The sequence below is a fragment of the Cydia fagiglandana genome, chromosome 6 (assembly GCF_963556715.1).
Source record: "Cydia fagiglandana chromosome 6, ilCydFagi1.1, whole genome shotgun sequence".
Taxonomy (NCBI): Eukaryota; Metazoa; Arthropoda; class Insecta; order Lepidoptera; family Tortricidae; genus Cydia; species Cydia fagiglandana.
Window position 1 is genome coordinate 589,343 of NC_085937.1, and position 257,532 is coordinate 846,874.

Sequence of the window (257,532 nt, forward strand, 5' to 3'; positions counted from 1 at the left end):
TGCATAATATGAGCGCATTAAGGTAGAATTGTTGGGGCGCTTTCGTTTTTTTCCACTACTTCCACAGTTTTTATCGGAAATGTAAAATTTAATCTGTGATGTATAGTTGAATAACTGGTTTTTTAAATATTATACGCAACATTTTATTGACGATTTTAGTTTAGCTATAAAATTGATATACATCTACTTTTTCCATAAAAAGTGGTATTTCTTTGTTTCTAGCTCTTAAACCGTACATTTTTTTTACAAACAATGTTTAAGTGAATTATATTAAATTTAATAACCTTTCATTACATGTAACACACATGTATGTGTGACTCATAGTATAGCTATAATTTACATTTTACGAAATTCGGCAGTGATTATTTGTATGACGTCATTATTCGTGACTGGGGGACAAAAAAGATGGTCTCCCGGCAGTTTTAGGATCCAGGTCATATTGCTAATAACATACTAGAAGCTTACGCGGATTATCCTGAAAATTACCAATTTGGATTTTTTTAACTTTAATGCATTTGTATGGGCAAATATCTACATTTTGATGCATAATTTCCACATATTTGGCCCAATTTTGACTTGATTGATATCAAGGTATGGCGTCAGATGTCGTCTTTAATTTTGTAGTACATTGCTTTAACGTCCGACTTTTGGTTTGGTTGTAAAACCCAAATAATTGAATATTTTTTTACATCATTTTGATTCTTTTGCAAATGGCTCTTAAATGACTGAATATTTTGGTACACACTGTATAAATGAAATATAGCATATTTAACTGGCTTTCATTCAATACCACACACAATTATGTGCCATGCATAGTTTGGGTACAATATGCAATATTCGCAACGAAACGGGAGTCATTTTGATGACGTCATTCCGCTGAAGTAGATGGCCGGCGCCGCTGTCTCCCGGCAGTTTTGGAGACCCAATGCCATGCCCAACAACATACTAAAAGTTGGTAGCGGTTTCCGGCTCTGAACTATATTCCCATAAGGCATATGACTATGACTTTCATGTACCTACAAAAACATTAAAAACTATTTTCTTGAATAACTGCTAAACTATTTATCCTAAAATTATTAAAAAAATCTGAGATTCTTACAATGAGCTCTTTGATTTGATATGTAACACGATATAGTTTGAAAAACTTTATTTTTAAATTTTCTCATTTACCCCCCAAAATATGGAGGCCATATTTAAAATTCATTTTCATCACACTCGCTCAGTAAATGTGGAATTGCACGTAGGCGTAGCGGGAGTTATAGAAATTTCGTTTTCCCTAGGGAGTTATCAAGTTTCTAGTGCCATAATTAACAGTTTTTTGTCTTTATACTTATTTTTTGTATCGCAAGTGTGATGAAAAACATTGTGTGTATCTCGGGGCGTAATAATATTGCAAAATCGAGCCTATAAATCGCTCCGGCAAGCCGTCGCGATTTAACTTACTCTCGTTTGCAGTATTCAACTTACGCCCCATGTTGCACAATGTACTATTATTTAGGTTACACTTCTATCTTTGGGTCACAAACTTACATATGTGAGCCAAATTTCAACTTAATTGGTCCGGCAGTTTCGGAGACCTCTCTCTTCCCCTGGCTCAAGGTCTACGGCCGGGGACTTTTGATATGTTCACCTCCTAGATAATTCAAATAAAAATAGGTACAAAGTCAAAAATTGTGTTGCAAGCATTTCCCTCTATAGGTACTTTTTTGAGAATTTGTTGCCTGGTCTAATTTTGAGTTATTTTTTGTTATCATCAGCGAATTTTTTGTTACAATTTGCCGCCCCTAATATCTTGCCGCCCTAAGCCCGGGCCTACTGTGCCTTATGGGAAATCCGCCACTGATTAATCTACGTGTTCCTCTGACACCAATACAGTAGTAGGCATCAGTATCACAAAACGACGAGTCTGACGTCATTCCGCTGAAGTAGATGGCCGGCGCCGCTGTCTCCCGGCAGTTTTGGAGATCCAATACCATGCCCAACAACATACTAAAAGGTGGGACTTAGCTGTTTTAGCCCTGAACTTACTATCTTTAAATATAGTTTTAATTACAAATTTTATAAAAGTATAGGTATAAATACAAGAATAACAAAAATAATATTTAGTAGCTGTTACGTTTAATTACGCTCTTGAGTAGGTATTTGCATAGATTACTATTATGTAATGTGTGTAGGTAAGTACTTAAATCACAACACCTACATAAGTAAACAGTGTTAAGTGTTATCATTATCAGCGATAAGGTCAAGTGTATGGGAACATTAAAACTCTTTTGTTCAAGGATAGAGTTTATTGTTATCAACTTATAAATAAACTTACAACCATTCAATAAATAAGCGTGTACGATGCAAACAACCAGCGGCTGAACCAAACTTTGGCAACGAGGTAGGTTTACAGTTCGAGCACGAAGCTCGAGGAAGTGAACACCATTTTATCGTGTTCGAACTGTAGGTTCGCACAAAAGGAGCTGGTACATACGTTTAAATATGCGACTACACTCGCGAATTAACATGCGAATGATTCAAGACATTCGTGGATTTTCAAGTTATAGAGGTTTTTTGACGCACCTAAAAAGCGCCTAGAGCCCTCGGGTAGAACACATTTCTGCGACCATACAATAAATCTATCACAACGCATTCGCTAACCTCTTCAGGAACATGTTTCACAAAAAAAAATCTGTCAGCCCGCAAACTTTCGCACAGTTCATAAATGGAATCTTTGGGGATTAATAATGTTTTTTCATATTATTAGTTGTCAACAAATATTTCTATCGATTTGATTATAATACATAATTTTATGACATAATTACATGATCACTCAGTTATATTTTATTGGATCGTATGTGTGTAGGAAATATCAGTTCCTTCGGTGCGAACAAGCGTTAAAATTAACAATATACCTACTTAAAAATATAAGAAGTAAATAAATACCCTCTGCCGCTAAGACTAGGAAAACCATACAGACACAAGAACGCGCTTGGAACCGAAAATGAAGAAAATTAAGTCCGTTTTTATTTAGATAATTAAAAGCAAATGAGTTAAGGTTATACACACACTGCTGCATAAAGTAATCATTACAAAAAAAAGGTAATTTTTTTTAACGAAATGTGATATTTTAAACTAAATACATTAAATACACTTTTTGGCGTATCCTGCAGTTGGCTGTGTACTTTATATCGATATGAAAAGAACACTTTTAAAATGGCATTATATGATAGTCTTGTTGTCGTATGTGTATGTGTAACCTCAACTCTGGATGCTGATACCTATACATTATTACATGATACAGATTACAACACAATGTACCTTTAGTATTTTCGTTATTTTTTACCATTTCAGACAACCATAACAAGTATTGCTAAAAACTATACGTAGGTACAAGGTTATTACCGTAATTGGAAAATAAATAAAGAGAAATATTATTAAATACTATGAAGCCGTTTTAGTACTTTTTAATATTTCGAAGCTTTACGTAAATGGGCATAGTCCACACTGTTAACTGACAAGTCGTAAACCTTATGGCAAAGACATTAAGGTTCACCGAGGGTCACTTAAAAGTCTCACTGGTTAATAATTATGATTGTGAGCTAAATAAAATTGACATACTTATTTTGTCCATTCCACAGAAAGCATAGCTCCATAGCTACATTTTGTGATCATATTACACCCTAGAGGCACATAAAGTCGAGAAGAAAGTCAATAACTAATTAGGAAGTACCTAGTAAAGTAGAAAATATGAAGCACTGCCTCCGTCGGGTCAACAAAACGAAACATAAACGAAAAATAAATGAGCGTTAGTCATTGTTTATCACAGCCTAAAGCTTTTCGCTTTATACTCCAACCACGGATAAAGAATTATTATGACATGTAAAATAGTACAAAATATTGCAGCTTCAATTTTGAGAGCTGAAATATATATCTCTGTACAACGCCATTTGTTTTATGGCAAAATAAGAACGCTGAACACGAAGAATTTCGTACATTGACACGCCATTTCTTATATTGCTGTCCCCCTCGCACATTGGCATTGACCGATGGCAGCATTTGCGGGAAAGAAATATAATTATGCGCGTGCGATAGAGATGGAAATGGCGGGTCTATGTACGAGATTTTTCGTGCTTAGCGTCCTTAGTGTAACTGGATTATCGAATGTTGTCTATACAGTGTCATCTACTTCAGATGTCAATTTTGCAAATATAATATTGTGCACTAGTTTACCCGTCTAAGGGCCCCTTGCACCATTCACTAACCCGGGGTCAACCGGTTAAACCTGGAGTTATAATGGTTGCCAGTACAATTTGCCACCGGGTTAACGGTTTAACCGCTTAACCCCGGGTTAGTGGGATGATGCAAGTGGCGCTAAGTATTTCTTTGTCTATGAAATACCGTCTCATAGTTGACATGCAACCAAAAATCTACTCATTACCATCTTTCCTTTCACGCCTACACAAAATATAATTCTTTCTTTATTCAAAATATTCGAACAATTACGTCACTCATCCGCAAAGAATTCACATCAGGGGCCCATTTCTCGAACGGTATTAGACGGCGTGCTAGCTCGCATTCGAATTTAGTTACATTGCGGACTGTTGGTTACGTCCAATTCAACTAACCGATCAAAAACCGCAACGTAATGAAACTCGCATGCGAGTTCACACGCCGTCTAAATCAGCCCTTAGAGTCAGAACATTTTTTTCTTGTCTCGAAAATGCCGATTTACCATTTTTTTTTAACACTATCATTTCACAACACGACATACACACTTTTATACAATGAAATCACGCATCGTTTTCGTGAATCAAAGCTGTACAGTTGTAACTGAGATATCTACATTTTGTAATACATGTTCCACCTAGTACTAACATATCAACAGGGTCCCTATTTGACTCGAAAAACTGACATGAGATGTCGCTACCATATGGCTAGTTTTATTATAAGTAGCTATGTCAATGCCGAAACGTCAAGCTTTGCAAAAGGACATGTCGTTAAATCAGTTGTGATATCAAAACTATATCCACATGTTAACCATACGTATAACGTCACCTCCTGACATTCTCGAGTCGAACCTGAAACGTCAACGTCAAAACGTCAAAAATGCATTTCGATACGAAATGGAAAACAAAAACTTATAGGGTTTAGTCACTAATGTCGTAATGCCTGTATTCTTTGTTTTTAAAGCAAAAGTGGAGTCTTTCCTACGAAAACCAGTACCTACTTTAAAGGGCCAGGCATGATTTTACCCTACTACTTAACATGTCACGACATTGTTCAATAATCAGCTATCCTATCACATCGATATATCAGTAAATACAAATATAATACAAAGGTCTATAATCTAGTTCCCTATAGGCACTAAAGTATATTAACAATTTACATAAAGGTAGGCACTAGGTCCACTCCAATTTTAAAAATAGACAAAAAATACTAAAACACGTTTGAGAAACCAATTACAACAAGGGCGCCATCTACTACAGATGTCAGTGGTTTCAGTTTTTTACTTTACGCGTTATAGTATTAATTTATCTATATTTAAACATACCCATCTAGTTACTTACATAAATGTTTGATATTAATACATTTGATAAACTGTATTATTCATTATTCTTTCTGTATTCTTCAGGGGAAATGCATTATTTGCAATTTGCATTAAATATCGCTGCACACTGAGTAAGTTTGCGTTGTAATGTAAGGATCCTCACAAATGCGTCATACTGCAACGCACGAATATACCGCGGATTTTTACATTACGACGCACTCATGCACTTTTGAGCATTTAGTGGCTGCATCTCATAAAAAATACAATCCCTCATTCTAAAATACATACTGGGTTCTACGTTTTAAGCCCACTGCAGCACACGGCTCTATCGATATTGAACGACGTTCCCACATCGGCATACATTGGATCGGCAGTTCGCTTTCATGCTTTGGGTGTGCCACAGAGTTTTAGCCTTTATGTCTAAATATGATCTATAAGATTGATTTTAGCCTAGGTTATAATCTAATAGGTCTGTGATGTCTCGTTGTATAGATGTGAGTTGTGATGGCAGTAGCGTCAATACAGACGTTTTGTCTTGATACAAAATAAGCTTACAGTTTTCGCCAAGTCGCTTATAAAGGGATTTAAGGTCAATATGGATAAGTGAGATAATACGTAAAATGGTGTCAGTCGTTTTTCGAGCGTGTAGGTAATATATTTAATGAAACATTAATGTCGTTTATACAGTGTCATTTTTGAACCGTTAGCCATATTGTGCGAGGTGATTAGGTAGGTCATACTGAACAACTTTTTCTATGGGGCCAACCCCGATATCAAAAAAAAATTTGCCTCCCCATAGAAAATGTCGACATCCACTCGACCAAAATGTATGAAACGGCCAAAAAAAATTTGTGATTTCGGAGTTGGTCCCATAGAAAAAGGTGTTCAGTATGGCCTACCTAATCACCTCGCACAATACGGCTAACGGTCCAAAAATGACCCTGTATATTAAAATCAAATCTATCTTTCAAAGTAGTCATTTAATTTTTTATATTTCTCTCAAAAACAAGTATCAAAAAGTTACACTTGACACGTTTCGATTACGTGAAATAAAAGGTGCAAGTGTCAGCGTAGGGCATCGTCGTCATCGTCATGTATTCGTATTTCATGATATTTAGGTTGTGTTTAAGGCTTGTCAAGTTTAGCTAGTAGTAGGTAATAATGATGTCAGTCAATATTTCGCGCACGTAAGTAATTTAAAAAACAGTAATGTCGTTTCTATCGTAACGACGAGTCCCTCTTTTATTGAAAGGAGTATTTTACGTTTTATTTCGCGTAAATACTAGCTTTTATGGTGTCAGTCCATTATTTTGTTCATAAAACATTAAAGTCGTCGTCGTCGTCATTATGTCGAGTCTGTGTGATCGTGTTAGGTTAGACAGGGCTGGTCGGGCGGCAGCGTGTGCTTGGCCTCGGTGTGCAGGCGGCGCGCGTAGGCGGCGTGGCTGGCGAGCCAGGCGGCCAGCGCCGCCGAGTCGCACTGCACGCGCGGGCGGCGCAGCGCCTCGCCGCCGCCGCCGCCGCCGCCGCGCACGCCCAGCTCCACGAAGTGCGCGCCGCCGATGGTCACCGCCGCGCACGATACCAGGTTACTGCGACACAAAAACGGATTTGTTTATACACTTCAATAGACGCCAGCTCAATTAATATAGGGCCTTGCCCTCCGGTTGACGCCGTATGCTGCATACTACGTTACGTTGTAAAAGCAGTAGGCTTAGCAAGAGAGCACCGCGAAAGCTCTCGCGAGCGATAGAGAAAAACTAGTCGTCTATCTCACCCGCGAGATAGTCACGATGCTCTAGCCGAGCCTACAGACCACAAGCATTTCTGAGATTGTACAAATAAATATAAAAAGTAAGCGCAACTGCACTTAAATGTTGGAACGTTGGATTGTTCAACTGATCTGCTAATATGATTCTAAACCTACCTGAGGTGCGTCTCCATGACGATCTGCGGCTGCGTGTGCTTGCACGTGAATATCCGTAGATGCGTGGTCGACAGTAACGCTCGTATGTCATGCGGCGTGTCGCGGACCACACGATAAGCGAGGAAACCCTCGGCCGGGTCTGTGGTCAGTCGGTGGAGGAGCGCCGCGCCGGCCGCTTGCGACGCGTCGTAGCGAGGGAGCAGGCCGCCCGGGCCGGCCGCGCAGCGCGGCTCGCGCGCTCGACTTGGCACCTAAACATTGAATATAGTAATTTATCCTTTCAACAGCGTTTATAACAAAAAGACGCATCAAGATTATTTACCTTATTTCTAAGGCTAAAAACGAAGTATAAAATTGTAGATCATTTACAATTTGGTGCCGTGACCAGGATATTCCTTTTCAAACATTCTCGGGAAGTTTAGAGATGTCACTTGGAGATGATACAACACCAAACAATGGAAATGATAAAGATTATATGACGGCACTAACCCACTTGTCGGCGCGGCGCGCGGAGTCCCGGAGCGCGGAGGCGGTCTCGGCGGCGAGGTCCAGCACGCCGATGACCGGCTTGGTGACGGTGCCCACGAGCCCCTTGCCCACGCCGGCCAGCAGCCCCGGCAGGCCTTCCGCTGCGGCGCCTTCGTAGCTGTGCTTCACTAGAGATGTCATGCCACCTGTATAATATAAGAGATTATATTACAACAGGTTATAAAAATACAAAGATACAAATTAATTTTACCGCCTTGATATCTATTGCAATGAATCCTGGTTTTTCAAACCAATATTTGTACAAATCTAACACAAAGCAAGGAATCTGTAGTCTACTTCACATATCTTGGGTAACGTGATGCCTATCCAGTTACTTACCGAGTATCCCGAGTCCGAGTCCGCGCAGGCCTGCAGAGAGATGAGCACCAGCGGCAGAACTTCGGATGCGACGGCGCGTCTCTTCGTGTGCTTCATCACCTACTACTCGTTCTAGACCATCGCCCAAGGATTCTGTCACAAACACAACATAAAAAAGATACTTCCCTCCCCTCTCAATACCATTTTCATCGCGAAATTATAGAAAGAATAGCTTTCTATTACGAGCTGGTAAAAATCTAAATTAACTATCGAAAGAGCGTGATATTGACGTTTTTAATAGCAACATCACAACTATAAGACGTATTCTGACAGACAAATTATTTAAGTGAGCGAGTCGTATGCGATAGCATATTACTGTATCGATAGATGTATATTATTAATAAGTTTTGTTTTCCTAGTTCAGTAGGTACATAAAGAGTATTGCTTTGTATTGTAGAATAATATAATAAGTATACGTATTTTAGAATATTAGTGGTAACACGTTGTAAAATTTAGTGCTAACCACCATTTGTTTGTTAACCTGTTGCTAGTGGCGGGAACCTATAATTGGCTATATACATAACCATACGTCGGACTCCAGCGGGCATTTTCGTGGCATGTCAGAATGATGGTAAGGTTCGCAAATCAATCAATACACTTTGGAGTATTTGTACTTAGTATTTGGTACCTAGTATTTATAATGTAACAAATAAAGCAAATCTTTCTATTGATTAGACGGCACTCTACCAACAAATATAAGTATGAACAACAGTCATAATGACGCATGTCAGCTATTTATTTGTTTTTTAAGTGGCCACTTCAGTGGGCTATCAGTCGTCACTTCAAAGAGTATTTACATATTAAAGATGAATAAATGATAACGGGTAACTAAATTTAATTAACTATGTTACAAATACTAGGTACATTATAATACTCGTAAGTTAAGATTTTTTTGTAAACCTTACCTTGCCCTCAAACTGCCCCCTACAGTCCGACGTTTGTACATAACTATTGTACAATTGATAGCTGTTGGTTCTCCGAATCATAAATAAATAAATAAATAAATAAAAAATAAGATAATAACATACTATAGCGACATACAGACTTCTGTAGCTTGCTACTTAGCAAGCCTGGAGTATCCACAATTTCCCAATAAGGCAACACGACGGTTTGGACGAGCTATCTTGGCAGTGACAGATGTTCTAACCAAAAGTGGAGTCGCGTAGAAAATGAGCAGTTTGTCTATAAAAATTAAGACTCACCAGTGACTTTCGCGGCCGAGTTAGAGATGCCGTGGGTCACATTCTTGAGTAAAGCCCCGACGTTGCCCTCGTATATAAGTCCGGATACGCCCTCCGAGACATCCGCCACGAAGCCCAGCGGATTGCCCAGGAAATCCACGGAACCGAGGATCTTCGCTGCTTGCCATTTTAGTTCCTGGGATACAAAGATGATGGTGAATATTGTAGTATAAGGTGACGGTAAAAACCGACGCGTGCACACTTGATTTCGATAAGCTGTTAAGAAGTTACTTGAGATGTTTTAGAAAGTAAAAAACACAAATACGATCTCTGAGGCATTTTAGAGTAGGTTATCACCCTTACCTTTAAAGAGCAATTCGTACACCATGACAACTTTTGGTAAGTAGTAAACAGTATCAGAAGAAATAAATCAATAGTATATTTAATCTTGATCTCTCGTCCCATTAGGTGCGACCATCAACCAAGGTCAGTTTCTGTTAGGTTTGTAACGAAAAAAATCGAGGGTAGAACAGACCTGATTCCTTAAAGTATTTAAGCACCTTCCTGGCGATGTGCGGTATGTTGACAAACTGAGACTACGTTTCTAAACCGATTTTGAAGGTTTGATCACTACGTATATGAGAATAGCATATTAGACAACGTCCTGTGTGTTTCGCTTTATTTCTGAAGAAGGCAAGACAGCCCGATTAGCGTGACCCACGAGTGACCGATGCGTGACCGTCACTTGAGCGACACACGCTTAAACTCCAGGTGGGCGGCGCACGCGTACCCGATACGTGACCTACATACATATAGTACATATACATACTTACATCTTTGAAATGCTTGAGCATCTGCCGTGCCAGATACGGCGCCGGCTCGAAGACATGCGCGCGCGCAAACGGCTCGAGCTCCACGCACGCATCCTCGAACTTGATCATCGTGAGTCCGAGCCGACGTTTGAGTGCGCCGAGCTCGCGCTCCAACTTGCTCGCCGTTGTCATGGATAAGCGGATCTGTGGGAAGTAATAGTATATTTATTAGGGACTAAACTAAAGTCATTATTAAGTGTATGTATGGTATTTATGGACATTTGCAAGACATATCGATTGCTAGCATACTCGTACGTGAATTACATGAATCAAGCGGTAGCCTTGTTGTCAATGTTTTGTATTAGCCTGAACATTTATATAGTAATATCGTATGTATATGCATCAACTAGCCTAACCTTTTTGTACTTTGGTAACTGATTGCATTTGAGAAAAAATAAACAGAAATTAACTTAAACAAACCCAAAAAAAAAATACTCACACCAAATGGAAAAAGAAATACAAATTTCTTTAAGATACATATGGGTCGCTTAACTTCAAACTCGGGTAAATCCGTCTGTCAGATTATGCGATTTTGGTATTAAGAAAACGTAATAGGGTACATATTTGCTGAGAGGGTCCAATGGATTTACCCGAGTTTGAAGTTAAGCGACACATATTTATCTATGGGCCAACACATACCTGGCTCGGTATGATCTTGATGAGCGCGAAGTAGTACCGCCTGGCGTGCAGCGCGGTCACTTCGTCGAGCATGCGCCGAGTCTCGTAGTCGGCCTCGTCGATCTCCTCGCGCGCCTCGTCGTCCGGCGGCGCCGCCCACCACCATAGCTTCAGGATCAGTCTGCCAAATATATCATATTACATATTAGGACTCCAACGAAACACGTAAAGTTACATGTTTCCTTTTTCAAATCTTGTCCCTACCATGTCTCGTTATATCTCAGACATAATTCATCGAAGTCCGTGATCCTTATATTTAGTCTACTTTCGAATCCATGACCACGATATCTTTATTGAACTGTTTATTTCTGTTAGGATAGAAACAGCTTGTGGTTTTAGTACATAGAATTAGTAAAAAACATAGTATTTTATTTTAAAGAAAAGCTTGGAAAATGATCATAAATGAAATGTTGCTGTCCTCCTCCGGGCCGTGCGTGCCTGGCGTAGAGCAGCACGGCAGGCAGAGCAGCCGAGCAACTGTTTACAATCACACAATATGTAACTCACCTCTCCTCCAGTCGGATGGCGAGCGGCCGCAAAGCGACTACTAGGTGCTTGAAGAAGAGCGCGTTATACCGGCGCGCCGGCGCCTGCATGAGCTCGGCGGCCGCGTGCAGCGCCGGCGTGCCGGCCGAGCCGGCCGAGCCGGGCGTGCCGGGCAGGCAGTACAGCAGGACGGGGCTCGGCGTGCCCAGCAGCTGTTTACAATCACATAATTTTATTAAACAAACTAAAAAATCAAATACAATGTACACGATTTAAAACGGAATCTTTTATAAATTTGCGGGGTTAGCATGGTCGCGTTTTGTCACGTTCTAACAAGTATGTAAGTGCGAAGTATAATGCGTGTTACGACAGGCGATAAAAATGCAACCATGCAGCATACATGCATGTGAGCAGGTCGACTGATTACGGTGTTTAACTTTTTTTATTACGTATTCAAGCAAATACATATTTTATATTCTATTCTATTCGGTATTGCCTGGTCTGTCACACAGTATGCACCTGGTTGTCCCACTGCATGTCCTGCACGGAGAGCGCGAGCACGGCGGCGCGCGCGGCGGCGACGCGCAGCAGCACGCCGCTCAGCAGCGCGTGCACGAGCTCCTGCGCCGGCGACCGCGCTATCAGCGACACCGACAGGCCCGCCAGCGCGACCTGCACCTCCCACTCGCGGCGCGGCGGCTCCTCAGCCTCAGAGTCCGTCTCCACGCCCTCGATCCAACCGGACTCCTGTACGACAAATATACATTTCAATTAACTGTGTACTACACTTATTTTCAACAACTAGTCTTATAATTTTTCAGGAAATACCTCACGTGCAAGGGGGTTGAAAACTTTTGAGAAGAGCCAAACACAGTAGAAATCACTAGTTCTAGTTCTAACAATATAAAATAGCCGAAAAAAAATCAAAGGTCTAAGAACTCTAGAGCGGTCTTCACATTTAATGTGGATTCATACGCGGTGTGCAAACGGGACATCGCTATTTACGCTGATACACCAGAGCGAAATGCGAACCAGTGCGGCCGCGTAACGTAAGTGAGACTTGAAGATCCGCAATCGTACCTCCAGAGAGCCCTATGAGCCCATTTCGGACACCTGAATGATATAATGTATCGCAAAGCATACTCGTATTTATTACGCGTGCACAAGTCGTACATTCAACCATACAATTGGCGATGCCCATCCTAAAGAGGAGTCCGGCAGTCCTACACGGGGCTGTGGCACTCACCGGGTCCTGCGGGTCCCTGATGCTGACGATGCGCGTGGGTCCGGCGCACGAGAGCGCCACGGACAGCCGGCCCGAGCCGGGCCGCAGGGTGTGCCACGCCACCGCTTGTTCCGGTGGTAACGGTACTCGTCCGCGGGAGGAGTCCGGCAGACCTAACACCACTCGGCTCCCTGCGATGTAAAAATTGTTTTAGATAACACTGAAATAGTTGGATTAATTAGGTCTCTAAAGGGTAACACACATGTAACACATGTGTAGTTTCTGGCGCGCATAGGATACGCTTATCATTCGGTGAACCTTTATGCTTGTTTACCGCGGACTCGGTTAAAGAGAAACAGATCGTCGCCTCTAGCCGCCCAGAGATATAAAAAGGTCTCCTATTTCATTCTATTCCGATTTTTCTTGGCAAGTTTGGATTTGTGAGTGATATATCGCACTTTCACCCATGGAAAGAATATTCTTCCGATTTCCTCTTGATGAGTGGCATACCCTGTGTGAGCGCCATAAGGCCGCCGTCAGGCTGCACGCACAGGTTGGCGTGCGCGCACGCCATGCGGCCGCCGACCAGCCGCCACGCCTGCGTGGAGGCGCGGCGCGGGTCGGCGCGGCGCAGCACGAGCGGCGCGGCGCGGCCCGGACGCGGTGCCGGGCCCTCTATGTCCAGCACCTGCAATGTATAATGTGTATAGTCTAAGTATTAAGCTATCCGAACATGCACCCTCTATATTGCGTCAAAAGGCTAAATTTTTTTCGGCACCGAACTACCGGTATAAATATCCTGGTCACGGCACCAAATTGTAAACTGTATAATACATTTGTTAAAGACTTTATACACTACCGAATTTATCCCAGCGTGCTGACAGAGTATTAAAACTTGAACTGTCTAACTGCCTACTTCAACTTTGAAGGAAAAAAACTCAAATTATGTTGTCGATGTACGTTTGTGGAATACCAAAATTGTGAAAGTTTTACCATTGCGTGTGGCGATAAGGTGGGTTCATCCGTTAGCAACGCATCTGTAGGTTGCGGTGGCGAGCTGCCTTCGTGGATCAGCTGGTCGTTGGGACCGCGCCGCCACAATTGGCCTCTAAAACAAGGTATAGAAATATTAGAACAGTTACAATTCAATTTTATATTATTAAAAGTACTTACATGCAATGGAGGTTTACATTGGATGTAAACCTCCATTGCATTGTTTAGTTTTTACATGCAATGGATGTTTATAATAAAAATGTAATTTCAATACCCCTTTGGTCACCACGATACATTTTATACATAAATTACACAATATAGTTTATCATTAAGACTGCATCGAGCAAAATCAGCGAAAAAGGCAGTCACCGTTTAGTCGCTAGCGTTCACATCTCTTGATAAAAAAAATTATAATAAATGTCATTATTATCCCAAAGAGTGTGTTTCCAACGAATCACCCTTGAAAATCTGAAATATTTTACAATATAATAAATACACTTATGCAAAGTTGTACCTAAAACGAGATGAACGAGTGTCAGCGTTTAGTAAAATTTGTATAAAAAAATCGATGCTCATGCTATAAAATCGAGTGATTTCGAAAGCCAGATAACTGGACTACAACGAATCAGGCTTTTCCTATTTTTCCTCTTAAAGGCTACAGAGAAATTCAATCGTAAACGTAAACTTTCGTAAAATTTCCATACATCCGCCATATCTGTCAAATTCTCCTTTCAATCAGATGCCCGCTGGGCTTGGTTCGAAGCGGACGCATACCAGGATCTCCCAGTTTGACATTTCGTTTTGGAATATATATTGACAGAAATTCATATCCGTATACGAATGATGATACCAGTGAAAAACTGTGTTCAAAATAAATAGGGTCAATAAATAACGTCACACGGAGATCTAGAGTCATTAAAATTTCGATTTCTTTTTATTCACAAGTCATAATACTTAAAAAATATAACAAATTATTTAATAAAATATATGAATACAACCAAATCAGTGTAATTAGCTTCTTCCTAATTCACTTAAAATGAAAAAAGTTTGAAGATATGTTATTTCTTATTGGAATAAATTTTCATTGTGCTGGTATTCATGTTACGTCATTTTAAAAACATATATGACATAATGTCAATATACTAGATAAACAATTTATCAACAAAATTCTTCACATTTTAGCCTAAGCAATATAAATTATTAAAATTTTATTTATGAAGACGGAGCAATGTTGTTCACATAATTTCAGCAATAAAATTCTTAGTTTCAACTAGTTCTGTTGCTATTCTAAGAGCTATCACGAGCTCTGAAAGTTAATTCAATGATATATCATCAAGAAATTGAAATCAAGACTCGACCTGCAGTCTCAGCGAGTTTTTGTGGCTATGTTATCAGTTGAAAGAACGATATTTAAAGCCAATACCAGCAGTGGTCTGGTTTACGAGTACCTATATTGGTTTCATGTGACGATGTTTATATAAATGTATCTATCAAACAACAACGTGCTTTTATTTCATTGATATTCGGTGCAAAACGATAACTCAGTAACGAAATAAAATTATGAGAAATGCCTTTGGTTTTTTTCAGTGAACGTTTATATTTATGAGGTCGTTTATAAGGTCTTATGTCTTATCAGCGTGGCTTTCGCCTTTGGACATTTTTGTAATGCTTTGTAATAAGATAGGTGAGGTATCTACTTATATCCCTAATTGTAATAACCTTTTTTGAAATGAATTACAATTTAATTATTTAAATAAAAAAGTGGTCCACAAAAATATACATCCGCTCGGTCCGCTAAAATAATATAAGTGCCCTTCATAATATTAAGTAGGTATATTTAAGATTAACAATCAGTAAACATCATTAATTACGCTCAAATGCTTATGTTTCAGTACAAATTGGGTGAGATATTTCTGACATAAAACCTAAAGGTAAAAGTACAATTTGCTAAGTAAACTGTCAATCTATGTACATTAACCCTTTAACCGCCAGAGTCTGATATATAAGACATTACATATCCAGCTCATTACGCCACAGTCTGATAAATAAGACAAAGATCTGATTTGGTTTTTACAGCACATTTATAACTCCCGTAACTATGCCAACCTTACTTTGCGTGGTACAATTACTGCCGGTGGCGACACGAGCACGCTCGTTAAAAAATTTCTGGCGGTTAAAAGGTTTTATTATAAATATTATAATAGATAGACTCTTAGAGGTCAGCTTACTGAAGATTATGAACAACATATAGGTACTTTCTAAATAAAATACAATTTGTTTTTCCATGACTCATGTAGGCCTTATTTTACTAGACCATTTAAATTGAAGATGAAATTAATTCATGATAAAAGGTAATAAGGCCCGGTAATATTCTCTGTTATTCTTGAACTTGTACTATGACTAAGAAGGCCCACTGACAGTGCAAGTAACAAGGCCCGGTTCCGAACCAACATGGTATGGTTTTTTTATAAAACGTGTATTTTTCAAAAGCGCCGGAATATTTTTATAACTATTTTGATATATGAAGAAACATGAACAAATGAGAAATCTATATTGAATTGAATTGGTAATAATATCCTGATTATTACCAATATACCTGATTATAATAGCCTTATATGCCTCACCTAACCCTATTCGTTCACATTTAGATCCTATAGCTATATTTGGTCACTTTGGCCGTCACTATCTATTTGATACCGATTGTACTAACAATTAAAATTACAGCTCATATGTACTTTTTCCTGTACTGAAACTTATAAGGTATGCCCACCAAATACGCTCATAAGAACGATATATTCTATAGATATAGGCTATGAACTATCTAATGATATACAGGGTGTAATCGTTAAGTGTAGCCAGTCTATAATTCCGTAAATATAACAGATATCAGAAAACTTCAAATTGATATCGAAAGTGCGTTACCCAATGAGTAAAATTACATTAATAACTTTTTTTTAAAATAAAAACAGAAATATCCCAGACATTAACTCTACTCTAAGCCATTAACTCACAAACCCTCCCATACATTTAGTACGACGACTCACCCTTCAAAGAACGTTGGTGTCGTAAGAGATAAAACTGCTTGAGATTTATTATTTACGATGATAAACTGTAATAAAATAATAAAACTACCGTTTATGAAATAATAGATTTATTGTTTCATAAACGGTAGTTTTATTATTTTATTACAGTGAGGGGTGAGTCATCGTACTAAATGTATGGGAGGGTTTGAAGTTAATGTTTGGGATATTTCTGCTTTTATTTAAAAAAGTTATTAGGGATCATCCATTAATTACGTCACATGAATTTCTAGGTTTTTTGACCCCTCCCCCCCTCCTTGTCACACTTGATCACATTTTGCAACTCCTTCCCCACCTGGTGCGACGTCACATTTTAGGTAATTTTGTTTTCAACGAAATCGGCAGTACTAACTCGGCATTATTTAAAAAAAAAAATATTTTTGGGAAAATAAATACAGGGTGATTCATGAGACGTGAGCAGGACTAATCCTGCACACTCAGTAACTGATAATTGATCGATCACCGTCGTATTTAGGCGAAACAATCACAGTTTTTCCTATTTTTTTACTTTTTAGTGAGGGCTAGTTTAACTCTCTACAATCATGGTCACCCTACAAGACCTAATCACGGAACATAAAAACTCTTTAACCGTAATGACAGCGTTATGATTACGAAGAAAATAACTGTCAAACTTGAGTGAGATACGAGTTTTCAAAAGTAACCAGACAGTGATGACATTAAATTTGACACAGAGTATCGGTAGTTTAGTATTGTAATTTTAGGGTGACCATGCATGTCGTAAATAAATCAATAACTTTTTTTTTCAACATGACTAAAAAATTAACGTTAATCTCAGTAATACTGATACGAAACAGTTGTTTATAATTTACGAAATGCCCAGTGTTAGTCCTGCTCACGTCTCCTGAATCACCCTGTATATATAATTTTATAACACAAAACCAATTAGGAACGAAAATTACCTACACATACTTCCAAAACCTCATTATTTAAATGTACTGCGAATAAAAAAATATAAATTAATTTTCGGTTACTGATGAATAGTGATGAAGTTAAAGTGACGTCACAGTGTTTGTGACTCCCCCTCCCCATGTCACAACATGTCACATTTTCTTGACCCCCTCCCCCCCCAAACGTGTGACGTAATTAATGGATGACCCCTTAATGTAATTTTACTCATTGGGTAACGCACTTTCGATAACAATTTGAAGTTTTCTGATATCTGTTATATTTACGAAATTATAGCCTGGCTACACTTAACGATTACGCCCTGTATAAGTTACTTCGGGACTTGTCATGGTCATGGCCCAGAACCCATACTATCCGGGACACAGTTCTTTAATATTATGTGGGGCTAAAAAGGCCCTCTGTCAGTGCAGGTGACAAGGCCCGGTCCCGGGCCTTATTGAACGTATGAGAGGGAATAGTAAATTTAAATATTTTAATATAGGTAATTATGAGTTTTTTGATTTCCCGATAAGTTTTAAGTAAGCATCACTTACTGACTTACAAAAGTATAAGCGTAGTACCTGCATTCTATTAGATGTTTTTAAAGCCTTATTATCAATAGAGCTTTAAAAATTAAGTTATAAGTAAAATATAATAAGCGTGTTTAGTTGTAAAAAATATGTTACAAGACCTATATATAACTAATGAAGGGATAATTTTAGATATAAGTAGTTCACTTCGAGTAGGTAAAATAGACGATTTCTTATATCTTTAATAATAAAACTCCTAGTTTTAATTTGGTCTATGTCTACAAACCGCATACCTACCATCGCACACCACCACACTGTTAACTGACAGTTCGTAAACCTTATTACAAAAGGCATAAGGTCTACCGATGGACAGTTAAGAGCGTCGCCGTTTGTACCTATCTTAATACAAAAGTCAACAACGAAAATAAATAATTACCTAATACGTCACATACCTATGACATGACATGAACAAACAAGGAAAGCTATATATAAAAAGTGTTTTTTCTCTGTCTTCTCACAAAGGAAAGTTTGACAGTTTTAATTCCTCAAAGTAGGTCAGTAGTTAACACTAAACTCGAAACAGCACCTTTAAAAAAACATTAGGGGTCACTGACCTGTCCCAGTAAATTGAGGTAGTGTGCGTGAGCTGCGTTTGTGCGTGAAATGGGGTAATTTGACAGAATCTGAAAATTTACCCTCCTCTACGCCCTCTTAATATGAATGTAGTCGGCTATCGCCACTTTTTCTTTTTGGCAAAAGGGCATATTATAAGGACATTTTTGTTGATTAAGTACTTTTTGTATCCAATCATAGGCGAGAAATAAATCTATTTATATTTTGGTACACACAAAAACTTACCTGTCACCATATCGTTTCCGTGCAAGAATCACTCGCGTAGAGTTCAACGGCACTTCCAAGACTAGAATAGAATCATCATTCGACGAACCACTCTTATCGAAAGCCACGTATATAAAGTTCTGATACGCCAGGATGACATTCGTGCCAAGTGCGTCAAGGGGCAAGGTCGCCCGCGGGCCGCCCGGCGCTCGGAGCGCTAAGGCGGATTGTCCCTCGGGTTCTGGTAAAGCCCATTGGACGGAGCCGTGAGCGCCCACCACGCATTCTTCTCCACATCCCACCTAAACAGAATGAAAACTTGTTGTGAGAAGCGATTTTTGTGACCTCGAGAAACTATAAATAAGAAGTGCTAGTAGATCGCAGTGTCGGTCATTTCTCCTGTTCTATACACGCCTTCAGTCTGTGCGGAAAGAGATGAGTCCTGAAATATAGGAGTCCTGTAATGTGAAATGTAGCCCATACATTCTACGACTCTTTTCTTTCCGCACAGACCCTATCTATTTTCAACGCGATCGGGACATTAACATAAAACTCAAAATGGCGGAGTATTTTTAAAACTCTAGCCACCATACATAATACAACAAGTAAAAGTAAAACAAATAGAAGTACATTTTGTTTAACCATATTCATTAATCGTGTGGTTCCGAGCTCACCTGGTGGAACATGATGGCGACGGGCGAGTGGTTGTCGACCCGGAGAGGCGGCGGCGCGCTGTCGGCGTGCGTCAGTACTACGAACAGAGTAGCGCCCTGTGCTACTACCTCTACTCGTAGGAACACGTAGCCGCCACCACCGGTGTTTTCCCTGCAAATTATGTTTTATTAGTACTTCTTGAAGAATGTTATTTAAAGAATGGGAAATGAATTCGATTTGACCAATGACAAGCGTGTTTGTAAGTTGTTTGTTTGTGCGACATTTTTCTTAATTTTTTGCAGTAATCCCATCCGCGTGTTTATCCGCGACAGATGCATTGAGACACAACCATTTTGACCTGGATGTAGAGTTGTCCCGTTCGCGTTCTCGAGGACGTTTTCTGTTGACTATTAGAAACATTCTCGAGCGAGAACGTTTGCGCCCAGTGCCACGGCAGGTAGCAGCCCGCCACCGCCGACACGTGCGTCGCTGCATATACCTGCAGGCGATGTGCACGGCGCGCGTGGAGTCGACGCGCAGGCCGCCCGACCAGGCGGTGCGCGGCGCGGCGCCGGCGCCCAGCACGCGCACGCACAGCAGCTGCGCGCGCTCCCAGCGCGCCCAGTGCCACGGCAGGTAGCAGCCCGCCACCGCCGACACGTGCGTCGCCAGCGCACCCGGGTCGTTCTGCAATACAATACAATACAATACAGCCAAACGATCGTTTAATACGCGACCATCATTCATATAGTAAGATGGTCAATTACACCAACCACAATTAGGACTGCACAATTATCAACGTTACTCAGAAGTAAACTATGAATATTTTTTTTACCCTTATCTTGGCAAGCCTCAAAATATCGTAAATATAAAAAAAAAATTATTTTTTTGTCACCTATTAAAAAATAAGGAAAAAAATCCTGGATTTTCCAGTTTCGAACAATCATATGTATCATATTTGATACAATGCCAATCCCTCGACAAACCAGTTACCTAATTTTTAGAAGAAAAATGTGGATTTTAATAAAAATAAAACATGTAATGCAACAGAAATCATCATTTATTGCTAATTAAACGCTATCTATCGCATCAGATGACTACTACACCTGTAAAAATAAATTATATCTATGAATACCTGATCACATCAAAGAAAAAATTGATCCCGTAGAGTTTCAAAAATGTTGTCAACAAAAAGTTGTGTAAAACGGGATAAGTAAACAAATACGTCGAAGTTAAAAAATATCTTATTTTTATACTTAGGGGGCATTTTTTGCCATAAACATATTTTACCGTGCTACGGGCTACGACGTAGCAATAATGCAACACCGTACGAATATACGTAGACAACATCAAGTACTTAAAAAAAATAACAAAGTTTAATAACTAAATAATACGAAAACTAATATTACATATTTGAAACCTGTTTTGTAACCCCACAAATATAAAAAAATAAAAAAATCATGTAAAGCTATTTTGACGACTACTTGGCAATATATTAAATGTAATACAATCCTTTTGTTATGTAGATTTCTGAGTTCTTGGCAATGTATCAAATATAATACATAACAGTTTCATGTAAATATTCTGTGTATTAAATGTTTTTAAATTCGACCGCAATGTAAATATTTATGCTCTAACAGATAGTAAATGCATCAAAATGTAGGTTGTAGAAAAATGTATACTAATCTATAAAATAAGTGCCAAAATTCCAGTACGAAACGAAGTCTGTGGTTTCTGCGGCGCGATGTTGATTATTACTAATTAATTTACAATGACACTTGTGTCCATTATATTTTTCTATAATAAAGGAGGGTAGCTCGACATATTGATGGCAGAATTATTTTGTTAGGTAATAAAGTGAACCTGCTAGATTTTTCAAAGTTGCATGTATCATGTATCATGGGTGTTACAATGCCAAGATAAGGGTTAAATATACTACTGCTGGGCAAAGGCTTCCCCTCGTTTTCTTCACTCGACCCTATAATCGGCATTTTCCCACCATTTGGGGTAGAACTATGAAACTTATTACTATATAATAAAATTTACCTAAATGATTAAAAATATAAATATGAATCTAAACTGTGAACCTTGTCCACTGTATATGCTGTGTTAATACCCACCAACGTAGTCGCGGTGCACTTCTGCGCGAACTGTAGATGGTAGGGCGTGTTGTTATGCAGCTGGTATCTCGGTGTGAGTGTGGCTATGTTGGTGTGCCGGTAGCGGCCGCGGCCGGCGCGCACGGACACGCCCACGGCGTACACCTTGTCGCCGGCCGTCAGCTTCTTCACCGCCGTGCCGGGGCCGAGCCCGAATGGGGAACACCACTGCGGAATAACAGTCAAGTTAAGACATCACATTTACAAAGTATAAATCAAATATCATTTAATTTCAGGCAAAAGGTACCTTACAAACTAACATATATGTGACATTCCACGGTAAAAGGTACCTTATGGCGGCTGGCGCTTACGTCGCATAGCGCCGCAATAATATTGCAGCGGCGTTAATAATAGCGTAAGCGCCAATTAGGTACCTTCACCCGTGGGACGTCACATATAGATTCAGAAGATTTTTAAGCGCCGAGTCTCGTAAAAACAAGCCGATTTCTTCAAATTCCGACTCTACAAAATATACAATAATAATCTTATAAACTAAAAAATCAAATCGGTGACACAGTTTTCTGCTGCAGTGTAGGATTCGGCAGATTCCCACGGAGCCACAGAATAAATAATAGTACTAGGTACAGAAGACTCACTCTCTAACAAAACGCGTCTGTCATGATCAGCACAGATATGGCCGCTAGGTGGCGATAGCGCCACGCGCGGCTTATGGCAAACCCCAAAATTGGGGTCGAACGGATGTAGTTTTAGCTACCTGTAGCAAAGCGACGAAATCGCGGAGTGAGCCACGCCTGACGGAGCCGACATCTCGTGGACGTTTAGTTACCTCCTGGTTGAGCGCGACGCCGGTGCCGAGCCGCGCGGTGACGGTGGGGCCGCCGTCGGCCTCCGCGAAGGCGAACAGCAGCGGCGCCACCATGCGCGCCACCTCGTGCTCGTCGCCCTGCCCCGCCGCCGGCGCCGTCGCGCCCTCCGCGCGGAACACCAGCGGCAGCCCGGTCCGGTTCACCAGCCAGTACGCTGCGCTGATCGATATCTGTACATGAAAAGTATGTTTTGAAAATTGATACTGTAATTTTTTGTCTCTCAGCTAATCCTAGTCTAGTATAGTAAAATGGTTTCTTGTGCAAAAGAAAAAGTTCGAAGGTACGTAACGTATTAGAAGTAAATAATAAGCCAAAAATGTTTTAAATGCGTCGGGTAATATTCATTCAGCGCAATTTGAAGTGGTTACGGAATTTTCCAATTAAAGTACTAAATCAATGTCCATGACTCCATTTTGGTTTTACATCAACTAGCCCTCGAGAGAAAGATATACCCTAGAAGTTTTAGAGCGCAATGTGCCCGGTAAAAGAGTTGGCTCAAAGAAAATGTCAAAGAACGGACCTTGATTCCATCTGTAGGTTTGACAGCGACTCTTGCGTTGAGGTACAACCGTCTGCCCCACGAGTCTTTAAGCTTGAGGCGCGCTGTAAAGGAGTTTCCTCCCGCGCCCCCCACGGACAGGGTCGAAGACCAACCGAAGCCTTCTATCTTCACGCTAAGCTCTACGCCTTCTTCAACGTTTACCTGAGAGGACAAAAACTGTTGAATCAAGTGTTTCGAAATGGCGATTAAAAGTTCAGTTCTGTAGTTTTGTATTGTTTTTACAACAATTTATTTGGCATTAGAAAGAAGGTAAGTGATCTTGACATGTCTTTTAATTGAAAAACGCTTTTTATAAATCAGTAACTATTACTTATGAAAGCAGAAGAATATAAATAATCGTCTTAGATTCATAATTGTTACATAGGTATTTGCCGTGACTTATTTTTAAAACGTGTTTTTCAATTAAAAGATACATCAAGATTGCTTATCTTTTTTCTAATGCTAAAAAAACGAACTATAGTGTTCGCCATGATAAGATTATTAATTTCACAAAAACTTATTGTACAAAAGCATTTTCTACCATTACCCATTATGTCAAGGATTATGGCGGAGGGTATCCTACAATTTTCGGGGCAAACGCCGTCGTAATTGCTGAGAAACGTTTTATAACACCTAAGTATTCTACTGGCACATGTGTTGGTTTATATGTCGCGTACTAATATGTCCGGCCGGGGGCGACTGGTCTCAGGCAGGGCACAGACACACTCACCTCGTGGAAGGGCCGCGTGACGGCGGGCGGCAACGCACCACTAACGTTCTGCACATCCAACCCTGAACATCTGAACTGCAGCTCCAGCGGTAGCAGGTTCTCTAGTCGGAGAGCTGGCACGAGGGTTAGGGCGTGCCCGGCCGCGTTCGGGTCGCGGGTCGGCGGGAAACGCTCGCGGACTACCACGCAGCAGAATCTGTGTAATGTAAACACTTTTGTAATTACTGAGTACAGTAAGATAAAAAAACCGGGCAAGTGCGAGTCGGACTCGCGCACGAAGGGTTCCGTACCATAATGCAAAAAAAAAAAAGCAAAAAAAAAAAGCAAAAAAAAAAACGGTCACCCATCCAAGTACTGACCACCCCCGACGTTGCTTAACTTTGGTCATAAATCACGTGTGTTGTATGGGAGCTCCATTTAAATCTTTATTTTATTCTGTTTTTAGTATTTATTGTTATAGCGGCAACAGAAATACATCATCTGTGAAAATTTCAACTCTCTAGCTATCACGGTTCGTTAGATACGGCCTGGTGACAGACAGACGGACGGACGGACAGCGAAGTCTTAGTAATAGGGTCCCGTTTTACCCTTTGGGTACGGAACCCTAAAAAGTGCAAAAGAGACGGAAAGCAAGCTGAAGTAATTCTGGAAGATAAGTACGAATTTTTATTATATAACGCACCAGGGTTTCGTATCTAACGCAAGGAGTGAACATTTTGCAACGGCACGGGTGAAAATTGTGAACCTTGTGTGTATGTCGCAATGTAATACAGCGAGTCATTAGCCGCCGCTTTGACAGTTTTTAGTTCCCATTTTTTACACTCGTGGCGCTGCCTGACAAACGCTGGGGTGTCCATCAAATCTGGAGTTTGTCGGAGTGTTTCTTTTCAAAAAAAAATTTCCTTCGCAACTTAACTAGACGGAGCCCCGCTTCACGGGGCTCCTATTTCTGAGCGGTTTGCCCTTCGGGCATCTGAAGCTACCTAACGAACCTAACCTACCTACCTATTGATTAAGTGAGACGTCCGTGAAAACATTACACTTTGGGGAAAAAAGCGTAGGTAGGTAATTAGGTTAGGTTCGTTAGGTAACTTCAGATGCCCGAAGGGCAAACCGCCCAGAAATAGGAGCCCCGCTTGCGGGGCTCCGTCTATTTAAGTTGTGAAGGAAATGTTTTGGAAAAGAAACACATGTAGTGCGGTGGGACCATGGTAGAAATAAATTAAATTGCAAACATTGTCAAACTCCGGTTACGTAGGCGACCGAAAGAACTGGTCACTCTACAATGTACGAAGCGGCTAAACGTGGGCCGCCTTATTGAAGAACGTATCGCAGTGACAATCCGGCTAATCGTCGAACCGCCGCATTTCAAAACGCCCCTGTTTTTGAAAACGGCTAGCCGTAATGTAATACGGCGGATTATACGATCTGACTACGACATGTACATGACCGACCTGTAAACGTCAAGCGGCGGCGCGCGGCACTCCACGTGCAGCAGCGACCGCTCGTGCACGCGCCAGTCCACGTGCGCAGGCGCGGGCGGGCAGGCGCCGCGCAGCGCGGGCCGCGCCGCCACGCCCCCGGGCTGCGGCGACAGCGGCGCGGCCCACAGCCCGCCGGCGGCCACCGACGTCCAGCGCCCGCTGCCGCCCGACCATTGACCTGCCGAAGAATGCAAACTGTAAAAGAGGGAAAGAGACGGAAGACACAAAGGGTCGGAGATTCGGTCTGTGACATAAAAACCGAATCGCGGGAGCTGTATGAAGCCAGGTGGGTAAAACCATGGTGTAGGGTCTAATAGGTAGGTAGGATCTGTAGAACAATTACTATATACCTACTTAAACGTAATGGCTGTAAAATGTAAGCTTTCCCGCTACAGGTAATTTTCAGACATCAAACGACAACAGATTAAATACTTTATATCGTGTTAAAACGAAGTCATACTATAAGCTTACTCATTATTACAACGTTTACTTAATATTAGTACTCAACAAATAAATACACCACAAGTAATTACATGATGATTATACGAAGGGTACACGGAAAGAACATGACTAATATTTTTTTTTGAAAAATTAGATTTTAGTCTCAAAATGCAGAGCTCTCTATAAACTATTATTTACACCTTCTATTACCTCTGTAATCATAAATATAACTACTTTTTTTCTCACTTTAAAGACACCTAAGTACCTGTACACGAAAATAATATGGTTAATTATATACATCGTTCCTTTCAAACCGCGATAACTCAAAATATTGTCAGAATTACTAGACATGTTCTTTTCGTGTACCCTTCAAATACAATGCGTTTATACTCTACCGTTACACCCTGTTTCTGCTATTAAGTACCACTGGAACTATGAGGTACAGATGGGACTACTTCTCTTAACTTTTACACTACCTATTTCAATTATAATTTAACTAAAGTTATCAAATACATTGAACAAATCAACAGTAAATCAATAACACAATGTAATTAGTTTAGGACGTAGTAAGCGTTTAAATAAGCTTCAACCAGAAGCAATCGGATTAAGTCGGAGGAGGCCTTCACCCAAAGATGGGTTCAACACTCAGCAGAAGAAAATTAATATGTAAACACCTCAAATGTAAACCAAACTTAGTATGGACAAATGGCTTTATTGTTATTATAAGCGTTTAAGTAAAGTGCGCTAAAGTGATGGACAATGTACCGCAGAGCGAGACAGGGTGTAACGCGAGCACTTCACGCGTGCGCGGCGGCGGCAGCGCGGGCGCCCGCGCCGCGCGCGCGCGCTGCAGCGCCGCGCAGTGCGCGCGCACGCGCTGCGGCCCGCTCGGCCAGCACAGCACCGGGCCCGCTATAAATACATGACCCTAATGATCGGTATGAACAATTCCATCGCGCCACGGAAGCTCCTGTTGCGTAGGATGTCCGGTAGATGGCGCCACACACACGAACAACTACGCTAGTGCGTGTGTGTTACGCGGGAAAATCCACATAATACCTACTCGTACGTCCTACTAGTGTCTAAGACGAATCATGTATAAGTGGAAAAATAGGACGAGGAAGCCGACAAAAGATGTATTCCACATAGTCCGGGCATTATGAGTTTAGAAAGATACCGACAGGTCTAAATATTGCTTCAAATGTGAGTTCGGTTTAGCATAACATAACATTTTTTATTTTATTTCCATATTTAAGTGAAAGAGATTGACATATGGTCTAAGATCCCACATATATGGTCGACCTTCACCAATCTGTCTGACGGATGAAACTATGAAAATATGGAAGAAAATATGTTCCAGAACATAAATAAATAGGGTTGCCTAAAGAAATATGGCCAAGGCCATTTTAAAAAAAAATTGAAAAAAAAATTTTTTCGGCAAGTTTCACCGATTTGTCTGACGAACGAAATACGTTTCAATGGAAAGTATACAACTTGTACAAAATAAATCATCTAGGTTGCCTATCTTTTTCCGGTCACTATCATGAGGTTGCCGTGTTTAAAGAGGTGATTTTATATCGATTATTGCACTCATCTGTCTGACGCTTGCATTATACATCAAAATGATGGTAATTTTATTGCAAATACAATGGTAAAGGGTTGCCTGCGAAAATCCGGTCAAAAATAAGGGTTGCCAGGCTTTTAATCAAAGTAAGAAGAGAAGACTTTTAGCGATAACTCATAAACGGCTTAACTGATCAAGTTTGTTTTAATTTTATTTGATTGAGTTTTTTAAGCACTATTTTCTTGATTTTTTTTCATATTTTTTGGACAGATGGTTCAAAAGTTAGAAGGAAAAACCTTTTTTTTTTCTTCCTAAATGATTATTCCAGAAATGATTCACTTTATCAAGAAATGTTGTTTAAAGACCCCTATTTATTTTGAAAGGCCTATCTAACGACACCCCACACTATAAGGTTGAAAAAATAAAAAAATTGTCACACACATTTTGTTTCTTTCAAAGCGATTATTTCCGAAAATATTCACTTTATCAAAAAATGTTCTTCTATAACCCCTATCTATTTTGAAAGACCTTTCCAACAACATCCCACACCATGGGGTTGACACGAAAAAAAAATCCTCACATACATTTTGTTTCTTTCGAGGCGATTATTTCCTAAAATATTCATTTTATCAAAAAATATTTTTTGAAAAACCCTATTTATTTTGACCATATTTCTTTAGGCAACCCTATTTATTTATGTTCTGGAACATATTTTCTTTCATATTTTCATAGTTTCATCCGTCAGACAGATTGGTGAAGGTCCCATATACGTGGGATCTCCTACTAATAGGAGTCATAGGACATTTAATATCCAACCAAATATATTGTAAGAATTCTAGTGAATTACCAGGAGCGGGTTCCAGCCGAACATCAACAGGTACAGTCAGCCGGTTGAGCAGCGTGAGCGCCGAGCGCACCGTCACCAGCTTGCGCGCCGAGCCTTCTAGCGACACTTCCAGCACGAGCCGGGCTTCTGCGCCCGTTTTCTGACAACAAAATACAAGAGAATAGTGACTAGCTCCAACCAATTTTTTTTGGAGTCAAATAAAAGCACGCTATCTCAACTTAGAAAATACTTAAAAATTATTCTACCACAACATAGTGTCAGGGAGAAGATCCCAGCTTTAAGACAAGCTGAAGCGGTACGGTCGGGAAAGACGTCCTCTGTTTTCAAGTCTGTTAAAACGTAGTCTCAACTTACCGAATGAGTGAGAGTTCTGAAGAACACCCCGACTCGGTCCACACACACAGGATCCGGCGGGCCCCAGGCGTCGAGCCGCAGCGCCAGCTGGTGCAGCACGGCGGGGCCGGCGCGCGCGCCGCGCCCGCGCCGCGCGCCGAACGAGAACGGCTCCGTGTCGCCGCCGCGCACCGCCACCCACGAGTCGTCCGGCCCGCTCCACCCCGTCGTCTCCGTCAACCTGTGTATAATTAAATCTCAACATCCATATAGAAAAAAAACCCCAATAGTGGCGAACGATAAAAGAACCGCTTTTTCCTACCTCCACACAATCATTCGCATTCACTAATCGCCTCGACTAGTCACATGTTTAAATGCGGCATTACAAAAAAAGAACAGACTGTTTAAACCAGTTTAACACTCCATAATTTTCTGAGGATCCCTCGGTACCTAAACCTTAAGTCGAATGACAACAAAGAAATGAAAACAAATCTTTCAATCTCAAGTTGTAAGTCAACTCACACATCACAGGTAGTTAGTAGCGTAGTAAACCATAGCTTATGCCCAGTGTGGTTCCGTAGAGCGTAGGGCACGAACGGTGAACGCCGCCGATGCCCCGCCGGGCTGCCTTTCGGCGATGCATCCAGGGATACCGGCTGAAAATGGTGTCAAAACTTTATAATACGTACTGAAATGTCGGAGCGTGACTCCAGGAGGACGTATTGCAGCGTTACAGTTCATAGTTAAAGACGCCTGTATAAAGTCGATTAGCAATGTTTGGCTACGTATTACTGGGTTGTAACGAAATTCATAATGTTGCGTAGAGAGTAACGCCATCTATTGGCGTGTTGTTGAACTAAGATGACAGGTAGAAGGCTTTGGAACGTCAAGAGGTTTCTCTTGGGTGAACGTAGGCACGAGTTGGCAGTTTTGTCGTTATGTTGGTAGACCAGTCGAGCAGGTTTGCCAACTTGACTTCGAGGCGGGAGCGGTGAGGCTCCGCCAGCAGAGTTGATCAGACCGCGCTAGAGATCGGACGTTAGCCAACCTCGTGCCTAATTCGCCACGTTCCTGAAGGCTTATACCTGAAGGATTCTTCTGAAAGCTTATAGAATCCAACGTTCTTTAACCATTTAGCTAAATGATTTATTCCAAGTTTTATTTAGATTTCTTACGTGTGATTAGAAGTAAAATAAAGAGAAGAAATGTTGTTTTGAAAAGATGTGTCCCGCCGAGTTTGTTGCCGGTCCCATATTGGGATACCCTTCTCCAATCGAGAAGGAATTAAATCTTCTCGGGTCAGAGGTGTACGGTTGGAGCCGATTGAAGGTCTAACTGCTGTCTATGACTGCATTCCTGTTACATGTGTTGGTGTGTAGACTCAAAAACATCAGAGCTAATACGTAACACTTTGACACTACAGCGAATAACACTAAATAAAACACAGTTCGGACATTACGAATGTATAATAACGTATGCGGAGTGAAATTTGGACAAAGTTCAATTTTGTTTTAAATAGAAAAAACACCATTCTTTTTTAAAATAATTATGTTCTTATAATAATGTATATATACCAGATACCAGATGTATGTAGATTTGATATTTACCAGTCGCTTTTCGGTGAAGGAAAACATCGTGAGGAAACCTGCATACATCTGCGAAGAAATTCTAAGGTGTATGTGAAGTCCCCAATCCGCATTGGGCTAGCGTGGGGACTATAGCCCAAGCCCTCTCGCGCTCGAGAGGAGGCCTGTGCCCAGCAGTGGGACGTATATAGGCTGAGATGATGATGATGAATAATGTATATATCAAGGCTTAATGCAAAAAATAGTTTACTCCCATGCGAGATGCTTTACGGCAGTTCTGTGGTACTTTGTCCATCGCTGTCGAAAACACAGATGTCGGCATTTTATTCAGCTCCGATTTTATTTTTCGAATCAAACTCTGTACATTTTTGGGACGAAAATTATTGTAATATACTTGCCTCTTTAGATTTGCCCAAAAATCTTCTATAGGGCGAAGTTGCGGAACATTAGGTGGATTTGATGTCTTCGGTACGTATGGGATGTTTAACTCCGCCATTTTGCTAAGGGTTTTTTTTGGAATAATGGCTTGAGGCTAAGTCTGGCCAAAACACTACATTTTCTCCTCTATGACTCGTATTTATGAAATCCCGCACTAATGGCAAACATCGCTCTATGTAGCGGTCGGCGTTCACAGCTAAACGTGACTCAAAGAATACAGGCTTAGACATTCCGCGTCGCCTGATGGCAAGCCATAGCAAAACTTTTTTAGGAAATTTTGTATGCTCAACATATTTCACGTTCTCATCGGTTGGACCATTGGTGTTCTCTAAATATTAATTGCCTTGCCACTCGTTTCCATCTAACGTGAAATATGACTCGTCATCCATAACGCAAGTGACATTGTTTATAGCGTAAAATATTTCTTTGACTAATTTACGCAGCCGTTCTTTCTGAGTGTCCAAATTTCACTCCGCATACGTTACTGCCATTCGGTCTAAGGATGGTATTCCATCTGTCCAATATCTTGGTCCAATGTGTATTTGCATCTCAAATTTTGCTTAATGAGAGAGCGAGACGCAATGCACATTGGACAGATTGAATACCACCCTTAAGAACACTCCAGCTCCATTGCCTGAAGATATATTGCGATAAGTAAGGCAAGAAATGCATTGCTCACCTGCGTGTAGTAATCGGCGGTCCAGTTGGCGCGCACCAGCTGCGTCAGCTCCACCAGCGACGACGTGATGTTCGTGTTGAGCACCTCCGTCGAGCGCACGGACACCGCCAGCCGGCCCAGCGCCAGTCCGCTTGTTAGCGTGTACTCCCATGATGTCTCGAATCTGAACATCGTTATTAAATTATATTTGAACGTCATCAAATACAAACCCACACAAAATTATCTACAAGTTTTTATTAATTTTTTGCAACGTCTAATTCAAACTTTTAAAAATCGTGTGAGTTTAAACCATACATACTGCAGCGTTACGCTTTGGTAGAAACCTTTTTTTTATGAGTCCTTTCCCGACGGCTGGTTTGACAAGTGACAAAAAGAAAAATAAAAGAACGGGACGTCAACGTAAGAGGATATTTTATGCATAATTTCAAAAGCTTTTCATGAAATAGAATTAATTTGGCTTATATCGATGGCAAAAGTTTTAAACGGCCACTAAGTATTGCTTTAGTAATTGGGAAAACCGCTTTTTGTCGCGGGTAAGTCCGTTCGCATCTTTTATTTTATTATCTTATTTGTTTTCATATCTTTACTTTAGCGTGGCTCTTCTCTTCGTTCGCAGTTTTCTTATTCGGGGAATATTTTTAGTTTTTTGGCAGGTACCTTATTTTTTAAACTATCTAGGCAAGGTGTTTATCCTTTTAAATTGTAAATAAAACGTTTTATCTCGTGGCAATCTTGGTATATTTTATTTAGTACTAATTATGCTACAGTTTTTTTATTAGTTTATAAGGTAGATTTCGGTGACAGTGCTTATTAAAAATTACTTACCTATATTGTTACTTAGTTGATTTCGGTGGCACGGTGCTTTTAAAAAATACACACACACACACACACACACACACACACACACACACACACACATACACACACACACACACACACACACACACACACACACACACACACATTAACCATTTGCATTTGACGCTTAAAAAATTACGTCTACGAACTTGAACTTCTAATGGGTTTAATTGATTTAAAATATAGTGTAAATGTCAATACAGAGATCAATCTACATTTTTAAAAGAAAACAAACTCAAACGATGCTTCTGTTTTGCCATATATCTAAAACAATACCAAGATTGCGATCTGCAGGACATCATCATCACTCACCTCCAGGGCTCGATGGCGGGCTCCCAGCCGGACAGCATGCGGTTATAGTAGTGCACGCTCAGCGCGCCGCCCAGCCGGCCCGCGCCCGCGCCGGTAGCGCCCGGGGCCCCGGAGCTCGCGCACGGAGTAGACACCAGCACGGGGTCCGAAAATGACTCTTCAACCTTACGCAGGTCCTAAGAGAAAAGCAACCGGTTTTACATACCCGACACACGCACAGAAACTACGGTCGAATGAAAAATATCAATACGCAAGAAACATGTCTGAGTGTCAAAAAACATACTTGTTCCACGTTAAGGTCAGCTAAAGAGACCTCCAGTAGCGGCACGTCCGAGTCCAGACAGTCGTCGATCACACAGAGCGTCACGCACTCAGCGGTCACCTGTAGGAAAGTTTAAAATTACTACATACAAGTTGTTCGTTTAGAACGATTCAATTAAATAACCGGTTACTCATTTCACCTATCCGATTGTCCAGTTTAAAAGTCAATCTCCGTCCAATCAAATATCGTTTTACGATCCTGATATATACAGCCTGCAATGTCCACAAATCCCAAAGAAGTAGAAGTCATAAACACTAAATAAACGTACACAGTTATCAAGAATTCTTAAGATACCTTTTGGGTGAGCATACACATCGTTATCTGACATTTCGTAAACCTTATTCCAAAGGCATTAGGTCCACTGATGTTACTCGTAGTACCTGCACGGCCCGCAGAGGCCACACCGCGGAGGGCTGCGGCGGCGGCGCGCGCAGCGGCAGCCAGCGCGGCGGCAGCAGGCGCGCCCCGGCCCGCATGTGTAAACTGTTCGCCGGTGCGTCTGCATCTACTGTTTCCTCTTCTGTTTTGCCTGGGAAATATCATCATTCTTCTAGTAGACATATGCCTTCGCATATGAATGAGACAAAATTATAAATAATTACCGATTACATAAATACTAAGAAAAACGTAAACTATTTTTTCTGGTCTATCAATTTTCAAAATAATATATGATTCTTCAAACAGGTAAATTATGAGGTACCTGAGAGTGCAGCGCGGACTTGCGCGGGTAGCGACTGTATCATCGACGCGAACATGCGCATGTCGTGGTACGACAATCGCAGGTTCAACGTGCCCGTTGATATCTGAAATTAAAGGTATTTTAGGGAATGTATGGCAAGAATTACTGTATTGGTAAGTATAAAAATCCGGAAATATAGAATACCGGAGGGGTATACTTCAACTTTTTTCTCTGCCACACTATATGGTAGGCTTTGTTGAACTGCCGCAAGTTATGCCATGATTCAGTGACATGATGACAAACGTAAAAATATGTAAAATAGTTACGTGTAGCGAGCGGTCCTTGTGCAGCGCGACCGTGACCGCGGCGGGGTCGACGATGGCCAGCGCGGTCTCTTCCTCCAGCCCTAGCACACACGAGAACACTTCTAGCTCATTCAGCTCGCAAGATACTGGCTTCGCTGCGTCTGCGACGCGGTATGTGATCACCGTCGTACTCTGAACAAGAAAATCAAGACATCAGGACCTTCAGGTATTATTTCAATAAAGTGAAAATTATTCAAAATAGATATCCTACCGACTGCGCCATGTAGTATTTCGTCACTACTTTGAAAAAATCTCGTATCTCGCACTGCTACTGGTACCACATTTTTCTTTTTACTGACATAACAGTTACGAGTTTTTTTCAAATTAGTCACGATTTTGTATTTTAATTGACCTCAGGTTGGAGAGAAATAACTGTTTAATACAATTGAAAAATGATTACAGCAAGAACATATTGTGATGAACTGATGAACGCTTGAGTCAAACAAGGCGTTATCGTATATTTCACAATACATATCATTTAAAAATGCGCTCCGAAACGCCTATACTGTTAAAAATGTTGTAATTTGGTTCGAATACAATTACCACAGATACGTATAAAAGGCAACGGTTATTTGAAGTGTACTGACCTTGAGTATCACAGCGTTGGTGTCCCATATGGAGGCGTCCTCAACCAGTACGAGCTGCGAGTCGGTGACGTTCAGCTTGAGTTCCACTTGCCCGTCGTGGCCTGCTCCGGCTGAGACTGCGCCCATCTGTCCTAGCGATGCGGACAGAGCCTCTTCCCTGAGAAAACATGAAAAAAACATAAAACGAAACTCATTAAAATGATAACAGAACTGACGAAGCTAATGAAGGCGAGTCAAAGAATATGCCTGAGTTTTTTGATTAGTTGACGCCTATTCTAATTACAAAATTAACTTTTACTTGGATACTTTGGCACATCACGGGCAAGACAGATTTTTTTTCCTTATGGTCGCAAAATATCCGTTGACCGTTCGTTTGGAAGAATCTTTTGGGTATAATAAAAGGAGATTGTAGTAATTTCAGTAAAGATTGTGGTACGACTAGTTAGCATAGGCACTTACAAATGCTGCTGGTCAGGGTCGCAGGGCGGCAATGGTAGTTGCATGATGAACTGGTTCGCCGCTTCCCACCAATCCAAAATGGCCATCAGCCGCATGTTGTTAACTAATATCGTGTACGCCGAAGAATCGCCGCGTTTTCTAAAAAATAAATAACAAATCGATTGCAAGCAAGGTGAACGATGGGCAAAGGTGGCCTCTGCGTCATCTAGAGAGCAACAGATATCACAGACTCTCAAATAATTATGAAACTGCAGACCACAATTCCCTAGTTAAGAACGTTTTACGTTTCCATCAAAATCCCCTTAGCAGTGATCCATTACACCCAATATATCTGCTCAATCTGCTGTCTTCATATGATAAGCGAACTTTTCGAAGGAAAGGTAAGAAGAGTCGTTATACCTCGCGTGAACTTCTGCCTGCACGCTGTGCCGATGGTCCGCCATGGGCTGCACGATGTGCGTGAACACGTTCCCTCGCCTGTTGGCAGGCTCGTTCACGTAGCGCGTGTCGCTCACGAGAATCTCCTAGAAGAACAAACAGTAACAACGGTTACACAGATACCGTATTCCGTACATCTTTTAATCAACTCTCGCTGAAGAGGCGAGGAAATGTTCCCGTGCAGAATTTGCTTGGTGAGAGCCAGGAATTCCCAGCCCCAGGACGGATATTGTATAGAAAACCAGTCACGGGAGCGCACCCTACTCCCAACCTCTAAACCTATCAGTGGTAACCATGGTCGTAATTTCAGTTGTTGGAAACACACACGCGCCACCATTCTTCTAGGGCAGCGGTCGGCAACCAGCGGCCCGCGAGCCTCCCTGCCTATTTTGTATGTAATATTTGTCAATATACAATAACGACATGTCTGATAAAGTCATAAATATTAACAAAGTGCGGCCCACGTCCACTTCGTTAACTGCTATGTGGCCCTTGGCTACTAAAAGGTTGCCGACCGCTGTTCTAGGGCGTCTAATCAATTTCGAAACACCTAGATCAGGGGTCACCAATTAGTTTCTACAGAGGTCCGATTTTTAAAAATAATATGACCATTGCGGTCCGTTTCTACTTGAGTTTATTAAATGAGTATTAAAATTACATAGGTCGGCGGTCCGGACCCGGACCGCGGTCCGCCATTTGGTGACCCCTGACCTAGATGTAAAGGCTCGAGAGTTACCTGCGAAACCAGGTCGATATCCTGGCTCAGGTCGGAGTAGGTCTCGAGCAGCAGACGGGACTTGATGAAGTTGATGCAAGCCAGCGAGGAGACGCCATGCTCCGGCTCCAGTTCCACAGTAACATCGAGGAGGTCCAGTTTGATGGATGATGTTGTCCACACCTGAGGACCAGTAAAACATAAGACAACGTTGTATTTACTTTTTAATAGGGATATTATTGCAATGTTCTGCCGCCAGAGTGCAGCACTAAGCTAGCTAATAAACCATAGAGTAACTTATACATACTGTGCCTTAAACTGTTTTTTGACAAGTATCAACAGACAGTAAAATATTACATTGATGCATCAAGGCGGTTTGTGCTATTGGGAAACGCGATAATCGAAATTAAAATGTAGTCATCTGCTTCTTTATCGCTCGAATATGCAAGAGTGATAGAGAGGTTAGATAATGAAATTTCGATTTTATTGTTTCGCGGTAGTCCTCCAGATGATGAATTGTGATGGATAGTGGTAGTGGCGCCCCTTGCGCAGAGTTTTGCGTAATATTCCCTATTCTAAAATGTAAAAAAATGTCTTAGAGAGAACTCGCCCAATAGAAGATTTACACAATGTCGGTTTATTTACACAAGTGTTAAAGGTGAGGTCTTGAAAGACTGTACTGAACCTGTTCATGGTGCGGCGCCGTCGTGGCTGGGAGTGGCACGTGCGGGGGCAGGTCGGCCACACACTCGCCCAGGTTGTGTGCTAACACGCCGCGTACCAGCCGGTACTGCGCCGGGTCTAACGCGCATTGTAGAGTGGCCAGCGTGCCTTGCACCGTCATGTCCGGTACTGCAAGAAAATAATCAGCTATAGAAAAACTATTAAGTGCATGTTGAACCTATTTAATTCAACTACGACCAGATTGTATCTGATGTAATTTTACGCAACAGTTGCTGCTACAAAGGAGTGCTTATCAAGTTTTCTAATGTTCATATTTTAATATTAGAAGTTTTAAAGAACTGCCAGACAAAAAATGTAATAGTACTCTAAAAATCATCCCATATCACGGCGCCCGCGAAGCGGATTGCCGGGGCCACATAATGATCAATACAGTAGTGTACGGCACTCGTGGCCAGCAGGTGGCGCCAGTACCGTTGTGCGTGTCGCCGAGGTTGCGCTCCACCTGCAGCAGCAGGCGCGCGGGCGCGGGCAGCAGCGGCGCGCCGGCGCGGCGCACGCGCAGCCCGCGCCCGCCGCGCGCGCACCACACGCTCAGCTGCTCCAGCCGGATCGTGCGCACGTCCAGTAGCTCGTAGTAACCTGGAACCAAAATCTCGCTTACTAATGTGACTACAGAAAATAAACAAAAGTTGGATTTTGGATTCCCACGTGGCAAAAAATCTCACTTTAACTAGTAAAAGAAAAAAAATTTTTTCAATGAATACGGTCATCCAAATCGGCCAAGAACACGATATCGAATATGCTCTTAAACAGATTTCCCAGAATGCTTTTGAACTTCATTTCAAAGTGATACGGTTCAATTTTGCGTATATTATGATACCCTAATACCCGTCAATAGGCCTGATGACAAATTTTGAAATCCCTTTTATTATTGTCGGTACACCTGTATTGGTTCCGAAAAACACAATATTTCAGCTATACTCATAAGATTTAACATAGATAATTGCATTTTATTATAGATAGTTTAAACTTCGCGCGAAAACGCCTCGCATGCCATTTGTGACGTCATAATTTAGTTGGTGGTAGGGTGGTAGGCAATGTTTACATACTTACAGTTACGAATTTCCCTTGAATCCGAATGATATTGTTAATTCAGCACCATATATTACGATTAGGGATGATAAATACATTACAATAATTTATCACAATAACTCATTTTTCTCAAACATGCAATGAAATATTGATGTTATGTTCCTTATAATAGGCTGCGAAGTATGACGTTTCAGGTGCGGCTAGGACAAAAGGTCGTTAATGGAATTTCATACAAGTCTTGCAGGCCTAGGCCGGCAAAGTCCTCTTTTTTAATTTTCATTTCACAGATATTTGTGACACAGCATCGTGGCATTCATCCATTAAAAAAAACTAGAGGCAGTATTTGCTTTATGGTTCGTAATGACACTCTGCCACTACGCCAATAAAAAAAAAACAAAAAACAATGTTTGCTATAATTTGCAGTTTTATTTGTATGAAATCAACATGAACTTAATAAATAATAGATTATTAACCAAATTCTATAATTTTAAATTATAAATTTAACTACGCAAATAAAAACATTTAAAATATTTCATCTAAACGTTAGCGGTAAAAAGGTCTACTCAAACACGCGAAAGTTATTTTTTTTAAATTGTTATGGAGGTAAAGATGAAAAATTTTAATTCTGTTTTATTGTATTTATGGTGCGTTGTTGATTTTTGTACTTTAATATGAGTTCCGACGAAATAATGAAATTAATATTAATTGTAATCGTAGGTGTTGGAATTGGCAGCGTAAGCAGAATTGATTTTAAATAACTTGCTGCCTCTGCCGCCAAGTCAAAGACGAAGTATGTATATGGTTGCTTATGGCAATTTTATTATTTGAGAAACTAAGAAAAATGGCTTACAGTTTATTAGAAACAGTTTTGTGGCATATTTTAAATGAATGTAACTACAAATTCGTCAACACTGTGGAAATTATACTTATTTACTCCATGCATAAAGCAAAGATGTATGTGAAACATGATATCAACATGAAAGACTATGTAAACTTATGTGACGAAAACGACAGTCAGACGGATACAAGGCGAAAAAATCAAAGATATATGAAAATATACGGGTAGTAAAAATACACGACTCGTGTAAAACATACGCGTGATAATGATATAGGTAAGTGTTGGTTATATTTTGGCTGTAGTTTACTTTTAGTTTTTAATATAAATAAAACTCGGGTTTCGTGGATTTTTTATTTTATTTATTTCATTGCATGTTTGAGAAAAGCACTATACATACCTCGGCGGGAAATGGGGTTGCCCGCGCTCAGACCTATCCGGCCTCGCTTCGCTCGGCCGTCTATATGTCTTCGGCCGGCAACCCCTTTTGTCCCGGCCTCTGTAGTAATGTACTATTACACAAAAACTCTCACACGGTTGCAGTTTAATAGTACATTACTACAGAGGCCGGGACAAAAGGGGTTGCCGGCCGAAGACATATAGACGGCCGAGCGAAGCGAGGCCGGATAGGTCTGAGCGCGGGCAACCCCATTTCCCGCCGAGGTATGTATAGTGCTTTTCTCAAACATGCAATGAAATAAATAAAATAAAAAATCCACGAAACCCAAGTTTTATTTATAGAAAAAACTAAAAGTAAACTACACCCAAAATATAACTAAACACGTACCTATATCTTTATCACGCGTATGTTTTACACGAGTCGTGTATTTTTACTACCCGTATATTTTCATGTATCTTTGGTTTTTTCGCCTTGTATCCGTCTGACTGTCGTTTTCGCCACATAAGTTTACATAGTATTTCATGTTGATATCATGTTTCACATACATCGTTGCTTTATGCATGGAGAAAATTAGTATAATTTCCACAGTGTTCACGATTTTGTAGTTACTTTCATTTCTTTAAAATATGCCACGAAACTGTTTCTAATAAACTGTAAGCCATTTTTCTTAGATTCTAAAATAATAAAATTGCCATAAGCAACCATATAGATACTTCGTCTTTGACTTGGCGGCAGATGCAGCAAGTTATTTAAAATCAATTCTGGTTACGCTGCCAATTCCAACTCCTACGATTACAATTAAAATTAATTTCATTATTTTGTCGGGACTCATATTAAAGTAAAAAAATCAACAACGCACCATAAATCCAATAAAACAGAAATACAGAATGAAAATTTTTCAACTTTGCCTCCATAACAATTTAAAAAAAATAACTACGCGTGTTTGAGTAGACCTTTTTACCGCTAACGTTTAGATGAAATATTTTAAATGCATTTATTTGAGTAGTTAAATTTATAATTTAAAATTACAGAATTTGGTTAATAATGTATTATTTATTAAGTTCATGTTGATTTTATACAAATAAAACTGCAAATTGTAGCAAACATTGTTTTTTGTTTTTTTTTTTATAAGCGTAGTGGCAGAGTGTCATTACGAACCATAAAGCAAATACTGCCTCTAGTTTTTTTTATGGCTGAATGCCACGATGCTGTGTCACAAATATCTGTGAAATGGAAATTAAAAAAGAGGACTTTGCCGGCCTAGGCCTGCAAGATTTGTATGAAATTCCATTAAATACCTCTTGTCCTAGCCGAACCTGAAACGTCATACTTCGCAGCCTATTATAAGGAACATAACATCAATATTTCATTGCATGTTTGAGAAAAATAAATTATTTAGATACATATAAATTTTGAGTGAAAATCACCGAGCGGCGGTTTACTTTTTAATTTTTCACTTTTTCTAGTTACGACAGCCAACATGGCAATGATAGTTCCATTCAGCCAAATAATTAAAAAAGTTTGTTGTTGAAATATCGTATTATTTAGCATTTTATTTAAATAATAACAAATAGATATCTACTTTATATCGTGTAATAATATTTTTTGGACGTAATAAATGTTTAGTGGCGAAATAATATTTTTTTGCACCTTTCGAACTCTTTGGTGAGGACGTATAGATTTCGGTCAATGAGGTTGTCTATGTTGCTCTAAGAAATATGTTATGGATTGATGACGTCACTGTTTAGAACGCTTCTGATTGGCGTTTCAGTAATAATGGCCGATTGGAGAATTTTGCACTTTTATTTTATTGAATATCTCTTAATAATCCTTCAGTTTATACTGAGATTGGGCCATTTTTTAGAATCATATTAACATATATGTTTCTTTGAAACCATTATTTCCATGATTCTTTGTTACTTGCAACAGGCCTATTGCTTAACACTCACCAGCGTCAGGGTCTGTCCTCGTGCTGACAGTGTCAGCATCCCCCGCCTTCCTAAAGCAGTTGTCTATGGTGAGCTCCGTCAGCTCGGCGCGGAGAGCGCCGCGGCTTCGGCCGGACACGGGTAGCACTATGACAGGGGACAGGCAGCGCACGGACAGACGTTGACGGCTTGTTGGTGACACGCCCACTGATACTGACACCTGACAACAGTATTTTAAATTTTTAATCGCATCATATTGTTACATATGTGTTATATTGAAAGACAGATTTAGATGCATACGATGAGGTGCTTGACCCTTATAGCTAAGCATGCGATCAGACAGTTCAGAATAATTTATGTTATAATTTATTATTATGAAATAAATAAATAAATTTTATCTACACAAACGGCTTCGCGTGCCATTTTAAAAAAAATCTGTGCATTAAAGTCAGATAGTGTTTTCAATTTTCAATACATTTTTCTGTGTATTCCGTTTTTATTGTCTCATTAGACAAATTATTTTGTCACAGTTATAGTTGACACGTCGAATGCTACACCGCGCTGGGTCTTACTGTGCCTTCAAGAGCAGTGCGGTGCTTCCCCGAATTGCGATGTCATGAGCCGTTAGGACTATAAGGGGTCATCCATTAATTACGTCACACGAATTTCTAGGTTTTTTGACCCCTCCCCCCCTCCTTGTCACACTTAGTCACATTTGGCAAACCCCTCCCCCTTAGTGTGACGTCACATTTTTTCTACAAAATCGCCAAATCGAATTAAGTAAGTACCTAAGTATTATTAATATTTTATCAAAATAATTTTGACGATATAAATATTAGTAATTTTATAACCCAAAACTGCTTAGGAAAGAAAATTAAACGAATAAAAACGATTATCGTTTTAAAAACTTGTTATTTAAATGTACAGCGAATAAAATAATTTAAATAAATTTTCGGTTACTCATGGCGTTAAAGTGACGTCACAAAGTTTGTGTCTCCCCCCTCCCCCATGTCACAATATGTCACATTTTCTTGACCCCCTCCCTCCCCCTAAACGTGTGATGTAATTAATGGATAACCCCTAATAGGCAGTGGCAAACTTTTGAAGAAGAGCCAACCCCAGTAGAAATCACAATAGTTAGGAATCTCAAAAAGTCACAAAAGTTATTTTGAATAAGTGTTGCGGTCCGCGATTTGCCGACGCTCGATCTAGGCCTTAGGGCATAAGGACGACATTGGTGCCATACCTTCTGTCTCGCTTGCACGATGACGCGCCGCAGCTGTCTGAAGTCGTGCGCGAACGCGTATAGCTCGTGTATGAAGCGTTTTGTGTGGACGTATGTGGCTGGACCGAGGGCGACGGTGAGGGACGTTTCGTAGCCGGCCTCCGCCGCTTCTGTGGCGCTGAGTCTGTAGACATGAGTGTTTTGTGCAATAGAGTTCAAAAAAGAGGTTTTGTAAATATTATAGACAAAAATTGTATCGTCAGTTATCACTGCCCTTATAACTTCATTTGGGCAGACATCAAAGAGCATTTACCTAGCAAACAAATAATCACTAAAAGTAAACGCACCTCGTATACAGTATTTCGAGGGCTTTATCTCCATGCGTCCTCAGTCTATCCCTCCACAGCGGCGCACGTGGCGTCAAATCCGCCAAGTGCAACCCGCCCACAGCTACGCGTAACGACCGCGTGTGCGCGGAAGCGTGCGCTTGCGCGTTAGCGCGGAGCCGGAGAGCGCGCGCTGAGCACACTTCCCCGCGCGCGCCGACTAAGACCACGCTTAGAGAGCGAATGGACATTTCGGTTTGCGTTGTGCCTTCTTCGGGTGATTGTTCGGATGGGGATACGCTGGTTTCTGGAGGGAATAAAATGTCACTTGAGTAATTGAAAAATACACATCAAATTTAAATAATTATTTGCACAGCCCAAACGGCCAACTAGAATAAACGTTGTTAGCAGTAGGTACATCACAGAGTCGAAACGAAACTTGTGGCTGTCTCGGGTTCACCTTGCTCTCCAGCCACCCCGAAGAGTCTACGAGATAATCAACCTTATTGTAATTTATATAAAGTTTCTAATAGGCTGCGCTCCACTAATACATACATCAAGCAGATACTCCGACTACTCTGAAGATCAAAGCCACAATTCACCTGCACTATTAATCATCTCCCTTTTCATCCACTTCGAATAAATCCCGCACAGGTAACACCCAGTCACTACTAAGCTAAATAAAATAAACCTTATAAACTGAAATAAATGTCATATACTAAGAAAAAGTGACCAAGGCCTCCAGTGCCCCAGGCTGGTTCGATTCCAGCCTGGGGCACTGGAGGCCTTGGTCACTTTTTCTTAGTATATGACATTTATTTCAGTTTATAATTTATATAGTAGTGTTTCTACTTGATAAAAACAAATTAAAATATTTCCTGGAAATAATTTAATTTGTTCAAATACTTCAAAATAAACCTTATATGCATTACAATAGAGTTTGAAACTCTCCTGCTCTGATCAGTCAGAAATTCCAAATTCAATTTCCAAAGCTTCAGAGCTTCACCTCCTCAACCCACTCACCCAGTTACCGTTCTAACTTAGAATGAACCTTATTGCCATTAATATAGAATGTAAAGTCACCTGCACTAGGCTGAGGCTCCGATATTTCGTCCGCGTCTTCCCCGGCCACTCCAAAGAAGTCCAACACCGCTACCCAACTATCGATGCTGACTACTAACTTTAGGCAGTTGAAGCGGACTCGAGTATGGCGAGATACCTGTGGGAACGAGACGAAATAAGGATTGTTATTCAAATTCAAAGTATTGTTTGAGAAAGCACATTTTATTCTCTACACAATATTCCACATACTCGATTATACAGATCGTGAAAGTTCTGATGCTGCGGGTCTCGTATCCGCACGGTCACGTTGACAAGCCCGTCGCCGGCGCCCTCTTCCGCGTCCGCCTCCGCTTCAGCGTCCGCTGTCTCCGTCTCAACTGTGACGCCGAGCTCCGGCGAGCAGGGCGGGGTCGGGCCGCATTTACTGTCACGTTTGCTGCGGTGATACTGCATAGAAATAACGTCATGAAATTGATTAAATTTAGCGATTTGGAGTGAAACAAAGAACGAATTGAATCTAAAATAAGCGTGCTTTTCTAGTCAGACCACCAGTAACCATTCCTGTTAGGGAATGACAAAAAAACCATCCTCGCCTGCATTTTTTAGGGTTCCGTACCCAGAGGGTAAAACGGGACCCTATTATTAAGACTCCGCTGTCTGACCGTCCGTCCATCCGTCTGTCGCCAGGCTGTATCTCACGAACCGTTGAAATTTTCACAGATGATGTATTTTTGTTGCCCCTATAACAACAAATACTAAAAAGTACGGAACCCTCGGTGGGCGAGTCCGACTCGCACTTGTCCGGTTTTTTAATTTAGCGCCAGTTTTAGCAACATTTAGGGATTCTGCAATCTGTGATACCTCTCTGTCTACATTGAGGCCGCTCGGCAGCGACACGGTGCGCGCGGCGCGCGGCGCGCGGCCGAAGTCGGGGCACGACTTGGACACGAACACGGCCTTGGCGGGCACGTGCGGCGCGTGCGACACCAGCAGCATGCGGTGCTTGGATTCCGGATCTTGTGTCAAGTCCTCCATTGTTACAGAGTGGAGAGATACCTGTAGAAATGATAAATATAATAAGTATTGGATTTAATATCAAATTCAAAGAAGTTTTTAATTACATACCACCTGTACAAGTAAATTGCACATGCATCATATTGTTCATTTGCCCCATCAGCATTTAGTTTTATATAAAAGTTTCATAATTAGTCAATAAGTACCTATTCATTCAAAACATATTCACGTTCGCTATTCTATAAGTGTGCACACCTATCAAGTTATAATAAATCAAGTTTATCTCAAGAAATCGTCTTTCGTGTTCCAAATTACTATCAAGATATTCATCAAGTAAATGTTAGAGTTAGCAAGGACTCTAACATTATTGGTCCTTCGAAATCCATCTTCTGTGCTCCTTTCGTTTGAGGCCAGTTCGACTCAGTTGGCTTCCCACAAGCGGGTTCCACCGACTGGGTTGAGAAGGCAGAACTAGCGGAGCGCGAAGAATATTGAACCAGCAAGTGAGCAAGCAGTCATCAAGGTATCAAGTAAGACAACAAGGTCAACTAAGCAACAAGGCAGTTATACATACGCGAACAATCAAGAAAGCAAGAAAAGTGAACACGACTTATCAAGAGAGGTGATCAAGCAAGTCTACCACCATTCATTATCAAGTTCTTTTTTTTTATTCATATTACTAATTATCAAGAAATTGTAATATGGAGGATCTGTATCAAAATCAGGTTCAACTGCAAGCTGCAATCAAGCAAGTGAAAATCAACTTTAAAAAAGATAGCCAAGATCGTAAGACAGAAGATTACATTAAGAGGAAGCTATATTCTCTCGACTTACACTGGGAGGAGTTCAACAGCAATGACGAAAAGCTACGTGAGTTTGACAATCCTAATCACATCTACTTCTGCAACAAGCTTTATGATGATACATATGATAACTACATACAAACAAGAGAATTAATTCAAAAGTCAACCCCTTCAACGTCCACGCCCACGGAAATAGCCAAGCCCAACCCTCTCAACATTAAACCGACCCCAAGACAGCAATCTGGAGCAACCAACCCGACATTGCAAGCACCCGGAAGCGAGACAATTCAGCCCGAACCCACATTTACCTCGCAAGGGAATAACAGCAAGCTAGATGAAATGTTACGCAAGCAAAGTAGCAATTTCAAGGCGTTAGCTCGAACGCTGGCTAATATCAAGCTAGACAGCGTCGCAGAGAAATGGGAGCTTGAAGATATCATAAAATCTCTGGACTCTCGCTGGGCTGCCATCGATTCGCTGCACTGGGAAATAGATAGTGAACTCGGGGGAACGGATGAAGACTACGAAAATACCTTTACCAAATACGAAAACGAGCATGCAGCAATGAAGAAGCAAATTAACAGCAAGTTGTGGTCAACATCGCACAGAGAAAAGTCTACCCCACGCCTAGACATCCCCGTATTTCACGGTCACTATCAACAATGGGTTTCGTTTAAAGATTTATTCACCGAAGCTATCCACAGTAACCCATGTTTATCTAACGCTCAAAAGATGCAATTTCTGAAGAGCAAAATCAAGGGCGAACCAGAAAGACTCATACAGCACTTACCCATCAGTTCAGAAAATTATACTACATGTTGGGAAATACTAAACCATCGATATAACAACAAGAAACTGATATTTACAACTCACATAAACAACGTCATAAGCCTTCCAGTGATGCAACAAGCTACGTCAAGCCACGTTAAACGACTCCATGACGTCACAATAGAAAGTTTAAACGGTATAAAAAACTTAGGAGTCAACATTGACACCTGGGATCCAATTTTAGTCCATTTATTACAACAGAAATTGGACACCGAAACTCATAACGAATATATGACGGCTCTAAAACAGCCCAGGAAGAATACCTCGAAATCCAGAACATCGTGAATCCAGAGTGTCTAGGTGCGATATCCGACATGGGAATCTCCTGGCACTTCAATGCACCGGCATGGCCAACAGCCGGAGGCTTGTGGGAAAGCTGCGTCAAAGCGTTCAAATACCATCTAAAACGGGTCATCGGAGATCAAAAACTTACTTATGAAGAATTCAGCAGTTTATTAGCACAGATCGAAGGCTGTATGAACTCGAGACCACTGTGCGCTATATCAGAAGATCCTGATGACATCAACTATTTGACTCCTTCTCACTTTCTAAGCAGCGGACCAACTCTAACATTGATAGAGACAGAAAGAGACTTGCGTACAAGATGGCAACTCACTCAGAAAATATTTCAAGACTTATGGAAAAGATGGCGTTCTGAGTACCTAGCACTATTAAACTCTAGAAGTAAATGGAAAAAGCCTCTAGCCAACATCAGCCTTAATGACGTCGTGCTCATTCATGATGATAACCTGCCGCCGGGAAAATGGGCAATGGGCAGAGTTATAGATCTACATCCGGGACAAGACGGATACGTAAGGGTTGTGACCCTTAAAACGAAAAACGGCACATTAAAGCGTCCAGTCCTCAAGCTCTCTATTTTATTGGAACACCCCGAAGAAGAACTACCTAAGATGCATCAAGAACTCGATAAGCAAAACTCAACAAGGAGTCCTCAAAAACCAAAGGCAAACAAGGCCAGGTTTTCACTGTCATCAATGTTCGCAGCACTGTTATTATTTTTATCATGCCTCTCAACCGGTCAGTGCGATGTCAACATAATACCATTCCGCGAAACACAAGGGCTATACTTCGATAAATTAGCAGACATGATGCTAATTCGAGATGAATGGAAGCTAGTCGTAGTCGTGTATTATAACATGGAGCCTTATTGGGACGCAACGAACGCACTACAAAAATACACCCGATTCTTAAAAGATACCTGCGAAACTATCAAGACACAAGTCCATTGTGACATAATATCGTTACAACTACGTCATGGATTCTCCGAACTCGAGTACTATAATCAGATATTACTCAGTCAGCATTCGAGCACGCGACAAACCTCACTACGAGTACTACGAACCCGACGCGGCCTTGTCGACGGTGTCGGTTACGTCGCTAATAGTCTATTCGGCGTATTGGACGAAAGGTTCGCCGAACAATACAAAAAAGATATTACACTTATACGAGACAACGCAAAACATATGGCCTCCCTTTGGAAAAATCAAACATCCATAGTTGAAGCGGAATATAATTTATTGAAACGTACCGAAAACACTATGAATCAGCAACATAAAATGATACATCAACATATGAACTATTTGGATGAAGCTTTCAAGAAGTTGCAACAAAAAGTAGAAACTAACAACATTATAAACGACTTCAACTTAGGAGCCACTATAGCAAGTAATATGCTCCACAACCTAAAAGGAATGCAAGACATGTTATTAGACACCATCACCGATATTTATCAAGGACGTTTTAACTTACACATGCTGACTCCAGAACAACTTATTAATGAGTTAAGCACCATAGCAAGCACCCTACCAAGAGATGTTTCCCTGCCAATCGACAACTTACACACCGATCTCCGCAAAATATACAACTTACTGAAAGTAAAGACAAGGATGATGGAAGACGTCCTTATTTTCGAAATAAGGCTGCCTCTCGTCAGCAGAGATGTTTATGAACTTCTAAAGGTCATTCCGATACCCAAAAAAGCTGGAAACAGGACAACCGCTGTAATACCTGTATCAGATTATGTCTCCATAAACATGAAAAAAGATATGTATATTCCTATCTCAGAAAATGATATTAGAGCATGTACAATATCATCAGACTCTTATTTTTGCTACATCAAGAAACCAGTCTATCAACTGAAAGGCGACAACAGTTTTTGTGAATCAGACAAATCGGGATGTAAGATTGTCACAACAACATGCGTAAATGACTGGATAGAGAGCAATGCACTAAATACCTATATCTACTTTTGTTGTGAGCAGTGTCAAGTTCGAACACTGTGCGCGGATCAAGTAACCGCGCACCAGCTGACGAATGCCGGGCTTATAAATGTAGGTCATGGCTGCATTATTAAGACCGATAATTTCTTTTTGTTTTTCGCAGGTCACGCAGCGCCGAATAAATTGCTTAGTGACGCTGTTGCCTCCGACGATCCAATATTTGTTTCTTATGAAATTAAGGGTTAGTCGCGTACCGCCATGAAGAGCCATTTTATGTGCGTTATCAATGATAAGGCTAGTCAAGCTATGCTTGTGTGGTAAAATGATTGGGTGTTTCGTGTCATACGCAATGTACGCGTTTCTCAATCTCCCCTTGACTCGTAGGATGCCCTCTTCATCTACGAATGGGCACAAATCTAGTATGTTGCTTTTAGTCGAAATAGGTCGACCCTTCTTCAAATCTTGATATTCTTCTTGAAATTCTGTTTTTTGGACCCGCTTGATAATTAAGGCCTTCGATTCTCTTATTTCCGATAAATGAAGATAATTGTCAGTTTTTCTGTCTTGTTTCTTCGTGATGAATCTTCGGACCCAGGCTAGCACGTGCACTAATTTTGATAACGAACTATATTTGCCGATTAACTGGTCGATGATGTTGTCTTCTGGTTCAGGATTTACGGCGACGTTAGCTTGTATAATTTTTTGGTCTTCGTTCGTAGTGTAATGAATGGTTTTATCTTCACTTTCCGCTTGAAACGTCGGTAGCCAGGTGGGGCCTTGCCACCATAAAGTATGTTGTTTCAATTGTGACGCGGTAAGTCCTCTGCTTGCGCAATCTGATGGATTCTCTGCCGATTTAACGTAGCGCCAGCACTCGGGAGGGATGACTTCTGTGATTTGTCGCACCCTGTTGGCGACGAATGTATTCCAGCGGTTAGGATCACCTTGCAGCCACCCTAAGACGGCGGTCGAATCCACCCAACCATAGATCTTGATATTATGGTTGTTTAAACATTGTTTTACCTTGATCGTCAGTTTTGCAAGAAGATGGGCTCCACACAATTCTGCTCTTGGTAGCGAGATAGTTTTACTATTCGGCACCAATCTTGATTTTCCGGCTAGTAATACGATTTTCGGTTGGCCTTCTATATTTATTTTGCAATAGATAACGCACGCGTAAGCTCGCGGCGTCGCGTCGCTGAATGCATGTAACTCGATATCGCTGACAACGCCGGTGCCGATCCATCGTTGTATTTTAAATGTGTCTATATTATTGTTTATATCTTGTTTCATAATTGACCATTCCTTATGCATATCAGCTGGTATCTTGTCATCCCATTTCAGAGGGGTTTTCCACAAAAGTTGAAAAAGCAGCTTCAAGTTAGTGGATATGGGGGTGAGCCAACCCAAGGGGTCGAACAATTTGGAGATTTCGGACAATAAGTAGTTGACGTTTGGTGGTGTGTTGCGGGACGTCCGAAACTATTTCCATTTTTGATTCAAAATGAAATATATCTTGAGAAGTGTCCCATTGGAGTCCCAATGTTTTTCTTGACTTTATAATGTAGGTCATGGCTGCATTATTAAGACCGATAATTTCTCGGTATTCCCGCATAAACCTCACTGGTCCGAAATCAAAATGAAACCAGATTTATACAACCCAGTTATGGCACCGATAAATCACGTCATCAACATCACCATACCTCACCTACAGCGCAAGAACGAATCTGAAGATCTACAAAGAGAAGCTAACAATCTCGGAGAAAAGATCAAGCAGTTGAAGAACACCGAAGTTAACTCCGAGAGCATATCATATCACGATATTCATCACTACGCTATGATATACGTGATCCTCGGATTAATCGGAACTACGGCATTGATTATCATAATACGACGAGTTCAATGGAGAGTGCCGTCAACGCCGTCCCGAGCCAGCGTCGAGGAGCCACCCGCCGCCACGCCGACCCCGCCCCGGGCGTCTCCGCGCTCCGCCGTAGTCAGCGAGACTCGCCAACACAGCGACGAAGATCACAGCGAGACGACAAATCTTTCGCGCGTAGATAAAGCGACATCCCCTTCGTTTAAAGTAGTTACTTTTAATTAGATTTAATGTATGATCAAGTTTTCACACAGCATCTTTCTCTCATCTCAACCGCCCCCCGGAATATGTACAAGTAAATTGCACATGCATCATATTGTTCATTTGCCCCATCAGCATTTAGTTTTATATAAAAGTTTCGTAATTAGTCAATAAGTACCTATTCATTCAAAACATATTCACGTTCGCTATTCTATAAGTGTGCACACCTATCAAGTTATAATAAATCAAGTTTATCTCAAGAAATCGTCTTTCGTGTTCCAAATTACTATCAAGATATTCATCAAGTAAATGTTAGAGTTAGCAAGGACTCTAACACCACCAATTGTTTTTGTTAATCTGTATTTACTGGTGAGAACCTGTAATTGGCTTTTTGTATCACATTTATAAAACCTATTAATATGTTAACAGCTGTTGGATCTCCGAATAGTAATAAATAAATAATAAATAAATAAATAAAGTAGTAAGAGCATTTTAGTCATCGGCATATACTAATTAGTCCTTCGAGTATGATTTTCTTGCAAGCACTATTACCGCAAAATATACAGTCACCGTTTGAGAAATGTATACCTTTAGCAATATATGGGCGACCTGAAGTCTGTCGAGGCAATCTGTCTCTGACAAAAAAACGCTATTTCTGTGTACAGTGAGCTGCGAAACTGAATGGAGACATTACGAATAAATTAATCGATAAAGTCGCCATGGACTATTGCGGCTGATGGTACAAGTTGTTGAACCTTCTAGATTTGTAGTTGGTTTGTACTCACGTGTAGGTCTGATTCGTGCGGGCGTGGTCGTCGCAGGCGCACGGCGAACTCTCGGAACGCCAGTTGTACTAAACTACGCTCGCCGCGGCCGAGGTCGGCACGCAGCTCCACCGTGAATGATGACAGCTCAAAATGCACTGGTAACAGTCATATTGCATAATTAGCTTGTTTTCAATCTTCGCGTTATTAAAGAAGTGAAAGTATAAAACTTATGAGTTTTATATCGAATGAATTAAGTTACTGTGTAACTGTAAAGTTCTGATCTAATTGACGATTGAGAAATAATTTTAAAATTTCACTGTCTGCTTTGCGTTGTCTTCGGCAATCGGATATCGGATTCGGGTATCGGATTTTTCAAGCGGATAAAATGTACTTAACACAAGTTTAGAATTCAGGTGGCGATTATATTTAATTTTACTACCGTAAAATTCGTAACGAGTCGTTTTCAAGGTTTTCGGAGATGTAGAATGAAGCTAGCTCCACATTTCTCTACATGTATGCATGTGTGTACAATCGCGGCGCGTAGTGCGGGATCTAATCGTATTGTTGGTAGTAGCTCTAGATATGACTCTACACTAGCTATACAACACCTATGTGTCTCTGTGTGTGTGTGTGTACCTGAGAGCGGCACGTGCTGCGCGCGCGGGTGGGGGGGCTGCGGCGCGGCGCGCGGGGGCGGCACGGCGAGCACGGCGGCGCGCAGAGCGGGGTCCAGCCGCAGCGTCGGCACTGCCGGCTCCATCTCTACCTGTGTGTGTGTGTGTGTGTGTGTGTACCTGAGAGCGGCACGTGCTGCGCGCGCGGGTGGGGGGGCTGCGGCGCGGCGCGCGGGGGCGGCACGGCGAGCACGGCGGCGCGCAGCGCGGGGTCCAGCCGCAGCGTCGGCACTGCCGGCTCCATCTCTACCTGTGTGTGTGTGTGTGTGTGTGTGTACCTGAGAGCGGCACGTGCTGCGCGCGCGGGTGGGGGGGCTGCGACGCGGCGCGCGGGGGCGGCACGGCGAGCACGGCGGCGCGCAGCGCGGGGTCCAGCCGCAGTGTCGGCACTGCCGGCTCCATCTCTACCTGTGTGTGTGTGTGTGTGTGTGTGTACCTGAGAGCGGCACGTGCTGCGCGCGCGGGTGGGGGGGCTGCGACGCGGCGCGCGGGGGCGGCACGGCGAGCACGGCGGCGCGCAGCGCGGGGTCCAGCCGCAGCGTCGGCACTGCCGGCTCCATCTCTACCTGTGTGTGTGTGTGTGTGTGTGTGTGTACCTGAGAGCGGCACGTGCTGCGCGCGCGGGTGGGGGGGCTGCGACGCGGCGCGCGGGGGCGGCACGGCGAGCACGGCGGCGCGCAGCGCGGGGTCCAGCCGCAGCGTCGGCACTGCCGGCTCCATCTCTACCTGTGTGTGTGTGTGTGTGTGTGTGTGTACCTGAGAGCGGCACGTGCTGCGCGCGCGGGTGGGGGGGCTGCGACGCGGCGCGCGGGGGCGGCACGGCGAGCACGGCGGCGCGCAGCGCGGGGTCCAGCCGCAGTGTCGGCACTGCCGGCTCCATCTCTACCTGTGTGTGTGTGTGTGTGTACCTGAGAGCGGCACGTGCTGCGCGCGCGGGTGGGGGGGCTGCGGCGCGGCGCGCGGGGGCGGCACGGCGAGCACGGCGGCGCGCAGCGCGGGGTCCAGCCGCAGCGTCGGCACTGCCGGCTCCATCTCGCGTACCGACATCGACTCCTGCACACACAGTACAGACGAGATATCGATACAATCATAATGAGGAAACCGACCACAGTTAGCGAACGAATGTCTTCGGCCGGCAACCCCATATTCCCGCCGAGGTATGTATAGTGCTTTTCTCAAACATGCAATGAAATAATAATAAAAATGGATGATGATGATTGTTTCATGTCCTAATGTGATAGGTTGTTCAGTGCGTGGGATTCCTAGGGGAACGAAAATATTATTATTTTTGCGCTACGACGCACGGTTTAGGAGATACAGCCCTATAAATATTTTTCTTTCTTTTTTGTGTTTTTTAAATATGACTTAGGAGTTTCATAAAGGGGAACGAAAACTTGATTATTTTTGCGCTACGACGCACGTTTTAGGAGATACAGCCCTATAAATATTTTTCTTTCTTTTTGTTTTTTTTTTTAATATGACGGGGTTTCATAAAGGGGAACGAAAATTTGGTTATTTTTGCGCTACGACGTACGGTTTAGGAGATAACAGCCTTATAAAGTTTTTATTGTTATTTTTTTCTCTTTTTTGTTTTTTTTTTTTATATTAATTAAGGGTTTCTTACAGAGGAACGAACATTTTATTATTTTTGCGCTACGACGCACGGTTTAGGAGATACAACCCTGTAAATATTTTTCTTCTTTTTTTTCTTTTTTGTGTTTTTTAGGGGTTTCATAAACGAAAATTTGATTATTTTTGCGCTACGGCGTACGGTTTAGGATATACAGCATTATAAAGGTTTTTTTGTTTTTTTTTCCTTGTTTTAAAATATTTATTAGGGATTTCTTATAGAGGAACGATAAAAAATAAGTTCAAAAACTAAAACCCGACTACTGCAAATCGCGCTCTAAAAAGTATGAAACAAGATAGAATTCTTATCTGAAATTATCAAGCAGGAAATATTATAAACATTACCATTTTTTTTATATAAAAAATACAACGTAAAATAATTTACTAAATTTTTTATATATTTACAGAGGTTCAGAGGATAGCCGTGGTCGTATGCCATATAGCGGAAGCAGTTATAAAGTTGACCCAAAAAATTTTTATTAAGCTATGAGCTTCATCACATATGTTCCTTGAGTAATTCTAAGCATTTCAAGCCTGGGAGCCAATAAGAAATGTGTGTCTACTCGGATTTGTAATGGATTCAAACTTTCAACCCCTTTTTAACCCTGTTAGGGGATGAATTTTACAAAACGCTGAAATTACTTTTCCTGTCTTTTAATAATATCCCCAAATACAAAGATTCAAGTCCCGCGTTCGAAAATTTTTTTGATATCCATACAAACTTTCAACTCCTTTTTCACCACCTTAGGGGATGAATTTTCAAAAACGCTGAAATTAGTTTTCTTGTATTTTAATAATATATCGTTTTACGAAGTTTCAAATTCCTAGCTTAAAATAAAACTTGAACCCCATACAAACTTTCATCCCCTTTTTAACCCCCTTAGGGGTTGAATTTCTCAAAATCGCTTCTTATCTCTTGTACACTTTATAAATGTAATCAAGTGTGCAAATTTCAACTTTCTATCTTTTGTAGTTTCGGCTCCGCGTAGCAAAAATCTCCAACCAAATTTTTCACCTTTTTACGTTTTTCTTGTAAAATTACTATGAAATTGAAAAAACAAATATCAGCAATGAATTCTACGTCTTTGGTTTATACGAAAATGATACCAAACTTGCCCTAGTACCCACCAGGATCAGAGTAGATTTTTTTTAAAGATGACGGATGGCGGCCGTCTTTGTACCCCACCCTCCCCCCCACTTCACGCTAGAAATGCTTAGAATTACTCAAATATCAGATGTGATGAAGCTCATAGCTTAATAAAAATTTTTTGGGTCATGTATGGCAGCGTTACATAACTGACTCCAGTAATATTAGTTTTAAGTTTATAATCGTGGCATACGACCACGGCGATCCTCTGATTGTCTGTAAATATGTATATAAAAAAATTAGTAAATTATATTACGTTGTATTTTTTATATAAAAAAAATGGTAACATTTATAATATTTCCTGCTTGATAATTTCAGATAAGAATTCTATCTTGTTTCATACTTTTTAGAGCGCGATTTGCAGTAGTCGGGTTTTAGTTTTGAACTTATTTTTTATTTTATTTATTTTGGGGTCATGATTTCGTTACTAACTTTTTGAACTCACTTGATATTACTTTTGCGAAGGCGTACTCAGTAAATGCCATGAAGTTATATTGTTTAAACTGGAGCGATTTGTCACTTTTTTTGCCACACTAATTTGAACCTTATCACCGAGACAGAAAGTTGTTCGTACCAGACTAGAGAAAACGGTCCACATGAGATAGAAAACCCGAGCCCTGTGTCTCACTCGCACATGTTGCCAATGTTAAAAAGATACCATTGTGGTAGAAATTATATCAATATACTACTGAAATTCATTATCTTCTTATAATATTTTAGTGCTATATTCCGATTACAGTTCTGATATCTTTTAAGTAATTTGTTAATTATTATGATGTTAATATTATTAACTGATTAAACCAAGCATGTGCATAACAAAAAAAAACATTAGATTGAATATGGTAGAAATTGTAGTAACTTTGGATATTAATTGGTATCCCCAACTTGATGACATATTTTTCGTGTACACACACACACACTTGTACAATACAAGAAAACATTGTCAAACTCATTAGGGTGACTATGATATCGGTACGATTTGGATCGGTCTTACAGAATTGTTATTACGTACATACTTAATGTAAAAATAAGTTTACCTAAATAGTATACTAATAAATAAATAAAGATAAACTTATTTCGGCATGTTTAACTATTCGATTCATGTTATGAGAGCTATATAATTGCCAAAAATTAAATACTAAGTCCTTAGACATTACAGACTTATATTTATACTTACTTACATAATATTTAATTACTGAAACGTTAATTCTAACTATTTATATATATGTAATCGATTCTATATAGGTTGGACACACATTTCCGTCAGTATACAAAGGCGGCAAATTTGAAAATTTTGTTACAATCACAGATCTACGATGACGCTTACGCTTAAAGAATAGCTTAAGTATGCAAAAGGGAAGTCATCACGTATATGAACACACCATGAGTATGATATTGATAGTGATAGGTATTTTGTTAAATTATGAGGAGCATAAATAGTGTAAGATGCCGGTTTACACAGTTAAATGTAAGTTTTTATTTCGTTGTGTGCTAATATTTTATTATTTTAGTCAATACTCAAGATAATTTCGTGTATAAACATAAATTGTTACGCCACGCTACGCTAGGGCTTGAGAAAATGACTAGTATCGATAACTAGTCGCTATAGTATTAATATAAAGTAATTTGCGATACAAGTGTTGAAAGTAGGAATTAAATTCGTAGAGTGGTGATAAATTAAAATACGACCGAGGGCAGTGTTTTTAATCTACACGATTTGCGAATTACCTAGTTACGTAGTACAACGTTTTACCCCATCCTGGATATCTGTCTCGCTCTCTTATAGCTGTGTTTTTGATGTACGTACGGCGGACCACACCTTCCTCACCATCGACCATGATCGCGATTACGCCCATCCACAGTAACAGCTTTTATAACGACTAAATTAAGTAAGGTTGTGTGAAGCGTTTTACAGGAGAGAAAAAAACTATATCCATCTCTTTTCTGGGACAATTATACTAGCATAGGGAAAATACAGTATGATTTTCTCTGATTATGCACGAATGAGAAAAGATCCTGGCCTGGATTATGCTAATATCCCACATATATATGACTTATGGTCACCCTAATTAGAAAGAGATGGAGGGCTCAGGTTTGGTGTCTCATGTGGACACACTTTTTGGCCAGAGTACACTATCCCGATTACTCTCTACGTCCGTGGTAAATGCACGCAGTAGTATAAGGGCGCCGAAGGCGCCCGGCTTCGGAACGCGTACGTCGGGCTACGCCCGACTCTTTTAGTATGAGGGCGCCGAAGGCGCCCGGCTTCGGAACGCCTACGTCGGGCTCCGCCCGGCTCTTTCAGTATGAGGGCGCCGAAGTCGCCCGGCTTTGGAACGTGTACGTCGGGCTCTGCCCGACTCTTTTAGTATGAGGGCGCCGAAGGCGCCCGGCATTGGAACGCGTACGTCGGGCTACGCCCGAGACTTTTAGTATGAGGGCGCCGAAGGCGCCCGGCTTTGGAACGCGTGCGTCGGGCTACGCCCACCTCTTTTAGTATGAGGGCGCCGAAGGCGCCCGGCTTTGGAACGCGTACGTTGGGCTACGCCCGACTCTTTTAGTATGAGGGCGCCGAAGGCGCCCGGATTTGGAACGCATACGTCGGGCTACGTCCGACACTTTTAGTATGAGGGCGCCGAAGGCGCTCGACTTTGGAACGCTTACGTCGGGCTACGCCCGACACTTTTAGTATGAGGGCGCCGAAGGCGCCCGGCATTGGAACGCCTACGTCGGGCTACGCCCGACACTTTTAGTATGAGGGCGCTGAAGGCGCCCGGCTTTGGAACGCGTACGTCGGGCTACGCCCGACGCTTTTAGAATGAGGGCGCCGAAGGCGCCCGGCTTTGGAACGCGTACGTCGGGCTACGCCCGACTCTTTTAGTATGAGGGCGCCGAAGGCGCCCGGCTTTGGAACGCGTACGTCGGGCTATGCCCGACTCTTTTAGTATGAGGGCGCCGAAGGCGCCCGACTTTGGAACGCGTACGTCGGGCTACGCCCGACACTTTTAGTATGAGTATTTTTTATTTTATTTATTTTGGGGTCATGATTTCGTTACTAACTTTTTGAACTCACTTGATATTACTTTTGCGAAGGCGTCCTCAGTAAATGCACGCAGTAGTATAAGGGCGCCGAAGGCGCCCGGCTTCGGAACGCGTACGTCGGGCTACGCCCGACTCTTTTAGTATGAGGGCGCCGAAGGCGCCCGGCTTCGGAACGCCTACGTCGGGCTCCGCCCGGCTCTTTCAGTATGAGGGCGCCGAAGTCGCCCGGCTTTGGAACGTGTACGTCGGGCTCTGCCCGACTCTTTTAGTATGAGGGCGCCGAAGGCGCCCGGCTTTGGAACGCGTGCGTCGGGCTACGCCCACCTCTTTTAGTATGAGGGCGCCGAAGGCGCCCGGCTTTGGAACGCGTACGTTGGGCTACGCCCGACTCTTTTAGTATGAGGGCGCCGAAGGCGCCCGGATTTGGAACGCATACGTCGGGCTACGTCCGACACTTTTAGTATGAGGGCGCCGAAGGCGCTCGACTTTGGAACGCTTACGTCGGGCTACGCCCGACACTTTTAGTATGAGGGCGCCGAAGGCGCCCGGCATTGGAACGCCTACGTCGGGCTACGCCCGACACTTTTAGTATGAGGGCGCTGAAGGCGCCCGGCTTTGGAACGCGTACGTCGGGCTACGCCCGACGCTTTTAGAATGAGGGCGCCGAAGGCGCCCGGCTTTGGAACGCGTACGTCGGGCTACGCCCGACTCTTTTAGTATGAGGGCGCCGAAGGCGCCCGGCTTTGGAACGCGTACGTCGGGCTATGCCCGACTCTTTTAGTATGAGGGCGCCGAAGGCGCCCGACTTTGGAACGCGTACGTCGGGCTACGCCCGACACTTTTAGTATGAGGGGGCCGAAGGCGCCCGGCTTTGGAACGCGTACGTCGGGCTCCGCCCGACTCTTATAGTATGAGGGCGCCGAAGGCGCCCGGCTTTGGAACGCGTACGTCGGGCTACGCCCGACTCTTTTAGTATGAGGGCGCCGAAGGCGCCCGGCTTTGGAACGCGTACGTCGGGCTATGCCCGACTCTTTTAGTATGAGGGCGCCGAAGGCGCCCGACTTTGGAACGCGTACGTCGGGCTACGCCCGACACTTTTAGTATGAGGGGGCCGAAGGCGCCCGGCTTTGGAACGCGTACGTCGGGCTCCGCCCGACTCTTATAGTATGAGGGCGCCGAAGGCGCCCGGCTTTGGAACGCGTACGTCGGGCTACGCCCGACACTTTTAATACGAGGGCGCCAAAGGCGCCCGTCTTTGGAGCGCGTACGTATCTTGTAAAAAAATTGACTGTTTCATACATTTTGGCTGATCAGGACTTCTATACCTATTCACGTTATAAACTGTTGCAGGACATTAAAAAAACACCATGTATAGCGGCCAAACAAATTTCTTTTGCAAAAACCTTCTTGTATCGCCGTAGTCGCGTAACATGCGGATATAATCCAGAGCGCTTGTAGATTCATAGTTCGAATTACCTAACCGATAAATTAATGTTTTATATGGCGCATGCAAGCAAAGCCGGGTGCAAAACCTAACAATATTTATATATTTGAAATGTGCTAATTGAGCTCTTTCAAATGATGTATAACACGTCATCATTACTTAATTTTATTTTTTTGGTTCGTGACTTTATGACCTCTAGAGGGCGCCGTGTTCATTTTTTTGTGAAACCATATAGCCTATAACCAGCGGACGATTAAGACGATTCGAATGACACATCGTTTGTTAAATTATAATAAGTACTTTAGAAGTTATGAGGGAACAGATGAACATACATACATACATACATACATACATACCCACATACATACCTGTCAAAATCATAACCCTCCTTTTGCGTTGCCGTAGTCGGGTAAAAATTTTATTATTTATGCGCTACGACGCACGGTTTAGGAGATACAGCCCTATAAATATTTTTCTTTCTTTTTTTGTGTTTTTTTAAATATGACTTAGGGGTTCTATAAAGGGGAACGAAAATTTTATTATTTTTGCGCTACGACGTACGGTTTAGGAGATACCACCCTATAAAGATGAAAAAAAAAGAAATCGCGCCATCAACCAAATACTGCCTATATTTTTTTTTTAAGTGGTAACATACCATCGCACCGCACCGCGACCCTGGAGCGTCGCACCCATAAGTGACAGCGACAATCTTGGGTGAGAAAAAGAGATATCTGTTTCTCTTTGTCGCTCTCACTTATGGGTGCGACGCTCCGAGGCTGCGGCGCGGTGCGACAGTGTGTTACCACTTTAATGGCTGAATGCCACGATGCTGTGTCACAAATATCTGCGAAATAGAAATTAGAAAAGAGGACTTTGCCGGCCTAAGCCTGCAAGATTTGTATGAAATTCCATTAACGACCTCATGTCCTAGCCGCACCTGAAACGTCATACTTCGCAGCCTATTATAAGGAACATAACATCAATATTTCATTGCATGTTTGAGAAAAAATCGCTTTATCGGTGACAGGCGATTTGTTGCAACTGACCCTAAGTACCTAGACCGATTTGCAGCGAAGCTATCCGTTAAGGTGCATTATATTTTGAAACGTACTCCATTTCGTTAAGATGCATTCTTGCGTAGCCGATGGTAGAATTGTGTTGGTATAGGTGCAGGTATAAGTATCTAATAACTGCTCGCAGTGACAACCGAAATTGACTCTTATTTCACACTGTTTAAGTGCATTATGAAATACCTGATGGTACTGTTGGGTCGGCATAGGCGCGGGTGCATGCTCGTCGGCGGCGCTGAGATATCTTATAGTGTCCAACAGCTGCTCGTATTGTTCGCGACGCGCCGAGACGTGGAGACCGCCCACCACATGACCAGTCACTTCGCACTGCAACAAATCAACAAATTATATTTTATGACCAATATTTTTCAGGGATCTTTATTTGTTAATGCATTGGAAAAACATATTTTATAACAAAACGAGTTTTTAACCTAATTTGGTGTGCCACTGCTGCCAGATGACGAAATTTCAAAAGTAACTTACAACCGGTACAAAAATTTCTTTAACAACCTTCTAAGGAAGCTAAAGCACGAATACGAACAAAGCCTTCTCTTGACCCATAACAAAAACCCCAAGAAGCTGTGGAGCACGATAAGAAACATATGCAACATCCCAAAAAAACCGACTCAACACGCTGACTTAATTGATCCTAGTGACCCCAAGCAGTCCTTGAATAGGTGCAATAACTTTTTTTCGTCGGCGTTTAAAAAGCTTGCAGATACATCTTTTGCTCAAACTGGGGATTGTGAGAAGTCTTTGGCCGCCAAGGTAAACATAACAGAAAGTCCCGCCGAATCCTTCTTCATGCACCCTACAAATGTCAATGAAATCAGGAATATTATCTCGCAGCTTAAAAATAATAGAGCGCCGGGCCTGGATGGTATCAGCGGCGATCTGATCAAATCTGTTGGCCACTTATTATTGCAACCATTAGTACATATGTATTTATAACCTAAGTTTAAGTACGGGTCACTTTCCAGAACAGTGGAAAATAGCATCTATCACCCCCATATATAAGGACGGACCTAAGAATGAACCTTGCAACTATAGACCTATATCCCTACTCAGTGTACTCTCGAAGATTCTGGAAAAACTGGTCAATAACAGACTCATCAGGTTCCTAGAAAGGAGTGGAGCACTGTCTGAGAGACAATTTGGCTTTAGGGCACATAGGTCCACTGAGGATGCCATCTCGCTCTTGGCCAATCTAATTTCTGCCAACTTGGACAATAACATAAATTGCATCGGCGTCTTCTTGGACCTGGCCAAGGCCTTTGACACTGTGTCTAGACCAATACTCCTTAAAAAGCTTGAAAAATTGGGGATACGGGGCGTGTCACTGGACTGGTTCGAAAGTTATCTATTGAACAGGAGACAACTGGTTAGAGTGGATTGCCACAAGAGCGAGCTGGATAAAGTGGAATTTGGGGTCCCGCAGGGGAGCGTGCTTGGTCCTACATTATTCTTAATCTACATCAATGACATTCACAACATTTCCCTTTCCCACGCTGAAATAATCTGCTATGCTGATGACACAGTGATCCTGTTTAAAGGTGATACTTGGGAGAGTGTCTTTGCTGCAGCAGAAAAGGGTATGAGTAACGTCGCCTGCTGGCTACGAAATAACCTTCTAACCCTAAATAGCAAAAAGACTAAATTCCTGTGTTTTCATAAATCTGCCGCTTCCAGTCCCTCGAAATCTAAACAATTAATCAAAATTCATAACTGTATAATAATTTCAATAGCTTACTATCATGTTCTTGTGAAGTAATATGTCGTACCGACTCTATCAAATATCGCGGCTTACTCATAGACGAAAACTTAAATTTCAAAGCCCATATAAAATGTCTCTCTAACAGAATTAGAAAAACGATGTACATATTTAAGAAACTTAGACACTCCGCAGACTTGATACTCTTAAAAAATATATATATATCCCTATGTCAGTCTCTACTCACATACGCCATCTCAGTATGGGGCAGTGCCGCCAAGACGTCAATCTTAATGGCTGAAAGAGCTCAACGTTCGGTCTTAAAGGTAATGCTCAAAAAGCCCTTCCGATATTCGACAAGCAGTCTCTACCAAGAAGCTAAAGTACTCACAGTCCGCCAGCTCTACATACATAAAGTCTGTCTTTCGATACATAGAAACGCTGTTAAGTCTGAAAATTATGCGGAATTACTTTCTAAACGCGTATTTAAATTACCTATCCCGAGGGTAAATACCGCTTTTGGGAGACGATTTGGCGACGTCCTTAGCTCTTTAATCTATAATACGGCCGTAAAGTTCCAGAGCGAATTAATTAATTGCACTGTGCATGTAGCTAAAAGGTTACTTTTTAATTGGTTATTATCACTTGATTATAATGAGACTGAGACATTACTTCTAAAAATTGTTTAAAACAATTCTGGAATAAATATAAAACTAACTAAACTAGACTAAAATTTGATAACTCTAAAAATTGTTTAACTCAAGACTTTAATAGATATAGGTAAACAAAAATTAATAGTAATGTTATAACAGATTACATAGTTTTAAAAATGTTATAATTAAAATTATTTTACTTATCTTAAGTTGACTTGCATGACATACAATGTACATCTGGTCTCCCGCGATACAGGCCTAGCCTAGTGCGGGGACTCCTGGAATCTCTGAATGTCAAGTTGGTTATGCACAACTCTTATCAGTAACTCGTGTTGTTATGTTACCACTGTATTCTTTCTGTGCAATAAAAATATTTTAGTAGTAGTAGTAGTAGTAAGTAAGTAGTAAGTAGTTTACTTTTTACTTTACTTTTACTGCTGGGCAAAGGCCTCCCCTCGTTTTCGCCATCCTGTCATCGGCATGTGTTATGATCTTATGATATACAACTCCCCGAAACAAAGCGATATTTGGATAAAGTCAGCACACTTGATGGTCTCAATCTACAGACATGATGAAGAAGACCCGTAACCAAAAACCGATGTACTGTGATTACATTTTTCGTGAATGCTTGCAATACGTACAAAAACCATAACTCTAATGTAAATTCAAATGGACTTTAGTGAACTTATTAAACATGTACCTGTGGCTCAGCGTTCGGCTCGAGGTGCCCATAATGCACGGCTAGCTGTAGCGCCGTGTTGTGTAAGACAGGCTTGCCGCCGCTGGCGTCGTAGATGGACGGCATGCTTTCGGCGCTCAGCGTCGTCTGCTTCAGTTTGGAGCTCACGTCCACCTGGGAATAATGTAATATATTAATTATGAAAAGAACAAACATCAAGCATATTTTCATACACACATTACACACATACACACCGGGGACACTAGTACATACTCAGGAACGCGAGCGAGATGTCGGTGACGCGCACGCGGTAGCCGGCTCGGTGCCCGCGCGGCCGGTTGGCGAGGCTCATGCGGCCGCGGTGGGCCACCAGCACTAGCGGGGACATTACACACATACACACCGGGGACACTAGTAGTCACGGACGCGAGCGAGATGTCGGCGACGCGCACGCGGTAGGCGGCTCGGTGCCCGCGCGGCCGGTTGGCGAGGCTCATGCGGCCGCGGTGGGCCACCAGTACTAGCGGGGACATTACACACATACACACCGGGGACACTAGTACTCACGGACGCGAGCGAGATGTCGGTGACGCGCACGCGGTAGGCGGCTCGGTGCCCGCGCGGCCGGTTGACGAGGCTCATGCGGCCGAGGTGGGCCACCAGCACTAGCGGGGACATTACACACATACACACCGGGGACACTAGTAGTCACGGACGCGAGCGAGATGTCGGCGACGCGCACGCGGTAGGCGGCTCGGTGCCCGCGCGGCCGGTTGACGAGGCTCATGCGGCCGAGGTGGGCCACCAGCACTAGCGGGGACATTACACACATACACACCGGGGACACTAGTACTCACGGACGCGAGCGAGATGTCGGTGACGCGCACGCGGTAGGCGGCTCGGTGCCCGCGCGGCCGGTTGGCGAGGCTCATGCGGCCGAGGTGGGCCACCAGCACTAGCGGGGACATTACACACATACACACCGGGGACACTAGTAGTCACGGACGCGAGCGAGATGTCGGCGACGCGCACGCGGTAGGCGGCTCGGTGCCCGCGCGGCCGGTTGACGAGGCTCATGCGGCCGAGGTGGGCCACCAGCACTAGCGGGGACATTACACACATACACACCGGGGACACTAGTACTCACGGACGCGAGCGAGATGTCGGTGACGCGCACGCGGTAGGCGGCTCGGTGCCCGCGCGGCCGGTTGGCGAGGCTCATGCGGCCGAGGTGGGCCACAAATACTTGCGGCGATAACGCTGAACGGGGTACCACCACCACTGGCGATTCCAGTTCGATGTTTACTCTACAAAAAAAAAATCATTTAAACATTAATTTCGTTCGCACACCTTAGAAATCTCGTATCAAATTAGTTATACTTGGTTAATGGTCTTACGTGAGATTGATTTCCTCGGCAGGCTCGTCAATAGAGTACCCTACACTCGTGGTGCGACGCCGCGGCGATACACCCTCCATTGACGTTGAAATCTTCGGGTTTGCATAAAGCGTGTCACCCCTGAAACAAACGCCTTTTATAATATTTGCACTTGACTCCGCTACTGAATTACTCAGGGTTTCTATCTCACAATAATGTGTGTAAATAAAGTATTTACACATACAAACATACATTATTAGAATCCGTTACTAAAATTACCAACGAATCAAACTGTATAATGCAATGGTGTTTGGAGTAACAAAAAGTATTATCTTGTAACAGTGGTGTATAAACTGCAACATTCTTAACTGTCCATGAGTGGACTTTATGCCTTTTGTAATAAGGTTTACGAACTGTCAGTTAACAGTATGGGCGATGGTACCACTCAATTTCCGGGTGCGCTTGGCTCGCTATTGCAGGGAGATACAGCTGGTTCATTCCTCTTTAAGACAGGAATAATTCTGTATTTACGCAATCTATTATGTGGTATTTTTGGTTGTATTAAGTAAATGTTAGTATTTAGTGAGGATGTTAAGTGCAACAACCTTTTTTTGTTTGATTAAAGCATGAAAATTGGCACAGCAGTTCCTTATATCAAAATAAGCCGATTTAGATCGGTAGCCCGAAGGACCCCCCCCCTCTGGGGCCAGGGAGGGGGGGTCGAAGAACCGCTCCGCCCGGCTTCATTCTAAAAAATCTAACAGGCCCCGTTTAGCTAATAGGTCATATTTGGTATCAATTTCGGATAAATCAATAACGTAGAATTCATTTCTGTTATTAAAAAACTGCAATTTGTCGAACAAAATTAAAAAAAATTAAAAATAATCTAATTTTTCAAGTGTAATTTTTATGTTTTATTTGGTGTCAAAATTAAACTGCCTGGTTTTTCTACATACAAAAAATATGACAATAAAGCCTATTTAATACAGATTTTAAAAACATAACTTGTATTTACCTTTATTAAAAGAAAATTGCATAAAAAAACTTATACCGTCTCGCGCCGGTGAATATCTTTTTACCGACATCGGCATCGTTATAGACAACATCCGAAGTACACACTCTGGAGACCGATTAAATGTATTGTTTATTGTTGTAGATCCTATTATAAAGATAGAAAAGCGTACATATATTATTATTTATGTGTCGTTCAGTGAAAAAAGGGACCTAGGAAAAAATTATCACAGAGCCTCGCGTTTGTATAGAAGCATACTCGTATTTAATTAGTGCCAACCACTCCAAGGACTCCATGGTCGCCGTTCTCAATGAATAAGAAGTAAACTGTAAGTATATATGTCAATTTCAATCATATTCTGGCCACAGTAGGGTTGTCAGAACAGTTTGGAAACAGTCATTTGCTTTTTGCTTCCATTCCCAAGAAGACAGACTGAGCGTTGAGGGGGCTTTTGACACAGCAACCTTCGAGGCCGTGGAGGAAAGTCTGAAGAGTGAGGGCATCTGACCGGCAATAGCGCAATGGATAGGGAAAATGCTAAAAGGTAGATCCATTACGGCGGAGCTGGGAGGAGTAACAAAGACGATTAGTCCAAGAAGAGGGTTCCCACAAGGGGGATGCCTGTCCCCCCTGATGTGGTGCCCACTTCTAAACTCAATGGTAAAAGAGCTCAACAGAGGAGGCATGTACATGCAGGCTTACTCTGATGATGGAGTGCTGTTAGAGAGAGGAATGGTTGTCACTGCGATAAGAGATATAATGATAAGAAGTCTCAGACAGGTACTGAGATGGTGTAGAGAGAGAGGGTTGGATCTCAATCCATCGAAAAAAAAGCTGGTGCTATTCACTAATAGAAGAATAAAGGAGATGAAACCCATAAAGATACAAGGTATAGAACTAGACATGGTGGAGGAGTTGAAATATCTGGGCGTTACTTTAGACAGTAAACTCAGGTACAAAACTTACATCAAGGAGCAGACGGCTAAAGCTATAAGAACACTGTTCCAATGCAAAAGGGCAATAGGAAAGAACTGGGGACTGAAGCCAGGAATGATCCACTGGATCTACAAGGCGATAATACTACCCAGGGTGCTATATGGAGCCGTGACATGGTGGTATAGAGCACATATTAAAGAAAACCAAAGAGACCACCTAACCAAAGTCCAGAGATTAGCGTGCCTCATGATGACGGGGGCTATGAGAATGACCCCGACACACGCAATGGAGGTAATGCTAGGCTTGAAGCCACTCTGGATTGAGGTAGAGAAAAGAGCCACCGAACAGTGGTACAGAATGAAAGCATGCAACGAATGGAGAGGAAGCTGCGTAGACAAGAGACACGCGCTGATACAAAGAGAGGCACTATCAAAACTTGAAATGTTGATGGCCAATAATGACCTTATAAAGAGGCAGGAGATATTTGACAAGAAATATAGAATACACATAGGAGACAGAGATAACTGGAAGGTGGAAGTCGGACACCCGACGACCATCTGCTTCACGGATGGCTCAAGAAGAAGCTCGATGAAACTAGCAGGAGCGGGCATAGTGATCCTCAAACTGGGAGAGAATCAGTACCACTGGGTAGATATGCTAGCGTGTTCCAAGCCGAGGTATGTGCTATAACGCGCTGCGCAAGCATAATCAAGAAGAGCGTAAAACAAGAGGGCGCTGTCGTAATATACACAGACAGCCAGGCAGCACTAAAGGCACTAAAGAAAATATCAGTTACCTCCTCTCTCGTGAGAGAATGTCGAGAGGAGCTCAACTTGATAGGCAAGCAAAGAAGTGTCACGGTGGCATGGGTTCCAGGACACCAGGGAGTAACGGGAAACGAGAAAGCTGACGAGCTGGCGAGGATAAGGGCGGAGACGGAATACATAGGTCCGGAACCGGCTCCGCCTATGTCAGCGGATGTCACGAAGGGAGTCATAGAGAAGGTAAAAGAGATGGAAGCACAGAGAGAATGGGAAGAAGAGACTGGATGCAGACAGTCGAAGATGATGATCAAAGGTATAGACCACAGGAGAACCAGGTATCTTCTGAAACTAGGTAAGAGCAGTCTGAGACTATTGACAGGTATCATTACAGGTCACAATACTCTCAACAGACACCTCAAGATAATGGAAATTAGTAGAGACGCCTCCTATCCACATTGTGGTAAGGAGGAGACTAGCTTACACTTACTAGCAGAATGTACTATGTACGCGGCACCGCGATATAATACATTCGGTCGAGACACACTAAAAGAAAACGAACTAAAGGACGTCGAACTCAAAGATGTCCTTTTATTCTGCAGGAAAACAAGAAGATTTGAGGAGAATAGTGTGGGAATGCCGCCGGGACAGTAACCTGAAGCTCCAACTCCAGGGAACTGGGCTGAATGAACGCGACAAGCGATCGACAGCCCGCCTGCTTCTGACCGGGCGTCCCTACACTACATGTACATCTACATGTATAAGTTAGTCTATGAATTTACTAGAGTCGGTAGTGCTGCACTCTGGCGGCAGAACATTGCAGTAATATCCCATATTGAGAACAGCGACCATGGAGTCCATGGAGTGGTTGGCACTAACTAAATACGAGTATGCTTCTATACAAACGCGAGGCTCTGTGATAATTTGTTCCAAGGTCCCTTTTTTCACTGAACGACACATAAAAAATATTTGTACGCTTTTCTATCTTTATAATAGGATCTACAACAATAAACAATACTTTTAATCGGTCTCCAGAGTGTGTACTTCGGATGTTGTCTATATCGATGCCGATGTCAGTAAAAAGATATTCACCGGCGCGAGACGATAAAAGTTTTTTTTATGCGATTTTATTCTAAATAAAGGTATGTAAAAGTTATGTTTTTAAAATCTGCATTAAATAGGCTTTATCATCATATTTTTTTAATGTAGAAAAACCAGGCAGTTTAATTTTGACAATAAATAAGAAACAAAAATTACACTTGAAAAATTAGATACTATGAGTTTTTTTTTAATTTTTTCTACAAATTGCTTGATTTTTATACCAGAAATGAATTCTACGTTATTGATTTATCCGAAATTGATACCAAATATGACCTATTAGCTAAACGGGGCCTGTTAGAATTTTAAGAATGAAGCCGGGCGGAGCGGTACTTTGACCCCCCCCTCTCGGGCCCCAGAGGGGAGGCTCCTTCGGGCTACCGATCGAAATCGGCTTGTTTTGATATAAGGAACAACTGTGCCAAGTTTCATGCTTTAATCAAGAAAAAAAAGGTTCGACCTTTTTTTGTCACTTAGAACCCTAGCTAATTACCTGGCCACGAGTCCCACGGCCATGTCGTGGGCGGCGGCGCGGATCGAGCGAGCCAGGTTAGCGAGGTACTGCTTGAACTCCGTGAGGCAGGAGCGGAGCTCTCGGAGTAAGGCACTGGAGTGCGTCACCCACACGCTGGCGACATGGAGGGCTACTGAGGCTTCCACACCTGTTGTAAAAAGATACATTTACAGTACATATTTTCCCGTACTAGTGCGTAATTATTTCTCACTTGATGGTCTAATCGGAAGATCAGCGCTGGAAGTCGCCAGCAACATGCTGAGATGGGACCATTTCGTGACACTTTATTTTTCACTATGTTTTTTCTATGTATGTCTGTTGTCTGTGTGTTTACGAATAAAAAACTATTCTATTCTATTCTAAAATAGCACTTTTCGTGCGTATGTCAAAAGTTTAAAGGGCTATATGTACTGTAAAGCGTTGTACGATACACGTGCGAATAGGTAATTCGCAACTCTTGTCGATTTAAAACACTCCCTTCGGTCGTGTTTTAATTTATTACCACTCGTTTCGAATTTCCTCTTTTCCGCACTTGTATCGTTAATAACTATTTTGTAAACTTTATTTGGAACTGTTTGTTTGTAAAAATATTAAAGATAGCGAGAAGTTTATGCTTAAACTTATCGGAACCGCAACGGCAGAAGCCGGGACGTAATACTTGAAGTAATTTACAACGTGGACTATGACACGTGATATGTAGCCTCACCGTCTGCCGTGACCCGTCGCGTAATAGTAAATAGCAGCGCGCGCTGGTCGGGCATGGCTGCGGGCGCGGGCGCGCGGCCGGCGCTCAGCACGCGCGTGTGCAGCCCCGCGCCCTCGCACAGCGACACCACCTGCACGCCGCCGAGCGACCCGTCTACTTCCACGCGGGACGCATCTGCAAAAGAAAGGTCACTAGAGTTACACCAAGATAAGTCTACACCGATTTTGATAGCACACGCAGGGCGAGTGTTATTTTAAACGTCAAACTTATATGAAATTATGACGTATAAATAACACTTGCCCTGCGTGTGCTGTCAAAATCGTTGCAGACTTGTCTTGGTCTAGCTCTACATTGCATGAGCTTTGAGGAATCGTAGGGAAAGACAAAAACATCCGCGAGCTAGGTTTACGGCTCGATACGACCCGTCCCGTTTCCTCAGTTGAATTAATTACTACGAATTGCTGAAATTATATTATAGCACAATTTTTTCGTGAATAATTTCCAGTCCCATCGTTATGGCAGTAGCTTCTCGTAACACAAAGGGTTGCCTACCTATAATGTTATACCTGAAAACGTCAAGTAATATATATCCTTATATTGATAAAGCCAAGTAACACTTATGCCCTTTTACACGTAAGCTGCGCGAGGATTGTACCCTTATTCACTAGGGCCAGAGAAGCGTTAGCGATGGTATAATGTATATGCATACGGCATACAGGTCATGCCTGATTGACGGTGGCAATCTCGTTGTGTCCCGGGCCCTATTTCACCAACGTGACAGGTCCGACAATTATCGACATCACTGTTACTGACGTCAGAGACCTCAATAGGCTACGGTAACCGCTTACCATCAGACAGGCGATGTGGTTGTTTGCCACCAACATGTTAATTAAAAAAAACTCCACTATATCGCCAGTTAATAAGTACTTATTTTGCGAAGCTAATGACAATTGTCACAAGAAATACGAAAATTGTCACGAAATTCCGACACAGAACTCATTTGCTGTCAAGAATTACCGAAAGTTCTTTGTAATCTTGTGACAATTGTCATCATTATCATCATAAACATCGCAAGAGAAATACCTGTTTTTGCCAATATAATAAAGTTTTTTTTTAAATAATACAATGATGGTGACAAACAGGTATACGGCCCGCCCGATGGTAAGCAATAACCGTAGCCCATGGATGCCTGTGACGTCAGCAACAATGAGAGTTGTCGAATTGTCGCACCTGTCACGTTGGTGAAATAGGGGCCTGCTCGCAGCAATAACAAACTGACACACACACACATAATGTGTCAGTGCTTGCAGTAAGCGTGTACTCACCGACGGTGGCCTGTATGCGCGCCTCGCTGACGGTGGCCGTGGCGATCTTCTTGGCGACCACGGCGCCATCATGTACCGCCGCCCGCAGCAGCAGCACGCCCAGGCGGTGGAAGTCGAACGTGATTTCTGTTCGCACCTCCTACAAATACACGGGTGGGTGAGCTCTTTCTCAGGATTTTTGGTCAGTGACAAACGGAACTTTTCAAAATTAAGCAAGCACAATTGAGTCGCTTAACTTCAAACTCGGGTAAATCCATCTGTCAGATTATGCGATTTTGGCATTAAGAAAACGTAATAGGGTAGATATTTGCTGAGAGGGGCAAATGGATTTACCCGAGTTTGAAGTTAAGCGACACAATTAAAGGCCACCCATACTATCCCACTAACTCGGAGTTAAGCAGTTAAACCGTTAACCCAGTGTCAAATTGTACTGGTAACCAAGGTAACTTCAGGTTTAACCGGTTAACCCCGGGTTAGTGGAATGGTGCAAGTGGCGCTAAGCAATATAAATGGAATTAAACTCCCTATAGGGTTCTTCAACAAAGTGTTCCTACAGTTTTTGGGCCAGCAACGTGTAGGTCTACCTCTTAAATTTGCAAGCGTCTACAGGTTTTATGGATCAATCAATCAATTAATCAATCAATCAAGCATTTTATTCGTGGTAAACTTAAAGCTAAGATTACATACAAAAGTATAACTAAAAACTACAGATGGATATGAATGGATATGAATGTTACCTTGACTTCATCTTCAGTGGAGGGCGTAGGCTTGGGGGGCTCCGCGGGCTCAGGTTTCTTCGCCCCACTGCTGCCAAACACCCGCTGCGTAAAGCCGATCAACTCCACTATAGTTTCCTGGTTCGCTGCAAGAATAACAATAACTTTAGTTGTAAAACTAAGTTGTTTATTTTAATACTTTTAGAATCCGACCACGCTACGTCGCCCGCCAAGTTTTACATTAAAAGTATCACATACATTGTCACTACTAAGAGTGCCAAGTCGGTGCAAACTTAGCGTGGTCGGAATTAATCTAGTGTCGTTACAAGTCTTCAATAAATCTGACTTTGCCAGGCTGTAAAAAATTCGGTAGCTGAAGCCCCAGTGTTAAGCCATATTAATATTGCAAGATTTGGAAGCCCAGACAAAATTCGCAACTATTGAAGGGAGTCTATACTTACCAATGATATCCAAATTGTTGAACAATATATTCGCTATCCTCAAGTCCTCGGAGCCATTCTCCCCCTTCACCAGCGTCAGCTCCACCGCTATCAGCGCCTCGGAGTCCACCGCGCCGCCCCAGTTCCCGCTCCAGTTACTTGTTCCAGTATTGTTCCAAGGCTGCGAGTTGCTGGAGTTCCAGTTGCTGGTGGAACCCCACGCGGTGTTGTAGCTAGTGTTCCAGCTGGTGTTGGGCCAGGTCGGGCCAGGGCTGGTGCGGTCTGCTTCCGCGGGATCTACGGTACAGAAACCATAGATTTAGGTTCGGGAAGTCGGGGTGGATACCAAATAGCCTAAATTGTGAATGAATAGGGAGTTTTTGAGATGAGGTAATGCACATTACAGGGAGTCATACAGGGAGCCGCGAAAGGGAAGGATCTGAATTTTTACAGACCGCAAGAAACTTGAAGGTTATCCAAAACAATGCTAATATTTTCAAAATAGTTAAATCTTAGTGATTAATTTTAAAACGAGTCACATTTCCCGCAAGTCTAATTATATTAGAGTCTTACATAGATATTCTACTAATACTTGTGATGGATAAATCGTATTTTGCCTAGGATAGGGGTAAAAATCAGATGGATGCTTACTCCTGCCGGTAAGTGAATAAAGCGCGGCCTGCAGCGCATGCGGCGGCGGCGCTCGTGCGTCAGGCGACGATGGTGACGTGGGCGACGTGGGCTCCGAGCCGCGGATGCTGCCCGATGCCGTGTCCATCCTGTATATACAATGGAAATATTTCAAAAAGCTTCCAATCCCACAGGTTCTGAAATCCCAATACCCCTTATCGTGAGGTTTCATTTTTTCATTAGATGCCGTCTGTTTGACATCGTCATAACATTTTTTTTCCACCGACACAGAAATTTGAAAACGTAACAATTCTCTTACCCAATATACTTTTGTTCCTTCGTGACTTCTACTTATTTTTTTCTATATAATCAACAGCGGCGGTAGGCCTAAGAAACGTTGGCTGGACGTCGTGATAGCGGACATGGAAGAGTACAATCTCACACCTGAGGATGCCGAAGACCAGGCAAAGTGGAGAAGATTGAGCAAGAAAGCGGGCCCTGGCGCTAGGCCGGTAAAACGCTAGGTTAAAGAAGAGAAGAAGGATCAACAGCACGGGCTTGTGATATAAGGTTACGCAAATATTTTATAGATTGTGCGGATAGCGCCAGCATCACTTGGTCTGGACGGACACACTCAGATCTCATATACTGACCCCACGTGCTTGTGGCTGGCGACCAGCAGCTCGAAGTCTGGCCCGTAAGTCTGCAGCGCGTCCACCAGCAGCAGCGAATGTACGGATAGCGCCAGCGCCAGCTCTGAAGGTCGCGCCGTGGCTGTTGCTTTGACCCCACATACTTGGACCTCGGCGATGCTGCGGCCGCGAGATTGCACCTGAATGAAGGTAAAGAAGAATGAATGATGGATTGAAAAGAAATGGGGTATCTTTTACAATTGGCTGCCGTGACCAGGATTTTCCTATAGATATTTTTTTATTATTATTTTTTATTAATATTTTAGTAATTACGTAATCAAATTACTTGTTTTGGAACGTCAAAGTTAGTACGAGGAATTTTTAATTAGCTCTACACACCTCGAGCGACATCTGGTCGATGGCAAACTGCACCATGAAGAGCGTAGCATGTTTGTGCGAGGAGTGCGACGAAGGTTCCGTGTCGGAACTCTCGCTGCTCTCAGATACACCGTCGGGTTCATCGGCGCCTGCGCCTTCGGCTTTGTCAGTGCGGGACCTGCATATAGAACATGTTTAAGGATTACCATAAACTTAACTCGTCAATACAAGTGTCCAATAGAATACGTTAGTCTACAATAAAAAACATTGACTATTGTATACAAATATCTAAGAAAAGAAAACTGATGATTAATTTACTTTAAAAAATGTCTTGTGCTTACGCATCAGTGGCAAACAGTGGTGAGCTCGCGATGACGGACCTCACAGCAAACACCTTCTGTTCACTGAGATGCACCACCAATGCGGGCAGGGTGCCACAGAGGGTGGCCGTCGGGTATTGAGGGTCCGTTGTATGGACCACACGCCGCTCCGCCTATGAAACACATGCTCAAATCAAACACTCAAGCGAACATAAAGCCCTTATGAATTTAACTTTTAAGTAGTAAAGATAAATTTATATCGCTCTAGCACTTGTTTCCGAAAAATGTTTGCGTCTCTTGTTGTCGCGACTCGAAATTTCATTTCATAGGCACCAAGCGCAAGAACGTGGCTACCCCACCTTTTGTCCTAAATCGAAAACTTTAACATTTACCCGCCAATATACAGTTGCTGCAAGTTATATACAGTCCTACAATTCTCGGAATCTTCCTTGCGCGTAGTGGCCTAAAACGGAAACTCATTTTCTGCCCCCTACACCTTGCACGCTTAAAATAATCATCATCATCTCAGCCATAAGACGTCCACTGCTGAATATAGGCCTCCCCCTTGGACCTCCATTCGTACCGGTTGGAAGCGACCCGCATCCAGCCTTAATATAATAGTTCTTTCTAATTGTGAGTATTAGTATTAAAAGGAATACTTACTTGAAGCGATATGCTAAACCTGTCCAGCAGATGCAGCGACGACGTAGTCTTTGCGTGCGCGTATTTCCAGTTGTCCCGCGCGCGCCCCACCAAGATCTGGAGGTCGCTGAACTCTATCGTATATCTGCATAAACAGTGTTTTTATATGTAATGTTGCATTTTGATAATATATCCTGGTCAAGGCACCAATTGTGTAAACGATTCCGGGATGTAGTGTTTTATCGTTAGTGTATGTGTCGCCACTAATTCGTTGTTTTAATTGATATAATAAATGGCCATCACTGAAAGTAAGCCCCACGGATTGTCGCGGCATTATGCCGAGTGGGGATCCTACGAGGATTTTTGCGACCAATGTTTTTTTTAAACTGAAATAAATGTCATATACTAAGAAAAAGTGACCAAGCACCTCAGAGGACGCTGGTTCGATTCCAGCCTCGGGCACTGGAGGCCTTGGTCACTTTTTCTTAGTATATGACATTTATTTCAGTTTATAATTTATATAGTAGTGTTTCTACTTGATATAAACAAATTAAAATATTTTCTGAAAATAATTTAATTTGTTCAAATACTTCATAGTAATGTTTTTTTATTTGTTTTTATGTTTTCTATTTTCTTAAAGTACCTATCATGTTGGGGCGTTAAATAAATGTATGTTTTTCTTGAGTTAGACTCCTTCTTTTTAGAGTAAAGTTTTTATCATTCTGTGTTTATATGTTTGTTTTACAAGTTTAAATTAAATGTCATCCCGGGTCCCTATTCAACTTCAGATACTCGTAACGTACAGACATACGTACCTATCGTACAATCGATTGTGTAGACGCATGGCTAGTAATCCAGGCTGTGCCGGTGTCACCGCCGGAGGCTCGGGCGGCGACCCGGGCGACAGTAGGCTGCCCGGCGGCGTAGAACATGGGGTCATGAACATTTCTGAAAGAACACTTTTAATAATACTAACAATTCTTCAATAATGGAAAGATTGGGATAACTATATAGAACGATACGAAGTATGATTTTTTTCAGTTCAAACAAAAGTAACACTCTCATCTTAACGAATCGACGAATAGGATCTGGGGTGCTGAGATGTCCAATTCCACCTGCCAGGATCTTTGCATGCCCGACATGGCAATTTCCACCTTATCTCGTAGACATAAAGTCCTTACCCTCGTCATCCACGCTACCGCTATCCGGCACATGGTCAATCGCGTCTGCGTTCGCCAGCCGAAGCCGACCGAAATCCAATACAAGCACCGACGAATCTCGATCAGTCAGGGATTCAACGAATAATATCTGAGGGGCTGAGATGTCTAATTCCACCTGCCAGGATCTTCGCTCGCCCTAAGAAACAAAAGTTCAGTCAAAATATGAAAATATGATGAAAAGAGTGTAGGGGAGTTTATTGTATGTTGTAGAAAATTGTTTAGAACTCAAATGTCTTTCTCAAACGTAATATAGTCGCACCAAAAAAAGTCTGCAGCAAATTTGATAGCCCACGCAGTGTAAGTGTTATTTATACGTCATAATTTCATAGAAGTTTGACGTTTAAAATGACACTCGCACCGCGTGGGCTATCAAAATCGCTGCGGACTTTTCACGGTCCGACGTTAGATACAAATGCAGTGAAGTGAATAATCCTTTCCCATCGTATTTTATCGGAAACGTTGATAATTGTCATGCCACTTCAGTCAATTACATTACAAAAAATAAACATGGTGTACTGACCACGCCGGGGTGCAGCATGTGCTCCCACTGCGTGATGAGCTTGGCGCGCGTGTGGTCGCGCACGGCCGCGTAGGGCCGCGCGGCGCCGGCGCCGTGCCCCCACGGCTCGGCCGCCCACTGCTGCGCCCAGCGCGCCGCCGCCAGGCAGTACACCACCTCCAGCGGCGCCGACTTCACCCACAACCTGCACCGACATTGCCAACCGAGCGTTAATCAGGGGTTCACCAACTATGTGTCGCGACTGCGTCGCTTCGGAGAGTTGTCGGGAACTTATCGTCGGGTGACAAGCAAAAGTCACTAAGTACTATCATAAAATTAAAGTAACGATGCACTTTATTACACTTGTAACACGGTTTATCGTCCAACAATTTCAATGGTGTTAGTTAGTGACTTTTTCAAAAAACATATTAAGAATAGATTAATTTGTAAAGCCTTTTATAATATCAAGGATTATGTAAATGACAAAAATGCCTGGGACTGAGTTGACTTACGCACTCCTATTATTTTATATTGTTTCCGCTGACTTTTAATTTTTTTTTTTTGTGTTTGATATTGTCTTTTTATCTATTGTTAATTGTTACCAATTGTATTGTTTTTTATTATTATTATTAGTGTTTTAAACAATGATTGTAATATTTACGTATACTTTGTATGACATGTCAAAAGTGCTTATTAATTTATTATTAAGCCTACTTGAATAAATTATTTTTGAAGTTGAAGTTGAAGTTTTGCTTATCACCCGACGTTATATGCTCTCTTTGCCTGTTCTACATTTTAGTCTAGAACTACACACGGGTGGCTTTATCAAAAAGGGAGGCAAATAAAAATGGGTAAATGTAAAAAGAGTCGTACTACACGTAGTGACACTCCATCGATAATCTAACAACTGTTCAAGAAATACTTACTTGTAGTTTGAACATTCCACGAAACTCTAGTCTGGGCATCGACACCTCTATTTAATGGGTGCAACCTTAGATTTCGCTCACTTACTTGTAATCCGCGTTCAATCCGAACGGCCTCTTTTCATACAGCAGTTGGAAGAGCGGCTCCTGTTCCGTCTGTCGGCCGACGCTGCTTCTCGTACCGAGCGGTGCCGGCGCGACCAGCACGGGGAACAGAGACCCCGGTGTGATGCGTTCTCGCAGCGACACTCCGCCTAGAGATACGTGGAGCGCGTGGGAGCCGGCGCGCACGCGGGACTCTAGACCGACGGCGACGGCGCTGAATTGGAGCTCGAGCCCCACGGCCGCTTCTGAACCGGGTGATGATGGCTCTCTGTGGAATAAAGGTATGGGTACAAGATCGTTCCTACAATAGTTATTTGTACAACAAGAGATCAAAGTTTGATATTTCTTCGAGTGCTTATTTTGAGTCTCGTGCAAGCGAAAGATTCTATAATAGATTCACGAGCGTAGCGAGTGAATCTAATTTAGAATCTTGAGCATAGTAAGGGATTCAAAAGCGCACGAGATGTAAATAACTTTGATCTCGTGTAGTACACAAAATTTTTCACCCTAAGCAGTGAGAACATACCTAGAGGGACAGAGATAATAGAACCCAAGTATATCGAACTTGTATTAGACCCCGCATGTTGAAATGACATTTGACTATAAAGGTCACTTGAATGTCATTTTGTCTCACTCAGTGAGCAAAATCGCATTTTGCTCACTGAGTGAGAGACACTCGGTGAGCAAAATACGATTTTGCTCACTGAGTGAGACAAAATGACTCAGCTCGAACAAGGGTACTTTGCTTCTTAAAAACAGTGAGCAAAATGTGATTTTGCTCACTGTTTTTAAGAAGCAAAGTACCCTTGTTCGAGCTGCTGAGGTGAAAAAATATTTTTCGCTCTAAGGACATAAAGCTTTTATATGGACTGCCTATATGTAAATGGGAAGTGGATGGTTTTTGGTGTGATGAAAACAACCAAACTCCTCTTGAAATTCCTCTTAGTTGGGAAATGAAAATTGAAATTTCACATTTGAGACCATACTTAGATGATAAAGTTCCGTATGAATTAGATTAAACTTCAAAAAACCTTTGCCCTCCCTCCAAATACATAAAAAGAAATAGGAATCGCTCTCACTTGTTTTCCACCTCCGGTTCCATACACAAATTCAAGCACCCCTTATTCAGCACGAACTCGAACTTGCCAAACACGGTGTCCCTCTTCAACATGGTGTTATTCTCCAGCGAGTCCGCGATCACGTCCAATATCTCCTCCTCCAAATCTGGCGGGGCGGCCGGCGGGGCGGCCGGCGCGGCGCCGGGCTCCGGCGCGCCGTACCAGCCCCACCACTGCGGGAACCACTGCACCAGCATGGAGCGCCCGGGCGCGCCGGCCCGCGAGGGCGTGGACACCGGCGTTGCGAGGGGGACTCTTCGCATTGCGATCTGTGATACGTACCGACAACTTAATGTTTTGTTATTTTGCTATCTTCGAAAACTTAAGAGCTGGACCTACCCGCAAACGGAAACGGGGGCGAAACGAGTCGGGTAGTGCTGTAAGTTGACTACAAAAAAGTCCATTTTGATTCCCAAAAAAGCAGATGACGGGGTCGCCTTAAATAAAACCGTACGAGTGCGAGTCGGACTCGCCCCCCGAGGTTCCGTACTTTTTAGTATTTGTTGTTAGCGGAATACGTCATCTGTCATACAAAACTGTCTAGCTATTACGATTCATGAGTTACGACCTGGTGACGGACAGAAAGATGGACAGATAGACAGACGAACAGAGGAGTATTTGTGATAAGCTGTTTCTACCCTTTAGGCAAACCCCATGAAGCAAAGAAATCGAGAACTCATTCCGAAGCAAAATGTACCGCGAAGTGAAGTTCCTTTTATCTTTTACCTCTCTCAGCGGCTTCAGTAAATGCAGAGGGGTCTTCCACTCGAACTCGTCCTTCGCCGCCTTTTTATCTGGCGGTAGTGTGGCAGCGGGGTTGGATAGCAGACTGAGACAGATTTCCACGTATTGCCGCGCTGCTCGCGCTTGCGCTAAGCAGGATCCCCACGTCGGCGCTGGCTCCATCCCTTAAAGAAGATGCTTATATCATCGTTGAGATTATACAACACTTAATCTTATGATCAGTTAGCTGATTATAAACCTTATTGTTTCAAAATAAAGTCTGCAATAGTCAGTTCATTAGAAGTGTCACGGAAAAAATAACATGAATATGAGACCGTTACAATTTGGTGCCGTGACCAGGATTAAAAGTTTTACTTTATATGTGCAATTTAATTTTTTTTATTTAATGTCAATATTTCAAAACTATTTTTTGATAGACCGACACGAAGGTTCAAAAGTACCAATATTACAGTACTCACAGGTGTGGTCGGGGTAGTGGCACCGGAGCGCGTACAGCCACCAGAGTCGCGCCCCCTGCCGCACGGGGACGGCGGGGCGGAGGGAGCGGAACTCACGCAGGCGCGCTATGCGTTCCAGGCCTAGGGAGCAGCCCACCGCTTCGCTGTACTGCCTCTGCATAAAAACACAACGGGTTTACGTCCAGAAAATATGAGATGGTCGCAATACAGCACCCGTCTGAATGTTCCATTTCGGTAAAATCGCGAAAAGTGTTGCATCCCTGAAATCTCTGGAATTAGCACATTCGACGATCCTTTCGGGCGGGTGTGCGAGCGCAGCGGCTGCTCGGTCCGACCCCTTAATCCTAACTGAACCTTATGTCTGTGTGGTAAGGTGTATAGTCAGACAGGACGGTACCTGTGTCAGGTTGAGCAGCACGGTGTCGAGCGTGAGGTGCGCGGTGAGCCGGGGCCGCGTGCGCGAGCGCAGCGGCTGCTCGGTCCGCTCGCGGCGCACCCGCGCCGTCGCTGTCGCCGGCGCCAGCAGCCACTGGTGGATGCCGAGCCAGGTTTGTGACATGCGTTCCTGGATATAAAAACACATTTAAAAAAAAGACAAGGTGCAATAGTCTGTTCATTAGAAGTGTCACGTCAGTTAAATTGCAGGTTAGTATTAGTAAAGCCTTAACCCTGATATTCCTAAAAAACAGTATTCACTATTTACTCCAACTACGGATATAAAATGACAAATTTACGAATAGTCGAAAATTCTAACTACTTCAAGATTCTACGTCGACAAACCGTAAGTGCGATGTAGAATGCGGCACCGCTTGCACAGCGATATCTAGCGAACAATTGCGCCTTACCGTGAGCTCGCTCATAGAGCAGTCCGCCATCATCTCGTTGGGCGGCATGACGTCCCAGTACACCGCCAACCGCTGCAGCTCCAGCAACTTGAACGAACAGCCGTCGCCTGTAGTTGGTAGTAATGTAAAGCCGCGCTTCCAGCTCGCGTCGCAGGACTCAGCGGAGAGGGCGGCGGCGGTGAGGCCGCACGCGAAGGCGTGGGGGGAACAGGTGACGGCGTCCTCGTAGCGGATGTGGACGTCGTTGAGCTTCAACTGCGAACGAGAAAATAGATTAGATCATTATATCAATATTAAGGTAAGATGAGCGCAATAGGCACTTTAAATGATAATATATTAGCAATAAAAACTTTGATCCAATGTTGCTGCTATTCGAGTGCCTGAATGCGTCCAGTATAGCTTCCAGCTCTATCTTATCAAGGCACGTACCTGCAAGTTCTCCACGATATTGGCCAGGAACCCAGTGCCGTAGCTAAGCCACGATGAATAAGACGCCGCGTAGTACGACGCGTCTGCCGCCATGGCTTCTTGCGCCGCGCGCCATTGCGCTTCCAGCGCGTCCAGTAGCGCCACCTTGCGCTCGTGCGCATAATGCGCTTCGGTTGCGCTGTCCCACTGCACAAACAATTGCTTATGTAATTTAAACCTTATAAATAAGTGAATAAGGGTTACGTGTAAATGTAATTCGATTTATGACTAGTATTTACTAATGGACTGTGCACTTTTTAAAGAGTTAAATAGGTGATGATGCATCAAGGTTGGATATTTTAGTTTTCCGTAACTGTACTCTGAGCAATCAGCGTGGCCTGACTTGCTTATGTCCGGTTTCAAAGTGTGAAATTTTTCTCTCATAGAATCATCTATTTTTAAAGTTGAATGAAACCAGTTTTACAATCAGTATCCGAATTCGGCATAAGTAATTATGTAAATGATAACACATTAAACAAATCGTTGCTTTCAGGGACATTTATAAAGATAACATGAGTCATGTACACGTTTTACATCCCAAAACAAACAATCAGTGATGTAATCACAATCATGTAAGATTTAAATTTTACCATTATCAGACGTAATCTTATCAAGCTCGCTGAGAATGTATAGTTTCAAGCAAAATAGTGCTATTCCAAATTTTATATTAAAGGAAAATAGCGCTTATAATAGTGGAGTGGTAGTTAATAACGCAAAAATTTAATTATAAATCAATTTGATCGACAATATGGTAAATTTAGTCTAAAAATGAAAACATCAAAAATGGTGAATGTAAAGAGTTCACACTTATCTTTGTACAATACATTGTGACCAAATCTTTTATCTAGGTTTTTGTGATATATTGATAACAATTCTAGAAGTTATCAAACTGTGGCATTTTCTAGGAAATAAAGGTCAGGTTTCAAAGTCACATTCTACATGAAACTATTAACTCTTCAGCAAAATGGACAGTTCAACCAATCTGCGATATTGCGTGGGGGCAGCAAGTAGCAGTAGCGAGCGGCGACTGGTCATAAGTTAGAGTTCTCACTCATATTTGGCTTCTCAGCCGCGATATGATTCCTCGTTCCAAGATGGCAATTCGTCGCTCACCAATGCTGTTTTGGGATATCCTTCCAAAACATTCTTTAGATTAGAAACAGAAACACTCCTTATTGGTACACATTATAAATATTGCAATAAGGTTTAGGAAAAGTCAGATCCCAGCACCTCCACCATCTTTCAGGGGTTCAAAGCCAAACAGTGTCAACAAATTGAACACTACACCTATCGTGTGTGACGTGTCATTGTAAACTTTATCAGAATGAATAAGTAGTGGTCGCGCGGTTGACGTTTTGGGGGTCAACTGGTTAATGGATCATTTGTGACCCTATACCTCGTTTTTTTAGCATTAGAAAAAAGGTAAACTATCTTGATGTGTCTTTTAATTGAAAAACACATTTTAAAAATAAGTTACGGCAAATATGTAACAATTATGAATCTAATACGATCATTTATATTCTTCTGCTTTCATAAGTAATAGTTTTTGGTTTTTAAAAAGCGTTTTTCAATTAAAAGACATGTCAAGATCCCTTACCTTCTTGCAAGTTCTTTCTAATGCTAAAATAACGAACTATAATGCCCTTGCAATACAATACATACCTCATCCAAATTGACAGGTGCCGCAACAAGATACAGCTTTTCGATAGCAATCAGCCATGGTGCAGAGCGGATCTGTCGCACTGGAACCTGCAGTTGCACCTTGCCGATGAAGCCTGCTCGGACTTCCACCGGCAGTCCAAGGTGGCGGAGGGCATCCTTCTTTAGGGGGAGGTTCTCCAGTTCCACCTTCCCTGAATTTTGGAATACACAGTGAATACTTGATTGACATACATTTTATTACAGCTTTTCCTATGACATAATACAGAATACTACTTATATCTAAATCATTGTCCCCGAGGCTACTATCTATTTAAACATAATTTAAGAAATAAATACATATTTACAAACTTTTTGAATAAACGTCTTTTATTTATTTAATTATTTACTTATCTACTTGTTCAACTTGTTTTGCACATTATTCTGAGTTCTTGCTAAAACATTTCATTAGTAAACCAACCTTACAAGTTTAGCTGATTTATGCACATAATACAAATTGAATGCAGCATATAATTAATGGCTACCAATTGTCTTCAACTGCCAATGTTTGGAGGTCAACTCAATTGTTATTGATCTCTAAACAATACTGCAGCCCACATAAATCATAGGTACGATATTTCCTTCAGGATTAGTTTGGCTTGTGCAAATGTTTACTTAATTACTTAATTTATGCAGAAATGCCACAAAATATCTATTGTCCTGATTGGAACATTTGCGACTTATTTATAGTATTCTCAGTAGAAAAAATCAAAGCAGGATTTTACAGCATTAACGTAATTTAATTGCATGTTTTTACTTGTTTACTTTTATATCTGGTTGGTGTCTAAAGTTGTAAATAAACAAAGACAAACCTGAGAGCAGCGCAACACTGAGCTGGTCTGTATTGAGATTCTCCACATATTTCCCCAAGTAATTGTTCAAGACCCATGCCACCAGCCCCTCCAACATCGTGCATGATCGCTCCTACCCCCTTTGCACTGCACTCCTACTCTCAGATCACTTTCTATCCCAAAATCACTGACACAAATTCAATAACATACACTTCGAGTCCTATAAACCGTTATTAACATCGCGCTATTACACATCTAGTTTATTTGCTAATTGCGCAATTGAGCCATGCTTTCGGCGTGTAATGGTTTAAATTTATCTATGTTTTCATTATATTTTTATGAAATCCTATTGAAAAAAATTGACAGCACGGGATGAATGACTTAACTTGACAGCTGTTCAACTTGACATTTGAACTTGCGTTCAAAAATGTATTTACTTATTACAACAAATATTTATTCAAATTAAATTACATTAAAGAACATTAGAATTAAAAATTAAATAAATTAGTACCTACCTATAAATACACTATAGAAAAACACCGAAGTCTAGTCACATCTTATATACATATTCTAACAAGTTATTTGTTAGAAAGAGACACAGATGGCGATTATAGATGGCCGATTATAAAACGCTACCCAGATGTTTTTAGGTGTTTCTGAACGAAAACACGTTCCGTTGGGGTCATGTTGAGTTTTTCCACGATGACATCATGTTTTGACAGCTGATTACCATCAACAATCGTGAAATGAAACGTGTGGAAAAGGAATAGGAATTTTTGGGATTCCAGTATTATTTTAGGTTTTGTTTAACTTAAATCATTATACAAATCTAAATAAATATGACGGCAGTACACGTTATAAGAAGGTTTGGTGTTCCATTAGCTAACATGTGTTGTCATAAAAAGCCGACAAAATTACAAGTGCGATATAGTGCTACTTTAGGATTAACTGCGAAGAGATTTGCTCCAGTGCTTATAAAAGCTCGCCACCTGGGGCTAGGACCCACGTCGAAGGATTTCGAGGAGCCCACACAAATAACAGGACCAATAACGAAACTACATGCGGCTGAGCTCGTTCTACACTTAAAAGCTGATGAGAGGAAATTGTTGTTCACGGCGCTACAGGAATATGAATCTAATAGGATTAAAGAGGAGTTCGAAGGTAAGACTGCTTGTGGTTATAATGTATTGGACAGCCGTAAACGATATCTCTTCAGAAGGCTGTAAAATAATATATTCTTTCAGACAAACTAGCAGGCCAGAGATGGAGGACTAAGCTAGGTAGGCCCAGCAAAGTGCCCACACTCGGCGATGTAGACCCTACAGGCACCTACTGTCCGGTCCCCGAAGACTGGCTGAAGAAAAAGTATGGTAAATACCTAAACTTTTTTTTTAAACCATGAGATGAACCAGTTAATTCTGGTTTTTACCAGTCATTGACATTGTTTTTCTTATACCATGCTTACTGATTATGCTTATGACTTGTTATTTTTGCATCTTACAGTATTTAAATTTTCTAATAAATGTTTGCAATTTTACATTGATGTTAATCAAAGGTCTTTCTTGTTATTATGCTTTCAATTTGGATCCATCTATTGGGTATGTTATTATTTTTTATGGTCCCTCTCATGTAATATTTATATTGTTATCTATAGCTCATAGCTATAAGTTTTCCTATTTTCATATTTTTTTAAATATTATATAAGTTTACATGAAAAATTAAATTTTCCAAAAAAACTTAAGGAACTTATTTACATTAACTAAAATAGACCAGCTTAGTACTTCAAAATGTTTTGTATTATAATAAGAATAAAACACCTGTTTGGGCTAGAATTTTCATCATCTTAACATGATCAATGAATTACTATTTGTTTACATTGCAGCGGCCACAGTACCCAAGCCTACGACCAGGGAGTTAGTCCACTGTAAGTTATTACTGTATTTAATGTACAATTTATTGTCTATTACTACTATCATTTTATTTAATTCTTCAAAGACAATTTCACATATCTCCTCCCTATGATTTTTTGATATATCAGATTTTGCTAGCCTTTGTTTCGTCACTCAGGTTGTCTTGACTCACAACTACTACAACCACTATTATGATACAGTCTGCGTCATGCAATAGGGAATATATGGTTGTGATCTTCCTCTAGTTCCTGTGTTTATTTGGTTGTTCGGTTTTTAATGTATTGCTTTTTTTGATAAAGAGAGAATTCTGTTTGCTCTATTGTCTATTCTGCGACTACAGTACTAGATATCGTTGTTAATGTGTAACAGAAGAAGGAGAAGACAAAGCAAAACAGTTTGTTCAGATAAAGCACATATTAAGTTAAGTTCAGATAAAGCACATATTGTGTTGGGATTCCATTAGACTTGCTAAACATGTCATTGCAGACAAACCTATAATATAAAACAAGTTGAACGTGTTAGTTAATTTATGTATTTCAGATAATCCTAATAAAATTAAATATGTACTTGTCTTATTTTTGTTATGTTGCGACAACGAAAATAGATGTAAATATGTATTTTTAAATATGTTCTCATGTCAGTGATGTATTGTCTTTATGAGAATAAATGTCTTTAAACCTTAAACCTTAGTGTGTGGCATGAGCATTTTTGCCCCACACTGGTGGAATCTCACCTTTACAGAACATAAGATGTTTGCACCTAAATAAAACATGGAGCAAGGGGCACTTTGGGTTCATCAATGTCTGCAATAGGGCTACAACTCGCCAGGTGCTAATACATACCATACATATTATTTTTTTGTAACAAATTGTAACCTAATTATCTTAATGTTGTTTACAGTGTCATTAGCAAATTCAGTGCCATTCATCGGTTTTGGCTTCTTGGATAACTTCGTAATGATAGTTGCGGTAAGTATTATCGTTTATATACGTATCTAGTTATTTCACTGGCTAAGTGATCCCAAAATCTTGGCCTCTGACACATGAGAACGCCACTATGCCCTATTCTGCGCCATTTCGCGCCTACGCTACGCAAGAAATTCTACTTTATTTGGTCTGGAAAAGACTCTAATTAGATTGAAACGGAGTGTACATTATGATGCACCTGAGCCACGTGAAGTTACAGGGATAAGGAAGAAATAGTTACCAAATAAATCTTTCTTAACTTAAATCCCAATTTAATTAAAAAGTTATAAATACTATATTTTATTTCTGTTTAAAAAATACGTATAATGGCCAGTCTTATGATTTTAAGAACGATTGAGCCCTCTTTTGGTTTGGTGCTATAATTTATAATAAGTTAATCTATGAAATATCTTCAGATTGGGCTTGAAAAATATTAATTCCAAACTTTTTTCAGGGCGACAGCATCGAAAGCAGCATGAGCGCGTTCATCACAATCTCGACGATGGCGGCGGCCGCGCTCGGCAACACGTTCAGCGACGTGATCGGCATCGGCTCCTCGTACTACGTGGAGCGCGCCGCCGCCATGCTGGGCATGGCGCCGCCCCCGCTCGCGCCCGTGCAGCTCGACATGCCCGTGTGCCGCCGCGTCTCCAACCTGGTCAGTCACACATACACTCATTTTTATCAAGCAGATCATTGACATAATATATTTAAGGATTGGCCTTACGGGCACTAAAAATCGTACTAGTACAGCGGTGTCACTCACGAATTCGAGCCAACCGTGCCGTCTAACGCAACTAGTTGCGACCAATCGCGCGCGTGACGTGCGGTCTCACCGCTGTGCTGGCCCCTGTCATGCCTCATTATTCTCTCTCTCTCTCTATCTACGTCAATGAAGCAGATACGTCTGCGGTAAGTCTTTATATTAAAGGAAAAATTTGAAAAATTCACAGCTTCCGGCAAAACTCGTCGCAAGTTCTAAGGATTTTTTCCTTTAATTTTAATACAAAGATTCACACACGAACGTAACTTTAAGCGGCCGCAAATCCCCAAATGATGAAGCCGTAGTGCACGACAAATTAAACATGAGCGAAGTAACAGCAAAATATTTACTTCAATTGGTTTTCCGATTTCCTTAGCCAACAAGGAGTAGCTTTGTAGTTTCACTTTGTCCGTCTGTCTGCGCGTCTTAATTCGTCTATCCGTAGTCTACGTCTAAACATTGTTTCTCAAGGTACCTACCCTTAACACATAAAGTACGAGTGAAATTTTTATGTTGTAGTATTGTATGGTATTTTTGTGGGTGTTTTTAATTAAGGATTTTTTCATACTTTTCGACACATTCTCACCTTATTGCTTGTCCTCAGGGCCGCGTTCTAGGTATCACATTAGGCTGCTTCCTCGGCATGACGCCGCTCCTCTTCAAGGACGACAAGGATGACAAGGAGAAAGACAAGGACGGCAAGAAAGATAAACAAGAACCTAAAGCGGAAGTGAAGGCGGAAACGAAAGCGGATTTGAAGAAGAGTTAATTCTGGAAAGTGTTAGGAGGGGCGGATAGACCAGTATGGTACTAATCTACTTATATTTTACTGTTGTGGAATGTGCTAAGAAAATAAAATGTATTTGACTTGGCGCAAAGCATTATCTCCGACATCGATTACGAGTGTAAAGTTTTATAGCACGGCGTGCCATTCACACCATGAATATTTTAAGGCAGAGGGAATATATTTCCCATTATGATGTTGAACTTTATTTTCAAAGTGATAGGGTTTAATTTTGCACAATTTCTATCGCCCTTATGTCCGTTAACTGACAATTCGTAAACTTTATTGCGAAGACATAAGGTCCACCGATGGTCAATTAAGTGTTAGCAGTGTTGCTGTTAGTAATCTGTCAAAGTAACATTTACGCTTTCAAATATGGTTTATATTCGCTAACTTTCGTGAGGAAACCTGCATATATATGCGAAGAAATTCAAAGGTGTATGTGAAGTCCCCAATCCGCATTGGGCTAGCGTGGGGACTATAGCCCAAGTCCTCTCGCGCATGAGAGGAGGCCTGTGCTCAGCAGTGGGACGTATATAGGCTGAAATGATGATGATGATTCGCTAACTTTTACTAATGGTGCGTTATGTTTTTGTATATAATTTAAACAGCTTATACATGATTCTGCAACAGTAAACATAAGAAGTTCGCGCTGAAACAATTATATCCGCCCCTGAACGCAATACATTAATGTACTTAGCATCACATTTTAAAGACACCATTTTTGAAATCTCATCTTCTTAGAATGTGATTAAAGCACTGTTTGAAAACAAAATATCGGCCTAACTGGAGCACTTGTAGTGTAATTAGGAACTTATTGCTAAAGAAATAGGGTCTAAATTAAAACGACCGTTTATATATAGCGTCTTTGCTCTTGGTCGTTTTAGAGACAAGTTAAAAAAATAGGGGTACAACTCACGTGTAGAATTATGTCTGCTATTAGTTAAAAAATGCAGGATATTTTAATGAATGTAGGCTTAAAGTTTTCTATGCGACGTATACTGTGACTTTGGACTTCATGTAGTCTATTTGACTTATATTGCATATAATGCGCGCTGTGTAAGTTGTAAGGTAATAGATATTCGGTGTTGTGCATTTAGTTCTGAATATTACCTACACTAATATTGACTTGAAATGTCACACTTCAAAATTACTTAACTATGGTCCTTATTCTGTAATAAGGTACAAATAAGTTTAATCTCACGAGTATATTTCTTGTGAGACCTGTCTTCCATGTACGCTGCAATATTTGATATAATTTGAGGTAAAAGTTTACAAAAAGCCTAATGTGCATTACATGTACAGTCACCTGCAATAATATGTTACTCTTCGAACGCCGCAAAAATATGTGACACGCACGTATGGCTCTACAAATAAGATCGTGTTAGATATTTTTGCAGCCTTCGTTGTGTAACATATTATTGCAGGTGACTGTACTACAATGTACGCTTACAAATTAATCTAATTAGAACCTTTTATATAACTATAAAGAAGCATTTTTTTCTTTTTATTCATTGATTTTTAAAGTTTTTAAACAACCGATATTCATCCTAATTTAATGTGAAACAAGGTTCAAATTCAAAATAGGATTTCTTTATAGTGAGCCTTAAAGGCAGAGTTAAGGTCGATATTTCAATGTGTCATTATGTTTTATGTTAAGACTCGTTTACCTCAAATAATTTCAAACTCAACTAAGTTGTTGATCACACGAATATTAAGAGAAAATTTGCTTATAATATTAGTCATTGTATTAAGTGTTTGTTATATTTTAATACCTAGGTAATTTTTTATCGGGTTATTTTGAAAGTTTTTTTTACGAATTTAAATATTTTTATCTTGCCAATGGCAGCTCTCTGGCATTGATAGTGAAATAAAAATGTGGCCAGTAGCGGGACAAGATATTATTTTAAATATATACATAGACAACCCCAATCGCTGCCTAACAGTTTTTTGGCATCACATGTCAAATCTCATACAAACCTGTATTGAATCGGATTGTTACTTTAGTAAGCCTCGTTTACACTTTCGAGTATAACTAGCTCAGTACCAGGCCTAGGTGAGTGTTCTATGCAGAGTGACTCGCAATATTTACAGTATTTGAAAGCCGGAAGGTTGTAACTACTGTAACTTTTCCACGCCGCACCAATCTACAAGATTTTCCCAAAAAATCCAAATATATTCCAGTTAATCCAGCTTTGATTAACTATGATTAATAATTATGATTAATAATTTGAAGACAAGTCGCGTTTCCCGTAAGCGCTATCTAATTTGAACCTTAAATCGGAATGCAAAAGTTGAAATTCTATTGGCGCGCGTCTGGTTGATAAATCATACACTGAGAGAAAAGTACACCAAAAACACACTTAGAATTACAAAAATAAACTTAATCCGGGGACAAGGAGAGTTAACTAATAGGAACAAATTGACTTTTGCAATTTCTATTAGTTCTTGCAATTTCTATTATCTGTTTGTTGAAATTATATTTGGGGTTACTGAGCTGTTTGTAGAAATAAATAAACTTTACAGAAATAGTGAAACGTCCATAATTATTACTAAAACTTCATTTTTTCCCCCAGTACAGAACTGTTTTTTAATTCCTGGTGATGATTTTTCTCTCAGTGTACTATGCCTGGAAAAGAGTTATATAGTGCGAATGCCGACTCCCTTCCCTGTTGCTCGAAGACGGACTCTCTTACGCTACGTCTTACGTAGGCGAACAACGCGCGAACGCGGCGCGGCGCGGCGCGGCGAAATCAATCCTTTGATGCCCATAGAAGTGTCCTACGTAAGCGATCTCGTTGCGAACGCGGTGCGGCGCGATTTGCACGCGAATGTCAGGCGGCGCGGCGCGGCGCGGCGCGGCGCGGCGGCGGCCGCTTTCGCCGCGCCGCGCCGCGCCGCGTTCGCGCGTTGTTCGCCTACGTAAGACGTAGCGTTAGAATAGTAAAAAAATACTTTTGGCTGAGGAACGCTGTACAAGTACTGACTGGAAGAGACACTCGCCAAGTGTAAACGGGGCTTTAGTTATACGCTTGTTGCTGCTGTTGTCCCATAGAAGAATACGTAGTATGTATATGTTATTTACTCGTTTGTCGTAACGTGTAAGGTAAGCTGCACCCACTGCATTGCGAATATAGTGTAAGGTCAGATAGGTAAAAGGAATACACAAGGTAGAAGTACTAAGTGCTCGACGCTACACTAATATTCGACATGGGCACTTTATGTCAAAGTAATATAGGTTGAATTTGAACGGCGAAGATTTTTCTGCATTCAAATTTAATCCTTGTCACTTTGACATAAAGTGCCCATGTCGAATACTAGTGCAGCGTCGAGCACTAGTACTTCTACCTTACCTATATGTAAAATATATTACACACACATAAGTATACATTTTTTCTTTCATAAACAGCGCTATTAAAAGTTTCTGAAAGACATTTTTAGTTTAATCTTAACCACAAGAGCAATAATAATTTTTGAAATTATATGAGTGGCAATGTATTTTGGGTATTGTCGTTTCAGCACTTAGTATACTTCATTTAGAAAAGCAAATATACGCAATCATATTTATTTTATTGTAGTTCTTTCCTTGCTATTCCTTATTAACCTGTCTGACATTTGTCTAAGATTTTTGTATATAAATGTTGTAAAGTTTAGTACAAAAGAGTATTGAAATCTCAACAGTTATGAAGTTCCTGTGTAGATATTTTATTGTAAATAGTCTCACTCGGCAATAATATTCAATTTTACATCTTATGTGCAAAGTAATAGAGCTCACTTCTTTGTTGCTTAAGTATTTTTTGCAATGTAAGTATTCTAAAGCATTTAACTATTAACATGGAGTCTTTGGAGTGACAGTGGGGAAATTTTTCATATATCAAATTATATAATGTTACCTTTATTCAGATCAAAGTTTTCTATTTATTGTTCGATGGATGTTTTATAATATGACTTTGTGATTATTATTTAGATGAATATAATTATATTTAATGCAATCCTTCCGTGTATTCTTTCCTTTGAAACTAAATACCTAAAGTTTCTTTTTATTTACAGATAAAGGCGAATTTCTTTTAAAACCTTTGAATATGTCAGTAGGTATGTCTAAACCAAGTCAGATAGCGGCAGAGTCGCAGCCAAAAAGGCGTTTATTTTTCTGAGTAGGTAATTGCAGAAACGAATTCTCACAAGAATTGTCATTACCTCTAAAACTAGACCCATTTCAGAAGACTTTGTATGACATTTTAGTCTTTCAAACCGGTCAAGAATACACTTTTAAAATCTGTGAGGTTTTATGGGTCCACAAATTACGTAGTCTTTCTTGGAGACTACATGGACAATTCCCTACTCCATACGGCGGAAATAATATTTTAATATTACGAGTTCGAGTTATATATTTAAGTCCCATAAATAATAATTAAAAAAATCGTTCAACTGTTTTACTTATTCCTGCAAAAAAAATCGAATTTAAACAGTATTTCAATAACTGTTACATTATAGTAGTCACGGCTGTTACATTATAGTGGTTATTTATAACATATGGTGTAAAAGGTCCAAGACAAATAAAACCATGAATTCATTCATCATAATCATTTAATCATACTTTAATAAATAACTATCACTGTCCATTGATATCTTATGCGTAGGTACAATATATAAAACTTCAAGACCAGAGCCAAATGACATGTAATTTCAAAATATATGGCATCGACAAGATAATTAGATATACAGCTTGAAATATATAATATCTCAGCAAATATAGGTAGTTATGCGAAACAGCGTAACATACATTGTAGGTCACAATGGTAATATTTTAGTGAGTAAAACCCACTTAATATGATACCTACTATATTTTTTATTACAAACAGACCTCCAAGGTGAATTTCGCTGGTTCAATAATAGTCTATTCACTTTAATACCTACCACATTAAACCGTAGGTGGAAAAATGTTTAAATGCAACCCTAAGCAGAGTGCCGTCTCACATAAGGATCTGTACTTTACAACGCGCATGTGAATATCTACGCACAAGCATCGTGTGCACAAAACTTAACACTGAGCCAGTGAACTCTATAATGAACTAGAAACTGTAGTTCTTTCCATTTTATTGGGTGGCAAATGTTGAATTGTAATAAATTATTAAGCAGGTTTTACAATGTAGTAAGTAATATTGCAATATTAACTCTATGCGATGGGCAAAAAGTCACACGAACCTCAATAACTTTAGCTTAAGCTCTTTACTATGTACATATTCTGTTATTATGCATTATGCATTAATATTTAAATTGTAAATATGATACAGCAGTCCGCGCGACTTAAACGTAAGTGCATTACAATATGGCTATAATAAATACAATATTTTTCTCAAACAAGATAATTATTCTTTAGATTATTAAGTACAGCGAGACTAAACAATAAAAGACGCATTTCTTTATGCTGTTCTTCTTTTATTAAATGTCACTATTTGGTCATTGATGCTGAAAAATCGATTAAAATTGACAGTTTTCCTAACATTTATCGTTTCGTGCCGTTTCCAAGCAAATTGAACAAGAATCGATGTTGTCGACAACACGATACATTTCCTACAGAAATGTTATATGTTCATTACACAATTATTGTACATCGTCTGGTGAGCCTGTTTTAACTAAAGCAAGACGAGCGAGCTGCAAAATTGCATGGACACATGTCTTTATTAAGGTCCAATTAGTTTTCCAGCGTGTACCATCGTCCACACTGTTACCTGACAATTCGTAATCCTTATTACAAAGACATAAGATCCACGGATGGACAGTAACAACACAAAAGATCTTATCCCTTTACTTTTAAGGTTCAGAATTGCATCTTTGGTTGACGATGGCAATTTTCCGTATCCTGTCTAGCCATCAGTCCAAACTATATCCTAGTAGACATGAACTATGTTTAAACTGCGCGCATATCATATAGGTACCTACAGTAAAAGAAGACCAAAGTATGTATGAACACTATTAATAGTACTCGGCCGTTTATTGCTGTCCCACGCGCACCTAAAGCGACCCGCGAAGATTACAGACTACTGTTGATTTATTATTCTTGTATCACTTTAATCTTATAGAAGTAACGCACACAAACACGGTTAAAGTACTGGTTATTGCATTGTAAGTAGTGTTTGTGTGCATGAGTCCAGATTACTTTAGATGTGAATGTAGCTTGCGAGGGCCCGCAGTTTAAATAAGGTTTATGTCTATAATGTACAAGCTCGCATGCTTACAAGTACTAGCTGCCATTACTTATTGCTATCGTCGTCAGATGCGCGTGCGGTTTTTTAATTGACATAAAATACTTCCTACACTAGCAAAACAGAAAAAGATTTAGTGTTAATAATTTCAGTTATGTACATACTCACAGAGTACCTAATTTTTCATAAATATCGCTGCCTTTCCTTCAGGAGTGTAATATAGGGTATATTCGGTGCCACATTTTCGTTGGTTTTCCTAAAATGTACGGCCATTTCTGACGGCACCATTATGTGTTATCATTATAAAAGAGATCTTAATGCCACGCTAAATTGAACTCAATTATCCTAACATTAGTGAGGATAATCGCCGCGCGCGCACCTGACAGCGTCCACTTATTTGGTACTAAAGACTAGATCTCATAAACTTTACAATACGCCGTAACATCTATTATATTATACTTATGGCGGACCGAGGCGGGTTGCGATCAATGTACATTGTACAACTATTGATTTAGGCCAGGGGTTTGGTATAGTAGTTTGTGTTACAAGGGATCAAAATGATATATTTGCGTCAAGGAATCCTGAATGAAGTGATGGATTCTACAATTCTAAAGTTGAATCCTGAGCGTAGTGAGGGATTCAAGTGTTAACGCCTAAGACGAAATAATTTTGATTCCGTGTGACACATACTGCTTTTCACATCAACTACGAGGAAAATAAAAAAATCTTAGTGTTGACACAATCTGGTGCTTAAACAGATTATTTAAGCTAAAATAATGTGCAAAAAATGTAAAAATAGTGTGCTAGAACAGAAAAGTGCTACTTTGATCCCTCCTAGCAGGGAAGAAAAGTGCCACTTTGATCCCTCCTAGCAGGGAAGAAAAATCCTTTTTCCGGATAGGTGATGTGAAAAAAAATCATGTTTCCTTTAAACTTTAAAGTAGTGAAAATTAGAGAAGTGTTTTTATTACTGATAAAAAGGCTTTCCTGCTCGCCTAGTTATCACGCTAGGTCAAAGGTTCAGAAACGCCTGACTTTGGGTAAAATTGGACACCCAAAATAAGATTTTTATACAAATATTTCTAGGAATAGAATATGCTTTTTATTACCAATTTTAATTTGACCGAATACATTTTTTACCAAAAACCATTAAAGCATATTCTTACTATTTTTAAAAGGCATTGTGAAGGCGCCTTCAGAAAAAGCGATAACAAATGCTTTTGACAGCATCTGGGAAAATATTGTTCGGAATTATGAAACATTTATGTCTAAATCTCACTAAAAACATTATTTTATTCGCCAAGTGTGTAAAAAAAAACTTAACTATAAGTATAATGGTCAGGCGGTAAAAGGTTAATACAAATGTCAAAGAGTGCAAGGTTATAAAAGCTTACATGACACTAGATGAGATCTCTTTACAGCACAGGCAAAATTGGTTCGGACTCAAAAATATCTCGAAAAATATAAAAATTGAGGTACAAACGTACAAATACTCAAAATATTAGACCTGTTCATCCCGATACAATGGCGATGTCAGTATGTAAAACAATATTTGACATATTAAAAATTGTACTAACGACAGCTTAATTTATCAAAGAATATGAGCATTATCCACAAAATGAACCTTATGTTAACAGATTGGGTTACTATCAAATGTACCTTATCGCTTAAGGACAATATAGCTGAAATGTCTGGATTGTGTTATGTCTTTGTGACAACATAGACATGAATGCGAAATGCCTCTTTAGCAAAACGTCTGGATCTTAAAATGTTACAATTTAAAATGACCTAGCAGCAAAAATTCTTTATCTTCGAATGTCTTTATTACTTAATAGACATAAACACTAAATAGTCTGTATTGTGTAATGTCTTTTTTACTAAATGGAATATTCGCAAGCGTCAAAACGTCTTGATTTTGATATGACACATGATAATTAAAAACTTCCCGCGCATACTTTGTATTGTAAACACATTGACAGATTACATTTCCAGACGTTTTGCTACTAACTCGTTCTGTGTTCACGTCAATCAAATAATTTTTTTTTTTTTTTATTATGAATGGGCTTACTCATGGCCACAGACTAGCCGAGGCGTAGACGTGGCCTACGATGGAGCGAGCTCGCCCAGAAGGTGCCTGTTCACTCTTGATTTGAATTTTACTTTCGGCTTATTAGGTATTCTAATCATACGGACCATTTATATTTCCAGACGTTTTAGTCATTCTACTTTCATGTCGTCCAGCTCAATTGACTCTATGCTGACTGTGTATTTTACTTGTATGTCATCTAGCTGAAATGGTCGTTTAGCGATAAGGTAATTTTGATAGTAACCCAACAGTTTTACTCTTGAGTTTCCATTGCATTACATGTGTTCTAGTCAAGTACCATGCCATAGTGCCACTATAAAAAGGAACCATCAAAATACAAAACGTAAATGTTTAACCAAATGTATATTTTAGAATTTTCCGGCTTTTTCTAGTGACACCGATTGGCCAGACTATAATAATTTATATAAGCAACAGTGGTTGTAATACTAAAACATTGTGCGACAAGATAATTATTAGACTATACATAAACACTTAAGGTTGTTCTATACATTTTTACACAATTATACACTATTCAGTATTTGCGAATATAATAAAAGCGTTCGATTGTTCGTTCGCTATCATTAAGTAGGTACAGTGACGCAAAGTATCGGACATAATATTGTGTCATATATTTTTGCGCCCTCCGTTCTACAAGATATTGCTGGTGCTTACTACTTTCAGCAATATAAATATTTATACACTTTAGAATCTTATCACTAAGGATTAAACTACAAAATTGTATACATATTTAGATGTTGACTGCACTGACACTGAACTTGCTTAATAAAAAAACTCAGAATGCGGTTTCCATCAAAAACGTAAAGGAAACAAAGGTGTGTCAATTTTCAACTCTATTTCAATGTGATCACGGCGATCGCTCTCTGCAAAGGAAGTTCTTATCTCACCGAGAACCAACTTGTTATTTCTGAAGAAACACTGAGTCACATCACAACCCTGATCGCTGTACTAATAGCAACATTCTTAACTATGTGTGTACCTTATATCTTTGCAATAAGGCTTACTATTGTGAGTTGACAGTGTGGACGATGGTATGTCATATGTTGCATTAACAAGTTCGTAAGGTTTCGATTCGAATAACCATAACCTAACAAATTGTATTTTATGTAGTCAAGTGTAAAAATGTAACTAATATTCAAAAATATGTCTCTTATGTCAGCGAATTAAGAAGAATAGGAGATATTTTTGAATAAGTTGTATGTTTACACCTGACTGTACCTAAAAGAAAAACATTGATAGGGTTTGCTGTTTGTAAGTTTTGTAACTGACTTGTCAATGCTGCATTAAGGTCGGTGATATACGCGTAACATTTGAAAAAATTAATGTCCTAATGATAATCACAATAAAAAAAATATACATATGTATCACGCTTTTTTTAATATACTTACATTTCACGATTTTTAACGCCTGGCCAAGAGAAAGAGCCAGTTACGCAAGGGCTCCAAAAAATTATATAATTTAAATTCACTTACATTAGCGATACAGTAATTTATAGGGTTCCGTACCCAAAGGGTAAATAAAACGGGACCCTATTACTAAGACTTCGCTGTCCGTCCATCCGTCCGTCTGTCACCAGGCTGTATCTCGTGTTCTGTGATAGCTAAACAGCTGAAATTTTCACGTCGGGCGGGATCAGTACTTGGATGGGTGACCGTTTTTATAGATAATGGTATGGAACCCTTCATGTGCGAGTCCGACTCGCACTTGGCCGGTTTTTAGGGTTCCGTACCCAAAGGGTAAAACGGGACCCTATTACTAAGACTTCGCTGTCCGTCCGTCTGTCTGTCACCAGGCTGTATCTCACGAACCGTGATAGCTAGACAGTTGAAATTTTCAGAGATGATGTATTTCTGTTGCCGCTATAACAACAAATACTAAAAACAGAATAAAATAAAGATTTAAGTGGGGCTCCCATACAGCAAACGTGATTTTTGACCAAAGTTAAGCAACGTCGGGCGTGGTCAGTACTTGGATGGGTGACCGTTTTCTTTTTGCATTTTTTTCCGTTTTTTTTTTGCTTTATGGTACGGAACCCTTCGTGCGCGAGTCCGACTCGCACTTGGCCGGTTTTTTTTAGACTTTTACAACACGATTTTATTTTAACAATTCGCAGTTTATATTTCTAAGGCTACCAGCGCTTTTTGTATGGGTGCCTGTCATTGGAGCGCGATTATACTAAAGTAACAGTGTCAATAAGTAAGATAATAGATAGAACTCACAACAATGAAGCTAGAACAATACTTACTGAATATATTTACTGACTAAAGCAACGCGGAATTTGCATCAAACATTGCATTTAATTTACAATTTACACGTATTTACATTTCTAGTAAATACAATAGGGTCGCGAACTAACCAATCAAATTTTCAAGTGACATGAGTATGAGAAACAAAGACGGTGATTGTTTCAATAAATCCATTTCATAAATAGATTATTATAAACAATTGAATGTGCAAAATCATGTTTGATTTTATTTTATCTACATACGTGACACTCGCTGTCAGCTCGTTTCATAAACCCACACTTTTATTATGTAGCAGTCACATAAACTACCTATTGTGTATAAGAAACAACCCTATTAAGTGAGTCTGGGCTGATATGACAGGGCCGTATAGAGCCATCTAAGTACTCCAGCTGACAAATTGTCGTCAACAGCATTTTGCACTACTGTACACATCTTAGTATTGCTTTACCTATGCTACAAATATAATTATGTAGGTACTCATAGTACAGTCATTACTCATTATATCCAAAAAACCGACCCTACCCGTGAATAATTAGTTCTTGGATTTTTTTTTCGTAGGTCCCTCGGGGGGGTCACTGGGAGTGTAAATTCAAAAAGTAGGCTTAATCAGGCTCCTGCGTATATTCGAAAAATGGTTTTTTTCCAAAGAAACGGTTTTTCTTCAATAACTCGGCCATTTTTGATTTTACAGTAAAACCGTGAGAACAAAAACTGTAGGAAATTTGATTCTCTACAAGTTAGTCCAGTAATTATATCCAAAAAACCGACCCTTCTCATGAATAATCAGTTCTTGGATTTTTTTTCGTACGTCCCTCGGGGAAATCCCTGGGAGTGTAAATTCAAAAAGTAGACTGAATCAGGGTCCTGTGTATATTCGAAAAACGGTTTTTCTTGAATAACTCGGTCATTTTTGATTTTACAGTAAAACCGTGAGAACAAAAATTGTTCAGAATTTGATTCTATACAACTTTGTTTCCCTTCATTTATGCCGTAAAGCGTGGAACATAGGAGATAATGATAATATTTTGAATTTGTCGAGTTTTTCAGGTTTAATTTCTAAAATATCGATTTTAGGGGAAAGAAGGTGGGAACCAAAATTGTTCAGAATTTGATTCTCTACAAGTTTAGTCCTCTTCATTTATGTCGTAAAGTTGAAAATAAACGAGATGTTGAAAATATTTTGAATTTGTCGCTTTTTACAAATTTTATTTCCAAACTATCGATCCTAGAAGAAAAATTGTGAGGACCAAACTTGTAGAGAATCAAATTTTCTAAAATTTTTGTCCTCACGGTTTTACTGTAAAATAAAAAATGACCGAGTTATTCAAGAAAAACCGTTTTTGGAATATACACAGGACCCTGATTCAGTTTACTTTTTGAATTTACACTCCCAGTGATTCCCCCGAGGGACGTACAAAAAAAAATCCAAGAACTTATTATTCACGGGAAGGGTCGGTTTTTTGGATATAATGACTGGACTAACTTATAGAGAATCAAATTTCCTACAATTTTTGTCCTTACGGTTTTACTGTAAAATCAAAAATGGCCGAGTTATTGAAGAAAAACCGTTTTTTTGGAAAAAAAAACCATTTTTTGAATATACGCAGGAGCCTGATTAAGCCTACTTTTTGAATTTACACTCCCAGTGACCCCCCCGAGGGACCTACGAAAAAAAAATCCAAGAACTAATTATTCACGGGTCAAAATCTATAATGACTGTACTATCATATCAATTTCAAAATTTGAGAGTCGAATTTACAGCCTTGGAAACAGGTATCTGCCGCGGAAACTTGAAAACGCCAATAAATTTTCTAATGTATACAGCGCGCTCAAAAATCCATATGAAACAGACGAAGAAAAGAAACATGTACGTTTAAGTTTTCCGTAGCTATTCCGTCACAGCCTTATGCGTCAGGTGTATTTGACCGCCTGATGTTTTTCAATAGAAATTCCCTGACCGTAGTTTTAACTCCCTACAATATTTTATTTTCCCGATTAGTGTTGCATCGTTCCCACAGTTAACTAACCTTTCGAGCACCTTATTGCGACGAGATAAGGTGCACTTTATTGCAACCAAAGGTCAGTTAAGAATGTTGCTGTTAGTACAAAAAATAACTAATAAAGATTATCACTTCAAGAATAAACGCCAGGTTTAGAGAAAGCTCCATTTAGTCTGCGTTTCCACCAGAGATGTGCGAGGGTGCGTAGCGTCACTAGATCTGCTCTGAGCGAGGATATAGGAATTGAAGTGATTCAATTGGCTCTTAACCTTTTGGCCGCCGGACCTAGTCCGCAAAGACGCTCACTCACACGCCAGAGTAAATTCTAAGTAAACAACTAATAAAAAGTTTAGGGATTGCAAAATGTGATATCGATATTTACAATTTATAGTAAAAATCTTCTCAATTTGGCTTTGTTCTTAACCAACTGTAATTTATTTCGAGAATGCCAAAAATTTACATATTTTTTACACACGACAATGTTAAAAATAAAGGTCTTTATCATTAAAAACAACCACTAAACAATATCGATTCATGACGGAATATCACCGCACTAGGCTCTACGAGAAGTCTTGTATACATGACAACGGCGCGCATGGACTGCCCGCAGTGCAGACCGACAAGGACCGTTTCCGCGCGGATTAAGTAATAATAGTCTCTAGGTCAACGGCGTAAGCGCTTGTCGGTACGTAAACTTTATAAGCGTATGGTTAGAGCCGCGCATCGTGTGTCGATAATATAAATGTACCGGAACTGCATTGGGGAAAATGACACGTGGGTTTAATTGTCAATGAGTGAAGAATAATAATATTGGAAAAGGGTGGGGATCAGAAATGTTCGGGAATGCATGTTTCACATTCGACATGTTCCTTAGAAGAGCTTGTCAGTTCCCGTATTACACCCTCCCATACCCCCTCCCATCCCTACCATAATAATTTTTCGTCAATTTCAAATACATAACATTCTCATAGTTAGGCGACACTGACTAGTCCGAGCGTCCGCCTGTAGAAGCGAAGCGAAGCGAAGCGGTCACTGCAGGGTATCACTCCCCACTACACTATCATCTCAAAATGAATCATTTGTTCTGCAAATAGACCACAAGGACAGATTTACTTGTCTGACTCTACTATGGACAGCTGAACAAGTTCCCTGAACTCCAGCTATAGTTATGCCTGTCTCTCTCTCGTTTAACGTATTCTAGTTACTAGTTATCACCAATTGGCATTTAACAGGTGTTCAAATCAAATGCTTAAATAAAACCAGATTGGACACTTGATATTTATTTTGAATATTCTCTAGAGATGCACCGGATATTCGGTTACTATCCGGTATCCGCCCTATCCGGCCAGTATTTTAATATCCGGCCGGATACCGGATAGTGCCCTACTTCCGGCCGAATACCGGATAGTACCATTGCTTGATTTCGGAGTAAACAAATTGGATTTAAGAAACAGTCACGGTCATAATCGTACATGTTTATTATTTTAAAACAATTTAGAGATTCAACTGACTTGCACGCGCACTGATTTCGAACCTAGAAATGTGTCCGCGCGAACGTTCACTTAGAAACAGGTCAAAACTGCAGAATGCGCACCTGAAAAACCGAAATGTAGGTGCAGCTCTGCTGGCCGATATTCGGCGGCCGGATACCGGATATTCGGCCGATGGTCAGGCCAAATATCCAGTATCCGGCCAAACAACTATCCGTTGCATCTCTAATATTCTCATATCGAGTTAACATTCCCATCCCTAGCTGTCTTGTATACAAGACAACGGCGACGAGGAACATGAAAAACGTTGAAATCTGGAGCAATTTTTTTGATTGCCTTATTATAAAAGAATGGATTTATTTATCTGCTTTAAATGCAATTATTTTAAAAATCAAAGACCTAAAACATTAACACGAGTGTAAAAAAATACTACAATTGATGTTTTTTCACATTTACCGAGCGGTTGAATTTGTGTCTTGTATACAAGACAGCGGCGCCAGTGTATCGTTCTATCGTTGTCTTGTATACATGCCAACGGCGGTCAAAGGGTTAACAAACACATCCCTCGCTACGCATCCTCGCACATCTCTGGTGGAAACGCAGTCTAAAAGGAGTTTTCACTAACCCTCCCGTTGACGCCGTACGCTGTGTAGAGAGATAATATTGCTAATATTTCGATTATAATATGATAAATTAATAATGTGATGTTACATGCACAGTATAGCGTCAAGAGGAGAATTTTAAAGAAAGTTTATATGGACATCCTTGAGATCCTATGTATTAGAAGTCTTAAATAATTCACTGTTAAGCTACGGTCGTAGCCGTCCCTAGCACGGATTTCCCGGTATGTAGCGAAAACGCTTCATACCGCGACGCGACTTCATAGCATTTTTCAGTAACATTAGCAGCTCCGATGGGGTTCTTTACTAAAGCATTGATAAACTCTAGCATGTAAGTTTCTAGTGTGGTTACATAGCAAACGTCATATGTACGAGCATTAGCGTGTTTCTGCTTCAGGCCACAGCTCTAAATTATTAGGGTTTTAAACTAAATTCCTAGTACAGTCGCGGTGAGCTAACTTGCCTCTCACTATAATCAGTTCTTGCATTTTCCATAGCATTCTTCTGGAGCGCCAACGGCCCGCGTTAGCTTCTTCCTATCCAGGCCACAGCTTCAATATAAACTAAGCATTGATAATTGCATTGACGTACATAAATTCCCTACTGTTGTGGCAAGCTAACCTGCCTCTCACTACGGTCCGTCCTCGCTTCTTCTGTGGCATTTTTCTGTAGCGCAGCCAGCGCCCTGCTCGCGTTCGCCTGCTCCTCCCGCCTCCAGGCCACGGTCCCTCGCGGGGCGTACGAGCTCTCCTCGAAGCCCGAGCGGAGTCCTAGGATGATGCTGAGGGCCGAGGCGTCTTGTCCGTGGCAGCCCGAGTAGCGGTATTGCGGCTTCTTGTCGAAACGGCAACCGCCTGCTGCTTGAGCACCTGTGACAAATTCTATTGTTATGAAATAATGTAAGCACGAAGTCGTATTGGCAGGGTCGCCATGTGATGTAAAATCGTCAGAGTCAAATGACTTTGAGTATAGATGTGTTCTGTTGAAATTTACAAAATGGGCTTCTTAAACTACCTAAGTAGGGACGTGAGTGTTCTTGCCACTTACGTTACAATGGTTTATTATAATTAACGACTGACATTATAATACTGACATTTAAAACAAGATTGATCACTATAACGTTACATGACTGAAAGGCCAAACGGCGTGTTTGGGCCACTGTAGGTGCTCCCGTTACTCGATGCCTAAACAATAACAGTACCAAAACTGGGAATTCCCTAATTGTAGGCCTTATATTGTTACAGTAATGTTCACGTTCAGATAACAGTCAACGTATATGTACCTATAGGCATGATGCAGTCCTGCGTGAGTGCGCACTGCACCCACGGCCGCATCACCTCCTTCACCGCAGGCGTGTCTGCTACCAACAACCTACAAACAACGAAAATTGATTCAGTTAGCTGTTGAAAAGCCTGTCTGTGAAGAAAATGAGCACATTTTTTGTACAATCAGCAAATAAAAAGGTCTACAAATTACCTACATGTCGGTGCCGTGACCAGGATATCTGGTTCGAGTGTCTTTAAAAATTATAAAAAGTAGAAGGTGGGCATATTATAAGCAGCAAAGATGACAGATACTAGATGATGAGTGGGATATGATATTAGTTTAAGCATCTCCACAAAAAGAAAATCTTCTAGAGCTGCATTCAGGTAGTGTGACATTCGCGGATTAGTAAATGACCGCACTGCTGCACGTCGAGGGTACGCCAGCACGCCAGAGTATAATGGAGGCCTAATTGGAGGAGTTCTAATTGGATGAGACGAAGATAACAACTACTAGATGTCATATGACATAATTTGCACAAACCTTGTGAGCTCTAACATCTGCACAAAGAGGAAGTCATCAAGCGCCGCGTTTAAGTAATGAAACATGCGCGGATGAGTGAATGACGTCACAGCGGCGCGTCTAGGGTACGCCAGGACGCCAGAGTGCGCCGCTCGCGTCCACAATGCAGTGAGAGAGGCTGGGGAGCCCGTCCAACGTTGGTTAGGTTCCGCGTAGATGACGCCGCCTACGCGGGATAAGGCATGCTGTGGATAAAAAAAAAACTGTTAGAAATGGCAATCATATATTATGTGGCGGTCAATCATCAAGGGCTCAAACCTCGGTTGTGCGGTATATGAAGATTAGAAAAATCGTTTTCGAATAAAATGCAGAAGGATGACTAAGTATACGGTCATGCATGATCCTTATTATACACAGACAAAACGACAAGAGGTCATATTCATGTCATCATCAATAAATAAAATAAAAAATTGAAAATCAAATATTAGGTCGATTTCTCATATATGTAAATTAATAGTACTTATGCAGTTTTATTTTTAAATCCTAAATAACACTACAGATAAAAATTGCAGCGCATATGCAAGATTACTGATGACGTTGACGATGACGACTATAGTGTTTTAACGTTTATTTACAATGTGTTGGCATTCCTGTGTGGGCGAATCAACTCTGAGAGCGACATTAATCTGGCAACGACATTTAAATTTCATTTATAAATAATACGATAATAATTTATATATTATTTGATCTTATAAGTTCAACTAAGCCATTTTCTCTCTGGTAGACCTAAAATATAGACAAATATTAAATTGGAAACGAATTCTTGGTAACTCCAGAGACATTTTTGGTAACGCCACAGACGGAAAAGTCTCGGTATAAATGTCGATTCGCCCGTGTACAAGTGTAAACTTAAATCAATAATACTGGTCGAATTAATACTTAATTTTCCAAACAAAGATTACCACTACAGGATTACCTCAGTTCGATGAACACCATACAAGCGACTAGCTTCCTATTACAAATTGGATTACCAGAAATGTGACTTCAATAGTCAATAAAACAAGATTTTTACCAGAAGTGATGAAAAATAAAAGACTGTGTTTAAGTAGATAATTAAGATATACTCATTTTTTTTTAGAATAACAGTTTAATTTTTCTTACGCACAGCAGAGTACTTTTACTTAGTAAACTGATGCAAATAAAATAATCCTTGCAACCTGCAATTTACATGAACTTGAAGGTTGGCTCGTTGCAACTACAAAGACTATATTGATTTCTAATTCCACTTAGACCAGGTACCTACAACTACTGAGACATTTCTGATCTGTGGCATCGTAGCTCTCCAACGGGTGGACCGATTTCGATGCGGTTTTTTTTAGGTGAAAGCGACTTTCCTTGCGGTAGTTCTTAGCTGTGTTTGATTATAAATACATAGATCCAGTAGTAAGAAGAGTATTAGCTCTTTTCCAAAATGATGTAAGGCGTTTTTGGCATAAAATTGAGTTTTTTGGCATATAGAGTAGATGGTTTTTTTGTTGAATAGTTATTCGTGGCGTATTGGAACCCGGTCCCAAATGACCCTTAGTCCATTCCTTAAAAGGTTTTTGAGTTAAATGAATACGATGCAACCCCAAAATATCCCCTTGACAATGTCTGTTTTACGTACGTGGGTCGTATTACTTAAGTATTTGCAACAAGACTGATAGAAACTGACGTCACACGGCTTAAAAGTAAACAGTGTCGTCTCGCCGTCTATCGCCCGTCTGCCAGCCTTGGGCGCTCCGATTAATGAGCGGAACGATAAAACGAAGCGCGATAGTTACGACGTCGACCTTTGGTGACTAGGTATTAAGCTGTTAAAAAATATGCAAAGGACATTTAGGGCTCATTTAGCCGTCTAAATGAGCCCTAAATGTCCTTTGCATATTTTTTGCAAGTTTCATTATATACATATTGCGGTATTTGATCGGTGGGCGGGATCGGGCTAAACCATGGTCAATCTCGAGGACTCGGAAGTGTCGGAAGTTATTCAGCGTTACTAAATAGTGCATCAAGAATTAAGAATTGAAGTATAATATTTTTTTCAATAAGTATGTCATCAGCGTAGACAATAGAGGCCGGCAACTCCAGGGGTGTTACATGCAACCAATGCAGGGGTGTCACCAATTACGAGTAATTTTGTGTTTCATTGCAGAACCGTCCAATACGGTATCGTGAGGCCTACTAAGGCGACCTAAACTATTACATTTATAACCGATTACTACTTAATATACACTAAAACAATATGATCTATCGAGCACACATTAAAATGATTCCAATAAGAGTAACTGCTATATATACAACACAACTAATGTGCGTACGTACGTCACGTTACGAACAGTAAACTTTACTGTTAGGTTCGATAGGCTCATATGGAACTGTTTAAAGCATTAAACATTAATACAATTTCAAATGTGCAAATGTTTTCTCAGTGTAAATATGTAGAAGAAGTTGTACGTAAAAACTAGAGAATCTGTTTAAAGTTTTTCAAACGTTTACAAAATTTCAGTTACCTTCCATTAAACTTCATTAAAGGCAGTGACGCTGACGTGCCGATAATAACATAGCACAACCATGCAGTTATGCGCACTCCACTTTGGTTTACATGAACCTATACTTTGAAACAAAAGAGCAATCGTGTTCTCCTACTTTAGACCGAAGATAGACGAGTTTAGGTTCAAAATTGTTAAGCTTCTGTAGATAGATTTACAGCTATTGGCTTATAAAGTTGTTTGCGTCAAATGTCATTACTGCAGTGGGAATTCATGTCGATAATTATTAGGTAAGAATCGTGCCGAGTTTCGGGCGTATCGACTGCCCTAGTTACATGGCACGTGACAAAACTTTACCCACGACGACGTGACGAAGACATGTGCTTCTAAGGCACAGACTGATACATCTGCATGTTTAGCAATTTTTCGAGGCACCAGAAGCACTAACGTTTGTCCTTATCATAGTCTCACAAGTTCTAAGTACCAGGTCAAAACGGTAAGCGACTTGTTGTTCCCACCAAAGCTTGGTGGGCAACAAAGAACCCGATTAATTACGTAGGTAATTTTTGGTGTGTTATCACTAATGTTAAATTTCGTCGCATTGCGTATGTCTTGTCCCTCGTGGACGCACAGGGTGTATTTTATCAACATGATAAGTGTAATAAAATAACGGGGTGCTGATGCCGCTCCTTCTAGCTAGAGTTTGATTTTTTTCCATACAATCGTAAACCACCCTAGCGCACACGTGTTGCATCACTATGATACGTGCTTTTAGGTGATGCTTCACCAGAACAGGTATTTATGTAACGATGGTGAGGTGACAAGTTTCACGTAGACATAGTAGATAGTTGATACCAGCGAATAGTTAGAAACGTTATCTTTAGTACGTAAACGCGTATAATCTGTGTAATCTCTATACACACTAATGACACAAGTATTTGTTTAGGTCTTATCTCTTTACAGTGGGATTTATATGTAAGGACTATACGGACTAGAGGTAATATGTATGGGTGTGGCCTATCTATGTTTGAAAACCTTACAGCCACGCCTATGTGTAAAATATTTATTGACTCAACCTATGTGTCAGTGTATTTACCTTACGCCATTTGTCATAAGACATCGTTTCGTAATTGTAAATTGTTGGTGTAGCCACTAGTTTCTGTAAAAGCTATTTTACATCCATTTTTTAGATTTTATAATAAGTGAGCAGCTTTCTCATTCTACCCATGCCGGGCCAATTCGAACGTACACTGATATCAGAATGGCGTCTAACTGATGTCAATCAGTTATCCTGCACTGCGCTCGTACTTGTCCGTACATGGATAGCGCAGGTGAGACGCGCGGCAAGGGTGGTATTCCACCTGTTCAATTTCTTTCTCCAACGTATATTTTGTCTCACATTTTACTTAATGAGAGCATGAGACGCAATGCACAGTAGACAAAGAAATTGGACGGGTGGAATACCCACCTTAACTAAATAACATGATTGAAATAACATTCTGATGTCAGTGTACGTTCGAAGTTAAATACCAACGGTACCTACACATATAAGATTATAATGAATTTGGGACAATGATTATGTAAGCACACAGTATCACAGATTATATCATAGTTCTACATGTTCAGAAATAGGTATAGGTATACCCAAAACATAGGGGACATAACTGAAATGCGTTTCTAAATATTTACACACAACAGCTATATCAGCTCCATAATAAGCCAAATATTTTGAACAACAATGCCTAAGAGGCCAGTTTGAAATGGAAGTAGTTTAGTTAGCAATTCTCAATACTTATCGCGTCATTACAGTTAGACCAGTGTGGCACCGACATAAACGCTAGCGTGAACGTAATTTACGCGCGTTTTCTGTCTGAAGGCCTACCGTAACGTGAACATCTAAAAAAACCGGACAAGTGCGAGTCGGACTCGCCCACCGAGGGTTCCGTATTTTTTAGTATTTGTTGTTATAGCGGCAACAGAAATACATCATATGTGAAAATTTCAACTGTCTAGCTATCACGGTTCGTGAGATACAGCCTGGTGACAGACGGACGGACGGACGGACGTTTACCCTTTGGGTACGGAACCCTAAAAAGAAAATTTCGTTAAATGCCTCTCTATGGCTCGAATATGCAAGAGCGATAGAGGCAGAGATTCTCGATAGTAGTCGATAGGTTACATATTTAGAGGTAGTTTTGTGAATAGACAATCTGCCACGCGAAGGTCGTAATGTAATTAAGGAGACCAAAACGGAACCTAATAATTGTCAATGCGTGACACCCAACCGTAGAATCTTCGCGGTAGACGATAACGGACCTTATTCCAAAGCAACAAGGGAGACATTAGTACTGGAAGTATGTGCGCAGACGACAGTCAACGTTATTTTATTATTAAAATTTCAGTTATTTGTAAATGAAAGTTTAGGACTGAAATAGGGTATTCGCTCAGCCTAAATGGGCTTGACCAGAATGATTGTTCCATAGTTCAAACTTCAAACGTCTTATATCACCGTCCAAAGAAGATATTCTTTTATTTTGATGACACCAGAGGGCTCGGAGTAATTAACAATGGAGGCGCCATTAACAGGCGTTCCCCACTGTCGAAAATAGGCGGCCAATGGTCAACCACATGTCAACCATATGTATGGACTGACGTTTATCTGACATGACGTACCTATACATTTGACGTGCCCCTCCCCCGCAAAAAACGGCAGACTATTATGTACCGAAAATTTTAGACATGGCGTCTCCGTTGGTTATATCCTCTAAGCCAGAGGGCCTGCCGCCGAGATCGTAACAACTCCACTCCAACCAATCTCTATCGTTCATTGACATGCTTAAGTTAAATGTAGGGCAGGCGTGTCTCACTCCGCGATTTCGTCGCTTTGCTACAGGTAGCTAAAAGTACATCCGCTCGACCCCAAATTTGGGGTTCGCCATAAGCCGCGCGTGGCGCTGTCGCCACCTAGCGGCCATATCTGTCATGGTCGTAACAGACGCGTTTTGTTAGAGAGCGAGTCTTCTGTACCTAGTACTATTATTTATTCTGTGTGTAGGGATGCACCGAAAGTGCCAATTAATACATACCAAAGGTTAAGCGTGGCCCGACACGCACTTGACCGGTTTTTATCATTCCATACTTTTTGCCGCGAGCTAAGTCTGATCCCATGACCTCGTTTCCGGTGGCATCAAATAATAAACCATTTTGAATCTTGTTACCAACGAGTAGGTTCCAAAAATATTCGCAATATTAGGAACTATAGTGTCAGTCAAGGCCAGCTAGCAAAATATAATTTGCTTGTGTGAGTTTTCTTGTACCGAAAATATTTCCGAGGGCATTAACATTGATAGGCCTTAAATGAATACATGTCTTAAATCGTGGTTGTGTGAGCTGTACACCTCGCGAGAGGATACATAAGCATATTACAATGCGCGTATGATTCTTGTGAACGTAAAATAAAGCTATTAAATGACACTTGGTTATTAATCGTGAGATTATCACAGAGATAAGGTGCGTTTGTCAATTAATGGCGTTGTATTTGTTGTCTTTATGCAGTGTAAAAAAGACTACAATCAAAAGTTTACTGGCCTGGTGGAAACAACATCACGAGCTCGCAATGTTATTGAATAGATACAGAAAAGGCGTGGAAATGCCGGGCTAAGGATACTTAGGTATTTTATTACATTAGAGCAGCGGTCGGCAACCTGCGGCCCGCGGGCCGCATGCGGCTTGTGAACCTGTCGCTTGCGGGCCGGGAGCCGCCTTGGCTATTTTGTATAAAAGTACGGTCCGCGTCACCTCCGTTAACTACTATTATTTGGCCCTTAGCTGCTAAAAGGTTGCCGACCGCTGCATTAAAGTAATAAACAAACATTCATCATTTATTTTAGTTTATAAGAATTATAAGGTAAATAAGCGTTGATGTAATTACAATCAGTCTAGTAGCCCGACATTTAGAATAGCTACAAAACAATTTAACATTTTTGAAAAGTGAACTTTAAACTCTCTGTCTCAAGGTTGCTTTTGCAAAAATTTCAAAAATTTGTCAAGGCGTCATTTTTGAAAAATGAACTTTACGCACTATGTGTCAAGGTTGCTTTTGCAAAAATACTAAGTTTAGAGTCAGTCGTGGTGTGAAGGTCATTTGGTTACAATGGATTTTATAAATGTGCCCTGCCTACACACACTCGCAACAACATTGAACTAATCATCGATGGACCTTACGTACTTCCAATAAAGTTCACGTATTGTCACTCAACAATGTGAAAGAGGGTTTTTACCCAATTGACGAATTTAATGAAGAACAACAGATAATGATACAAGTACCATCACGCTCTGCGATTGTTGAGCAATTTAGGGTCCCTGCTAGATTGGTTGTTCAATGTTCAATACTTACGCTATGGAAATTCCAATTTAGCTAGAACAATAAAAGGCTCAACAATCGCGGAGCGTGACTGTAGGTACGTGTGTATTTAATATCACCATCATCATCATCTCAGCCATAAGACGTCCACTGCTGAACATAGGCCTCCCCCTTGGACCTCCATACGTGCCGGTTGGAAGCGACCCGCATCCAGCGTCTTCCGGCGACCTTAACAAGGTCGTCTGTCCACCTTGTGGGTGGACGTCCTACGCTGCGCTTGCTAGTCCGTGGTCTCCACTCGACCACTTTTCGACCCCATCGGCCATATTTAGTATTTAATATGTTGAGGTAAATTAGCTAAAAGGGTCCGTAGCAAGTTTCGCAGTTCGAAGGAATCAGTAAAAGACCAGTATGTCTTTATATAAGTAAATACATTTTATAATAAGGAAATTTTACCTGTGTGGTTAACCACACTGATATGGGTTGTAATGAATCCGTTAAACGATTGTAAACTAACCACTTGTTATTTTATAGCGTTGATAACAACGACAGATAGGTACACAATGCACTTCATATGGCATAAACACTTAATGGCATAAGTACTTTTTTAATACAATATAACACAAATAAATATGACTTCATAAGTACATATTTGACCTACCTAATGCAAACGTCTTCCGAAAACCGGAAAATTACTTGGGTAGTGCCCATCTAAGCTAACTTTGCACTGATTTGAATAGAACAACGTGAGGTGCTCTTTAAACGTCATATTTTCATATAAATTGTCATTTTTTTTGTTTATTTTATACATACCAGCACTTACAGATAAAACTTACGTGCTAATAGTGTTTAGGTATTATTTTCATGTGAATATACATTTTAATATTAGGTATAGTATTCTACATATTATTCTCTCTGTGATTATACAATTCTATCCTATTATTGATGACATAGAGCAGGTTAAGAGCCAGACCAAGATAACTCTGTCACTGCAAATGCGATGACGAGTTAACAAATGTCTGACTATGTAAGTGTAAAGCCCTGAAGGCATTGGCTTGACACTGCAAGTCATATCAGCGTAATGTCACGCTGAATGTGCGATGTCAAGGTCGGAAAGCGAACTCCGAGGCGTAGCGAAAGTCGATTTAGTTGAACTATGTTCCATCCCATTCTTTCAAATACATACGTCAAAATGTCAGATAAAGACAATCAATTCATAGCTAATTCAGGCCAGGAACGCGTTCATGAATAACGCCATTAGATGAGAGAGAGAAATGTTGTCTAATGTAAACAATTAAAGATCCTGTATTCTCATAAGAGTGAGTGAGTTAATATAGACTAACCTGTATGATGAGCGGGCGATATGCTGTGATGCTCTCGTCGCTGACGTGGGAAGGGAAAGCCTCCAGGTCGAAGTCGATGACTGCACAGCGTGAGGAATTGCAGTAGCTCGACACCTGCAGACGATCATATATTTAGATAGGTTACAATTGGAAAAGAAATAATGAAATTACACACACAAGCGAGAAAGAGATATAACTTTAAGCATGTTTGGCTCACATAAAGCGCGCAATCTGCAGTAAATGAGCTTGCACCCTCACAGTGCTTAATCACTTGATCTGGAAGCACCTTTAGCTATTTAATTGACCATGTGAAGCAAGGGATTGACTACATTTCAACCCAGTAAATTAGGGATACACTTTTGACTTCATGACCCAAACCAAATCTTACTTAGATAATATTTTGAGTATGTTGATCCAATTTTGATGAAATTTCACAGGAACTTGAGGGTGGGTTTCTCAAGAGACTCATATTAACATTGGTTGTTCAAAGAAATATTCAAATATTCTGTAATTAAGTAAGCCAGATCAGTACAAAAGTTACTCACCACAGCCAATGAGTTGGGTTTTAATCCTAAATTGTACAGCAGTATAGTGTAGGGCAGCCTCGCCGCTGCCCTCACGAAGCTCACAGCCATGGCAGGGTCGTCCCGGACATGTGTCACTATTACCGGCACTGTTGTGTTGTGCCAGGTTTCCACATGCCCCGAGAGACCCAGGATCTTGAGGTAGCGCTCCTCTTCAACCAAGTGGTTCTCTTCCACATCTCGAAGGTTGTCCTGTGGGGAAACAACCTGCTGCATTATAAGAGAGTTCTCTGTAGGTAATAAAGAAAGTGTCAAAATCTTTGTATTGTAGCAATATTCACATGAGGGCTTAAGCAGCAACTTTGCTACTTTATCATTCTTATAAAACCAACAGCTATTATTTTTTCTTTGTTTTTATTTCAAGTTTTCATAAAATCCAATAAAGTAATAAATGTAAAGTACACCTACATTGATATATTTTTTGTATAAACTACATGCATTTATTGTGATAAGACTTTAGCATGAGATTAAAACTAATTGATATAAGTACCTACTACCACATATAATATGTTACCTTGTATACTTAGAATGTTGTACATAATGTACATGATTGCAATGATTAAATATATTAGGAAACAGGCAAGAGTTATTGAGTTACATGTTACATGTAGTACCTGGAAGTCCTTGATGTGCTGGTGCGTTTGCGACACGATATTCTGGATGGACTGCGGCTGCTGCGAGTGGAACACTATCAGGAACAGACTGGTCGCGAACACCGAGGTCGAGAACAGCAGGAAACTCTTAGTCTTCATCTTGGCCGCTCATTCTACCACTCCCCGGCATTTCCACGAGATCCTTCCCTTCACGAGCGACCGCCCACTCATCACACGCACCCCTTCATCCTCAAACCACTACTCAAGTTTGAACTTTGAAAAATAAATCAATATCACTGACAGCCGCTTCCCCGCTCATTTATTTGACAAACTACACACAATATCCACCTCGTATTAAAAGCCAAGATTGGAAACATTTAAACCATTCACAGCCATAACCGACTATATATCGTATTGCATATCATATTATATTTTTAAAATATATTTTTTGCAATAGGCAGACGACTCCTTCATAGACTCCTTCCGCAACGGCAAAAAAAGATGACTGATTGATTTGATTTGATTGAGTGAATGAATGAAGGAATGATATTTTATATCCATGCTCAAACGTATATTGGAACAGAAATTACAAAAGAATTTTAACCGAAAAACTCATTGCTTAATTATATTAATACATTTTGGATAGCGTATAAACGTGAGACTCAAAAAAAGGGATTTAGTATGATACGATACGATTTTAAGTTCCGATTCCAACTAATCATCAGTTTGCTTCTAAACGCATTTTGCAATAATCGGATTGCGCATATCTGTCACATGGCTATCAATGTCATAGTAATCATTCATTCATTCCATTTTCATTCACATATCATTGTTTCTGTTGTGTAGGTGCGTACCGCTGATTTCCTGCATATTTTCATAATATTACGTGTTTGATTCATGTTGTTACCCTATTTATTCTAACCATTTAAGGTCAGCAGTTGCGAGAACATTATGTCCAACATATCCAAGAGGAGGCGAGAAGGATCGCGGTCCAAGATCAAGGTGAGACAATGAGGTCACATCGTGGCCGATTCATGCTCCTTGTATGTACTTATCAAAATCGCACAGGCAACGTGTTTTCTATCATTGACCTCTGTTTCACTAACGTAGTAAACAGGATAATAATAAACAGGACAGGTCTGGGTTGTTTACAAAAGCAGTAATGGTGCGTCTACGTGGGTACTTTAAAATAATTGAAACGTGTTAAATTGATTTCATTATCGCCGCCGGTAAACGAGTCGTAACTTCCTTGAAGCGTGACGCGTTAACTGCAAATTTGCTAATAACTTGATAAATACAATCGCATGACTGTTTTCTTCATTTCTAAACATTTTATTGACATGATCTCGTGTGTAAATAACAAGTTGCTCTATACAGAGTATGGGAGACCACAAAGAGTTTCTGAACCGCATCACAAAAACCCTCTACTACGGTGAACTGCCCTTGCACCCCTGTCTGAGTCTCCCCGTCACTGGTATGTTGGTGAAAACATTATTATTATGAAGATAGTAACAGCAACATAGTTAAATGACTATTAGTAGATCTTATTTAGTTGCAATAATGTTGTGTTTATGATGTTACAATACAATACTCTTTATTGCATGTTTCACACAGTTTATTTACAATATATGTAGAGAAACATAAACAACAATGCAATTGTGTCAAATTTAAGTATAAATATTGCAATGATGCCCAACTTACAAAATAAATGTAGATGAAGTTTCAGCCCAATCAAATAAGGCTTGTGGGTACTAGATGACAATATATATCGACGCTTATCATGAATAGTGGCACAACTCAAAATGAAATGCTATTGCATTTAATATTCTATCTTTTACTGGTAAGATTTAAAATCGAACGGCATTTCATTTTGTTTTATGCCACTATTCATGATAAGCGTCGATATGGAAATTGAAAGTCTTTATTCAGGTCCATGGGCCCATATTCTGTTAGTTTACATTACACTGTGCTTAAAATATGTTAGTTGAGTACCTACATAAATTGTAAAATCAATAAAATCAATACAAATACTTATATAGGGGTCATTCATTAATTACATCACACGTTTAGGGGGAGGGAGGGGGTCAAGAAAATGTGACATATTGTGACATGGGGGAGGGGGGAGACACAAACTTTGTGACGTCACTTTAACTTCATCAGTAACCGAAAATTTATTTAAATTATTTTATTCACTGTACATTTAAATAACAAGTTTTTAGAACGATAATCGTTTTTATTCGTTTAATTTTCTTTCCTAAGCAGTCTTGGGTTGTAAAATTACTAATATTTATATCGTCAAAAATATTTTGATAAAATATTAATAATACTTAGGTACTTACTGAATTCGATTTGGCGATTTTGTAGAAAAAATGTGACGTCACACTAGGGGGGAGGGGTTTGCCAAATGTGACCAAGTGTGACAAGGAGGGGGGAGGGGTCAAAAAACCTAAAAATTCGTGTGACGTAATTAATGGATGACCCCATACATAGAAAAAATCCATAACTCTGGAACAAATATTTGTGAAGAACACACAAATAAATGCCCTTACCAGGATTCAAACCCAGGACCTCCTGTTTCAGAGTCACTATCGAGTAGGCTAGGAGGCCTTTAAAGGAATATGAAGGAAAATTTTGTTCTCCTATTATTTGTTTATAAAACATTATTTTATTTCAATTATCATTTGAAAAACAGGATACATAATTGACTTTGGCTAATGTGGGATTCAAACCCACATCTCACAGTAAATTTTTTCAGTGTGATTGACATCAGTAGATGCAAGTATATGTATACAATTTGTAGGAAACATAATTGTTTTTTTCTTCTAACAATAATAATGCAATGAATATACTCATGGTCATTATTGCAGGTGTTCCTATCAGCAACACACTTAACTCTATTAAGACCTTATTTCTTTGTATTAAGGTTTACATATTGCTGGCTCAATATTACACAGTTGTATGTTACATTTTCAAGATTGTTTTGTTGTTACCATTGTGGTGCCGTGACCAGAATTATGAGCAATTGATAACAATTTATTTGTAACACAAATTTTACATTTTTTATCTGTGTTTCAGAGGTATCGTGCGCGTTGTGGTCGGCCGCACAGCAGGGTCGGTCGCTGAGACGATTACACGGCGACGCGGCCGCGCGGCTCGCGTACGACGCGCGCGTGTCCCCGTGCGCGCTCGTGCTGGCCCTGCTATACTTGGAGAGGCTGCGACACCGCAACCCCGCGTATGTCGCCGCCGCCGCGCCCGCTGACCTCTTCCTCGTGTCGCTGGTGAGTGTCCTGTGTGTCGCTTGTACGTGTAGTCTACGACGCACGTCTCTGTGTACACTTTTGCTGGCTTTCTTATACTGGAGAGGTTAGCATCAATTAGTTAATTTATGTTTTATGACTTTCTTATTAACATAAGTCAAAATTACAGCTTAAGACCAACAATTAATAGGTAATTAAGGCTTGTACTGCGTTTAGTGGCGGATTTGGAGTCTTTGCCGCCCTAGGCCCCAGGCCCTGTAGCCGCCCCTTTCTCAGCACCCATCATATTGACTACATTTTGAGTTATTTTTTGTTATCATCAGCGAATTTTTTGTCACAATTTGCCGCCTCTAAATATCTTGCCGCCCTATAGTTCGTTTTTTTTAGCATTAGAAATTAGGTAAACAATCTTGATGTGTCTTTTAATTGAAAAACACATTTTAAAAATAAGTTACGGCAAATATGTAACAATTATGAATCTAATACGATCATTTATATTCTTCTGCTTTCATCAGTAATAGTTTTTGAATTTTAAAAAGCGTTTTTCAATTAAAAGACATGTCAAAATCGCTTACCTTCTTGCAAGTTCTTTCTAATGCTAAAAAAAACGAACTATAGGCCCGGGCCTACTGGGCCTTAGGGCAAATCCGCTACTGACTGCGTTTATGAATAACGCCATAAATCCTTTTCCAAGACTGTCAGTAACGTTCTTTACATTCGTTAGAGCACATAAAAACAAACAACCATTCAACACATATTCTACAATCTAAACAACTTTGAAACATTCTAAACACATTGTCTTCCATTGAGGCCAATATACATATGCAAGAAGCCACATATTTTGACTATAAGGTGTAGAATTTGTGAAGTTAGGGCTTGTAGAGTTAGAAGCTTGGCTCTACAAGAGATCTGATAACTTTTTGTCAGTGCAAGCCTTATGGTTTCGTCTTGGCAACATTTTACATAAAAATGTTTTTGGTGGGATTATTCATTCCACCAAAAAGTTTAGTAATGAGGATGATTTAGATATTTTAGATTAATCGAATTTAAACTATCGTGAGACATAACTAACATTAAACTAATTTTACGGTTTAAGTCACGTGTTTTTAGTCACTCGCGCGACGTGTTTCGGAGGGCCTAGGTGACACGTGAGTTTAACCGTAAAATTAGCTTAATATTATTTAGATAAAGACGAGGAGGACAAAGGGATTAATCAGAAAAAATATTATTAGCTAGCCACAGGCAAGGAAGATAGGAGTAGAATCAGCTGTAACAATGATTATGTTGTGTTACAGATGGTTGGCAACAAGTTCCTTCAAGACGACGGCGAGGACGCAGAGACGTTAGTGGCGGAGTGGGCGGCCGCCGGCGGGCTCACACCCGCGGACCTCAAGCGGCTCGAGATAGACTTCCTAAATGCTATTGTAAGTATGACTATAAATTTTGTTCCAAATGTAAGGTCCAGTGATGGTCAGTTTTAGACTCCTAGCTAAATTGGTTGTTCATACTTACGCTATGGAATGTCCAATTTAGCTAGAGCCCTAAACGGCGTAACAATATCAGAGCGTCTCTGTACTAGAATACTGGTAATTTAGATACTCAAAAATGCTTAATATCTGACTTGTGCTATGAACTGAGGCAAGTGAAGCAGAGTACATAAAATGTATGTACCCATTTAGTCTATGTCTGAGGGAGCTGTCCAAAAAGCTATTAACGATCAACTGTGTATAACGAAATGTAATGTGTGGATAAGAGTTTACTTGAGCCTTAAGAAACTGTACACCCTGGGGATGGGTGGGAAACAAAACATTGCCCGGGATCACCAAATTCGTTCATAGCAATCATAGCCTCCTAAGGCCCAATGTCCTACCTATAGTACTTATTCAGTTCAATGAAATTTAAATCATATTCAATTGGAACAGAGTCGCATTTGTTTTGTTTCGTTTAATTTTCAAACAGAACCAAAATCAACTCTATTCCCTGCACTAAAGGTTCAAATTTCAGTGGCAAATTTTGGATTTTTCATTTGTATGGCTGGGCCTTAGGAGGATTGCTATACTCGCTTCTCGATCTCCGCCTGTAGTAGGTACACCTTTCTATTGCCCTTCTGTTAATTTTCCTTGGGTCAGGAAAGGGCTACTGTAATAATATAATTGTATATTTTTCAGGAATGGAACGTATACGTAAACAACGAGAGCTTCGAATCGGGCCTATCCTGGCTTGAAAGTCAAGTGGCGTTAAAGCAAGCGAAAGAACGGGGGTTCTTCACGTATAGCGACTTAGCGGCCGCAGGGGGAGGTAAAGATGAACATTTTTTATTATGTTTTTTTTTTTAAATAGAATAAACCACAGACGGACGGACTAGGGTTCCGTATATTACCTTCTAATACATAAATATAATTTATTTAAAACACAGGGCTGATTTATACTCCAATAATAAAGAAGCATAGAATGGCCACTTCACTTATATAAAGTTTAGAAAGATCGTGCGTTATCCATTGTGCGTGCGATTTTATATTCCGAGATAGCTGAAATAAAAAAAAGTGAATGAATTGGAATTCAACATCTGTTTTCCTAATTCTAAAGTACGTTTACTAGTGGCACTTTTTACGTGTGCATGAACTAGGTGTTCCTGTTCCAGACGCAGGTGTGGCGGTGGCGGGTGCCGCGGCGGCCGCCGTAGCCCTCGCCTACGTGGCCGCCCTCAGCGCCCTCGTCACCTCCGCTCTCCTGGTCTCATACACCCTACCTCTCCTGCAGCTCACGCGCGCCACATTATTGTCCACCCCGCACACTCTAGAACCGTCTCTAAACGCGACCGTCGACTTTGCTGACCCGCCTCGCTGCTGCACCGACTGGCTCGACTATCGTTCCGCTATAAATGCCCCCCCGGTTTATACCCCCAATTTACATGAACCGTGGTTTAAAATAGAGACCGATTTCACTTGGTACCGCAGCTCTTTAGTAGACCCGCTTCAAAAATGGCTGAAAAAGCTGGACGAATATGCTGATGAATATATTTTTCAATCTAGAGAGTGCTCGGGTTATCAGCCCGCGATGCAACCGCGCTGCGTGCGCCAATGGCTCAATCTTAGCAAGCTAGGGGGTCTTGTGGTCATATCGGACCGATAATATTTTAATATTTAAAGCTCAGTCACAGAAAACACTATGATTACTGTCTCTTTCTGGTTTACCAAAATAAAGTGACCGTAGTAACCTTTTGAACGCCACAAGTCTGAAACAAAAATGTCATTCACACGCTAACATTACTTAAATAAAGTCATGAAGGTTGTATTTATAACGTACGTCATACCGCTCGTTAAGCGTTCTTGGCGTCTAAAAGGTTTGCGTGTTTCTGCGATTGAGCAAACTAATCGCTCACGCTTCTGTCCTTTACATTATTTATAATAAGAAATCGCTCAATAGCTTATTTTCGTTGTTGAACAAAGCAATAATTGTTTTCGGTTTAATTTTAGTTTGTCTGTGTGAGCCTCCGTTTACGTTTGACGTCGCCCCATGGTATAATAATATACTCCGCCTGGTACTCTCTTCCGACAACGTGACTGACACAACGACACAAGCCTACGTCATCATGCGACAGCGCTATACCTATAATAGTATGCAATAGCGCTATACAAAGTGGCAATGTTATTGTGACGTAGGCTTGTGTCACGCTGGGAAGAGAAGACCATGTTTTATTAGACTATGACGTGGCCCGTATTTGTTAATACACTATTAGGTCGTGTTCAGAAAGAATGCGATTAATGTTGATACCCATATCTCATACATAGCTAATGTATAGATTGATCAATTTACAAGTTTTGACGTTAGAAGTCTATGAAAATATTGGTACAAATCTCATGAAAACTCACATGAATCGAATTAGCTTATGACAGATACTGCGTACAGTACACTCACTGTTTGACAAAACTAATGTTTGACAGCTGAAGGTCACGAATGTAGCTGTCCCTTTCTAACGTATAGGTTCTACGGCTGTCTAGGGTTGCCAAATGTGCAAAATTCGGCTCTTTGTGATTACATAAAATAAATACAAACATAAAGTTGCTAAGTAATCGTAATATTGTGTCCGTTTCATTAGTTACCAAATTGCATTAGATATTTTGTAAGAAGGGTTTTTGAGATTGTAGATAATCTTGTCAAATTGTAAATAAAACGTAATATTTTTGTATGTCGTTCTTGGTGGTGTAACTGCAAACTAAAAAATAAACTACTTCTGCAATATAAGCTGTTTCCTTTATTATTTCCAAGCGAAAAATAATAAAAACTTCTCTAGTCTGTGACAACTGCTATGCAAACGTATGCAGTTTGATTTCGCACCATATTGTAATAATTGTAAAGCCTTACAAAAATGATACTCGCGGCTGGTGTATTTTTATTAAAATATGAACTTTATCCTGTTTATGTTAAGGTAGAAAATCAAATAGACCCTTACATATAACTAAAATAAAACAACTATATGAGGCTTCACCATGTATTTTATTGAAGCATATCATTTACTTATATGCGAACACTGAGCGCTGTCTCGATTTTTATAACATTTTCACGAATAACCATTAAGAATATCAAGACTCGGTCCATACAACAATTTAGGTGTCACAATAAAATAAATTTAACACGGAATTCATTGGTATGTACATCGGTTACATTTAACTAAACTACGCGCGATATAAAACTACTTTGCTTACATCGCCCACGCTATTTATACTTTACTACATACAAAAATACCAAATGACTATTATGTACACGAAAAAAGTGTAGTATGCGGTAGAATATGCTTTTTCCGAAGTGATTTGAAATACTTGAACAATGATTTTGGTATGTCTACTTAAATTTCATAACATAGGTTTTAAAAAATATATATAGATTTGTAAGTACATTTATGTATTTCGAAAGAGGAAATATTTTACCGTAAATATACACAGTAGTTCAATTTTATACACTAATACAAGGAGTAAATATGCAGAATATATTTTCACTAAAACTGCCGCCATACCGTCTACTACTTGCTAAGACAAATATGCAATTTTGATTTCTAAAACTAAAAATACAAAGTAGTATGAAAAGGGAGAACTTTTTATAGGACACTGGGCGGCTAGAGGACAAATATGTAATTTATTGAGCGATATTTATAGGGCTCACGATTCACACACTTGGGCGCTAAGACACTCAAAGATAGTTCCTAATAAATAAGTTCGAGCGTACGACTTTTTCTATTCAGTACTAGATTCCCATTGTAGATGCATTTACTCGTATAGGGAATTAGGAACGAGCGAGCGTGACCTAACTTCAAAAGATGTAACAAATCTATCTACTTCCACTCATTTATTGATATATATATATATGTATATATGTGGCAGGTAGTTTGAGAAGGTAATTATGTATGTCATGTAACTATTGCTATATTAAGTGTAATTACAATGTGAATATCTTTATGTCCGTGTTATAAAATCTATACAACATGCTACGAAAGAACATAATTACGAGTACCTAATAACAACACAGCCCTGTGGTTGCTAGCGATCTAACGAATGCCTAATCAAACTATCATGATACGCACTAACATTACTAACACTGTTTTAACATTACGTCACGTGTTATCAGTTACAAAATATTTTTATTGATGGCAACAAGCAAAAAGTTTGTCTTATGTTGACAGTGGCGTAGCTAGAGGATATGGCGCCCGGGGCAGGCACCAAATTTGCAGGAGGGCCAGATTACCATCCGCATTTCACACTTCACAGTGGTGGTAAATACGACTGACGAAAGTATCCCTGCTGTGCCTTTGGCAAGGCGGAGAGGTAGTATTTTGCCCATTTTGGCGCCCCCCGTAGGACGGCGCCCGGGGCACGTGCCCCCTCCAACCCCCCCCTAGTTACGCCACTGTATGTTGAACGGTTACTTCATGATGTCAAATGCGTCGTCCTATCATGTGTGACGCGTCAACATGAACCTTATCGGAATGCACGAAGGTTGATATTGGAGTGTAGCCGCGCGCGTCAGATGACGTCTGTGGCGGTTAACAACCTGTGCACAGTTTATTTAAAACACGCCATAGGTACTGTAGTCAGAGATAATCTCGGAATGTAGTTCATTCTACAGCCGAAGCCGTAATGTTACAACAGTGAATGCTCTACCAAACTAGCGACAAACTTATTAACCGGAGGATTGGAACACATGTGGAGCTTCTAACGATATCACTCTTAATCGGTGGACCTTATGACATTGCAATAAGGTTTACTTTGCCAGTGAAAAGTGTCGACGATGGTAAGTAATAACGCAAGCTAGTATATAGCAGTCCAACGAAACGAGATGACTAATGTTAACAACCTTTTAGGGATTCGAATTTTCCCCTTATTTATAAAACTTTACGACTCTGAATTACTTAAATTATGTTTTATCCCTTTCTGATAAATACATAAGTTAAAATGACAGATAAAGACAAACGAGTTACACCTAATTCAGTAATTTGTAATGCGTTTATGAATCATCATCATTCATTTAAGAGTTAGACTCTTGTCGGTGGAGCGATTTCCATGTATGTCGGTCCTCTGCCTTCTCCTTGACAGCCTGATACGACACGACGTTGAGCTTTTCCTTTACTTGATCTATGTACGTTCTCCTTGGTCTCCCCCTCCGTCTTGTTGCCTCAACTTTCCCTTCAATGATATTTTTGATAAATTCGTCGTGTCGTAGCAGGTGACCAAGCATCTTTCCTCTTCTGTTTTCGTTTATGAATAACGCCATCTATATACATATGTTAGCCATAGCTACTAAACACTACATCATCACGTCAACAGAGACAGCTTGTTCACAAAGCAGCGGCTCAAATGTTGATATCATCTGTTAGTTCTGTGACATCTTCCTTGTATGTATAAACAGCAACACTCCTAAATGTACATCGGTGGATCTTGGATCTTATTACAGAAGGCATAAGGTCCACCGATGTACAGATGTGTGGGCGATGGTACAGTCGACGTCAAAGATATGGTTACACTTTTTTGCACCTTACCCCTTTGTGATAAGGCAAAAATTGTAAACATATCTTTGACGTCGGCTGTAGTACGAAACACGCAACAACAGCTTTCGTCAAGCAATGTAACTCAGTAATGGCACAGAATAAATAATAGTACTAGGTACAGAAGACTCACTCTCTAACAAAACGCGTCTGTCACGATCAGCACAGATATGGCCGCTAGGTGGCGACAGCGCCACGCGCGGCTTATGGCAAACCCCAAAACTGGGGTCGAACAGATGTATTTTTAGCTACCTGTAGCAAAGCGACGAAATCGCGGAGTGAGCCACGCCTGGTAATGGTCAGATTATTTACATTATTTACCTCGTTTCGTTTAGTTGGCCTAACTATTCTGCGTGTCTATGGAATAAGAAATCTGTTTCTGTATGCGACACGCTGGTCATATGCTATTATTGTCTAAACAAAGTGATGGAAGACTGCAAACTTTAAGTTCTGGTGTTTCAGGTTCCAAATGTCACATTTATAGTTCGTTTTTATAGCATTAGAAATAAGGTAAACTCTTGATGTATCTTTTAAATGAAAAACACATTTTTGAATTATGAATCTGAATCTAATACGATCATTTATATTCTTCTACTTTCATAAGTAATAGTTATTGATTTTTAAAAAGCGCTTTTCAATTAAATATATATGTCAAGATCGCTTACCTTCTTGCAAGTTCTTTCTAATGCTAAAAAAAAACAAACTATATGTCAACTATTTGTAAAAACTAGCATTATTGTCGAATTCTGGCTAGCTTACATACAAAACTTATTATATTCAAATATAATGAGCTGAAACAATTTGTTTGGAACAGTTTTCTATATTGCTGGTATTAGTGGTATTTATAAAATTTTGTGAAACCATATTGAAAAAAAGGACGCTTAACACAAGTATTGCAGTCGCGCTTGCACAATGTAATTGACCGCCGGCATCATGGACGGGACGACAGCAATGTAATTAATCGCGTACGACAGAGATAGGAACAGTCGGGTCAATGTTCGCAATTTCTCGTGGTAAGCGTCCTTTCTTTACTTTGAATAACTTTTCATAGACGTCAAAGTCGAAAGATTAAATACAGAAACATTAGATTATTGCTAAACGTGAAAATATTATTTAGTAAAATTAAGTGGAAGTGTAAACAACGTAGTTTGTTTATATTTTATTTTATACTGTTACCTAATATCTTGCAAAATGAATACCGCGAAAATATCTTACACAATATATTTAGGCGCTTCGTTGTGCAAGATATTAAATAAAATTGTAGGTGCCTTTTCTAAATGGACACTGAATTTTTTATACAAATATTTAGTCCATCACGAAAGAAATAAGTATACACATTTTTTCATGTATTTCCAATCAAATACAGAATGTACGGATCTTTTACTTCGACGATTAATTTTGTGACGTGACTACACATATAGGTAATTCAAAACAGGTTACTACTTTTAATATTATTTACTAATAAACAAATACCTGCTAAATTTAGAACACTTTGAGCACAAATAATGATACGACCGTCTATGATACCTGTAAGACCAATATCAAATACTAATAAATTAAATCAACAAACACAATTTGTTTGTAGGTATACCAATGTAAGTGTATATAGTTATGTATGGTGAACGCATAAAGATATGTCAGGACAAAAACCTTTCAATCTCATTATGCGATCAGTACGGTTACCATCAGTTTGTCACTGACATAAACGCCGTCGAGAACGTAATTTACTTTCTATACATCTCGCTCGCACTCGCATATTAGTGCAAACGGGATGTATAGAAAGTAAATTACGTTCTCGACGGCGTTTATGTCAGTGCCAAACTGATGGTAACCGTACAGTGGGCCAATCACCGTCGCGTCGCGTTTATTTCATGATAAGTATAGATAACATAGACTGGACGAAAGTTTCCATCTCATATATTTTAATTACAAATTGCAATGAATCAACACAAATTAATTACATTTTGAAATAATGTTTAATACGATTTTTTTGTCCTTAACCTTGTGTACATTAAATTTAAACCTAAATAACAATTTATACCATGAACTCACTAATAGAATGGATTCAAGCGAACGAGTAAAAATAAAACAAATAATTTTGGAATCCTATAAAAATAACTATAATAAGAATAACCATCACATGTTTCAAATTATTCATAGCACATGCTACATATTTGGGACATTTTACTATGAGTAGAAAAATCCCAAGAAAATCTGAATTTTGAAGAAAGTATGCACTATTTTACGAAAACGAATGAACGTATACTTACATTTTAAAACTCATCGCAGTCATACTCAAAACTAAATTTCTAGCGAAACTTTGAAGCACTAAAATAACAAGTAGCTAAGCGTGAACGTTCAAAATATAAATAGATAAATAAGCAAACATATAAGTACATATTTACAATTTAGACCATTCATTTGTTCAGTTACAGTTACGTGGGAACTTTTGCAACAATACATGAGCGAAATGAAAAGTGAACAGTATTTCCAATTTTACAACAAGCTAAATATAATAGTAGTAATAAAAAATAATTACTTCTAGCCCAAGGTCTCTCATTGGCTAAGTGCGCCTCAATGGCGACCACAAAAATAAAGTTATAAGTTATGTACAAATAGCAGATTGATAAATGAGTATATCATAAAAAACATCATTGTATGTGAGTTTAAATTCATTTTAGATGGCAGATGTGGGTGATGGTAATATTATTTGTATTTAAAATATTTGCGTAGTAGAAATTACATAATGATAATGCGTATAAACTGATCTTAACTTCGTAAGGCCCACGGTCCTACCTATAGTACAGTCCAAAGTTTTAATTTATGACCCGTTTCGTACCTTGTTACGATGACAATCAATATGAACGTCGCTAGAGACCTCATACTACTTACTGTCAAAAGGTACAAAATGGGTAACAAATTGAAACTTTCGACCGTACTTACACATTAAGTTCGATGAAGTTTTAATAATTTTCAATCGGAATAGAGTTGCATTTGTTTTATCTCATTCAATTTATATAGTGATATCAACTCTTATTTCCTACACTATAACTCAAATTTCACGGCAAATCGGTTTTTTTTTTCTTGTATGACTAGGCCTAAGGAGGTTAACGCAACTATCAGCTATTTATTTTTATTTCTGTTTGGAGTAACTTGTTATAACTTATAAATTGTAATTAATTTATACGACCTATTGGACTTCTTCTTTAAACGGAATGCAGTCGGAATTATAACCATAACTTGTCTTTAAAAAATTCAGCTCTTTTAAAATAATAATATACCTATATAGTTGTTTTCGCTAGCTGAGTCGCATATAACTAACTATAGATTTAAACATCGCTTATTATATAAATAACATTTAAGTATGGATTTATAATTCATACGAGTATAATGTATTATTTACAACCGTTATCCTATTGGAATCAGGACTAAATCGGCACTAAATAACTATTTCCATTTTTTTGGTCATTAATCGTGTGAACTATGTTTATTTCATTTTATGATACTTATTAACAATTTCTTACGTACCCTATGTACAATCGCGTACTTACAGTAATAAAATAACGATTAAAATTTTATAATTCATAGTTAGAAAAGTGAATCGGAACGTATGAGATATCATAATTATATTAACAGCAACACAACTGACCATATGTAGGCTTTGATACGATGAAATAAGATTCCCAAATAGTTAACTGTGTCATTGATGGTACATGTTTGGAGTTTACTCTTTAAGAATCGATTTCCATAAATAAACCCGGGGTATGAATATTTATGGGGAGTAAAATCAAACGTTACATTACGTTACGCGTTACGTTATGTTTTGTGCGCAACTTATCTTTTGCGTCCCCTAGCAACGGCTGCATGGAAACACTTTCAATGTTAACGAATAGCAACTTCCAATTTGCTGAGTTTTACGTCTGAAATTCCAACAGAAATTCTCATAGAATGGTTCTTAATATCACAATTCTATAATGTATTTTGTAATCGTGCGAAAGGAGTGCAATGAAGTCGGAGCTGACACATACACATACTTTTTAGTGTTCCGTACAAAACTTTGTTCACGGAACACTTTTTTTGTTTTATTGGAACCTACGCGGTTACCGCTACATAACTAACAGCAAGAAGGAATGTTTTATACAATTCTGCGGCGGTAGTACGGTCGCATTTTGATGCCAAGTGCCAAGGTGACAGGCGATAAAAATGGAACCATGCTGCGCCCGCTGGTGCAGGGCCGTGTGATAAGTACTATAATTGCATGTTAAATATTCGGTCACTCTGGATTTTAAGTAGCAATTTAAAGCCTTGAGTCCCACGATGAGATATCAGGTCAGCAATGAATGATATTTATAATTGATTTCTAAACTTAAAACCCCAGGGTCGTGTTTTGGCAGGCGATGTAGATCCCTCAGACTCGAGGACTTACGAAATATTCAAAGACAATTTGAATTGATTTGTTTGATTGAATAAATTGAATTGAAATTAGATAAGATTATTTTAGCATAAAAAATTGAATAAAAAGCCCCTGATCTATCACATTTCACTATTTAATTCCGAAGCTACTACGCTTTTAAACATATAGCTAATGGCAAGACATTTCTGTCCCTAGAATTATAACGTAAATAGATGATGTTCCGAACACATGTCAGGTTCAATTGTTTTTAAGACGAAACATAGTATATGAGTATAAACGATCATATAAGCTGTCATATCTTACGCCACTTTTGTTATTTTTAACCTCAAAAATCCATTTTTAAAGTCTATATTTTGGGTAGGCGCGGATTGCATACCTTCCCAAAAACCTAGAAAATGACTACTGATTGTTTATTGATGTTCAGGCATATACCTAAGTATTATCATAGTGAGTGACGCTTAGAATGAAAATATCAGGCCGTGACGCTTAGGAGCGTGTCGTTCTGGACGTCACATTCCAGAAGTGACGTAATTGATAATATATGTTCCGTACGGCGATTTGGACATCACGTTCCGGTTGTAACGCGGCGGAAGTGATGTTCCGGATGTGTCATTCCGGAAGCGACATTGTGGACGTCCCATTCCGTCACGTCACGTTTTGGAAACGATGTTCCCGATAAAACGTCCCGATTGTATGTTGTCATACCAGACGTGACGTTCAGGACGCGTCGTTCCGTAGCGACATTCAGGAGCGGAAGAAGCGCACGGCGCGCACGACGTACTGCCGGCAGATGGGGCACTCGGCGAGCTGCTTGGCGCAGCGCGTGCACGCGGCGATGTGCCCGCACTCCAGCAGCACGCACTCCAGCGGCGCCGCCATGCAGATCTTGCAGCACTCTTCTAGCGGGAGCGCTTCTAGTTCTGTCAACAAACAATTAGCACTTTAATACAAAGGGCTCATACGCATACACAATTACCGCGGCGGCGAATCGCGTGTTAGATTGCTACTAATTGCTAAAGGGCAACCTTGAGCGCGGGCAACTAACTTACAACCGCAAATGAGTATGCCCCTTATGTACAGTCAACAACAGAGCTATGAATACAGGCAAAGTGCCAAATATATGCATACACGACCTTAATGTACAGGCAATAAAGTACTGTATACATATTTTTGACACTTTGCCTGTATTCATAGGTCAGTTGTTGACTGTACCTGAGAGGTTCAAAGGTCACGGACCGCACACCGTAGTAACCAATTTATGGCGGTCAACTTCACAACGTGCACACTCGGGTGTGCGTCTCCTTTTATGGCCTTTAGACTGTCTAGGGCCGACAAACCGTTTGTCTTCAAATGTTATCAACTGTCAAGTTATCTTACCGTCTTTATATCTCGCATGGTCCTGCCATAGCCGCTGTGCACGCACTAGTAGTTCCTGTCGCTCGACGCAGCCGCGGAACTCGACGCGGTTCCGGACGAGCAGCTCCTTGAGCTGACGGACGGTTAGGGCGTCCAGCGCTGATAGCTCTTTCAGGTCGTCGAGGGTTATTGTCTGAGATCCGCCTGGAAATATTATATTTAATGTGGAAATAAGTGAAATAGATGTGCCAACTTGTAAAAAACGAATAATCTTAATATTACATAAGTATTATTTTGTTGTGTTTATTTGTATGACCCCAGATGGTCGAAATAAATGATAATTTAATTTTTGATTTTATTTTAACAGGCGAGCGAAATTATTGGATTGGAAATTTTGTACACAACTTTGGTTTTATTCGCAGGTGTAGGTTTTTTTACAGTGATTTCCTTCGGTGAAACGTAAGTGGTTGCTAAGTATAAAATAATATCTCCTCTTGTATAAAGAAAATAGTCAGAAATACATCTTTATAATTTACGATCACTGTTAACTCGAAGCGTTCATAATTTATCTAAGAAAATTTTGATTGTAGCGTCTAGATGAACGTTCGAATTGTACACAAAATATAAATTATCGGAAATTGCATCTAACAAATCCCTTTCACATATTATAGCGTGAATAGATGTGTGAAATCCTTATGGCTATACCTATCTTCTCTCAGCTTTGTGTCCGTTGTAGCTCGTCTTATACATTAGCGACATTAGCGACGCATTATCGGGATTAAAGGGTCAAACAATCATATTCTCATTGAATTACCTGTGTTAGAGTCGGACTCATTCCCATCTTGCTTCGGCGGTACTAAGTGTGTCGGTGTCTGCGGTGTCGAATTATCTCTTTGTGGAGGAGACGGGGCTCTCCTTGGAGGAGACGCGAGTGGTGGGGAGGGTGGTCTCTGTGTCCGTTCTATCGGCTCGTCCTGTAGCGACGTGCTGTCGGCGTCGCGCGAGGTGGCGGACGGGGAACGGAGTTCTAGCGATGAAGCTGCTCGGAGAGGAGTGGCGGGGCCGGAGAAGGCGCCCGGGGATGCGAGGAGCACTTCCGAATCTGAGGATATATTTTTTAATAAATTTTTATGTTACATAGACTAGATTTTCCAAACCAAACTTCAAGTGTGACAACAAAACTTCGTCAAAACCCAAAACCATCAGTATACATAGATAATGGAACCCGGGACATAAAACAATGTTATCAAACAAACATATTACCATAGTAACAATCTGCTGTTTACAATATGTTTCAGATACTCCGCCGAATCAAACGGTGGTACTGGTATGGATGCACTTACTTTCCTGCCTCTTCTGTATTGCTAGGAGCCTATAGTAGTGCTTATTTACCGTATAAGAACCTGAAGTATGGCATGTCTACATACATATACAGCTTCAACTAATGATTTATTGTTATGCACATACACTCCTGCTTACGAATATATTATGTTACGACAAACTCCTGACCAGTTCCCATTTTTCCGTTAAGGTTTTTAACCTCGAGACAGTCTGCCTTGTTCACATGAGCGAGTTCTGCCGCGGCCGCAGGAGTAATTGCTGACGGTACTGGTACAGATGCACTCCTACCTCGCCTACACTGTTAACTGACAGTTCGTAAACCTTATTACAAAAGGCATAAGGTCCACCGATGGACAGATAAAGAGTGTTGCTGTTTGTACAAACGACCAGGTATGTTAGTTTCTTACCATTGGGTAGAGGATCGGCGGGTCGACGGACAAATTCCCAGCCTGAGTCATCTAAGTCTTCAACCTCGAGACAGTCTGCCGTGTCCACATGAGCGGTCTCAGCCGCGGCCCCAGGAGTAGTTGCCGGTGGCACTGGTACGGAGATGCGCTCCTGACCGCCTGCGTTCATATACAACACAATAAGCAACATATACCCCGAATGAAGCGAAAAATGGATGACGATAACCAAGTGCGAAAATAAACGTCGCGATTAAATGAGACAAATGTTACCATAAATATTATCCACGTCACAGACCTGCTAGGTGTTCCCCATACCTAACTCTGCTGGTTAGCCCAACGTATGATCTCACCGTAAGCAGGCGTGGCTGACTCCGCGATTTCGTCGCTTTGCTACAGGTAGCTAAAAGTCCATCCGTTCGACCCCAATTTTGGGGTTTGCCATAAGCCGCGCGTGGCGCTGTCGCCACCTAGCGGCCATATCTGTGCTGATCGTGACAGACGCGTTTTGTTAGAGAGTGAGTCTTCTGTACCTAGTACTATTATTTATTCTGTGCCGTAAGTCTTCGTTTAGCGGTATAGTTAACGTAACGTAATCTACAAGACGTGAAATACAAAATGGCGATACCAATATGACAATTAATGGTAAAGATACAGTGAATTTCGTACATAAAGGTAAAGGCAAAAATTCCGTAACTGACCCATAATATTTAGTTAGCTTGACTTTAGTCTTTTATTTGCATGTTTACAATGATAGATAAAACATTCAATCAAAAACAAATATCTTATCTATAATTTCAAATCATCTTTACAGTAAACTGTATCATACCGATACAGTTATCAAATATCATGAATGACATAATAACGCGATTTATTTTTATACTATAATATACCTAGTATCCACATAGTCAGTTACTCATATTTTTAATATCCGTAATAAAAGCAACTAGGCTTTCCCGGAACTCTACCGAAGAATACTTATTCTTTTTTTTCTCAACCTATAGTCTAATAAAACAATGGTGTAAAAAACCCGCAAATTTAAAAGTGCCTTAGCTGTCTAAGATTAAACAAGGTGTTTCTTTAGTCAATAGTTTACTTGTTTAGTCGGTTTAGCATATCTATAGTTTTTTTTATACAAACATTAAACCGGGCCGTAATTGCCACAAAGACTTTGCCTCACTTTGATAATATAATCTCAGTCAATAGCAAAGGTCACTGACCTGGTGTGGGAGTAAAGCGTTCGTGCCGCGGCGCTTGTGCGGGGGTAGGGTTCTGCGCGTGCTGGTGTGCCGCGTTGTAGCACCCGCCTGCAACAATATTTATTAAATTATAAATCTGGTAATAAGGCAAGGTGCTTCGTTAGTTATCGCATCCCAGGTATTAATTCGAAAAGCGGTTAAGAGTGATGTGTAATGAACCCTCGTGGACGTCAGCTGCCGTGCTGTTGGTGGGTTAAGGAACAGCAGCTACGAGCTACCTACATAAAAAAAAAAAACATTATTACAAACAATAATGTTGCATCCCAATTGAAACTTTAGATATGCTATTAATTTAGTTTAAAAATTTTTGCAGTTTAAATAGTTGCACAGCTTAATGTTTCCCCAGAATACTATTCCACACTGCTGTTACGAGTGTGCATAAACATAGTAGACATAAGTCAAATCATTATTTTAGTCTGTTCTAATTTTACCTCCATTGGTGTTAGGCTGTGGCCTCTGTTGCTGTGGTCTCGGTGGTGGTCGCAGGTCAAAGGTGGAGTTGATGAAGTTGTTGATGTTGCTGGTGATGCCCTTGAGGGACGGGAAGGGCTCCGCGCGGGGCGCCCGCCTTCTGTACGCCGTGCTGTTCACGTGTGACACGCAGAGTGATACTAACTCTTCTTTTTCTGAAACATGAACAGTTGATCAGGCGTTGCAACCGGTATTTCCAGTTTTTGGTTCGGTTTTCAAATTGTTGCTTAACTTTGTTGTGATCTTAAAAGACAATTTTTTTTTTGTTCTGTTTTGAACTGCCATCAGTCGGTATCGACTATAATCAGTTTTGCTGTATACAGGTATTGTTAAAAGACCATTTTTATTTTTATTTTTTTTGTTTGGGCCATTGCCCAAACAAAAGACGAAAAATTGTCATCATTTGTTATTTCTATTTGAGTATGATGATACCACTTTAATTTTTAGTTTTGTTTATTTGGACAGCAAACATAAGTACTGAGGTTGGTATCATATTTAAATTATTAACAAGATAATGATTATATTCTTATCAGCTCTCACAAAGCATACAGAATATATAAATGACATTTTACATAGAAGTAGACATTGTATATATTATTCGCATACAGCCAAAATATTTATAGATCTCTTATTTGTTATTCTTAGAATTATGCATTATGCCTAAGGGGTTTTCCCAACATGTCAAAAGCGTGATGTAAACATGACGTCGAACTGCCTATCTTTAGCGAGTTTTCTAGAAGACTTACCCGCAAGCTGCCGCACCAAGTTTTGTCAGGGTACTCACCGACGCAACCGCGAGTGGACACGTTCTGGCGCTGCAAGAAGCACTGCAGGTCCCGGACCTTGAGATGAGCTATGGCTGGTCGCGCCAGCGGGCGCGTCGAGAGCGCCCGGCAAGGAGCGCACATGGCGCCGCCGCCGCGCCGCAGGCAGCCCGCGCAGTAGTACCGCTCGCACTCCGAACATGCCCGCTTGCGGCGGAACACGCTGAATTGCACCGCACAACTCTCGCACGGCATCTTACTACCGCGTCCTCGCACTATCATTTGACATGCTCAATAGCTCGCGCTCCACTACCGATACGTTTCTAATTATCACAGTTTCATGACCAGAGTTTTAGATAAGCTATTTACGGTTTTCTTCAAGATTTGAAAGGGCATTTGATAATTTTATATAAAAAAAATAAACATTCACACAACATCTGCCATCATGGAAGGTTGCGTTTCGTTACACGAATATTAATTATAGACGTCGCTTTGTTGACAACAGCAGCACTGTTGAGTCTCTTGTACTTTCCTCTGCGTGTACAGGAGCGCATTGTATGAATGCGTTCAGAATAATAATTATAATGAAAAAAAGAAACTTAGGGGCTCTACATCGATTAGGACAGCTGGAATCAAGCTGGAATGATGCTGGAAGCATGGTTGACAGTCGTGTAGAGTTAAGTGATATCCAGACGGGACTGACCTAATCGGTCGATTTGATCAGAAATGAAACTGGCGTCAATCTCCAATTTTAGATTTATGGTGGTAATGATAATAGAGCCCTCTAAATTGAAAAAATGCCCCAGAATGAAAATACTGACCTTACAAATTGGTATTTTTGCGTCCGCACCTCATTTTATGGGTAATATCGGTCATTATCGGCGGTTGAATTCGGCGTTTGAATGAATTTTGCCTCCGTACCTACTGATTCGATCGGGCAATTGAATCAGATTGGCGAAAAATTGACTAATCTGGATACGCCTTAAATCAAATGACAACCCTATGTGACAACCATATGACAATTTTGACAAAATAACCTATAAAAGTATACAAACAAATACCAATTCGTGTGTTTATGGAAAAATAAATAATTAATGATTTCAAATGCACCTAAAATCCACTGAAAACATGGAACTAACTATCCAGGAGATCTACACATCAGTAGCATGTAACCGTACACCTGAAATAGCAGACTGGAATAATGAGGGAATCATCTGTTACGGAGCAACAAACGCTGTTGTTATTTATAATACGGTAATTTTACTATTATATTAGTAGTAGTAGCTGCTATAAGTAAAAATGGCTATCACTATCACTATTTATTATTATGGCCTACAGTTGCTAAGAATATGCAGCATAATAATGCGAAATATGTTAGAACAGCTGATTGTGATGAGATTGATAAATCGTATACACTGGGCCAAGACTTTAAAATCATAAGTACCTATCTTTTATTTTCAGAATCTAAAAGGCACCAATCCAATAAAAGTTCTCAGCCACCACAAGTCCAAATTAAACTCAGTGAAATGGCTCCACAAGCCAGACGGCTCTTGCACAGAGCTACTATCATGCTCTGCAGACAAAACCGCAGCCATTTGGACCAATGTGGATGGGGTTTGGAAAGTGACAAGTGTGTTGTCGGGGCACACAGATGGGGTGGCTTGTGTGAATGGGCTGTATACTAAGGATGATGATTTGTTGGTGTTTACTGGGTCTATTGATTCTACTATTAGAGTTTGGGAAAGGAAAGATGGTGAGTTACTCATTTTTAGGGTTCCGTACCTCAAAAGGAAAAAACGGAACCCTTATAGGATCACTCATGCGTCTGTCTGTCTGTCCGTCTGTCACAGCCGATTTTATCCGGAACTACTGGACCAATCAAGTTGAAATTTGGTACACGTGTGTAAGTTTGTGACCCAAATACGGACATGTAACGTAAACAAATGAATTTTAAACATGGGGGCCACTTTTGGGGGGTAAATGAAAAAATGAAAAAATTAAATTTTTCAAACTATATCATGTTACATATCAAATGAAAGAGCTTATTGTAAGGATCTCAAATATATTTTTTTTATAATTTTCGAATAAACAGTTTAGAAGTTATTCAAGAAAATAGGCAAAAAATGACCATTCCCCCCCCTTTATCTCCGAAACTAGTAGGTCTAAAATTTTGAAAAAAATACATAAAATAGGTCTATACCTATAGATGACAGGAAAACCTATTAGAAATGTACAGTCAAGCGTGAGTCTGACTTAATTACAGTTTTTGGTCCGACACCTACGGATTTTTTAAAGAGATTTCAGATTCACGTTTCACATAAAAAATACATTGTTAAATTTGTTAAAAATTGTGTAATATACGGAACCATTGGAACGCGAGTCCGACTCGCACTTGGCCGGTTTTTTATAAAGATGACTAGCCTAAGACCCAGCCACACAAATGAATCTAAAATTTGCTAATGAAATTAGAACCTATTACTGTAAGAAATAGGGTTGATATTGTTTTGTTTGAAAATTTAATATCTATAAGCAATCTCCTGCAAATCGCTTCACAATAAAAATGTCTCATTTGTTTCCAAAGGTTTAACAAACCACAAGCAAACAATCTTGCTCAACTCGGGCCTGTGCCTCACACTGCGACCGCACCATCTCGGAGACCAGCCTGTGTTGTTCTGTGCACTAGATGACCACAAGATACATGTGTTCGCTGGAGATGAGTTCCATAGAGTGCACACTCTAGTGGGGCATGAGGACTGGGTGCGAGGGCTGGATGTTATGGACATTGGTAAATGTGTTTTTATATCCTAATTGTGAATACTATTCCTGACCTTTAATTACGATTTTTATTTTATTCTCAGCATGGAGCAGGGGAGCTGCCCTCAGTACCTCATTGAAATGATCTAACCTAACATTTGGCCCCAGTTTTTGTAACTCAATCTACATTTTACTAAAAGAAAAACATGTCTTAAACTTACAGATTCCAATACCATACTGTTAGCATCCGCCTCCCAAGACACATACATCCGTTTATGGCGTATTCAGCTTCACGTGGAACAACCCACAGTCGGCATAAAAGTGGAACAGAAGGTGTTCCAAGCTTGTGGGACAGAGTGGGCGGTGAAGCTTGAAGCAGTGCTGGCTGGACATGAGGGATGGGTGTATGGGGTCCAATGGCATCCGAGTGTCAAAACAGGTAGGTGGACATGGAACAACTCACAGTTAGCATCAGGGTGGAACAGAAGGAAAAATTTACCACCTCATGCGAGATTTTAATTCGCCAATATTTACGATCCCGGTTCACTCGCCATTAATAACGACCGTGTTGATGAAGCTTTACTCGATCCTGGTGAATCATTTCATCGGTTTCTTTTTTGCTTACACTTGTAATTGAAACACGGAACACCATCTACTGTAAGATTATTTCACTTTTTAATGGGCCAGAAATCATATAGAGAAGAAGTCATTGGTAACATTCCGGTATCCTGTATTTTATACAGTAAAATTTACAAGACAGATCAGATCACACAAAAAATTTACATTAACATTTGTTGCAGATGGCACCACCACCCCAGTCCACCGCCTCCTTTCATCCTCCCTGGACAAAACCCTGATTGTGTGGGCCCCAGACGAAACAGGCGCGTGGGTGGAGCGCGTCCGAGTAGGCGAGGTGGGGGGAAATGGACTAGGATTCTATGGTAGCCGGTTCGGACCCGGAGGTGGCTCCTTCTTGGGACACGGCTACAATGGATCATTCCATATCTGGGAACTTAATAAGGTTAGTAAACACTTTTGAAGACCCCATGTTGTAATGCCACATTACAATCTCCAGTGACCTTCATATTCATATTCTTATTCATATTTATTGCGATCAGTATAGTACGTGCAAGCGTTTTTTATTCATACCTGAAATTAGAATGCTATAGCTATTTCAAGTGAAAATAAACGTAGAAAGTCATCTGGGTCATGCAAATATTTAAGTACGGGAGATCAATTAAAGGATTAGGCAGAATATCTTTTATTTGTTTCATTACCCTTCCATAGTTCTACCCCCACAGTACCCTGCCATAGTTCTGCTGCGATTGCACACTAGCGTAATACAGAGGAAGGAAATTAATGAAATTATGAAGTTCAGAATTACATCGTCTTATTTGGATTAGTGCCACTTGCACCATCCCACTAACCCGGGGTTAACCGGTTAAACCGTTAACCCAGTGTAAAATTGTACCGGACACCATGGCAACTCCAGGTTTAACCGGTTAACCCCGGGATAGTGGGATGGTGCAAGTGGCCCTTAGTGATTAGTTGAGAATATAGGCCATATTTTAATATTTTTTCAGGAGACTCGTCAATGGGAGCCCCGTGTTGTCTGCGGGGGGCACTTTGGAAGAGTAGAGGACATAGCCTGGGCGCCAGCTAGGTACCTCATCAGCGTCTCCGCCGACCAGACGACGAGGCTGCACGCGCCATGGACACGACCCGACGGTATTACGAAACAAAGTCTCTTATGCACTTGCCACTTGACCTCTTAACGTTTCCTATGTCTAACTTCTATAGGGCCGGCGAGCTGAGCCTGGCTGCTATCTATAGAACTAATGTATCATTGATTACTCTCACTTTGTTGTCCAGGCTCAGTGGAGTGGCACGAACTAGCGCGGCCACAAGTGCACGGCTACGACCTCGCCGCCATAGCTCCTATATCTTCGCGCACGTTCGCGTCGGCGGCCGAGGAGAAGGTCATCCGCGTGTTCGACGCGCCCTCCAACTTCGCGTACAACTACCACACTATCGTTGGCGAGCCTCTAGGAGGGGAAGATGCTGGTACGTTCTTCTATTTTTTTTTTACCTAATATAATAGATACTATAGCAGAATTTGAGTAATACACGACAGGCTTTCTGGCAAACCCACTATTGATTACACAAAAATTACATGTGATATAAGGATCAAAATCGCTGATGGGTTGTTTTTATTAATCCAACTTATAGTAAACTATTCACACATATACACATCCAGACAAATTTCCGATCTGGTTCCAAGGGAACTAAGTTATGTCAGTACAGGAATAATTATTCGTCCACTGTTGTGTCATAGCACTTTGAACCTTATACCATTCGAATTAAACATAAATCCTGTTGCGTGATCCAGTGCTGTGGTTGCATCGCTCAAGCTGTCCAATAATATGTCATGTTTCAATTTTATTACTTATGTACGTAGTACGTAGTATACGTAGTATGAGTATGAGTATGAGTATTACTTCTTAACCTATTGTTTAATACATTATGAACCTAACGCCGACTTAATAGAGTATATATTTAAATGCGGACGCGTTAGTGTCTTTGCTTAGGCTTCAATTCAAATGTCGTGCATCTACTGTTCTCCATTTCGCAGGTCGCTACTGTGCCGTTGATGGCAATGTGTCACGCTTCAGCTATTCTCTTCTCCATTCTATTATAAGCCTTAAAGCCAACTAAACAGAGTGTATATTCAGGTGCGGAGGGTGCCTCGGTGCCGTCGCTGGGCTTGTCCAACAAGGCGGTGTTCGCGGGAGACGTGGCCGATGACGACGGATACTTCGTGCCTGTCAATCTAACAGGTACGTTGTCGGCTTCTTAGCCAATTGAGTCATAGATTAGTCTCTGATTATTCCTTTGTGTAACTTTTCCTTGTTTAACCCTTTGACCGGTAATGAGTTCACTGCGCTAACCGACGCGCGCGGCTATAACTAAAGTATTTATTTTTGTTGATTGGAACTCTAATATTGGTCCACTCTATAATGTAAAATAGATGTGAATCTGAAATGTTGCGCCACTTGGAAAGAGGCTGCACACTGATTGTGATTTCAACTTTCAACATTTTAAATTACGAAAACGGGACTTAATAGTGTATAATTAAGGACTTTACCTTCCATGGGTTGTTTTATGGGTTGGGATATTAAAATAAACGTGTTGTTTTTGTAGAACCTCCTACTGAAGAAACTCTAATGCAAAACACACTCTGGCCGGAGCGCCACAAGCTGTACGGGCACGGGTACGAAGTGTTCGCGCTGGCCGCCTCTCCCGACGGCACCCTGCTGGCGTCAGCCTGCAAGGCTAACGTGCCCGAACACGCGGCAGTCAGACTCTGGTGAGATATTACTAAACACACTCTGGCCGGAGCGCCACAAGCTGTACGGGCACGGGTACGAAGTGTTCGCGCTGGCCGCCTCTCCCGACGGCACCCTGCTGGCGTCAGCCTGCAAGGCTAACGTGCCCGAACACGCGGCAGTCAGACTCTGGTGAGATATTACTAAACACACTCTGGCCGGAGCGCCACAAGCTGTACGGGCACGGGTACGAAGTGTTCGCGCTGGCCGCCTCTCCCGACGGCACCCTGCTGGCGTCAGCCTGCAAGGCTAACGTGCCCGAACACGCGGCAGTCAGACTCTGGTGAGATAATACTAAAGGTTATTTTTAAAGTGCATTGCGAAATATATTTTGAAACACAAGATTTTAAAGATAACTTCAAATGTTCTCATAAAAGTCAAGACCGACAAGCTTTGATCCAGATTTTATCGAAATTTAAAACTTCTCCACAGGGAAACTCAAAACTGGCAGCAGATCCAAACCCTGGTCTCCCACCAGCTCACCGTCACCCAACTCTCCTTCAGTCCTGACTCCCAACACCTTCTGTCCGTCTCCCGCGACCGACGCTGGACCTTATGCAGCAGGCAACAGGGCTCAAACTCGTTTGAGCAGGTCGCCTGTACAGACAAGACGAACGGCGTGCATACGAGGATAATTTGGTGCTGCGCGTGGACGGTCGATTCTAACATGTTTGGAACTGGCTCTAGGGAAGGCAAGGTTAGTAGTATTTGTATAGCCTGTGGTATATTTCCCTGCAAACAACGTTGCACTTTATACAGCAGGCAACAGGGCTCAAACTCGTTTGTGCAGGCCGCCTCGGCCACTGTTACTTAGGTGTACGTTGAAGACGTTTTTAAAACTTGAATCACCAAACGTCAATAAATTTTGTTTCTTAATGTTTATTTTTTATTTCCCAGGTTTGCCTGTGGACCAAATCTACCCCTACCAACACCTCCCTCGGCTCCTACGCGCTAGTCAGCACCCTAGACCTCCCAAAGGATTCTGTGACGGCCTTAGCTTTTGCACCAACGGTACAGCACCTGGCGGCGGTAGGGCTGGACTCGGGCATCATAAAGTTCTACACGTTCGGCAAGGAGTGGACGTTGCTGAAGGAACTAGATCACAGGTTGGTTCACTGTTGACTATGGTACAAAGTCAGTCCCACACGGACGTCACAAAGTTGCTTTACCGCGAGGATATCGTCGTCACGAATTTTTAGACACTGTTGTTTTTTGTTAAAAAAAATCCTTCCTCCCGTCACTACAAATGAACTAGGTCCTAGGTACTCGGTGCATGTTTTATGGTAAGTGAATTGCTACTGCATAAAGTCCATAATATTTGGGGACGTCCAGAAACATTTACTTCAGGTGTCAAATTATAAGAGAATAAAAAATAAACAGTGTATTTTTTTTTCAGTGCGGCACATCACTTGACCGTCCGAAGGCTGGCGTTCAAGCAAGAGGAAAATGCACTGCTACTAGCTAGCGGTGGCGCGGACCATGTTGTCAGGGTCTACCAAGTCTCTGTGTCATAATAAAAAATGTATTTAACGAGAATTTATTAACAAATAAATGTTTATACTTTAAAGTTAAGTTCAAACGATTAACCCTCAAGTCAAAATTTTGCAGGTAAAAAGTGGGCCAAATAAATAAGCAATCGCGTAAAAAATAATAAATTACTTCTATATGAATCTGAAAACTTTTATAAGGTTGATTTCTTACTGTATGGTACATTGCCACAGCTTACACATTACTTAGTAGCTTATGGTCGAAATCGGCCGGGAGGACCGTCATCATCAGCTTGGCCGATTTGTATAAAATCGTAAATACTAGTGTTTTATTACCATACTTTGTGTGACGCATGTTGTGGTTGCGATTTGAATACTTATTGCTGTGAAAAGCTCACCCGACACCATCGACACCGTGTGTTTTACACGTTAAGAGCCAACATGGTAATTTTTCCATGCAAACGTACTCGACTGTTTCCTCCGTGGATTTTGATGCTAGAGCAATGATTTTTTTCAACACAGATTAATATTGTGAATATCTGTGTCGAACCGTTCTGCTTTGTTTGATATTTTTGTTTTTTAAGACGCTATAGCCCTTCATAAATGGCCAAAATGGCCTCATTGACTATGCCGCAATGAGAGGCGTAGTATTCAAAACTGATATCAATTAGCCAAAAAAGCAAAACGGTCCGACACAGATAATTTCATAATCATTTAGATTTCCAAATTTGGTTACGATTGGTTAAGTTTTGGAGGAGGAAACAGTCGAGTACGAAACCTCGATTTTTGAGATTTTTACGCAGGATTTTTCGCCTTGTCCTTATCGCACTAGTTTTAGGAGCCGCTTCCGTTAGCGAGACGTATATTTACCTAAAATATTTTAAACTCAGCTCCTGTTTCGTCTTAAGCTTTTCGATGCCGTGTCATATACAAAAGCTGTCACTCCGACGCCACGTCACCGAAGTGTCAAAACTGAAATTGAACTTTATGCATATGCACGCAGGTCTATACAATACAATACAATACAATACCATTTATTTCTCTCATATAAGCTTACAGTAGTTTACCAATTCGCTTACACGGTAAAATAGAAGATAAGACACATTAACGAATTATAAATTCAAAGAAGTAAAAACTCAAATACAGTGAAAACAAAACAAATAGAATTAGGAAGCAGATAGGAAAACAAATACAAATAGTGGCATAGCCTTAAACAAAGGTAAATATTTTTATATTAACTACCAAGTTCGGTAAGGTTTAGAGCAGACATGGTGGCAATGATAAATTTCCCCAACCTGTCAGAGAATAAGTCGGCATCCGGGACCTGGGTGAGTATATTATTTATTAGAGAGATGGCTCGGGCGGTGGGCGCGTTTGCGGCATGCACAGTGCGTGTCTCAGGGGTCGCCAGGAGGCGCCGGCAACGCCGCGCGGGGCGCGCGCCGCCAGTACTCGCACCTTCCAAACGGAAGCTCGGCGGGGGAACTGCTAGACCCACCCGGCCCAAAACAGTGGGATTGTCGCTATGTTGCTCTGTGGTCTGTGACGGATTAATCGCGTTTTTGGCGTTGGACCTGCGGTGCGGATATATCGGTCATTGGCATCATATTGGCATCTAGAAGGTTAAGTGATTAAATTGTGACCATAAATCATAACTGTGAGGGTATAATATCCTAAAACATTCCATAAATTTTTAACTTTTTTTTTAATTTAGAGGGCAATAAAACAATCAATTAATAATAAAAAATATTTAATTCGAAACATCAATCAAAATATCTCAATTTCATAAGGCATTAACATCACAATTTCATTGTTCAAATTCTCACTGTATGGTAACATTTTATACAAATATACTTTATACAAAAAATATCGATTCTATTAGTCTCTGAACGTCCATTACAATTTATTTATACGATGTTGGAGGCAAACAAGCACACGGACATTAACGAGCAATATACGCAATAGCACCAAAACCGGTCACATAAACTTCATTCTTTTTGGTTTTTAGGGTTCCGTACCCAAAGGGTAAAAGGGACCCTATTACTAAGACTTCGCTGTCCGTCCGTCGGTCCGTCCGTCCGTCCGTCCGTCTGTCACCAGGCTGTATCTCACGAACCGTGATAGCTAGACAGTTGAAATTTTCACAGATTATGTATTTCTGTTGCCGCTATAACAACAAATACTAAAAACAGAATAAAATAAAGATTTAAATGGGGCTCCCATACAACAAACGTGATTTTTGACCAAAGTTAAGCAACGTCGGGAGTGATCAGTACTTGGATGGGTGACCGTTTTTTTTTTTTTGCTTTTTTTTTTGTTTTTTTGCATTGTGGTACGGAACCCTTCGTACGCGAGTCCGACTCGCACTTGCCCGGTTTTTTTTTGGAATAAATGACTATACTCACTCGTTTGGATTGTTAAAGTTTAGGTACATACTGAATTAGAGCCATAAAAGCAGCAGCACTATATTGTATATACAATAATCAAATATATATACACTCATTTATACATACGAGAACATGCTAAGACACAGTCGTTAGCTCTGGACATTTTAGCATAAACTCCAAAATGTAGGTCTAAAATCCCTGGAATCATACAATTATCACAATTTGCACGACGCATTGCACATTATTTAAAACTTAAACTATGACTAAAATTGTATCTTAAAAATATCGACATCTACATATAATAAAAAATATTTGAAAAAGACTATTTTACAAGCTTTCATTTAGTTTCACCTGACCGTTGTCTGTCTGTTTATCTGTCTGTGTGTAATCAAATCTTGCAAGTTAAATTTGATCCACTTCCCGGTTTCCGATTGAGCTGAAATTTTGCATGCATGTATAAATCGGGTGACAATGCAATATTATGGTACCATCGAGCTGATCTGATGATGGAGACAGGACGTGGCCCTAGGAACTCTGTGATGAAACAACGTAACCTAATAGTGTTAGGGGTTTTTAGAATTGTCTCGATGAGTATTAGTTGTCTGTCGTAAGAAAAGTACAGTCAGCGATAAAAGCTTGTACCAAAAATGAAATTTTTGCCAAAAACTTATTATTTATAAAAGTACAATACAAAGTCCTGTTTGATAAAAAAGTCTTGTGATGTAATTTCAATATAAAAAATACGTTCTAGAAGAACTATAAAAATATGGAAGAATTAGGCAAGAAGATTAAAATATAAAATTGTGCGTCATAAGGTGTGATGTTATAACATTCTTTAAAAATAGCACCCGAATCCTCATCTTACTAAATCTAATAAATGGATCGTACATACAGATTTTACAACATAAGTAAAGTTGTCATTAAGGAATGCAAATCTGTTATTTTTTATATGGAAATAACCGCGGTTTCGGTTAAAAACCGATTATTTCCATACAAAAAATAACCGATTTGCATTCCCTAGTTGTCATTCCTGTGAATCCTGTGTATGGCGGTCAGCAAAATATAATCAGCGCGTGTCGATAACCTAGTATAGATCTAGGTTGAGATAATGTATGTGTGTCGCCGCAGATTAGAGATGTGATGTTAAGATAACATGATGTATAAAACGCTTAGTTATGATGGAATAAATTAGTCTAAGATTACCAGTCAACGGTGTCTTTACTCACTCAACCCAGTTCCTCTAAACTGTGGACAATAGTTACCAACTTGTGTGCAAAAAAAACACACACACACAGGTTTAATATAAAAGAAGTACCTACCCATTTAAACGGATAAGGGTTCAAACCAGACAGAAGTTTTTGTGACAAAATAAAGTGATTGACAAAATAAAATATCGACATGTCTGTTATAGATGTTACCTACCTTAACGTTTACTTAGATATTTATTACATTTTATAAGAAGACAGCTACCGCGAAATACACAACACGTTCGATATCATCTTCTCTTTTGATATATTGGTATACTACAGTTTACGTTTTAATTTTTAAGTGCTTACATATATGTAATAAAGAAATTATGTACAGTTTTGTAATTGATTTGCATAATTGAAATTTCTCGGTAACTTACCTTCAGCAACCTACAGCAAGTAAAAGTTACATATTTTAAATATTAATGTACCTATGATTTATCGATAACAGATTTATCAATGTTTCATTTTCTCAAACACTCGTTTTTGCCACAAAAACTTCTAATTCTGGTTCAAACAGAAGGCATCTTAACTTTGAGTCACAAATGTCCACACGAGATTTGAACTTAATTGCTGTGGAATCCCTAACTGCACTGGCAGGCATCCAAAAATGGACATTGGTACCTTGTGAGTCCGAGATGATGTAAGGTGAACTACCCTATTGAATCACACGAATGATGCCCTTCAGTTGAGCCGAGGTTTCAGTGGACGTAACTGTTTTCTCTCATAGTGTTTAAAGTTAAAGGCACTTTAATTGTATAAAAATAATACAAATTGATAACCTTTTGTTGTTTAGTCTGAAAAAGTCATCGTATATTTTCCAAACAGCGACATGACATAGATGCCGACAAAATTTTAACCTAACACAGAGTCTTATCACTCAATTCGTAGTGAGCAACACTTCTTTCTTCTTCTTCGGAAACTTTAACAACTTCTTTAAAAAACTCTTCTTCTTTTTCTTTGTGCTTAAATCGTTGAGAGAGGCACTTTCCGTTCTCCGCGAGTCCAGCGAAGTCAGAGATGTCACAGAAACAGATAGGCTAGTTGACGGTACATCTGGTAAAGCTATAGTAGTAGTAGTATGTTGTGACACACACCCTTCTGATGGGATACTAGCTTGAGTATGGCTGCTAGGTTGAGTTACATACTGGCTAGGCTGACCGTTGACCTGGATGGCGGGTGCTCCGTTGGGTATCTGACCGTTGGGGACGGGACCGTTGGTGATCTTCAGCTGGCTGCCGTTGAGCCTGAGTTGGCTGCCGCTGGTCACCTCCTGGATTCGCACTGAGTTTGTGGGGAGTAGCCTGTTAAAGAAATTTGTATAATTCATACCTAGTTCATTATCATTGGGCCGCAGCTAAAATGGCAATTGTTTGTCCACTAACAAACCACTAACGCCAATCGAAAACTAAAAAAAAAAAGTGGTGAGTGTCGTGGAACACTCGGTTGGAACGAAGTTACAAAAGGCTGGTGACATGTTCATGCTCATGCTCTTTTGTTCTGTTCTCATTACACATTTCGCAGTAGTATGGCTTGTGACGGCAAAATTTGACACATCTATCGCACTATGTAGTATGGCTTGTGACGGCAAAAATTTTCACTTTTTTCGCTTAGTCCCATCCGCAAACCGTCTGAAAAGGAACTTCGTTCCGAAATGTATCAGAACATATTGTCAACTTCGTGTAACCTTCCCAAAGAGCTCACTAGTTGACGTCATTAAATATACATATGACCAGAGCTCGGATAGGGTGAGCTATTTGCCTTATATATGACATAAGACATGTCAAATTATAAGGCAAATAGCTCACCCTATCCGAGCTCTGCATATGACTGAAAACCTATTATTGTACTTTAAGGTCTAAGAAAGCGGCCGGGCAAGGACAAGTTTATGTTTAGAAGTCACAAATAACAGTTTTCATACGCAATAAAGTAAAACAGATAAATTGTGTCATCATCATCAACAGCTCATTGCTATTGCTAGAGGCATGCGGTGCAAGATATAGTACTTACAGTTTGGCAAAAAAGAGTAGTAATTAAAAAGTGGCAACACCGTGATGTCGTCCCGTTTTCTTATATAAATTGGTTTGAAAGAGACGACACTACAGTGTTGCCACTTTTTGATTTCTACTCTTTTTTGCCAAGCTGTAAATCATAGTGTGAACATACCTAGGCGTGCGGCCGGCGTCGACCGACCGGGCGAGGCGGTCCCAGAAGTTGTACGCCGTGGAGGAGACGTACAGCGCGAATATGTAGCGGAACTGCGGCGGCAGCGTGCACTCGCGGTACACGCAAGGGATCAGGGTGTGTTTCTTCTCTGAAAACACAATTATAATATGTAGTCAGAAATTTATAATGATAATACGAGACGAATCGTTCCACGAAAAAGTAATAATGTGTATTTGGATAATATAGGGCAGCGGTCGGCAACCCGCGGCCCGCGAACCTCTCACTTGTGCCCGCGAGCCTCCCGCCCTGGCTATTTTGTATGTAATATTGACAAATGATAATGTCTGATAAAGTCATAAATATTAGCAAAGTGCGGCCCGCGTCCACTTCGTTAACTGCTTTGTGGCCCTTGGCTTCCAAAAGGTTGCCGATCGCTGATATAGGGTATTGGGTAATCCCGATTTAATAATCACACATACTCCGTTGTAATAAGAGTCTCTTTTCGGAATTGTTCGTTCCTTTTTTCTTATTTGATTGATTGATTAATTTTTTTGGCATCATGTAACGGGCCATTAGCTAAGACGACAATGGTTTACCGACCAATCGCAAAGGAAATATGTCTCAGTATGACAAATGCATATCAAAAGTCACTTGACGTTATCCATGGATTATTTAAATTTTATGTGACCTATTCTATTACTTGGCTAAGGCCCCAAGGTCACAACGCTCAAAGATATACATAATTAGTAAAGAGTCACCTATGTTCCTGGCGTGGACGTACTCCGTGTAGAAGCGATCGTCGAGACTCTTGAAGAAGGCGGGCGAGTAGACGAGGATGGTGTGGCGACATCGGGAGCTGATCAGTTCCGTCATGGGCCCGTAGGGGATCGCGCCTGGCCTCAGGCTGTGCTTTGTGAACAACTGCAACAATATACACAAATGGTTATAGTGAAATAAGTTAAGATATAACTAAAAGTATAATCCTAGCGTTTTCCAGACTTAATAGCATATCAAAGGACCCAAGGAATAAAGCAGCATTAAAGGTGCATTCACACCACAGCTAACTTTTGGAGTTGGAAGAGAGATTGAAGGAACTGTGGTGCAACATTGTGCAACAGTAAGTAATTTTTTTCTCAACTTAAATCTGCAAGCGCTGTTCTAGCCATAGTCAGATGGTTTGGTTTCTTTTTAAAGTTACTATTTAGGGTGGTGTTCCACCGAGCACCATCACCAGTTTACGTGGGGGCTTATTGTCTCTGGTCTAGCCCTAGAATGTGCCATCTTTTTAGCCTTGGCATGTAGTCTTGTTCGTTTAACAGGTTTCTGGCTAATTCATTGCAGTGGTTTTGAATTTGAAGTCTTTCCTTGTACTTTTTGCAGTATTCGTTTACCTCTTATTCTATAGTTGGTATTTCTGTGTATTCATGTATTTCACTATTTCTAACTAATAATTTATAAACTGAAATAAATGTCATATACTAAGAATAATTTAATTTAAGAATAATTTAATTTGTTCAAATACTTCATTGTTCTAACTAATAATTTATTTATTTATTAATTTAATCTTTATTGCACAAAAGAAAAATCTTATAGTACAAAAGGCGGACTTAATGCCATAAGGCATTCTCTACCAGTCAACCTTAAGGCTAAGCAGAGAGATTGTGAGCGGTGCTATAATTACAACAGCAAAAACGAACAATAAATTACGTATAACATATTAATTACCTATACAAATATACTATACACATATAATTATGGTGCAATAAGTGTAAGTTATCTAATGAATGTTACCCTGTTGCACAGTGTTGCTCCACAAAAGTTAACTGCGGTGTGGATGCACCCTAATGAGGATGCTATCTATCTATGCCCGAAGGGTATGTCTACTATTTCATTATCCCGAAGGGCATAGTTCGTCGCAGCGTGTCAGAGCGAGAGAGCGATAGAGCCATGCTCTATACAGAGAGACAGCTAAACTAGTGCTTCCAAGACTGCGCTATATATGCGCTTCGGCAGCATATCTATGCTTTCGTAGCGTGATAGAGAGAGAGATAGGGCCATGAAACATACGTACTTTGAACCCAATCTCGGACATATTACTGATCATGACATCCACAAAGTCTTGGTCGTCAGCAGCGTACAGCACCAGCGCGTCGTACTCCACCGGGGCGCCCTGGTCCACGTCGTCCATAGTCAACAGCTGGTCGTTCTCTTGGACAGGACAGTGGAGCACCATTTGGCGCTCTATGGTCCATTTTTGTTCTGTTGATATAAAAAGTATCAGCATTTTATTTTATTTTTATTTTTATAAGGGTTATTGACTGTATTAGACAAGTCCAAGGTAAAAATTTGCGAAGTTTGCCAGCTGAAGTAGACATCGAAGTGATTCCGGGACTTAATTGTGTATTTAAGTTTTAAGATTTACCTCCGACGTTTCGAGGACGGCGTTGTCTCCGTGGTCTCGGAGAAGACTGGCTAAAGTTGACATCAACATCTTCTAGCCGCGCCAGATTTTCGAACTACCCGCACTTGGTCTTGTTTATCAGTTTGAACGTTTTACATACGTTTGAAATACGCGATTAAGTCCCGTTGTGCAATTTAATGCTTAAAAATTGTAAACACTAGCCTTCTTAATTGTATGTGCGAATCACGAATTAGTAATGACAATGTGTGACGTAGTTTGCGGTTTCACTTTATTTACTAATAACACCTTAGTTATTGTCCTAAAGTTCCTCAATTGTTATATACATAGTTATCATGTTTAGTCACCCTTGAGTTTTGTGTGACATATGTATGAAATCCAAAAGAATCCAAAGATAGTAAGCCTCGTCTCCATATCGCCAATGAGCCAATGTTCGATGGTTTGCCGCGCGATATGGAGACGGGGCTGTACATAAATTGCCTCAGGATACCTATTAATATTAGTAAACAAGGTTCTTTTCATCTAAATGGCATTCACAATTAATTGAGAATAAATGACAAAGTTGGGAAATATAATGATCAATGTCAAATTTCTAACAAAGTATGATATTTATACCTAATGACACCACATTTTTTATTTATTTTATTTATTAGAGCTTTCAATTATTCCACAGAGAATTGTATTAAATTATTTATAATTCTTATTTGATATAAAAGTTTTTTATTTTATGTTTTCTACTGTAGACCCCTTCTGGGTAAAAGCCTCCTCCAGCTGTTTCCATTTGGATTTATCTAGCGCTACACTATGCCATTCTTTGCCTGCAGTGGCAACAATCTCATCCTGCCACCTGGCTAGTGGATGTCCTCTCTTTCTTGAACACCACATACTCCACATAGAACATGTTAAAGTCAGCTATTATTGACTCTACTACTTTTTATTTCATTAAATGTAAGTTTACCAGTGTTGACAAGCCTGTTAGCATTGGCCAGGTCCTGCAGGTCGTCCCTGATGTCGTATCTGTCGATGGTCTCCAGGTGCCGCAGCAGCTGGTGCACCAGCGCCGCCTCCCCCGCGTTCTGGACCCACGTCTCCAGAATCCACTTCACCATGTTCTCGTGTCTGCTTTCTGCATCTTGGGCTGTTATTCCTATTAGATTGGCTAAGCCTCTCCAATCCCTGCAAATACAAAAGCTCTGTTTTAATCCTTGAGTTCCTTGGATGTGATAATTATTGTGTCAGCAATGACAATAACAATAAAAACCTAAGGGTTGTCTTTGGGTTTTTTGTTGTATTTTTTATACCACATTGGTGGCACACAAGCATATGGCCCGCCTAATGTTTAAGTAGTTGCTATAGATAATGGATGCTGTAATGTATATTGCAAACTCGGGTCTTGAATTCCTTTCAGCCTGTGGCTGTTGGGAATTACCACCCTCGTTACCAAAATTTCACTTACCCTCCTCATGGCACAATGTACTATTATAAATCTTAACATATAATCTAATAACAGGGTAAGTAATATACGACATATTACATATTATTCTGTTATTAGAAAAGCCAGTCACAGCTCACAACATCCAAAATTGGGAACTTCACATAGACTTTTTTTTTAGAATTACTGTAAGCAGGCAGGCAGTTACGACAACTGATATTGCCTGTATCCAGTAATCATTTATAGTAATCATTGACAAGTAGATGTATAGATGTGTTTGTCTAATTTATTTTTAAATTGGTTCACATTTTGTGCTGAAACCACATCTTCGGGGAGTTTGTTCCAAGCCTTATCAGCAAGTGTCGGTACAGTAGACGTCAAAGGGATGTATATTTTTTTTTCCTTATTACAAAGAGGTAAGGTGCAAAAATGTAAACATATCCTTGACGTCTACTATACAGTGAGCTCTAAAATGTCATATCATAACATCAAAACAGTATACTGCCACACACAAAGATAATCAAAGAATAACATACCTGGGCAGTTTACCCGGTCCAGTACTGGGGAATAATCTCCTTGTATTCAGACGATTCAGTATGTTTAAAGCGTCACTCGTGAAATGGCAAACCGACACATAAGACACGTCTTCGGACATTTTACTTTAAAGAGAAGTACATACACTCTTAAGAATAAAAAATGACACCTTCCACTAATAAACAAAGACGAGTAAACACTTTTCTTTTCACTAATTTCACTATAATAGAGACATTACACGACATTACTCATTCAGAAATAAAATAAAATAGTGCTATTGGCTCAACAAGTGAATAGTATTGCCAGCCCACTTTAGGTTATTCGCGAATATATTTAAAAATTTCGGTAATATACTAAACATTACGCCATTTCAACTATATTCATTGATTAACCACAAGAATGTAACTCTGCAGAGAAATTTATCTTGTAGCAAAAACTTAATCAAAAGATGTTTTATATACTTTTAGTTTTGCTTAGGCCTTAATGAATATTTTGAAATAACACAAAACTTTCTCACATAGCTACACTGGCACTGACTGTCATAGTGACACTTCAGTCACATCACAGTGACAGTAGATATGTTTATGAAACTAGCTTTCGAATGATCCATGGAACATGGCGAATCGTGCTCCAGACATTTTTATAATTTTTTTTTTCATTCTGCTGTTTAATGTATAATTTATACTTGGTCAAGCAGATCTTGTCAGTAGAAAAAGGCGGCAAATTTGAAAAATGTAGGCGCGAAGGGATATCGTCTCATATAAAATTTGAATTTCGCGCCATTTTCTACTGTCAAGATTTGCTTGACCATCTATAGATAGCACATTATTATTATGCAGTGAATGGCAAACCGGACGGGTGCAGTTGAATCCTTGGACATCATTCGGCGGTTCGTGGTCTCGGCCGCCATTATGTAAAATCTTCGAGCAACACCGGCTTCCGATGTAAAATGTTTTACTTGTAATTTACGCTTACTGTATTTCGGCAAGGGCCCATGAGGCTGCCACTTCTCCAATAAATAATAATAACTATATACCTCACGTAGTCCCTCCTCTTCCACTGCCCACTCGTTCCGTTCATGTAGTGACGCAAATGGAGATAGATATGTTTCTAAGTTTTCGTTCATGTTTCGACATGGGGAAACAAAATGGTAAAAATGTGCGCGGAAGTGCCGCCCGCTGGCGGTTATGATATCCTGACTTGTTTCTATAATCAATATCTCAGTAAAAATATAAAAATGCTAAGAGAGATCGAACTTTCGCGCCTACATTTTGTTAGGTCATAAGGCAAAACTTACACGAATCGAGTAGGTGATAATGATAACAGTAAGATCCGTCATAATAACGGTTGCAGTTATGATTTAAATTTTAACTTTAAAGTGTAAGCAAATCTGAACTTTAATTTATAAGCCACAAGTTTCAATTTCCTGTAACGCGTTTCCGGGGATTCCCCGATGACTTAATAGGTGAATTGATAATATGTTTACTTATTTTACTGAATTATCAAAATATTAATGTAAGTATATATATTATATTGTTGCTAGTCTACAACTATTGAGTTTACTTTGTCTACGTCTAAATTTTATATTGTTTGTTTTAAGGTAGAAAATCAACGGACAAAAAGTGGAATACAAAAAACAAACCAAGATGAATGTTTGAGACGCTTTATTGTCATTCACAAGTGCATTCACTACCTCCTACACCGCGGGTATACATCATACAGACCTTACGCTATTCATACATACAATCATAATGTAGGTAACCAATAGATAGAAAGTCGAACATAATGCTGGCAATATTTTCCTTACAGCTATTATTAAAACAATAAAAACATACCGACATATTATTTGTATTTTGTATTATATTTGTAAGTCGATGGCAAACAACTTATGCAGCAGGCGTATTGTGGACCGCTTTATTGACTTCATCGACGGTGGAGGCAAACCAGCAGACGATTCGCCGGATCGTAAGCGATTAGATGGTAATACCAAAGGGATTGGAAGTACGTTGGCGGCCTTTGAGATGGGAGTACGTAATAACGCTAATAACGTACCAAATATACATATAATATGTCGGCGGCCGATCGTAATGTTTCCGTGTAATGTTTTGACTATAGTCACATTAGTTGGACATTTAAGACTTGGAACCACGTGGCATAGAGCGTAGTGGAGTATAGCACTTAAAAATATTACCAGCATTATACACATGGACAAACATAGAGAAACGCAAAAAAAAGGGTTAATTACTAATTTTGTTATTATTTTAGGTTTATCCAGTAATCAAACCATTTTTGTAATTACTTTAGGTTTATCCAGTAATCAAACCATTTTTGTAATTACTTTAGGTTTATCCAGTAATCAAACCATTTTTGTAATTACTTTAGGTTTATCCAGTAATCAAACCTTTTTTGTAATTACTTTAGGTTTATCCAGTAATCAAACCTTTTTTGTAATTACTTCAGGTTTATCCAGTAATCAAACCATTTTTGTAATTACTTTAGGTTTATCCAGTAATCAAACCTTTTTTGGCGTTCCACTAAATTTATCCATTAGTATTGTTAAATAATAAATGAAAAACAATTCAACGAAACTGTTATCATACAGCGCCTATAAAAGATAACCAAATATCAACAGAAACGAATAACAAACACTATTTACAGTGACTATTATAATAAGCTCTTTATACATTGGAATGTGTCTAATAGCGATACAATACTATACTACCTTTAGAAAAGTTGCATTGATTGTATAAAATGTGAAAGTAGGTATAAGAAAAAATGATGAACCAAGTTTGATAGCTGAAATAGATAATGCTGTTTGGCGCCATATGCTTTGCGGTAACTGAATAATTTATGGGACTGTACACGTACAGCGCCATCTACATCAGCTGTCAAATCCGCAGCACGAATTATTTGAGACTTACATATATGTATATAGAATTAATGAATCTTTAGTTTGCGATTGACAGATGGTTTAATATGATTTAAAATTGCGAAGTTATCTATGAAAAAGGAACCTTATTGTCGATGGCGCTTACGCTATTATTAACGGTGCTCCGATATAAATACGATGCCGCGCGACGCTGTGCGGCGTAACCGCCATCGACAATAAGGTCCCTTTTCATAGATAATGTCCCGATTGATTTTATACTTTGATGTAATAATCATAACAATATATCAAGCATCATACAGTTGTGCAGAATATTTTAGATTTTAGACTTTATTTATGTATGCGTTAAGGTAGAAAATAAAATGGAAGGAAATCATCTGTCAATAACATATTATCTTTAAAACATTTTTAGTTACGATTGCATTGACTCTTCCGCCTCAAATACTAAAAGGAAATGAATCACGCCACACGTACGGTGTAATAGATAAGTAAATAATATAAATTACCAAGAACCTCAAATAAAATTAGGAGGCGTATATAGCTGGCAATAATATTATTTCGATTTGATATAAATATAGGTACATTTCACTCAAGCATAACAATGTGATTTCTTTAGAAGTTTGTCAGAAATAATTGTGGTGTTTTATGTCCATACATTTGTCACATCGGCTTAAACTTGAAACCCCACTAAATATTTATAATAAACGGAACTTAAATGCATTTTCACCTCAACGTTTCGACCGTGTCGGAACACCTGAAGTCCTAATACACACTCATGATACCTGATCCGTAGGCGCTGTGACACGTCCGAATCATTGAGTTAAATAAAAATATATTATGCTGTGGCCGTTCAAAGCAATAGACCTTTAATATTGCTAGAATACAAATGACCACTAAATATGAAATCAAAATCAGTACTTATTTTCTCGCGTAGCGTGAATTTCATACAGTATTTATGAGATAGTGGACCGAGTATTGAGATACATATTTGTTATTTTCTTAGCAGGAGTACCTAGTATTTTATGTACATTTTTCAATTGACCTAAATATTTTATTGTACAATATTATTGTTGACCACAGCCGACCAACAACCTACGAAGTTAAAGTAAATAAAAAAAATGTGACGTTTTACGTAAAAGGTACCACATTGTCAGTTGTCCATAAAGTAAATTCTTAATCGAATCTGTAAGCCTTTAGCTCCACATTAACTTTCGTCAATGTGGTACGTTTTATCTGAAAATGACATTCACGTCTTTTATACATAATTATATTAATTATATAAAAATGACATTGGCAAGAAATATTTTAAATAAAATACTTGGTGCATATCTTAGCAGCGTATTAATAAATTAAATTAATCACTAAAAACTATGAAAACACAAATATACTGTACTTTTTATTTTAATAATGAATTAATAGCAATTGAAATAAATATACGTCTATAAGATTTTGAATCTATCTGCTGCCATATAAAAAAAAAATATGTTTTTCTAAATTCTTAGATACAGTCTGACAGCATTTTACATTTTGGCATGTAAGTATTTCTATTTCTACGAAAACGATTTGTGGTACAAACAAATATTTATCTTTTGAACACAGAAAAAAGAAGGTTTGGCTACTTATATGCTAATTTTTTAAAACGCGGTAAGAGTTTTCTGCTACGACTGACGGTAAATTATTACGTGTTAGGTATAACAAATTTTAATACATATTTAATACACTTCACTAGATATTCGATATATATTATATTTTGAATATTTCCTACATTACAAATTCAGATAGTTCACTAATAGATATGGTTACATGTTACAATAATTATTTGTCATTAATATAAGACATTTTTGAAATATTTCGAGGCATTGGGAGTGTTTATAATTCTAACAATTTGACAACCCAGCTGTCATTTTTCTTAACATCTATTAAGTAGTGTTAGTAAGTTCTTAAGACTTGTTTAACATAAATAGTGTTTTAAATTAAATTAACAATAAATAATTAGGCAAGAACAGGAAATGACTTTTATAAGATTTTTTTAAGCTGTCCATTTTAATTCAGATAACAAAACATAAACTTTAATATTGAATCAAAACGTATTTATGTTTGTTAGAAATTCAAAGGTGACATTTTAAGTGTTTTTTATTTACGAATTATGTTGAGCGGACAGCAAATTGACATTTCTTTGACATGTTAAATTAAATATGGCTTAATAATCTCTAAGATAAAATAAATAAACTATCGTTATTTGATATGCACAATTGTTACTTAAATAATATTAATTACAATGTTAGTTGAATTAAATCTAATTAAGTACATTCAAATTCATCAACTATGTCTAAATTGCGACCTTTATGGTTAACGACATGTGTGGTTCCATATAAAAATACAGCTTAGGGTATGAGTTTACAGAATTTTGATCGTTATCAATGAACGTGTGGCTCGCAGCAATCACCCTAAGATCCATTCTGACACGGAACGACACACATGTAAGACATATAGTAGCAAAGTCAGCAACATCCACTTCAACTAAAACTTTTTTATTACACTTCTTATTAAGTATACACTTAAGATTGTTATTTCTTCAGTTGAAGTGAATGTTGCTGATTTTGTTTCTATACGACTTGTTACTCTAAATCCGCGTTTACATACTCGTGAGAGTGACAAGCCGAATAGCGAAAACAAAAGCGCGAGTTCACCACCTAATATCATAAGGGTTGCCATTTGCCATATGAAAAATTGGCACATCCTGACAAAAATCCGGGTATCACTCTAAAAATTGTGACATTTCCTAGACGGTCGGATCTCCAATTTTTTTTCCTATGCCCTACTCCACTTATACCTAAATTGTGGTGGTTAGTTGAGGGCAAATAATCCTGACATGTCAGGGGAAAGCCTGACGAGTATGTAAGTGCGGATTGACAAAAAAAAAACAAACATACATACAAGTCAAACATCAGTCTTACAGTAATGTTTTTTGGGTCAAAAACGTTCCTGCGTCTTTCCTGTGAGCAATACAATACTAAACGATTTGGGTACACACTTCTAAGTTTTTCACTTTACAGCGAAGGTTGCGACGTCACGTGACCGTTACTATTATACAATAACGTTACTATAATAGAAACGTAGTTCCCATTTTCCTCTCTGGATATGAACATTATAAAAAACATGTTTACGCAACGTCCGCTTTCATCTTAATTCAGGCCATTTGTACATTTTTGTTTATTTGTGCAATAAAGTTTTAATAAATAAATATAAAGTCATCATCATCAATGTTCACAGGAAGGGCGCATAACGCAAAATCATAATAATAAGATTTATGACCCTTTTAATTGATAGCAGTGCCTTTAAAATGCTTTGTGTTCGACCTTAGATCAATAAGCGGGGTAAATAAGTCACAACAACATGAGGTAAAATATGTGCGTTCGTTAGAGGAGGCCTTATAATACGGCCATATGGAAATAGTTGCCTTCAAATAGTACTGACATATTCAAACCTCGTTACCAATTGCAGTTCATTCAAAATAAAGGTTGGCAAGTAGGGTCATAACTATTATTCGTTGAATTCACGATACAAAAATCTGCGTGACAATAGCATAAAGCAATTGCTACACGGTCGCCGACAAGCCTTCTAACCGTCTGACCTTGGTCAGTTTTGGTCAAATTTTGTTGGTAACAACTGTCTACACGGTGCGGGACCGGCCAAGGCCACGCGGTCTGGGGCTCGTCGGCGACCGTGTAGCAAGGGCTTACAAGTAAAAAAATATGAATATTAAAATAACCTATCTTTGCAACCAATCCCCAACTTGTTATGAAAATTATTAAGTACCAAATTCTAAATGTTGAATACGGCCATGGATCCCACGATACAATTTATAGTGGAATTATGATTTAATGCTCAAAGCGAAGGACAAGTAATGAACAAACAGCAACACTCGTAACTGTATCGGTGGCCCTTATTACAAAAGGCATAAGGTCCACCGATGTACAGTTAATGTGGGCAAAATGGGGGACATTTGGGGTACACGTATTCTTGCGCACCCTTAGGGCCCTTACAGACGAGCGACAGCACACCAGCGCCCGCGCCCTTATTTTCAATGAATTGCAACATTGATAACAAGGTTTGATAAATACAAAGATCTGATATTTGATATATTATTTAGACATTTCGCGATTCCTAGGGGCCACTCGCTACCACGACTAAATACCTACACCAACGCTACACCGTTACGTTTATTAGAAAATCCTACTTAAAGATATGTCTTTTATACACAACTGTATATGTATAGTTATACGAAGATAGGAAAAAAATTACTTTTTTCCGCCAGTTGATTTAGACAAGATTGTAAACAAACGAATTTACGTACTGTACTATAATTAAAAAAGCCATCCGGTCTGACGACTCAAGCTAAGTCAAAGAAATACTTTTTATACTACAAATTTGTTTGCTATAAAGGTACACCAGCGATTCCCAGCGGACAGTGTTATGCAGAAAACAACCAATAACATTCACATTCATTTCGTGCATAACACCATCCACAACCTAATACAACTCTTTTGGCATCTTCATTTCTAAAATACTATTCATAAGTTTCAGAACAGTCCTCAATGGCGCGTCACGCACTCTAACGCTTTGACAATACAAAGGTTGTTCAGATATTTGTGAGCGCTTTGACGCTCCAATATATCTGATAGCGACTGTACCGAAGTCGCCGAATATAAAAGTATGAGATATATTCAAATTCAACACTAAGATATGTTGAAAATTGAGTATACAAATATCAACTCTAAACTGACTTTAATAGAATTGCATTTCATTCTAAATATTTGTCGATATATCTTTATTGAATAGCAGCTATTTATTATTACAAGTACTAGTCTTTCGCATTTGTTCAGCGTATATACATAAACTTCTTAATAATGTGCATACATATTACCTGTATTTATATATAGAAATCGTTCAATAATGTTCCCGATTCAAAACCAAAATCGATGATTCGATTATGAGCTTTATTTATTTCAAGATAACACACAATTTCCATTAGCAAGAGTTGGCTCGGTCAACAGAGCGTTCAAGTTTTCGTTGACCATAAGATTTTTTACAAATCTGCTTTAACCTCTAGCATCCCAGTCCTAATACTAGTACAAATTTCCAATTTCCTCTATTTATTTTAAAACCATAATAATGGTAAAGACTTTTTTTTATTTATTTGCAATATTTAGGACTTACGCCTGACGTGGAATGCCAATCGTCATAGAAACCAATTTCAATGGAAAATATTTCTTATTACAACCCAATAATATTCATTTTGGCTCAATTGTGAGCCGCTCTTTTTCTCGGCATATTCCCATCTCTTATTATCCCTATCAAAGTTGGGTCATCAATCATCATCTAACCCCGCTAGTGATTCACATGAGTGTCATGATAATCCCATCGTGCAATATTAGGACTTACGCCAAGCGTAAAATACCCTAAGGTCATAGAAACCAGTTTCAATAGTAAACAGCTCTTATTGCAACGCAATAAAATTCAATTTGACTCAATTATGCGCTGCCCGTTTCCCCTGCATATACCCCTCCCATCTTTTAGCCGTATTTATCAATATTGGGTCATCATCTAACCCCGCTAGTAAGTACAATTGATTCACATGAGTAGCGTGGTAATCCCATCGTGCAATATTAGGACTTACGCCTAGCGTGAAATGCCTAAGATCATAAAAGCTGCCGCTGCCTGTGTCAAACAATGGGAGTAATGTTTTAAGTGACGTCATGCCGTCATCGAACATCTTCTTGGCGAGGGAGATGGAGTTCTCACCTTCGATGACGTGGAGGTCGTAGAGGCCGAGCAGCGTGTATATGAACCCGTTTAGGACGAACAGCGGCGGTTTTGTGGGGTATTCCTCGTACCTGGAATTGTTAAATGATTATTTATTTATTTAATCGTTAATGCACAGGGAATAAAGTACAAAAGGCGAATTTAATGACTAAACTGGCATTTTTAGCCGCTTGCTGGTATGCAGCGTCTCCGTTACGGTAATACTACACTTACCAGACATGCTTATCCATCCACATAGCTTTAACGCCGCCTGCGTGGCTCGGTACATCCAGTAGATAAAGGGCTTTTTTAGCCGCTCGCAGGTACGCAGCGTCGCCGCTGCGGTGGAACGCCCTGGCCAGGAGCGAGATGCCGTGCCCTTGGCTCATTGCCGAGTGCCTGTGGAAACAAGAGGGCATATTATTCACAAAAACATAAAAAAAAATTGGTCTTAATATAGTCTTTCTAGCGTCAAGCAAGCGCTCCATAGTTACGTCCTTTAAAAATATATGTTTTTAGGGTTCAGTAGCCAAAATGGCAGCGATAAACTTTTACAATAACGAACATCTGTCCGTTCGTCGAACAAAAAAACAATTGCTCCGTGAACATGGCGCTTGCAATAGTGCCGAAAAATCGAGACCACACACAAGAATCTTCAAATCAGTTTGTCACAAAAATCTTACATACCTAGTATGTTCGCATTCCAACTCTAGTTTTTAACTACAAAAACTGTTCGCCCGTTTCGACATAGAAAACACAGCCTTACCGCAACTAGTTAAGGTTCAAATTCAATCAAGGTTAAAAGATGTGCACACGCAGCGCAGCGAGTGACATTTGCCGATCTATAATTATCTCGTCCAATTGCATGTGCAGACTATTTGCGCCGGCGCCGATCTGATTAGGTTGTTTTATTGTTTATTACTCGTAAGAGTATACGTTTCGTAGTGATATTGGAAAATGAGGAATATCTTGCGGTAACTAAGTGTGTTTTGCCAACACATTATATACCTAACAATATATTTTTTTAATTTATTTAGAACACAAATAGTCATAATAAACATATTACATATGTTGTACACAGTGTACAGAAACGGAGAGGTGATACAAAGAGACCTGGAGCTTCATTAAACACAATATTAATAAAATAAAAAGGTAGGTAAGAACAACGTAGTAATTTAAAAATACATAACTATAAGCATACAATCTCAAGGAACAATGAAAACAAGTTAGGAATTAGTTACTAAAAGAGTTTACGTCTCAGAAGTATTTTTAGACTAGACAAGGAATTATTAATATTTACTTCTACCATTTCTTCTTTAGTTATCTTTATAGCAATGAGATACTTTAAATCATTTTAATGTACAGCGGCTAGCTTTGTTCACAAGTAGTCTGATCAGTTCATGGTTTATCAGCAAAATGCAACAAATTATACATTCAGATAGTATGACTGGCGCCCTCAAGTAAATCACTCTCTCTCTGTATAATGTATATTGTTTTTAGTATCAAATAAAGTCTGATACATACATCAGAAAGCATGAAAATTGACACGGATGTACCTTTAAAGTTATTGTCCTATAGAGTCACAATCATAGTTGGTGATATGATTGGATATTAGCGGGCTAGCGTAAGCGAGGTAGTTTAGTAATATAAGGCAGCTGGCAGGCACTCCCAGTTCTGTCCGACCAATTTACTGGGGCCCATTGGAATTGGGGTCTATTTTTGAAGATGTCGCTATAATCTAAATCGTGTTTCTGAAACACGATATGTCATAATTTTAAAATACAGCCAAATAAAAACAAATGAAATAAATTGATACTCCTGCCGAATTTGCGTCTACAATATTTTCACTACTTTACGTGTCTTTTAATGTTCCTCTGTCAGTTACGAACATATCTGACATTCCATGCCTAAAGGATCCCCATGCTCTATGTGCAGAAAGACCCTTCTCTGATGGAAAGCCACATAATTACGAGTATAAATGTATCGCAACTGTTAAATGAAAGTAGCAGGACAATCTTAGACATGTTAATTGATGAATAGCTCCATCCATCATTCCGCTCGCGCGATCAAATGTGATTTAAATAGAATGACGGGTGGACGGGCAACAATCGCTTCTTACTGTCACAACTGCCGCTCGGAACTTTAACTGTACAATTGATATGAACATAAATAGTACTTAACTCTTATCAATAAGGTCTGACGCCGATTCAGAGGGTTAATAGGCTAATAAAACAACTTTATAGCACTTAAGTAAGTTTTCTTGAAAGTACCCAGTCATTAAGTACTTGGAGTAGTTGGAGTCAATTTCAGATTTCTTAATTTTTCCGTAGTTTGTATGTAAATCCTCGGTTCCATGTAAAATTTCAGCTTTCTAGGACATCGGGAAGTAAGAGTATAAGTGAGTGAGTGAGTGAGGGGCCAATTCGTCATGTTTTAGGTATTGATAAAATCTAAAGTATTAAAGCTAGATTGACGAAACTTAATGAATGTCATATGTTCCTTAACTACATCTTATCGTGTGAATAATGTGAATTTGAGCTCTCCGGTGTTATTCAGGACGAAGCTATAACGGTTTAAAAATGAGACGAAGCCGCTTTTTATTGCTCGTCTTGGTGAAGTTATCGTAAAGAACTCTTACCAGACAGGCCGCAGGTCAGTGACCCCTGCGGCCACTCGGCGCCGCACGGGTATGGGCCAGCCTCCTGAGCCTCCGCTTCGGGCCCATTGTCGACGCACCAGCCACGACGCCGCGGCGTAGAACTGCTCCATATGTGCGCTGTGTATGTTCAGGTTGTCTCGCTCTACAAGTGTTGTCTCACTCACCAGCCAGGCCGCAGGTCAGTGACCCCTGCAGCCACCCGGCGCCGCACGGGTATGGGCCAGCCTCCTGAGCCTCCGCTACGGGCCCGTTGTCGCCGCACCAGCCATGAGGCGGCCGCGTAGAATTGGTCCATGTGTGCGCTGTATGTTCAGGTTGTCTCGCTCTAAAAGTGTTGTCTCACTCACCAGCCAGGCCGCAGGTCAGTGACCCCTGCAGCCACCCGGCGCCGCACGGGTATGGGCCAGCCTCCGCTCCGGGCCCGTTGTCGCCGCACCAACCATGAGGCGGCTGCGTAGAATTGGTCCATGTGTACGCTGTACGTTCAGGTTGTCTTGCTCTATAAGTGTTATCTCACTCACCAGCCAGGCCGCAGGTCAGTGACCCCTGCAGCCACCCGGCGCCGCACGGGTATGGGCCAGCCTCCGCTCCGGGCCCGTTGTCGCCGCACCAACCATGAGGCGGCTGCGTAGAATTGGTCCATGTGTACGCTGTACGTTCAGGTTGTCTTGCTCTATAAGTGTTATCTCACTCACCAGCCAGGCCGCAGGTCAGTGACCCCTGCAGCCACCCGGCGCCGCACGGGTATGGGCCAGCCTCCGCTCCGGGCCCGTTGTCGCCGCACCAGCCACGTGGCGGCCGCGTAGAATTGCTCCATGTGTGCGCTGGTGCTTATAGTCAGGTTGTCGAGGGAACCGTTGCCGCTTAGGATTATGCTGGAGATCTGTGGCGAAATGAACAACATTTTTAGTATAACTCCATCAATGGTTTTTAAAACCTGCGTTGTGGTCACAGTCAAAATGAATGAACGAGTTTGGAGGCTCAGATACGGCTTTTTAATTACTTCTTTGATACAAGACACTGTATCAAAGAACTAGTTTAAAAGCCGAGTGTTAATCAGCCGCCTTTAATTTATAACAAAGAAGTAGATCTACCTTGAACTTGGTTCGTGGCGACTTCCGCTTGGGCCGGTCCAACAAGGCCCAGCCTTTTTGCATGTCGACGATTAGGTCGCGCGTCAGCCGCCGCCATATTGCTTCTGCCCCGATGCCGTAGTATATATGCTCCTCCTGTACAACATGCATCAAAATATTGAAATAGAAGCCAAGGAACTGTAAGGTTAGTTGAAAACATATAGTTTTCCTAGGCGCAATTGTTCTACTGAGCTCATATTTCGGATAAGAGTGCCAAGCAGGGTTGTCAGCAATGTCTTTGTTATGGCGTTTATAGCTACAGATTTACCTCCTTGATAAATAAAACAAAGCAAACTTTGTCTCTTTCTAACACCTATGTTAGTCCGTGACAAACGATAATCAAAGGAATTTCGACGACCGGTCTGGCCTAGTGGGTAGTGACCCTGCCTGCGAAGCCGATGGTCCTGGGTTCGAATCCCAGTAAGGGCAGTTATTTGTATGATGATACAGATATTTGTTCCTGAGTCATGGGTGTTTTCTATGTAAGTATTTAAGTATTTGTATATTATATATATCGTTGTCTGAGTACCCATAACACAAGCCTTCTTGAGCTTACCGTGGGACTTAGTCAATCTGTGTAAGAATGTCCTATAATATTTATTATTTATTTATTATTTATTATTTTAGATTCGACAAATGTTTATGAATTATGTGAAACAGTTCATCAAGTTAAAAAAAATATTCACAGAATTTAAAAAGTTAATCTTCTTCTTCCTCGCGTTATCCCGGCATATTGCCACGGCTCATGGGAGCCTGGGGTCCGCTTGACAACTAATCCCATGATTTGACGTAGGCACTAGTTTTTACGAAAGCGACTGCCATCTGACCTTCCAACCCAGAGGGGAAACTAGGCTTTATTGGGATTAGTCCGGTTTCCTCACGATGTTTTCCTTCACCGATTTAAAAAGTTAATCAAACCAACTAATTAATTAAGTCCACTCACCTGAGCATAAATCATCTGTGTATTGGTAACATAATGCAAATAAGCAGTCTCTTTCCTCTCCTTGTTCTGCAGCACCACCGTCACCGAGGAGTTCGGCCTCAGCAGCACATCCGCGCTCAACACGAAGTCCTGGCTAATATTCACCTTCAACCACACCTGGCTCGACGCCAACTCCGTCGTCGAAAACTTTAAAACATTCGAACGCACTTTCTCATCAAATACCCTTGACAATGCCGCGTCTTTACTGACAATCCAGTTCTCTAAATACTTCTCGCTGTCATCTAACACCCTTATTCTTGGTTCAGGCTCTGTAATATTCTTGCTGTAATGTGACAAGCCAAATTGAGCTATCTGCGTTGGGTAATAGAAGCCTCTGGGCTCCCATTGCGTGGAGACGGGAACACCTTCCGTCCCGCTCACGCATTTGACGCGGTCGCGAACTTCGACGTTGTAGTTCTCGAAGGTAACGAAGGTGCCGCGCGGATCGTACTTTTTCTTCGGGTGGTAGATTTTACTGTAGCTGTGAGACCATTCGAATTTCTCGACGCCATCCACTGATGTTACTTTCCCATATATCTAAGGAAAAATAAAAACATGTAATAAAGTGTTTTGAGTAATTTTTGTAATAGGTTTAAGATAAATATATCCTGAAAAACGTACAGATCCTGGTCACGGCACCGATCGAAAAACATCACCGAAAAACGGTATTCCAAGTTAGCCATCAAAGCACAACAGTTTATAAATTACGTGGAAACAAATAATTTCATATTTAGGGTCGAGTTTTTTTTTAATTAGGACTTATACTATTAAGTTTTTTCATATATATCAAGATAAAGTCAAAGCAACACGGTCTTACCTCGAATTATTTCCTTCAGTGGAACACGGCACGTACAATACGTGTGTCTTCTGATCTCATGCGGCAAGCAATGGAATATTCGCCGTTGATCGAACATTCGCTCTCATCGCGTACTTTTCTCTCGTTCTTCTCGTTCGACTACAAGTTAATTCAACTCCATGTCGCGCGATAAATTCAAGTGTAAATCAATAAGAACTCACCTCAAAATATTTCCTTATGAAATTAAACGGCACGTACACGTCGTCCCGGTCCCTGCGACAAGCGATCGAATATTCGCCGTTGATCGAACATTCGATCTGATCGCGCGCTGTTCGCTCGGTCAACGCGTTTGACAGCATCGAACCGACTGTGGACAATATAACATGGTCAGAAAATTAACGATTCGTTGTTTTGTTCGCTTATGAACGCGGTACTAGAAAAAAACCGTAAGTATATAAGCAATTCATCCAAAATGACAATCCATAAAACTCCCGGGAGCCTCGAACAATATGATCCGACCCGTTGACCCGTATGAGATCATTTCCATGCATTATTTAATACGATTTTCTATATACGATTGTCACTTGGCCTGACTTCCCACACTTAAAAAATGCAATATCCTTGCTTGTAAAATCCTATAGCTGTTAAAGCGTAAATGTTACAAATAGTGGACCAAACTCCTGGTCAAGATTATATATAGAAACCCTTAGGAAAAGGCGGTGCGTGTACTGATCGACTATGTCCAGAAGTGGCTATTATTTTGGGTGATATGATTATAAGTATTATAACATCAGAATTATTGTACCTGGCGGCCGGCTGAGCTCCCCGCAACGCGCCCAGAACAGCGTGAGCGCGACCACGGCGCAGCACAGCGCGCCGAGCGCCACGCGCAGGTTCAACCGCACCACCATCATACCCGCGCGCTGTCACAACCAAAAAATTACTTTAGTTTTAGTATTTAGATTAGTAGCTGAAAATAGCTTCAGTCAGAGGCAGCGTTAAGAACTGGTCTCCAGGCGGCTCTCTTGCGTACGCCACACATTGTATAGGAGCATTCCATGAAATTGTCTACCATTTGTCCTGTACAAACGCGATTTTCTGAAGATTTGCAACTACAAGATTTTCCTTTTCTATGACAAATGGTCAAAATTATGCGCAGAAAAATAATTGGCTACTTTAAATGCCGAAAAAAAAGTCGCAACACAGGAAATAAAATGCGTTTGTACGGGACAGCCCGTGGAATGCTCCTATAAATGTTTAGTTTAGGTACATTGACACTGTAACAAATAAGAAGTATCGCATGGAGTTGTTCACCGTTGGGAGGGTGTAAAGGCCTGTCTCCATATTGCGCGGCATATTGGCTCGCGAGCCAACCCAGAATCCATTATTGCGCGCGGCTGCCCCGCGAGGGTTACATATCAGAATACCGAAAATCGATTTACCTAATGTTGAATCACCTATGCTCGTTTCACCTATTTTTTTAAATACCTAATGATCAATTAACCTAAGCTCATAACACCTAATGAACGAATTACCTATTGCACGTTTCACCTACAATTGGTTTACCTAAGCTCAGAATACCTATGCACGATTTACCTAAAGTTGAAACACCTAATACTCGAAATACCTAAAGCTAATATACCTAATACACGAAACACCTAATGTTGATATACCTAATGCACGAAATACCTAAACTCGGTATACCTAATGATCGAATTGCCTAAAGTTAATATACCTACTGCACGAATTACCTAAAGTCGGTATACCTAATGATCGAATTACCTAAAGTTAACATACCTAATGAACGAAATACCTAAATTCGATACACCTAATGCACGAAATACCTGAAGTCGATGCACTTAATGAACGAAATATGTACCTAAAATCAAAAATATATCTAATTATTGCATAGTAGAATATTATTAGGACATACAACATTTGATATAATTTTTTTAGCCAAATCATTCAATTGGCTTACTATTTTTTATTATAATATAAGGTCTAGTCATTTGCCAGAGTCGAGATAGGTGCGACGACGAGCAAAGCGAGGAGAAGCGTGTTAGGTTAACTGCGACCAAACAGTGCCAAAACCGACTTTTATTTCATCGTCATGGGGGTAACTTACAAAAGTAAGTTTTTGATAAGATAAGATAAGATAACTAATTTTGTATTAGACTTAGAAAATCATTGTAGTACTTAAAAAGTAAGTTGTTATCCAAACAAACAGTTTCTACTGTAAGGATGGGAAATCATACGATTTATTGGGTGGAGTTGCCACTTGATCATTCGGCAAAATGATATGAATTTTGTACTAGGTATATAGACTTTAGGTATTCCGTGCATTAGGCATATCGACATAAGGTAATTCGTTCAGGAAGTATATCAACTTTAGGTATTTCGTGCGATAGGTTTAACAGTTTTAGGTATTTCGTCCATTAGGTAAATCAAGTTTAGGTACATCGTTCATTAGGTATATCAACTTTAGGTGGATCGTCCATTAGGTGTATCAGTTATAGGTGATTCGTGCATTAGGTATAATAGTTTTAGGTGAAACGTGCAGTAGATAAAACGTGCATTAGGTATATCGTGCATTAGGTGTTTCGTCCATTAGGTTATTTGAGCTTAGGTATTATAAACTTAGGTCAGTTAATGTTTAGGTAAAATGATCTATAGGTAATTTAAAAATAGGTGAATCAAGCATAGGTGATTCAACATTAGGTAAATCAGTTTTCGGTATTCTGATATGTAACCCCCGCGAGCCAATGTTCGATAGTTTGCCGCGCAATATGGAGACAGACCTTTATAATTATAAGGTTGTCTATATACTTAGCTAAGTTTAGAAAGATTGAATTATAAAACATTATATACTCAATTTCGTGTTGATAAATGGGATAACGCTAAATTGTCTATCACCTATGGCAGTTGAGTTGAGAGTGCAATACTAAAAGCTTGATGCTGTCGACATACAGTGACAGACAACTGGTATAATACACAATGCAGTATCCACTATCTAGTCTACATGCCCCACCTACTGGGTGAAAATTAGTTTGAATCATAGGTCACATGTCAGTCAAAGCAATGAGATGATGAATAGACTATTTGTGCTGGAGTTAGAATGACTCACTAGCTTCTGTGAAGTTATTAATTATATTCCATTGGATATCTAAAGTGACCCAATTTGAGGATGCATCTCTTAAATGACTTCACTTAAGTGTTAAATAATTCTTCAATTAGGCAATTTATTGTACAGTACTGTATCAATAAGGGGGAGGCCTATGTTCAGCAGTGGACGTCTTATGGCTGAGATGATGATGATGATGATGACTGTATCAATAGTAGAGGATAAAATAACCTGCCAAAAGTATCTACCACCCTAGAATACTTTTCTGAATAGAGATAATCTCTAGATTTTGCATTCAAAAGTCTAATTATTTTACGTAATAACAGTATAGACTTATCATATGAGAGTACCACATGAATGACATAACATGATGCAGAAGAATTTTAACCAAGTTCCTAATGTAATTATTTCTAAACACAGACAAGTGATATTAATTGAGACATTGCACAATAACCCGAATAATTAGACCAATTAACACTATAAACTGGAACCAAAGCAAATCTCTCGATGCACTAACAACACTGACTGACCAAAAATGGACCTTATATCTTTGCTTTTAGGTTTGAAATAGCATTTCAACAGTGTGAATGGTACTTGCAGTCAGAAATCAGGGTAATGAGGTCAATGGTTTAAAATTAGAATCAAATTAACTGTCTGGAGTGGAGACAGTTATAAGATAAATATTTAATGCATAATGTGATTTATGCTTAGGAGTCTGCTGTGCAGTGAAATAAGAGGTCACAACCTTAAGCATGCATGAAGGCATTAGAACTTTGTTCAATAAATAAATATTGTAGGACTTTATTACACAAATTGAAGAAGTCCCATAGTATTTAAGCTCAATAAGGGTTGTGTTGCGGGTACTTCGACAATGATATGATTTTTTTTTTATATAATACTGGTGACCTGCCCTGGCTTCATAAGGGTTACATAAAACCTTAACAAATTGTACACCTGCTCCTACCTCAAGAATCACTCTATTGATAGGTGAAAACAGCATGAAAATCCATTCATTAGTTTTTGAGTTTATCACAAGCAAACAAACAGACAGGGGCCTTGTTTTATAAGGTGTAGTGATATAAATATTTATAAATACTTAAATACATAGAAAACACCCATGCTCAGGAACAAATATGTTTATTTATTTGCTTATTACACAAATAAATGCCCTTACCAGGATTTTAACCCAGCTGCATTATTCCATCCTCTGCAAAGGCAGGGTCACTATCCACTAAGCCAAACAGGTCATCAAGTATGAAGTTTTCTACTATTATTGTAGTTCAGTCAGTAACTAGCAATTTGTAAACCTAAATTCAAAGATATATGATCCACCAATGGTCAGGTCAGTTTAGCAAAAATATAATACACCTAGCCCAAGTAATTTTTGGAAATAAATTTAAAAAAGAGTGTGGTTTTATAATATACATTCAAAAAATATTCTATAGAAATATGTATGATTATTTAAGATTAATTTCCCATATAACCATTCCAGTCGCAGAATCATCAAAGTGGTAACTAAATGTCAGATGTGTCGTAACAGAGTCCACACAATGTGTCTAGAATTGTTTCGAAACAAAGTGTCGTCGCCGTGTGTACACTTTTCCGTAACAAGGTGTCGACACATTTGTGTGCACTTTGCGTGCGGTTTGCGACTAAATCTGACAGCAAATTTGTGACAGCAAATGTCAATATAAAATACCTCTTGAAAACCAAGGTTTGTCAAACTACTATTAGTGTCTCGTGTGCTCGTAAGTAATTCTAGTAAGTCATCATGGGCAATGCAAATGATAATAATAGACCAAAACCATAATTATAAACACCCAACACCCGTCAACCTTTTACAGAAAAGTTTTTAAAGAAATGCAATAAGCTACTTAGGTCAGCCAACGAATGCTCCAAAAAGTTGTAGAGGGAAATGCTCGGAACACAATTTTTGACTCTGTGACTTGGTTTGGACAAGTTAGGAGGTGAACATATCAAAAGTCCCCGGCCGTAGCCCTTGAGCGGGGGGAAGAGAGGGGGCTTTGAAGGTCCCATTTTCCGGTTTTTCGATTATATCTCGGAAACTATGCATCTTAGCGACATGGCCACTTATACAAAATGAAAGTTAATTTAATTTGTTACAAGTTTATTCGTCAATTTTTTCGATATGTTGAATAGTTTTTGAGATATTCGCTCTTGAAAGTTTATTTAGGGCTCTCAATTTTATCTTGATATATCTACATCAGTGAAGGTGCTAGGCCGTGTATGGTATCGTTTTCGTATAAATCTGGGTTGCTGAATCCATTTAAGGTATCACATTGACACCATTCCACAAAATTAAAAAAATCTTTTTAGGGTTCCGTACCTCCAAAGCAAAGATCGGAATCCTTATAGGATCACTCGTGCGTCTGTATGTCTGTCCGTCTGAATACACAAAATAGTTCTTTACCTATAGATGACAGGAAAACCTATTAGAAATGTGCAGTCAAGCGCGAGTCGGACTTAATGTACGGAACCCTTAATATGCGAGTCCGACTCGCACTTGGCCGGTTTTTTTTAAACTCCTCTTGACGCTTAACCGCAGAAATAGTTTGCGTCCCGGAACAGGACATAGGATATATCTTATAACCAAAATCATCTTTTGAAGGTGTGAAAAGTGGCGTGGAAATTTGTACGGGAAATCAATAACCGCTGAACCGATTTATATTAAATTTGGGATGGTCTACATCTTTGATTTAGTTAAAAATGATAAAAAAACATGACTTCAAACCTATACTTAAACAGTATTAACTTCAAGAAGTGAATTCTGAATTCCCCCCTACACCTCATTTCACACCTTTAAAGGATGATTTTTGAGATAACTTATTATGTCCTGTCTCGGGACTCAAAATATATGTGTACTAAATTTAAATTAAAACTGTTCAGCAGTTTAAGCGTGAAGAGGAGTTTAAAAGAAAGTATTTTAATTAGTTTATATGTTTTTCTTTGGAATGGTGTCAATGTGATACCATAACTAAATTTGGTACTGCGAATTTATACGAAAACGATACCAAACATGGCCTCGTAGCTTTACTGTTGTAGAAGTCAAAATAAAATTGAGAGTCCTAAATTCTTATTACTTGGCCAAACTTGTGTAGAAGGAAAAGGAAAAATAAAAGTCTTCGGCAGGAATATAAGACACAAATATAATTTTTTTTTGCGTTACTATTTCAATCATCAAATATAAACATACCTTGATTATATTATTCTAGTGAGATCCTCATAGATAAACAAAAACATTTACTTAAAAAATTACAAGGTCGAAATGTCACGGAACTTGTGAGAGTAATATGTGTAAAATAAAAACTTTTATGACAAAAAAATCTGGACACAATTTAAGAAGCATCCAATTGCGTCGAGGAATCATCTGTATTTTTGCTTGTTTCATTACCTCCTCGCTTCTTTTTTTGTCCTTTGTATTCTGTAGCAATTTGTTAGATCTGAAAATAAAGATAACTTGCGTCGTCACGGATATCGATTTATAGGTTTTAGGGAGTGCAGAATTCGAAAACGATGATCATTTTATAATCCAAGATGGCGGCTACGTATTTTGTCATAAAAGTCGTCATGTATATCGTTTTATGGGTTTTAGGAAGTGCCGATTTCGAAAATGATGACCAGTTTGGAATCCAAGATGTGTGCCGTGCACTTTGTCATATAAGTCGTCATGGATATCGTTTTATAGGTTTTAGGGAGTGCAGAATTCGAAAAAGATGACCATTTTGGATTCCAAGATGTCTGCCGTGCACTTTGTCATATAAGCCGTCATAGATGTTGATTTACAGGTGTCAGGAAGAGCAGATTTCGAAAATGATGACCATGACCAATAAAACGACATCCATGTCGACTTTTAACATAGTGCATGGCCGCCATCTTGGATTCCAAAATAGTTATTATTTTCGAAATCTGCGCTCCCTAAAACCTATAAAACGACAGCCATGACGACTTTTATGACATACTGCATGGCCGCCATTTTGGATTCCAAAATTGTCATCATTTTCGAAATCAGGGCCCCCTAAAACCTATAAAACGACACCCATGACAACTTTTATGACATAGTGCATGGCCGCCATTTTGGATTCCAAAATGGTCATCATTTTCGAAATCAGGGCCCCCTAAAACCTATAAAACGACACCCATGACAACTTTTATGACATAGTGCATGGCCGCCATTTTGGATTCCAAAATGGCCATCATTTTCGAAATCTGCGTCCCCTAAAACCTATAAAACGACATTCATGACGACTTTTGTGACATAGTGCATGGCCGCCATCTTGAAATCCAAAATGGTCATCGTTTTCAAAATCTGCGCCCCCTAAAACCCATAAAACGACACCCATGACGACTTTTATGACATAGTGCATGGCCACCATTTTGGAATCCAAAATGGTCATCATTTTCTAAATCTGCGCCCCCCAAAAGCTATAAAACGACACCCATGACAACTTTTATGACATAGTGCATGGACGCCATTTTGGAATCGAAAATGGTTATCATTTTCGAAATCTGCGTCCCCTAAAACCTATAAAACGACATTCATGACGACTTTTGTGACATAGTGCATGGCCGCCATCTTGGAATCCAAAATGGTCATCATTTTCGAAATCTGCGCCCCCTAAAACCTATAAAACGACACCCATGACGACTTTTATGACATAGTGCATGGCCGCCATCTTGGAATCCAAAATGGTCATCGTTTTCGAAATCTGCGCCCCCTAAAACCTATAAAACGACACCCATGACGACTTTTATGACATAGTGCATGGCCACCATCTTGGAATCCAAAATGGTCATCGTTTTCGAAATCTGCGCCCCCTAAAACCTATAAAACGACACCCATGACGACTTTTATGACATAGTGCATGGCCACCATCTTGGAATCCAAAATGGTCATCGTTTTCGAAATCTGCGCCCCCTAAAACCTATAAAACGACACCCATGACGACTTTTATGACATAGTGCATGGCCGCCATTTTGGATTTCAAAATGGTCATCATTTTCTAAATCGGGGCCCCCTAAAACCTATAAAACGACATCCATGACGACTTTTATGACGTAGTGCATGGCCGCCATCTTGGAATCCGTCATCATTTTTGAAATCTGCGCCTCCTAAAACCTATAAAACGACACCCATGACGACTTTTATGGCATAGTGCATGGCCGCCATTTTGGATTCCAAAATGGTCATCATTTTCAAAATTGGGGCCCCCTAAAACGTATAAAACGACATCCATGACGACTTTTATAACACAGTGCATGGCCGCCATTTTGGATTCCAAAATGGTCATCATTTTCGAAATCGGCACTCCCTAAAACCTATAAATCGACACCCATCTCGACTTTTATGACAAAGTGTTTGGCTACCATCTGCATGCAAGACATTTCTATTATTTTTACGTACAAAAATGGCCCCCTGTCAACTTCCAACTAGACGTGCGCGCCGCCGCGGCGCGCCGCCGCCATAAGGAGTCAGCGCGCCGCCGCCGCCGCCGGTAGTTTAAAATTCGCGCCGAGACAAAGCCCGCAAGAGTACAAATTTAAAATCAATGGACATAAAGCGCGTGCGACGTGCCTAGCTTTAGCGTTCCGACTGTTTCGTTTTTTTTTCAAATTCATTGCTTGATTTATTTTAACCCTTAAATCGATAACGTCCACTATAATGGACATCCCAAGAAAAATTTCTGCACCAAATATTAAAGCATAGCGTTACTTTCCTCTGGTAGCGTACTTACACTACCAGGAAACTACTACTAATACTACTTGAATGATATTTTATTTTTAAGTATGAGTGTATAAGAAAATATTGGGAACCAGTGTGAACATAATCTTTTTGTCAAAGTCCCACAGAACGCAGAACTTGCAAGGAAGCATCCGACAGACTGACATTTTACCCATATTTCATTCTTTTTTGTATATGGCAGTATTAAGCAGCGTTAAAATAAAACGTGTAGATAGGTTACTAACTGGTCTGTTTATTACTTGGCAATATGATTTACATAAAAATATTTTTGTTTATCAGTATTTTGCCCATTGTAATCGACAACACGGCACTTTTGCTAAGTCCATTATGTTAGACGTTGCCAAGTATGCGAAGAGTAAAATTATTAAATTTTCTGGTAGTTTTTGTGGTAAATAAATTAAATAGAGGGATGTTAGGTGTTTGAAAACATTTTAAAAAGTCATTACTTGCCGTATTATGTAATGAACCAAATAGATAAAAAAAATTTTTTTATGGATTTTTCCCTGTGGATGTGGTGTGTGTGTGTGTGTGTTTGTTTCCTGTTTGTGTGTGGATTTGTTTTCATCAAGAGACAGACCCGATTTCATTTGAGAAATTTGTTAGGAAAATTTGATAAAAGTGCATGCATTATTGTAAAAACCATTGCTTAGATGTTACAGCTTCCTAGGATAACCTGCTGTTTGATTTAATGTTAAATAAATGACGTCAATCACTGATAAAATTTTACCACCTACGAGCTATAAAGTTATTCCAAAAATATAAAAATATGTAATAGGTTTTACTTCAATTCATTACATAAGTTGACATTATCGGTAAGTGTATTTCTAATTAAAAATGCAATTATTCTATATTTATTTTAAAATACATGAATTGGACTAAAAAAACCTTATGCATTATGCACATGAAATAGGTAGTCTATACTCGGCAACGTCCAAAATACTGGACGACTTTTAATTACGCGGCGTATCTTTTTACAAGCTTTTATTTATTTTCACCTGACCGTTGGCTGTCTGTCTGTCTGTCTGTGTGTAATCAAATCTTGCAAGTTAAATTTTATCCACTTCCCGGTTTCCGATTGAGCTGAAATTTTGCATACATACGTAAGTGGGGTGACAATGCAATATTATGGTGTCATCGAGCTGATCTGATGATGGAGACCGGAGGTGGCCATAGGAACTCAGTGATAAAACAACGAAACCTAATTGTGTTTGGGGTTTTTAGAATTGTCTCCATGAGTATTAGTTGCCTGTGGAAATAAAAGTACAGTCGGCGATAAAAGCTTGTACCAAAAATGAAATTTTTGCTAAAAACTTATTATTTACACCGATCTTGGCAACGTCCAACATAGTGACATATATTTTACACCAAAAAGATTTTTCCAGTGTTGATTTAAGAGTTAATCTTGGTTTCTCATTATACGTATATTGAAAAGTTGAAAATTCCACGCCGCCGGCGTTACGCCGCCGCCGTGGATTTTTTTGTGGCGCGCCGCCGCCCGATTTTTTTCGACCGGCGCGCACGTCTACTTCCAACCGAGATTTAATCGATAATTTATTCGATTAATATTCAGATTAATTCAATTTCAATCTATGTTAGGTCGACTAAACTAATCGCGATTAAAATTTGAGGATTAACTTTTTTTATTCCATTAATTAGTCGAATAAACAGTTAATCTATTAAGTCCCATCTCTGACCACGGCATTTTTACACTTTGAGAATATCTGAAAACAAATGAACACAAGGAGCCATTTTGCAAATCCAGTAACTTTGTTATTACTTTTGACAGCGCGTGTCATGTGTCTACACAGAGTCGACACAAAGTCGAAACATTTGCGAGTTCTACTTTAAATGTAAGTCAACAGTCCAGTAAAAGCAATGCAAATTAATTAACTGCATGAATAAATTAACTGCACAATTGCAAACAAATGTATCACATAATAAAATGTATACACTACTATTTGTAGCATAACAGTAAATATTTACAGTGAAAGTCAAAACAAACTTTAATGTTTTGTAAAGTTTCAAGTTTTACTACACAAACATGATTTTAATCAATACCACTTATTTCTTCAACTCTCAGATTACACTGATTACCTTAAATAGATGTCACAGCGATCTTAGTAATTTGGTTTCTAATTATAGACGTAGGACGATCGGGCCCTTTAAATACATGCGTCGGAATCTTTGCGTAGGCGGTGGATACAAACACGACGCTCATGACATGACACTAAATCAACTAACTATTAACAGACACCATACCTACACGCACTATGTTTACAATCACACGTTGACAAAGTAAAAAACCTAATAGCTACTACATTTTCATGTAATTATACTCACTCTGCACAAGCCAGGGACATTCCATCCGTGCCGATAATGTTTGTTCAGCGATAAACTGCCACTTCTCATATAACTAACACAAGATCACATCTTATTTAGCTTTGGGAACGCTGTTTTAATTGAATTATTGTTTTAGTTTAGTCTTTATTTATTAGGAGAGCGATTTAGATAGCCGCAAGACACGGCTCCGACCGTTCCGCAGGTTTTTATGATATTTTCGATGTCGCTGCAGCTGTGGGTGTTTGACAGTAGACGTCAAAAGCGTTTCGTTTCGTTGCAAGATTGTGTATTAGAACCACGTTCGATTTCAACTTTATTGCATATATTTTAAAAATATATCGGTGACGCACAGCGTCAAATTAAGAATTATTGTGCTATTATTTTATTTTAGTATTAAAGCTCATAAATGAATAATTGCCTGAAATGAAAGTTTTGTCCAGGAATAATTATATACATGCAAACGGTCGTGTCCAGAAGTAAGCTATTATCATTAATATTATACCTATCTAATTTTTATAGTAGGTATAAATTAGTAATCGGATTACTTTCCTCTATTTATCAACCACGCAGCCTTTATCAAGGTTTTAATTAGTACGGCTTCTCATAAACAGATTTGCCGCGAATGAGATTACAGGCGCGAAGCCGATCGTGCGTATCGAGCAATTTTTAGAGCACAGTACAAAACTTTGTTCACGGTGCTCTTATGGGATCACTTCGGTCTTGCAAATCGGTTAAATGCATTTTTTAGGGTTCCGTACCCAAAGGGTAAAACGGGACCCTATTACTAAGACTCTGCTGTCCGTCCGTCCGTCTGTCTCCAGGGTGTATCTCACGAACCGTGATAGCTAGACAGTTGAAATTTTCACAGATGATGTATTTCTGTTGTTGTTTGGTCTTGCTCGCTCCATCGTAGGCCACGTCTACGCCTCGGCTAGTCTGTGGCCATGAGTAAGCCCATTCATAATTTAAAAAAAAAAAAAAAAATCGGTTAAATGCATTTTTAGGGTTTCGTACCCAAAGGGTAAAACGGGACCCTATTACTAAGACTTCGCTGTCCGTCCGTCCGTCTGTCTGTCACCAGGCTGTAACTCACGAACCGTGATAGCTAGACAGTTGAAATTTTCACAGATGATGTATTTCTGTTGCCGCTATAACAACAAATACTAAAACCAGAATAAAATAAAGATTTAAGTGGGGCTCCCATACAGCAAACGTGATTTTTGACTAAAGTTAAGCAACGTCGGGCGTGGTCAGTACTTGGATGGGTGACCGTTTTCTTTTTGCATTTTTTTCCGTTTTTTTTTGCTTTATGGTACGGAACCCTTCGTGCGCGAGTCCGACTCGCACTTGCCCGGTTTTTTAGGGTTCCGTACCCAAAGGGTAAAACGGGACCCTATTACTAAGACTGCTGTCCGTCCGTCCGTCCGTCTGTCTCCAGGCTGTATCTTACGAACCCAGTGACGGATTTCCCATAAGGCACAGTAGGCCCGGGCCTAGGGCGGCGAGATATTAGGGGCGGCAAATTGTGACAAAAATTCGCTGAAGATAACAAAAAGTAACTCAAAATTAGACCAGGCAACGAATTCAATAAAAGGTACTTATAGAGGGAAATGCTTGAAAGACAATTTTTGACTTTGTACCTAACTTTATTTGGACTATCTAGGAGGTGAACATATCAAAAGTCCCCGGCCGTAGCCCTTGAGCCGGGGGAAGAGAGAGGTTTGAAGGTCACATTTTTCAGTTTTTCGCTTATATCTCGGAAACTATGCGTTCTAACGACATTTTTTTTTTTTGATTTATTTAGAACACAAACAGTCACATAATACAAATGGATTTTTAGTACAATGTAGTGTACGTAACATACTTAAGAAACAGACCTGGAGGTTCATTAATGAGTAGGTACATATATAATGTTAATTAACATACATAATAACCGCAGAAAGAAAAAATAAAATTGTAATTATGACCGTGATAGCTAGACAGTTGATATTTTCACAGATGATGTATTTCTGTTGCCGTTATAACAACAAATACTAAAAACAGAATACTTAAAATAAAGATTTAAGTGGGACTCCCATACAACAAACGTGATTTTTGACCGAAGTTAAGCAACGTCGGGCGGAGTCAGTACTTGGATGGGTGACCGTTTTTTTTACCTTGTTTTGCATTATGGTACGGAACCCTTCGTGCGCGAGTCTGACTCGCACTTGCCCGGTTTTTTTTACTTAATAAACCCAATATACCGAATCCGTACCGAATGTTGACAATTTTTTACTCGACTACGACCAGACTACGACATTAAAGCATTATATTATTACTAGAGTTGTGACTGGAAGGTAAATTATGATTAATGAAGTAGGAACAGTAACGACAACTGTGAGGACTAGGTAACTTAATTCCATTGTTATATTCTCAAAAACGCCTTCTAAAGATAGCTACACTCAGCAGCTAAGTTTCTAAGCGAGCGAGACATTCAAAATGATAGGCAGCTCAACTTTACTGTTACAAAAATCATGTGCAGATCATTTTGGCCACCTTAACCGCTTAGCTATGTATATAGTTTTGTTGCTGACTGTACAATTACGCGAGCCAAGACAGAATACCTAGGTATATACCTATGTTAGTTACTGAATAAAACAGACTGCACTTTGACTTTGAGTTTGGACTGCTGCCAAATACCATCGTCCACACTGTCAACGGACTAGTTGTAAACCTTATTGTAAGGACATAAGGTCCTCCGATGGTCAGTTTCTGTTAAGACTACTTGCTCTGTAATCTCTGTAGGTATAATGTTTTTACATGTTGTCTACCTACATAGCTAGTTTTCATAAACCTTCAGAGGTTTTAACATCGTAATTTTAGGAGTTGCAAGCGTTCTTTGATGGTGCTAAGTGATATACAAATTAGTTTTCCATCGTCTTCTTCTTTCTTGTACTTAAATTAATTACCACAATAACCGACACTTACGACTATATTATTAATTTGTCTTCGTTTGGGCAGTCATAACCAATGTGGACTGCAAGGTGCGGTAGTTTGCGGTAATTGTAGTTTATAAAAATAATTCCATACGGCTGTTTTGTCCTATATAATAAGATAATAACACAGTTTATAGTTAGTTTTGTATGCTCAATCATTATTTAGGTTATTCAACCTGTATCGCGTTTCATAAAACTACAAATTTGTAGATTTTCAAATCTGTAGCAGCAACAGTAAATGTTCAACATTAAAGGGCCAGTTGCACCAACCACAATCGTTGGGATGAAACTTCACACAAATATGGTAAACGTATTAACAGTGACAGAGGGTTTCGTGCACCCAAGGAGAATTGGTGCAACCGACCCTTAGCTGAGCGTCGGCACTAATGAGTCGAGTTTGGGCCCTCTCGAGCCGAGTGCCCGCTTAGCGGCATGCTGCGTTGCTGTTGCCGTTGCATGCGTGGGCGCACGTAAGGGAAGCTCTATTTTAGTAGCTTATTTAACTGGCAATGTTGGTATGTATGTATTTATGTTTTAACAAGTGACACGCGGTTTGGCTCAACGGACCCTTAGATGAGCGTAGGCACTTTTTTTTTGCTTTATATGTATTGCATAGCACAGCTGAGGTTTGAACCTATACTTCGTTTTTTTTAATTTTAATAAACAATCTTGATGTGTCTTTTAATTGAAAAACACATTTTAAAAATAAGTTACGACAAATACGTAACAATTATGAATCTAATACGATCATTAATATTCTCCTGCTTTCATAAGTAATAGTTATTGATTTTTAAAAAGCGTTTTTCAATTAAAAGACATGCCAAGATCGCTTACCTTCTTTGAAGTTCTTTCTAATGCTAAAAAAACGAACTATACACAACTATGAAAGGTTAATTAACCGGGTCATTTAATAAAAGTCAAAACCTGACTTTATATTATAAGACAGAGTTAAGGGGTCCACTGATTAACAGTCCGCCGGACGGTAATATCGGCCTGTCAATTGTTCGGAACTGTCAAAATTTTGTTCTAACTGACAGGCCGATACCGTCCGGCGGACTGTTAATCAGTGGGCCCCTTTAAAGAAGACAAACAATGCAAGGGCGGTTAAAGAAGACAGACAAGTAAAGTAGAGGGAATTTCGATAGCTAAAGTGGAAAATAATCAATAAACCAGGCAGTCGACTAGTTGTGATGGGTTTATTTTGCGAACTGACGTACAAAAATATAAACAGTCAAAATAACATTAGAATTTAAATATGGAATTAAAAAAGAACTTAAGACTAGACATAGATAATAGTGTAAACGTATCAAAACCTATTTACATATACACCCTTAACATCCCACCCCCTTGTGTGCGAAAGCACACAAAACTAGCCAGACTAGATATAAACTGAGACTTTATGCCTCTAATCTGACCAATTTTTTAGAAGGTCGACGAAGAATTCCACCTGATGTGGCTACGTCCACCACCCTGACCACTCCGTCTCTGCCAGGGAATGTAGCAACGACGCGGCCGCGTGGCCAGGTTCCTCGGGGTAGGTTCTGGTCTACAATGATGACTAAGTCGCCAACAGTCAAGTCGTGCTCTCTGTTCTCCGCTATCTGGCGAGGTTGCATGGTTGGCAGAATTTCTTTTACCCATCGGTTCCAAAAGTGGTCGGCCAATCTCAACGCCTTCCTCCAGTCAGCACGTCTTAAAAGGTCTCGGTCGTCAAGGGTTGCAGGCAGAACCTGGTTAGAAGATGAGCCAATTAGAAAGTGGAAGGGCGTTAGGGTTTCCTGGTCTTCAGGGCCAATAGGGACATGGGTCAGAGGTCGAGAATTTACAATTGCCTCAGCTTCTAGAAGGAGAGTTACTAGGACTTCGGGATTAGGTTCTCTTTCTCGTAATGTGGCATTCAGCGCGACTTTGACGGTGCGAATCAGTCTCTCCCAGCATCCGCCGAAAAAAGGAGCAGCGGCAGGGATAAAGCTCCACTTTATTCCTCTATTGGCAGCAAAATCGTAGACCTCGTGCTGATAAAATTCGCGTAGAATTCGGTCTGCACCAACAAAACATGTACCGTTGTCAGAATATACAGTATTGGGAGCACCTCTTCTAGCAATAAACCGTCGCAGGCTCATTATTGCGGAGTCAGCAGAAAGGGAATGTACAAGCTCCAGGTGAACGGCTCTGGATGTCATGCAGGTGTACAGGGCCACATAACGTTTCTCTTGTCTTCGACCGATCTTGGTATTTAACGGGCCGAAATAATCCAAGCCAGTGTACGTGAATGGGCGGCGGTGGTGGGCAAGCCGCTGAGGAGGAAGGTTACCGGTCATCGGATTCATTGGCTTTGCTCTTTTGATGCGACAGAACAAACATTTGCTGGTGACGCTTCGAACAGTACTGCGCAGATGAAGAAGCCAATATTTTTGTCGAACCTCATTGACCACCATTTCATTGTTTGCATGTCCAGCCTTGCGATGGTAGAAATTGACCAATAAGCGCACTACTGGGTGTCGTCCATCTAGAATGATTGGAAACTTGATCTCGGAACCGACGTCTTGTACAGCAACGATTCTGCCAGCTAGGTGCAACAAGTTGTCTGGCCCCATTCTGGGAGAAAGCTTTGCCAGGCGACTACTCTTTGGTATCAATTCTCCACGTTCTATTATTGGGATTTCGTCACTAAATGACTCAGATTGTACTTTCTTCAGGACGTGCCTTTCTGCGGCTTCCATAAGTTCCGCTGTCAGGGGGATTAGAGTGGTGGACGTAGGTGTATTCGTACGTTGACGAAGCCTAACATCGGTGCTAGGAGCAACGCGACCTACGCGATCTAAAGCCGAGCGAAATTTAGACGCAGCTTGCAAAACGCGAGCAGTAGCACGAAGTAATCGTAGCCAGTCACTAAAACGACTGAAATCCGCGGTAATTGTCAGATGACCAACCACAAGTCCAGAAGTCTGCTTCCGCTCTTCCTGGACTATAGGCTGACCAGCTGGTTCAACAGGCCAGTTCTCCGGAGGATCGAGGAGGAACGAGGGGCCTGTAAACCATCGGTGGTTTGGATTAAGATGAAGCGGCTTAATCCTAGTGGCATCGTCCGCAACGTTCAAATCAGTTGGGACCCATTTCCAATCTTGCACGCGCGTATTTTCTGTAATTTCTCCTACGCGATGGGCCACAAAGGGTTTGTACGTTCGTGCGTCACTTCTGAGCCAACCGAGGACAGTTCTTGAATCTGTCCACAAGAAAGTTCGTAAAGGTTTTTTCTTATGAAACTCTTTAATAGTGACAGCAAGGCGAGAAGCTATCAAAGCGCCCTGCAATTCTAGACGAGGAATTGAAGTGGGCTTCAAAGGTGAGACTCTCGTCTTACTGGTGATGAGTGCGAGCTTGACTGTACCATCTGCATACAATAAGCGCCAATAAGCGACGGTGGCAAAGGCAAGCTCGCTTGCGTCCGCGAAAATGTGTAGCTCCCTGTGTAGAGGTTCTCCATTGAGCTTGGCGTACCATCGTGGAATCCTAATTGTAGATACGTCAGACAGTTCCTTAAACCACTCGTTCCACTTTAAAATCTGTGATGGTGGAAATGGTGTGTCCCAGTCAATATTGGATCTCCACGCCTCCTGAAGCAGTATACGCCCTTTGACCACTATTGGGCCCAACAAACCTAGTGGGTCGTATACTTTCATGAGGTGGGACAACACTTTGCGTTTATTAAAACTGCCCTGTAGTATGAGACCTTCTAAACCGGTCCTAAATCCGATAGTGTCTGATATAGGATCCCATGAAACACCTAAGGCTCTGACGCTACTTGACTCACTACCAAGTGACATCTCACTAGGCTGGGCGGCGCGCAGTTCAGTCGGTACAAGACGCAATGCTCCTTGATCGTTAGAAATCCAGCCACACATTTCGAAACATGCGTTACGATGAATAGTCACAACATCGGATGCCATCTGTGCAGCTTCGTCAACATCGTCCAGGCTATCCAGGAAATCGTCCATATAAGAACTATGGATACTTGCGTTGGCTGCCGCTGGATACGAATCTTGGTGAGACATAGCGTTTTTATGTTTAATGTACAACGCAGTAAAAGGACTGGACGATGCTCCAAAAATGACAGCTGTCATCCGATATTCTTTTAGAGGCGTTGTTTTCCTTGACTGAACGTCGCGCCATAAAAAACGTAGTGCGTCACGATCTTGTTCACGGATTTTTATTTGAGGAAACATTTCCTTAATATCAGCTGTTATGGCAACAGCGCCCTCTCTGAACCGAAATAAAATACCTAATAAATTTTCTAAAAGATCAGGTCCTTGAAGCAGCAACGAGTTTAATGAAACACCCTGATTAGTCGCGGCTGCGTCGTGGACAACACGAAGTTTACGTTTTTGTGGATGGTACACGCCAAAATGAGGCAAATACCACCTTATTCTTGCGTTAATGTCACTTTTATTAGGTTCAGATTCGGTTTTTAATTTATTTTTATTGTTATTCACACTTGACAGCTCAATGTCAAAATTTGTTTCTGCTTTATTCGGACTGACTGTACTAGGTTGTAAGTTATCAGATAAGGTGTGAATTTTATTTGAATAATCGCTTAAAGTGGTATCGCGTTTGAGATCAATGCTGGTGTTGACGCTTTTAGTGATAAGATGATTATAATAAGTGCCGGGATTGCACTCTTCAGCGTAATTTTTGGCAATCATGTTATCAATAAACTTTTTATACGCGTCAGCGAAGGCGGGCTCACGAATCATTCGCCTTTCGAGGCTTAGAAATCTTGATAAAGCTTGCGGGTAGCTATCGGGAACACACTGTATGTTGTCACGCCACGGAAGACCTACTTCATATCTACCGGTCGGTAAGCGTGTGGTGGTAGCATCAAGAATCTCGACGGCACGGGAGTCTAGCTTGCTAAATAGAGTCTCGCGCTTAGAGATACCGAGCGAGTCGAGTTTGTATTGCTCCTTTATCAGTGACTCCAGGCGTTCATTTTCAGAAGGTTCAGTGCGGTCTAACTGACAATGGTTGACGAACTCGACTGGCTTGGTTTTGCTACTCGTTGGTCCATACAAAGTCCACCCAAGCAAAGTGCGACAAGCGGCGGGCTCGTTACGTCTGCCTTCACAAACCTCGCGACATATTGACAGATGCCAATGCTCAGCACCAATAAGTACGGTTGGTGTAGCGTCAGCATATGTCAAGTATTCGGCTAGGTCTTTTAAGTGAGCATAAGATTCAATAGTCTCTCTAGATAGAGTTTGTTCGTTCAAGCCTAACGATTGTACAGCCTTAGCATGATTTACCAAATGGATGTCAGATTCATATTTACCTCTTATGTAAAAGTCAACGTATCTTACCTTTGTAGTTTTTTGTAAACCCATGATACCATTGACAGTTATGATCTCTTCAGGCCCTATTAAACCTATGCGAGCAGCCACTTTACAATCGATCATAGTCGCAGTACTGCCATCATCGAGAAACGCGAAGGTTTCATAGCTGCCATTTGGCCCTGACAGTGTCACTGGTAAAACCTTCAACATTGTAATATTTGAACATATTTCATTAGACGTTTTATGTTGGTTACACGATATACCTATATTAGACACAGTCACATTATTGTCTGACACCTTATTATCGGCTGGCGAGGAACTCGACGTATGCTGGGTATCACTTTCAGCCGCAGGAACGCAAATGACGTTATTAATCCGTGTATCGGGTGTAGGCGGTGATCTAAACGTATCCTGCCTGCCGTGCAAAAGAGGGTTGTGTCGAAAAGTACAACCATCGACCCCGCAAGGGTTGCTTTTGCATAATTTCCATAGGTGTGAGTTGTCTTTTAGACATTTATAACAAACTTTGTGTTCACGTAACCAACGCCACCTATCGTCAACAGATAACGACGTAAATTCAGTACATTTTTTTATATTGTGGGATTTTTTACAATAAACACACTCTATCTTACCAATCGTTTTATTTTTGTCATGAGTGACGGAATGTATATTTTCACGTTTAAATGGTTTATTCATTGGAAGATGTACTCGTGATTGTTGCGGTATAGACATAGAAAGCCCTACTTCTGGCGATAAAGCGAATTTAATATAGCGTTCGTGTTCGCGTGTTAGAAAGTCAGATAAAAGTTCTAACTTTGACTTGAGATGGTTTGACGTTTCTGACAAATCTGACGCATAATCAGACCATCTCATTTTCATTAAAGGGTTAAATTTTCCTAGAATATTATGAAACAGCTCCGGCGATTGTAAATATTCTCGTAGGCCGAGTAATTTCATAGTAGACAAAGAATTGCGTACCTTATTAGCGAAAATACCTATCTCCTTTAGGTCAGGCCCGAGCCGAGGCAGCGTTTTCAAAATCTGAACTTCGCCGAAGACAATCATTTCGGGACAAGCAAATGTACGTTCGAGTGCTGCCATGATATCTTCGGAAGCTGCCGCGGTGTTGAGTAAAGAGGCGACGGCCTCCCGGGCGGGCCCGCGGAGTGCGTTATGTAGACGCGCCGTATTTTCTGCGGGGGAATAAGAAGTTTTAGTACTATCAAATAAGTATTTAAATTGAAGCCATTGTGACGAGTTGCCATAGAAAGTTGGAAGCTCAATTTTAGCTTTTCTTGGCACGTCTCGTGCGGCGAGCGCTTTAGCTGCGGCAGCCGTATCGGCAATAGCTTGTAAAAGCGTGGCAGAGCCGGTTATTGGCTCGGTTTGATCTTGACGGCGGCACTCTTCATTTACATGATCATTGTTAAAATCAATCAGTGCATTATCGTGGCCGTTTTGACGTTTGACGTCTTCACGCAATAAAGGTGAATTAATACGGTTATTTACTACATTACACTCTACAGTAGGTTCTGGCCGTAAATTTATAGGGGGATCGGCGGTCATGGTGGTAACTACCGCTATATGTGGCGGAATAGTTACACCCACTTCGGCCCGTGTGTCTACGGGTTGCCTTTCCTGATTTACGTCACGAACCCAAGATGCTGTACGAGAATATGCATTACTAACCGTGTGATTGGAACGCTCCTCGGCTTCTAAGGCGGCTATTTTCGCTTCAAGTTCAAGCTGTTCTACCTGTTTAACCTGCTCAAGGAGTTTCCGTTCGCGTTGAAAGAGCTCTTGTTCCCTTTCTATGCTCTTGCGGGCCAAGTGGGCCTCCGCGGTCAGTCGTCGTGCCCTAATCGTGGCCGATGATCGCGTAGAGCCCGAAGCGCGAGACCTGCAACTGAGGGGAACATTAACTTGTTCGGCGCTGGTGCCGGTTGTGAGGCACTCGCGAGACGTCCCGGGGATTTGCGGGTCGGAAGCCGCGGGTGGTACGGTGGCGTCGGCCGCACCGTGATCCAACTTTTTGGACTGGCCGAGCCTACCCGTGGCAGGGGTACCCGTTTCCGAGCGCGTCATTTTTGCGCTTTTAGCCGACTGCTTGGTTTTAGATCGCAAGATCATGAGTGAGGAAGAAGGACCAAAATAAAGAAGACAGAATTTACCATTTGCGAGCCCGAGCACGCAGAACGTTGGTGGTTGAGAGCCACGGACGGTAGCGTCGACGAAGAATGAGGTCGGCCATTGCGGCCTGTGGACCTTGCAGAGCCCACCCGTAGCAACCACCGGTACATTGCAGTGCGTGTCTAATATTTTTACGCGCTTTATTTTGGCTTTTCCATCTGCTTTATTCGGACTGAACTTTCTTTTTTATTTTCAAACAATAATTATGTAGGTATATTAAATAATTTCTAAATAAATTTGTAAAAATAAAAATAATTAAAAAATTTGTGTAAATTGCCGACCAAGCAATCGACTGTTTCGATGGATTTTATTAGCGAACTGACGTACAAAAATATAAACAGTCAAAATAACATTAGAATTTAAATATGGAATTAAAAAAGAACTTAAGACTAGACATAGATAATAGTGTAAACGTATCAAAACCTATTTACATATACACCCTTAACAGCGGTACTCAGATAAAATCTATTTAATTATGGTGTTGATTCGATACGACCACTTGCACTTATTGGTGTGCACGAAACGCACAGCGAATTGTTCCATAAGGAAGCTGCGAGTCGTTTCAAGGTTGAACCTAATAGGTATAATAGATTCAAATTTAACAAATCGTTATGATTTTGAACTGGTTTTGATATGATTGACGATCGTCTTTCCGTGGCTAGCTCTCCGGCTATTTCACTTGAGACATGACATGAGAAATGTCATGCACCAATCAGCGTGATGGATATTGACTCGCCGCCATCAAGTTTTTTTTATACTTGGCTTCACCTCAGTGATCAGCTCGCTAACGCTTTGCGAGCGTTTGGAACCACGCCCCTCGAGCTGATTGCTACGACGCCTACGACGAACTGTAGCACTTGCTACGACGATTTCCTAGGACTTTTGTACGTAACTATACAGGGTGTTTTTTAAACTCTTAGCCATCTTTTGTAAGGTTAATATATAGGATATAGGTCATACTGAAAAACTTAAAATGGGAACGTCTCCGAAATCACGAAAAAAATGTTGTTGACTCACGTCGTTTTGGCTGATATCGATATTTTGAATATTTATATACTTATAGCATATAATGCGAAGGTATTGAAATTAGTTTATTTTGCAGGAGTATGCATGCATAGTACAGTCACCTGCAATAATATGTTACACAACGAACGAAGGCCGCAATAAATATCTGACACGATCTTAAGTATTTGTAGAGCACTATGAACGTGTCACATATTTTTGTGGCCTTCGAAGAGAAACATATTATATTATTGCAGGTGACTGTACTTCACGATAATTTAATCAACGAAAGACCACAATAACGAAATAAAAAAATCTCGCCATCTTTCTTCTAAGTACAATCTTTAATTGTTATTTCATGTTTCTTCCAGAGCATCTATGGATACGTCAACCTTGCACGCATACCGCATCCTTACCCGTTCCTAGCTCATTGGCCCTAAGGAGGTCAGTGTGCATGGGAACTGGGTCAGCAGTGAGCCATGGCGCGGTGCAGCAACACCACATCTTCAAAAACATCGTACATTTACACTTGAAACTTCTTAAGATAAGACGTTGGGAAAACAAGTGAGTAGTGACATTTAAAAAGTTGTATATCAACGTGAGGCGCGTAGAGAGACGCGAGGTTGGGTAAGTAAGTGGCGCGCGCTCGGTAAGTGTCGGCTAACTTCGGTCGCTCTCGGTAGATGTCGTTGGCGCATGCGCCTGGCCGCCATCGATCCCCGCCCACGCGTGTGGAGGAGCAGAGTGCACGAGCCCGGTCGGACCGGCATGGCGACGTGAACGCCACCAGCGGCCTCCGGCGATGCCGCGATGGCCAGAGAGGTAACGCCGAGCGCCCCGTCGCTTGCGTAACGATGGTTAATATCTATTACCCTTGGACTTTAGTGAGTGAAGTGAAGTGTGCATCCATGCAGTGGACTGTCATATCGATCAGGTTTAGGATAAGGAGTATAAGAACCATGACAATAGCCTAATAACTAACTGTCCATGGCCATGGCTGTATGCAAGGTTGTAGCCTTTTTGTAGCTCGTAACGGTCTAGAGTAGCGCACCATGCGTACACTACCGCAACACACACACAAACACACAGATACATCTCAACTTTAGTACAATCGTTAAACTATCCATACAGGGTGTATTTTCAACGTCTAGCTATACCTACAATGGTAGGTGAATATCTAGTTCATATTAAACTACTTTTTCTATGAGTAAGATATTGATGTTTTCTGTGGGTTACACAATTTTTCGTGATTTTAGGTATGGTCCAATAGCAAATTAAGTTATTCCATATGACCTACATATTCACCTCGACTCATGTCTAAATGTTGAAATAGTAACTCCTTATATATCCAAAACATGATTTCATTTTTATACCCAATTTCATATAAGTACATGTATAATAATCCATCTTATATACAAAGTGTATTCATTAAATAAATCAAAATGTTAAGTTTTATGAGTGGTGAGTGATTCTGATTTGAAAATGTTAATTTTAATTGAATATCAACATAAGAAGTTTTGGTACCTATACCTACATGAACGTAAGTACGTATATTACAAGTATATATTGGCCGAAACCGTTAACATAATTAAGAATATTTGGTAATAAGTATATATTATTAAATTAACCGCGACTAGTGCTGCTGTGCTAGTTATAATTTGACAGGTGTACAGTGCATTAAAGTACAGTGATGCAATACAGATGGCGCTGATTGTCTATGAATATGTTGACAGATGAAATAGCACATTCTGTGCAAACCTACTTTTGAGGGCAATTTTTGGTTCAACCGATCAGAAATCCGTAGTCAACTAGGAAACCTTAAATCGTTTGATGCTTTGCGCCGTGATGGTTAGTCATAGAAAGCTGCAATTTGTCATAAATATATAATTAAAAATCATGTGAAGTCCCCAATCCGCATTGGGCTAGCGTGGGGACTATAGCCCAACCCCTCTCGCGCATGAGAGGAGGCCTGTGCTCAGCAGTGGGACATATATAGGCTGAAATAATGATGATGATGATATATAAAAATCAATCATGCCAACAAAGTGGTAAAGTAAAAAATAGAAAAATAATTTAAGGTACCGCCCCTAATACACGTAAAGTGGTGACAATTTTTTTTTTCGCTTTAACCCAATGATGTTGGGTGTCATTGGATAGGACTTTCAAAATGAATAGGGGCCTTCAAAAACCATATTTTAGTAAAATGATATTTTTTGCAAATGATTGCTCTGAAAAAAAAGCCATACTTAACTTAACTAACTTTTAAACTATGGGTCTAAAAAATAAAATAAAACTGAATAAAGACTTTCAATTAAAACTACTTATAACGAATTCGATATTAAGCCGTTTTTGAATTATCACAAAAAGTCATCACCTCTAAGCGCTGTAAAGGTACTCTTTTTGATGAATTACTTAGGTACATTAGGGACTATTAGTCTCGGTTTACGGCAAGTGCAACTACGGAACCCCTACATTGAGCATGGCCCGACATGCTCTTGGCCGGTTTTTATTATTAGTGTAAATTATACATGACCTAAATATTATAAGTAGATGACCCAAAAAACTAGATTAGCAACTGCTAAGTTATTTTTAGGGACATCTCGAAAAAGCATGAAGGTTACTCTTAAAAAAATAGATTTGTTGCCACAACTACATTACAAAATTATTAGATTATTCATTATTAATTCAAAAAGTTGCACGAAAAAAAAACATTGCACAAAAATATTATACAAAACATGCACAAAAAATGCATATATATCTTACGTAGAAATCTAGGTCATTCGGTTAGCCGCATAGTCTGCTCATGAAATATTCTTAATTTCCCTTTGGAAATTGCGGGACAAAAGGTCTAAAATAATCTAGAAGTTCTAGATAAGCTAGTTCATTATGCTAACAAATAAAAAGGGCATTCTTTAAAATCCTTTTACGGTATGCTACGTGCCTCTGTTTGACGTAAAACAAGGTGATATGGCTATTGTATTGCTCGCTTGCATCTAAAGGGGCCCACAGATTACCACTGTTCGCCAGACGACAGATTGTCAGTTAATCGCAAAAGGTGACAGTCCCGAACAACTGACAGGCTGATATCGTCCGGCGAACTGGTAATCTCTTCTCCTTCTCTTCTTTTTAGTCTCTTTCAATTTTTGAAATGTACTTAGGCCTCCTTAAATTTTTGCCATTCTGTTCTATTTTGTGCTCATTGTACCCATTTTGATCCAGCTGTTCTTTTGCTGTTTTTTTGTCATACCAATGCATTTTTGGTTTTGACTTTGACGTGAGTCTCCCTAATGTCTCCACTCTACCAGCCTCTTACACCACGTGCCGTCTTTCCAGGCGACATGTCCAGCCTGGTAATCTGTGGCCCCCTTAATGTTTATAGGTATATACACCCCGATAAAAACATAAATGTGAAATGAGAGACAAGTTCAAGTGTCGTTGTTGACTCTGCGATAAAAGAATTCAGATTTATATAATATGTGTCCCAAGTTCTGTGCTGTGTAGAATATCCTGAACTTATAATGGATTTGACTTGGCTTTTACCAAAAACCAAATTTAAGAAAAGTAACAAACAATAAGTACGTAAAAACTAGCCAAGACGAATCCTTTATACTTAATTTCAAAATTTCCTACTATTTTTTTTTCAATATTAGTACCTACATTTAAACGCTGTCAGTCATTTAATTGACACATTTTAGTTAAAGCTTGAATAAAAATAAAAGTTTGTTTCGATAAAGCTCAAGTAACCTACTCAACAAAATGAGCTGCAATTTCCTAAATTTCTCCCATGGAATCGAATACAAAACAAACTGGGCCGTATCGATTGCAATAATTCCCTCAAAACGAACCAGCGATCCTATTAACTTCGCTTACAGACTATTCGGCTCATCTAATACCAGCTAATATGGCCCAAGGAAATCTAAGATGTGTTCCAGAATATTTTTATTCAATATCTAGCTTAGGTAGGATGGTGGTAGCCTAGCGGTACTTTCATCCGGTGCGGGTTCAAACCCTCGCTCGTATGAATAAGATTTCGAATCTTATGTACGAAATAGTATTTGATATTTATCGTTTTTCGGTGAAGTAAAACATTGTGAGAAAACCAGACTAATCCCAATTAGTCCATACTGACTGAGTTGGAAAATCAGATAGCAGTCGCTTTCGTTAAAAACTAGTGCCATCAAAACGATAGTCAAAGTCGTATCAAAACCAGTTGTAAGCAATAATAAATTGTTAAATTAAAATTGACTTTGACTTCTTCTTCTTCTTCGTTACACTCTTGACAGAGTGGTCGTGGCCATTATGTAGACTTTTGAGCGACTTGTTTAACGACACGTCGCCATTCCTCCCGTAGAGCTGCTTTCCGTGAGCTTTCGCTTACTGTGGACTGTGGCTTTGAATTGGTCAGTCCATCTCATTGGCGATCTTCCTCTAGCTCTGTCACCTCCCACTCTTCCTTGCATAACTAGGCGTTCTATGGATGTTCCAGTTCGCCGAGACACGTGTGTCCAAAGAAGTTGAGGATCCAAGTTTTGACCGTCGAAATCGAAAGCAACCGACTTGGACTAGATAGACAGTGTTAAGAAATTAGAGACAGATATCTACAATAACGGTAAAAAACCGCAGCACAATTTGTAATTTTATTACTTAATGTTAATAAATTTTAAAATTCAGTAAATTATACCTACCGTAAAACGGGGCGAGTAGGTTTCGCGGGGAGAGGTGGGTTATGAATGGGGAGAGAAGGTTTGAGAGGGGGGTGAGAAGGGTTTTTAAGGCTACTACTAGGTATTCCAATTTAAAATGGGCTATAGTAATACGCATAATAAAAAAAATCGATCCAACAATCTTCCAAAATCACCTTTGTATGAAAACCCTCTCACCCCAAATACGAGGCACTACGGGGTGAGGTGGGTTTTCCTCTTTATCGTCAAAGTTATGAAATGGAACTACCCAAAATAAAATACAAACGTCCAAACCACTTATTATATACACTATTCAGTTTTCGCATGTAAAAATAAAATTTTATCGAGGTTTGAAAGTCAAATTTCACCCAACTCACCCCATTTTACGGTATAGGATCTCAAACTAGCATAGGGGGCACGATTTTTATTAGAACTTACATCAATTTTACCATCAAATCCCTACCAAGAGTGCCCGGCGATCTTCGGATGATTCGGACGAATCGAAAATGATGAATTAAAAGCACTTAGTAAGGTTCTACGGTGCGGATTTTAAATTGTTTGACAGTTTACCTGTCATATTCTCTTTATTTATTTTTCTTCTTAAGTTAGGTTAATTATAATATGAATATAAAAGTAAAATAAAAACACTTACAAAACAATAAAAAGGCAGGGCCCAAGCTGCCGGTGGTCAGGGCCGCAGAGTGAGGAATCGACGTACTATACGCGCCGTGTCCAAAATTACCGCCTTCTGCATCTGACCCTTGATATTTTTATTACACTAGATACTCGTAGCTCGCGTGAGACAAATGGTCGGTAAGCTTTCGGAATCAATCCGGAGATAAGAGCCGAAAGAGGGGAAAAATTTAATTTCTCTTATCGCGCCGCCGACGCGACGCTCTATCGGTTATCTTTCAAATGCCATTTCACGACCAAATTGATGTTTTTTATTTAATTTATTTTGTCATTTTTTGTACAGTTACATCAGTAAACGGTTTATATACTTGGTCAAGTAGATCTTGTCAGTAGAAAAAGGCGGCAAATTTGAAAAATGTAGACACAAAGGGATATCGTCCCATAGAAAATTTGAATTTCGCGCCTTTTTTTACTGACAAGATTTGCTTGACCAGCTATATGTATTTAATGGTAACTTCATGTTTAAATACATAGGTTAGGTATTAGTTAATGAATTGGAGTAAAAAGAAATAAAATAGGGTTTGACACTAAATGCAATACCTATATACTTACATAAAAGTGTAAAAATCCGTAAAAAGACCAATGAATTGTAATAAAATATTCTGTGGATTAATTTTAATTTATTACAATTTTCCGAAAATATAATCCATGCTCGTATTGGATGGGATGTGTAATAAAACTCCTAAGTAGGTATTAGATTTTTTGTACGCATCCTGTATAAGATATCGTTGCAAATGTCAAATGGCAGTAGGTTCAGTCGACGTCAAAGATATGTATGTGTACACTTTTGCACCTTACTCCTTTGTAATAAGGCGAAAAATGTTAGCATATCTTTGACTTCGATTGTACCTACATAATTTTAACGTTAGTCCAAAGAATAAAAAACAGTAGAAACACGTTGTAATCACGCTAGCCTGTCCTTATCTAACATCATCCCTCTCCGTCCCTCCTGTCAGCGTCCGTTTTAATTCCCCCCACCATTAATCCGCCCATAAAGACCCCATAAACGCCTCCAAGGATTTTTGCAGGCGCAAGAATTATTGAAAATCAATGACTTCCCAATCAGACCTCTGTCTTAGTGGCCAAATACTTAGATATTTTTTGGTAACGCCAGGAATGTGGCTTACTTAAGATTATCAAGCGTGTTGAGAAATACCTTAAATAAAATATACCATAAAATATACCATAAGTATGTTCTTCCCCGGGCCTCATATTATATCCATACCTTTAATCCATGTCCAGCAGTTCAAGCGTGAAGAGTAATAGACAGACAGACTTACTTTAGTAATAATAAGTAATATTAGTAGTATATTAGTTTTTAAGTAATATTAGTAGGGATAAAACAAAGGGGAAAATCATGTTAAAATTTGGCACTTTTAGGTTTGTAACGTCAGCATATTGTAAACAGTTGAATAATAACAATAACCCTAAAAGAAGGTGCAATGATAAGGAAAAGGACAAACAAATCAGGAAATATTATACTCTAGATGGGGATTCTACCTACACGTGACCCTTAATTTATGGCCCCATTTGCCTGTCACCCCGTATCAAATCCGAAATTAAATTTTATCTCACTTACCGGGTGGAGTGCCGCCTACAATTAATAGGTACCTACTAATATTAAGGTGCAGTAAGTATAAGTAGGTTTTACTCACTAGACTTTTTGAAAAAACTTAGTGATTTTTCAGATCATACTTAATACCAAAAAGAATAGATAGTATAGAGGGGTCCTGTCATTGTCAATTTTGTAGTCACGGTTTATTTACTGCCATCTATCGACACACGATTAAAACTTAAAATAAAATCGAAAATGTATAAATTAATCAAAATATGTTTACGGATAAATGATTCTTAATTTTTATTGTTCCATACTGACCCATGTTCTTTCACTGATATGTGTTAAAATTGTTAAATACCAAACGGTCTCGTTAACGCCATCTAGCCGAGAATAGGCCAAAGGTAATGGCGCCATCTATTCGAAAATGACTTTTTCTTGGCCGTCCGAGGCACGTTTTTTTCTTAGACTTTATTTATCTTATACGGAGTTATATATATCTCTGTTAATACGGTTGCCAAAAAATATGATGAATAACAATCTTGAGCCCTTTCTTTAGTAACTTCATCGTTTCGAAACCTGATTTCTTGATAGGAGAAAATAAGCCGCATCTTAAAAATTTGTAACAATTTTTGCATAAAAGCTAAAATTGAGAAATTGCTTCAAACTCATCGATTACTTTTTATTTATTTAACTAAAAATAACAATTCAAAATATGATATCCGCGATCCCGGGCCCGCACAGCCGTCTCGCTCGCGGTTACGCTCAGTGAGAGTAGAACCTGAACCCACGGGACCTTAAACGATCTAACGAATAGACATGCGCGAAACAGTGCTTCGAAAAGTGATGCTATATCACATCACTTTTCCGAACACGTAATGGTACACTGAGATATCACATCACTCATCACTCGAAACATGACCCGACCGTGAAACAGCGCTCGGGCGCGCGCGAGATGGCCATATTACAGCTATCTCTTACATTACACAGCGCATCTACAGCACTCTAGTGATTCTAGGCGTCTCGGATCCGTATCGGCGATCGATCTATTTATTACGCGTTGCGTTTTGTCACCTTTATGTGAAAGATTTTTTGTTAGTTCTTATAAATTATAAAATAATGTAATTATGTAATATGTATGTAAGTTTCGGAGGTAGATAATTGCCTATGGAGCTTCCCGATATGACGAGTATTCTATAACAATGCGTATATTTTGCTCGCTTTGGTTCTGTCTCCGTAAAGTGGTTCGTTTATAGCCATTTTTTTTAATAGGTTAATCAAGTTAAAGTCACCAATAGTCCGTAAAAAAACGATTACTCACCAGCACTAATACATTATCAGAATATTGCCATAACGAAACCATTATTTACACCTTTCATAATTTAATTTAAAAATATTTGCAATTTAGTTCACTCAGTCTTTATAAACAACTCGAATTTCTAGAGTCAGTCTCGATATGCACTAATTAACAATTAAATTAAAGGATAAACAAGTATTAACTCGTACTTAGTTTGCCGCGAACCGCGAAAGTCAAGCAAACTATCAAACATTTCACAACAATAATAATAAACGGTTTTCTTTCGTCAAATTCAAAATCGCAAATAAATTACTCCATTTGACCGCGTCCTTCTTGTATTATAAGAAAACATTTTAAGCTCTACGCGGACGCATTAGAGTTTTAAATCTATTGCAGAAAATCATATTCGTAAAAATATTAGTGAGTGACAACTTAAACCGCGCCGAGCGGACCTATCCGAATGGTTCCGAAGATAGCCGAAAGCATCGCAGAGCGAGCGAGCACTGAGTGCGAGTGCGAGCGAGATAACAAAGCAATGATGGCATATATGGCATGGCGAACAAACATGACACTATCACAAGTGACATTACACATTACGCGCTCCGTGCGTAGACTTGAACTGACCGTTCATATCGGCGAGTCAATGTATTTGGAATTGAATCCATTTCGCGCGCTTCGGCCGGTCGTTGGCGCTCGCGCGCTCGGTGCGGCTCGCGTGATGCGTGATGTTTGAAGTACTGGTTGATTTCGCGGAGAGATACGTAATGCCATATTACGTGTTCGAGAGATATCTCATTTGTGATATTACGAGCATTACTTACACATGTCTACTAACGAACACATTGCGCTTTGCTGAGTTACCTATTTATTTTTTTATTTTTTTAGAAAAGTACTTATGGTACATTTTAAACTTATATTAGGTTTTAATAACAAAACTTCCGTGAGACACAGACATATTAAATATATTAAGAACGGGTCACTCACGTATTTTAAGTCGAAAAACGCTCGACATGTTTCACTCCGTACCGAGGAGTGTCATCAGGAGCTTGCGTGGAGGACTTAAAATACGTGAGTGACCCGTTCTTAATATATTTATATTAGATTCGCCAAATAATTATTTTATAAATTGTTAAATATAACCAATATCTGAGGAAAAAAATTACGGGCCAATACATGTACGAACAAAGTACGAGCAAAATGCACGATAACTAAATAACATGATTTAAATAGGTATCATTCTGATGTCAGTGTACATTCGAATTAACCTGTCAGTCAATTTGTGTAAGAATGTCCTATGATATTTATAGTGTTAAAATCATTTATTTACAAACAAGATATATCAGTGGTCAGTGGCGGATTTGCAGTCTTTGCCGCCCTAGGCCCCAAGCCTTGTAGCCGCCCCTTTCTCAGCATCAGCACCCATCATATTGACTACATTTAGATCAGGCAACGAAAAGATATATTATAGAGGGAAATGCTTGGGAACTTTAAGTAACTTTTTTGGACTCGTTAGGTGGTGAACATATCAAATATAAAAAAAAAGGGGTTTGGTTTGAAGGTCACATTTTTCGGTTTTTCGCTTATTATATCTCAGAAACTATAATATGTCCTTGTGACATGATCATAGGAACATAGGTTTTACAAAAAAAATAAGCAATACTTATGCACTTTAAGTGACAGTTTTACCAATAACATTGACTTTTATGTACCTACAACAAAAACATTCAAAAATTCTAAAAAAGAAACATAAGAAAAACATATTTTTTTTGCCTATTTTCTTGAATAACTGCTAATGCTAAACTATTTATCCTAAAATTATTAAAAAAAAATATTTGAGATTCTTACAATGAGCTCTTTGATTTGATATGTAACACCCATATATGTAGTTTGAAAAACTTTATTTTCAAATTTTCTCATTTACCCCCCAAAAATGGCCTCCATATTTAAAATTCATTTATTTACGTTACAGGTCCATCTTTGGGTCACAAACTTACATATGTGTGCCAAATTTAATCTTAATTAGTCCAGCAGTTTCGGAGAAAATACGCTGTGACAGACGGACAGCCAGACGCACGAGTATAAGGGTTCCGAATTTTCCTTTTAAGGTACAGAACCCTATAAACGGGGAACAAGGCGCGAAGGCGTCAACCATTATGCGAAATCGCGCCACAGTCGCGTTCGCGGCTTCGCGCCGCGATTCGCGCATAAGTGTGGAGGGCCCTCCAGATATCGTAAAAATTTAACCAACTTTCACTCTGTATAATGATCATGTCGTTAGAACGCATAGTTTTCGAGATATAAGCGAGATAAAAACTGAAAAATGTGACCTTCAAACCTCTCTCTTCCCCCGGCTCAAGGGCTACGGCCGGGGACTTTTGATATGTTCACCTCCTAGATAGTCCAAATAAAGTTAGGTACAAAGTCGAAAATTGTGTTTCAAGCATTCCCCTCTATAGGTACCTTTTTTTGAGAATTCGATGCCTGGCCTAATTTTGAGTTATTTTTTGTTATCATCAGCGAATTTTTTGTCACAATTTGCCGCCCCTAATATCTCGCCGCCCTAGGCCCGGGCCTACTGTGCCTTATGGGAAATCCGCCACTGTCAGTGGTATTACTAAAAGTGGACCCGGGTATGTCCTTAAACTACGTCCGAGACCACCGGTGGACGGGCAGCAGCGTCCCTCAAATTCGGTGTACTCGACTGCGATCGCCAACCCGCCTGCCAAGCGTGGCGATTATGGCATTCACCCCCCATAACAAGGGGGAGGCCTATGTTCAGCAGTGGACGTTTTATGGCTGAGATGATGACGATGATGATTACTAAAAGAAATTAATAACTAGCTTAGATCTAAAATAGGCCCTTGAGGCATTGTAGCAAGGATGCTGGCGGCATTTCCTCGCTGTATCGCATTGCTGAATACGTTGTGCGAGGTAGCCGCCAGCTCTTCGGTCACCAGTTACGTCAACCAGACTCTTCGCGATTTCTGCGAACAATAGTTATATTTATTTATTATAATTTGTGCTCCAAATGTGTGTGGCATTTTACCCTGTGCATGGGCATGGCACATCAGCCCAAAATACCCGCGCTGCGCTGGCCGGAGCATTTCAGATGCCCAATAAAACAGGGTTAATGCAATTCTATTCCCGGTCCGCATTTATTAACACTTTGAGTGCCGCCGTGTCTGCTTTATTTGCTATTTGCTGCAATGGTAATTTTTTTAGATATTTATTTGGATTTACGGGATTTACCTACTGAGTTTTTCGGAACTTATAAATGAAATATAATTTGATATTGACCAGTTGCTTTTCGGTGAAGGAAAATATCGTGAGGAAACCGGACTAAGTAATCCCAATAAGGCCTAGTTTCCCCTCTGGGTTTGGAAGGTCAGATGGCAGCTTTAGTAAAAGCTAGTGGCTACGCCAATTCTTAGGATTAGTTGACAAAAGTGGACACAAGGCTCCCATGAGCTGTAGCAAAACGCCGGGATAACGTGAGAAAGATGATGATACCATTGATATCTACTTTACTGTGTATTGTATTGTATCTTCAAATAAGTTTTTTGCAAAAAAAAACATTTTTGGTAAAAGCTTTTATCGCTGACTGTACTTTTCTTTCCACAGGCAATTAATACTCATCGAGACAATTCTAAAAACCCCAAACACAATTAGGTTTCGTTGTTTTATCACAGAGTTCCTATGGCCACCTCTGGCCTGGGCTTAATTATCAGATCAGCTCGATGACACCATAATATTGCATTGCCACCCGACTTACGTATGTATACAAAATATCAGCTCAATCTGAAATCGGGAAGTGGATCAAATTTAACTTGCAAGATTTGATTACAGACAACGGTCAGGTGAAACTAAATATAAGTTTTTGGCAAAAATGACATTTTTGGTACAAGCTTTTATCGCTGACTGTACTTTTCTTCCCGCAGGCAACTAATACTCATCGAGACAATTCTAAAAACCCTAAACACAATAAGGTTTCGTTGTTTTATCACAGAGTTTTTATGACCACCTCCGGTCTCCATCATCAGGTCAGCTCAATGACACCATAATATTGCATTATTGTCACCCAACCCAACTTACGTATGTATTTCAGCTCAATCGGAAACCGGGAAGTGGATCAAATTTAACTTGCAAGATTTGATTACAGTCAGACAGACAGACAGACAACGGTCAGGTGAAAGTAAATAAAAGCTTGTAAAATACTTTAATTTTGGATACCTAAACACTTTGCACAAGTCACTTGGCGTCTTGTGGCTTACAAGAGTGCCACTAATGTAAATACTTGTAGGCAAGTATAGTAACAGCACCAGTCATGGGACATTTAAGAGGAAATTTGGAGTATTTATGATATTTCTCTTATACATGTAAATGGTCTACCGCTTAGCGTGTTAAAAGATGAAAGTCCTATCCGTCTTTCATGTTTTAGGCCTGTTGTATCAAAGATACTGCAATTAGTTTCCACATATTTAACAAATTAAAACTATGCTTTTTTTTCCAGTCATGGACACCAAAGCTCCAGTTATGGGCCCCCGGTAAAATGGACGTGGATCCAGTAATGGGCGCCCTATAATGGACATTGCTCTATCAGTATAAAATATTGAAATGGGGAATATGTTATGGCAAAAAAATCAATTTTTGGTATAAGCTTTTATGGCTGAATGTATTTTTCATTCCACAGCCAATTCTAATATACCCAAACACAATTAGTTAGGGTTTATTGCGATAAAGTTCCCATGGCCACCTCCTGTCTCCATCATCAGATCAGGTCCATGTTATCATAATATTGCATTATCATCCGTTTGCATACTTAATTACGTACTTACACAAAATTTCAACTGAATCGGAAATCGAAAAGTGGCTCAAATTCAGCTACCAAGATTGGACCCACACTAACTAACAGGGCAGGTTAAATAAAAGTATGGAAAAACGATATTAATTTATACGAAGTCCGAGAATATCTCCTGATTGACATATTTCGTAACTACATTTTACTTCTGTATTGTTTAAACATGAAATTATGGCATCATTATGTAAATTGCCCCATCATAGGAGGTACGCAGTTTTACAGCTCCTATAATGGGATTGGGCCAAATACCACAATTTTTTTTATATCTCTGGAGTCACAACATAGTGTGTTGTATACCTTATCTCATGGTAAATGCAATTAACACAACACATTCTAGTTTTCATCAAGTATTAATAAATTATCTCACCTTTCTTAGCGAAGTTGTTAAGAATTCGCAGTGGTTTTTTTTTCAGTGACACGACAACTTTTGGGTTGACGCCAATTTCTTAAAAAACAACCAAATTTAATGATACTTCAAACTGAAACAGCTCTAGGACTCTTATTTATGATAATATACAGCCAGTGTTTATAAACTACTTTTAGATACTTATATTAGAGGAATTATGTTTTTTTGTCCCATTACTGGTTCCACGCCCATTATAGGGTATACTACTATAGGTACTTACTTACTTACACACGTATTCTGATTGTAATAACAGGTTAAGAATTAGATCTAATTCAAAATGGATCCAGATCTAATTTAATCCTCCTGTTATTAAAATCAGAATAAGTTTGCTAGTTTAGAAGATATGTTCGATTATGAACGTATGTAAAATACGTTTCTGAAATTACCTCAATGCACCTTAATCAGACTTCAACCACGCATGTCTTACGCATACATTTAGACTTAAAATTTTACTTAAAATGTGTCTTCTAATCGCTCGACATTTTGCCTTATTGAATCTGATCGTGATTTTAATTGTACATACACTACTCGTACGGCGCGATTCAGGAAATGCATTAGAGATTCACTAGATATGAAACAGTACAGATATGTGACGTTCCACGGCAAAAGGTACCATATGGCGGTTGGCGCTTACGCTATTATTAACGCCGCTCCAATATTATTGCGGCCACCATAAGTACCTTTTGCCGTGGAACTTTACATATCTTTACTATTTCATATCTAGTGAATCTCTAATGCATTTCCTGAATCGCGCCGTACGAGTAGTGTACAATTAAAATCACGATCAGATTCAATAAGGCAAAATGTCGAGCGATTAGAAGACACATTTTAAGTAAAATTTTAAGTCTAAATGTATGCGTAAGACATGCGTGCGTGGTTGAAGTCTGATTAAGGTGCATTGAGGTAATTTCAGAAACGTATTTTACATACGTTCATAATCGAACATATCTTCTAAACTAGCAAACTTATTCTGATTTTAATAACAGGAGGATTAAATTAGATCTGGATCCATTTTAAATTAGATCTAATTCTTAACCTTTTATTACAATCAAATATTACAATCTGTGTAAGTAAGTAAGTACCTACTTGCCTACAAGTATTTACATTGGTGGCACTCTTGTAAGCCACAAGACGCCAAGTGACTTGTGCAAAGTGCACTACCATAGTGCCAGTATATAGTGTCAAAACAAAAACAGATTTGAAATAATATATGTGAATGCTGTTCCTCGCTTTAATGACAACTCGTGATAACTTTGATAAGTGATATAATGATTTGCTACCGTATACAGGTTGATAAAACTGCCTTTTGACTATACATCATCTTTAACTACACCAGATAAAGCGAAAAATTCGCATTCTTATCACTATAATGTACTTTAACGAACAATCTCAAAATCAACTTCACGTCCCTCAAAATAAAGTTCACATTTCAATAACCAGATTTCAAAGTCGACTTGTTTATTGCCACGCCGTAGCACCCGTAGACCCGCTACGCGTCGTAGAGAAATTGATATTGCTCGTAGCTTCGCTGGGACGTAGTGCAATATAGCATATTGGAAATATTTCACACGTAATATTGAGAAGTTTTAGCCGTTAGTAGACTTTAAGGATGCTTAAGCCGGTGGAACGTCTAAAATACCTGATCTTTATGATTATGACCTTCTTGACCTAATCTTCTTCTTCTTAGTCGTGCACTCTTGACAGAGTGGTCGTGGTCATGTCACGGTCGATTTCTGCGCCACCGCAGCTCTTGCGATCCGTCGCCATGTGGCTCTGTTTTTAGTGGAGTGGGAGCAATCGTTGGCTGAATGCCCTGTGATGGACTTAATGAGGTCTGTCCATCGTGTTGGGGAGCGACCACGAGATCTTTTGCCTTCGACTCTCCCTTGCACCACCAAGCGTTCCATGGAGTCCTCGTTACGAGTGATGTGTCCAAAGAATTTGAGGATTCTTGACCTAATAATGTTTCGTATACTTGTAGGTGAGACTTCATAGTCCGGAGAAATGCTACTAGAATGGCCTACTTTTTACTTTAGTCTGTGCTAATGGTATACATTTATATTGACAAACATATTTTATAGACATTTCCTTAACATATTCATTGCTACTAAGTGCTACGGGTTACGCTCGTAGCGCGTAGCTACGGTTTCGCCGTATGTAGCACGTAGTCGCTACGAATAGTGTACCCGACAGTCGGGTTCTTGGCCCTAAATGGAGTAACTGTCTAAAGCTAGCTAATAGTTTTTAGTACACCCGCGCTGCTAATGGTTTAAAAGGTCCCGTTCAGAAAATGGGATGAACATGTTAATGATTGACCGATGATTGCCAATGAAATAAAACAAATCATCATTAAAAATCTTTATATTTAAGAGCTGTGCTCTTGTCGGTGGAGCAATCTCCAACTCGTCCGGTGCTCTGCCAACTCCTTCTGGTATGACACGTATGATGATTGAATACCTTTGATAATAATCGCAAGGAAAGTCCATAGTAAAGGATGACTCACGTTAGACCGGGCCGTGTCCGGGCCGGAGCTTCCGGCACGTCGTTTTCTATGGAAAGCGTCACGTGATCGCTTGGCACGTCATAGAAAAGTAAGTGCCGGAAGCTCCGGCCCGGACACGGCCCGGTCTAACGTGAGTCATTCTTAATGGGCACATTAACTCTAACTTTTGAACGGGGCATATAAAATATAGTTTTTTTAGAAAATATAGTAACACATTCAGGGCCAAAAACCCGACTGTCTACGAGCGTATAACCCGTAGCACTTAGTGGCAATGAATGTATTGCATTGTGGCTTTTTATATTGTATAAAGGTGCAGAACCCTTTATTTTACGTGGTCTGACATGTACAAGGCCGGTTTTTATACACTATAGCGTCACTTATACTCGTAAACCAAGGTTATGGGCACAAGCGAGCAAACATAAACCTTATTCAAAAGTATGAAAGTTGCATTTTCAACGTACGTCGTAAGGGTTGTAACTGTTTTTCGCGCTACACGGCTACTCACTATGACTTTCTTGGCGTCCGAATTGTTAAATAATGGTTTTTGTGTCAGGTTCATTTGCCATAACATGTAATTACTACACAACATGTGATCGTATATTAATATATTTGAACAAACTGGTTATTCTTTATCTAATACATGTTTCCACTGCACACTACATCTTTCACCTACTGACCTACATTACTAATCGTTAGAATACATCATGACTCATGACTCACACCCAAATCGAATAAGATGACACAACAGCTGACTCAAAGAAAGCCTTCTAACAACTAATAGCACCAAAAGTGCATCATAGGGTCGCTAATATCAAGAACTAACGGCATCACGAGATTACGAGCGAGCTGCAGTGCGGGGCTGCGCGGGACAAGGGGGGCCCGGGGGCAGGGGGGGGGGGTGAGTCGCGACCGGGTCACGAGCGCGCCCAGTGCGGCCGCGGCGCTCCGCCGGCGCGGACACGCCGCGATGCTTACCCAAAACCTGTGAAAATGATAGTCGAAATTCAGGAGGTAGTAAACAATTTGCAAAGACCGCATTCAGCACTGTAATATGGCCTTTTTGAGTTGGGGTGCATGGTGGTGTCAGTAGGTCATCGCACGTTGCGTGAGGCGTGGCGGGGCGGGGCGGGGCGGGGGTGGGGTGGGGTGCAACGGTGCAGTTGCGCTCGCTGGGCGTAGCGACTCACCTGATGATACCGTTGAATTACACATTGAAATGAATACGGTTGTTTTAAATCTCATATCACTCATTTGCGGTACATGTTTATGAATTTAATTTACCTTTATTAAATTAATTTGAAAAAAGATAGACATTGCAGTGATTTAATAAGTGTCTTATTGCAAGTATTAACATCAATTTATGATATGGTACCCGAAGCGAATCAGATCATAAGATAAATTGGATCAAACTAATAAAATCTGTTGATATTTAAAACATTGCCTTGTTTCGCGTTGTAGGGTAAGAGAAAAGACGTATACGGTGCAATGTCAGCATTACACTCATATTAACACAAATTATATTAGGAAAACCAACGGATTTTTCAACTCGATTTACCCTGTGATCCGATTTTCCTCGGTCTACCCTATTATTAAACTGTTTTCACCTTTCTAATTTCCAAGAATTAAAAAAAGACAAACAAAATAATTCTACAGCTATTCCCTTTAATAAATAGTAAAACAATACCTTCTAAGAATAACTCAGTTATATAAAATTTACGATCATCGCCGGTCACCTCATCTACACTAAGTGATCAAAGTGAATTAATGTGTGTGTGTGATTGTGTATTAACTGTGTGTGTGTCTGTGCAGGAAGTTAGAGGAAAGAGGCCTTTCAAGATATGGGACAGCTCTCGCAACGTGAGGAAGGGACTGGTGGTCACTAGTTTCGAGGAGCTTATACACAGAGGTATTACTCATCTATTCACTAACTGAAGATGGCCAAGGTGACAATCATACATCGACAAATGCCAACCGAAAAGAAAAACAATATCGTCACTACTTTGAAAAAATCTCGTATTTCGCACTGCTATAGTTCGTTTTTTTAGCATTAGAAATAAGGTAAACAATCTTGATGTGTCTTTTAATTGAAAAACACATTTTAAAAATAAATTATGGCAAATATGAAACAATTATGAATCAAATACGATCATTTATATTCTTCTTTCTTCTGCTTTCATAAGTAATACGTAAGTATTGACTGATTTTTAAAAAGCGTTTTTCAATTAAACGACATGTCAAGATCGCTTACCTTCTTGCAAGTTCTTTCTAATGCTAAAAAAACGAACTATACTCAAAGTTTAAATGCTGTAACTCTGTATGCATCCCACACAAAGTTACCACATTTTTCTTTTTAGTCACGATATCGGATGACAGATGTTACGCAAAGTCATGTGACATTGTTTAAGTTACCGTTAGTTTATGTGGCGTTTTCTATTAACGATTGTCATGTTGGCCATGCCCCCCGTAACTACAGGGGTTACAATCGAGTTCATAACTAACCCGTCGAACGACGACCATATGTCCAATTGTACAGTGGCGTTCAAAAGTGCATGGATAGATGTCGACCGTATAATGCCTTAATATTACGGTTGAAATATCTCCATGCACTTTTGAACGCCAGTGTGTACAACAAATTGATGCAAAGCAATTTGAGCCATATTGATCTGTAGTAACACGTCTGATACTGACTCGCTACGACCGAAATTGAGTTAGTATCTCACGTGTGATGTGATATTAGGGCGCTCCACGGGTTAAGTATACATTATTTCGCCCTGTTGCAATGGATTAAGGTGAAGAGATGTATACATATCATTAAACTCGACTGTAATACTCGTACCACCCAACTATGCTGTATAGTCCAATACTGCAACTATGGTCCAAAGGTTCAAGACGTAATTAAGTTGTATGAACACCAATGTTCAATGTTTCGTCTGCGTTTTGTATTTCAAATAATAATTACACGTTACCTTGAAAATTTCAAATGAAGAATATGGTCATAGAAAATGGACCAGCCAAAATGTATGAAAGAGGCAATTTTTTTTAACCTGCACCTCGAAATCTCAACTCGCCATAACGTCTTCATTTTCCGTTCCCTTTTGAAAATTTGGGGTATCTACTTGAAGTAGTAAAACATATTTATCGTTCTTAAAAGTAAAAAAAAAATACAAAAATTTTTTTCGGTAACTTTAACCAGTCGATGCCACTTTTTTGAGAATCATTGGTAACTGAAATGTTAACTAAATATAAAGTGGTATATTTTATAAAATAAACTATCATTGAGGACCTCAGATATCGTTTTATTAAAGAATAATACATGGCGCAGTCGGTAGGATACGAACCTACGCTCCCACAGGGAACACCAGAATTTGAAATTAAAAAGTGCGAAGATGAGGCATAAAAACGGTTTTTCAATAGTTTTTACGGCTATTATATTTCGCCTTTAATTTTACTTAAAGTTGTGTTAAATGTCTTTCAAACGGGGTCATTTTCCAAAACTAAATGACGTGATAGGAATCTTATAGTGCGAGTAGGTATTAAGTATACTATTTTTTTTTAAAGATAATGATTACATTCAAAGTTAACTAGAACACTAATCAAAAAATAAAAAGCATTAAAAAGTTAGTGAATGAATGGATAAGAGAATGTGATTTAATAAGAATTTTTTTGGTCAATCTCACATTGGCTGTTGAACTTGATAGCTAAAAACACTCGTATCAAAATCCCGTTGCCATTCCTCAACTAATTGTTGTACCTCTAAGTTTGTTCTCAACTTTGATGGCGATACCTATGGGTCAAAGGGTCACGTGCGAAAGAGACAACTAATTAAATAAACATAGTCTCAAGCTCAATCACGCATACCCGATGTCCCCTAGCACAAATAACTAATTACCCGTAAGCCCCTCCGTCTAAAAAGCCTGTGTCCGATATACAGTTTGAGTAACCCTAAGTCTTACTACAACGTAATAAAGTCGATCTATGATTAGCGAATGTTGCTTTACCGTAGACTACATTGTCAATTGACAATTCTTAAACCTTATTTCAAAGAAATAAGATCTATTAATGGTCAGGGAGTTAATGCTGTGTATCCAGATGAGCCAGGTCAGATTTGTCGGGTTAATGCACTGACCTGCTTTAGTCCAGTCTGCTTTGAGCTCTTTTGTTGGCACGCCGTGTCTGCTAAAAGTGTATACATAAAAAAGGATTTATTATAATTGATAGAATCCAGAAAAATAGAGCCGACTTAACAATTTATTTTTAAATTAAACTATTGAGTATCTAATTGGTAAAGGTTTTATATGTGTCGTTTCAAAATGTTTGATCCATTTGCCGAGTGTTCCACTAAGGTGTATAAATAAACTAGAGTGAGGTGATAGATAAATTTCTAGTACTCTTACTCTTCACTAGTATGTTTTGGGTCTCCGTTACCTCAAAAACGTTTAGTCTAGTCAGGGGTAACAAATATCGCAGGTTTAAAGGCACCCAGTTCACTAATTAATAATTAACCAATATCTGAGTGCCATTACAACTAACTGACGAGTGCAGATTATCGAGGCATTGAAGCTGGTTAACTAGTCAGTATAATTTATAATCAATTTATCAAATTTAGCTGTTAGATGCTACTTAAGTGTTCCACATACTTATTTCTTTTTACGTCGAGCTTATTGAAGATGTGCGAATTATATTTACTCCCTACAAAATCGACGAAATCAGGCACGTTACATGCAGTCGGGTCAATCCTCCTAAAAATATCCCAATCCCAATAACGTTTCACTTTCACAAGACTGTGAAATCATTGACAAGATTGTGAAAATTTATAGTTTTTTTAACCCCACCTTCAAGACAGCTCTCTAAAACACTCACCTCTCTCTTCCACAGGAAAAGAGAAGCTCTCAGTATCAGCGTCAGAGCCGGTGCGACTGGTCCTCGAGAGCGACGGCACGCAAGTAGAGGACGGGGACTACTGGAGAACACTACCCCCCAACACCGTCTTACTCCTGCTCAGGCCGGGCGAGAGGTGGTACCCCACCGGCGTCGACGTCATCAAGGCTGGTGAGTACAGGACACTCCCTCCTAACACCGTCTTACTCCTGCTCAGGCCGGGCGAGAGGTGGTACCCCACCGGCGTCGACGTCATCAAGGCTCAGAGTACAGGACACTCCCTCCTAACACCGTCTTACTCCTGCTCAGGCCGGGCGAGAGGTGGTACCCCACCGGCGTCGACGTCATCAAGGCTGGTGAGTACAGGACACTCCCTCCTAACACCGTCTTACTCCTGCTCAGGCCGGGCGAGAGGTGGTACCCCACCGGCGTCGACGTCATCAAGGCTGGTGAGTACAGGACACTCCCTCCTAACACCGTCTTACTCCTGCTCAGGCCGGGCGAGAGGTGGTACCCCACCGGCGTCGACGTCATCAAGGCTGGTGAGTACAGGACACTCCCTCCTAACACCGTCTTACTCCTGCTCAGGCCGGGCGAGAGGTGGTACCTCACCGGCGTCGACGTCATCAAGGCTGTAGAGTGACTACAAGACACTAACTACTACACAGTTGTAGTGACGAACAACACCTCTCAATACCGTCTTACTTCTACTCAGGCCGGGCGAGAGGTGGTAGCACTGGTAGCCCACCGGCGTAAACGCAATATTTTAATTTAGAGGTAGTAGTTTTTTTCACACATATCTACTTAAAATATTTATTTATCGGGTCGCTAGTAGTTAATAATAATATATCTATTTACTAACTAATTTTAAACATTTTCAGCGATATCAGCGATCCCAAAGATAGTATGCGAGACAATCCACGCCCTCGAGCTACACGATGAGACGCCCTCATGGAAGATCATGGACAACAAGGGGCGCGTCACGGTGGTGCTGCACTGGGACCAGCGGCCGCAGGCCTCGCCGGCCGCGCGCTCGCCCTCGCGCCAGGCCAAGCCGGACCGCCGGCCCTCGCTCGTCATCCAGACCTCGCTGGACCGCGCGCAGCCGCCGCCGCCGCACATCACCGTCGTCAACCACGACGAGCCCGGGCCGGCGCGCGCGCGCCTGGCGCGCTCCGGCGGCTCGCTGGAGCACGCGCCGCCCGGCGCCGTGCACGTGCACACCGCCGAGTGCTCCGCGCCCGGGCCCCCGCCGCACCACGCGCACGGCCCGCACTCCCCTCGCCCGCCGCCCGACGAGTGTGACTTCCACTGCTGCGCTCTTCACGAGGAAGGCCGCCGTATAGCCGTGCACAAGAGCGTAGCCACCTCCCCCATCCAGGACGCCCAACCCCGAGCCTCCCCCCAGGGCCGCCCTAAAGGTCACGTGCGATTTCTCGACGCGGAGTCCGCCCGCCGCGGCGAGCGCGACTCCAGTGAAAGCGAAACCGAGAATACTCTAGTCGAGGACGAGGCCGTCACCTCCGAGAAGTTCCTCCTCCTCATAGACCAGCTCAGCGTCGACCAAAAACGCCATCTCACCATCAAAGACATAGGTATCATCCTAGAGCGGCTCAGCTCGAAGATCCTCGACGTGGAGCGGCTCGACCGCGAGTCCGAGTCCGACGACTGCTACAACTGGACGATCAAGGCGACGATACGCGGCGACGCGCTGCGCGAGCTCGGGGTCATCTACAACGGCAACTACTACGCGATCAGCGAGCACCCGGGCTACCGGGACGAGAACGAGGAGGCGGGAGACGAGGCGGAGGAGGAGGAGGAGGAGGACCGGCTCTGATCGGGCCTGTGCGGCGCCGCCGTGCCCGCCGCCGCCGCCGCCGTGCGGCTCGTCTGCCGCATCGCCGCGCGCTGACCGCGCACCGCGCCGCCGCACGCCGCCCCTGGCCCTCTAGAGACAGAGCTGCCGGACGCCTCGTCAGGAGCTCAGAACGAAGCGCCCGTCGCGCTGTGAATATTTAGAGACTTATTATGAAATTGCCGCCCGCCCCGAGCGGCGAGTACTATATTAATAATAGCTGAAATTACATATTGTAAGTAAAACTGACTTCCTATCGATTTCTAAGGTGATTACTGATTACTTAAGTGTAGCGGTCGCACCGCGCGCGCACAAAATATTGGTTATCCGAGTGTCAGTAGTTGTATTCTTAGGTAAATAACAAATTATACACGTGTTAGCGAGGGTTCCGTTCGTCCGGCGCCGTGTTCACGAGCAAGGCCTAAAGTGAGCGTTGCGTGTACGTTATATCAAGAGCATCCTGGTTTTATTAGGATGTGTACGCATCTGTGTGAATTATATATGTATGAATGCGGTGCACTACAGGTCGATCGATTAGCACGAGGGTCAAATACGAACGAATGTTTGTAAATTCAAATGTATGTGAAACGGTTTGAAAGCAATCTGTTGTTACTATAAATGAGGGAAAGATTAGAAAAGGGACTAGTATCTAGAAACCGACGCTTTAGGAGTGAGTCACAAGCGAGGGCTATGTTTCAGAGAGAATTAAATAAAGAAAGCACATTTAACACTATAACTACAATAGATATATGAAATTATAATTAATAAATGACGTTTAAAGGTTGTACTTAACGATACGAATATACCGTCGAGCAAATACATCGTGCCAAAGAGGTATTGGTAGTCGTAAGTTGATTCTTGTATTTATTAGCCGTATGGTACAGTAGTATATTATTGTATAATGTTTTTAATTTTTGTATAGAACCGACGTGAAGCATTCACTAATGTACATGATATTGATAACTATAATGTGGTTCAATGAGTACCCACCGCGGTGTAACTTAAATTGTATAGCTATTTAAGATGTAATGTTAACAATTACTATTATTATTAAATTATTATGATTATCGGGTACGTTTGCGGCGTGAGTGGGCGCCGGGTGGAGAAGAATGCGAGCGGTGAACAGACTATCCTATTTATATTCAACAAATACCTTCTGACTTCGCAGTCGAGACTTAATGCCGAGTTTACATTGAGCTTAATAACGAATTCTCAGTACAAGTTTTTTTATGAAACCTTAATATGACTAAATATACCGTAATCGTAGACCATTGTATTGTAAAAATGCGTACCTATGCATCATCATGCGAATATAGTGTCTACGTTATGCCTCGGCTACGAAATAACTCTCCGAGCGATCCATGCAGCGTCGAGCGCCATAAGTAAAATATAAACGTATCGTATTTGACGCTGCACGCATAAGCGTTGAGCGTATTAGCTCGAAGCGTAGTTTTCTTAGGATAGAAATCGCTACTCGCGCCTTATCCGCCCGTAGTTGAGTGATCGTGCGTTTTTTATTGATATTTTGTTATCGAAATTCTGTGGAACAATAATTTGATCTAAAATTCTCGCTAATTTATTATCTGCAGAGTAACATTTGGTTAGAACTATTGGAGTTAACATTACCTATGTCTAACGTGTTAGAGTATTGTAGAATAGTACGCGGTACTTTCATTTTCATAATATTTTGGATGGATTTATAGGAACTCTTGAGTTTTATTTAAGGTTTGATATTGTGATTGTCTTAAATTATTTCAAAGTAAGTATTACTCTTTCGGAAGTAAGATAGAAAAGGAAGAATATAAATTATAATTTCTCCCAAATATCTACTGCTCCCAGTCTAATCGCAGTCAAATAAAATGCCGTCGGCGGATGACGTCATTATTTTGCTCAAACTAATAAATTCAGTTGTTGAGAAGCATTTAAATGGCATAAGCATATATTTGCAGCCAGGGTCTTTTCTTGCCCCATGTTAAAGTCCAGTACCAACAACAAGACACTAATTGTCCACCGTTGGACTTTACCTCTTTGAAATAAGGTTCACGATATGTCACTTAATACGACGATGGTACATAATGTAACCTCCCTGCTGGGACAAGGTCATTACTATTTTCAGAAGCCAGATAAATTTATTTTGTATTATATTTAGAGTATACATTCCATGCAGAAACGTTTGCTGCTTTACTTACTGCTCTACCTCTCACCTCCTTCCTTTCGATAGCTTTTATTATCGTGGCATGAATGCTCAGTATAATGTAAGTGTGCGCCGGAGAGTCGCTTTCAACGAAGTTAAAAACTAGAAAGTAAGGGCTTAACGCAGATGACGCCGTTGATAACATGTTTTATTGACTTATCAGACAACAACTAGCGCGTGTAAAGGCAAGTGTTACAATTTTAGAGTGCCCGATTTTTGGTAATGGGCGTAATGGCCAATGGGAAATGATGTACCACAGACTAACCCAGTTGTCTGATGGTTTCTTAGATACCACTGTATTAATCTGTCAAAGGAACGTTTTCGCCAGCGTCATCTGTAGTAAGTAAATGACAGTTTTAACTTCTGACGCTCTCAAACGGCGTTTCTCGCTCGTGACTGTGTGGTAAGCAACTTGTTTGCGAGTTACTCGCATCGTAACCATGTCGGAAGCGAGATGCGTCTCGGCCACCGTTAGAGTAGGTGCGGTGAAGTTTACGATCATGCGTTATTCCTATTTCGATTTGAATGTTTAAGAGGTTCTAGTCGTAGACATGTAATTCAAGCTTACCACAGATGCGACGTAATTCAGGGCGAAATGTCTATGGTGATGCACATCTGTCAGATATAAGAAGAGAAATACTGCGTGAGATAGAGCTGACAAATTTCCACCCAGAATTCCATCGCGTCTGAGGCTGGCCTTAATTTTTTGTTCTGTAGAAGGGGGTTTACTAACAACCTCATCTACAGACGCACTAATTTGTCGGTTTACAAGTTGATGATTGAATCGATACGTCTATAGAGCCCATTATGCAATTAGTTTGTACAGCTAATAAGTCTATGGTGTTACGGTCCGTTACGCACATTTTTAATCTAGTTAAAACATTTCGTTATATTATAAATATTTTTATGTGTATAGGAGTAATAATTATGAATTGTAAATGGTTTGATTCTCGCGTTTCTCATTTACGGCGAGAGCGACTGAGAAATTAAATGGCATGTGGTTGATTGATTATCATTATTGTGAGAATACTTATAGATGACATTCGTTAGTTTTGATTGCGGAGTTTGATTAACTTTTGTCTGTGAGATTGCAATGCGCCTGCACTGATAGTGCGATCAGGTTAAAGTCCGAGATAAAGCGTTTGTCCCTCTCGTATTAACTATTCTAGTTAGGGACGAAAACTTTTAGTGGACATAAAAGCGATCGTGCTAGCAAGTCTAGTGGTTTTCTTTAATGACATGACATGACACTCGGTTGTCGTTGGGGGCCGTGCGCGATGTGTATAGCGTTACCCAAAGGAAAAGCAAAAGTTTCGAGTACAAGTGTTAGCGTCAAGCGTAAAAAACAAATGTAAGACTTCCATTATAATGGTTACAAAGTTGTTTTGCGGCCGACGCTCATTCTCTATTAATAGCTTCAATCGTCGTACATTTTTCATAGGTGTATGGCGTTCAGTGTAAACGACAAACTTTACTCGGAGCGTTTTTGTGACCCTCAGTTCATATACCTATGTATACATAGCAATAGCACTGCCCTCCGGCAAAACCTTGTAAATTGGGAGCCGTAACATAACGCATACATAAGTAACACGTTATTAATATACATAACGTTTAGAAGTAATAGCTAATGTAATACATTTCATAAGAGACTTTCTGTTTTTACATCGTATTAGGCGGATCGGATATGGTAAAGAATTCTGTTCGGTTGTAGACAAAGTAACATTTAATTGTTGATCACACATAAAGTACTTACTAGTTAATATTATTTAAATACTTTTAAGGATTTAGTGATTTAGCATTGTAAACATCACATGCCAACATCATTTCAAGCAAATATATTTTTTACTTAAAGCTATGTTTTCCTAGGATAGCGGTTCCGTCATATAGCGGCCGTCTCCATACAAAATAATACGGCTTAATATGGAGTAGTATTTTGTATGGATACGGCCGCTACATGACTGCACCGCTATCCTAGGAAACCAAAGCTTAAGGGTTGTTAACATGGAAATCATATAAAGATCTCAACAAAATCAAATGTTGGTTTGTCTGCAAGATTGTTGCCAAACCCCTACGAATAACACATACGTAATATATTGAATGTTACTAGTACATAATGACCATATAACCAATAGGCCGTCTAGCACTTAAGTAGGGGAACCTACCTTTGTCAAACCTACGTGCCAAATCCATTTTTATAATACATTTGTGAGTTTGATGTGTGTTTGGCAAACAGTAGCAGCTGTAGCCCGTAGCGTGTAAGACTCTTTGATTGGATGGGGCGGGCCTGTAGCCCGTAGCGTGTAAGACTCTTTGATTGGATGGGGCGGGCCTTACGACATTCACGTAAAACGAACGCAAGCGTAAATGTACCACAAATATGCGGGTTTCCTCAGTACATGCTGCCCGAGGCATTTTGCCGTTTGTCGCTACGCTGCCCGCTCCGCTGGACGCTTACCACTCGAGCTGTAGACTAACAGGCTACGGGCTACGACGTACGTAGCGCTAGGCTCGTAGCTTATTAACCCATTCGCATTGTATAGCTGCACATTTGTCGTTACGCCACGAAACATTTTCGCTAACTAGGTAAATACAAGAAAACTATTCTAGAGGCTACGGCATAGCGCTACAAGTTAAGATTAGCAACGAATTTAACAATAAATATCTCTTATGATTATGAATATCGCCTTGTTTGCCAAAACACACAGCAAAAGGTGTATGTTTGAGTGCCAATTACTTTAAAAATCGAGAGATAACTCCTACAACCTAATCAAATGAGTACAATCCTGTATTAATATCTTGACAACGAAGCGCGCAAAAACTCCCTTGTGGCTTTACAAAACAGTCGCTGTTTAATTTGTTGTTGACTTTTCTTTTTCGTCAGATTTTGATAACATTTGGTGGATAGTGAATAGAATCAGGCGTTACCTACTTTGCGGAAATCCATATTAATTAAAACCAAAAATATTACTTTGCTAATCCGCGAAAAGATAACGTGCTAGTTATCAGTTAGTCGTGTTAGTGCGGGCTAGCACTGATTGACTAGCACGTTATCTTTTCGCGGATTAGCAAATTAATATTTTTGGTTTTAATTTGGTGGATAGGTGCAGTTCCTTATTCTATACAATATACTTAAGACAAATTATAACATTATTAAAATCTTTATCTAAGTTACGAAAACATATATGGTATGTTCGTAACACAACGGAAAAATTTATATTCATTTTTAACAAGTTGTGATTTCGTATTTATTCTGCTCAGAATGAAGAGCTCTTAAAACCAGCCAAATATCCGTATAAAATAAAAATAAAAGACAACAAATATGGATCGGCTCAAATAAGGTTGTCAACAGGGATCGGAACCGGTATTTTGCAAAAACTTCGAAATAACCATATACCTATTCCGAATTATTTTATACTCAGTTGTGTATTTTGTATTATTAGATTGGCCAATTAGAAATGAAATAATTAACAAAGAAAGGAAAAATACCGGTTTCATTCCCATACAAAAAATACCGGTATCCGATCCCGTTGTCAGTATTGCGTGCTTTGTTGAATGATATTTAACAGTGATATCTCATGTTTCAGGGCGTTATCTTTCGAAAATTACGCTCCAAAGAAATTGTTCCATTTTAAATTTTAATGTTGCCCTTTGTATGATCTGTTTTGGAGGGTGTGAACATTTGGGATTATTGATGTAATTAACATTAATGTAAGTTTTTTATGGGAAGCACGCGGAGAGCGATGACAACTATGATATATAAATAACAAAATGCCTTGTGGCTGCTCAAAAAATTGCAGACAAGACGTTTATTTTATTTTAAAATGTCTAATTGGATACTTGAAAATCATGAAAGTTTGAAAGTACACCAGTGGTCCAGTATTTAATTTTTCTTTCCCAGTAATACAATTAATAATAAAAATTAAATAAAACAGTTAAGTGCGCATGGAACATCCCTAGAGTTGCAGGAGTCCATAGGCTATGGTCCGCTTACCATCAGACGGGCCGTATGCTTGTTTTATTTGCCATCGATGTAATATAAAGAAAACTCTACAGATCCCCTTAAACTAATAGATGAAAAACGTTTGTCATGTCGCCTTTGAAAGACATTTTGTTGTCATTTATGTATCATAGTACAAAATAGTGATGGCCAGTTCCAAGCGCCTTGTGACCAGATCCAGATATTGGTGCCGGTACTAGTACCGGTTTAGCTGGGCAATATCGGTTTTCCCTGTTCAGCAGTACCGGTTTCGGCTAGGGAGTACCGGTTTCGCTGATTAACATTACGCGAAAGCTCATTAATCAATGCCAGTTTTCGTTAGTCAGCAGTACCGGTTTTCGCTGAGCAGTACCGGTTTCCGCTGGGCAGTACCGGTTTCCTGGCGTTTGTGTTACCGGGCAGGCGGAGGCGCGCTGCCCCACCTATTTTTGTACCGGATACCACGACCGAGGCAGTACCGGTTTTTGTTTGAATTAAATCGACGTATTCGAGAGAACTTCACTGCCACTAATTTAAAATAAAAATATTGGAAACGAATATAGATTTTTATTTTATACAACAGTACAAAAGTGCCATGGAGTAACCTGAAGCAGGCGTAGCACTCCGCGATTTCGTCGCTTTGCTACAGGTAAACAGGCGTACAGGTGTACAGGCGGAAAGTCGCCAGCCTGTCGGTATTCTACAGGTTGCACTTCGGGGAGTGTGCCCAAGAGCTACACGAGCTCATTCCACCGTCCCCATTTTACCATCGGACTTTTAGACGCACGGCCGGTTTCCATCCTTACTTGGTAGATATTCCGCCAATTCGCACGAAGCGCTTTGCTTCTACTTTCCTTATGCGCACTGCCAAGGAGTGGAATTCCTTGCCGGCGTCTATATTTCCGTGCTCTTATAACCCGGCAACCTTCAAATCAAGAGTGAACAGGCACCTTCTGGGCGAGCTCGCTCCATCGTAGGCCACGTCTACGCCTCGGCTAGTCTGTGGCCATGAGTAAACCCATGCATAATAAAAAAAAAAAAAAGGTAGCTAAAAGTACATCCGTTCGTCCCCAATTTAGGGGTTTGCCATAAGCCGCGCGTGGCGCTGTCGATCGCCATCTGTGCTGATAGTAATAGTAACAGACGCGCTTTGTTAGAGAGTGAGTCTTCTGTACTTAGTACTATTATTTAATCTGTGCCTGGAGGAGGTTTACCTAAGTACCTACTTATAAATAATAATAAATATTATGAGACAAATTTTATACAAATCGATCTAGCCCAACAAGGCTTGTGTTGTGGGTACTAGACGATGATATTATATATCCATAATGGATAGATATAGATAAATACTTAAATACATAGAAAACATCCATAACCCAGGAACAAATATCTGTAATGAACACACAAATAAATGCCCTTACCAGGATTTGAACCCGGGACCTCCTGCTTTGTAGGCAGGGTCACAACCGACTAGGAGGCAGGCGCGGATCCAGCCCTCAAAAAAGGTTGTGGTCACAGCCACTCCAAAATCGGCCAAGTGCGAGTCGAGGGTACCTGATGATTCCCCGACCAATAAATTCATACGATTTTTTGTAAGTTCTATGGAGACCTTTCCATACTCATATAGACCTGTAGCCTATTTTATAAAGCTACAGTTACAATTTACAAGCGGAAGTCTCTTTCTAACCCTAATAGGAGGCCGCTCAAAGTAAGCTTGTCAAAACACAAGACGACCCTGGGGACCTAGCCTTGATGCCAATCGTTTGCGCTGTAGTGAACAAAACGCTAATGTCTCTATGGTGCAAACGATTGACATGTTGACTGGGCCCGGCAACTGGGCCACTTTTTAGAGTTGCAATTGCGGATTGCGGCTCTCCAAGACACCCAAACTACTTAGGCTTAGACCACTCAAATCAAATTTCATTATTTCATGCCTAAAACTGACGATTTCTTTCAATAAAGAGAAGAGCTCCCGCGCTTCTCTTCAGGCGTTGGCGTTTCTCGGGTAAGGAACGACGAATCTCTGGTAAGGTAAAAAGTATATATTAAGAGTCGAGTTCAATGCGCGCAGCGACGTAGACGCGTTGATGAGTAATTAAATTAATAAATTGCGAAATTAGCGCGGCTCGGCCGCCGCTAGTAAATATACGCGATGAGTCTCTCCGAACCGAGTCAACCCATCGTGAATGAGTTCCTCGCATTCCTGCAACTAAAAAACAAGCTGGTGCAGGAAGGAGCGATGGATGCGGCGACTGCTGTCCAGATGAATTCGCGTGCGTCGAGTTTCACCGTCGAAGACATCTGCGAAGCGAAGCAAGTGCTGTGCAAGTCCATCGGGATCGTCGGCACCTATGTACCTCACCGGAGAGGGGATGAAGCCGGGAAGAAGTCCCTCGAGGATATACAGAAAATCCTGAGGGAGAATAAAGACCGGATTCCGGAGTTTATGGCGACGGGTACTTCTATCCAGCCGTCGTGTGATCCGGACCAGGTTGACGTTCGCTGCTTGTCAAAGGAAATCGTGGCCCTAAAGACAAGATTAGCGGAAGTTATCTCTAAGTTTGAAGCCAGCCTAGTCACTATTGCCGAATTGCGCAACGAAATCACAAGTTTGCGGAATGCTCCAACTCGGTCGGCGGCTTCAAATTTCAAGAACGATCATCGACCTGACACTCATGTTGAGTCGGTTAGTTTGTGTGTTGCTGACACGGTAAAATGTGCCGCACGCGCCGCTGCACCGCCCGCGCGCCCCCCGCGCGTGCGACCGCCCCCTGTCACCTCGAAGTCACGTCAGCGTGCATATGCTGACGTCGCCGGTCAGCCTGTCGCAGCTAACCGGGTCAACTTGCCTGTTAAGGTGAATGAAGCACGGGCTCCACTTAAGGAGAAGTCCTCCCGCACCGATGTGGATAAGGAGGGATTCACACTGGTGGAAAGGAAACGCAAGGCGCGCAGGGCGCCTCGTAAGACTCTGTGTGGCACTGCGGAGCCGGTTAATTCTGGCCTACGAGTTGCGACACCGAGTAAGGCGCTATACGTGTCACGCTTACATTACTCCGCCGTGGCCGACGAGGTGGTGGAGTACGTCCGCCGGAAGACTGGCTTCACGCTGAGGGTGCACCAGCTACAGTCGCGTCACTATGTGCACTTCAGTTCATTTGTGGTGCGCGTGCCGCGGTCGCTGCAGGACACCATCGCAAGCGCGGACTTCTGGCCGAAGGGTGTGGTGTTTCGGCGGTTCCGGGGCAACCTGCCGAACCCTACGTCGAGTCAGACGACGCTACGGAGCCACGCCGTTACGTCGTCGCCCAAATCTAATGTTTAGTTAATTTAATTTTTTATGTGTATTGTTTTTCTTTGTCTTTTCTTTTACTTTGTAGTTTCACAGTGCCTTGGTTTTATACTGTAATGCTGTGTTACTTATTTGATCAATAAAATAAAAAAAATAAAAAAAAAAAAATTAATGTCCTCCTCCCGCTTGATCCCTCTCTCGTCCAGTAGGTAGCTATAGCTATACTCTGTATCTTTATAAACAAAATCTTGCTTATATAAGCAGACTTAACGAGCGAGAGGGTAGATGAAAATGAAAACATTATACGATCAAAATAATATAGGTTAAAGTCAGGTCGTTCAGTGACTGATCCAGGCGGTTTTGTAATTGGTCGGTTAATGAATAACTGTTGTAACTACCCGAAAATGTACAAATTGTTTGTCTACTTTTATCTAATTACCTAAAGATACAGGCTAGGGCTGTAGGTACTAAGGGTGGGTAAAGCTTAGAGCCACATATGTATAAAGCAGGCCACTAACGAGCCTTCCAAATGGACGCCGTTACCATGGATTCATCCAAATGGACAGATTCCTAATATTAAACATTGTACGTTTTTGACATTCACGGACCGATTTTGGATTGCAGCCACGCAATTTGGACTGTTGGAAGGCTCGTCAGTGGCCACCTTTACATATTATCTTTTTTTTACGATGGGAAATGCGCTTACACATGCCACCTTGTCCGGCGGAACCAGGGGGGATGACGGACTAACCAGTGAAGGACTAATACTGTCTAAAATCACCAACGAGTGCCGCCTCCGCCTCAGATAGGGTGCCGCAGGGTCGCTATCAGCATTCGACCGCGTGCATGTACAGTGGAACCTGGATAATTGCAATCTGAAGGCACCGGCCAGTTTTTGTCAATTAACCAGGTTTTTCATTTAAGCAGGTCGTGTCAATTAACGAGGTTCCAAAAATCGTTGTGTCAATTATAGAGGTTTTCATTAATAGAGGTTGCGTTCTGACAAATTTCTTTTATGGAGGTGCAAATAACCATTTAAAGTAGATTTACATTGATTTACATGCTTACGTTCTGGGTTTCTGGTCTATATATTGCTTCTGTCTATACTTGCATTTTTACACTACATTAATTACCACTTTATTTTCTTAACATTTGGGTTTAAAATTTTCCCTTGAATTGTAAAAGAAAGTGTTTTTTATTGATCAAAACTATTTCACCTACTACAGGCTGTTTATAGATACCCAATAAATAAATTGAATTCTGGATGGAGATATAAATAAAATGATCATAGCTATTAAAATATTGTTTCTGCTGTCTACAACTACATTATTTCAATTACAGAGGTAATAAGTAAGACTTGCTTCAATAATAGAGGTAAAAACAAGAGCAAAAATAACGTTTTTTTTTTAGCACAGTGTCAATTATAGAGGTCTTAAGTTGCGATGTGGTCAATTACAGAGGCAAAATTACGAAAAGCACAAACATCTAGATTGCAATTATAGAGCTTCCAAAATTTCAATTATAGAGGCCTTTTGGTCTCAAGGGACCGGGACCGGACTTTTGGTTGCAATTATTGAGGTTTTCCATTTATCCAGGTGCCAATTAACCAGGTTTCACTGTATAATATATTATCTAAGTATATACATAATATCTGTGTCTCCATCTTGAGACAGCACGCTTGGCGTCTCCCCCTGCTGTCGCTTACGCAATGTAAGCGTAAAGTAGCCGTCTACGAGCTGAAGTGTCTGGCGTCTCAGTTACGCTTACCTACGCGCGTACGCTAGCTTTTCTGTGACTATAGCTATTGGCCGGTATATAATAATGGGCTACTCTTAATAATAAGGCTTTGGCTTGTTTCTTTCTGATTTGTAAGGAGTGGCCAATTGCCAAGTCTGGTAGCTAATACAGCTCCGTAATACTAATAGAGTTAAGCCACGAAAAGCCTGCAGCGATTTTGATAGCCCTCGCAGTGCCAGTGTTATTGATACGTCATAATTTCATAGAAGTTAGACGCCTAAAATAATACTTGCACTGCGTGGACTATCAAATCCGCTGCAGACTTTTCTTGGTCTGAGTCTACTTATTAAGAATGAAACATTTAAATAATAATTTAAATTAAAGCAAGCAAAGAGAAGAAAAACCGAACTGCATTATCCCAGCTTAATATCGGAGATCGGAGGGGCATTAAAATAGAAAATCCGAAACTGCGCGCCGTCAAAGGCCGGGAATTCTTTTAGGACATGGACTACCGCCCACTGGATCCTGTATTTCAATGTAATTTCTACTAGTAGTAGTAGTATCTAATCACTTTATTGTACACAACACGGGTTGACACTAATATTCTACAAATATTTAAATGCGAAAATAACTCTGTCTGTCTGCCTATGTTACATCTTCACGCTTAAACCGCAGAACCGATTTAAGTACCTAGATGAAATTTGGTATGGAAATAGTTCAAGGCCCAAGGAAGGACTAACACGCGTATTCGGGAAACGAGATAATCACAAGATCTAGAGACGATATAGAGGTCAACTAGATTTACATTAGATATCGACTAGATGTGGCTTGGATATCTAAGTCATAACTTGTCGAAATCGTTCAAGAGGACCTCCAGAATCGCGGAAACGTCAAATTTGACATATCTATCTTACAAATATCTTTAAATTATCCATATTGTAACTTGTTGATGTCTAGTAGAGATCTAATTCATTTCCGGAATCGAGCCGATAGGATAGTTTTTATCAACTATCATCATAATCATCATTCCACGCAGACGAAGTCGCGGGCAGGAGCTAATGTAATATAAATTATTTACTTATTATGGCCACAATAAAGGGCCAAATGTTAATGGGTGAATCGACCCTTGCTCCATTAACACACGACACTTGCTAGAGCGGACTAAGCAACTCTACATGGCATTTTCACTGTGAAAGTGTAGCAAAGTCATCATTTTATGTCACGTTTTTAATGACACATCTCATTTTGCTATATTCAACTCGGTGCAAATTTAGCTTAGACGGACTCTATACATATATTGTGAAATGTGTAATAAGTCGGACTACAACGCTCCACCCAGTGTGAGGTAGTCTGTGTTAGAATATCCGCTGCACGGTAATCACGGCTGCAATCGAGGGAGCCCATACAACCATTTCCAGTCGCCGTTACGACGCGGTGTAGACACATCTTGTGTCGACACCGTTTGTTTCGGTCACAATTCCAGTCGCAGAGTCGTCGCCGTGTCGACACAGTTACCAGAAATGGGGAAGGGTCGACACATGACACAAAGTGACATAAAGTGTGGTCGCCGTGTGCACACATTGTTACTAGTTTGCGACTACTTTATGCCAAAATCATTCGTTCATTCGTTCATTTTGTTCCTGTCAAATGGAAACTGTCAGATGGAAAAATAGTTAAATAAAAATAAGTGACATTAATACGCCATCTCTAAAACGGATTACAAGACGTAATTATATATTGTTTGCATTTATATTACAATAGGACTTAAATTATTATGGGGAATTAAACTGCTCGAGTGATTTGATAAACTAAGTGTAATATAATCAACGCGCCACCACATTGTTTTAGTTTAGCCGGAAATGAAATTGTTTACTTCTCAGTGCCTGTGTTCATAAATATATTATTAGATGCATTTTTAGTACTTCGATGCGTATACTATACTTAAATAACAGAAATAACGCTTTACATACTACGAAACTTGTTAATTATGATGTATAAATATGGTTTAAGGCTGAGAAATATTGCAGTCACAAAGTAGTCGCAAATGTTTCGACTTTGTGTCGACTCTGTGTAGACACATGACACGCGCTGTCAAAAGTAATAACAAAGTTACTGGATTTGCAAAATGGCTCCTTGTGTTCATTTGTTTTCAGATATTCTCAAAGTGTAAAAATGCCGTGGTCAGAGATGGGACTTAATAGATTAACAACTGTTTATTCGACTAATTAAAGGAATAAAAAAAGTTAATCCTCAAATTTTAATCGCGGTTAGTTTAGTCGACCTCGACGATAGATTGAAATTGAATTAATCTGAATATTAATCGAATAAATTATCGATTAAATCTCGGTTGGAAGTTGACAGGGGGCCATTTTTGTACGTAAAAATAATAGAAATGTCTTGCATGCAGATGGTAGCCAAACACTTTGTCATAAAAGTCGAGATGGGTCGGATGGGATGGGTCGGGATGGGTGGGGCTAAAAGTCGTCATGGATGTCGTTTTATAGGTTTTAGGGGGCCCCGATTTAGAAAATGATGACCATTTTGAAATCCAGAATGGCGGCCATGCACTATGTCATAAAAGTCGTCATGGGTGTCGTTTTATAGGTTTTAGGGGGCGCAGATTTCGAAAACGATGACCATTTTGGATTCCAAGATGGCGGCCATGCACTATGTCATAAAAGTCGTCATGGATGTCGTTTTATAGGTTTTAGGGGGCCCCGCTTTCGAAAATGATGACCATTTTGGAATCCAGAATGGCGGCCATGCACTATGTCATAAAAGTCGTCATGGGTGTCGTTTTATAGGTTTTAGGAGGCGCAGATTTCGAAAACGATGACCATTTTGGATTCCAAGATGGCGGCCATGCACTATGTCATAAAATTCGTCATGGATGTCGTTTTATAGGTTTTAGGGGGCCCCGCTTTCGAAAATGATGACCATTTTGGAATCCAGAATGGCGGCCATGCACTATGTCATAAAAGTCGTCATGGGTGTCGTTTTATAGGTTTTAGGGGGCCCCGCTTTCGAAAATGATGACCATTTTGGAATCCAGAATGGCGGCCATGCACAATGTCATAAAAGTCGTCATGGGTGTCGTTTTATAGGTTTTAGGGGGCGCAGATTTCGAAAACGATGACCATTTTGGATTCCAAGATGGCGGCCATGCACTATGTCATAAAAGTCGTCATGGATGTCGTTTTATAGGTTTTAGGGGGCCCCGCTTTCGAAAATGATGACCATTTTGGAATCCAGAATGGCGGCCATGCACTATGTCATAAAAGTCGTCATGGGTGTCGTTTTATAGGTTTTGGGGGGCGCAGATTTCGAAAATGATAACCATTTTCGATTCCAAAATGGCGGCCATGCACTATGTCATAAAAGTCGTCATGGGTGTCGTTTTATAGGTTTTAGGAGGCGCAGATTTCGAAAACGATGACCATTTTGGATTCCAAGATGGCGGCCATGCACTATGTCATAAAAGTCGTCATGGATGTCGTTTTATAGGTTTTAGGGGGCCCCGCTTTCGAAAATGATGACCATTTCGGAATCCAGAATGGCGGCCATGCACTATGTCATAAAAGTCGTCATGGGTGTCGTTTTATAGATTTTAGGGGGCCCCGCTTTCGAAAATAATGACCATTTTGAAATCCAAAATGGCGGCCATGCACTATGTCATAAAAGTTGTCATGGGTGTCGTTTTATAGGTTTTGGGGGGCGCAGATTTAGAAAATGATGACCATTTTGGATTCCAAAATGGCGGCCATGCACTATGTCATAAAAGTCGTCATGGATGTCGTTTTATAGGTTTTAGGGGACGCAGATTTAGAAAATGATGGCCATTTTGGAATCCAAAATGGCGGCCATGCACTATGTCATAAAAGTTGTCATGGGTGTCGTTTTATAGGTTTTAGGAGGCCCTGATTTCGAAAATGATGACCATTTTGGAATCCAAAATTGCGGCCATGCACTATGTCATAAAAGTTGTCATGGGTGTCGTTTTATAGGTTTTAGGGGGCCCTGATTTCGAAAATGATGACCATTTTGGAATCCAAAATGGCGGCCATGCAGTATGTCATAAAGGTCGTCATGGCTGTCGTTTTATAGGTTTTAGGGAGCGCAGATTTCGAAAATAATAACTATTTTGGAATCCAAGATGGCGGCCATGCACTATGTTAAAAGTCGACATGGATGTCGTTTTATTGGTCATGGTCATCATTTTCGAAATCTGCTCTTCCTAACACCTATAAATCAACATCTATGACGGCTTATATGACAAAGTGCACGGCAGACATCTTGGAATCCAAAATGGTCATCATTTTCGAATTCTGCACTCCCTAAAACCTATAAAACGATATCCATGACGACTTTTATGACAAAGTGCACGGCACACATCTTGGATTCCAAACTGGTCATCATTTTCGAAATCGGCATTCATGACGACTTTTATGACAAAATACGTAGCCGCCATCTTGGATTATAAAATGATCATCGTTTTCGAATTCTGCACTCCCTAAAACCTATAAATGGACATCCGTGACGACGCAAGTTATCTTTATTTTCAGATCTAACAAATTGCTACAGAATACAAAGGACAAAAAAAGAAGCGAGGAGGTAATGAAACAAGCAAAAATACAGATAATTCATCGACGCAATTGGATGCTTCTTAAATTGTGTCCTGATTTTTTTGTCATAAAAGTTTTTTTTTTCACATATTACTCTCACAAGTTCCGTGACATTTCGACCTTGTAATTTTTTAAGTAAATGTTTTTGTTTATCTATGAGGATCTCACTAGAATAATATAATCAAGGTATGTTTATATTTGATGATTGAAATAGTAATGCAAAAAATAAAATATATTTGTGTCTTATATTCCTGCCGAAGACTTTTATTTTTCCTTTTCCTTCTACACAAGTTTGGCCAAGTAATAAGAATTTAGGGCTCTCAATTTTATTTTGACTTCTACAACAGTAAAGCTACGAGGCCATGTTTGGTATCGTTTTCGTATAAATTCGCAGTACCAAATTTAGTTATGGTATCACATTGACACCATTCCAAAGTAAAAACATATAAATTTATTAAAATACTTTCTTTTAAACTCCTCTTCACGCTTAAACTGCTGAACAGTTTTAATTTAAATTTAGTACACATATATTTTGAGACATAATAAGTTATCTCAAAAATCATCCTTTAAAGGTGTGAAATGAGGTGTAGGGGGGAATTCAGAATTGACTTCTTGAAGTTAATACTGTTTAAGTTTAGGTTTGAAGTCATGTTTTTTTATCATTTTTAACTAAATCAAACATGTAGACCATCCCAAATTTAATATAAATCGGTTCAGCGGTTATTGATTTCCCGTACAAATTTCCACGCCACTTTTCACACCTTCAAAAGATGATTTTGCTTAGAAGATCTATCCTATGTCCTGTTCTGGGACGCAAACTATTTCTATACCAAATTTCAACGAAATCGGTTCAGCGGTTAAGCGTCAAGAGGAGTTTAAAAAAAAACCGGCCAAATGCGAGTCGGACTCGCGTATTAAGGGTTCCGTACATTAAGTCCGACTCGCGCTTGACTGCACATTTCTAATAGGTTTTCCTGGCATCTATAGGTAAAGAACTATTTTGTGTATTCAGACGGACAGACATACAGACGCACGAGTGATCCTATAAGGATTCCGTTTTTTGCTTTTGAGGTACGGAACCCTAAAAAGATTTTTTTTAATTTTGTGGAATGGTGTCAATGTGATACCTTAAATGGATTCAGCTACCCAGATTTATACGAAAACGATACCATACACGGCCTAGCACCTTCACTGATTTAGATATATCAAGATAAAATTGAGAGCCCTAAATAAAGTTTCAAGAGCGGATATCTCAAAAACTATTCAACATATCGAAAAAATTTACTGAATAAACTTGTAACAAATTTCTTTCAACTTTCATTTTGTATAAGTGGCCATGTCGCTAAGATGCATAGTTTCCGAGATATAATCGAAAAACCGGAAAATGGGACCTTCAAAGCCCCCTCTCTTCCCCCCGCTCAAGGGCTACGGCCGGGGAATTTTGATATGTTCACCTCCTAACTTGTCCAAACCAAGTTACGGAGTCAAAAATTGTGTTCCGAGCATTTCCCTCTACAACTTTTTGGAGCATTCGTTGGTTGACCTAAGTAGCTTATTGCATTTCTTTAAAAACTTTTCTGTAAAAGGTAGGTAGGTAGGTAAAAGGTTGACGGGTGTTGGGTGTTTATATGGTTTTGGTCGATTATTATCATTTGCATCGCCCATGATGACTTACTAGAATTACGAGCACACGAGACACTAATAGTAGTTTGACAAACCTTGGTTTTCAAGAGCTATTTTATACTGACATTTGCTGTCACAAATTTGCTGTCAGATTTAGTCGCAAACCGCACGCAAAGTGCACACAAATGTGTCGACACCTTGTTACGGAAATGTGTACACACGGCGACGACACTTTGTTTCGAAACAATTCTAGACACATTGTGTGGACTCTGTTACGACACATCTGACATTTAGTTACCACTTTGATGATTCTGCGACTGGAATGGTTATATGGGAGGGCAAACACGGCACCTTCGGCACCTTCCATTTGGATTGCCCCTGCCCCCGGAGGACAATTCCAACTACAACAATATTAACTTGATTTGTTATTGATATAATGAACTTGACACGATCGACGCGCACGCACGCACACACGCCACCGGTAACACATCATTCAGCGGTGCTGAGCTGCGGTCGTAGCGCTACGTCGTAGCCGATAACATGATTTCACGGTATGTAGCGGAAATGCTTAGTAGAGGCAAAACGACTACCGGCGCGATTCGGGAAATGATTTAGAGTGTCACTAGATATGAAATAGTAAAGACATGTGACGTTCCACGGAAAAAGGTACCTTATGGCGGCTGGCGCTTACTCTATTATTAACACCGCTCCAATATTAAGCCGGGGCAATGGTACCTTTTGCCGTGGAACTTCACATATCTTTACTATTTCATATCTAGTGAATCTCTAATTCATTTCCCGAATCGCGCCGTACGTGTCGTGATTAGCGCTCAATGGGTTAAGACCTATGGCAACCGCGCCACTTGCACTAACCCGGAGTTAACCGGTTAAACCTGGAGTTACCATGGTTACCATTACAATTTGACACTGGGTTCACGGTTTAACCGGATAAACCCGGGTTAGAGGATGGTGCAAGTGAATGAATGTGTTATCCCTTGAGGTAAGTATGATAATTTCAATAAATCAGGTTGAGATCTCTAATATCACATAGCACTGCCCGTGTCCCCAGTCTGAAGCTCTATAAGTCTATATATACACTTTCAATTCGCCAGCGTTTGCTTTATTTGCGTCTGTGGATTTTTGTGAATGTTTCAGTTTGAAATCTATTTTATGGTTTCCGTGACTCTATGCACATGCACCTCGCATGAGGCAAGACATCTTGGTGATAATGCTTTTTTTAACCAATTTCAAAAGTTTGAAGATAAAGCTTTCAGTTTTTTAAACACGATGTTTTTAGGGTTCCGTACCCAAAGGGTAAAAACGGGACCATATTACTAAGACTTCGCAGTAAGTCTGTCTGTCATCACTGTCATCAGGCTGTAACTCATGAACCGTGATAGCTTAGACAGTTGAAAATTTGGCAGATGACATACATATCTCTGGTCCAATATTACAGAGATGATCAGCAAGCAAACGTGTTCGTTCTGTAATAATTTACCTTTATGCATGGACCTAGAATATATAACTCTATGGGGTTATGTTATATTTTCAAAATAGTTGAAATTCGACTTAAAATGTCACTATGACAATATTAAAATTTCAGTTCGATAAAAGTGAAACATAGAACTTGCATAGAACCCTGTAATATTGGGCCAGCGATATGTATTATACAGGGTGATTCATGAGACGTGAGCAGGACTAATCCTGCACACTCAGTAACTGATAATTGATCGATCACCGTCGTATTTAGGTGAAACAACCACACTTTTTCCTATTTTTTTATTTTTTGGTGAGGGCAAATTTAATTCTCTACAATCATAGTCACCCTACAAGACGTAATTAATAAACATAAAACCTCTTTTACCGTAATGACAGCATTTTGATTACGAAGAAAATAAACTGTCAAATTTGACTGAGATACGACTTTTCAAAAGTAACCAGACCGTGATGACATTTAATTTGACACAGAATATCGGTAGTTTAGTATTCTAATTTTAGGGTGACCATGCATGTTGTAAATAAATGAATAACTTTTTTTTTTCAACGTGACTAGAAAATTATACTGATACGAAGCAGTTGCTTATAATTTACGAAATGCGCAGTGTTAATCCTGCTCATGTCTCCTGAATCACCCTGTATTTCACACATATTTCTGTTGCCGCTATAACAATAAATACCTACTACGTACTAGTTAAAAACAAAATAAAATAAATATTTAAAGCGGGGCTCCCAAACAACACACGTGATTTCCGTAATGGTACGGAACCCTTTATACAGGGCGTCCCACGGCGATGCCACATGGAGGGAAAGTACCTTAAATATCATAGATAGCATATTTTGCTGAAAGAAGACTTCATTTTATTTTTAAAACTTAGTAAAGTTGCATTCATACTTTTTTAATTTTTTTTGAAAAAAAATGTATGGAAAAAAAATATCGCGTCATTGGAGGAAAAGTACCTTAATTATTGTAAATGAACATCTTACTGAAAGAAGACATTATTTCGATTTAAAAAAACAAGTTGAATTGCATTTTAAATAATTTCATGGTTAAACCGGGAATCGAACCCGCTACACGAGAAAAAAAAATACCTTGTACCAAAAAAATAATTCTCACATTGAAGCCTTTCGATCGGTATGACAAAGCTACAAGGTATTTTTTTTTCTCGTGTAGCGGGTTCGATTCCCGGTTTAACCATGAAATTATTTAAAATGCAATTCAACTTGTTTTTTTAAATCGAAATAATGTCTTCTTTCAGTAAGATGTTCATTTACAATAATTAAGGTACTTTTCCTCCAATGACGCGATAATTTTTTTCCATACATTTTTTTTCAAAAAAAATTAAAAAAGTATGAATGCAACTTTACTAAGTTTTAAAAATAAAATGAAGTCTTCTTTCAGCAAAATATGCTATCTATGATATTTAAGGTACTTTCCCTCCATGTGGCATCGCCGTGGGACGCCCTGTATATTAGACATGCTAGTACAAAGAGGTAAGAATATTATTATACCTTCCACCAAAGAATATAGAGTTGGACCAAAAAAAGTCTGCAGCGGATTTGATAGCCCACGCAGTGCAAGTGTCATTTTTACGTCATAATTTCATAGAAGTTTGACGTTTTAAATAACACTTCCGCAGCGTGGGCTATCAAATCCGCTGCAGACTATTCATGGTCTGACTCTAATGCCTTCCACATGAGTAAAGTACAGTCAGCAGCAGAAGTAGCTAAGCGGGTCAGTTAATTGACATGATGCCGTCGCTTTTACATCATTTTAAAATACCTCGTCCGCTTATATTTTTGTTGCAGATCGTACCATTAGGTAGGGATTTCAGTGTAGACTTAACGGACACAAACATTGCACGGTTATATATAGATCAGGCGTATTATGGATGGCTTTATCCATCTTCATCCACGTGATAAAAAAACAATACACTCTTTTTGTTTGGGCAGTCGTGTAATAACTGTCACTTTTTAACACCTTGGGATAGAAAGTGACGGAAACCGTTTTATCACGCTGTCATGTAGACAAGAACGACCATCATATCCGTATCATAAGCTAATGGCATTTGCCAGGACAAAGTGTGAGAATATCATCAATATCATCATAAATGTAAAATTTCTATGTAAATACCTATGGCGTTTATATTGACACTCTCTCCTCTAACTTTTGTTCTGTTCTCTCACACTAAACTAGCACTAAATTAAAAAAACAAAACAGAATATTGATGAAGTCTCACTTGGTAACCATCGCCGCATGCGATTAAATACAGTTATATTGAGTCATTAAAACATATTTTAATAACGTTCGTAACAGGGAATATTAGGCAAAGCTCTGCGTAGGTGGCACCTTTGTGGCACATACAGGTAAACAAACCAAAGAGTAAAGTAAGTGAAACAAACCATATTGACACATCACACGTCACGTCAATCACATGGCCTACCGCGCAACAAGAAAATCGAAATTTCTTTATCTAATCTCTCTATCACTCTTACGTATTCGAGCGATAAAGAGGTAGATAACTAAATTTCGATTTTCGCGTTTCCCGGTAGGCCCTTGTTAACAAACCGCCTTGATGCATTAATGTCATATTGTATTGTCTGTGAAAACTTGTCAATAACCAGTTTTTCTACTCGTCGACTTTAATTCTTGAATTAAGGTTTCGTATACAAAACTTCTTTGGGTACTTTTAATGTATGGGCTCTCAACTCAACTATAATATTCATTACGATACAGTTTAGTCAACTATAATGAAATTGACCAATCACAGCTCGCCGCGGTCAAGAGGACGAAACAAAACCATAGCTCAAATTAATTATTTATTTTAGGTTGTATTGTAGGAACAATTGCTTCATAAGTGATATAATCAAGCTTTTCAATCGTTGCCTAAACACGGTACTCGACTGAAAAGCTCTGTATTATATTATATCACTATTGTATAAAATACTATTAAGGCACAGTATGTATACGAGTAAGTTATAGTCTATAAATTTACTATGTCGGTAGTGCTGCACTCTGGCGGCAGAATATTGCAGTAATATCCCTTATTAATAAAACCATATGTTCGTAAATATAATATTTTTATTCCAAAAGAACAGGTTATTTTAAAATCCTCATTTTCCTCGATTCCTCAGAGCACAAGGCTTGGCTTCCTTATCAGCCATCTTATCAAGAACATCCTGCATCTCAGGCCAGGGCTCGTAATCCTGGTTGCGGACTAGGAGCTTGTGTACGGTTGGCTCGTGCAGGTTCATGCGGCGAGAGATACAGTTCCAGCTGTGCTCTGTCAGCTGGATATCCACCTGAAAACATGGATGTACTAACGCTGCGTCTCACGTAAGCGAACAACTCGCGAACGCGACGCGGCGCGGCGCGGCGGGCCCAAGGCGTTCGCGTTCGTAACGAGATCGCCCACGTAGGACACTTCTATAAGTATCAAAGGATTGATTCACCCCGCGCCGCATCGCTTCGCGTTCGCGTGTTGTTCGCCTACGTAGTACGCTGCGTATGCTCACTAGTTTTTTTTAACGCTAACTACATAATCACTCTTGTATTGAAGATGCCTATATCATATTCGATAACTGTTATAGGTAGATTCTACAATTTTTACGTACCCTGTTTGCTAAGCTGTTATACGTAGCTATACCAATGAGAAACACATCGAAGACTACACACGCTAGCAACGGAGTTAGCTCCCAGTGGTACCGTACAAGGTGGAAGGGACTTCGGAAGTTCTTGGAACCTGGCTGCTTGTACTGTTTGGGGAACCCGAATGATAGTTGACGGATTTGGAAGAGCGCTTGGGACTTAAGGAAACGTGGTACTGTCCGGGCCAGAAGGGCAGGCAAAGGACGATATAATTTAGATGCCATAGTTATGGTACTCATTAGTAAATTGTTTGTATAAAACCAAAGTTATACCTGCTCGTGGCCATATAGATTATGTTGTCAATTTTCAGTTCGTTTCATTATATGCTCACAATCTACTGGAGATAAGTAATTGTTTTCTTCTACAATTCTTTGCTGACGCTACTTAGCGTAACGTTCAAACGTTTCTGAAAATGTTTCACCAAAAAGATAGGTAATGTTGTAACTAACTACACCTCACTGGCTGGTGGACAAAAGTCACACGATGAGCACAAGACTCGAATGACAACTTTTTTATAAATGAAATTCAAAAGTCAAACAATCCAAATAAAATTTAGTTTAAGCGCAATCTGGAATATTTTCTCAATTTAGAAAAAATGAATTTTATAAGGTCTTTTCTTCTACAACTTTCTTAAAAAATAAATAGGTGAAGTTGTAGAGACATGAGTCTTCGTACACCGAGGCGACGCATCTCGCCGCGGGCCCGGCGGCGATATAGGGCTATAAGGAACTTCTTTCGAAGGACTCTTAGTGAGCAATTTTTTTATTACCTTATCTTATCAATAGATTACTTTTTTTAATTAACATTCACTAACACTCAAAGAGTAGGTACCGTAAAACACTTTTAGAACCTCTAAGATACTCAAAACAAGTGTCAGGATCAATAAAAATTTATATACTTACAAATAATAATGAATCTAAGATCGACACCAGTGGGTCAAAGACGTTTAAAGGGTTGAAACTTGAATTTGATAATTTCGCTACACGCTTGCCAGATACGTACTTGCCCTGGGTGTCATTCTGAATCCCTAACAACGTTTGTCCTAAAGTCACTTGCTCTAACTGGTTTGTCCTAATGGGCACATGCCCTAACGATCAATTGTCATAACGATTATTTTCCATAATGTAATGGTTAGCCTAAGAATCATTTGACCTAAGCATTTATACCATAACTATCAAGATCCCTAAAGTTTTTTACCATATTTTCGAAATCCCTAACAATGTTTGGCATAAAATAACATGCTCTAACTGTTTTGACCTAATGGCTATTGCCCTAATGATCTATTATCATAACAGTTACTTTTCCTATTGATGAATTATCATAACAATTACTTTCCATAATGAATGGTAATGAACTGTTGCCACAAAAGTGGGTTAGGTTAGGTTAGTACTGTGACCCTCGAAAAAACGAACTGCTGCCACAAAAGTGGGTTAGGTTAGGTTAGAACTGTGACCCTCAAAAAAACGAACTGCTGCCATAAAAGTGGGTTAGGTTAGGTTAGAACTGTGACCCTCGAAAAAACGAACTGCTGTCACAAAAGTGGGTTAGGTTAGGTTAGAACTGCGATCCTCGCAAAAATGAAGTGCTGCCATTGGTTAGGTTAGGAGGGAAATTTAAATTAGGACATACGAGTATTAGGTCAAGAAACGATAGGCTAAGTAAAATTAGGTAACATGATGGTTAGGATATACAATATTTAGGCCTAACAATAATTAGGCAAAAAAAGAATTATGCTACATAACATTAGGATAAATACCGAATATGGAAAGTGCCATTAGGGAAAAACATATTAGGACAAAAAAAAATCGGCCAGTCGATAATAGGGAAACCAAAATTAGGGTATACGAGTGTTAGGACAACTGATCATTATGACAAACAATATTAGGGAATGCAAAGATAGGAGAAAAGACTTTAGGGATTCAGATATAGATCCACTTGCTCTATATTCTCTTGTGTGATAACATGAAATCTTATCTACTGCGTCTTGTTTTCAGGTTCTCTAACTTCACTGTCTGGCAACAAAATTAATTCTAGCACAACAGAGAACGTGAACAATTTGAACAGGTCAGACGTGATGGGCCACCAGCTACACGCAGCTCCCCGGAACTGCCATGGCCTTCATAGCGTGGGGAATATTTACAGGCACACTGAGGATTTTTCCCCAAGAGAGGGAAATGGTGCGTGCAGCCCAAAACAACGAAGACGACCATATTCTGAACAAGAATTCATTCCCAACGGGTTTGGGACTAAAGTACTTTATAAGACAGCTGATAATCTTTTTAGAAATTCTCATGAATGCGGTTTAAGGTTTTATAATGACTATAGCGATAGGGAACAACATTCATCGGATATAATGAATTGTGGACAGTGCTCCTCAAGTCATGATGTTCCCAATCAGAAACATAAAAAGAATAAACAAAACTCTCAAGAAAAGTTTAATAGACGTGGATCGCGATTAAGAAAACGTGGCGCTCCCATAATTATAGAGAACTCCGGCGTCTCTGGCTTTGACAGTGACTACTCCCTGACCACACCTATACATACGAATCCTTGGCCTGTTTACCGAGAGCCAATTCCGCAAAACAGTGCGTGGTACAGCCGGCAGCAAAAATACGCTCGAGAGGTTCAACCCGATGTGGCAAAGATAAAAAGACGCAGAGACAAACCTAAACGACACAAATCAAAGAGCCCGCACACGCAGGAAAGACGGAAAAGGAAGAAAAATGAACCACTAGCGAATGAGGAACAGCAATTTATTGCGGACATCATTAATCGGCAGTATAAGCCTTTAAGCTTTTTAGGCAGAAAAGCGTCTGATATCAGTCAAATTTCTACTCCCGTGTGTCGTGACCACCGGTATTCAGCGCGTGAGATGATTATACCGGACAGTGAAGTGTCCTCGTTCAGCCGAGGTCCTACAATGGGTTGTCGGCACGGTTGTGCAGCCAATGTAAGCGATATGCGCAGCCTCTGCGACACGCGCCTCTGCTCCGCGCCCCGGCCTCCTCGCCAGCGTCGTCGCCGTGCCGAAAACTATAATGACTGTAACCTCTACGATGTTGTCCCAGTCAAGGAAAAGACTAGTCCCAAATCCAGAAGAAAATTCATAGAGGATAATCTGATGATGAACGAAGTGCCTCCATCGCCTAGAACTCACAGGCCTCGGCTGATTCTAGAGACACAAAATTTTAGCGAATACGAAGATTACGAACAGCGTGAAAACGAAATGCTAAGGAGACGATCACCAAGTAGGAAACCTGAGTACATCCAAACTTTTAGACACGATGTGTCAACAGAGGAGTCTCCTCCAACCTCGTACGAAATGAGTCCAAAATTTGTAAGGCGTCCAAATAATACTGTCAGGTTACACGATGATATGGGCACGACCATGAGTAGTCAACAATGCATTACGTGTCAGAATAACACCGCAAATAATACTTTCAACAACAGTAACCAGGATAGAGACGATACTATTGTTGTCGATAAGACTGATAAAGCGTTAGGTGAAATAAAAGATATACTTCAAAGTTTTCTGCAAGAACTAAAAAAAGATTCATCGACGTCTCAATGCGATCGGGTGAGCGGATCTGACAAGCATAGTGGAAAACAACTTGACGGGACACTGCGAGGAAGCGACAATGAGACGAGTAACGCGATGAAGAACAGCGCTGGATCTTCGTTTAACTGCGGCCTCGGGCAAGGCTGTACGCCGGCCATGCCGCCGCCGTTCCTGCCTGGCTTTGCAAACCCATGCTACTACCCGCAGATGATACCCATGTACGGAGCACACGGAATGCCTTACGTCGTCGCCAGCCCCAGCTGCGTCTGCGCAAACGTTGCCCGCGGACACAGCCACCCGCAACCACAAACACACACCCGTGACACTCAATGCCGAACTTGTTCAAAAGTGAACTGCACTGATGAACCAGAGATAACTAAATCGAATTGCGAGACTGACGTGTTGATCAGAGAAATATACAACTACGTGGCGCGAAATCCGACAATTTGTAAGTCTTCTCAAGATCAAGGGCAAAGTCCCAAACGGAAGCCAAGCGTGGGTAAGAGTATGCACACGCTGCACCAGGACGCGAACGTCGGGACACCTCCGCTCCGATGCTACTCCAAGAGCTGCGAGGCCATCGTCTCGCGGCAGCAATTTGACACCTACTACGCCACGTATCCCAGCTACTCGGACTCGTTGCTCGAAGAAAAGATAAGCCGTGAAGCGGTCATGGATTGTCAGATGCCACGTGAAACCAATGAATATAATTTTAAAGATAAGGTAACTGTTATTTTTAGATTGGGTTCTTAGAGTAGGTACTAAGGTACTACAAAACAATTATTCTCTAGCAACAAATAATGTAACACATAATAAGCATTTAATTTTTTTACAGAGTGCATCAAACAATCTTCCTAAGCAACACTCTCAAGATAGCAAATTTACCAGCGCTTTGCGACTCTTGCGAAAAAACAGCAAGAAGACCAGAAAAGAAAACATCCATGAAGTGTGTCACAGTGAGCAGTCAATTGAAGTGGACGTGATACCAAAGGGAAATAATTTTAAGCAGGAGTTCGCAACGTATTCGATGCATGAGCAGGAGTTTTTGCGGCCTCCACCGCTTCTTCACGATCCGCGCTTTCCCCCCACGTACGAGTACTCCCCGTACCATTCCCCAATGACCGACTATTCAAGCCCAAGGCCGGTTCACAACAGATACAACCGTTACGACTGTATGCCTCCTGAAGGTCCAGTAATGTACGATAACTCTTACGAACGGTGCAGTCATACTAAGCAGCCGCAAGTTCCTCTATGTCTAAAAGAAGTCGAAGTCAGGAGTATCGGAACCCAGAGTGAGAAAAAAACGACTTTCCGAATATTTTCTCAGAAAAAGGAAAGAAAGGACGATGCCGTGTCATCGCTGCCACGCCCTCTAGTTAGCATTTTACGCGACGACCGTAAAACCGATACAAAACTCCCAGATACAAAACCCGAGAATCCACGCAAGCTATTCAATTTAAAGGCCAAGGCGGCTGCTAGTAAATCAGAGCCTTTGGCAACTCTGACTGAAAAGATTCAAAAGGATCTCACTAAGAATGACAAAACTATGACCAATGCGATGTTAAGAAAACTGTTTTATAAGAGAAACCCGTTCTCTCCTCAGAATAGATTCGTGCGAACGATTATGGAGAAGGACGCTCCGGTGTATACGTGGCGTCCGCGTTTGTTCGTCTGATTGTCCTGTGTCAGGCCTGTGATGTGTAGTGTAAATTAAAATGTATTAAGTGAAATTGTACTTCAAGATTATTTATTTTGGTAACTGAATTGAATTGTAAGATTATTTAGGATACCAGTGATACGTTGTTTTATTTATTGACACATTCATACATAGGTATTGAGCCAAGAAATCAGGTAAATACAGACTAAATCGCAATCTTTTCTAAATAATGTCCCTCGGAAGGTTTGACAGTCAGGAAACACGTAAGTGTCAGGAAACACGAGACTCCACAGTCAAACTAAATGTAGTTTTGTGGAGTATGTAACAAAAAAAGTTGTAACTTGTAGTAAAATAATTAACTAAATAACTAAATGATTAAATCGCCAAACGTATTAAGGTTCTACTAACGACCCGCCCCGGCTTCGCACGGGTTAACAAATTATACACATTCACAGGTGAAAACCGCATGAAAATCCGTTCTGTAGTTTTTGAGTTTATCGCGAACAAACACATCACAAACAGACAAACGCGGCGGGGGACTTTGTTAGAAGATATATTAGTGATAACTGAGTCCCGGAAAAGGGACATCATCGCGTAAGGGGCTGAAAAGTTGGGAGGGAGGAGTTTACTATGGAAGTAGGCTATTTGAACCAAACTGAACCAAATCAACATAAATTCTAAACATACCTATCCGAGTACCTATCCCAATAGTGAGCCCGATAAATCGGCCAAACAATACGCTTTGGTTGTTCTGTAAAATTTATTTATCCAATTCCTGGCACATTCCTATTCTTCACAAAATTCTCAACACACCAAAGAGAATATATTGAATATAATCACTAAAATACACTTTCAAAAGTGTCAAATTGTCATTTTCAAGATGCTATCCACATTGCAATAAAAAAATTAATGTGTTTTCAAACAAAGATTTAGTACTTAATATTCGTTCGGAATCATTACACCATCAATGTTTTGGAGCTTTTAAATTAATATTTGTAAGTGAATACCGTGAGAAAAACCCTTTCAGGTAAATGCTCATTATCACCACCCTGTACCTACACACTGCTGGGCACTGTCCTCTCGTCAAGAGTTTGCGTTATGGTCACCACGCTAGCCCAATGATGAATTTCTTCGTCATTTCCTTACGATGTTTTCCTTCACCGAAAAGCAAGTGTTCATTTTAACATTACATTTAGTAAATAAGTCCCGAGTAATTAATTGGTACGAGCTAGGGTTTGATCCCACGACCAGGTTTGGAAGCCGCACCTTATCCTCATCAACAGCAGGTAAGCATTTTTATCTATTACTGTTAGTGGCTCGATGCACAGCGATTCTTGGTTGTAGGTGTTCGACGGAATGGTGCCGTCAACATGTTCGTGTTCGAAGGTAAACGACTGCAAGCCAAGGACTAATCGGTACAAGGGCATCGAGAACTTCCTGCGGCGAATAGCCTTCAATTTAGGTAAAATTGTCTCAAAGCCTAAATATGATTTTAGTAGTGTTGATTCCTCAAAAACATGACATTGACGCAATAGTATCTACTTATGGCATAAGCCTGAAATAGATAAAAGGAACGTTAAGAAGGACTAGCCCCCTAATCTTTTATCTTATTTGTCTCATACCTCTATACATCTGTATATCTTAATTGTATCATATTTCTTTAATCAGTTTTATCACCATTATTTATTTTTAGGAAATACACCATCCCAAACCGAAGTGAAGGTCATATCGTGCATACCCATCGACGTAACGGATCTACAACAAAAGATAATTTGTCTCGAGAGACAACTAGAGAACCGAGAGGTATCCGACAATAATCAAAGTGCGCCTGCGCCCGTCATTGTGAACAGAGTCAGTGCAGACTCCATAAAGCCTAAATCAAGACAGTCTCAACTGCTACTTTTCGACACCCCAAACTATCGACCTCACAGGCACAAACATAAAACACCAGACTTGACTTGCTATCTACAAGATTTCACACAGTCTAAACCTAAAAAATCCTCGTTAAAACAAGCTGTTAACACCGAATCTCGGAATGTCTTCGGACGCGTGATCCCGGAAAAAGAACGCACGCGGATGGTCTACTATGCTGAAACGTCCGGAAGCCCGTTCACTTACTATAAAAAAGCTAATGATACAAGTAAAGAGAACCCTGACGAACCGATGGATAGGGAGTATATATCATCGCTTGTAAAACGTCAACACTTGGTGAAGATGTACAAGGATGACGACGCGTTGGGGAGTCAAGGGTCGATGCCCGTGTGCCGCGACGTGCCCCGCTACTCCGGTACCTCCGACGACATGTGCTCGTGCTGCCACGGAAACTTCCTCGACGTGGATTGTAAAATTCGCAGGCGCTCATTTTACGACCCTAACATCGACCATGGAAACATTTATTACGACTCCAGTGCATATGATGCTAAGCCAGTAAAGGAAAAACCTGTTAAAAATGATGACCTAATCAGAAAGGATTTGGGGTTTTTACCCGAGTATTACCGATTTAAGCCAGAATATAGTTTAAATATGGAGCCAATGCCCCACAATCACTGTAGTAGGAAACCCATTCAAAAGAGGGAACGTCGTGTAAAACCAGTTTATCTTCCGAATGAATCGTCTGCAACCGAGGGTCTAGTCGAATTTAGCCACGTTTACCCAAGGCGATTATCACCAAAGCAAGAACTTAGGCATAAAAATGTGCCAAGAAATGCGGAGTGCACTGCACGAAGTGACAACACTGAATTCGACTTGAGATCCCCTAAACTCATTCAGACGTTGCACCCAACTATTGACTCCATATCCACCTCTAATAATCTCAGCAAACCCTTATCCGGGAATGCTGAATGCACCCAGGCTATAGACAATAGTCTTATAGGACACATGAAAGCTCTCCAGACATCCTTGTCAAAGTTGGGATCTACCCATAACGGTATAAAAGCAAAGTTAATAAACGCAGCCTGCCTGGCCCACCCTGTGAACGAGACAGAATGCCAAACTGATCCTTTACAGAACGCTCAATCTGATTCCTCCAGTCCTCCTGATAAAACGGAATGTACCCTGAATCAGATCAAGACTATGTTGGAGACAGTCCTGGTAGAAGTTAAGACAAACAGCGGAGTCCGGACTATCATTAGCGAAAAACAGACAAAAGATGCGACTGTGCAGAATGAAACTGGACAAACATCAGAATGCGAGCGTCTCCTACATAGTATCACATATAGTCCTTACGCCATAATTAATCCGTACATGGCATCCTGCTCTCGTACTCTACCGTCGTACTGCAGCTCCATGATGCGTCAAACCTTGATGCATGAACCCCCGCGCGACCTCGTGCCCCCACCAGATTTGAATTACATGCCACAATTCCCTGAAATGGTTCACCAAACAGTCGCCGCCAACTCTTGCTTTCCCGACAGAAATGCTATGCATCCCAAGCTGACCTCGACGTGCGGAACTAACACGTTGCAAGATCCGCCGAAGAGGCGAAACACAGAAACGGAAGATCTTATAAAAGAAATTTATAAATCAATAAAATTAGATGTGGATTATCCATTAAAGATAACGTCTCGCGACGCTATCCATAAAAGCCAGGCGATCGACGTTTCTAAAAAACCTGAGATGAAAACAGCGCTGGGTCGTGAAGAGATAGTGTTCAGAGGAGATGTGGGCACGTCTAGAGCGGCAAGATTACGAAGTCCTAGCAGCCACTCAAGTCTGACCAAACCCCACCGTCGGGGCTCGTTACACCAGCAACCGAAACATGCGACCAGCGCGCAGAGACGCCAATGCTTCTCCAAAGGAACGAATAACTCGCTAGCATCAGATTCTGATAGCGAAAGTGATAATGACGTTGTCCAGCCTTCGGCGTCACCTGTAAAGAATGCGTCGGTAAGACTTTTCTTAACTATAGTAGAATTTATAAGTCAAATATTATTGTTGTTCATAGTTGCCATCTGACCTCATCTTACTCATCGAACTGTTCCCTGCTAACTATCTTCAAACCATTCACCTTGTTCGAAGAGGAAGCTGCGTATCCAGGCTCCAGTTAGTGATGACCACTTAAAAAAAATCTGGGCCTGATTATATTGTTCCCCTTATTCTTAAAAACCAATTTAGGTATAAACTAGGTACTTTGTTCCAGATACCCGCTAAGAGCTTCTTCGGTAAAGTAATGTCTTCAGTCGTTAATAGGATGCGCAGAAAAGAACTGCCACAGCCGCTTGGAAAGCGTACTGCCGCAGCCACACAAGACTCTGAATCATCCGACTTGGAGACTCCTATCGTGCCAAAAGAGCGGCCTGTCAAACGCGTGTCTTACGCGCCTGCTGCCCAAACGTGGGGGGAATGTAGTCCTCGCCCGTTGATTACGTCGTCAAGGACGCGTCGCTTAGGGCATGCGCCACAAAGGCGCCCCACGCACCAAAATCATCGCATGCCAAGATACGTGACTCCCCGACCGCGCAGCGTACTCCGCCCTCAATCAGGCAGCTCTCAAATCCGCCGCACCATCCACAGACCACCACCACCAGCCCAACCAAGAACACCGCCCGAATATATGAAGCGGGTCCCTCACAACCAATACGATTGGCGAACCACGCCCGATCCGATTAGGCCCGATCATCGTATGGCGCCGACGAATGATTACAAACCCAGGATCCCGACTAAAAGCCCGGGGCTTAAAATAACTAATAAGACTTGGATGAGGAAACCGGTGTACCATTTAGGGTTCGCTTGTGGTCCGGAGAAGGAAAAAATTATGATGAATTATTGAATCAAGTGAACGTTTAGGTTTATCGAAATTGTTAGTGGTGTCTTTTTTAAATTGTCTATAGTGAGTGTCTTGTTATAATTTAGCGAATTATTAAAATTGTGAAAGTTTTATTTTAATTGTAGTTTTAATTCTCAATTAAGACGAGACGTGAGCGTGCGCTAAAATGTTGGAGCCGCGCACACGCACACGTCACGCAAGCGGTGCGCCGTCTCTCGGATCTGTATAGGTACTACAACGCACGCGCACGTCACGCACACGCAGCTGGTGTGCACAGACCTTAGGCTAACTTTGCACCGTCTTAAACAGAACAATGTGAGAGAGCGTCTTTATTAAACGTCATATTATTTTCACTTTGTCATTGCAAATGCAATGCAGAGTTATCTTGGTCCGACTTTTTTTTATTTTATTGTATTGCGAATGAAAAATGTCTTGTTGTAATATTGACTTATGTTTATTCAATAACACTTAATTTATTATCATTTTGTTCTGAAATTGCATAGGTCTCCTAATCTGCTAAGAACTTAGTCAATTTGATATTATCACGGAATTTATGAGAGCTTGACATCAAGTTTTTCGGATTGTTTTTCATTCTGCAAATATTTCAAATCTTCAATGACGAATCTGCAACAAAAGATGACTTAGAGCAATGTAGTTTAAACTGCCTATTACTTACTACAGAGGGCGCTTTGGGGAAAGAGTCCAGATAGGATGTTCTGTGTAGGCTATTCCGTTAGTCTTGAGTGACGTCACACTCATATTGTCATCCCCTCGGCCTCGTCTCTATTTGCAGGACGATTATCTTTAAAGTAGCTCATCAAATGTTGCAGTTACTGTCCGTGTCAGCCAGCGGTCGGCATACTTTTAGCAGCCAAGGGCCAGAAATAGTTGTTAACGAAGTTGAAGCGGGCCGCACTTTGTTAATATTTGTGACTTTATCGGACATTGTCATTTTTCAACGTTACATACAAAATAGCCAGGGGGGCTCGCGGGCCGCAAGTTAGAGGCCCGCCTGTTGCCTACCGCTGTTGGTGTAAGCTAACTCTGCACCGGCTATGAATACTTATATCAAAGTGAGAGAGTGTCATTAATGTTATTATAAACGTCATATTTTCATAAAAAATTACTTTTATAATGACATTGCCACACCTTGTCATTGCAGAGTTAGCTCGGTCCGACTCTACTTTCAAGAGGTACTAGTCGAAGAAAAAGGTAGGAATTACCTACAGGAATTACAGATATAATATTACGTAATAATATTTTATATCAACGAAATAGCCTCCACGAAACATCCAGTTTGAATGTAACCTCCTTGGACTGTATTCACAATTGACAGACATACCTGTAGAACAGTAGAGGCAGCGGCGCCGTAGCCAAGTGCCACAGGGCGTGCGCGTCCCAGCCGGCCCTCGGCGGGAACTCCAGCAGCTCCAGGCCCAGCGCGGCGCCCGACCACGCGCAGAACAGCAGCACGAGGCGCGCGTGCCGGCGACCGCGGAGCAGCTGTATGCACGCCCAGAGCGTCCAGAGCAGGCCGCCTGACACACCTGTCATATTTACTACTTTAGACTGACCAGTGAAACGTTTCACAAGCTCGTTATAGTTTTTTATTCTATATCTATGTTGTTATATAGCAACAATTTTTCCTGTCATTCAAGCCGTCATTTCGTAGTAATTTTATTGCAAGGTAAAGCTATATTATACTTATCTTATCACATATTACTAAGCTTTCGCTGTCCATCCGTTTGTCTGTCTATCTGTCCTGTGTCTGCCAGCGGACGTTATCTCAAGAATCGTAATACATAAATCTTACCTTATGTAAGTTAAAATGTTGACAACATTAAGCTACGACAACAAGGCTATGGCCCGGTCATCACTCTTTAACGCTTTTCTAGGCATACTACGATTTACCGACCACATACCCGCCAATAGAATTTCAACCTTAGGAACCCGATTTAAGGTACAAATTAGATTTAAGCTACAAGTCTTAAAAAGAATTATCAAAGATGGATTAATTGGCATGTACTTATTTGGATATTTTGGAAAGACGTTGTAGATTAAGTGTGGCCTAGAAAAGGGATACTTACTTGAACAAACTATGAACTCACCACAAACAACGTTGACTAGCATGTTGTACCCGTAGTCGATACGGCCCGCGTAGAGGTAGCGCACGTGCATGGCGTAATAGCAAAACAGCATAAGCAGCAACGTCAGCGGACCCTGCTTCTTGCGCCCGTGGAACACTCTGGAATACGAAATCAGATATCATTCCGATTATAAAGCCGACCACTGACTAACAGTCCGCCGGACGATATCGACCCGTCAGTTGTTCGGAGCTGTCAAATTTTTGTTCTAATTGACAGGCCGATATCGTCCGGCGGCCTGTTAGTCATTGGTCGGCTTTACATTCTTCAGCGTTTTGAATACATAATAACCAATCGTTTTTTACATGAAGTCGAGTTCACAAACATCTTTACAAGACAACGTCCCAAAACTGACACTGACCATGAGGCCGTGTAAATATATTTTTGGAATCTTGGCTTGTAAAGATATTTGTTAACTCGACTGTACATAATATCGATCTGGCATTGATTCCGACATTACGACGTTATCCGCGACCACAAGCGGTGAAGCCTACGTCGAAATAAAGGGCACCATATAAATGGAACTTAATTCTAACTGCATTCTAAACCTGAAGTAGATGGCAGTGCAAGGCACCAGATGTTTTAGAAATCTGTTTGTCTAACATTAGCTCGACAACAGTTACCGTCGACTACGCGTGTCGTATTCGTTTGTCTGTGTCCAAACTCACAGTTACCGTCGACTACGCGTGTCGTATTCGTTTGTCTGTGCCCAAACTCACAGTTACCGTCGACTACGCGTGTCGTATTCGTTTGTCTGTGCCCAAACTCACAGTTACCGTCGACTACGCGTGTCGTATTCGTTTGTCTGTGCCCAAACTCACAGTTACCGTCGACTACGCGTGTCGTATTCGTTTGTCTGTGCCCAAACTCACAGGTACCGTCGACTACGCGTGTCGTATTCGTTTGTCTGTGCCCAAACTCACAGTTACCGTCGACTACGCGTGTCGTATTCGTTTGTCTGTGCCCAAACTCACAGTTACCGTCGACTACGCGTGTCGTATTCGTTTGTCTATGTCCAAACTCACAGTTACCGTCGACTACGCGTGTCGTATTCGTTTGTTTGTGCCCAAACTCACAGTTACCGTCGACTACGCGTGTCGTATTCGTTTGTCTGTGCCCAAACTCACAGTTACCGTCGACTACGCGTGTCGTATTCGTTTGTCTGTGCCCAAACTCACAGTTACCGTCGACTACGCGTGTCGTATTCGTTTGTCTGTGCCCAAACTCACAGTTACCGTCGACTACGCGTGTCGTATTCGTTTGTCTGTGCCCAGACTCACCTGACGACAGCGGCGGCCAACAGCGCCATGACCATAGACAAGGCACACGCGTAGTCCATAAATTCTGTGAACAGCGTGTCGCGAGTGTGGAAGATTATTGACCACATCCACGCGTTCTCGCACACCTAGAACAAAGGTAATGTTGATTAGGGAGACTGAGGTTTAGAAAGACTACTGACATTTGGGAATTCCCCAGGAGACCTTAGATTGTAAACTTTTTAATTATTTATTAATTGAATACATACTACAATCCGACAAAGGTAACTCTGCAAGCCATTTGCAATGACAAAGTGCAACAATGTCATTGATTGTATTCCAAATTTAACCTTATTCCATTGCATTAAAGTGCAATTGCTGTGACACAATAATTATACTCACCAAGGCAAACCCATGCCAGAAAGGCAGCAGTGGTGTACTCTTCACTGAGAACTGTGTTGCCAGCTCATAATGCATGTATAGATGACCAGCGAGGTTTAGCAGGGATGCGAATGCTGAGGCTGGCTCCTGCACACCTAGTAGGCGGGTGAATGGCCACTGTAATGCAGAGTAGTTTTTTTTTATTTGAAATAATGGCTTCTCTTTTTTTTCTTTTTTTTATTTAAAACTAAGCTGACAGATGCCCTTCAACATGCACTATCCCAGAAATGGAAATGGGCAGGACATTTGGCGAGATACCGAGACAAGAGATGGACTCTCCATGCAACCAGATGGCCAGGCCCCACGGGAAAAAGAAAGGCAGGAAAACCACGAAAAAGATGGGCTGACGACATTGTGGAGGCAGCGGGAAGGGACTGGATGGATACCGCACAAAATAGATTAAAATGGCAAAGCTTGGAGGAGGCCTTTACCCAAACAGGGACCACAAAAAATTAAAGAAATATATATAGTTTGAAAGGAAAAAATGTAAATTGTGGAAAAGAAAAGGCTATATAATATAATAATTATAATAATGGCTTCTCAGCTTCCAGAGATGCAGAGTAGTTAGTCTACAGAGTTAATTATTTAACAAGTGTAAATCTAAAAATATAAAAAATTGCCATAAAACACAAAGTAAATCACAACCCTGTGTCTTGAACTGGAAAACCCAGCCTTTTTAAAGACTATAATTTTACATATTAAAGTTTATATCGTTATGATTATTGATTATTTATGAATCTACTTACTTTCCCATGAAATTTGGGGTAGTCATAGCCTCTCTCTACAAATGCATCTACCGTCCGCCACATGCAGTGGTAGCGGCACTCGTCCTGGCAGCCCCACTGTAGCAACCAGCTCCAGAAACCCTGCTGCTTGGTGGCTTCATTCGTAAAATTATCATCTGAAATTTGAAATTACAGCTAGTCATACATTTAAGGTTTTTATTAGGTCTAGGGGTCTACCGTGATATAATTTCATTGTTTTTACCTTAAATTCTGACGCACAAACGCGACGCTTATGTGTACAAAACCCGAGATTTTAAAGTGTTATATACATTTAAGGTATTTAAACTAATGTCAGTCTTTTTATGGTTAGTGGATATCTATATAGAAAGAAACTGCTACTTTTTAATTGCAAAATGAGTGGGTTTTCCATGCTATAAGGAAAATGCATAAATATCTAGCAAATATAGGATAATTATTACAGCAGACCATAAGATCATATTAAAATTCAAACTTACCTTGTGTACAGTTGGTATTCTTGCACCTTTTAACACAGGTTTGGTAAAACGGTGAGCGGTCACCGTCGCTTGCCAGAACTAAGCCGACATTTAAAGAGATGAATGAAATTGCTAGTAGAGTAAGTTTAGCCCTCATTTTCTAAAGAATTCATTTATATAACGTTACATTTTCATTGCCTGATTTCTTATTACACCGGCACCGCTATTGACGTATTTATTTTTATTATTTATTATGGTATTCCTTTCCTAATCTCACAAAAAATGACATTGACAAATAAATGTCAAAAACAGCTGAGTTTATTATTGCCATGTACAAACGTTTTACTTTACAGCACGACTAATTTCAGACGTCTAATCTACTGTCTTAAATAACTTTTTTTATTTAAGATTGGCAATGGTGTCCACCAGATGTCAAAAAAGTAAATAAATTATAACCTATAATACCTTGTAAACGAGATTATTTATTTTGCATAAGATTCAAAATGGTGTTTATACTTAGGCCATTACTGGCCAAGGAAATTAAACGACCACGCAATTATCTCCGCAGTCGATTCGTCGACTCTATAAGGCTTCATGTGAAAGGCGGCACTGGCGGCACCGGCCTTCCCAAGTTCGGGGGCCTCGGAGGTCAGGGTGGCTGTGTTTACTGTATCGGTAAAGAGAAGGCGAATCTACTAAGTATCTCCAATAAGTACCGGATGAAAACTATAAGCGCAGGGCACGGAGAAGACAGCAGGAAGACGAAAATTGTTGGCAATCCCGGCTCCGACATCCAACTTGAGGTCCCCCTCGGCGTAACGATTTACCGAGAGGATGGAAAGGTCCTAGGTTCCATTGATAGGGAAGATGAAACCATAATACTTGCTAGAGGAGGCCCTGGAGGCAACCCACAGAACAATTTCTTAGGACATTTCGGTCAGATATATCACATAAGATTAGATCTTAAATTAATTGCTGATATAGGACTTGTTGGGTTCCCCAATGCAGGCAAAAGCTCTTTGTTAAAAGCTATATCAAGAGCTAAACCTAAGATAGCTAACTATCCATTCACAACAATCAAGCCAAATAAAGGAGTGATACAATATGAAGATTTGAGACAGATTTCAATAGCGGACCTGCCAGGGCTTATTGAAGGAGCTCATAACAATATAGGGCTTGGACACAAGTTCTTAAAGCATGTAGAAAGAACGAAATTACTACTTTTCATAGCTGATGTACAGGGCTTCCAACTTAGCCCTAAATATCCTAAAAGGACATGTCTTGAAACTGTGCTGCTGCTTAACAAGGAGTTGGAACTCTACGACCCAGAGTTGTTAGAGAAGCCAGCAATCTTAGCTGTAAATAAAATGGACTTGGAGGGTGCTGAAGACATATTTGAAGAAGTCAAGGATTCCCTTAAGAATTTAGACAGAGTTATAGGATCCGTGCCTACAGAAATAAGGCCAGAGAAAATAATAGAATTTGAAGATGTTATTGGTATATCTGCTTTAAATAACAGCGATAGTATACAGGATTTGAAACAGCTGCTGCGGAAACGGCTGGATGAGTATGCAGATGAGAATAATCCTGATATTGTGGATGCCAGTGACATGCTTAGGAGAACAAGGGCCACAATGACTGAGAGAGGGCCCAAAGTCACTTAGAGCTTATATTTATGTACCCATGTCTCTTTATTTTGTCCAATATGAAAACAAGAACATTGTAAATATAAGATAGTATAGATTTACTTCAAAATTGAATATATCTTAAGTATCAAAATAAAAAACTATATTACCATAAGTACATTTTTTTTCGTAATTCATTTCTATCAGCAACTTGATGATGATGAAACCTCTTGTCTGTATATGTAGAAATAAGGGATCCTGATCAAATTAGTAAATCTCTGGCATTTTTTTTTTCAGAAAGAGCTTGTTCTCCTCTATACAGCACAACACACCCAATTTAACTTTTAAGAGGCCATCAACGTGCACACTAGCGCCACTGCTAAATAATCGTGATTATTTAAATTTAACCAAAGCAGTGAACGCATATATTTAGTATGCAAACCGCCTTTAGGAACATTACCGTTCAAATTATCGGGCCAAATTAGCACACATACAAAATTACGCCTACATTTAAATAAGACGACGAGTTTACAGAGCCTGTAATCAAAGCTGGTAAACAAAATAATAGTCATCTTTATTACACTAATGGTACATAGCTAAGTGTAGATGAAATGCATATAATGTCAATAACTACCAATCAGCGACATTAATCCGCTAATAACCTTCTTGCTGTACGTACTGGCCGCTGAGAGTTTGCGGTTCATATTTGATTAGAATATGACTTGGACAGGGATAGGTTTATGCCATACAGTGAAGAACCAGTCAAATAATTCACGTATAATAATTTAATGCAGATTAAAAGATAACTAGTTAAAATGTTGTTATGACATGACAGGCTAACTCATCATAAGTAAATATATCATTGTTGTATAAATGTATTCCGCTATAATAAGTATTTTGTATATTTTATTATCAATCTGCATGGCAGTGCGAAGTCACGTTCAGGTATAGTCTGTCCGTTTTTCTAAGATCAAGTACGCCATTGTAAATGTATGGTAAACTTGATCTTAGAATTCGGACTGGCTATACACGAATCGGGTCAAAAATATTTGAATAGGCGGAGTCACAATAAATCCCCACTTTCAGTTCCAATGGAATTATTTTATATGTATAAAGCCGGTTAAGCAAGTTTGTCAGTAAAAAAAGGTGCAAAATTAAAATTTTGTATGGGACCACACCCGTTCGCGCGCTTACATTTTCTAAATTTGCTGCTCTTTTCTACTGACGGAAATGGCTTGAGAGAGAACCTACATATTATGTGACGGTAGAGGGTGGATTCGAATGATCAACATTTTCAGATAATGTCTGTACCTATTTGTTAAATTAATTCAGTGGAAGTGTATCTACATATAGGAGACCGGGTATATGATTATCTCACGAGTTATATCTCATTAATAGAACATATTCTAGATATCTTTCCAGGCATCCACTTAATTTCATGTCTCTCTAATTGGACAGCTTTTTTCCATAGTTCTCTGCGAATAGCATCTTGTGGGAATCTGAATGGAAAGTAATGTAAAATGATAATATCAAATTTGATTATTAATTTGAAATAATTAGGTAGTTTTTTTACAGCTCCATCTCATGAAATAAAAAGGAAAATCCAAATCTGTAAGAAAGAATTCATTACTACATTTATAGCACAAGTTAATAAAATAGTCTACTTCATTTTGGCATAACACCATCCCTATTATTCTCGCAATTTAAAAAGTCGTATGTTGTTATGAAAGTCGTATGCAGTTGTTACGTTTTACCTTAGCACGGTAGTATTGAAAACAAATCGTCATGTTTATTCCAAATTTTACTGAAGTTATCTGTTTACTACAAGTGAAAAGTGATTCCACTATCCTTGGTATGAACTAAAATAACTTCTGCACCACTTCACGACACATGAAGACATTTTTAATTACAAAAAACGTTGTTTTTATAAATCAATTTAGCCATCCGTCACTGACTGTCATCTCGGACGAACTGAAGTTGCGAATCGAATAGTTTGTAAGCACTGCCTACAATCGAATAGTTTACGTTGGGTCATAACTGAGCGGACAGAATACTTCCATGTATAACAGTTCGCTGAACCAAAGGTATTTAAAAAAGGGGGCTACTACATACTGTATTTTGTTGTATTTAAGTACCTTTTGAATACATTAAACTAGTTTTTATGTTGCTGGATTCGTCAATCTATTGAATCTATGTGTCCTGAGTTAAAACGACCGTTTTTGTGTTGAGTTCATAGATAGCAGTGGCGCTAGTGTGCACGTTAATGGACTCTGAACCCAAGATTGTAGATCATCACACACATGGAAGGTTAAAAATCAATAAATGAAACACCGATATCACTTAATTTTTATTAAAACATATTAAAAGCTCTACAATATTATATCTCTGCCTTAAAACTACAAGGATAATGAATGTAGCTACACCCACCCCAGCATTCACAACTGGTTCCAATTTTATCACAGTAAAAGACGGGCTTTCCGTCTGTGACGCGCTAAGGTCTAACGCCCCTATGTAATGCGACATTCAGGATTCTTAATTTAACCTCTTCTCTATCATAAGGATTCTGACTAAATATTTGTGACGTTCCACAGAAAAAGGTACCTTATGGGCCTTATGGCGGCCGGCGCTTACGTCGCATAGCGCCGCAATAATATTGGAGCGGCGTTAATAATAGCGTAAGCGCCACCCGCCGTAAGGTACCTCTACCCGTGGGACGTCACATTTAGTCATCTTTTTTCTTTTATTTAGTTATTTTTCTGCTCTATCTAAACCATCGCCCACACTGTGTACATCGGTGGACCTTATGCCTTTTTAATAAGGTCCACCGATGTACAGGAGTGTTGCAGTTACAGCACAACCAAGATTTGAAACCACAAGACACAATTGATAGGTTAATCCTGAATATCACATAATACGTCAATCCTTATTCCAACTTCCACTTCTCGGAAACTTAGCAAATCAAACCCCAATATTGAACAACAGTAGTAACTAACATGCACTATGGTAAATAGAAAATGCTAGTAATAAAGGAGTTTTCATTTAGGTTCCAACACTCAAATCTAATACAATAGTAAAATAACTTTACTAATTTCCGCAAAGGATAGCGAATTCATAATGTACAGTAAACGGTAAAAATATGGGTGTACAAATCATTTCAAAAATATGTCCCATAAATCTTATGTCAATGAATTAAGAACTATGGGACATATTTTTGAGTAAGTTGTCTACACCCATATTTTTACCGTTGACTGTATCATCGTCCTATGTTTTAAAATCCACCATCGCGTTGTGCAATATATTTCCTATACTCTAACATTTACGTTCTGATTGAGATTACAAACGATATTTGTAACTAAATTTGCATCCAAATCAAAATAAACCTTACCTGCTGAAAAGTGTGAACTGAAAATCTGCTGAAACTCTAGTTTCAGCAGTTTTTCACTTCACAAACCATAATGGTGGCAAACAACCAAGTGGACAAAAACCTAGCTTATGAGCAAGTGTAACTCCACAGGCGCTTGATTTTCTGATCATTTATAAGTAAAACGCATTGAGATGATAGCTTCTGGGAACGCCTTGTTGACGGTGCAACATCGGTAGCTTTAATTGTAGCTGGAGTTGATTGTTATATTTGTATTTTTGTAACCACAAAAAAAAACAAGTGACTTGTAACGATTGGAATACTTTGGTTTGGATCACAAAATATAATTATGATGGGAGTTAACAGCAGTCAATATTATAATAAACGTTTAGTACTTACTTGAAAACAGATAAATAAGATTTAACATAATTATAAACACGACACGATAATCCATTTTAAACGAAGACCACCAATAAATTAATTCAAAGAATATTCCACCTTAACCTGAAACGCATATGATATAAAATCCAACAGATGTGGTCTTCAATTATAACTAAAGACTTAACTTAGAGTAAAACGATACAACATTAAGGAATAAGTTATGGGAAATGTCTTAGGAAAAGTTAAAGCACTAGGTTACAAAATACACAATTATATGTGAGACATTACAGGAAATACCCAATTTTTTTATGTTTTTTTTCAGTGCGAAGGCGGCATGGCCTGCCTGCGATATACAAATATGATTATTTGCATTATTTTATCATCCTGTGATATTTCACAAACAGGCCTCTGATAGAAGGCATTGCTAGAAATTAAGACCTTCCTCATTGTAATAAAGTTCAAGATCCTATGTACTATCGACAACTCAGTTGACGGACTATTTTGTAAACATTGCAACGAGTTAGGCTGCCTTTCCACTGAAGCGGAGCATTGGTTTTAATTGTAATCTAGCGGAGCGAAGAAGACAACCAATGCTATTGGTTAATCCCCGTAAGTCTCCTCTCACCTTCACTCATCTCCGCCTCAGTGGAAAGACAGCTTTAAGGTCTATAAATATTTTGCCAAGTTTGTTGCTGTTAATTGTACAATCACGCTCAGTGATTGTTACATCATTTAGGGTTCTAGCTAAATTGGACATTCCACAGTGTTAGTATGGAACAACCAATTTAGCTAGGACTCTAAATGGTGTAACATTCGCGGAGCCTGACGGTACAAAAGATTTTGTTCCAAAGATTTATGCCAAACAAACCATCCAAATAAGCAAATATCAACCGAAGCCAGCCAAGAGATAAAGACTAGAAAACATCTTAAGGACTAAATAACTAAATTGACGGTCGTAACTACTCTAACATGGAATAACTTAAGCATATCAACATTATCATTATCACGAACTACGTCCAATCTGAACGATTGACAATTTCACAATCAAAACAGTGGTTAGGCGAGTCACACTAACATCGATTTAACAATGTGCCAGTAGGATAATTAGCCAGTAACTGGCCACCTCAAACCAAAAATGAATTCTATTTACCTTCAAGGTGGCCAGTTATTGAAAGGGTCAGTTATTGAAACCTTATACTGAAATAAATTCTGTTTAATTCTATTCGAATTCGTTTTTAGTTTAGGGCGGCCAGTTACTGGCGAATTATCCTACATACAATTTTTTTTTAAACACGCACGCAAGAGTGAAATTTTGAAACGTAAGGGTGCGTTGCCGACATGCCAAACGTTTACGCTCCGTAGCGAACGACACGCAACTGTCACTGTCTCACTAATATGGAAAAGTGATAGAGACAAAGCGTTTCGTTATCGTAGCGCAAACGGTTGTCACCTTGGCTAGGCACCCAGTAGTTTGTACGATGTTTAAGGTGGTTCGCCTAGGTTACTCAAAACTTAACTCTCGCTAGATGGCACCACTTCAGCAAAATTTCAGATTTTATTTTTTTGTGAAATGGTCTTGGTATTTGTATACTTAAAAGTATGTTTCGCGCACTCTTTAAGTAAATATTGAACTATTAAATAAAACATTGAATACTTCATTGTGCAAAAACCACCTTTTTAATTTGACGGAGTGTTGCTGTCACGCTTTTTCCTACTATTACTCACACATGCAAACAGTGTTTCCGTGATCCTTGTAGTAGACAATTTCACACAACGTAAGTATGTTGCAATAGCGTAACGGTATGTTCGTGGAAATACGTGCAAGAGGATTGGGGTTCAAGACTGGTGCGAGTAGGTAATTTCTTTTTGTTTCTCCTTTGTGTTATCTTACCTTTAAACGAGCAATTATTAGATATATAATTATTTATTTATATATTTGGATGGTATCAGAAACGGCTCTAACGATTTCGATGAAATTTGCTATAAGGGGTTTGATCTCTTAGCTAGGTCTATGAGAAAACGCGCATTTTTGAGTTTTTATGTTTTGTAAGCTTTGGTCGGTCTCCCAGATATTGAATCTCCGCTTGGCAACTAATCCCAGAATTGGCATGCGCACTAGTTTTTACGAAAGCGACTGCCCTGACCTTCCAACCCAGAGAGTAAACTTATTTGGATTAGTCCGGTTTCCTCACATTGTTTTCTTTCACCGAAAAATAGGTATCGGTGTATAAATAGGTAGGTATCAAATGCTATTTCGTACAAAAGTTCGAAAAATCATTGGTACGAGCCGGGGTTAGAACCCGCGACCTCCGAATTGCTTTCCGCTAGGCCAGCAGCGCTTCCCCCACATACTCAGTGTTATCAGGTTTTTCAAAATCAAAAACGATTACTTATGAAAGCAGAAGAATATAAATGATCGTATTAGATTTATAATTGTTACATATTTGCCGTAACTTATTTTTAAAATGTGTTTTTCAATTAAAAGACACGTCAAGATTGTTTACCTTATTTCTAATGCTAAAAAAAACAAACTATAGTAATAATTGTGTTTTTCATTTATAG

The 257,532-nt window shown here is 40.2% G+C and overlaps 16 protein-coding genes and 2 long non-coding RNA genes across 25 annotated transcripts; 8 read left to right on the top strand and 10 right to left on the bottom strand.

Moving 5' to 3' along the window:
• Positions 1-2,268: 2,268 nt before the first annotated feature.
• LOC134665489 (intermembrane lipid transfer protein Vps13D) lies at positions 2,269-84,294 on the bottom strand. Its single transcript, XM_063522463.1, has 73 exons — positions 83,882-84,294; positions 83,034-83,224; positions 81,333-81,518; positions 80,904-81,158; positions 80,456-80,623; positions 80,059-80,212; positions 79,583-79,764; positions 78,818-79,125; positions 77,722-78,006; positions 76,732-76,915; positions 76,173-76,347; positions 75,807-75,939; positions 75,013-75,136; positions 74,371-74,522; positions 74,051-74,207; positions 73,673-73,851; positions 73,041-73,168; positions 72,411-72,686; positions 71,971-72,095; positions 71,234-71,372; positions 69,899-70,082; positions 69,182-69,355; positions 64,903-65,022; positions 64,653-64,812; positions 63,527-63,679; positions 60,646-60,789; positions 53,017-53,183; positions 52,727-52,923; positions 52,580-52,692; positions 52,422-52,538; positions 52,251-52,380; positions 51,475-51,611; positions 44,586-44,780; positions 43,974-44,171; positions 43,746-43,881; positions 42,684-42,969; positions 42,358-42,520; positions 41,133-41,331; positions 37,328-37,495; positions 36,858-37,024; positions 36,194-36,355; positions 35,419-35,543; positions 35,020-35,157; positions 34,561-34,717; positions 33,935-34,105; positions 33,630-33,732; positions 33,310-33,458; positions 32,891-32,989; positions 32,608-32,783; positions 31,438-31,600; positions 29,257-29,390; positions 28,756-28,975; positions 28,402-28,540; positions 25,520-25,727; positions 24,066-24,261; positions 23,315-23,497; positions 22,755-22,964; positions 21,929-22,135; positions 20,308-20,495; positions 19,829-19,979; positions 19,176-19,456; positions 13,802-13,916; positions 13,319-13,496; positions 12,830-12,999; positions 12,103-12,330; positions 11,605-11,795; positions 11,059-11,218; positions 10,381-10,563; positions 9,569-9,743; positions 8,328-8,459; positions 7,950-8,134; positions 7,461-7,711; positions 2,269-7,125 (listed from the first exon to the last, which is right to left on the bottom strand). Exons 1-73 carry the CDS (start codon positions 83,976-83,978, stop codon positions 6,903-6,905), a joined length of 12,657 nt encoding a protein of 4,218 aa, XP_063378533.1. The 5' UTR covers positions 83,979-84,294; the 3' UTR covers positions 2,269-6,902.
• On the top strand, positions 46,618-50,947 carry LOC134664886 (uncharacterized). The gene is made up of 2 exons (XM_063521595.1): positions 46,618-48,724; positions 50,178-50,947. The coding sequence occupies exons 1-2, from the start codon at positions 46,684-46,686 to the stop codon at positions 50,711-50,713; spliced, it is 2,577 nt and encodes an 858-aa protein (XP_063377665.1). The 5' UTR covers positions 46,618-46,683; the 3' UTR covers positions 50,714-50,947.
• A 272-nt stretch (positions 84,295-84,566) lies between the features above and the next one.
• Positions 84,567-92,276, top strand: LOC134664887 (uncharacterized). 3 transcript variants are annotated; one of them, XM_063521597.1, is made up of 8 exons: positions 84,568-85,021; positions 85,105-85,230; positions 85,743-85,784; positions 86,671-86,738; positions 87,190-87,393; positions 88,103-89,464; positions 89,505-90,983; positions 91,227-92,276. In XM_063521597.1, exons 1-6 carry the CDS (start codon positions 84,700-84,702, stop codon positions 88,265-88,267), a joined length of 927 nt encoding a protein of 308 aa, XP_063377667.1. In that variant the 5' UTR covers positions 84,568-84,699; the 3' UTR covers positions 88,268-89,464; positions 89,505-90,983; positions 91,227-92,276. The 3 variants fall into 3 exon arrangements, with proteins under 3 accessions (XP_063377668.1, XP_063377667.1, XP_063377666.1); XM_063521598.1 differs by having other exon boundaries at positions 84,567-85,021; positions 85,752-85,784; positions 88,103-90,983; XM_063521596.1 differs by having other exon boundaries at positions 88,103-90,983.
• Positions 92,277-100,538: 8,262 nt separating this feature from the next.
• On the bottom strand, positions 100,539-114,670 carry LOC134664891 (uncharacterized). 3 transcript variants are annotated; one of them, XM_063521602.1, is made up of 7 exons: positions 114,169-114,670; positions 113,516-113,761; positions 112,971-113,084; positions 104,755-104,978; positions 104,231-104,319; positions 102,883-103,817; positions 100,539-101,107 (listed from the first exon to the last, which is right to left on the bottom strand). In XM_063521602.1, the coding sequence occupies exons 1-6, from the start codon at positions 114,304-114,306 to the stop codon at positions 103,549-103,551; spliced, it is 1,080 nt and encodes a 359-aa protein (XP_063377672.1). In that variant the 5' UTR covers positions 114,307-114,670; the 3' UTR covers positions 100,539-101,107; positions 102,883-103,548. The 3 variants fall into 3 exon arrangements, with proteins under 3 accessions (XP_063377672.1, XP_063377674.1, XP_063377673.1); XM_063521604.1 differs by having other exon boundaries at positions 113,516-113,746; positions 114,169-114,666; XM_063521603.1 differs by having other exon boundaries at positions 100,539-103,817.
• A 290-nt stretch (positions 114,671-114,960) lies between these two features.
• LOC134664890 (protein CNPPD1) lies at positions 114,961-121,652 on the top strand. 2 transcript variants are annotated; one of them, XM_063521601.1, is made up of 7 exons: positions 114,961-114,993; positions 115,078-115,149; positions 115,525-115,621; positions 117,223-117,428; positions 118,703-118,831; positions 119,576-119,705; positions 120,049-121,652. In XM_063521601.1, exons 2-7 carry the CDS (start codon positions 115,099-115,101, stop codon positions 120,537-120,539), a joined length of 1,104 nt encoding a protein of 367 aa, XP_063377671.1. In that variant the 5' UTR covers positions 114,961-114,993; positions 115,078-115,098; the 3' UTR covers positions 120,540-121,652. The 2 variants fall into 2 exon arrangements, with proteins under 2 accessions (XP_063377671.1, XP_063377670.1); XM_063521600.1 differs by lacking the exon at positions 114,961-114,993 and having other exon boundaries at positions 115,000-115,149.
• Positions 121,653-121,885: 233 nt separating this feature from the next.
• LOC134664898 (uncharacterized) lies at positions 121,886-126,208 on the bottom strand. Its single transcript, XR_010098320.1, has 2 exons — positions 123,310-126,208; positions 121,886-123,071 (listed from the first exon to the last, which is right to left on the bottom strand). It is a non-coding gene; the product is annotated as an uncharacterized LOC134664898 (long non-coding RNA).
• A 6-nt stretch (positions 126,209-126,214) lies between these two features.
• Positions 126,215-134,944, bottom strand: LOC134664897 (E3 ubiquitin-protein ligase rififylin). The gene is made up of 7 exons (XM_063521608.1): positions 134,473-134,944; positions 133,649-133,843; positions 133,179-133,265; positions 131,962-132,120; positions 131,028-131,315; positions 130,235-130,417; positions 126,215-129,777 (listed from the first exon to the last, which is right to left on the bottom strand). The coding sequence occupies exons 1-7, from the start codon at positions 134,732-134,734 to the stop codon at positions 129,602-129,604; spliced, it is 1,350 nt and encodes a 449-aa protein (XP_063377678.1). The 5' UTR covers positions 134,735-134,944; the 3' UTR covers positions 126,215-129,601.
• Positions 134,945-135,488: 544 nt separating this feature from the next.
• On the top strand, positions 135,489-142,159 carry LOC134664908 (elongator complex protein 2). Its single transcript, XM_063521620.1, has 12 exons — positions 135,489-135,706; positions 135,914-136,205; positions 137,034-137,237; positions 137,430-137,645; positions 138,007-138,227; positions 138,790-138,934; positions 139,079-139,270; positions 139,939-140,043; positions 140,408-140,573; positions 141,025-141,289; positions 141,490-141,698; positions 141,989-142,159. The coding sequence occupies exons 1-12, from the start codon at positions 135,557-135,559 to the stop codon at positions 142,104-142,106; spliced, it is 2,283 nt and encodes a 760-aa protein (XP_063377690.1). The 5' UTR covers positions 135,489-135,556; the 3' UTR covers positions 142,107-142,159.
• Positions 142,160-145,579: 3,420 nt separating this feature from the next.
• LOC134664905 (myeloid differentiation primary response protein MyD88-like) lies at positions 145,580-152,431 on the bottom strand. The gene is made up of 6 exons (XM_063521616.1): positions 152,267-152,431; positions 151,257-151,474; positions 149,951-150,138; positions 148,638-148,800; positions 147,880-148,027; positions 145,580-147,017 (listed from the first exon to the last, which is right to left on the bottom strand). Exons 1-6 carry the CDS (start codon positions 152,383-152,385, stop codon positions 146,594-146,596), a joined length of 1,260 nt encoding a protein of 419 aa, XP_063377686.1. The 5' UTR covers positions 152,386-152,431; the 3' UTR covers positions 145,580-146,593.
• Positions 152,432-153,913: 1,482 nt separating this feature from the next.
• Positions 153,914-178,017, bottom strand: LOC134664906 (D-glucuronyl C5-epimerase). The gene is made up of 8 exons (XM_063521617.1): positions 177,749-178,017; positions 167,332-167,449; positions 166,748-166,893; positions 165,692-166,267; positions 164,710-164,844; positions 164,311-164,498; positions 161,191-161,355; positions 153,914-161,048 (listed from the first exon to the last, which is right to left on the bottom strand). Exons 1-8 carry the CDS (start codon positions 177,815-177,817, stop codon positions 160,682-160,684), a joined length of 1,764 nt encoding a protein of 587 aa, XP_063377687.1. The 5' UTR covers positions 177,818-178,017; the 3' UTR covers positions 153,914-160,681.
• A 3,888-nt stretch (positions 178,018-181,905) lies between these two features.
• LOC134664899 (uncharacterized) lies at positions 181,906-187,650 on the bottom strand. The gene is made up of 2 exons (XM_063521610.1): positions 186,395-187,650; positions 181,906-186,361 (listed from the first exon to the last, which is right to left on the bottom strand). Exons 1-2 carry the CDS (start codon positions 187,617-187,619, stop codon positions 182,121-182,123), a joined length of 5,466 nt encoding a protein of 1,821 aa, XP_063377680.1. The 5' UTR covers positions 187,620-187,650; the 3' UTR covers positions 181,906-182,120.
• Positions 187,651-189,955: 2,305 nt separating this feature from the next.
• Positions 189,956-212,052, top strand: LOC134664902 (uncharacterized). Of its 3 annotated transcripts, none has more exons than XM_063521615.1 (4): positions 189,956-190,102; positions 207,049-207,145; positions 210,115-210,288; positions 210,999-212,052. In XM_063521615.1, exons 1-4 carry the CDS (start codon positions 190,100-190,102, stop codon positions 211,952-211,954), a joined length of 1,230 nt encoding a protein of 409 aa, XP_063377685.1. In that variant the 5' UTR covers positions 189,956-190,099; the 3' UTR covers positions 211,955-212,052. The 3 variants fall into 3 exon arrangements, with proteins under 3 accessions (XP_063377685.1, XP_063377684.1, XP_063377683.1); XM_063521614.1 differs by having other exon boundaries at positions 189,984-190,067; XM_063521613.1 differs by lacking the exon at positions 189,956-190,102 and adding an exon at positions 206,156-206,250.
• Positions 212,053-233,977: 21,925 nt separating this feature from the next.
• Positions 233,978-234,849, bottom strand: LOC134665543 (uncharacterized). Its single transcript, XM_063522521.1, has 2 exons — positions 234,529-234,849; positions 233,978-234,216 (listed from the first exon to the last, which is right to left on the bottom strand). Exons 1-2 carry the CDS (start codon positions 234,799-234,801, stop codon positions 234,028-234,030), a joined length of 462 nt encoding a protein of 153 aa, XP_063378591.1. The 5' UTR covers positions 234,802-234,849; the 3' UTR covers positions 233,978-234,027.
• A 209-nt stretch (positions 234,850-235,058) lies between these two features.
• LOC134664900 (uncharacterized) lies at positions 235,059-239,914 on the top strand. The gene is made up of 3 exons (XM_063521611.1): positions 235,059-235,311; positions 236,557-238,844; positions 238,957-239,914. Exons 1-3 carry the CDS (start codon positions 235,224-235,226, stop codon positions 239,794-239,796), a joined length of 3,216 nt encoding a protein of 1,071 aa, XP_063377681.1. The 5' UTR covers positions 235,059-235,223; the 3' UTR covers positions 239,797-239,914.
• A 1,123-nt stretch (positions 239,915-241,037) lies between these two features.
• LOC134665462 (uncharacterized) lies at positions 241,038-244,546 on the top strand. The gene is made up of 3 exons (XM_063522435.1): positions 241,038-241,240; positions 241,472-243,663; positions 243,917-244,546. The coding sequence occupies exons 1-3, from the start codon at positions 241,135-241,137 to the stop codon at positions 244,544-244,546; spliced, it is 2,928 nt and encodes a 975-aa protein (XP_063378505.1). The 5' UTR covers positions 241,038-241,134.
• A 494-nt stretch (positions 244,547-245,040) lies between these two features.
• LOC134665544 (post-GPI attachment to proteins factor 3) lies at positions 245,041-249,863 on the bottom strand. The gene is made up of 7 exons (XM_063522522.1): positions 249,625-249,863; positions 249,131-249,285; positions 248,346-248,501; positions 247,968-248,092; positions 246,652-246,788; positions 245,886-246,090; positions 245,041-245,167 (listed from the first exon to the last, which is right to left on the bottom strand). Exons 1-7 carry the CDS (start codon positions 249,758-249,760, stop codon positions 245,095-245,097), a joined length of 987 nt encoding a protein of 328 aa, XP_063378592.1. The 5' UTR covers positions 249,761-249,863; the 3' UTR covers positions 245,041-245,094.
• Positions 249,864-250,065: 202 nt separating this feature from the next.
• Positions 250,066-251,403, top strand: LOC134664901 (GTP-binding protein 10 homolog). The gene has a single exon (XM_063521612.1). The coding sequence runs from the start codon at positions 250,107-250,109 to the stop codon at positions 251,265-251,267; it is 1,161 nt and encodes a 386-aa protein (XP_063377682.1). The 5' UTR covers positions 250,066-250,106; the 3' UTR covers positions 251,268-251,403.
• Positions 251,404-253,562: 2,159 nt separating this feature from the next.
• On the bottom strand, positions 253,563-255,033 carry LOC134664903 (uncharacterized). Its single transcript, XR_010098321.1, has 2 exons — positions 254,649-255,033; positions 253,563-254,616 (listed from the first exon to the last, which is right to left on the bottom strand). It is a non-coding gene; the product is annotated as an uncharacterized LOC134664903 (long non-coding RNA).
• Positions 255,034-257,532: the final 2,499 nt, after the last annotated feature.

What these genes read in the sequence shown, in the direction of transcription:
- LOC134664886 (XM_063521595.1), top strand. Translation starts at nt 46,684, where the DNA reads ATGGGAATCTCCTGGCACTTCAATGCACCGGCATGGCCAACAGCCGGA. An exon ending in TGCCGGGCTTATAAATGTAG is followed by an intron (nt 48,725 to 50,177) that starts GTCATGGCTGCA and finishes TTTATAATGTAG; the next exon opens with GTCATGGCTGCATTATTAAG.
- LOC134665489 (XM_063522463.1), bottom strand. Translation starts at nt 83,978, where the DNA reads ATGTTGGAGGGGCTGGTGGCATGGGTCTTGAACAATTACTTGGGGAAA. An exon ending in GAGGACAGACCCTGACGCTG is followed by an intron (nt 37,496 to 41,132) that starts GTGAGTGTTAAG and finishes TTTTGGTTCCAG; the next exon opens with GTTACTACGAGCTACTGGAC. An exon ending in CCGCCGATTACTACACGCAG is followed by an intron (nt 29,391 to 31,437) that starts GTGAGCAATGCA and finishes CACCATTTTCAG; the next exon opens with CCGGTATCCCTGGATGCATC.
- LOC134664887 (XM_063521596.1), top strand. Translation starts at nt 84,700, where the DNA reads ATGACGGCAGTACACGTTATAAGAAGGTTTGGTGTTCCATTAGCTAAC. An exon ending in CTGGCTGAAGAAAAAGTATG is followed by an intron (nt 85,231 to 85,742) that starts GTAAATACCTAA and finishes TTTACATTGCAG; the next exon opens with CGGCCACAGTACCCAAGCCT. An exon ending in GACCAGGGAGTTAGTCCACT is followed by an intron (nt 85,785 to 86,670) that starts GTAAGTTATTAC and finishes TGTTGTTTACAG; the next exon opens with TGTCATTAGCAAATTCAGTG.
- LOC134664891 (XM_063521602.1), bottom strand. Translation starts at nt 114,306, where the DNA reads ATGAAGACTAAGAGTTTCCTGCTGTTCTCGACCTCGGTGTTCGCGACC. An exon ending in AGCACATCAAGGACTTCCAG is followed by an intron (nt 113,762 to 114,168) that starts GTACTACATGTA and finishes ATAATGCAGCAG; the next exon opens with GTTGTTTCCCCACAGGACAA. An exon ending in GGACTGCATCATGCCTATAG is followed by an intron (nt 103,818 to 104,230) that starts GTACATATACGT and finishes AATTTGTCACAG; the next exon opens with GTGCTCAAGCAGCAGGCGGT.
- LOC134664890 (XM_063521601.1), top strand. Translation starts at nt 115,099, where the DNA reads ATGTCCAACATATCCAAGAGGAGGCGAGAAGGATCGCGGTCCAAGATC. An exon ending in ACCTCTTCCTCGTGTCGCTG is followed by an intron (nt 117,429 to 118,702) that starts GTGAGTGTCCTG and finishes GTTGTGTTACAG; the next exon opens with ATGGTTGGCAACAAGTTCCT. An exon ending in CTTAGCGGCCGCAGGGGGAG is followed by an intron (nt 119,706 to 120,048) that starts GTAAAGATGAAC and finishes TTCCTGTTCCAG; the next exon opens with ACGCAGGTGTGGCGGTGGCG.
- LOC134664897 (XM_063521608.1), bottom strand. Translation starts at nt 134,734, where the DNA reads ATGATAGTGCGAGGACGCGGTAGTAAGATGCCGTGCGAGAGTTGTGCG. An exon ending in GTCCACTCGCGGTTGCGTCG is followed by an intron (nt 133,844 to 134,472) that starts GTGAGTACCCTG and finishes TTCATGTTTCAG; the next exon opens with AAAAAGAAGAGTTAGTATCA. An exon ending in CCATGCGAGATATAAAGACG is followed by an intron (nt 129,778 to 130,234) that starts GTAAGATAACTT and finishes GTTTGTTGACAG; the next exon opens with AACTAGAAGCGCTCCCGCTA.
- LOC134664908 (XM_063521620.1), top strand. Translation starts at nt 135,557, where the DNA reads ATGCACCTAAAATCCACTGAAAACATGGAACTAACTATCCAGGAGATC. An exon ending in GCTGGATGTTATGGACATTG is followed by an intron (nt 137,238 to 137,429) that starts GTAAATGTGTTT and finishes TTAAACTTACAG; the next exon opens with ATTCCAATACCATACTGTTA. An exon ending in CGTGCCTGTCAATCTAACAG is followed by an intron (nt 140,044 to 140,407) that starts GTACGTTGTCGG and finishes TTGTTTTTGTAG; the next exon opens with AACCTCCTACTGAAGAAACT.
- LOC134664905 (XM_063521616.1), bottom strand. Translation starts at nt 152,385, where the DNA reads ATGTCCGAAGACGTGTCTTATGTGTCGGTTTGCCATTTCACGAGTGAC. An exon ending in GGACCGGGTAAACTGCCCAG is followed by an intron (nt 151,475 to 152,266) that starts GTATGTTATTCT and finishes TTGTATTTGCAG; the next exon opens with GGATTGGAGAGGCTTAGCCA. An exon ending in TGTCCGAGATTGGGTTCAAA is followed by an intron (nt 148,801 to 149,950) that starts GTACGTATGTTT and finishes ATATTGTTGCAG; the next exon opens with TTGTTCACAAAGCACAGCCT.
- LOC134664906 (XM_063521617.1), bottom strand. Translation starts at nt 177,817, where the DNA reads ATGAGAAGTGGCAGTTTATCGCTGAACAAACATTATCGGCACGGATGG. An exon ending in ATGTCCCTGGCTTGTGCAGA is followed by an intron (nt 167,450 to 177,748) that starts GTGAGTATAATT and finishes TGGTTGTGACAG; the next exon opens with CGCGCGGGTATGATGGTGGT. An exon ending in CGCCACGAACCAAGTTCAAG is followed by an intron (nt 164,499 to 164,709) that starts GTAGATCTACTT and finishes ATTTCGCCACAG; the next exon opens with ATCTCCAGCATAATCCTAAG.
- LOC134664899 (XM_063521610.1), bottom strand. Translation starts at nt 187,619, where the DNA reads ATGACCGCCGATCCCCCTATAAATTTACGGCCAGAACCTACTGTAGAG. An exon ending in TTGCGTTCCTGCGGCTGAAA is followed by an intron (nt 186,362 to 186,394) that starts GTGATACCCAGC and finishes GTTCCTCGCCAG; the next exon opens with CCGATAATAAGGTGTCAGAC.
- LOC134664902 (XM_063521613.1), top strand. Translation starts at nt 206,230, where the DNA reads ATGATAGTCGAAATTCAGGAG. An exon ending in TGATAGTCGAAATTCAGGAG is followed by an intron (nt 206,251 to 207,048) that starts GTAGTAAACAAT and finishes GTGTCTGTGCAG; the next exon opens with GAAGTTAGAGGAAAGAGGCC. An exon ending in CGTCGACGTCATCAAGGCTG is followed by an intron (nt 210,289 to 210,998) that starts GTGAGTACAGGA and finishes AAACATTTTCAG; the next exon opens with CGATATCAGCGATCCCAAAG.
- LOC134665543 (XM_063522521.1), bottom strand. Translation starts at nt 234,801, where the DNA reads ATGAGTACCATAACTATGGCATCTAAATTATATCGTCCTTTGCCTGCC. An exon ending in ATAACAGCTTAGCAAACAGG is followed by an intron (nt 234,217 to 234,528) that starts GTACGTAAAAAT and finishes CCATGTTTTCAG; the next exon opens with GTGGATATCCAGCTGACAGA.
- LOC134664900 (XM_063521611.1), top strand. Translation starts at nt 235,224, where the DNA reads ATGAGTCTTCGTACACCGAGGCGACGCATCTCGCCGCGGGCCCGGCGG. An exon ending in CTTCTTTCGAAGGACTCTTA is followed by an intron (nt 235,312 to 236,556) that starts GTGAGCAATTTT and finishes TCTTGTTTTCAG; the next exon opens with GTTCTCTAACTTCACTGTCT. An exon ending in AATATAATTTTAAAGATAAG is followed by an intron (nt 238,845 to 238,956) that starts GTAACTGTTATT and finishes ATTTTTTTACAG; the next exon opens with AGTGCATCAAACAATCTTCC.
- LOC134665462 (XM_063522435.1), top strand. Translation starts at nt 241,135, where the DNA reads ATGGTGCCGTCAACATGTTCGTGTTCGAAGGTAAACGACTGCAAGCCA. An exon ending in GCGAATAGCCTTCAATTTAG is followed by an intron (nt 241,241 to 241,471) that starts GTAAAATTGTCT and finishes ATTTATTTTTAG; the next exon opens with GAAATACACCATCCCAAACC. An exon ending in CACCTGTAAAGAATGCGTCG is followed by an intron (nt 243,664 to 243,916) that starts GTAAGACTTTTC and finishes ACTTTGTTCCAG; the next exon opens with ATACCCGCTAAGAGCTTCTT.
- LOC134665544 (XM_063522522.1), bottom strand. Translation starts at nt 249,760, where the DNA reads ATGAGGGCTAAACTTACTCTACTAGCAATTTCATTCATCTCTTTAAAT. An exon ending in ACCCCAAATTTCATGGGAAA is followed by an intron (nt 248,502 to 249,130) that starts GTAAGTAGATTC and finishes TCTGCATTACAG; the next exon opens with TGGCCATTCACCCGCCTACT. An exon ending in GCTAGTCAACGTTGTTTGTG is followed by an intron (nt 246,091 to 246,651) that starts GTGAGTTCATAG and finishes TAAATATGACAG; the next exon opens with GTGTGTCAGGCGGCCTGCTC.
- LOC134664901 (XM_063521612.1), top strand. Translation starts at nt 250,107, where the DNA reads ATGGTGTTTATACTTAGGCCATTACTGGCCAAGGAAATTAAACGACCA.